The 288,358-nt window shown below is 40.6% G+C and overlaps 6 protein-coding genes and 3 pseudogenes across 27 annotated transcripts in view; 5 read left to right on the top strand and 4 right to left on the bottom strand.

Moving 5' to 3' along the window:
• The first annotated feature begins 53,555 nt into the window (after positions 1-53,555).
• On the top strand, positions 53,556-54,181 carry LOC136404225 (pre-mRNA 3' end processing protein WDR33 pseudogene; annotated as a pseudogene).
• Positions 54,182-59,804: 5,623 nt separating this feature from the next.
• On the top strand, positions 59,805-96,508 carry SUPT20H (SPT20 homolog, SAGA complex component). Of its 15 annotated transcripts, none has more exons than XM_066381044.1 (26): positions 59,805-59,903; positions 62,327-62,413; positions 64,549-64,584; positions 65,225-65,283; positions 65,549-65,615; positions 68,182-68,311; positions 69,287-69,390; positions 72,230-72,346; positions 72,455-72,508; positions 75,623-75,762; positions 77,233-77,389; positions 77,486-77,542; positions 79,449-79,520; positions 81,664-81,815; positions 82,921-82,947; positions 83,425-83,457; positions 84,686-84,803; positions 85,345-85,447; positions 85,577-85,735; positions 87,445-87,751; positions 88,246-88,400; positions 90,774-90,829; positions 92,708-92,848; positions 93,759-93,864; positions 95,161-95,264; positions 96,013-96,508. In XM_066381044.1, the coding sequence occupies exons 2-26, from the start codon at positions 62,411-62,413 to the stop codon at positions 96,148-96,150; spliced, it is 2,595 nt and encodes an 864-aa protein (XP_066237141.1). In that variant the 5' UTR covers positions 59,805-59,903; positions 62,327-62,410; the 3' UTR covers positions 96,151-96,508. The 15 variants fall into 15 exon arrangements, with proteins under 15 accessions (XP_066237141.1, XP_066237144.1, XP_066237153.1 ...); XM_066381047.1 differs by lacking the exon at positions 59,805-59,903 and adding an exon at positions 59,974-60,092 and having other exon boundaries at positions 68,185-68,311; positions 85,348-85,447; XM_066381056.1 differs by lacking the exon at positions 59,805-59,903 and adding an exon at positions 59,974-60,092 and having other exon boundaries at positions 68,185-68,311; positions 87,682-87,751.
• EXOSC8 (exosome component 8) lies at positions 96,426-102,657 on the bottom strand. Of its 2 annotated transcripts, none has more exons than XM_066381060.1 (11): positions 102,540-102,657; positions 101,431-101,467; positions 101,133-101,196; positions 100,505-100,578; positions 99,264-99,309; positions 98,472-98,577; positions 98,343-98,388; positions 97,527-97,623; positions 97,174-97,294; positions 96,987-97,079; positions 96,426-96,641 (listed from the first exon to the last, which is right to left on the bottom strand). In XM_066381060.1, exons 1-10 carry the CDS (start codon positions 102,554-102,556, stop codon positions 97,019-97,021), a joined length of 669 nt encoding a protein of 222 aa, XP_066237157.1. In that variant the 5' UTR covers positions 102,557-102,657; the 3' UTR covers positions 96,426-96,641; positions 96,987-97,018. The 2 variants fall into 2 exon arrangements, with proteins under 2 accessions (XP_066237157.1, XP_066237156.1); XM_066381059.1 differs by having other exon boundaries at positions 96,987-97,093; positions 102,540-102,656.
• An 873-nt stretch (positions 102,658-103,530) lies between these two features.
• On the top strand, positions 103,531-157,392 carry ALG5 (ALG5 dolichyl-phosphate beta-glucosyltransferase). 3 transcript variants are annotated; one of them, XM_066381070.1, is made up of 10 exons: positions 103,531-103,670; positions 107,166-107,337; positions 107,741-107,787; positions 110,320-110,388; positions 113,066-113,158; positions 116,792-116,905; positions 124,882-124,941; positions 131,317-131,468; positions 141,518-141,603; positions 144,732-144,934. In XM_066381070.1, the coding sequence occupies exons 1-10, from the start codon at positions 103,587-103,589 to the stop codon at positions 144,845-144,847; spliced, it is 993 nt and encodes a 330-aa protein (XP_066237167.1). In that variant the 5' UTR covers positions 103,531-103,586; the 3' UTR covers positions 144,848-144,934. The 3 variants fall into 3 exon arrangements, with proteins under 3 accessions (XP_066237167.1, XP_066237168.1, XP_066237169.1); XM_066381071.1 differs by lacking the exons at positions 141,518-141,603; positions 144,732-144,934 and adding an exon at positions 157,212-157,392; XM_066381072.1 differs by lacking the exon at positions 141,518-141,603.
• On the bottom strand, positions 138,128-140,488 carry LOC136403298 (small ubiquitin-related modifier 2 pseudogene; annotated as a pseudogene).
• LOC136403296 (dnaJ homolog subfamily A member 1 pseudogene) lies at positions 150,247-154,204 on the top strand (annotated as a pseudogene).
• A 1,596-nt stretch (positions 157,393-158,988) lies between the features above and the next one.
• SMAD9 (SMAD family member 9) lies at positions 158,989-245,789 on the top strand. Of its 2 annotated transcripts, XM_066381068.1 has the most exons (8): positions 158,989-159,048; positions 172,059-172,247; positions 213,739-214,349; positions 223,411-223,644; positions 228,763-228,873; positions 230,383-230,604; positions 235,518-235,774; positions 242,632-245,789. In XM_066381068.1, exons 3-8 carry the CDS (start codon positions 213,938-213,940, stop codon positions 242,773-242,775), a joined length of 1,380 nt encoding a protein of 459 aa, XP_066237165.1. In that variant the 5' UTR covers positions 158,989-159,048; positions 172,059-172,247; positions 213,739-213,937; the 3' UTR covers positions 242,776-245,789. The 2 variants fall into 2 exon arrangements, with proteins under 2 accessions (XP_066237165.1, XP_066237166.1); XM_066381069.1 differs by lacking the exon at positions 228,763-228,873.
• Positions 245,087-255,454, bottom strand: RFXAP (regulatory factor X associated protein). 3 transcript variants are annotated; one of them, XM_066381073.1, is made up of 5 exons: positions 254,668-255,285; positions 251,936-252,043; positions 249,374-249,474; positions 248,762-248,783; positions 245,087-245,176 (listed from the first exon to the last, which is right to left on the bottom strand). In XM_066381073.1, exons 1-4 carry the CDS (start codon positions 255,145-255,147, stop codon positions 248,780-248,782), a joined length of 693 nt encoding a protein of 230 aa, XP_066237170.1. In that variant the 5' UTR covers positions 255,148-255,285; the 3' UTR covers positions 245,087-245,176; positions 248,762-248,779. The 3 variants fall into 3 exon arrangements, with proteins under 3 accessions (XP_066237170.1, XP_066237171.1, XP_066237172.1); XM_066381074.1 differs by lacking the exon at positions 245,087-245,176 and adding an exon at positions 246,744-247,461; XM_066381075.1 differs by lacking the exon at positions 245,087-245,176 and having other exon boundaries at positions 248,210-249,474; positions 254,668-255,454.
• Positions 255,455-286,679: 31,225 nt separating this feature from the next.
• Positions 286,680-288,358, bottom strand: part of SERTM1 (serine rich and transmembrane domain containing 1) — an 18,145-nt gene continuing 16,466 nt past the window's right edge. For both annotated transcript variants that reach the window (XM_066383740.1, XM_066383741.1), the window contains exon 2: positions 286,680-287,235. In XM_066383740.1, coding sequence (XP_066239837.1) covers positions 286,719-287,042 — 324 coding nt within the window. In that variant the 5' untranslated portion in view covers positions 287,043-287,235 and the 3' untranslated portion in view covers positions 286,680-286,718. The remainder of the gene's footprint in view (positions 287,236-288,358) is intronic.

Here is a 288,358-nt window from a genome sequence, read left to right as displayed (position 1 = left end):
GCATTGGAGCTTGAGACTTGTTGGGAGGTTCTAGCAGGGGAGCACAGCTACTCGTATATCCTTGACCGAAGAACGGTCCTCTCCTCTAGCGGGGAAGGTCGTCCTCTTCGACTGAGCATGCAGCTTCGGGAGGGACGCACATGGAGCAGTGAGGGAGGAAGGGGACACCCGCCTAGCCAGCCAGATCAGCCGAATCAACCCTGGAGATCAATGAGGTACAGATGTCGCAGCCAGATAGCCCTCACATCAAAAAAAAAAAAGGCATTGGTAAAAATACTATATATAGTATTTTAAGGGAAACAAAGAGAACTAACATCTACCCAGCAGGGAGGCCACCTAACATTCAAAAACATCCATCTCTGGGTATGGTTGTAGTTGTTAAAAGTACCAGCAGGGAAGTCAGACAATTCTGGATTTCAATCCCAAATCTATCACTCTATAGCTGAGTCACATTTGGCAAGTGAGTTGTACCTTATAAACGGGAGGAATTAGATAGCCCTTTGTTGAATAAATCAGTATTCACGCACCAACTCCACACAGTGTCCAGTAAACTCGCAATCCAGGCAATATTGTAGTTCAGTTCATTTCAATTTTAAAAACTATTTGCTGCACATCTCTTAGAGGAAAAGTATTGGGCAAAAGAGTAGGAAGGAATAACAGGACTTTAAGCAAAGCATTGTTTGAGTGTTTAAAAAGGATCTGTGTTTGTATTTGATAAGATTGAAAGCAAAAGCATTAAAGGATGGATGGAGCTCAAAAGATTATTAGGATTAGACTTGGGTGACAGGGAAGGTGGAGCATCCTGGAAGCGTTTCAGGCTGAAGGAACAGTACACTAAGCCAAGACCCAGAAACCACAAAAGTGGAGGGATCTAAGTGTTCTGGAAAAAGTCAGCAGCCTTGTTGGCATGCAGTTGAGAGAGCTCATGGGAAACGGGACTGGAAAGAATTCAGAGTCCTATCACCACTTCAGTTAATAATGCTCCTCATTCTAGAGATTTCGTGCAAAATGCCTTATCAGTGAAGGTTCATACCACCACAACTATAAAATATACTTGGCTCTCTTTTAAAGACAATTTCTTTGATACAAAAAAGTATATATATGAGACTTGAACAATTTTTTTATTAAACTACAATCAGCACTGATTTCAGGGTTAAAAGAGATTTTATTTTTCAATTCAAGCTTTCATCCAAGAATGAGCTTTATGTAACTTTTTAAATACTGACTTCTCTTACACAAATTATTTAATTTTCAAGAATCAGAAAGGAAGGAAACATACTGGGCATTGAGTTAACTACATGTATTTCCCAGGCATCGTTAGGAGGAAAATCATCCTCAAGGTAAGTGGCAACACAGATGGATGGGTAAATGAAAGAAATGCCACTCTTGTTAATATAATACAAAATATAATAACCTGAGTTAGACTTAAGTTTCAAACTGGCTTCTGCCACTTATAAGGATTGTGGACTTGACCATTTATCTAACTTCTCTATTCCTTGGTTTCCACTTTTGAAAAAGGAAAACTACAATCACAATAACAAAACTTGCCAGTGGTGTATTATATTATCATTTGCCTATGAGAGGACTATACATTTCACTCATTGTCTTTGGACCTGGATATGTGACATGTTTTGTCCAATAATATGTGACATTCATCCCATCTTTTTGCTGTTAGAACAACACAATGCCTGTAAGAATGTTGCTTTTTCAGCCCAGTTTCTAGAATGAAAAGAAAAAAAAAGATGCACTGATCTATACAGGCTACATAAATGTAAATAAAAATAAACCTATTGTTGTAAGCCACTGAGATTTTGAGATTGTTACTGCTACAAAGTGAAGGAATACACTTCTCACATTTTTTATAATGATTAAATAATATATCTGAAAGCACCTTATAACTTCCTATGCCTACCCATAGGAAGTGCCTCAAGTTAGCACTTTCTCTCACCCCACATTGTTGCAAATCAGAAAATTTGGGAACAGGATTTGTGATATGACAGAATGAGGAAGAATGGGAAGACCAACTCTCAAAGCTGTACCTCCCCTCCTGCCTTCTGCCATTCTTCCCAAATCCAATGCTACTGCCCCATTAGCTATACAGTGCTCAGTTCCTATCCCATCTCGTTATCATGCCTCATAGAACAAAATCTTGGGGTATTTTATTTGTTATGTGAAGTCCCATGAAAAAATTAAAGGGGGAAAGGATCCTAAAAATGATACAGCTTTTTGTGCTAAAGTTTGTCTCAATTCTTCTGAATGAATGCTCAGAACCACTCAAGTCTGGTTTCCCTCTGTACTTTGGTTACATCTTACTTAAATCCTTTGTTTAGCCAGAGTTTTACCAGGACTTAGAAGTGAAATCTCATTTGTACTTAAAGGATTCCATGGTGGGGTGGGGGCGGGGGGAGGCATTTAACTTAACTAACAGCATAAAAAAATTTCTTGACTCAACTTAAGAAAGAAGCAACCATAGAGATATCAGAGAAATCTCCCAGGAGAGAGTACCATGATTCCAATAAACCAGGTAGATATAATGGCTAAGGAAGCAGGTGAGTCAAAGACTGGGCCAGAAAACAAGAAAATCTTCCTTCTTCAAGTCTTTGGGGCTCTACTTTCTGCATGAGGATGTGGGTGGAGCGCAGAGTGCACTCCTAGCAGCTGTGGCTGATGCAATGCTGTGAGAACACTCCAGCACCTGAAACCCTCCTAGGCACACCCAGGAAGGGAGCTCGCCCGCTATAAGGAAGTGACTCAGCACCAACCGCGCAGCTCCCTGATCTTTTCAGCCACTGGCTTTGAGGAACACAATGTAACACCCTATAGGCTTAACCTGTGTATATAAACTAGCTTACTTCCTGGATAAAGTGGATCTGCATCACTGAACCTGGTCCCCGGAGTCAGGTCTTTGTGTCTTTGTCGTCCTCACCCCCGGCAGGACTTGTCCACATGAGGAAGTTGAAAGGACGTGGGCTTCAGAGCCCCACAAGCCTAGGCAATGCTGAATCCCAGCTTAGCCCCAATCTCTGTATTGCCCAAGGCCAGTAACACAATTTGAGACTTACATTGTTCGCTACATCAGGGGAAATAACAACCACCTCACAGGATTGCTATAAATCTCAAATAAACAAAGATGAGTGAAGCATCTTCCATAGTATTTGGACAGTATGAGCTTCTCTAACAATTCTCATTCCTTGCTCTTTTCCATAAACTGTCCTTCTCCTTAGTTTTCAGGTCAGGGACCTCTCATAGTGCAACAAAAATGACCGTAACTTGCCACATAAAGGCAGAAGGCAATAAAACATTTTTTTGTTGTTGTTTTAAAGCTAACAGTTTGTTTTTAAGTGTGCACAAATTTATAGGTAGAATTTTTTTCTTAATATATTTATAGCTTTATCTTGGTCACAAACACAAACAAAAATAGCACATATCTGAAATATATAAAAATTAAATGATGCATTTTCCAAATATAATTCATATCTTCAGTTTGTATTTATCTAACTTGCAACTTTAAAATCCCCAGGAATTAAAAAATAGGGGAAGGGAGCACTCCTCACCCATCAAGAGTTTATGCTGAGTGATTCCAAGGAACAGGAGAATTCTGCACAGAATTCAAGTTTGACTGCCAGGTTTTTAACTTCTGTCTACAGTTCCCATGTATAATTCAGAAACCTAGCTGAGGCACAGAAGAATCATAGGATTTAAAACACTTTTTTTCCTTAATGTAAAATATAAATGGAAAATCCAGATAAATCATAAATTGTTATAAAGAAACTAGAAAACAAATTTGCAAAACAATAGGGAGCCCTTCTTAAACCAAAGGTGGACACAAGAAGGAAGGAGGGCTATCTTATTAATATCTAAGTTGAATGAAACCTTCTGAGATCTTTCACACTTGTTCAGACATCTGCACCAATGATTCCCCAGGGCTATGATAAGACCAACTGGAAACAGACTGGCTGCTGGCAGAGGGGAAGGGGTGGGAGGCCAGGTGAAAAGGGTGAAGGGATTTTTTAAAAGACACAGACAACAGCCTGGTGAGAGCCAGAGGGAAAGGGAGAGGTGGTGGGAGGTGGAAGAGGGCAGCGGGGGTGATAAATGGTGGCAGAAAGAGAGTCGACTGTGGGAGATGAGTGCACGGTGCAGTAGACAGAGGATGTGTTACAGAGTCGTACACTTGAAACTTGGATGGTTTTATTAACCAGTTTCACCACAATAAACTCAATAAATAAAAAGATCTACTATAAGGATAGATCAGCCAAGTGTGGTGCTGCTTCTCCAATCAGAGATGATTACACCAGTTTGGAGTAACACATTTTCACCCCAATCCAGAAGTACCAGCACCACTCACATCACTTCCACACGTAGGAACTTGTTCACTCCCCTGAGAAAAACTTCCAAAGGCTTCCTGCTGCATGTCTTTTAACACGTTCATTATTGGTCTTAGATGTGACTCAAAAATTATAGGTAAAATTAATTTTTACTTATAAATCTTATTTTTATCTCTTAAATCTCAGTTATTCCTATTACAAAAAGAGTGAAGCAATACAACACAGATGAATTTATCCGTTAATACAAAACAATTGTCCTCTGCCCTGACTAACATTTAGCCTACACATGTTCTGATATATAAACACCCATCTGGGCATGACTGTAGTTTTCCACACTTGGAGAAACAGTTCCAGAACTAAATTGTGCAGACAAGAAACCACAGTCATTGTTTCAGCACAGTTCTCTCAACATCTTCCTTTATTCATTCGACATTTATTTATTCAGCACCTACAACAGGACAAACAATGGCCTAGTTGCTGGATTGAATCGTGAACACATGGATGAAATCTACTATTGCCATGGAATCTATACCCTAGCCAAGAGGGAGGAATAAAATAAGAGAACTAAGTAAATTAAATTACTTAGAAGACAATAATTATTGTGATGAAAAATAAAGCAGTGGAAGAGATAGGGGTATTGTATGCAGTTACAAACATAAACAGAGTAGTCAGAGAATCCCTTGCTTAGAAAATGCCACTTGAGAAAATATATGGCGTTGAAGGAATGTTGCAACAGTGCAAAAGCTCAGATGCAGGGACACACCATGAGTATTTAAGATCTGGCAAGAGGGCCAGCAAAGCTAGGAGATGAAACCGTAGATGAGACCAGAGAATTAGAACTAGGGGAGAGGAGACTTTATTGTAAATAAGATGAAGAACTATTACAGGGTTTTAGGCAGAGAAGTGGCAAGACCCAACTCAGATTTAATGGGACCCCTCTAATTGCTCTGTGGAAAAGAAGATCGAATGAAGAAAGTGAAGGTTGGAAAAAGAAAATCCATTTTGTCTCTACCACAATAGCCTAAGACTCAGGTGATCATGGTTGGGATCAGGCTAAACAAGGATAAGAAGTTAGTGGATTATGGATATATTTTAAAAATAGAGCCAATGGGGTTTTATTATTATTATTATTATTATTACTCTTTTTTTGTTTTAGTGAGAGAGAGGCACAGACAAGGGCAGAGAGACAGAAAGGAAGGGAGATGAGAAGCATCAACTCATAGTTGCAGCACCTTAGTTGTTTATTAACTGCTTCTCATATGTGCCTTGACCAGGGGGCTCCAGCTGAGCCAGTGATCCTTTGCCTAAGCCAGCAATCTTGGGCTCAAACCAGTGACCTTCAGGCTCAAGCCAGTGACCCCACGCTCAAGCTGGTAAGCCCTATCTCAAGCTGGTGACCTTGCTATTTCTAACCTCAATCATCAGCATCACAGGTTGACACTCTATCCACTGCACCACCACCTTGTCAAGCTTATTTTTCTATAGGAAGAAAGAGAAAGAGAGAGAGAGAGAGAGAGAGAGAGAGAGAGAGAGAGAGAGAACTTCTTGATGTTTGGACTTAGTAACTAGGTGGCAGAAGTTAACATGAACTGGGATGGGGCAGAGCTCGGCAGGGCCTGTTTGAGGCAGGGTGAAATTAGGATTTTTGTTTTGCACATGTTAAGTGTGACATGCCTGAGATGGGGATGCTAAGCAGAAGTGAGTGCCTAATGGAAATACCTATGGAAATGCCTAATAAGCAGCAGTCTATTCAACTGACTCCTCTTCTATAGCTATGTGGCTTTACTCTCCCACCAAGGGGTCTTCTGGTGGTCTGCTTAGCCTTTCAACACATCCTAAATAATTCCCCTAAGTAATTAAAGGATCTGAGATTGAACAGATGCTGCCATTGCTGATTCCATCTGTGATTCTAGGCTTTGCTTAGACAACTATTCAACAATGCTGTGAGAGTTAGTGTGTGGTAATGAGCAAGCAGAGAAATCTTAAAGAGACTGAGTTACCCTGGAAATAATTTGGAATTTTAAAATCATATGCAAAAAACCTCTTGAAGTACATCGGGAAACCAGCTGTGGCTGAAACAGTGCCACTATTAAGTCCACTGCAATGCAGGTGGTCGTGGCCAGGGAGGTTCATCCTGGATTTGAGCAGACCACAGAACCATGGAGCTGAAAGGTGTTAGGTCATTCCTATTGATTAGATTCTCAAGGCAGCAGGCAAGTTACTAGGCAAGGGGAAACTGCTTCTTGTAGTGGCGGGCAGCATAACAGGGGAAAACTGTCCGCAGGAAAAGTATCCATAGCCTGATATAGGCTACAGACACAAAAGTAGCCTTCTGCCATGTGATTACATGACTAATTATGCAAAGTGATTGCAGCCAGAACACAAGAGAGCAAGCCTAACTGCAGCCCTTTTCTACCTCCACTATTTGGTGTGAGCTATTTGCATAACTGCTATTTTATAAAATCAGATTGTTGCAAGGCCTGGATAGCCCAGTTGGTTAGAACATTATCCTGAAGCACAGAGGTTGCCAGTTCAATCCCCAGGAAGAGCACACACAGGAACAGATTGATGTTCCTCTCTCCCTCTCTCTCTCTTTCTCCTTCCCTTCCTCTCTGACTAAAATCAATCAATCAATCTTAAAAATCAATAAAATAAAATAAATATAATAGTTCCCTGTATGTATTATTGAACTAATACATGTCAGCTGCTATATCTGTGGTTTACAAATCAACAGGAGCTTGGGATATTTGTGGTAAGGAGAAGAGCAAAATAAGATGCCAGTGTCATTTCTCAAATTCAAAACTGACCTCGTTAGTAGCAAACATAAATATGATGAGCAAAGAAGCAAGCCACTGACCGAGCTTCCACTACAGATCTGGAAAGTTTCCCCTAGGGCTAATACTATTCTAACTCTTGCTAATTAAGGACACATGCTGTGGATCCTGCCTGCGAGTAGTGTACATTCTAAATACGAGGAGCAAAAATATGTGCATGTTGACGCAATTCTTGACCACTGTCATTCCATCTCAAGATAAGCAAAAGTCTCGCTTCCCTATCCCTATTAACACTTCTTGATAAACAGCAGGGAACTGCGCCCTTCTAGATTTCAGGGAGATTCCTTTGACTCCTTTGCTCCTTTACTTAAGGAAACCCATGGAGCAAGATTCCCACCCTTTCCACTGTGCAGTTACACCCCTTAAGGCAGAACTAATGACAAGATGATGTAAGTTGTTTTTACAATTAGTCTCAAGTCTGAAAAGGCAAAATTTGAAGTCTGAACAATTTGTTGCAGATTCCTGGATGATTATTATTTTCAGACAGTAACCTTGCTACTTGTGGTTAATAAGTCTATGTTTTATTTTCTTCTAAATGAATGACTATCATGACTGCCAGAGCTCTGCCCCAGACCCAGCTCTGCCTGTTTGGAGCTAGGACAACCTTTGACATAGTTCCTTAACCTCTCCAGGCCCCAGTTTCATTGTCGGTAAACTGAGGTCAGCAACAGGACCTACCAATTGGCTATTGTGTGGATCAAATAATAACGTTTGGCATTGTGACCAGAAAGTGATACATGCTCAATGTAAAGGCCCATCCCTAATATTTGTGGAGCCTGGAGAGGTGTATAGATGAAGTCTCTTCTATTGGCAAAGAGATACAAGTCAGATGCTGGTCAAAGTGGGAAAGATGGATTTTATTCAGAAACTGTTGCAATTCAGAAAACAGACTGCACTATGGAACTGCGCTCAGTTCTGTACATAAGCAGTGTAAGTAGGAATGACAGCCAAAGACCAGGGTGAGAAGAGCATGGATGGAAAATTACTAAAAGGGAAGAGAGTTCAAGGGTAGGCGGATTCTTGCTACACCAGCTTAACGTAATTCTTGCTGAAGGTAGGCCAGGATGTTCACATATAAAAGGTGGGAGATTCTCTATAAACTGACATAACAAGATTTTTGCTAAAACTGGGCTATGCAGGCCCAGCAAGGACTGAGGCTCAAGGTTAAGGGCTTGTTGAGAATAAGGCTAAGAAGAACCTGATTAAAACTTGGCCAAAGAAAGTCTTTGTCAACAGCACGTGTCTAAATATTTAAGTACTACAACATCAAGTCAAGAAACTATTAAATAAAATATGTATTATTTATTATTTTGTCATATATATATATATATACTGATAAAGTCTCATAGTGCCCTAGGAATCCTCCCAGTTCTTCACTAGAATACAGCAGTTACAGGAAAGCCAGAACCCTACTCCTCAGGCAACAACTGCCCTCAGCTATTCCTTGGGCCCAATGTTGTGCGTACTAGTGGGGAAACCCCCACTCAGGAGAATGGCAGCTGGGAGACCCAAAGAGGTCTCAGATGCAGACTCAAGAACATTTGAGCAGGAAGTTTTAGGGCCACAGTTATCCACGTGTCTCCTTGGTTTTTGAACTCCTCACCCCATGGAAAGATGGCTAGAGCAAGTCTCAAAAGCATGGTACCCTGATAAGGACGTCTCCTGACAAGGTTAGAAGTTTTAGGTATTATTTTCAATGAGTAAATTATATATTACTATCTGCTGTAGAGTAATGAAGTTGTTTTAAAAACTAAAACAAAATAATCTGAAAGTATGACATTGATTACAAAGTTTCCTATCATCCATTTAGATTATTCCAGCCAAAACATTTTATATATGTTTGTATGTGTGTGTATGTGTGTGTATGTGACTTCATACACACACACACACATATCAGTGTGTGGGTATAAGAATTCACAGTACATATATTGTGCTCACAAAAATTAGGGGATATTCTATTGCTTCATATTCATTTTGAAATATCCCCTAAGTTTTGTGAGCAGTATATATGTATGTTACATGTACATATGTGTCACATATATGTAATTGAATTGTACCCCCCACAAAATTTATAAGTTGAAGCCTTAATCCCCAAAGCAATATTATTTGGAGACAGGGTCTTTAAGGAGGTAATTAAAGTTAAATGAGATCATAAGATTATGATAGGTGTCCTTATAAGAAGAGGAAGATACAAGAGATATACACAGAGAAAAGTCCATGTGAAGACATAATGAGAAGGTCAAGGAGAAAGCCTTCTGGAAAAACCAAACCCACCAACACCTTTATCTTGGATTTCTGGCCTCTAAAACTGTGAGAAAATAAATTTGTTGTTTAAGCCACCTAGTCTGTGTTACTTTGTTAGAGTAGCCCTAGCCACCTAATACACATATTTTCACAAAAACTATGAACCAGTTGTCTAGTCTTATTATGAAGATAAGGAAATTATCATTGAGATCATTGTTATTACAATTTATAATAATCATTGTGCTCATTCTCCAGAAAATCATAAGACAAAATTATCTCCTCACATGCAAAGAAAAACAACTTAGTTCAATATCTCCCCCAAGAATACTTATATATAGGGTGACCTATTTCTCATTCAAACTGAAATCCTTTTGAGAAAGAAAGGGGATACCATTAATAATTATACCAGGATAAGGTATAAATTGAGGCTAGTCCACAGCAGGAACATGTAGTCATTTCTGGAGCTTATTCACCCATCTTATTTACATCCAGTAAACCTTCATTACAAGCAGACCAAGCATTTAAGTTACATAAAAAAGAAAAGAAAAAAGAAACGCATGTCCGCACCCAAGGAACTCACAGTCTATTTAACAGAATTTAGTATGTTTTCACCACAACATTGCAATGACTTCTATGGAATTGTGCGCCAGAGAAAAGCAGCTCAGACAAGGCACAAAAGGAAGCTTTGGAAGGAAACAGAAAGGAGACTCAGGGAAGATTGCTTCAAACAGGTGGCATTTAATCAGAGAATACTGAGCTAGAGGCTGTGGGGCCTTTAAGAGCCTGAGCATTCTTTCTTTTTTTTATTTAGAAATTTAATGGGGTGACATTGATCAATAAGAGTACATAGGTTTCCAGTAAACATCTCAATAGCATTTGAACTGTTGATTGTGTTGGGTGCCCATCACCCAAAGTCAAGTCATTTTCTGTCACCATATATTTGCCCCTTTTTACTCCTCTCCCCCTGGAAACCACTTTTATCTATGTCCATGAGTCTCAGTTTTATACCCCAACTATGTGCAAAATCATACAGTTCTTAGTTTTTTCTGATTTACATATTTCACTCAGTATAATGTTCTCAAGGTCCATCCATGTTGCCATAAATCACAATGTAGCATTTTTAATTGATTTTAATTTATTGTGTTTACATAGATTCTAGTGCCCCTCTGAATGCATCCCCCCTCCCCCGTGTTCCCCTCAACATCCTCTTTGCCCTCCTCCCCCCAATGTCCTCCCCCTTCCCTCCAGGATTTGCTTTTTCTGCTCTCTATAACGCTGTGTTATGTGTATATATATATAATTTCACCAATCTCTTTCCCATTTTTTTTTAGTGTTATAGAGGTGTAATTTTCAAATAAAATTTAATATATTTAAAATGTACAATGTGATGATTTGTTCTAACTACATGTTGTGAAAGAATTATCCCCACCAAGTTAACAAACACATCCTTCACCACACATTTGAGTATCTGGAGACTGCCACGCCTGTACCTGTGAACTCCGGGACTTTTCAGTTATGTGAACCAATACATTTTCTTCCTTTACCTCAGTGGGTTTAAGTTGAGCTTCCACCGCTTGTAAGGAAAAGAATCATGACCAATTATATTCCTACACAGCATCTTCATAATTACTTTTAGGAAAGGGAAAATATTTCACTACCATTATATACTTTATAGTAGAACAAAAATTATATTTGTGTGTGTGTTTATGTTTTACCTCAAGTATCTAAATAACTGTGACAAGATTCCAAGTTAGTCAGTATATAGTAGGCTTATTTTATTTCTAAACAGTATGCTACTTTCTAGTATCTATGAAGAGGTGTAGCCACAGAGCTACGCAGAGGGACAGGCCTTTGTGTTTGTGAACATGATCCATCTTGTACTTTCATGGTTAGGCCATGACATGCACACAGAATGTTAGTATTACTGTCAGGAACCTAAAAGTTACAGGAAGACAATACATCACCTATTTCAACTAATTATCCCTTCTCAATTCCCCCACACACCCTTTTTTGAGAGAGACAAAAAAGAGAGAGTTGAGAAGCATCAGCTCATAGATGCATCACTTTAGTTGTTTCTTGATTGCTTCTCGTAAGATCCTTGCCTGGGGGCTCAAGCCAAGCCAGTGACCCCTGGCTCAAGCAAGTTACCTTCGTGTTCAAGACAGTGACCATGGGGTCATGTCTATGATCCCATGCTCAAGCCAGCAACCTCGGGGTTTCTAACCTGGGTCCTTAGTGTCCCAAGTCAAAATCCCCGTAAGTGCTCAAAGTCCACTGTACCACCACTGGTCAGGCCCAATTACCCATTTTTATCCAAGTTTCCCTTTCTCTTTTGCCAGCCACTTCTGGCCCACTCTCTTTTCTCATAGGCCTCTTGGGTCCTATGCTGTTTTTGTATTTTCGCAGTCACCCTTTATTGATCAGTCTGGATAAAACAGTCCTCAGTTACTCTTCATTGTGTGGCTCCTGGTAATGTGTTAAAATGTGTACCCAAATCCATTCCCACTATATTCAATCCAGGCTCCTCACCATTCAGTGGTACTTCCTCCTCATCATCATCTACCACCTCCACCTCTCTTCTCCATTCTCTCCATTGATTTTTTAAGTTATTTTTTAATTTTAAAGTCCAAGTAAATCACTATCCTGTGTGGAGTACACACTGTCAAAGCTTTTGTGTATTTATAAAAAGAAAAGGAGAAATTTTATGATAACAGTAAAAAGAAGAAAACTTTGTGGTATATTTTAATTTGATAACAATGCTTTCTAGGTTTCATTGTCCTAATTTATTAGTTAAATAATACACTAAATGCTTCCATATGACAGTGACTTCATTTTTGTGAACAAATAAACTGACTTAAATACCTGCCAAGAATGATTGCTCAACTAAATCCATGAATGTTGGATTAGAAAATATAATTAAACCCTAGCCAAAAAGAATAGAGGCTGAGAATAAAAAATCGTGTACACAGTTCAGGTCCAATAGAAACACAGTTAATTTCTAAAACCTGTGTAAATACTTAAAAAATAGAAAAACAGCTGTGTACTCCTGAGAAAGTCAATCAACTAAAAGGTATTTTTCCACATTTAGATTTTATTGTCTTTCAGACTCACTTATTTTGAACAAGGAGTCTTAAAAACTCTTGTCAGAATTCCCACCAAAACATAGCTAAGATATATAAATTACCCTATATGTCTGAGTCAGTCAAAATCTAAGCATAGTTATTTTAAGAACTTCGAGATCCTGGATTTCTGGTCTTCTTGTTACATTATATTAACATGGAATCTCCCACTTGAAACTAAAAAGAATACTAAATGACTGCAAAGGCTAAATTTCAGACTATGACCTATTTACAAGGTCAATAATATGATTTGTGTATTAATCATGAGGACAATAATTTGACATCACAGTCTTTGCAATACATATTATCAAGGTTCACTTTATTAACTCAAATCTGGTCTGAACCCATATGAGGATACTTATAGTTTTTGTTGTCTTTATTTTCCCCCTTATTGTGAAATATTAATAAGAAGTACTATCTCAATGAAGAGGAAATGTTCTAAATTCCAAAACAATCTGGACCCAAGGGCTCTGAATGACAGCTAGGACCTATACCATTATTTTATAATATTGGAAATGTTGATCCTGTTTCTTCATCACTTGTAGATTTTAAAAACTAGACTTAACATCAGTGTTAAAAAAATAAAGCAGAAATTTCCATATGTGCTCAAATTAACCATTTTTCTCACCTTCTTTATTACCATTACCAAGTAGTATTTGTTATTGACCAGCTACTCTGAATGGAGCACCAATCTAGGCATTGGGGCATGAAGAGAGATAAGGCCTGATCCTTGTTTTGTTGATATTCACAGTTGAGGAATCATGGGACATGCAATTTTTAATCCACCAAATCTGTAAATAAATGCTTTAGAATTTCCAAGGAAAGAATGGTCGCACAGCTTTGTTTTTCTGTTTGTTTGTTTTTTTGTTTGTCTTTCATTGAATGTATTAGGGTGATACTGGTTAATAAAACCATGTAGGTTTCAAGAGCACAACTCAGTAAAACATTATCTACACACTCTATCGTGTGCCCATTGCCCAAATTAGTCTTTTTCACCCTCATTTACCTCCCCTTTGCCTACTTGCACCTCTCCACCCCCTTTCCCTCTGCATATCACCACACCATTGTCAGTGTCTATGTGTCATACATACATATTTTTTGCTTAATCCTTTCACGTTTTTTCACCCAGGCCCCAAACCCCCTTCCCTATGACAGCTGTCAGTCTGTTCTACATATGTATGCTTTTGATTTTACTTTGTTTACTAAATTATTTTGTGGATTAAATTCCACATATAAGTGAGATCATATGATATTTGTCTTTCTCTGTCTGGCTTATTTCACTTTGCATAATAATCTCTAGGTCCATCTACTGTCACAAAGTGTAAGATTTCCTTCTACTTATGGCTGAGTAGTATTCCATTGTGTAAAAAAGCACCACAGCTTTTTTATCCACTCATTTGCTGGTGGGCATTTGGGCTGCTTCCAAATATTGGCTATTGTAAATAATGCTGCAATGAACATAGTGGTGCATATATTCTTTTGAATTAGTATTTTGGGTTTCTTCAGATAAATTTCCAAAAGTGGGATCAATAGATCATAAAACAGTTGCATTTTTAATTTTCTGAGGTAACTCCATACCGCTTTCCACCAATTGGTGGCTGCACCAATCTGCATTTGTAGTGCACAAGGGTTGCCTTTTCTCCACATTCTCACCAGCAGCTGTTTGTTGACTTATTGATGAGTGCCATTCTGACAGGCATGAGGGGATATCTCATTGTGGTTTTAATTTGCATTTCTCTGACTAGTGACATTGAGCATCTTGTTTTATGTCTATTGGTCATCTGGATGTCCTCTTTGGAGAGGTGTCTATTCAGATCCATTACCTATTTTTTAGTTGGATTGTCTTCTTATATTAAATTGTAAATTTCTTCATATATTTTGGAAACGAACTCCTTATCAGATGTAACATTGGCAAATATGTTCTCCCCTTCAGTGAGAACAAATTAAATTCGTATCTCAAGGCCTTTTATCTCCTTGGTTAAATTTATTCCTCCTTGGTTAAATTTTTTTTGATGCAGTAGTCAATGGGATTGTTTTCTTGATTTCTCTTTTTGATAGTTCATTGTTAGTGCATAAAAATGGCACCAACTTCTGAATATTAATTTTATATTCTGCTATTTTACCAAATTCATTTATCACTTCTAGTAGTTTTTTGGTGGAGTCTTTAGGGTTTTCCATATTTTTGGAGCTCATTGAAGAACTTGTGACTTGTGGCTGGAGGACATGGTAATACATACAAACAGAGAAGAAAAAAGTACATTTCAAAATAAAGGAAATGGTATAAACATGTAAAATTGAAATCTTTTAGTTAGTTCCTAGAACAATGATGGATGGATTTAGCTAGAATGGAAGAAGTAAAGGATTTATTTAATAATGATGGTCTTTTTGGCCACCAGTCAACTAGAACCTCGAAATACAACTGAGAAATAAGAGAATCTTTGCCCTCAAACAACTATATTTAGTGAAGAAAAACAGATACACAGGAAGTTGTCCTAAAAATTTTATAGGTGTTGTGATAATATGACATGAGGTACAAAAGAAGAAACAGTCGAATCTGTGTGGATGGCTGAGGAAAGGCTTCTTCAGTGAGAGTAGTGATTGAGTTGAGTCATAGAGAGGGATAACCACATGCACAATGTCACAGGTTGTTCTGAAACATTGTTAACTTAAATGGATCCATATTGTACATTTCAAGCTCTTACAGAAAGAAAATTTTACAACCTCTTTTGATAACCTATTTCAACATTCAATAATAGCCTTCACTCTTAAAAAATTCTCCTTACTGACTAGGTTAATGCCTCTCTTCTTACAAAAGTCAACATGGAGCATTTTATAATTTCCAGTTTGAGTTTCCCAAGTTCACACTAACATGTTCTGTGTGGGACAATAAAAGGAAGAAGACATGTTGCTGAAATCCCAACACAGACAACTTTAACTCTGAATCTGATACAAAAGAATATCTGATTTAGCCTCGGTGCTGGCAATCCATCAATGTTGGCTTATTTGGGCTGCTGTAGAAACATAGAGAACATTACAGCTTGGGAATAAGGCTTAAACTGAAACCGAGATGGTGAGCATGTTCCTCAATCCAAACATAAACACACCAGGGTGTTTATCATCAATCATTCCAAGTACCCCTCACGGGCTATTTTGCTTTTCACTTTAGTTTATTCTTTATAATCCCTTCTCTTCAACATACTTGGAAACCCTATTAAATCATAGCAAAGATTTTCTTGCTGGCATATGGAGTGTCGGTCTTGCCATTGGCAGAATACAAATCTTCACAAGTCCCTGTAAATGTTCAGACAATCTTATTGCCTAAGAACCAATCTCCCTTCAACCTTCTCTTTAATAGACTTAATGCATTTTTTTCTAATGCATGACCCATGGGTCCCCAATTTTCTTAGGGTCTCACATTACTGGTCCTCAAATGCTCATATTAAAAGACTTCCTCATACTTTCCAAACCAAATGTCATCTTCTTAGTTCACATTACTATGTGAACAAACCCATTATACCATATACAGAATTCTATCATAGTTAACCCTTAAAAATAAAAGTCCCACTTTTCACTCTTGTGTCTACAATACATTTTCTGGTACATAATAGTCCTATCTAAATAGTTGTTGGTTAAATGAATTCTAGAAATAAATTAATAAATGAATATTGTGATATCTTATACTATTATAAAATAATGATACAAATATTAAAATTAAAAACTCCATCTGGTCAAGATAGTAGAGTAGGTGCTCCCATGTCCACATCAAAATTACAACTATAGAACAGACCTTGAGAACATGATACTGAGTGAAATAAGTAAATCAGAAAATCTAAGAACTATATAACTTCACACATAAGTGGGATATAAAACTGAGACTCATGGACATAGATAAAACTGAAGTGGTTACCAGGAAGAGGGGATGGGGATCAGGGAGTAAAGAGGGAAAATTTTACAGTGACAGAAAATGATTTGACTTTGGGTGATGATTATACAACATAATCAACTGTTCAAATGTTATAGAGATGTTTGCCTAAAACCTATGTGCTCTTGTTAATCAATGTCACCCTGTTCAATTTAATTTTCTAAATAATTTTTTTAATTACTACTATAGAACAACCTGGAGAACCACCTGAAACCTAGCTGAGCAGAAGTCCTATAACTAAGGTTACACAGAAGCCACCTCACAACTGGTAAGGGGAGAAAAGACTCAAAAAGAACTGACCTCACACCCACATGTGGCAGTTAAAAATGAGGAGGGATATCTCAGCTGCAGAGATCCTCCCCAACGAGTAAGGGCTCCCACATCCACACCAGACTCCCATATTCAGAGCACCAGGGCCAGGAAGAGAAGCTGCCAGGAAGAAGAATCCCCACAACATCTGGCAGTAAAAAAATAGTGGAGATTCCACCTGCATGGGTGAGATGGAAGTCTGTTGGAAGCCCAGGTGTTTTCTTAAAGGTCTGGTGCACAGAATCACTCTCTTGCAGGCACTAACCCAGAGCTCAGGTGGAGAGACCAAGGCTTGGGAGGTGCCAGAGACATACATGTATATGTAACCACAAAAGACCCCAAATAGTCACAGCAAGCTTTACATTGAAGAACAAAGTTGGAAGTATCACACTACCTGAAATCAAATGATACAAATCTATCATAGGGGAAGAAAGATGGCGACAGAGTAGGCAGATGTTCCAACTGCCACCTCCCAGGATCAAACTGGATTACAACTTAATTTAAGAACAATCATCTTGAAAAACCAACTTTGGACTAAACTAAGAGGAGTCTATAATCAAAGATCACTGAAGAAGTCACACCGAGACTGGTAGGAAGGGTGGAGACCTGGAAAGGGCTTCCCCACTCACAGGAGCAAGCAGAGGTCCAGGGGGACTCACACGGTGGGGTGGGTTGCCCTGAGCGGTGTGGGTCCTCATCCCCAGGCCCAGAGCCACAGCCTAGAGCCCCAGAGCCTAGAAGAGGCACGCAGGCAGCATTTAGCTGTGAAAAGAGCCGGGTTTCTGTCCGCAAGAAAGAGACACACCTCTCGGATGCAGACTCCGTTTTAAAGGGCCCGCTCAGTAAACCTCATTCACAGCCACTTACCCAGGCTCTGGCAGGGGAAAGCTGAGAGGACTGGAGTTGCAGGAGTATAAAGTTGGAGGTCCAGGGAGAGACACTGTGGGTGACGGCTGCCAGAACCCCTGTGCTGAGTCATTCTCCAATACCACAGTCGCCATATTTTTTGGGTGGAGCAATTCCCTCTGAGTGGCATCAGCCTGGGGAAAAGCACCTGATCTGCCCTTGTGAGTCTCTCCTACCCCAGAGATGGTGACAGGTCGTTCTGAGAGGCCAGGAAGCAGGGGGGCATCAATAACTCAGTTTCCTGGTGTTGATACCAGAGCTCCCTCCCACACTCTCCCGAGACTATGACTGGTGCTTCCACCTCATAAGACACTCAGCTGAAACTGTCTGGAGAAAGGTCAGACCACAACTCTGGGTCTCAGAAGCCACACTCACTGGACTCCTGGGGCCACACGCTACTGAGGTCCGTGAGAAAAGTCTGGACAGACTGACACCTGGGGTCAAGGGGCCACATCCACCACCCTTCCTAATCGCTGAATTGCAGCAGGCTTTAGACTCTAGCAGAGGTTTTTTCAATGGCTGAGCCCAACAAGCAGCCAGCAGACAGGCTACAGGAGGCGGGACTCAGGGAAACTTGGCCATTTGAGTGGACTTTCCCCCAGGTTCACAGTGGGTAAGAGCCAGCTGAGGTGTGTAGTTGTTATTTCCATGTACACCTGGGTCCAGCAAAGGAAGCCAAAAACTCTGAATTGCTTGTAGCTCCAAGAAGGTTGCTGAGGGCCAGTCACGGACAGTGTCTCCCACTGGTCTGCACTGAGTTCCTGCTTAGGAGGCCCAGTGCTGGCACATCCAGGGGTCAGCTGTGGAAAACACAGTTCAGGACCTAACAACCCTTGCTAGAGTGGTGTCCTAAGGAAAAGCTCCTCACACCAGGCCCGGCTGAGCCATTGAAAAAACCTCTGCTAGAGTCTAAAGTCTGCTGCAATTTTAGCAAAGTAGAGAAGTCATACAGTGAAATAGAGATCGAGGAGCTTTCCCAGGAGAACATTAGGAGATAGATAAAGCTGCCAGCACAGGGATATAAGTATCTATCAGTTTTTACTGACACCTTTTCAGGATAGGTAGAGGCTTTTCCTACTAGAAATGAGACTGCAGTAACAGTTGTTAAGAAATTGCTATATAATATTATTCCCAGATTTAGCTTGCCCATTAATATTGGGTCTGATAATAGGCCTGCATTCGTATCTAAGGTCTCACAGCTAGTAGGAAGGGCACTCAACATTAACTAGAAATTACATTGTGCTTACAGGTTCAGACTTCGGTTCATTCTTTCAACTTATCCCGTGCTCTGAAGTCCTAACTAAATTCATTTTAGAAACTGGTGAAAACTGGACTGACTTATTCCCCCTAGTTTTGCTAGAAGCTAAATACACCCCCTACTGTAAAAAAAATCACCCCACATAGAATTATATTAGGCAGGGCAACCCCCCTTCTCCCTAGGCTCCCTTGAAGACCCCCTTTGAGACGGTGCAAACATCCCACCAATCCCTGTAAGTTGACCCTGAGAAGGACGACATGCCCTGCTCCAGCCACAAACCGGAAGCTCGCTAGTCTATGCATGGCAGAAGCTTGAGGAACCTCACCTGAGGGGACTCCTTTATAATTGAACTTTGGAAAGGGGAGAAGCTCGGACCAGGGGAAGGCCAGAGCCAGTCATCTTAAAATTTGATACATGTGCTGCTATGATTCATGAAAAAGGGGGGTATAAGTCCCTTCACTAAGAGAGAAGCTACAAGTTAAATGAAATATATATATGTACTCATAGCTACCCCTGTACAGTAACCTATACATATTAATCATGGGTCTGAGAAGCTACTTAGAGGGAGGATATCTCCAAAAAGAAGCATATTTTAAGAGAAAATTGCTTATTACTAACTTGTCACTGAAGGTTAAGATCTTTAAAATTAAGAGTTCTGATTAAAAAGGGATTGTATAGTTTTGATAATAGAAGGTATAAGGTATAAATGTACTTTTAAGAAAAGAAAAGAGAAAAAGCAAGTTGTTATGAAAGCTAGTTATTTCACAATAGATAAGAAAGTTCATGATAGCTAAGGGTTTATGTATTGCAGAAGGTTGCAGGTTGTAAGCGGTTTGTACAAAGAGAAAGAAAACAGGTTTAGGGAACAGAATAAACCTCTATTATATATTCTAGCAAATGTTATGCCTCATTTATTTGTATAAAGGAAATAGTTTTACAAAACAGAAGAAGCTTAGATTTAATTTTCCTTCAACAAGGTAGCTTATGTGCAGCATTAAGGGAAACTTGTTGTTTCTATGCTAATAATTCTAGTGTAATTAAAGAAAGCCTATCTTTAGTTAGGGCAAACATAGAAAAAAGAAGAAAGGGGGGAGGGGGAGGGGCACAGAGAACTAGATAGAGGGTGGCGAAGGACAATCTGACTTTGGGCGAGGGGTATGCAACATAATTTAATGACAAAATAACCTAGACATGTTTTCTTTGAATATATGTACCCTGATTTATTAATGTCATCCCATTACCATTAATAAAAATTTATTTAAAAAAAAAAAAAAAAAAAAGAAGAAAGGAATTTGAACAGAGAATTAGTTCCAAAGATTGTTTAATTTGTCACCATAGCTGAAGCAGGGCATGTCGTCCTTCTCAGGGTCAACTTACAGGGGTTGGTGGGATGTTTGCACCGTCTCAAAGGGGGTCTTCAAGGGAGCCTAGGGAGAAGGGGGGTTGCCCTGCCTAATACAATTCTATGTGGGGTGAATTTTTCCCAGTAGGGGGTGTATTTAGCTTCTAGCAAAACTAGGGGGAATAAGTCAGTCCAGTTTTCACCAGTTTCTAAAATGAATTTAGTTAGGACTTCAGAGCACGGGATAAGTTGAAAGAATGAACCGAAGTCTGAACCTGTAAGCACAATGTAATTTCTAGTTAATGTTGAGTGCCTTTCCTACTAGCTGTGAGACCTTAGATACGAATGCAGGCCTATTATCAGACCCAATATTAATGGGCAAGCTAAATCTGGGAATAATATTATATAGCAATTTCTTAACAACTGTTACTGCAGTCTCATTTCTAGTAGGAAAAGCCTCTACCTATCCTGAAAAGGTGTCAGTAAAAACTGATAGATACTTATATCCCTGTGCTGGCAGCTTTATCTATCTCCTAATGTTCTCCTGGGAAAACTCCTCTATCCCTATTTCACTGTATGACTTCTCTACTTTGTTTAGCGTTTACTTGGGCACAAATTAGACATTTGGACACTATGCTTTCTGCAATAGCTTCTAAGCCTGGCAAGTAGTAATTTTTCTTAAATAATTCTATTAGCTTAGTTTGGCCTAAATGAGTAGCTTGATGTAGCTGATAGCCTCTCTGCCCAGGGCTTCAGGTAAGAATGGTCTCTTATCTGGCAACTTTAATTACCCTTTTTTATTTTTAGACATTTCTTTTCTTACAGTAAAATCCTCCTCTAGTTGGTTATAAAAAGGCATCTCTGGCAATAAGCGTTCTGGTAAAGTCACTAAGATTTCTAAAGGCCCTACTGGTTTTAGAGCGACTTCTTTGGCTGCCTTATCTGCTGCCTGATTTCCTTTTTCCTCTCTTGAGTCCCCTTTCTGGTGTCCTGGGCAATGAATAAGGGCTACAGTTTCCGGCAACCAAATAGCTTCTAGTAAAGCTAAAATCTCTTCTTTGTTTTTAATGTCCTTGCCAGCAGATGCCAGGAATCCTCTCTCCTTATAGATTGCTGCATGAACATGCAGTAGCAAAGGCATACCTGCCGTCAGTGTAAATGTTCACCTTCTTTCTTTTGGCCCACCTCAACGCCTGGGTGAGAGCGATAAAGTTCTGCCCGCTGAGCTGAGGTCCTGTGGGGCAAGGCTTCGGCCCATATGGTCTCATCAGGAGTCGCTACAGGCACTCCAGCATATCAAATCCTATCTAGGACAAAACTGCTGCCATCAGTGAATAGCTGTACTTCTCCATTAAATAGAGGTACATCAGTAAGGTCTGGTCTTACAGTTTGAACAGAGTCTAATACTTCAGAGCAGTCATGCAAGGGGATGATTTGTTCTTCATCAGGCATCAGGCTTGCTGGGTTGATAGCTTGCGTCTGAACAAACTTAATGTGAGGCTCATCTAGGAGCAGGGCTTGATACTGAGTGATTCCAGCATTAGATATCCACCTTTCTGGAGTTTCTCTAGGCAAAGTCTCTACAGCATGTGGGGCTGTCAGGAACAGTTCTTGCCCATTGTTAGTTTATCTGCCTCTCTCACTAGTATGGCTGTGGCTGCTATGGCTCTGAGACAGTTTGGCCATCTAGATGCAACAGGGTCCAGCCACTTAGAGAGGTAAGCAATAGGACTGCACCATGGCCCTAAAGTTTGGGTCAAAACCCCTTTTTCTATTCCCTTGCTTTTGTGAACAAAGAGCTGGAAGGATTTGGAATGTCTGGCAAAGCCAGGGCAGGGGCCTCATTGAGGCCTTTCTAGGGTTTCAAAGCTTCTTGTTCTTTATCTGTCCAAATTAACTCTTGGATTTCTGCTGTATAAAGCCTTGGCTATCTCTGCAAACCTAGGGATCCACAACCTGCAATATCCAATTGCCCCGAGAAATTCTTGAACTTGTCTCTTCTAGTGGGGGTTGGAATTCAAAGGATTGCCTCTATATGACTAGAGGAGAGAGTGCACTTCCCCAGCTCAGTGGGGTAACCTAGACAGGTCACCCTAGAGGTGCAGAGTTGTGCCTTCTTAGCTGACACCGGTACCCCAGAGTCTGCAGTGCTTGTAAAAGTCCCTCAGTGGCTGCCAGCAGCTTACCTCTGTTTCCACAGCTAGAAGCAAATCATCTATGTACTGCAGCAGCATGCACTTCGGATGTTCCTGGTGGAAGGTGAGCAGGTCCTGATGTAATGCCTTATCAAAGAGGGTCGGTGAATTCTCGAAGCCCTGTGGTAATCTGGTCCAGGTTAATTCTCCTGAAATGCCTGCCTCTGGGTCATTCCACTCAAAGGCAAAAATGGGCTGACTTACAGGGGCCAGGGGAATACTGAAGAAAACATCTTTCAAATCTAAGACTCTGTAAAATCTCAAGTCCAGTGACAACAGGCTTAAAAGTGTGTAAGGGTTAGGCACAGTTGAGTGTATTGTCTCAACATGTTTATTTACCTCCTGTAAGTCCTGGACTGGACCATAGTTTTTGGTACCTGGCTTCTGGACAGGCAGTAAAGGAGTATTCCACTGGGATTGGCAAGGAACAATACCAGCTTCTACCAGTCTCTTAATATGGGGTGTTATTCCCTTTTTAGCTTCCCTTGACATGGGTACTGCTTCACTCATATGGGGATGACACTTGCAGTAAGGTGAACAACTACTGGGGTTTGATGCTTTGCAAGGCCAGATGGATTGGTTTCCACCCAAACTGAAGAGAATCTATGCTGTAGGTCTATTAAATAGTCATTTGAAACTCCTTGTTCTTCCTTAATATCTATATTTAATAGATATTCTTCTGACAAAGGGCAAGTGACCATAAGCCATACCTGGCTATCAGCCTCAGTGTGGAACTCAGCAGAGTTATGACTAAAAGAGATAGTAGTAGCCTTTAGTTTTCTTAACAAGTCTCTCCCAAGTAAAGGATAAAGACAGTCCGGAATGGGTGACAGTGTTATCTCCTAAATTGACAGTCTGCCAGGAAATCCATGGACAAAGAACTGGATTCCCAGTAGCACCTTGTATGGGCACTAGCTCCCCTGAGAGTGATCCGAGGGGGGCAGTGAGAACAGAGTGAGAAGATCCAGTGTCAATGAGGAAGTCTACCGGGTAGCCCTCTACTTGTAAAGTTACCTTGGGCCCCTGGAGGATAACAGGTATGAGGCCCTGGCCCCATCAGTCCTCCTTAAGTTAAGTATTCTTGGGGTCTGCTATGAGTTTCCTTTCAACTTTAGACAGTCTTTCCTACAATGTCCTTCTTCTTTACAATAAGTGCACTGATTTCTCCTTAACTCAGGCTTACTTTTCTTCTTATTCTGGTGTTCTAAAACAGCTACAACTACCTTTGTCATTTTCTTAGTCTGTTTTTCCTCAAGGGTATCTCTGTTATTATAAACTTTCTGAGCTATTTCTAACAATTGGGAAATCACCATTCCTGGGAAGCCTTCTAAATTTTGTAGCTTCCTCCTGATATCTGGAGCGGACTGTGACACGAAAACTAAGTTAACTGCCCTAGCATTCTCTGGTACTTCAGGATTTAGATGTATGTAGACCCTGTAAGCTTCTTGCAGTGTCTCTAAGAAAGCTGAGGGAGTTTCCTGGGGGCCCTGGATAACCTCCGACACCTTACGTTTCTTAGCAGCTCCCCTGATCCCAGCTAACAGAAACTGGTGAAAAGTGTTCAAAGCTTCCTGTCTCTCAGTAATGTTAGGGTTCCATTTAGGCCAGACAATGGGAAACACCTTATCAAGGTGGTCCCAATTGTCCTCCTCGGAGCCATTTCTCCCCAGCATGAAATCTTTTCTTGCCTCTGATTTGATTCTTTCTCTTCAGTAGTAAACAAAGTAACTAAAAGTTGCTGGCACTCATCCCAGGTGGGGCGATATGTGTACAGCACAGATTCTAACAGTCCTGTTAGAGCCTGAGGCTTCTCTGAGAAAGGGGAATTCTGAGCCTTCCAGTTATTCAAGTCACTAGAGGAAAAAGGAATGTAGACAAGATAAAGCCTGTCTGTCTCCCTCCCCTCTGCTAACAGTTTTTCTCTTAAGGGTAAAAGGGGGCTCTGCTTCCTTTCTATTTTATTGCCTCCTAGTCTGTCTTGATAATGACTCTGGGCTTTCTGAGGTGATTGGAGCCGACAGAGGAGGAAGATAAGGAGGGGGCAACTCTGAATAGCTTGTAAAACAGGAACCTTCTTGTCTGACTTTGGGGCTGTTGCTAACAAAACATGATGACCCTCTCTGACAGCACAGCCTCTCAGCCAGGGAAGGGGATTCTCTACTAGAGCCCTCCACTGATCTATATATGGGAACTGGTCTGGGTGGCCCAGAGGCTTAGCTATTACATTCCATACAACTCTGACATGTCTAGAATCTAATGAGCCCTGTTTGGGCCACTTTACCCCAAGGGATGGCCATTCCAGTTCACAAAGAGTTCAAAGTCTCCCCTTGCTTAGTTTTACACCATAATCATCAGAAAATCTAATTTTGAAATTCTTAAGCATACACTCAAGAGGAGTTTGACTCTTACTTTGCCCTCCCCCCATTGTTACAAACAATATGAGAACAAATGAACTTCCCAAGATCACAAAAGGGATCATGAACTGAGGTTTGTGCCAGTTTTTTAAAATGTCCCCCGTTGGATCATATCCTGAAGAACTAAAGAAAAAAGAACTTTCAGACAAAAGGGAAGGGGGTGCCCATGAAGAGCCACAAACTGGAAACTCAGGCTCAGGTACCTGAGCTCCTTATTCACACAGTCACTCAGGAGTCTTCACAGAGACAGAATAACAAAACAAAAGCAAAGAATGAGATCTCCGCAGGAGTAAAATCAGAGAGGGACCTTTGAAAATAAAGGTCCTCTATCCAGTGAAGAATGCTGGAAGGAGATCCTGAAGAGGGACCAAACCAGGAGATGTCTCTTAGGATGTCCCATAAAAATAAATGGAAGCAGCAAAACTGACAGAGGGAAGACATATGGAAGCAACTCCAAACGTGTCCTGGGAAGCTTGAGGTGGGACTCAGTTCCAGCAACTGTCTTCCCAAGAGCACAAAGATCCCTCTTTCAGATAATTCTCCACCAACGTATTGACACTGGAGAGCCTATTGTGTGAGTTCGATCACATCTGATTCTCAATCACAATAGTACAGAGGGTTAGCCACAAACAAACAAACCACAAACTGAGCATATTGAATATTTACTCTGCTTACCTCCAGAGGCTTTCTTGATGACTCCAAATGGGTGGATGGGCATGCTGATTGCCCAAGGCTGACTTTCAGCCAGACAGAAAAGACCAGTGGGGCCCTGGAACATCACAGGTGATGCCTCACCTGCTGGGTTTCTGCTCCTAGCAGTCAGGTTGAAGAGATCGGCTGGCCTGATTGTGTTGCAAAGAGAAAAAGACAAATGAGACCAAAGGACTCTTATCTCACTGGGACCTCCATTAATCTCTTGTATTGGAACAGAGAGAAATGGACGTCGTGCCATACAATCATGAAGCCAAATTAAGTAATTAGAGAGCCTTTATTAGGAGCTATGTGCACGGACCACAGGAAGACCAAAGCCTTTCAAATCAATGCAGCCTAGGAACACAATTTGGAGCTGGCTTTTAAAGGAAAAATTACATACAGACTGAAAATGAGGAGGAGAGGAAGCATAGCAGTAAAACAAAGCAGTGAAACAAGCTTTCTTACAATGTTTATCCATAGGGTTAATTCAGGGAGGAACATTCTGAGAACACTTGCAACTTAGCAAAGCTAGCCCAAGGCCACAGTCTGAGAAACCAGCCTTAAGGCCAGGAATAAGGAGTCATTTCAGAAAAAGTAAGTTCTTCTAAAAGTGTCTTTGTTTTAGAGAAAATAAGTTTTTGCCAAAAATTATTCATGTTAAGAGCCTTTCTTTTCTACACTTCAATCCTTATGCAAAGGTTGGCCCCTACTAATACTACCAAGACACAGAAAATGCAGACACACACAGTGAAAAGTGCAGTGGCTGCAGACTGGTAAACCATAGCAGGGTACAAACAACAGCTAACACCAACCCAAGAAGAACTGAGCCAACACTACTGGTAGTGGAGTGCAAATAGCACCAAACCTAGACTCAACTACCTACACAAGCAGCACACCCAAAGGTGAAGTCTAGCAGGCACCAGACACAGTAGAGAATAAATATGCCCAACAGAACAGACATTGCACAGTGTGTAATATATATGATCAAGGTAGACCCTTACTGCCAGCCAGCCTGTAAGGATAAATGTACCCACAAAAAACCAACTGCATCTAATACTCACATACAACAAAAGGGAAAATAGTACCCTCAAGAAGCATTCCTAGAACGAAGAAAATAAGTGGCCTGGAGGACAGTACCACCAAACCCATCTTCTTCATAAAGACCGCACAAAAATTTCAAAGTCAGAAAACGCTACCAAATACACAGACAAAATAGGCAGAAAGAGAAATGCAACCCAAATGAGTCAACAAGAGAAATCTCCAGAAAAAGAATTGAATAAGATGGAAGTAACCAAAATAGCAGATACAGAGTTTAAAACAATGATTCTTAGGATACTCAAGGATCATAGAGCAACAATGAAAGGACATAATGAGAACCTAAATAAAGAAATAGCAAGCATAAAATAGGATATTGAAATCATAAAAAAGAACCAGTCAGAAATGACAAATACAATATTAGAAATGAAGACTGCACTAGAAGAAATTAATAGCAGGCTGGATGAAGCAGAAGATCAAATCAGCAATTTAGAGCACAAGATAAACAAAAGCATGGAAGCAGAGCAGCAAAAACAAAAGAGTCTCAAAAAGTCTGAGGAAACTCTAAGAGAGCTCTGTTACAACATGTAGAGAAACCACATCCACATCAAAGAGGTTCCTGAAGGAGAAGAGAATGAACAAGGAATAGAGAACCTATTTGAAGAAATGATAGCTGAAAATTTCCCTAACTTGATCATGGAAAAAGTCCAACATGTTCCAGAAGCACAGAGAGTTCCATTAAAGAGAAACCCAAGAAGGCCTACAGCAAGACACATCATAAGTAAAGTGCCAAAGTTAAGAGACAAAGAAAGAATACTAAAAGCTACAAGAGAAAAGTAGTTAATTACATACAGGGAATCACCCATAAGGATGACATCTGACTTCTCAACAGAAACACTTGAGACCAAAAGGGATTGGCAAGAAATATTCAAAGTGATGCAAAGCAAGAACTTACAACCAAGACTTCTTTATCCAGCAATGCTATCATTTAAAATTGGAGAAATAAAAAGCTTCCAAGACAAAAAAAAAAAAAAAAAAACCTCAAGGAATTCATTACAACCAAACCAGTTCAGCAAAAAATGTTAAGGGGACTGCTGTAAAAAGAGCAAAGGAAAAATAATTTGAGACAAAGGGGATTGTAGATTTCAAGAATAAAATGGCAATAAACAATTACATATCAATAATAACCTTAAATGTAAATGGAGTAAATGCTCCAATTAAAAGACATAGGGTAGCTGTGTGGATAAGAAAACAGGACCTGTACATATGCTATCTACAAGAGACCCACCCCAGAACAAAAGATACACATAGACTAAAGGTGAAGGGTTGGAAAAAATGTATTTCAAGCAAATGGACACAAAACAAAAGCTGGGGTAGCAACACTTACATCTGACAAAATAGACTTTAAAACAAAGGCTATATATAGTAAGGGATAAAAAAGGTCACTACATAATGATAAAGGGAGCAATCCAACAGGAGGATATAGCCATTTTAAATATCTGTGGGCCTTATATAGGGGCACCTAAATATATAAAGCAGATTTTGATGAACATAAAGGGCGAGAACAACAGCAATGTAAACAACTAGAATCGTAGAGGATTTTAATATCCCAAAACATCAATGGATAGATCCTTCAGACAGAAAATTAACAAAGAAGCAATAGCCTTAAATGACACACTAGATCAACTGGATTTAGTACATATCTTCAGAACCTTTCACACCAAAGCAGCAAAATATACATTTTTTTCAAGTCCTCATGGTACATTCTCTAGGATAGATGACATGTTAGGACACAAAACAAGTCTCAATAAACTTAAAAAGATTGAAACCATATCAAGCATCTTCTCTGATCACAATGGCATGAAACAAGAAATCAACTGCAATAGAAAAAACTGAAAAATATTCAAACACTTGGAGGCAACATAGAATGTTATCAAATAATGAATGGGTTAACTATGAGATCAAGGAAGAAATAAAAAATTTCCTTGAAACAAATGAAAATGAACATACAACAACTCAAAATGTATGGGACACAGCAAAATCAGTCCTGAAAAGAAAGTTCATAGCATTACAGACATTCCTTAAGAAGCGAGAGAAAACACAAATAAACAACTTAATCTACATCTAAAAGAACTAGAAAAAGAACCACAAATAAAGCCCAGAGGAAGTAGAAGGAAGGAAATAATAATTATCAGAGCAAAAATAAATGACATAGAGGCTAAAATATATATATAAAAACGATCAATGAAAATAAGAGTTGGTTTTTTGAAAAGGTAAACAAGATTGATGAACCTTTAACCAGACTCATTAAGAAAAAAAAGAGAGAAGACTCAAATAAATAAAATTATTTGGAGAAGTCACAACTGACACCACAGAAATACAAAGGATTGTAAGAAAATACTATGAAGTTCTGTGTGCCAAAAAATTAGACAACTTAGGCAAAATGAATAAATTCCTAGAAGTATATAATCTTCCAAAACTCAATCTGGAAGAATCAGAAAACCTAACAGATCAATTACAATAAATAGTTATTAAAAACTCCCAGCAAACAAAAATCCTGGACCAAATGGTTTCACAGGAAACTTCTACCAAATATTCAAAGAAGAGCTAACAGCTATCCTTCTGGAGCTATTTTTTAAAAATTCAAGAGGAGGGAAGACTTCCAAGCTCCTTTTATGAGGTGAACATAATCCTTCTTACAAAACCAGGTACTACAAAGGAAGAAAACTATAGGCCAATAACCCTGATGAACTTAGATGCTAAAATTCTCAACAAAATATTAGCAAACCGGATCCAGCAATACATGAAAAAAATCATATATCATGATCTAGTGGAATTTATTCTGGGAAGGCAAGGCTGGTACAATATTCGCAAATCAATAAATGGGATTTATCACATAAACAAAAGAAAGAAGAAAATTACATGATTATGTCAACAGATGCAGAAAAAGCATTTGATAAAATCCAGCACCATTTATGATCAAAACTCCCAGCAAAGTGGGAATACAGGGAACATACCTCAACATGATAAAGACTATCTATGACAAACCCATGGCCAACATCATACTCAATGGCAAAAATTAAAAGTAATCCCCTTATGATCAGGAACAAGGCAGGGGTGCCCCCTTCAGCACTCTTATTCAACATAGTGCTGGAAGTCCTAGTCACAGCAATCAGACAAGAAGAAGAAATAAAAGGCATCCAAATTGGAAAAGAAGAAGTAAAACTATCATTATTTGCTGATGACATGATGCTGTACATAGAAAACCCTAAAGTCTTAGTCAAAACACTACTAGACCTGATAAATGAATTTGGCAAGGTGGCAGGATATAAAATTAACATTCAAAAATCAGTGGCATTTTTATACACCAACAATCAACTGTCTGAAAGAGAAATTAAGGAAACAATCCCCTTCACTATTGCATAAATAAATAAATAAAGTATGTAGGAGTAAATTTAACCAAAGAGGTAAAGGACTTGTACTCAGAAAACTATAAAACATTGATCAAAGAGATCAAGGAAGATACAAACAAGTGGAAGCATATACCATTACATGGATAAAAAGAATAAACATCATTAAAATGTCTATATTACCCAAAGAAATATATAAATTCAATGCAATTCCTATTAAAATACCAATGGCATACTTCAAAGATATAGAATAAATATTCCAAAAAGTTATATGGCACCAGAAAAGAACACGAATAGCCTCAGCAATCTTGAAAATGAAGAATAAAGTGAACGGTATCACACTTCCTGATATCAAGTTATACTACAAGGCCATTGTACAAAACAGCCTGGTACTGGCATAAGAACAGCCATACAGATCAATGGAACAGAACAGAGAACACAGAAATAAACCCACATCTTTATGATCAATTGATATTTGACAAGGAGTTAATAGCATACAATGGAGTAAAGACAGTCTCTTTGATAAATGGTATTTGGTAAAATTGGACACCTACCTGCAAAAAAATGAAACTAGACCACCAATTTACACCATTCACAAAAATAAACTCAAAATGGATAAAAGACTTAAATGTAATTCGTGAAACCATAAACATCTTCTTTTTCCTTTTTTTATTATTATTAAATTTAATGCAGTGACATTGATAAATCAGGGAACATATGTTGAGAGAAAACATCTCCAGATTATTTTGACATTTCATTGTGCTATATACCCCTCCCCCAAATTCAGATTGTCTTCTGTCACCTTATATCTGGTATTCTTTGTGCCCCTCCCCTCCCCCACCCCCTCTCTACATCCTCACCTCATCCCCGCTTCCCCCACCCCCTTACCCCCATTTACATCACATTCTTGTTCATGTCTCTGAGTCTCATTTTTATGTCCCATTTATATATGGATTCATATAGTTCTTAGTTTTTTATGATTTACTTATTTCACTCAGTATAATGTTATCAAAGTCCATCCATGTCATTGTAAATGATCCGATGTTCAGATTTCTCAGCAGAAACTCTACAAGCTAGAAGAGAGTGGACCCCAATATTTAAAGTCCTGAAAGAAAGGAACTTTCAGCCACGAATACTATACCCATCAAAGCTATCCTTCAAATATGAAGGAGAAATAAAAACATTCACAGATACAGAAAAGATGAGGAAATTTATCATCAGAAAACCCCCACTCCAGGAATTACTAAAGGGGGTTCTCCAATCAGATACAAAGAACAAAAAAACAAAAAGCCACAAGTAAAAACTCCAAGAAGAACACAATAAAACCAAATTTAAACTGTGACAACAACAAAAAGAAAGGGGGGGAGAGGATGGAGATTAACAGTAGCAAAGGACAATGGAGGGCAAAAGTACTCACAAAATAGTGCGCTACAATGAACAGGGTAGGAACCCTTTTCATTACTTAAAGGTAACCACCATTGAAAAAACCACCACAGAAGCACATAAGATAAAAAAGATAGCAATAGAGGAAAGATGTATGGAATACAACCAAATAAAAACAAAAGATAGAAAAACGAAAGAGAAGGATCAAACAAGACACAAAACTAACAGAAAGCAAGATTATAAAATGGAAATAGGGAACTCACAAGTGTCAATAATTACACTAAATGTAAACAGATTAAACTCACCAATAAAAAGGCACAGAGTAGCAGAATGGATTAAAAGAGAAAATCCAACTGTATGCTGCCTACAAGAAACTCATCTAAGTAACAAGGATAAAAACAAATTCAAAGTGAAAGGCTGGAAAACAATACTCCAAGCAAATAACATCCAAAAAAAAAGCAGGCGTAGCAATACTCATATCTGATAATGCTGACTACAAGACAGCAAAAGTACTCGAGACAAAAATGGCCATTTCATAATGGCTAAGGGGACACTGAATCAAGAAGACATAACAATTCTTAATATATATGCACCAAACCAAGGAGCACCAAAATATATAAGACAGCTACTGATTGACCTTAAAACAAAAACTGACAAAAATACACTCATACTTGGAGACCTCAATACACCGCTGATGGCTCTAGATCGGTCATCCAAACAGAGAATCAACAAAGATATAGTGGCCTTAAACAAAACACTAGAGCACCTGGATATGATAGACATCTACAGGACATTTCATCCCAACATGACTGAGTATACTTTTTTCTCCAGTGTACATGGATCATTCTCAAGAATTGACCATATGTTGGGCCACAAAAACAACATCAGCAAATTCAGAAAAATTGAAGTTGTACCAAGCATATTTTCTGATCATAAAGCCTTGAAACTAGAATTCAACTGCAAAAAAAAGAGGAAAAAAGACCCACAAAAATGTGGAAACTAAACATACTTTTAAAAAATGAATGGGTCAAAGAAAAAATAAGTGCAGAGATCAAAAGATATATACAGACAAATGAAAATGACAATACGACATATCAGAATCTCTGGGATGCAGCAAAAGCAGTGATAAGAGGGAAGTTCATATCACTTCAGGCATATATGAACAAACAAGAGAGAGCCCAAGTGAACCACTTAACTTCACACCTTAAGGAACTAGAAAAAGAAGAACAAAGACAACTCAAAACCAGCCGAAGAAAGGAGATAATAAAAATCAGAGCAGAAATAAATGAATTAGAGAACAGAAAAACTATAGAAAAAACTAATAGAACAAGGAGCTGGTTCTTTGAAAAGATCAAGAAAATTGACAAACCCTTGGCAAGACTTACCAAGGAAAAAAGAGAAAGAACTCATATGAACAAAATCGAAAATGAAAGAGGAGAAATCACCACGGACACCGTAGATATACAAAGAATTATTGTAGAATACTATGAAAAACTTTATGCCACTAAATTCGACAACCTAGAAGAAATGGATAAATTCCTAGAACAATACAACCTTCCTAGACTGAGTCAAGAAGAAGCAGAAAGCCTATACAGACCTATTAGTAGAGAAGAAATAGAAAAAACATTAAAACCTCCCCAAAAATAAAAGTCCAGGCCCTGACGGCTATACCAGCGAATTTTATCAAACATTCAAAGAAGACTTGGTTCCTATTCTACTGAAAGTCTTCCAAAAAATTGAAGAAGAAGCAATACTTCCGAACACATTTTATGAGGCCAACATAACCCTCATACCAAAACCTGGCAAGGATGGCACAAAAAAAGAAAACTACAGACCAATATCTCTAATGAATACAGATGCTAAAATACTAAACAAAATACTAGCAAATCGAATACAACAACATATTAAAAAAATAATACATCATGATCAAGTGGGATTCATCCCAGAATCTCAAAGATGGTTCAACATACGTAAAACGGTTAACATAATACACCATATCAACAAAACAAAGAACAAAAACCACATGATCTTATCAATAGACGCAGAAAAGGCTTTCGATAAAATACAACACAATTTTATGTTTAAGACTCTCAACAAAATGGGTATAGAAGGAAAATATCTCAACATGATAAAGGCCATATATGATAAACCATCAGCTAACATCATATTAAATGGCACTAAACTGAAGGCTTTCCACATTAAATCAGGAACAAGACAGGGTTGTCCACTCTTATTTAATGTGGTACTAGAGGCTCTAGCCAGAGGAATCAGACAAGACAAAGAAATAAAAGGCATCCATATCGGGAAAAAAAAAAAGTAAAGGTATCACTTTTTGCAGATGATATGATCCTATACATCGAAAATCCCAAAGAATCCACAAAAAAACTACTAGAAACAATAAGCCAATACAGTAAGGTCGCAGGATACAAAATTAACATACAGAAGTCAATAGCCTTTCTATATGACAACAATAAAACATTTGAGAACGAACTCAAAAGAATAATCCCCTTCACGACTGCAACAAAAAAAATAAGATACTTAGGAATAAACATAAGAAAGAATGTAAAGGACTTATATAATGAAAACTATAAACCATTGTTAAGAGAAATCGAAAAAGATATAATGAGATGGAAGAATATACCTTGTTCTTGGTTAGGAAGAATAAATATAATCAAGATGGCCATATTACCCAAAGGAATATACAAATTTAATACAATTCCCATCAAAATTCCAATGACAGTTTTTAAAGAAATAGAGCAAAAAATCATCAGATTTATATGGAAGTATAAAAAACCCCGAATAGCCAAAGCAATCCTAAAGAAAAAGAATGAAGCTGGGGGCATTACAATACCTGACTTCAAACTATATTATAGGGCCACGACAATCAAAACAGCATAGTATTGGCAGAAAAATAGACACTCAGACCAATGGAACAGAATAGAAAGTCCAAAAATAAAACCACATATATATAGTCAAATAATTTTTGATAAAGGAGCCAACAACACACAATGGAGAAAAGAAAGCCTCTTCAATAAATGGTGCTGGGAAAACTGGAAAGCCACATGCAAAAGAATGAAACTCAACTACAGTTTGTCCCCTTTTACTAAAATTAACTCAAAATGGATCAAAGATCTAAACATAAGACCTGAAACAATAAAGTACATAGAAGAAGACATAGGTAATAAACTCATGGACATGGGTTTTAAAGAGCATTTTATGAATTTGACTCCAAAGGCAAGAGAAGTGAAGGTAAAAATTAATGAATGGGACTACATCAGACTAAGAAGTTTTTGCTCAGCAAGAGAAACTGATAACAAAATAAACAGAAAGCCAACTAAATGGGAAATGATATTTTCAAACAACAACTCAGATAAGGGCCTAATATCAAAAATATACAAAGAACTCATAAAACTCAACAACAAACAAACAAACAATCCTATAAAAAATGGGAAGAGGACATGAACAGACACTTCTCCCAGGAAGAAATACAAATGGCCAACAGATATATGAAAAGATGCTCATCTTCTTTAGTTATTAGAGAAATGCAAATCAAAACTGCAATGAGATACCACCTCACACCTGCTAGATTAGCTATTATTAACAAGACAGGTAATAGCAAATGTTGGAGAGGCTGTGGAGAAAAAGGAACCCTCATACACTGTTGGTGGGAATGTAAAGTAGTACAACCATTATGGAAGAAAGTATGGTGGTTCCTCAAAAAACTGAAAATAGAACTACCTTATGAACCAGCAATCCCTCTACTGGGTATATACCCCCAAAACTCAGAAACATTGATACATAAAGACACATGCAGCCCCATGTTCATTGCAGCATTGTTCACAGTGGCCAGGACATGAAAACAACCAAAAAGCCCATCAATAGATGACTGGATAAAGAAGATGTGGCACATATACACTATGGAATACTACTCAGCCATAAGAAATGATGACATAGGATCATTTACAGCAAAATGGTGAGATCTTGATAACATTATATGAAGTGAAATAAGTAAATCAGAAAAAAACAGGAACTGCATTATTCCATACGTAGGTGGGACATAAAAGTGAAACTCAGAGATATTGATAAGAGTGTGGTGGTTACAGGGGGAGGGGAGAAACGGAGAGGGAAAGGGGGAGGGGGAGGGGCACAAAAAAACTAGATAGAAGGTAACAGAGGACAATCTGACTTTGGGTGATGGGTACGCAACGTAATTAAACGAGAAGATAACCTGGACTTATTATCTTTCAATATATATATATCCTCATTTATTGATGTCGCCCCATTAAAAAAATAAAATTATTTTAAAAAATAAAATAAAAAATAAATAAATAAATGATCTGATGTCATCATTTCTTATGGCTGAGTAGTATTCCATAGTATATATGTACCAAAGCTTTTTAATCCACTCATCCTCTGACACACACTTGGGCTGTTTCCAGAGATTTGCTATTGGGAACAATGCTGCCACAAACATGGGGGTGCATTTATCCTTTTGGAGCTGTTCTATGGTGATCTTGGGGTATATTCCTAAAAGTGGGATAGCTGTGTCAAAAGAAAGTTTGATTTTCAGTTTTTTGAGGAATCTCCATACTATTTTCCACAGTGGCTGCACCAGTCTGCATTCCCACCAGCAGTGCAGGAGGGTTCCCTTTTCTCCACATCCTCGCCAGCACTTATTCTGTGTTGTTTTGTGGATGAGCGCCATTCTGACTGGTGTGAGGTGATATCTCATTGTGGTTTTAATTTGCATTTCTCTAATGATTAGTGATGTTGATCATTTTTTCATATGCCTATTGGCCATCTGTATGTCCTCTTTGGAGAAGTGTCTATTCATTTCTTTTGCCCATTTTTGGATTGGATTGTTTGTCTTCCTGGTGTTGAGATTTACGGGTTCTTTATAAATTTTGGTTATTAACCCCTTATCAGACGTATTGTCAAATATGTTCTTTCATTGTGTAGTTTGTCTTTTTATTCTGTTCTTATTGTCTTTAGCTGTGCAAAAGCTTTTTAGTTTGATAAAGTCCCATTTGTTTATCCTGTCATTTATTTTACTTCCCCATGGAGATAAATCAGCAATATATTGCTCCGAGAGATGTTGGAGAGCTTACTGCCTATGTTTTCTTCTAAGATGCTTATGGTTTCACGGCCTACATTTAAGTCTTTTATCCATTTTGAGTTTATTTTTGTGAGTGGTATATGCTGGTGATCTAGTTTCATTTTTTTGCAGGTAGCTGTCCAATTTTCCCAACACCTTTTGTTAAAGAGGCTGTCTTGACTCCATTGTATTTCCTTACCTCCTTTGTCAAATATCAGTTGTCCATAGAGCTGTGGGTTTATTTCTGAGTTCCCTGTTTTGTTCCATTGATCTATATGCCTGTTCTTATGCCAGTACCAGGCTGTTTTGAGTACAATGGACTTGTAGTATAACTTGATATCAGGAAGTGTGATACCTCTCACTTTATTCTTCTTTTTTAAGATTGCTGAGGCTATCCATGTTCTTTTTGTTCCATATAAATTTTTCGAATATGTGATCTATATCTTTGAAGTATGTCATTGGTATTTTAATTGGTATTGCATTGAATTTATAGATTGCTTTGGGTAATACAGACATTTCAATGATGTTTATTCTTCCTAACCATGAGCACAGTATATGCTTCCACTTGTTTGTATCTTCCTTGATTTCCTTTATCAATGCTTTGTATGATGGCTTTAGGCAACCCCTGTGTTTTGGTCATTCGACCCCTGCCGGGGTCACAACCCACAGGTTGAGAACCGCTGATCTAGGTAGTCTAGTTTTTTGGCATACAGTTCTTCATAGTATATTCTTACAATGTTTTGTATTTCTGCTGTGTCAGTTGTTCTTTCTCCACTCTCATTTCTAATTTTATTTATTTAAGTCCTCTCTCTCTTTTTCTTGGTGATTCTAGTTAAAGGTTCATCAATCTTGTTTACCTTTTCAAAGAACCAGCTCCTAGTTTCATTGATCCTCTGTATTGTTTCTTTAGCCTCTATGTCATTTATTTCTGCTCTGATCTTTATTATTTCCTTCCTTCTACTACATTTGGGCTTTACTTGCTGTTCTTTTTCTAATTCTTTTAGATGCAGGGTTAAGTTGTTAATTTGACCTTTTTCTAGCTTCTGAAAGTGTGCCTGTAGTGCTATGAACTTCTCTCTCAGTACTGCTTTTGCTGTGTCCCATAAATTTTGGGTTGTTGTATGCTCCTTGTCATTTGTTTCTAGGAATTTTTTTATTTCTTCTTTGATCTCATTCTTAATCCATTTGTTATTTAACAACCTGCTATTTAGTTTCCACGTGTTTGAGAATTTTTGAACTTTTCTTTTTTGGTTGATTTCTAGTTTCATGCCGTTGTGATCAGAGAAAGTGCTTGATATGATTTCTATCTTCTTAAATTTGTTGAGGCCACTTTTGTGCCCTAACATGTGGTCTATCCTAGAGAATGTACCATGAGCACTTGAAAAGAATGTATATTCTGCTGCTTTAGGGTGAAAGGTTCTGAAGGTATCTATAAATCAAGTTGATCTAGTGTGTCCAATAAGTCTGCTGTTTCTTTGTTAATTTTCTTCCTTGAGGATCTATCTCGTGATGTTAGTGGGGTATTGAAATCCCGTACTATTATAGTATTGCTGTTGATCTCACCCTTTAAATCCATCAAAGTCTGCTTTATATATTTAGGTGCTCCTATATTATGTGCATAGATATTTATAATAGTTATATCTTTTTGTTGGATTACTCCCCTTATCATTATGTAGTGGCCTTCTTTATCTCTTACTATAGCCTTTGTTTTAAAGTTCAATTTGTCTGATATAAGTATTGCTACCCCAGCTTTTTTTTATTTCCATTTGCATGAAATGTTTTTTTCCATCCTTTTACCTTCAATCTATGTGTATCTTTTATTCTAAGGTGTGTCTCTTGTAGAAAGCATATGTACGGGTCCTGTTTTCTTATCCACGCAGCTACCTATGTATTTTGATTGGATCACTTAATTCATTTACATTTAAGGTTATTATTGATTTGTAGTTGTTTATTACCATTTTATTTTTTAAAGCTGTATTCCTTTTTTGCTATATTCTTTTCCACTTTGATCTGTTTACAACAGGCCCCTTAACATTTCCTGCAGCATTGGTTTGGTTGTAATGAATTTCTTGAGTTGTTTTTTGTCTGGGAAGATTTTTATTTCTCCTTCGATTTTAAACAATAGCCTTGCGGGATAAAGTAGTCTTGGTTGTAGGTTCTTGTTCTGCATTACTTTGAATATTTCTTGCCATTCCCTTCTGGCCTCAAGTGTTTCTGTTGAGAAGTCGGATGTCATCCTTATGGGGGCTCCTTTGTAGGTGATAGCAATTTTTCCTCTGCAGCTTTTAATATTTTTTCTTTATCGCTTAGCTTTGGTATTTTAATTATGATGTGTCTTGGTGTAGGTTTCTTTGAGTTTCTCTTTAATGGAGTTCTCTGTGCTTCTTGAACTTGTGAGAGTTTCTCCTGCATTAATTTAGGGAAGTTTTCAACTATGATATGATTGAACAAAGTCTCTATCCCTTGTTCTTTTTTTTCTTCTTCAGGAACCCCTATGATGCAGATGTTATTTCTCTTCATGTTGTCACAGAGCTCTCGAAGAGTTTCCTCAGACTTTTTGAGTCTCTTTTCTTTTTTCTTCTCTGCTTTCATGCCTTCATTCCAGTTGTCCTCCAACTTGCTGATTCGATCCTCAGCTCTATCTATCCTGTTTTTAATTCCTTCCATTGTGGTCTTTATTTCCGATATTGTATTTGTCATCTCTAACTGATTATTTTTTAGACTTGCTATTTCTTTATTTAGGTGTTCATAATGACCATCCATTGTTGTTCTAAGATCCCTAAACATCCTTACAATCATTATTTTGAACTCTGCATCTGGAAGTTTTATTATTTCCATATCACTCAGTTCATCCCTAAAGATTTCTCTTGTGGTTTCATTTGGTTTGCACTTTTTTGTTTTCTCATTGTCTGTGTTTGGGTGTTTTGTTTGTAGAGTTGGTTGAGTCTAGGCTTGGGCTTGTCTGCCTCCAGTTTTCAGTTGTGTTATTTCTAGGTCTTCTTGGGTTGGTATCTGCTATTATTTGTAATCCACTTTTGGATTTGGGCAGCTTTGAAGTCTTGATTTTTTTGTTTTCTTAACAGGTGATAGTCTTGTTTACTGATCTCAGCAGGGGGCTTCCTTGAAACTGCACCCAGGAATGTGATGGGTGTAACCTGAGACTCTGAAGGCCTCTTCCACCAACTAATCTCTCTGGGGGCAGGGTGTTTTCTAGCTTCAGTAGGGGGAGGTGTATCTCAGATCTCCATGGAGACCTGAGTTACTGCCCCTCCTCCCCACTTCTTGTTTTCAGCTGTGTCTTATTGCGCTGATTGGAGCTGAAGAGATGTCTAGAAATCTCTGATCTAGAAGCAATTTAGTACTGTTTTGTGTGGAAGGATCAGTCCCTCCCCCAGCTATGGCTGCCTCCAGCACAGATGAGTCAGCTTTTTTTTAGGTCATCTCCTGCATTCCTTAGCCCCTCAACAGTCTCTGTCCCTCTCTCTTTCCTTTCCACTTGGGAGATAAGCTGGTCTTTTCAACACACCTCGCTCCCTGGTTGCCAGGCAAGTGGCTGTGAGCAGTATTTTCTGCTCTTTTCCCTGGAGTGAGATCCCCTCTGGGCTCTCAGCCTTACCCCACCCCCACCCCATTCCTGTAAGCAGGGGAGATTCAGGCACTCCCTACCAGGTTTGCTGTGGCTTCTTCTTTGCTCCTTGGTTTTTGAGAGCTGTTCTTGTAGTCCAGAGTTGGTTTTTCACGCTGTATTTTCCTAAATTGATTTGTATTCCAGTTTGGTGGTGAGAGCTGGGCGTCTGTGCATCCGCCTACTCCGCTGCCATCTTCAGGTCTTCCATAAACATTTTGAAAGAAAACATAGGTATTAAACTCTCTGATATCTCTTGTAGCAATATTTTTGCTGATTTATCTCCACAGCCAAGTGAAATAAAAACAGAATGAACAAAGGGGACTATATCAAACTGAAAAGCTTTTACACAGTTAAAGATACTATGAACAACATAAAAAGAGAACCCACACAATGGGAGAACATATTGGCCAATACGTCTGATAAGGGCTTAATAACCAAAATTTATAAAGATCTAAAACTCAACTCCAGGAAGGTAAACAATCCAATTAAAAAATGGGCAAAAGAGCTGAATAGACACTTTTCCAAAGAGGACATACAAATGGCAAATAAGCATATGAAAAAATGTTCAATGTCACTAATCATCAGAGAAATGCAAATTAAAGCCACAATGAGATACCACCTCACACCAGTCAGAATAGTGCTCATTAACAAAACAACACACAATAGGTGCTGGTGAAGGTGTAGAGAAAAAGGAACCCTCTTGCACTGCTCATGGGAATGCAGACTGGTGCAACCACTGTGGAAAACAGTATGGAGATTCCTCAAAAATTAAAAATGGAACTGCCTTTTGACCCAGATATCCCACTTTTATGAGTATATCCTAAGAATACAAAATCACTGATTCAGAAGAAGATATGCACCCCCCATGTTTATGGCAGCATTGTTTACAATAGCCAAGATCTGGAAACAGCCCAATTGTCTGTCAGTGGACGATTAGATTAAAAAGCTGCTGTACATATACACAATTGAATACTATGCAGCTGTGAAAAAGAAGGAACTCTTACCTTTTGCAATGGCATGTATGGACCTGGAGATTATTATGCTAAGTGAAATAAGCCAGGCAGAGAAAGAAAAATATCAAATGATCTCACATATATGTGGAGTCTAATGAAAAAAGTGAACTGAGGAATGAAACAGAGGCTGAGGAGAGGTCATAGGGACTAGCAGGACAGCAATCAGAGGGAAGGGAGATGAGGGGATGAGATCAAAGAAGGTAAAGGGATTAGTAAAACTATATATACATAACACAGAGATATATGATAGATAACAAGACAGAAAATCCTAGAGGGAAGCGGGGAGGGAGTTAGGGGGAGGGGGCAAAGTGGGTATGAAAAAGGACACAGGGGTGGGGGTGAGGGAGTTATATTCAGTGGGACACTTGAATCCATGTAAACACAATAAGTTAAAAATTAATAAAAATTTCAAATGTATAGAAAAATAAAAAAAATAAAGAAAAAGTTTATATTAATCAAAACAGCATGGTATCAGCATAAAAACAGACACATAGATCAGTGAAACAGAATAGGGAGCCCAGAAATCAACCCATGCTTACATGGTCAAGTAATATTTGACAAAGGAGGCAAAACTCTACAATAGGTAGAGACAATCTATTTAATAAGTGGTGTTGGAAAAATTGGACAGGTTTACACACACACACACACACACACACACACACACACACACACAAAATGAAATTTTACCACCGAGGCCTGACCTATGGTGATGCAGTGGATAAAGCATCTAACTGGAACACTGAGGTCGCTGTTTTGAAACCCTGTGCTTGTCTGATCAAGGCACATTTGGGAGTTGATGCTTCCTGCTCCTCCCCCATCTCCCCCCTCCCGCTCTCTTTCTCTCTCTCTAACAATGAATATCTAAAAAAAAATTTTTTTAATTAGACCACCTTATTTCACCATATACAATAATGAATGAAAAATAGACTAAAGACTTAAATGGAAGACTCAAAAACATACTTTTAGAAGAAAACATAAGTATTAAAATACTTATGTTTTTAATACTTGTTTTAATACTTGACATTTTTCTTAGCAACATTTTTACAGATACATATCCTCATAAAAGGGAAACAAAAACAATAAATAAACAAATAGAACTACATCAAACTAAAAAGTTTTTATATAGCAAAGAAAACTATCAAGAAAATGAAAAGGAAACCCACTGCATAGGAGAAAATATTGATATTTACCAAAGATACATCTGATAAGGAGTTAATTTCCAAAACTTAATAAAGAATTCATACAACTCAACACACACACAAAAAACAACACACAAATAATCCATTATAAAAAATGAACCAAGAACTTATATAGATACTTCTCCAAAGAGGACATACAGATGGCCAATAAACACATGAAAAAATCTTCAACATACTAATTATCAGAAAAATGAAAATTAAAACCACAATGTGATATCACCCCACATCTGTCAAAATTACTATCATAAATAAATCAACAAACAACATAGTGAGGATGTGGAGAAAAGAGAACCTTTTTTCATCGTTGGTGGTAATATAAACTGGTACAGCCACTGTGGAAAAGAGCATGGAGTTTTCTCAAAAATTTAAAAATAGAACTGCTTTATAACCCAGTGATTCCATTACTGGGTGTATATCTGAAGAAACCCAAAGCACTAATTTAATAGACATCTGCAGCATAATTTACAATAGCAAAGCTATAGAAGCAACCCAAGTTTCCATCAATAGACAAATGTATGTGGAATTTAAAGAACAAAATAAGTGAACAAACAAAATAGACACAGACTCATAGATACAAAGAATAGGCTGATGGTTGCCAGAGGGGAGCAGGGTTAGGGTGAAAAATAGTAAAGAGATTAAGAAGTACTAAGTGGTAGTTACAAAATAGTCATGGGGATGTAAAGTAGAGTGTAGGAAATATAGTCAATAATGTAATAACTATGTAAGATGCCAGGTGTATACCAGAAATATAAAGGGTAACACTTTGTAAGTATATGATTGCCTAATCTCTATTTGTACTCCTGAAACAAATACAAAATAATATTAAATGTAAACTATAATTGAAAATTTTTAAGAATGAGAGTGAAACACTACCCACAAAATGGTTAAAATATTTATATATCATATCTGATAAAGGACTAGTATTCATAATATATAAGTTATTCTTACAACAACGATAAAAAGAAAATTTTCTAAATGAAAGGGAGAAAAATCTGAATAAACATTTCTCCAAAGAAGATATATACAAATGACCAATAAGCACACAATAAAATGTTCAACATCATCAACAATTAGTGAAATGCAAATCAAAACTGCAATGAGATACCAGTTCACATCCAATAGAATTGTTGTAATAAGAAAGACAAACAGTAATGAGTGTTAGCAAGGATTTGGAGAAATTAAGTCCTTCTCATTCACTGTTGGTGGGAATGTAAAATGGTACAGTCACTTTGAAAAACAGTCCAGCACTTTCTCACAAGGTTGAATATAGAGTTATCATATGATTTAGTAATATGACTCCTGGGTAAATCCAAAGAGAAATGAAAACATATACACATTAAAACTTGTATATGAATGTTTATAACAGCATTAATCAAAGTAGCCCAAAAGAAGAAGCAACCAAATGTCCATGAACTGATGAATAAATAAATAAAATGTGATATATCCATACAATGGAATATTATTTAACCATAAAAAGAAATGAGGTCAGGATTATGACAAAGATCCAGCAAGGGAGACTAAATAGAAGCAATCAATGAGATAAAAAGCAAAGCCAATCCTTGCAGTCACCCATGGAAGCTGTCAGTCTTACTGGTCCTATTTTACATAAAGATAGAAGCTCAAAGTGGCCATGTTACCAGATGCTATGTTAACGTGGTGCCAGACTCTAAACTCTGCATCATCCAGGTGTAGTCCATGTTTTTCAAACTCTGTAGGATTGTAACTGAAGAAAGGACACAATCCTAAAGATCTATATATATTGTTATAATTATAACCTCTATTGTTTTAATATCAGGCTTTTACCATTATAAATACATTATTTCTTTTTCTTTTTTAATTGAGATACAGGGAGGCAGAGAGACAGACTCCCACATGTGCCTGGTCCAGGATCCACCCAGCAACAAGCCCTCTATGGGGCAATTCTCTGCCCATTTGGGGCCACTGCTTGGCAACTGAGCTATTTCAGCATCTGAGGTGAGGCCATGTAGCCATCCTTAGTTCCCGGGCCAGCTTGCTCAAATAGTTAGAGCCATGGCTGAGGGAGGAGAAAAGAGAGAGAGAGAGAGAGAGAGAGAGAGAAGGGGGAGGGGCAGGGATGGAGAAGCATATGGTCACTTCTCCTGTGTGCCCTGACTGGGAATCAAACCCGGGCCTTCCACATGCTGGGCAGATGATCTACCGCTGAGCCAACTGACCAGAACCTATTGTTACATTATTGAATTGAATTTTTTCCACATGTGAAGAACACAAGCAACACATATCAGCATCCCAGATCAAAATTCTTAATATGATTACATTGAAGAACTTTGGACTCATGAGCCTATTGAGCCAATAGTAAGGCATATTTCATGTAAAGTTCTAGAGAGAGCACTGGTTAACCAACCAGGCTGAGAACAGTCCCAAAGAAGACACACAGCTTAAGGCTCCCACAGTAGCCACAGCTGTGCAAATTTACTTGACTTCCCCCTGTCCTCTGTTGCTCAGTCCTTGTTTTTCACATTTGGTTTCATCAGTATTCTAGCTACTCGCCTATCTTCTCTGTTTTACCACTTGAACCAGAGTACTATATATAGTTGAAGCAGTATATAGTACAGGAAATGTTGCAAACAAAACTACATTTAACATTTTAAAGCTACCAACATTTATATTTAAGAGTCAAAGAAATTTATCTAGAAACTTCTAATAATGACACCTTATTAATAAAGATTTTTTTCACTCTTTTGCAAAACTTAAGTCTAGATTCTTCATTAAGTATTTATTTTTAAAATGAAGTCCTGACATCTAGCGGCTAAACTGAATTAATTCAATTTGTGAAACTACTAAAAATCTTAATATCATAAAGAGACAGACATAACCTCCCTAATGTAACACAATAGGTAATGACAGATCCACCTATGAAATATTTCTGGAAAAAATCAAACTTGAGTGAGATTTAGCCTCAAGGTCAAATCTAACAACCAGGTTCAGGGAATAAACAGGAGATAAACATCTTAAACAGCAACCAACTAGAATAGAAAATTCTACACCACAAAAGACTCAGCCTTTTTTTTTTTAAAAGAAAACAAAGGACATAAAAAATGGGTGGGAGAGAGAACTCTTAAAGATGGAGTGAAAGAATCACCATTCTCATTATTAGTAAATGAGATGATACTGTATATAGAAACCTTAAAGACTTTACAAAAAGAAAAAAACAATAGAACTGATAAATTCAGTAAAGTAGCAGGATACAAAACAAATACCCAGAAATCAGTTGAATTGTTATGCACCAACAATGAACTATCAGAAAGGCAAACTAAGAAAACATTTCCATTTACAATTGCATCAAAAAATAAAAATAAAAACACGTAGGAATAAATTTAACCAAGGATGTAAAAGACCTGTACTCAGAAAATTATAAACCTGACCAGGCAGTGGTGTAGTGGATAGAGCCTCGGACTGGAAGACAGAGGACCCAGGTTCAAAACCAGAGGTCACTGGCTTGAGTGCAGGCTCATCCAGCTCGCACGCAGACTCGCCAGCTTGAGTGCAGGGTCCCTCATGATCCCATGGTCGCTGGCTTGAGCCCAAAGGTTGCGGGCTTGAGCAATGGGTCACTTGCTCTGCTATAACCTCTGGGTCAAGGTACATATGGGAAAGCAATCAATAAACAACTAAGGTGCCACAACAAAGAATTGGTGCTTCTCAAATCTCTTCCTTTCTACCCATCTGTCCTTATCTGCCCCTCTCTCTTTCTCTGTCTGTGTCAAAAAAGAAACGAAAATTATAAAACATTGAAGAAGGAAATTGAAGAAAATATAAATAAGTGGAGGTATATACGGTGTTCATGGATAAGAATAATTAACATCCTTAAAATGTCCATACTATCCAAAGCAATCTTTAGATTCAACACAATCCCATATCAAGATACCAGAAGAATATTTCACAGAACTAGAAAAAATATTCCAAAAATTTATATGGAACCACAAAAAACTAAAACCAAATAGCCTCAGCAATCTTGAGAAAGAAGAACAAAGTTGGAGAAATCATACTGCCTAATATCAAACTACACTACAAGGTCATAGTAATCAAAACAGCATGGTACTGGCATTAAAAACAGGCAATGAAACAGAATGGAGAGCCCCAAAGTAAATTCATGTCAATATTTGACAAAAGAGGTAAGAACATACAATAGACTAAAAATAATCTATTTAATAAATGGTGTTGAGAAAATTGAACACATACATGCAAAATAGAGCTAGAACACCATTTTTGTGTGACAGAGACAGAGAGAGGGACAAATAGGAACAGACAGACAGACAGGAAGGGAGAGAGATGAGAAGCATCAATCCTTTATTGTGGCACCTTAGTTGTTCATTGATTGCTTTCTCATATGTGCCTTGACCAGGGGACTACAGTAGACCAAGTGACCCCTTGCTCAAGCCAGTGACTTTGGCTCAAGCTGGTGAGCCTTGCTCAAACCAAATGAGCCCACGCTCAAGCTGGTGACCTCGGGGTTTTGAATCTGAGTCCTCCACGTCCCAATCTGATGCTCTATCCACTGCACCACCGCCTGGCCAGGCTAGAACACCTTCTTAAACCATATATGAGAATAAACTCAAAATGGATTAAATTATACTTGAAACCATAAAAATTCTAGAAGACATAGGCAGTAAAATTTCTGACACTTCTCTTGGTAATATTTTTTTAATCTATCTTCTCAGGCAAGGAATACAAAAGAAAAAAGAAAAAAGTGGGACTACATCAAACTATAAATTTTTGCACAGAAAGGAAACCATCAAGAAAATGAAAAGACAACCCACTAAATGGGAGAACATATTCACCAATAAATCTTATAAGTGGTTAATATCTAAAATTTATAATAATTCAACACCAAAAGAAGAAACAAGTCAATTACAAATGGGTAAAGGACCTGAATAGACACTTCTCCAAAGAGGGTATGGAAAAAAGGGAACCCTTGCGCACTGTTGGTGGAAATGCAAACTTGTGTAGCCACTGTGGAAAGCAGAATGGAGTTATCTCAAAAAATTAAAAATACAACTGCTTTATGACATACTGATCCCACTTTTGGAAATTTATCTGAAGAAACCCAAAACACTAATTCAAAAGAATATATGGACCCCTATGTTCATTGCAGCATTATTTACAATAGCCAAGATTTGGAAGCAGCCCAAGCAGCAGATGAATGGATAAAAAAGCTGTGATACGTTTTCATGATGGAATACTACTCGGTCTATGATTTTACACTAGGTGGGATATAAAACTGAGACTCATGGACATAGACAGTAGTGAAGTGTTAGCAGAGGAAGGGGGGGAAGCGAGTAGAGAAGGACAAATATACGATGACAGAAAATAATTTGACTTTGGGTGATGGGCACACAATGCAATGAACAGTTCAAATGCTATAGAGATGTTTACCTAAAACCTATGTGTTCTTATGGACCAATGTCACCTCATTAAATTTAATTTATATATATATTTGATAACAAAAAAAAAAGTAAAAATGGAACTAACTTTTGACTCAGTGATCCCACTTCTGAGGATCTATATTCAAAGAAATCTGAAACACTAATTCAGAAGAATATATACACCCCTATGTTCACTGAAGCATTATTTAAAATAGCCAAGATATAGGAACAGTCCAAGTGTCCATCAGTAGATGAGTGGGTAAAAGGCTGTGGTACATTTACACAATGGAATGCCACTCAGCCATAAAAAAGAAAGAATTTTACCTTTTGTGGCATCATGCCTGGACCTAGAGAGCATTACGCTAAGTGAAGTAAGCCAGTCAGAGAAAGACAAGTACCATATAATTTCACTCATATGTGAAATCTAATGAAAAAAACAAACTAACAAAAAAATAGAAACAGACTCACAGGTAAAGAACAGACTGACAGCTGTCAGAAGGGAAGGTGTTTGAGGGGCTAAGTGAAAGGTGAAGGGATTAAGCAAAAAAAAAAAAAAACCCTTCTAACATAGACAATAGTATGTGATTACCAGAAGGTTACCTGGAAGAGGAGGCGGGGAGAGGGAAGTACAGAGGGACAAAAATATGTTGATGGAAAATGATTTGACTTTGGGTGATAGGCACACAATTCAATCAACAGTTCAAATGCTATAGAGATGTTCACCTGAAACCTGTGTACTCTTACTGATCAATATCATCCCATTAAATTTTATTTCAAAATAAAAAATTTTAAAAAAGAGAGACTTGACTTGGGGTAGTGAACACAATACAATATACAGATGATATGTTATAGAATTGTATACTTAAAACTTATTTAGTTTTATTAACCATTGTCACCCTAATAAATTCAATTACCAAAAAAAGCAATGAAAAAAATGAACCATGTGAAATGCACAGGGAAAAATGCAAATATGTGGGCTTACAAATGCCAAACTACAGAAGTGGCTCAAGAGTAAGAGAGCACTGGTGACAAGAAGGTTTGAATTAACTATGGCCTTGATTTACCCCTGGGAAGTAAGGACCACTAAATTGTGAGAGGTGCATTAAGCTCTTCAGACCACTAGGGTTCAAGGTGTTCCATAAGGGGTAATTTATTAAATGGGTCCTAATTGCTTGGTAATTTACCTTCCAAAAGTTACTACACTACAATTAGACCTGGGATTTGCCCAGTGTTGACATTCTCTTTGTAAATGGGACTCTCGGATGTGGGAAGCTGATTCATTGGGGTCCAGAGTCCTACCAACAAAGCCACACAACCTATCCTTTGATTTTCCAGTATGTCCAAAATTAATATAACTTGTAGTAAAATAAGCCTTTTAATAAATAAATATACATTTTAATAGAAAAAAAAGATAAAAAATGTCTTGCAAGACATATTAAGCAAACACAATGTGTGAACTTTGGATCCTGTATTGAACAGACTTCCCCTTTGCTCATGATGTATAATCCTTTCAAAGTAATGTTATATTCAGTTTGCTAGCATTTGGTTGAGAATTTTTGCATCTATGATCTGTAGTAATACTGACCAGTAATTTTCTTCTTATAGATTTCTGCCTGGCTCTGGCCCCTTGGTAATGCTGGCTTCATAAAATGAGTATGGAAGATTCCCTCCTCTTCTATTTTTGGAATAAATTGAAAAGATTGGTAATACTCTGCTTTTAAATGATTAGTAGAATTCACCTGTGAAACTATCTGGTCCTGGACTTTTGTTGGGAACTTTTTGATTACTAATTCAGTAACCTGACTAGTAATTGTTCTTTCAGATTTTCTATTTCCTCATGATTCTGCCATGGTAGGTTATATGTTTCGAGGAATTTATTCATTTCTTCTAGGTTGCCCAATTGGTTGATGTTCACAATAATCTCTCATGATCCTTTGTATTCCTATGGTAACAATTGCAATGTATCCTCTTTCATTTCTAATTTTATTAATTTTAGTTCTCTCCCTTTTTTTCTTAGGGAATCCAGTTAAAGGTTTTGAAACTTTACCTTTTAAAAAAAGCTTTGTCATTGATCTTTTCTATTGTCTATTAAGTATTTATTTCCACTATATTTGTTATTTCCTTTCTTTTTCTAACTTTGGGCTTAGTTTGTTCTTGTTCTGGTTCCTTGAAGTGTAAAGTTAGGTTTTTTTATTTGAAATATTTCTTGTTTCCTCATGTAAGTGTTTATTGGTATAAATATACTTACACCTTATAACTGCTTGCTTTTGCCACATCCTGTAAGTTTTCTTATATTGTATTTCTGTCAGCATAGGTAGCTAGTTAGTATCAATAAAGGAAGGGAGTAAATGGAATCAGACATTGAGTCTAGTGAACTAGGGAGCTGAGTCTGATATTAAGCCTTATTTATGAAGAAGCCACAGCATTCCCAGGTTCCCCCGGGGACCACAGAATCTTCCACCGAGGGGATTAGAATCCACTCTCCAATCTCCCTGGGGGACAAGTGGCCATTCTCTAGGGTTACAAGGGAGAGTTGAAACAGCAGGAGAAATTTCTTTGGTAGGAGCATGCCCAGTGGAAACCAAGATGGTGAAGGGAGAGGTTAGCATATGTCAAGCAGAACCAGATGAGGCAAAACTTTGGGGTATGCGCAGTAGAAGCCAAAATGTCAACATAAAGGGGTGGAATCCAGCCTATATTAAGTCCATCTGACATAACATGTAGTTTAATTCCAATGTTTCCTTATTGAGTTTTTTTGTCTGGATCATCTTTGTTAAAAATGGGATACTGAAGTCCTCTGCTATTATTATATAGCTATCCAGTTCTCTCTTCAGATATGTTAATATTTGCTGTATATAATTAGGTGCTCTTATGTTGAGTGCATACTTAGAAATGTTATATTCTTTTATTGGATTGACCAATTTAACATTATAAAATCACCTTCTTCGTCTGTTATTATGCTCTTTGGCTTAAACTCTATTTTGTCTAATGCAAGGATAGCTTTCTTTTGGTCTCTATTTGCATGGAATACCTTTTTCATCCCTTCACTTTCAGTCTATGTGTGCCCTTAAAGCTAAAGCAGCATGTACTTGTTTTTAATTCATTTAGCCACTCTATGTCTTTTGAATAGAGCAATTTTTACCATATTAAATTTGAAATGCTTATTGGATGTTCGAAAAAAGATGATAAGCCTGGAGTCCAAGGGAATAATCTAGGCTGGAGATATAGATATCGGAGTTGTTAAATTCTACCAATAACTCTGCCTTGCCTATATTAATCTCTCCAATTTTCTCATTTTTCTGTTGAATTTCATGTAATTGTCAAAACTGGTAAAATACAATGTGTCCGTAAAGTCATGGTGCACTTTTGACCGGTCACAGGAAAGCAACAAAAGACGATAGAAATGTGAAATCTGCACCAAATAAAAGGAAAACCCTCCCAGTTTCTGTAGGATGATATGGCAGCATGTGCACATGCACAGATGATGACGTAACACCGGGTATACAGCAGAACAGCCCACAGCCATGCCAGTCGAGATGTGGATGGTACAGAGGAAAGTTCAGTGTGTTCTGTGGCTCGCTAAATTCGAATCCGTGACCAAAGTGCAACGTGAATATCGGTGCATTTATAACAAAGTGCCACCACATAGGAATAACATTACTTGGTGTGATAAGCAGTTGAAGGAAACCGGCAGTTCGGTGGAGAAACCCTGTTCTGGTAGGCTATTAGTCAGTGACGAGTCTGTAGAGGCTATACAGGATAGCTACCTAAGGAGCTCTGAAAAATCTGTGCATGAGCCCACATCGAACTGCACTGAATAGGTATGAAACTGGGAGAGTTTTCCTTTTATTTGGTGCAGATTTCACATTTCTATCATCTTTTGTTGCTTTCCTGTGACCGGTCAAAAGTGCACCATGACTTTACGGACACACTGTATTAGCAATTTTATATGGTTCAACCAAATATAGCATGTGAAAATTCACAAGGCAGTTAAAATGTTCAAATGAGATTACCATATCTGTTTATTTACACAGTAACTGACTAGAGCATTGGTATAAAAGAGTTTATCTAGTGATAAATTAGAAGAAGCATTTTCATAACTCAGAATTTATTCTCATGCGAGACATACATTTGAAGATGATTTCAGGTTATCCACATAGAATATATTTAGTAAGGTCCAAAGACCAGGTGAATGCATTTAACAATGTTGTGAGTATTCACTGTGTACCAGAACAAAGGTCATCATATGTTTGGGCAGCTGCTTTTAGACAATGCTGGGGAGACAAATCTGTCTTTTAAAATAATCCAGTCTAGATGAATCCCGCTCTGGATCACTACCCCTAATTAGCATACCAGAAAGGGTCCAGTCTTGACCCAGTCTTGAAATCAGTTTAAACTCTACTCAGTGCTGTGTAACCAGGTTAGATACTACATCTAGGAGTAATATCTTAATTTGGGTTATATCTTCTCCATTTGTCAACTAACCTTTAGCCCCACAGTTTCCTTACTGTTCCTAGAATATGCCAAGGATTTCCCCATACCCCTCCTACTCATTTTCGCACCCTTTTATTTTTTGTGTGCTTGCTCTCTCACCTCTTTCAGATCTTTGCACACACAGTGATTTTCAAATCTTATTCACTCACAGAGGCCTTCATTGACCATCCTTTTCAAAGTCAAAAGCACTTATGTCTATCTCTATCCAGCATTCCCTATCCTCTTTCCCTGCTTTATTTTTCTTCATCATGGAACTTATTATCATTTGGAAAAGCAAAAGTCCCTGACCTATGAAAATTGGGCTGATGTTCACAAGTAAGCCATGGTGTTCTTTTGTTGGATATCAACAATCTCACAGAGTGTCAACCACATATGACTCTCAATTATAGAATTGGCCCTGTTTTCCAACAATCTCCAATCCAGAGCAAATCTCCACTTTATTAGACCCTTTTAAAATTTATCCATCCAAAACCTGTAATAGATATTATAGGGTCTTTCTAACGCCCTCTTAGCGAACTTCTTCATGGTCCCCCATGGGGACAGTTCTCCCTCACTGCAATAATAAACTCGAGTTGTTCAACTACAGTGTACTCCTGGTGATCTTTACCTGAGGACACTAACAAAGTTAAGTTACTATATGTTCTTCTTGTTTATTTGTGTATTGTCTGTTTCTCCCACCAGGTGTATCTCTATGAAGGGAATTTTGTCTATTTGTTCACTGCTAACATGCCCAGCAGTTAGAACAATGCCTGGTATATTATAGGCTCTCAATAAATAGCTGTTGAATGAAGAAACATTAAGCACTCAAATTTCAGTAGGCATTAGAGATTCAAACATGCCAAACAGAGCAAGCTCTTGAGATGTTCAGAGTGATGGCCCAATTTCACCAAGACTAGTTCAATAAGTCTCCCTGAAGGGAGGAAAGAAAGAAAGTCAGATTTGTCCGCTGGGGATTGCTACATTATTCTGCTTTCTATTACTGCTTCATTTTCTTTTCTTTTGCTTCCTTTCTTTATCAGGGTCATTCTTGGGAGAAAGTCAGGCACAGTCTCCTGAAACCAGTTCTGGCCACAGGAAACTTGGGTTTAGCCCAAGCCAGTGAGAACTGGATCTACCAAATCTATAAAACTCCCCCTTGATGTCCTCACTGAGAATAATGTAAGAGTTAAAGGTGCACTTGACGACTCACAGTGAAAGATGGTGGCTGTTCCTCTGGAGGAGAGGAATTGAGAAGGGGTGGGGGAAGAGACATTCCCTGGAATGAATACCAACATTTTACTTTGCTTGCCATTCATTAAGAGCTCTGCTCAGCACCGGAAGTGTTCTATAATGAAAACATTACTATGCTACAGAAACTGGTTCTCCCAACAACCAAGGTTCTAACACCAGGCACCTAGACAACTGTTTTCTAAGCGACCTGATTTTGCACAGCAGCAAGCAATGCAACAGCTTAACTTTGACAGAAAACAAATGAGATAAAAACAATAAACCAAAAAACTATAGACTAAAATCTGCTTGTAATTAACTATTTGGAGAGTAGAATATGGCAGAGACCAGAGAGATATGTGGGCAATTCAGCCTGATGCAGGTCATTATAATGATCTGGTTTCACCTATCAGGATGCTGAATAATCTATGAATGCAGTTACAAAATTTGTTTGAACATTAACCAACAAAGCTTCCAGTATCTGTTGTTAGGTGGACTCCAGAAGGAAGATGGTTGGTCACTGGAGCTCCTAGGGGAGAGTTCACCTTGTGAAATGGACTCACTTTTAATTTTGAAACAATATTACTGGCTCACAGTATCCCAGTGAGGGCCATGACTTGGTCACATGGTAGCATGTGGATGTTGACAGCAGACTACGGAGAATATATGAAATATTGGCAGTCAAACATGAACAAGGTCAGGATGTTCAGGCACATAAGGAGGGGATTAGAAGTTTATACACAGCCTGACCTGTGGTGGCACAGTGGATAAAGTGTCAACCTGGAATGCTGAGGTTGACGGTTCAAAACCTTGGGCTTGCCCGGTCAAGGCACATATGGGAGTTGAAGCTTCCTGCTCCTCCCCCCTTCTCTCTCTCTCTCTCTCCTCTACAATGAATAAATAAATGAAAATAATTTTAAAAAATTGAAAAAAAAAAAAAGAAGTTTATACACAGCCCTGGCCAGTTGGCTCAGTGGTAGAGCGTCGGCCTGGCGTGCAGAAGTCCCGGGTTTGATTCCCGGCCAGGGCACACAGGAGAAGCGCCCATCTGCTTCTCCACCCCTCCCCCTCTCCTTCCTCTCTGTCTCTCTCTTCCCCTCCCGCAGCCAAGACTCCATTGGAGCAAAGTTGGCCTGGGTGCTGAGGACGGCTCCATGGCCTCTGCCTCAGGCACTAGAATGGCTCTGGTTGCAATAGAGCAACGCCCCAGATGGGCAGAGCATCGCCCCCTGGTGGGCACGCTGGGTGGATCCCAGTCGGGCGCATGCGGGAGTCTGTCTGACTGCCTCCCTGTTTCCAATTTCAGAAAAAATACAAAAAATAAATAAAAATAAATTAAAAAATAGAAGTTTATACACAATATACTGTTTTCTATAGTCCATATTGTCACAGTTAAACTATTCTTTAAGAGTATTCTGGGTGCAGAGATGGATGGGTTGTTTCAGTTTCTGGGAAACTTTCTGCAACCTGTAAACAATATTTTTCTTTGTATTCACATATTCACTATTGTGCTGGTGCCTTTCTGAAGTAGTGTTGTTTGGGTCAGCCTTTACAATGTGTTACAGATGTATCATCTGCTACATTTTGCATTGGTTTTCTCTTTTCATGTATGGTTAATAATGTGTATACATAATTCCTTTTTATGTCCCACCATGTAGGACATATTTCATTTCATCATGTTTTTCATCATATTTCATTCTGAATAAAGAATTCAGTCTTAAAAAAAAGAATTGTAAAATCATTCATTGTAATTTAGAAATCCCTTTTATAGTTCTCTAACTTCACAGCACTGAAGACTCCCCTGAGGAATTAGAATAAGGAACTCTTTCATTAGAACAAAACTGATTCCATTTATAATAAAATTAGTGCATTGAGCTTGACAGCTTAAAAATCTAAATTTAAAGTTTATAATTTTAATGAATTGAATATTCATTAAAACACTGTAAATTATAGTTTTGTTTTGTTTTTTTAAGCCCAAAATTTTTCCTGAAGACAAGTAGCAACACAGCTGACATTTCTCAGGGTTCTTTGCAAATCCTCTTGCCTTACAGCTGACACACACATCTCCTTTCCCTTGGTTTCAACTACCATCTTGATGCCAATTACTAAGAAATAAATTATTCTGGTTTAGGGAATCTCTTAAAAATATGGAGAGTTTCCAAATCAGGTAGGACCTGTGCTGATCAAGCCAGGAATTGTTCCAGGTAGATTCCAGCACAGTTACAAAAGCCTCCGCTACTAATACAATTAGCTTGTTGCTCTCTGATTGCAACAATGCTTATTTTACATAAACTTTAAAGAAAATACATAGGATCTATTTTTTTTTTTAAAGAGAACAATTTAAGAAAAATACTAACATAGTATTATACTTGATGTTCCATTTGGTGCCACAAGATGTCACTTATGTACAGGAAACTCTCCCTGTAGAATAGAAACAATTTTAATGTTTTTCAGCAAACATTTTTGAGGTCCTAATTTGTAAGGATACTAGGATATGCATTTTGGATGATAAGTATGAACAAAACATGGTTCCCAACCTCAAGGGGCTTAAAATACCACAGAGAAGCAAATGTGTGTTCAAGTAGTTAAATATAATGCATGGTACATACACAATACAATGCCAGAAATACAAAATGTGAAAGTAAAACCAGACAGGTTAAAAAGGTAAGAAAGGCTTTATTCAAGGCTATTGAAAGAGGTAAGAGAGATCAGATTGCCATCTGAAATCAACTCTACTGAAACAAAGGATGGGAAAGTTGTTTGGGTTTAATATTTTTTATTATAATTAAATATACATAAGATAAAATTCATGACTTTAACCTATTTTCAATGTACAATTCAGTAGCATTGAGTGTATTTTAAATGTTGTACAACCATCAGGATTATCTATTTTCAGAATTTTTTTCATCTTCCAAAATAGAAATTCTTTACCCAAAATAATTTCGCATTCCTCCCTCCCCATACATGGTCCCTGGAAGACCGTTGTACTTCCTGTCTCTATGAATTTGACCATTCCGGGTACCTCATGAAGTGGAATCATACAGTAATTGCCATTGTGTTTAGCTTATTCCACTTAGCATGCTTTCAAGGTTCATGAATGCTGTAGCATATATCAGAATTTCCATTTTTTTATGGCTAGAATACTATCTGTTGTTTGTATTATACCACATTTTGTTTATGTGTTTCTCTGCTGATGGACACTTGGGTTGTTTCCACCTTTTGGCTATTGTGGAAAATGCTACTATGAACATTGATGTACAAATATCTGCTCAAGTCTCCCTTTCAATTCTTTTGTGAATATACCTAGATGTAGAACGGCTAGATCTCATGGAATCCTACGTTGAAATTTCCAAGGGAGCACCATACTGTTTTTCACAGTGGCTGCACCCATTTACATGCCCAGCAGCAGTGTCCAAGGATTCTGATTTCTTCACATCCTTGCCAATACTTGTTATTTTCTGTTTTCTTGATAAAAGCCATCCCAATGGATATGAAGTGGTATCTTATTGTGGTTTTTATTTGCATTTCCCTAGTAACTAGTGATGTTGAACATCTTTTCATATGCTTAATGGCCATTTGTACATCTTTTGAGAAATATCTATTCAAGTTGTTTGTCGATTTTTTCAGAGTTTCTTACTGTAATTTATAAGTCATAGAATAGAAATTGAAGTGGTAACCTAAATGCTTCTAATAAAAACATATTATTGGCTCTAGCTGGTTAGCTCAGTGGTAGGGCGTCAGCCCAGCATATGGAAGTCCTGAGTTTGATTCCCGGCCAGGGCACACAGGAGAAGCACCCATCTGCTTCTCCACCCTTCCCCTTCCCCTTTCTCTCTGTTTCTCTTTTCCCCTCCCGCAGCCAAGGCTCCATTGGAGCAAAGATGGCCCGGGCACTGAGGATGGCTCCATGACCTCTGCTTCAGGCACTAGAATGGCTCCAGTTGCAATGAAGCAAAGCCCCAGATGGGCAGAGCATCGCCCCCTGGTGGGCATGCCAGGTGGATCCTGGTCAGACACATGTGGGAGTCTGTCTCTCTGCCTCTTCGCTTCTCACTTCAGAAATATACAAAAAATAAAAATAAAAAAACACATTATTTTATTGGATTTGTATTTTTTTTAAGTGGGAGGAGTGGAAATAGAAAGACAGGCTCCCATATGCATCCTGACTGGGATCCACCTGGCAAACTCCATCTGGGGCTGATGCTTGAATCAACCAAGCTACCCTCAGTGCCCAGGTCTGACACTCAAACCAATTGAGCCACTGTCTGTAAGAGGGGAAGAGAGAGAGCAAAAGGAGAGAGGGAAGATAAGAGAAGCAGATGGTCGCTTCTCCTGTGTGCCCTGACCGGGGATTGAACCCAGGATGTCCTGACACCAGGTTGACTCTCTATCCACTAAGCCAACCAGCAAGGGCCCATGTTATTTCACTGGGTTTGTATTTATATGAGATGATTAGTCCTCTGAACAGTTGAAAGAAGCTATCAGCATGAAAGAAACAAGTATTTCTGATCCTATGAAGTGCAGGTTTCCCTTAGGTGGAAAGTGCTTGTCCATAAGGTAAATTATGGCTCCAAGGGAGCCAAATGATGATAATGGTTTTCAGAGGCCAAGTAATAATTCAGCAATGAGTGAAAATTTTCAATGGCAAGTATGTGTTTAGAGTATTTATCAACTCCCCCTAACCTTTCACATTAGAAATATAGCAAATGACCCAACAATTTGATGTCTAAACCTAAATGCATTTACCCAACATGTACCTGATTATTAGAGATCATAGCAATATTTATGACATAAGTTTCCTGCCTCTGTAGTTAATACAACATGGAGTCTTGATGACACCATTTAAAATTTTAAAGCTTATAATATGAGCTATCAATCTTACACAAATACACAGTGATAACTGAGTAATTATACCTATGTGACACACATCTATTCTTTCTCAACAATACAGCTAAAAGGTCTACTGTCATTCAGTCAGAAATGTTGCTACTTATAATAGAGTATTTCCTTTGTTTTCCATTATCACCTACCTCAGTGGCAGTATGTGCTGAGGGGGTGATAACAGAGTATATGTATTTCCAGTGTTGCTCCAGCTTCTTTCTGAGGAGTATTTATTATTGGACCAATCTCATTTGCAGGCCTTCCAAATAAAATGTACAGATGTCCACAGGGTTGATGGGCAATTACATGTTGGACAGTGGGTACTTCAAATCTGAGTCTTCTTCAGCGAGGTTTATCTTTTTTTTTTTTTTTTTTTTCTGAAGTGAGAAGCTGGGAAGCAGAGAGACATACTCCCTCATGCTCCTGACCAGGATCCACCCGGCATGCTCACTAGGGGGCAATGCTCTGCCCATCTGGGGCTTTGCTTCATTGCAACTGGAGCCATTCTAGTGCCTGAAGCAGAGGTCATGGAGCCATCCTCAGCACCCGGGCCAACTTTACTCCAATGGAGCCTTGGCTGCAGGAGGGGAAGGGAGAGACAGAGAGAAAGAAGAGGGGGAAGGGGGAAGAAGCAGATGGGGTACTTCTCCTGTGTGCCCTGGCCGGAACTGAACTCAGGACTTCCACACGGCCGGCAGACGCTCTACCACTGAGCCAACCTGCCAGGGCTGGGTTATTTTATCTTTTCAACATTCAATTTATCGGCACTTGATACAACATCTAAGGCTGCATGGCCTGGACCAGGAAACGCAGGACTCTGTCATTCCTGGTCCCTTAGATCAGTGGTCCCCAACCCTTGAGCCGCGGACTGGTACCAGTTTGTGGGCCATTTAGTACCGGTCTGCAGATAAAGACTAAATAACTTACATTATTTCTGTTTTATTTATATTTAAGTCTGAACGATGTTTTATTTTTTTTTTTAAATGACCAGATTCCCTGTTACATCCATCTAAGACTCACTTTTGACGTTTGTCTCGTAAGTTCGACAATTATATTTAAAATTACCCCAGTTTTTACTCTGGTCGCATAATTTTATTTTGTGCATTTATCCGTCCCACCCTAAAGGCCGGTCCGTGAAAATATTTCCTGACATTAAACCAGTCCGTGGCCCAAAAAAGGTTGGGGACCACTGCCTGAGATGGGCTGGACAACAGGAAAGCTAGTTCAAGCTCCCTTCAGTCCAGTAATTAAACAAGGTACCATCCCTGCACATAGTGGAGCATCCCAACGCACGTCAGGGGCCTGGAGACCACCCCCACGCTGAGCCTCCGCTAAGCCTCCGGAGACCAGCCCCACGGCCGCGCCCCCTGGCGCCCAGGCCTCCCAATTGCGCGGTGTCCTCCCAGCTCCGCCTCTTCCGGCTGCGCCACCGGATGACCCGCCCAGCACGCCCGACAGAAGTGCGGTCGCGGGCACACACACCCCATTGGCTGCGGCGCCCCGCCAGCTGGAAGGTGTGTGGAGTGAGGGCGGGGCTGGCCTACGGCTTCGTCTGGAATCCCCGCGCGGTGGCGGCAGCGGCTGGCGCAGGTGGGCGGGGCGGGCTGTCATTCGTGAGCGGCGGCTTCCGGGTGGCTTGCGCGCTGTGCGCAGCCGTTAGGAGGACGGTTGCGGCCCCGGAGGCGCGGGCTCTTCTGTCGCGCCGTCATTTCCGTCGCCTCTCGCGGTGCTGCCAGGCTCGCTTGTCGTTGTAGTTTTGACTTTGGGCCCCAGTTGCAGGTATCGTAAGCGTGCGGGCGTCCCGCGGAGCGGCTCCTGGGGGCGGGCGTCCTGGGGTCCATGTAGAATAAAAACTCTGGGCCGAGCCGAGTTGGGACGAACGCCCGGGCAGGTGGAAGACGCCCGGATCGCTCGGAGAGGTCCGCCGGAACGGTGGCGACGTTAGGATTGTGTAGGTTGCCAGCGGTTCGGAAACGAACGTGGCGAAGAGCGGCCCCTGGAAGCCGCCTCCGAAACCTTCGGGGGCCGCGGCGAGTCCCCGAAAGACTCGTGAGATGGGGAGCGGTTAGCCAGGTTTTCCCAAGTTTGGTTGAATACGGTTGTCGGGAACCACGATGTCAAAATCAAGGAAAATTATATTAACGAGCAGAATCGGGTCTTTAAAATGCTTTGAAGTCTTGGAAGCGGGCCCTGGATGGATTGGTCCGTTGTACGATTTCGAATCTAAGATGGAAAATTTATATAGGTCCAAAAAAAAGATAAATTGAAAGAGATCTGAGTTCCAGTTTAGTGTGATCTTGAGAAAGCCACTGATTCTGAATGCCTTATCTGTCAAGACGGTAATTACGGTGGTTCTGTCACAGACTTGTAGTTGAACGACAGTAAGAATGTCTGCTTGTACGTTGATAGTAACTGGTCTCTGTCTGCAATACTTAAATAAGTTAATTTAAATACAATAAGCCTTCCTTACGTCCATTTCCCAAATTTAGTGAAAATAGACCTAATTTTATATTTGATCTTAGCGGGAGGGCAGAGAAGCGATTAAAGATCTAATTTTAAAGCCATCACAGTTTTCCTGTGTGTAGTGTCTTCATCTCTAGATTCACTGTTCAAAAAATTTTCACCTTAACTTGAATTCATATTAAATCTTCTATGAGCTCTTGAAGATTAGGGTTAATGTCTGTGGCCTTTTTTTTTCTTTTCTTTATGATTATTTCTGGTTTGGGTTTCCCCCCTCCTGTTTTCTTCCTCCTCCTCTTCCCCCTCCCTCCTTTTTTTTTAAAATAAACCTCAATGGCAAAACCTAAACTTTGGGTTGACCAAAACCAAAAGAATTTTACATGGAAAATACTGTTTTCTGTCACTTGAGGGTATGGTTTTAGCTTACCTGCATAAACATACACAGATATGAGGAGTTAGGTCAAGAATTCAGTTAAGCTTGACCAAGTGGTGGATAGAGCGTCGGACTGGGATGCAGAGGACCCAGGTTCGAGACCCTGAAGTCGCCAGCTTGGGCGTGGACTCATCTGGTTTGAGCAAAGCTCACCTGCTTGGACCCAAGGTCGCTGGCTCCAGCAAGGGGTTACTCAGTCTGCTGAAGGCCCACGGTCAAGGCACATATGAGAAAGCAATCAATGAACAACTAAGGTGTCGCAACGAAAAACTAATGATTGATGTTTCTCATCTGTCTCTGTTCCTGTCTGTCTGTCCCTATCTATCCCTCTTTCTGACTCTCTCTCTCTGTCTCTGTAAAAAAAAAAAAAATTCAGTTAAAAACGGGCCTTGTTTAGCATCACTCTTAGAGCCAACATACACCGGCTTGGTGGGAGGCAGAGAGGATACAGCAGTGGACTTCCTCACTGGTAGTACCTTAGAACCACCTGGGGATTCCAGAAATGCTGATCCTTGGGCCCTACTCCAGACCACTTAGTGAGAATCACGGGGGGGGGGGGGGTATCCCACTTTTTAATGCTCCCGAGATGACTGTTTTGCAGCCTGGCCCAGAACTCTTGTGTTAGAGGATGAGGTTCTTCAGCTATGTATCCAGTTTGAGGAGGAGAAGGACTAGAGGGACTTGGAGCTGCATCTGGAAAATGGAGCCTAGGGCATTTGGGGGAGTAGCATTAGAAGAGTAACTGGCAGGTATGATGAAAGGTATGATTTTAAAGTGAACTATACAGTGGCCAAGGCCAGTCGGCAGGTGGTTATAGTAATCCTTCAGAACTATGGGAGCAACAACAGTGGTAATCAAAGACATTAATGAACTTGATCTTTTCTCTCTGGTTTTTGAAGAAAGTAATTGTAACTTGCAAACTGGATTTTGCCCAGTTAATGAAACAGTACTTTTCAACAATTAATGGATAGATCGTGGTGCATGAATTTTATTGTTGCTAATTATTAAAAATTCTGTTAGAAAAACATATGCCTCAAATAATTTTCCTTATTAATTACTATATCACCTCATTTCTCTTGATAATTTTGTTAATACGTGTTTTTTGTTTCTGTTTTTACAGTGCTGTAAAATTGATACTAAAGACATGGTTTTTAGCCTACTTTATCAGTGCAGTTAAGGTTTTTTTGGACCCCTACTTTATACAATGGTAAGCTACAGCTTTGTATGTTGATATTTGTGTTTTAGAATGTTCTCTTCCTTTATCTCCATTAAAAATATATGTATTATAGATACAGAAATCCTCATGTAACCTGCTCAAGTTCCCTAACTGGGAAATTACTTAGTAATCACATGCAAAATCTCTTCCACAAAATAGGGGGCTGATCTCTCAATTCAGTGTTAAAATTGTTTCAGGTTATAGAGCTAATATACGTGTCTTTATCTTTGTGAATATTAAAAATATGTACTTCTGTTTACCATAGTCCAAATCGTTGGCAAGGAGGGTGGGTATGAATAGAAATCATTTTGAAGGTTTCTCATATTTTAAAGTTCCTCTTAATTTAGACTTAAAAAATAATTTAAAGCAAATGTAACCTGCTTACTGCAAATAACACTTAAGAATATCAAGGTTAGCTTTCTAATGGCACGGTTTTTTTCACTTATAGTCACTAAACATACTTAGAACTGGACATTTAACTTTTGCCATTAAAACGACAAAGGAGGAAAAACACTTTTTAATGTTTTAAAGAAGCAGCAGCATGTGACAGTAAAAGAATAAGAGAACACTGACCACCATGTTGAATAAATCTCAGAAAACGTTTAACCTTCTCATTTTGAGATCTTGCCTCTGTCCCTGCTCTGATAGAGAAAGTCAAGCTGTTGCAGTGGGGTTCAGACCTGCTATTATATTTTGTACTCTGTTAGCTAATCATTGACATCTAAATTATATATACATATAAATGTACATATGCAGGTATATCTCACTAGACCTTTTGAAGTTTTGATTTCAGAAGTGAGATATTTACTTGAGAAGATAAGCTATGTATAAATTATACTGCAGTATATATTTGTTTTCATGTAAACTTTAAAGTTTTATGGCCAAAATAATTAAAAGAACCTCATGTATTTCTCAAGTGTGTATATTAAGTTATGTTTTTGTGCTGGGAAATGCTTTATACTCACAAATCTCATCTTGCCCAGTTTCCTTGGGAATCTGTTCCTTGTAAGATTTTTTTAATATGTTGGTATAAATATATTTTAATTGAATCTTTTGAAATAACATTTCAGACTTTTTTAACTTTATACATTTTCAGATATTTGATAATGTGGGTTTTTATTGCCGTCTAAATAAAAAGTCCAGCTATTTTTGTAATTATGTTACTTCTTCATCCTTAAGACTAGGGTGGCAGGGTCACTTAAGCCTTCTCATGATTTCCAAAGTCTGACGATATTTTTCTTTTTACTCTCTTGGGATTTTGGTGGGTGCTGCGAGTTTTTACCCCATGCAGCTTGGTAGATTGAATTGCTGGAGTCTACAAAATAAAACAGAAAAATTTAGGTCCTTGTAAATAAAAAAAAAAAAAAAAAAAAATGAAAGTTCTATGCCTCACAGTCGTAATTAAAAATAACTCATTATGAATGAAAAATACAGTAACACTATGTGGTACCCAAACCACAAAACTAGAAAGAGAAATTATTGATAGTATATTTGCTTAATTTTGTTTAAAACCTAGTACTTTTATTTTTAGGTATCATTACAAAAGAAGCTTTACAAATAAGGAAGATAGAGATTACCTTCTCATCTCCCCCTCTTAACTTAAAACAATGGTCTCCAGTTAGTGGGTGAAGGATGAGAATCTACTACTCTTGCCCACCCCTGTATACTAGGGGTTTCTAAGTTGTATTCCGTACCAAAATAGTAGCATCCCCAATTTTCAGGATTCCTAGATTAGGAGAGTTTAGTTTTTGCTTTACTTGATGTCCAATATATTTTACTGAATGGTGCTTTCCGAATTTTGAAGAAATGGAAGTTTATAAAATGATGGTAGGTACCATATCCAGCCCTTGGCCCTGTATCAGCTTCAAGCACTGGCCAGAGAAAGCTGTTTTAGCATTTTCTATCTAATCTGTTGTCATAATCAGGTGTCTACAACTCCCCATTTTCTTTGTAATATATATATATATATATTGAGCTTACAGTGGGGGGTGTGGAGAGAAATAAAGTATGTTAGACTTACTTTAGAAAACTAAACACACTTAAACACGTACTTACAAATGTTATGTGTATATTACTTTTTTGTGAAAATAACTAATATTACCAAATACACTATTTACTTTTTACAGCAACAAGCTTTAGAACTAGCTTTGGATCGTGCGGAGGTGAGGCGTGACTAAGTTACATCTTGAAATAGTTTTGACTTTAATTGACAAAACTCAGTTTTAAGAGATTTTTGCCTGATTGTCAAAGGAGTACGTTATTATTTTAGGAAGTATGCAAATAATTTTTCTGTAAATATGATAAAATACAAGGTGATGCTGAGTCATCTGTTATTTGAAATCTTCAGATAATTACACTCTAGAATAAAAATTGAACAGTGCTACAGAAATTATGAGCAAGGACATAGAATTTCTAAAATCATGTTTTTCTGTTTTTACAAGTTTTCTATTTGCTCAATTAAACAGGAAAATAGCTGAAAAAGTATATAGAGTCCTTGCAATTGGGTATACTACAGATATTCTGAACAACCATAAAACATTGAAAATATTTCTGACCTATGAAATCACCATTGTAAAACTATATGACTTTTCTTTATTTTAGCAATGAAATATTGTGCAGTTTAAATTTCACTTACTTATAACATATTTAGAAGTTAGTTTTTCCTACAAGGTACAGTTTAATATGAGAGACTTGAGGGACTGAATAGCCTTTTTAGCTTTCTACGTGTTTTAAATATACTAAATACCGTGTTCATTCACTAAGCAAAAGACAAGCTATTTAATAAACTTCTCTTTTTTATAGTATGTCATTGAAAGTGCCCGACAGAGACCTCCTAAAAGGAAATACCTATCTAGTGGAAGGTATGAATACTTAATTAATTGATGGACTCTTAGAGTCATTGAAATATGAAAGCCACCATTTATAGCATTCCAAATTGCCACTGTGCTAGAAATATTATATTAGAGGTACTTTGCCTACATTAGATTTTCTCAGTTGATGTTAGCTACCCGTGTCCACTTCACCCCCAACTTTGGGAAATTGGGAAAAAATTATGGGAAAATTTATTCATTTTACAATGATGACTATATTTACATTATCTTTTATATTGTCTTTATTAAATTTTAGAAAATCTGTATTTCAAAAACTTTATGACTTATATATTGAAGAATGTGAAAAAGAGCCTGAGGTTAAGGTAAGAGTATGTTTTTTATATTGTTATGGCTTTTGAAATGTAGAGAAAGAGGGAAATTTAAAGGAGGAAATACATTTGAAGCAGATACTGATTTATATTTAGTGCACTAATGTCTTTTCTAGCCAGATTCTAGCCCAGGGGTCAGGAAACATTTTGGCTGAGAGAGCCATGAACGCCACATATTTTAAAATGTAATTCCGTGAGAGCCATACAACGACCTGTGTACGTTACACATTATCCAATAAAAATTTGGTGTTGTCCCGGAGGACAGCTGTGATTGGCTCCAGCCACCCACAACCATGAACATGAGCAGTAGAAAATGGATTGTAATACATGAGAATGTTTTATATTTTTAATGTTGTTATTTTTTTTTATTAAAGATTTGTCTGCGAGCCAGATGCAGCCATCAAAAGAGCCACATCTGGCTCGCGAGCTATAGGTTCCCAACCCCTGTTCTATCCTGTTCTGCAGCTAGCCTAGAGCTCTGGCAACAAGGTAGAGATCACATGTTCATGTAGAAGAGGGGGAAAGTGTTTACTGACAGATATCCCACTGGAATACTGAAGAAGCAAAGCCACTGTATGTGCAGGGGTTGGGCAAAAACAGGTTTACAGTTGTGAGCATGCAGTTTATTGTTATTTATTCATTGTGTTATTTTCTATACGAATAACTGTAAACCTGCTTTTGCCTCACCCTGTGTATTCTGTTTCTTTCCCTTCTGAGAAGTGATTTATAGACTGAAGACAGGAGAAAAGTAACCTGTTTCCTCACAGTGATTTGTACTTTAAAGTTAAAGCTGTTACAGGGCATGTAGGAAAATCAGGTATGGTAATAAAAGGTGAATTTGGTCACAAAAATTAGTTCATGGGGCCTGACCTGTGGTGGTGCAGTGGATAAAGTGTCAACCTGGAATGCTGAGGTCGCCGGTTCAAAACCCTGGGCTTGCCTGGTCAAGGCACATATGGGAGTTGATGCTTCCTGCTCCTCCCTTCTCTCTCTCTCTCTCTCTCTCTCTCTCTCTCTCTCTCTCTCTCTCCTATCTAAAATGAATAAATAAAGTCTTTAAAAAAAAATTAGTTCATGGCCCAGTTAAATTAATCCATTTTTATTTAGCATAAAAGTATGGGCAATCGAAATGTAACAAATTGATTTCTTTGTATTTATTGTACCCTTGGGTTATAAGGGTCTTAAAGGGAGGGATCTGTTAGCTTATGTTATCTGTCTTTAATTTTTAAATGAATATCATTTTATCTTAAAAGTAAGATAATTTGAAATATTTACATTAGGAGAAAAATGGTCGTTAAACCAAAAAGCTTATTACAGTGTGTTTTGCATAAGTTTTTTTGAGGTATAGCTGACATATAATAAATTTCACGTTAATCATAAAATAATAGATGTATATATTGTATTTTATAAGTTTTGATATGAATACGCCCAAGAAATTATCACTGTAATTGACATAATGAACATATTCATTGCCTCATAGACAGAACTTAATATAGCAGAGATACATAAATAAAGATTCTACATTGGGGTTGTCAACCATTGTCTGCCAGCCAATTTGGCCTACTGTGTGTTCTGTAAACAAAGTTGTATTGGAATGCATCCACAGCACACCCGTTGGTTTATTATATCTTCTCTGTGGCTGAGTCTACTACGCAGCAACAGTCCAGTGCTTACAACACAGCCTGAGGCTCACAGGCTAAGACACTAACTTTAAGAAATTTTCTGTCCTTTAATTTGTATACTCACTCCAGAATTACATGGAAACAACTTGTTTCCTTGAAGAGTGCTCACAGTGTCAGAATTCACCTAATTATTCTGTCTTAGGTCAAATTGTGAGATTTTTTTCAACCTTAAAATGATTTTAAAATTCTAGTTTCTTTACTAGTTTTTTTGTTATATCAAAGTGGTTAAATATTGTTTTGTCACTTTTTTATTTATGATGGCAATAAATCAAGAATTTACCATTTCTCTGTGTACACATATTTAATGTAAGCTACCCAAAACATGTTTTTTGAGATTGTGCAAAAATAAATGTTCTTTTCACTGATATTTTTCACAAATCATGATGGGAATTGTTATATCTGTAATTGGGTTTTATTTTAAATTATATACAATTCTAAAATAATGTGTTTCAATGTATGTGTGTATTATTTTCTGATGAATTCTTTTTTAGAAAGTGGTTTCTAAGGAGTAGTTAAACTGAATTTATAGAAAATTGCTTAAACTACCCACTTAGATAATTTTGAGTTTTAACATCTCAGTGAATTTGAAACTTATTTATTTATTTATATAGAATTATTATATGTTTTTATTGTTGAATAGATCACTGATTTTTCTTTGTAATACAAATTAACTTGCATAAAACATAGCAAGAGATCAAAGTTAATTTTATTAATTTTACAAAGATGTCATCTCTGTGGTGGCTGTTGTGTTTGTGAATTTTCCCTATATGCACAGCATCTTAATGTGGAAGAAGCACCAGAAGATTTTCTGTCAAGTCATAGGATTATTTGTTAAGGTTATGCTGGATTCTTTTCATGAGCTCTACCTCTTTTTAAAGCAGAAATTAAGAAGAAATGTGAACTTGTTAGAGAAGCTTGTTATGCAAGAGACATTGTCATGTTTAGTGGTCAACCTGTACCCAGGAAATGAGGGATATTCTTTGATGCTCAGGGGAAAAAATGGATCAGGTAAGAGCCTCCAAGGGGCAGCAGCCACAAAAAATCCCCCTGCCTGGCTAGTTGTGCTGTCTTCAGAAGTATTTTCTTAACCTGCTAAATGCTCTGTCCTTCAAAGCAGTGATGATTTGGTAAAGACATTGATCCCACATTTTCCTCTATATGACATTTTGTTAGAATATTAGACATTATCTCTAATGTGATAAACCTGAAATAAGCATTTGAGAAGTATTTTGATTGAGAAGTCATTGTAATTAAACTATAAAAGATGTAACTATTAAATAATTGTCAAAATTTTCTTTCATTCTGTTGCTGTTAAAATTTTAAGGTAGCATAAGGTGTTTTAAGGTATGTTTTTCTTCAACATTTTGAATATATTGAGTCTGAAACCTTCAAAATTAAGCAGACTTACTGCCTTTTGAGTAAACTAATATACTGTATATAAATATTTTATTTTATTATGAATATGAAGATAGTTTTAAAATATAAATACTGTTTGATTTTACCAAAGAGACATCTAAACATTGTTACAGGGATACTTAATGACTTCCACAAAGAACTCACCTAGTTACGAATTTTTTCTTGTGTTTTAATTAATTGTAAAATGTTACATCAAGAGAATTCTGTTCAGATTAGGTACCAAATTGTTACTGGCTTCCAGGTTAGATTAACCAGTCTCAAGGACTTTTCAGTTACCAGATGTTGAAATTTTGTTACAGTCTAGTAATTATACTGCTGGATGTAATTTGTATTGTGATTGTTATGCTAGATGTTTTCATGGTGTGTTAAGTGTTTTTCTCTTTTCTGATCTGAAATTCTACACAGTTTATCAAGTCTTTTAGCAATATATGAAATGAGGACTTCAGGAGTGCCTTTTGGCTTTATTCTCTGTATCTTTTTGTTTTTGTTTTTGAAAAATCACTTAAATTATGCACCTAGACATTTCTGGTGAGCCTCATAATTAGCAATACGTTTTTTAAAATTAAGATTCTGAGACCATTCGACTGCCTTATGAAGAAGGGGAATTGCTTGAATATTTGGATGCAGAAGAATTACCTCCTATCTTGGTTGATCTCCTAGAAAAATCTCAGGTACAAACTTTTTTTCTTTAAAATGTCCTTAATTTTGTCAACTATATGTTGTTTTGTTATAAAGGATATTTGTGATCTCAACATTGCTTAGCACGTGAGCTGAAATGTGAGTAGCTATATTACAAATAGTTTATTGTGAGATATTTATTCTTTAGGCTGTACTGCAGTGTATAAAGTTGTTCATCCACTGGGAATCTCTCTTTAGCTACAGTTGAGAAGTTATAGAAGAAACTACTTCCTCCCTGGCCTTCACCCCAGCCATACTGTGTTGTTGACTGAGGAAAAAGAAGCCATTGGATGAGAACTTTGTCCCCTCTTAGCATTAGTCTACACTTTCTGCCTGCCTTCCTATTAAAGTGGGTAAAGGAAGCTGTCCTCAAGGCATCTTTACCACTTCTAGCCTGGACCCTCCTCTTCCTTTTTAATGACTTGCTTATGACCTCCATCTCTCTGTCATCTATTCTCCCTTTTTTAGATAAAGAATACTTGCTCTTAATTTAATTCTTTCCTGTTTGCATCCTAATTGCTCTCTGCATAGTTCAGTGCAAATGACTACTTCCTTCTTAAAATAACCTATTGGCTTCTGAGACATCAAGTTTATGGTTTTTCTCTTCTCTCTCTAATGCTCCAGTCATCTATACTGTCATGCCTTCTACTCATAAGTATGTTCAGGGTTGAGGTTCAGTCCTAGGCACTCTGGTCTTTAGTAACATTCTATCCCTGAATGATCTCAGCCAGCTTCATGAGTTTTAAAATGACATTTAATCTCTTATCTCTCATAGTGACCATTCCAAACAAATATTTAGAAGGATATATAATAGATTCTTCAACTTAATGTGACAAAATAGAACTTATTTCCCAAACCAGTTTGATTACCAGTCTTTGGTAGACCCTGCTCTTCCCTTTAACACTCAGTCCATGAGCCAATGTGAACTGTATATTTCAAGTATTTGGTCATAAAACAAAAATAAGTAAATAAAAATAAAGTATATAGTCTTGACCTGCTATAGTTACTTTGCTGAATTTCCTGCTTTCATTCTAGAACCCCAGAAATAAATTCCACAGATTGGGCTTACAAAACGAAAACAGTCCCTGCTTGAAGTTCTTCAGTGTCCTCTCAGTGCTCACAACCCCTGCCTTGTTGATGTTTTCCCCTTCTGGTTGTCACCTCCGCTCATTGCACTGCAGCCTGCATGACTTATTTCCGAACTACAACACAACAAGTTTATTTGCTGCTCTTTCTGTCTGGAGTGATCTATTCCAAATGTCTGACCCTGTTGTGATTCACATCTCAGCTAAAACGTTGCTTCCTCAGAGAGGTTTCTATCTGAACACTCAATCTAAATTAGCCCCTTCCTATTTTATTTCCATTATAGTATTCATCACAAAGCTTATTTTGTTTGTTTTCATTTTTATTACCTGTCTTCCCATACTGACAGCAGGTGTTGTCAACACTGTATCCATGAAGCTTCTTGGATAGTGCCTGGTGCATAGTTCACATGCTAGTAACTCAGTAAATAGTTGTTAGAAAGCATGAGCATAATAATGACTGAAAACATGGAGGCCACAGTACCCACTACAGACCGACAAGGTGAAAGAACAATACTGTAAAGGACTGGCGAGTGGTCATTAGCAAGACTTGGGCCATAAAGGTTCTTACCTGTGGACTTAGAAAAAAAAAACTAGAAAACAATATTTAACACAAGATTATTTGAATATATAGTTAGCTTCTTAATAAAGACTATCTTCTGGACATTTTAGCAAAGCAAATAATAGTTGTATCCATAAGTTGGAACTCTGACAGGATTGATTGACTATAAGTGACAAAATTAGCAGAGTGTAACAGTGAGCCAGTGAAGAACAGCAATTCCAGTGATCTGTAACAAAATGTAAATACCAGAATACAATGGTGCCTTGACACACAAGCACTTTAAATCAGGAGCAATTGAGAGATGAGCAGTCACTCGCGGGACTTTTTGCTTTAAATCACAAGGGGATATTTGAATTCACGAGCTTCTGCCACCCTCCACTAGATGGCCTGCCAAATGTTCTGGAAGGGAGGAAGAAACAAGCTTCCATGGAAAGGTTTTTGTTGAAACGGTCTCTACGTGAAAGCAAGGAAAGTGAAAAACAAAAGTCAGTGAAGAAAATGATGATGATTAAGCATAGTCAAACAATAGCAATTAAATTTAGTGATAAAGTTATATATCATACGTAGTATGTAAGTTAAATCTTGCAATTAAATGTAGTGTTAAGTGTGTAGAGAGTAAGTTATGTTAAGCGATAGCGCAGGAAATGAAAACCTCCTCCGCCAGTCTCCTCCCCCTGCACCAGCATCTTCACCCGACCTTGAAGGTAGATACACTTCATAAACCAGTTCATTTCTTTACATTCTCTCTTATTGTGTGTGTGTGTGTGTATGTAAGTATGTATTTGTTATTTATAAAAGTACATTTTCTTATTTAGAAGCATATAAAACAAAAAATTTGTGTGGTTTTTGGGGGCCAGAACAGATTAATTGCATTCCTATTAATTTAAATGGGGAAATTCAATTTGACACACAAGCAGATTGAGTCACAAGGTCGGCCATGAAATGAATTAAACTTGTGTGTCAAGGTACCACTGTAATCTGCTTCTTAGGTCAGAGTAATGAACATGAAGTAGTTCCTTTCAAAAGGTTTATGTATGTTGTGGGAAATCCACCAAGGAAATCTATTTAGTAGTACTAGCGTGATCAGAAACATTGCATGAGGGTGTAAAGAACCTGAAACATTCACTAAACCCACTTATTTTGGCTTTTGGAAAATTACATTTACTTAAATATTTTTACTTAAAACAGGTTAATATTTTTCATTGTGGATGTGTCATAGCAGAAATACGTGACTATAGGCAGTCCAGTAATATGAAATCTCCAGGTTACCAAAGTAGGCACATTCTCTTACGCCCAACAATGCAGGTAAGGAATACTTAAGAAGTATTTGGATTTTATTTGGAGTTTATTGAATGTCTTTATATGTTTGTATACCTACACATTAATTTTTTTTTAATCCTGATTTTTTTCTAGACTTTAATCTGTGATGTACATTCAATAACAAGTGATAACCATAAATGGACCCAGGTTAGTTGTTTTGTTTTTAATCTCAGACAGGCAAAATACAGGATAAAACACCACTTATTAACTGAAGCAAAAGATACTTTCTGCTCATAATTTTATTCATGTGTAAAGTTTGGAATTCCTTTATGAACTTTAGAAGAAGATAGGTTCTCTGTATATCAAACTATCGCTCAAGGAACTAAAATTTGCTTCAGGATGTGGTATGATAGGGTCAGGTTGACCCATTCTAGAAGCCAATGTAAAACTTAGTTTTTTAAACTCCTCTCATAGAAAAGACAGATGTTTTGTTTGTACCATGGCTACAACCAGGTACTGGTTTTCTATCTGGGATTCTAGAGCAGGCCTCACCTGTCTTTACATTCATAGTGGGGTAACCTCTCTTTCCCCTATTATCCTCCAGTGCTGGCTCAGTATATAGGAGGTGCCCACTCACAGGAGTGTTCACATATTGCTCTACCACTATAGAGAGAAATGGTTACTAAGCTAAAGAAAATATCAATAATTAGAATTATTTAATCTATGAAATAAGATTATAAAGCAGAATTCAGTTTATCAGTAACTGTCAAGTGTTCTAGTTTGGGGCTATACTCTTTGTTTAAAAGAAGGTTAAAAGCTATTAAAAGAATCAAAAATAAACTCATTGGTCACCATTGGAGGTTGTTAGGGCATCAGTTTCTTGCTCTGAAAATTGATAAAGGGACAGACTATAGGAGGATTTATTTGACTTTCGTGTATGAGCTATGCATTAGATCGCCCAATAGTAAGTAACTAAAGGAAATTCTTCAAAAAAAGATAGCTAATACATGCTGAAGAAATGATAGATTTGAAAATATCACTTAGAAATCTTAATGAATTAATGAATTTAGATAGCTGAAATTTTTAGATTTGAAAAACCATTAGAGGTTTGTGGGAATTTTTATAATGCAGAAACCTGACTAAACCCTCTAAAAGTGGGACAATCACTGTGCCTCCTGGTGTGACACACGAGAAAGTGTACAATATTAGCATGAACTCTGGTCTAAAAAATAAAACCTGAGTAAATCAAGCCTCTATTGATACATCTAACAGTCATAGAGAATTAAGGAAATCAAACCACTAAGTCATAAGATGAGAGAGCAAAAGACCAGATTCAGTTAAAAATAATACAGTGAGAAAGCAAGTGGTCAACTCCAAAATACAGTTGCATGAGAAAAGACTAACTGTGATCATTACAGAATAAAAGATGTTTAAGAGGGAAAACCCAGATAGGATGTGTAGGTCTTGTCTGAGTTCAAGTTCAAACAAACCAACTAAAGATAATGGGAAATTCAGACTGGATATTAGAAGTCCTTATCTAAATTACCAATGCATGCTGAAGTATTTTCAGGTGAAATAACAAAATGTCAAGAGATGTATTTTAAGTTACACCAGCAAAACAAACAAAGTTAAGGGGCAGTTCAGTGAAATTGGGTGTTGGTATATAAATGTTATTATACTTCTGCTTTTGTGTATTTTTTAAATTTTCATAGCAAGAAGTTGAACTGTTGAAAGAAGCAATGTTTTTTTTCTCACAAAAATTTTTCAATATTAATTGGTTGATTTGATTAAAGAATTTACTTATAACTCTTAAAACATTTCAGAGGTTAAGTGAAAAAAATAAAATTAAGTAAAGTAAGTTATAGGCTACCACTAAAAAGCCTGTATATTCTTTGGAATTGTATGTAGGGTTTACACAGTGTTCGTGTAGTCATTTTTATTATAATGAAATTAAGCTAAGTGTAAAATGGGCCCATTATCTCGTAGTTACTGAGAATGCTGTGATCCATCTTGATCCTATAAGCCTCATAGAAAGAGATTTTTATCTATTTTGTTCACTACCTTATCCCCAACTCCTAAACAATGCCTAACATGTTAGGTGCTCAGTAAATATCGGAGGATTATGGAAGAGGCATCCTTACAATCTGACCATTTTGTACACTATAGTTTCATTATACCAGCAGTTCTCAAAGTGTGCGTCAGGGCGAGAAGACTTCCAGGTGTGCCCTATGGTATTCCAGAGAAATATGTGCCTGTTGGGGACCAAAACAACCAACAGGGTTTTTGGAGTTTAGATTTTGGGGGGACAGAAGTGTGGGAAATTGGCTATAAGCTGACAGTCTACCCAACTCCCCACCTCACTTGCCTGATTAGGTTGCAAAAGGCTGTTAAGCTGTGGTGCTGGATTGTTTACACTACCCCCATGTTCCCCAGAAAGACTGGAGGGAAGTTTCTTCTATTCTTTGTTTGGTGTCAAGTTAAGATGATATTTATGGTGGGGGTTTTGGATTGATGATTAAACAAGGAATTGTCTCTTGAAACCTTTTGGATTTCTATAAAAGAAGAATATGTGGCAATATCTAAAAAAGCTTTGAACACTTTACTACAATTTTCAACATCCTATTAATGTGAATTAGGATTTTCTACTCTCAATAATATTAAGAGTAAAAAGAGAGGAATTTTTCAATGTATTGATGAGGAAATGAGAGTTTGCCTCTCAAACATATGCCCAAACATGGAAGAAATCGCTAGGACACATCAGGCTCATGTTTTTCATAAACACAAGAATGAAAAAACTTAACACATTTGCACTGGGACCTGCCAAATTTACTAAATCTTAGTAAGAATGTTATCTATATACTATATAAAAAGATAACTATTTTGTCATTTTTTAAATTTTTTAACCCCTTTTTTATGAATTCCTAAGAGCATAACTCAAAAAATGTAACATAAAAATGTTTTTAATGTCAGAATAAATTTAATTTTGTCGTATTTATTTCGTTTAATTACCATAAAAGCATGCTTGGACTTTATATTTTTTCTTTACTATTTGCCTTAATTATTATAACATATTTCTCAGAAATTTGTATATAGTGCCCTACAGTTATTTGTAGGATTTTAAATGCACCCCAACTTCAAAAAGTTTGAGAACCACTGCATTGTACTGTCCCATTTCTCAAGTTTACCCACTGAATTGGAACTCAAAATAGTATATTTTGCTGTATCCCTAATAGAGATCCAAGGAGTTATTTCTAGATGAAGTGATAGGTATGATTTGAGAGTTCTAAATTTGGTACTGACATGTGCTCTTACACATTTCAGGAAGACAAACTTTTACTTGAGAGCCAACTTATCCTAGCGACAGCTGAACCACTGTGTCTTGATCCTTCCATAGCTGTAACATGCACTGCAAACAGACTGCTCTATAACAAGCAAAAGATGAACACACGCCCAATGAAACGGTAATTATCTGTGTGGAAGGAAAGAGCAGAAGATACTCCTGTTAGAGTGTTGCTCTAAATTTTGCTATTTATGGTGGTACATTTTCACTTTCTAAGTGTGTAAGTGTTGTTTTTTTTAATAGGATTTTTAATTGCCTTATATTACTTTCCTTGTAAGTATTATGATTTTTTTAGTACTTTCTGTTTTGTATTGAACTGATGCATTCTTTGTATTCTTTTGACGAACAGACTTACTATACAAAGTCTATACACCAAAAAAGATAAGTATGATCAGAAAGAATAATTTCTTTATTACTTCCTAATATCCAGTAACCAGTTTAAATTTTAATATTACTTTTAAAGAAACAATTAAAATTTTATTTTGAGAATGAGAGAAATATCACAGTTTTAGAAGCCATAACTAAATGCCTTCTTCTAACAGTAATTTGTCTTTAAATGGTTTAGCTATCTCTTCTGCTTAATAAAATTCATTTAAGTTTGGACTGCAGTTAGTTTGCTTGTCATTAAGTTCTCTTTACATAATTGTTTGAATTGCCCATTTTGGATCTATTTCAAGTTCAAAGGGGCTTAAAACAACTATATTTTCTAAATCCATGATTTACTATTGAAATACCACACGCTGAGGGACACAAACAGCTTTGGAAATAGTGAAATAAGGCCATATCTGTTCTGTCAGCAGCCCTAAAAATTCTAGCTTTTTCCATATATCTTCATACCCATTGCCAATACCTTAGTCCAAGCCACCATCATCTTCATCTTGATTTCTGAAACACGCCTGCCTATTTGGTCTATTGGTCTTCCTGCTTCCACTTTTCTTTCCTTATGATCTATTCGCCATGTGAGCAAACCAGATACTGTAGTCATAGCATCAGAGAAGATCATTGCCACCACTTCCCTAAATGTTCCTAAAGGCATTCCATTGTTCTGCTAAATTCAGACAGTTACTGTTTTGTAGTGCTGTGTTCTCTGACCTCATCTCTGCCTGTGTGGACCCTGTTCCTCTAGCCATACCTACCTTTTCTGTGTTTAGAACAATCCAAGTTTGTTTCTGCCTCAACACCTTTTAAAATTCTTTGTGCTTCACGTACTCATTTCTTGATCTTTCCATAGCTGGTTCCTTCTTATTGTTCATGTTTCCTGCCACATCATTTCTTCCTCCCTGATGTTGCCCTCCCATTCACTCCCCACTGTACCCTCGTTTTTTCTGCTACTGCCTATCGCTATCTGAAATGACCTTTCCTGTCTACGAACCTGCATGTCTGTTCTCTACACTGGATTGCCAGCTCCCTGAATGAAGGAATTTTATCTTGTTCATTTTTATTTTATCAGTGCCTGGGACATTGTTTGGCAAGTGGCGGCATACTACAAATATTTGTGATTTAAATCCCTATTTAATGCTTACTTACCTAACCCTATATTTATTCTGAACCTTTATTAACTTACTTTATTTCAAATCTTTTCATATTTCAGGTGTTTCAAGAGGTATTCCAGGTCATCTCTGAATCGACAGCAGGATTTGTCTCATTGTCCACCTCCTCCTCAGTTAAAATTACTTGATTTCTTACAAAAAAGAAAGGAAAGAAAAGCAGGTCAGCATTATGACCTCAAAATTTCTAAAGCAGGAAATGTAAGTATATATTTTTTAAAGGAAACTTATTGTTACACCAAAGGCCTTGCCTTATTTTGAATTTTCAGAATATTTATACTATTCTTAATTTTTTAGTGTGTAGATATGTGGAAACGAAGTCCCTGTAATTTGGCCGTACCTTCTGAAGTGGATGTAAGTCAGTTCATGAATTGTTACTTATTTTTATATAAGGTTTCTAAGTTTTAACTAATAGTAGCTTATTCTTTGAGCAGCGAATCTTATTTTTTCAAACAAAATAATGAATTGTTTTTTAAATTAACTTCTCCATTTTAGAAACTGTATTCTTCTTTGACATTTATTTGTGTAAGACTCCTTAGAGCAAGAGTAATAACGAATTTTGAAATGTGGATAAAGATAGTACATATTGTATAGTATGCATAAAATGCCTCGGGGTGTTTTCATATTTTATGATAATTTTCTGGTAATACTTTATTCCTCAAACTGGGTAAATTTAAAAATGAATAATATTGTCACAATGGCCAAGATGAGGAACCTTGGGTGGTATACTTTTCTGACCCATAGTGTACATGATCAAAGACAGGAAAGAGTTTTTTGTGTGTGTGAGAGACAGATAGGAAGGGAGAGAGATGAGAAGCATCAACTCGTAGTTGTAGCACTTTAGTTGTTTATTGATTGCTTCTCATGTGTGCCCTGACTGGGACTGGGAGGCTCAAGCCAAGCCAGTGACCGTTTGCTAATGGCAGCGACCTTAGGGCTCAAGCCAGCAACCATGGACTCATGTCAATGATTGATCCTGTGCTAAAGCTGGCGACCTTGGAGTTTTAAGCCTGGGATCTCAGCGTCCCAGGTCCGTGCTCTATCTACTGCACAACCATAGGTCAGGCAGGAAAGGGATCTTTTGATGAGCGGTCCTGAGTTCTTTTATTTTCCTGTTTCTTTCTCCTTTATCCCTTCTATTACTTACTCAACTTATAACTGGTCAATTATTTTAACAGATGTTTGCTCTTGTTCTGCATCGTTCCCAAGCTAACCGTGTACTGTTATTATTTGTGATTTAAAAACAATTGTGAAAAACACAAATCCAGAATCATCAGAATTTGAGTGCATATACCACTCCCACTCAAGAGAGTGATCACGTTCTCTTTGGTAATTTACGTGCTTCTTTGGGAATGCAGCTAGTCACAGAGATTAAAGGGTGTATGTTAGCTTCAGAGAGCAGGCTGGATATCTGAAGCCATGCTTCCCAAACTGTAATGGACGTACGAATCACCTGGGGGCTTGCAGATTCCAGTCAGCAACCTTGGGCTCAGACCTGTGGTGCTGCAGTGCTTACAGGCTCTTAGGTTGCGTGGTATAGGGGTCCACAGACCACAGTTTGAGTAGCAAAGCCCTAATACAAAATTTCTCAATCTGACTTGATCAAAGAATCATCTGAAGTACCAGTTAGCCATACAGATGTCGGGCCCCACTTCACACCTACTTACTGAGTCAGGTCTCCAGGGTGGACACCAGATAGGCAGGTGAGTCTAGGTTACTCTTCAGATCATGCTTACCAGGAAGATGAGAGCATTTGATTCACGTAGAATAGTAGGAAATTTGTAAGATATGTGGCAGAGTCTGACTAAAAACTGGAAAAGGTTCAAATTCATTTTATCCACTATTAACTTCCCTAGTCTCCTTCCAGTTTTGTCCCCACTGTTAGCTGACAACTGTTTCATTAAAACCCCAGCCAAAGGAAAAGATCCTGGTCCTAATCACCGCTCTGACATTCTGATTTTCCTAAAGGACAAATGTGATACCAGTTTAGAGAATAAAGAGAAGAGGTGCTGTCCAAGAAAGTACTATGTTGATTGCATTCATTTAATGGCAGATAGATTTAATTTTGTTTTATTTTTAAAACAAGTTGGTTTATATCAGGAGAGTTTTAAACTAAAGCATAACTAATTAGTGATATTAGTGATTCAGGAATTCTTGTGCTAAAAAGTATAATGTATTGTTAAGTTACTTATATTCATTCTTCTTTTTGGTTATAATACTTATTCTGTTATATCTCATGTCTCTTGATTTGATTGCTTAGGTGGAGAAATATGCTAAAGTGGAGAAGTCTATCAAATCTGATGACTCACAGCCAACAGTCTGGCCAGCCCAAGTAAGTAACCATTACAGCAGGGGTCCCCAAACTACGGCCTGCGGGCGCATGCGGCCCCCTGAGGCCATTTATCCGGCCCCCGCCGCACTTCTGGAAGGGGCACCTCTTTCATTGGTGATCAGTGAGAGGAGCACATTGACCATCTCATTAGCCAAAAGCAAGCCCATATTTCCCATTGAAATACTGGTCAGTTTGTTGATTTAAATTTACTTGTTATTTATTTTAAATATTGTATTTGTTCCCATTTTGATTTTTTTTACTTTAAAATAAGATATGTGCAGTGTGCATAGGAATTTGTTCATAGTTTTTTTTTATAGTCTGGCCCTCCAAGGGTCTGAGGGACAGTGAACTGGCCCCCTGTGTAAAAAGTTTGGGGACCCCTGCATTACAGTCTTCATTTCTAATGATTTTTCCCATCTGGGATCTGAATTTATTAAACATGAAATACAGTTGCCTTTAGTTTGTTATCTTTTTTAAAGGATTTTTCAGGGAGTTGATTGAATTAAAAGAAAGAGCAAATATTTAGTTTTGTTTTCATAAAGTGTGGTTTGCAGTTTAAAAGGCAATTTTAATACATAACTGCATTTTTTACTCTTTATTTGGTTACATGTTGGGAGTTTTGATTTGTTTTGCTTAAAATTAGTAACAAGTAAATTATTTTAGGTATGTCTCTTAAGAGTAAGGCTCTATGTAAATTTCCCTATTCACAGTAATAACTTCTTAAAGGGAGAAATAGGCCTAATTTATTAAATAAGGTGAATCTAGACATAAATCGTAAGATGTTTAGTATGTACAAGAGAAGAAAGACTAATGACAAGTATAAACAGACCTGCTTTTGAAAGTTTTATTTTAATATTTAATATTTGTGTTCGTATGTTCAGTATATGGTATTCTGCCATATTTCACTCAGACTTTGTTAACTAAAGACCCGAATTGAACTCTCATTCCCAAAGTGCTACATGAAAAGGAATCCTGGACTTGAATCTCTTAGGCAGTCTTGAACAGGTTCACAGTCTATGTGCTCTGTTCTCCTACTGTCAGATGTATTAGTATGTCACATATACCTGATTTATGTTAATTCTGATGGTGCTTTACTAGAGATAGTATTTGTCTGGAGTCCAGAAAGAAAAGAGTTTTATCTGAACTAGATCAGGACCAGATCCAGAAGCAAAATCTCAAAGTATTGAAAAAATGCCCTAAGGAATAATAGTTTTACAGCTTATTTTATATGTGTTAATCAAAGGAGAAGATGGAAGAAAGGCTACATGAAATCCACTGGTGGTAAATTAAGGAGGCAGGGAGAAGGTAAAGCAGGGAAATGTCTAGGGTTAGATAAAAAGTAAAATGGAGCGATACATACAGGGGGTTCTTGGGTTACAACCCAGTTCTGTTCCTGTGACAGTGACATAACCCCAATTTTGGTGTAAGTCAAAACACTAGCCTATGTCACTTATCTATTCTAACACAGTTGTAAAATCATAATCTAGAACATAAAAAACACAACTAAGCCATAGAAAAAGGAAAAGGAGATAAATATAAGAGCCATGATAAGGGCCAAAAAGTCACCAACAAAGCAACACAAATGGAACACCTGCATTTTTAACAGCCCAACATGGCATAGGTAAGCATACTGGGCAATGCCAACTCCCTCACTCATATGCCTTGTTATTGCGTATTCTTCCACAACATGCAGCCGAAGTAGTTCACCCACATATTTCATAAGTACAGCGCTAGTGGCATAAGCAGAAACACTCATGTCTCAATTTTTTAAAAGTTTTTATGGAAGTGAGCCTCATAAACTTAAAACGTCATTATGTCGAGGCCCAAGGACACCTCTGTATATCTTTCACATTGGCTGTGGGATAGTTAACATTTAATATACATGGTTTATGGAGGTGTGCAGGTAAAAGACAGGAATGTTTGGGATGTCTCATCCGGTACTAGAGTGTCTCTGGTGGCCTGGAGAACAGATCATGCTGACATTTTAGTTATTTGTCATATAGATGTTGGGATGTGATTCCCATTATAACAGGCTGTGAGGAGTTTTAATGATGAGAACATACAGCGAGGTTCCTTTCAGATACTGTGTTTGTCAGGTCTGCTGGGTAGCGCCCATTCGTTCATGCTGGATGCTCTGTTTCAGGATGTAAAAGACGATTATGTGTTTGAGTGTGAAGCTGGTAATCAGAAAACAAGGCTGACCATTTTGCAGTCACTTGGTGATCCACTTTATTATGGTAAAATTCAGCCCTGTAAGGAAGATGAAGAAACGGACAGCCAGATGTCTCCATCTCAGTGAGTTCTCTTAAACATGTAATTCACACAATCAACCTGTGAGAATTTATTTAGCAACTACTGATAAACTGTTAATGAATAAAACTCCCCTCTTTGGTAATTTACTTGTTAAGTAATACTTCAGTTCTATTTGTCAGTGGACCTATGTAAACTTAAATAGTAGTTACCATGTTGCCCAAGAATTACTTTTTAAAACCTATGGTATAATTATTTTTATACTTGTGCTGAAGGCTATGCCTGTGATGTGTTTCTTAGTATGTTTATGTGTTGTCACTCACAACTTAAACCTCTCTGAGCATGAAGTGTTTCCAGGTAATATTTTATTTTAAAAAAAAGCAAGTTTACACTAAATGTAAAAGCTGTTAAAAATGGTAGGTATTTCAGCACTCCATTTAAGTGCTTAATGTAGTTACTGTCTCTGGAAATATATATAGTTCATTGTCCTAAATTTATGAACTATATATATTTATTTCAATGTACTGAGTGTTTAGTTCTGTTTTTATTAGTTTTGTTTTTAAATCAAATTGATGACACTCTGAGAGGAGCTCAGCAGAAAAAAGCAGGGGCCAGTTCTGTGGTAATCATTTGTAAAGCCTTTACTTACACAAAATACTAATTAAAACTGCAACAGAAAGCTGGATTTTAAAGAATAATCCCCCCAATATCTGAATAAGTCAATGGAAGGGAACAGTAGCAGTTAGGGAATCCTCAGCAAATTTTTTTTTATTTTTGAATTAGCAGTTTCTGTTATCTTTCTAGGTAGAAAGATCAGGTGTTTTGAAAATTTTAAGTTTTAAAATTCTTCCCCTTAAAGATACACATCAGACATTTTAAATAAATTTATTAACTTTTCTTGAACACAAAGGTGTAACATGTTCTCATTTTTAAAAATCAGTTCAAAAAGTCATTTGATGCAGATGTGTTTTGACAAGAAGAAAATGGAATTTTTTTTGCCTTTACATCAAGAAGTCACTGCAAAAATGCTACATGGTTTATTACCTTCCAGTCATTCTACATATACAGAAATGACTTGATTTAATAACTATGAAGTTAAAGTTTGAGCTGCATTAACCAGCTTTTTTCTTTTTTACATTTTATATTTCAGCTCCTCCACAGAGGATCATTCAAATTGGTAATTAAAAAATAAACAAACTCACTGTTTTAATCTGTTAAGAAATCATGTAAATGTCAAACTCTTTAAAGATTGGTAAAGACATTTTATCTGAATTGGCAATAAAGCTCTTCCTTGTCTAAAATATATTCTGTGGCCTTGCTGTGTGGACCATGAGTTCCACAGGCATGGCTAACTGAGCGGAGGCCTTGCACACAGTGCTGGCAGCCCTGGTTTTGTTTTGAAACTTAAGTTTTGTACCAAAATTAAATCTCCCTTAAATTAAACCAGCCAAGTTATTGACAAATTATTTTATTGCATGCAAAACTTTGTCATTGCCTCACAATTTTAAATATATTTTTAATTATTTTTCTATATCTTGGTAGATTTTAATTTATAAAATTACTGTCAGTAAAATGTGGAAGCCTTCAAAAGTAATCCCAGAACTCCCTGAGATACCTCTTATCTAACACTTTTCTTTCTTTTTAAACATTTTAGGTTTGTTATTGGATCAAAGACTGATGTTGAGAGGTAAAAATACTAGCATCTTTATTTTTTACCTGGATAAATATGAAAAACTTCACTCTTAGAGAATAGAGAGTACTTCATTAGGAATCAAATGTTTGAATTTAGTTATGCCATGGGTATTACTAGGATTTTTAAAAGTAGAATTAGAAAAGTAACAATTAAAAGAATAATGGTTAGCCCTGGCAGCTAGCTCGGTTGGTTGGAGTATCTTACCAAAATGCAGAGGTTGCCAGGTCAGTCCCCGAGTCAGGACACATACAGGAACAGATAGATGTTCCTGTCTTTCTCTCTTGCTTAAGTCAATAAATTAAAATTTTAAAAAGAATGTTTAAAATAGTTTTCTTTTAAAGTAAGAAAATTTAGACGTAGCTATGGTAAGTAAGAAGATGATTTCCAGGATGCACTTGAATCACGTTATTAAGTGAAAAGTGATTTTTGGGGGCTGTTTATTGGTTACATGATCCCTATAATTACTATATTCGAAATAAGGTACTGAAAGTATATTTTAAGATTGTTAATTTAAGTGCAAAATATTTTGAGCATTATCTTGTCATAGAAAATATTTGAATTCTACCGTATTACTCAAAATTTTTTTCTTTGTTGTTTATGTACTGTAAGTTAATTCATGGATCTCCTTATTTGAAGTTATATTCTGTAACTTTTAAAATTTTTCACATTGATTAGAGAGAGGGAGAGAAGTATCTATTTGTTCCACTTAGAAGAGTGTACTTTTCACAAAAAGGCAAATTGTTGAATACTAATTTTTGTGTTACTTTATTATTTTCCCCCGAAGTGAGAGGAGATAGTCAAACTCCCGCAGGCACCCCACCGGGGATCCACCAGGAAAGCCCTGCCTGGGGCCATACTCTGCCCGTCTCGGGCCATGCTCTCTACCAAGCTGCAATATTTTTTAGCGCCTGAGGCAGAGGCTCCACAGAGCTATCCTCAGTGCCCACGGCCAATGCGCACAAACAAATTAAGCTGTGACTGCTGGAGCAGAAGAGAAAGGAAAGGGGCGGGGAAGGGTAGAGAGCAGATGGTTGCTTTTCCTCTGTGCCCTGACCAGGAATCCCGGGACATCCACACACCAGACCGAGGCTCTACCACTGAGCCAACAAGCCAGGGCCTGTTACTTTACTTTTTAATTGACAGTTATTATTCATTTTATGTATAATAAATTTATATTTTAAAAAGTTAACTGATTCTTACAGTTTTTTTCCTAATGTTTCAGGGTAGTCAATCAGTACCAGGAGTTAGTTCAGAATGAAGCCAAATGCCCAGTCAAGATGTCGCACAGCACCAGTGGCTCAGCCGGCCTGAGTCAGCTTTCTCCAGGGAAGGAAACAGAAGTGTGTTTGTTTACATTTTGTGCCAAACATTTTTTTGTCTGTTAGTATTTTATGTCTAATTTTTTCTAAAGAAATCAGAAATGAATGTTAAGGACTATTTTTTAAGGATGGCGGTATTGTTTGGTTTTGCTTTTGACTTTTTTTTTTAACTTTTTGTAATGGAAATTTTCAAATAGACACAAAAGTAGAGCAAAAGCATAATGAACATCTGTATAGATGAATTACCTCACTTCATTATTACTTTCCTGGGAAAGACTTCAAGTTGAAGCTTTGTTCCATCTTGTTTCCTTGCCCTTCTCTCAAACTCTTTCTTCCTACCCTATTACTCAGAAATTTTTCTTAGTTGTTTATGTACTGTAAGTTAATTCGTAGATCTCCTTATTTGAAGTTATATTCTTCTGTAACAACTAATATTCAGTCTATAACCACTAATAGTACTTTGCAGAAATTTAAATTGTTTTCTTCTGTGAGTTATAGTGGTATTAATGTATGGTATACTGATTTGACCTTAGTTTACTTAATGTCACTTAATGTTTCTTAGCAGCCTGAGACCGTGTCAGTTCAGTCTTCAGTACTAGGGAAAGGAGTGAAACATCGCCCTCCACCCATCAAACTGCCCTCAAACTCAGGAAGTAGTTCCTCAGGTATTACAGTCTAGTGTTCTATCATATAAAGTAAGAAATGTCATAGGATCATAACTTGTTTTTAAAACTACTCATATTTTGTTTTTCACAGAGTTTTGAATTACAGAAAATAAATTTATACTCTTCTAGGTAACTATTTTACACCACAACAGGCCAGCAGCTTTCTTAAATCTCCAACTCCTCCTCCTGTTTCTAAGCCACCTAGTCTTTCTCGGAAGTCGTCTGTGGAGCTCAGCCAAGTTAGCATGCTTTCTCCGGCTTCCCTGTCACCTGCCAGTTCATCACAGAGTGAGTTCTAATTTAAATTCTTATGTTACCTCTTCATAAGCTTTAGCATTAGTGTTTCTTGGACAGCTTTTTTGACCAGGGAAATAGTGAAACCTGAATTACTGTGTACCCAAAATGTATAAGTTTTGAGAAGCTATAGGCAAATCTCTTGTTAATTGTATGTATTATGTGTTTAATGTATTTGTTTTTCTGTATTTATGTATGCACTTTGTGTATACCTTTCTTGTAAACTTACAACCTACACATCTCCTTTAAAAAAGTCTGTTTAGTTAGATATGGCAATAAGATTCCAAAATATTTTTTATTTCAGTGTACCTTAGGATCATTTTACATATTATATAAGCTATGCAGGTGATATGAAGAAATTGTCATAAGAGCTCCTTGCAGTTCTCTCTTTATATATGTAAGAAGCCAACTATTTCCAAGGTGGTGATACAGTAAACTGAAAGTCAATTTTTCAAAAACACTCCTACACTCTTATAAATTGTTGTCAGTTACTAAAACGTGGTGATGATCATAAAGCATTATTCTGAAGATACCAAAATGTAACTTAGTACTGAATACCTTTTCTTTTTCTTTTTCTTTTTCTTTTTAAACCATTAAGAAGAGTTAGCATTAGTTGGGGAGAATTTCTTCAAATTAAATACCTAAGATATTTCGGTGCCAGTTTGCAAAAAAGCATTCCAGTTTTTTAGATTTTTTTATAGCTAATTTAAGTGTGCTGAAAGTTTTAGTACACTGCACAGTAATAGGGTGGTCTTTGCATTAGCTATAAACATCTTCATCTTGATAGCTCAAAAGGTGTCATTTTTCTGCCTTCTTGTTTTGCACAAAGAAAAATTTATAAATTTCCTGAAAGTCATTCACACTTCTTATGTTGTGGGTATGAATTATGTTAATCTACTGCACACAGTTGTTACTTTAAGTAAGGGTTGAGTGACAGCTTCTGGACATTCACATTTCTTTCCTTTCTTTCTGCAGGACATGAAAGCTAAAAAAGAAAACACCTCAAGAGCTTTTGGTTTTTTTGTTTTTTTTTGTTTTTTGTTTTTGTTTTTGTTTTTTTTGTGTTTTTTGTTTTGTTTTGTTTTAAGTTGATAAACTGTGCATACTTCATTCACAACAGATTATACATTCTACATTTAAACAGAAGTACACTGTTACTGTTAAAGATGCAGTATTATCTATCCAGTATTTGCTTTATTACTGTGTTTTGTAAATTTGTCAGGATAAACTTGATAGGTTAGGAATTAAACATTTATATTTAGGTGTCAAATATGATTGTTAACCATATGTAATTTATTAAAGAGTTTATCTCAGACTGTTACAGAAAATAAACAATATTTTTAAATGAAGTCCTAAATTAGTGAAATCATAAATAATAAAAATTAATTTTAAGTCCTTTTAAACTTCTTAGGCCAAAGGTAGCATATAGGAAAATAACTTTTAAATGGGTATTACAAATGTATATTTTTACTTGTTATTATAATGACATCTTTGATGGGATATTTAGGTGATATACTGCATCCTTAATTGTAATTGAGTGTAGCAACACTCATGTATCATGTGTAGAATTAACACTTGCAGTTAACTGCTTTTTAAAAAACTGGAACAAATTGTCAGTGCTAAGTAAGATTCCATTAACCTTATTTTAAAAAGGACTAGCCATTTATAACAAACTAGCAATTTTTATTTTTCTCAATGAGCAGGATCTGGAACTCCTAAGCCATCTACTCCTACACCAAACCCTTCATCGACCCCACACCCTCCTGATGCTCAGAGCTCAACTCTTATTGCCCCTTCAGCCACCCCTACTCCCCAAGATTCAGGCTTCACCCCTCAGCCCACTTTGTTAACTCAGTTTGCTCAGCAGCAAAGGTCTCTGAGCCAGGCAATGCCTGTAACAACCGTTCCTCTTTCCACCATGGTAACATCTATAACTCCAGGAACCACAGCCACCCAGGTCATGGCAAACTCTGCTGGACTTAACTTCGTCAATGTAGTGGGCTCTGTTTGGTAAGTTTCCATTGATGCCCTGATTTCTTTAAAAGATCTTCTCACCAATCTAATGAATTCTTACTTGCGAAATGAAGAATAAATTACATGTTACTGAAACTGAAAGAAAATTCTTTAGGTATGGATAGAAGCTGTTTCAACCAAGTCAAGTATGTTTTAAGTTTAGGGAATACATCTATTTCATGCACTAAGACAGTACGACTATATATTGACAGGAGCTGAAATTTTCCGATTCATCTTGTTAGCATCTTACTTCCTAGATTAGAGCTTTACTCTTTTGAAGTATATTTTTAAACCTTGATAAATATACAGTGCTTAAGTTTAGCCAGCCTTCCTGTCACTTTCAAGCATAAAAATGAAACTAAGCCTTGAAACTGATGTTTAAGATAGAATTATTTGTTTAGTTTTTCTGTTTTTAATGAATTATGTGCCTGATTTGTCCTCTTACAGTGTGAGTTTAATGCTTTGTCTTACTCTCCCATGCTGTCCCGCAGTGGAGCTCAGGCTTTGATGAGTGGTTCAAACCCTGTGCTGGGCGGTAGCACTGGTGCCGGAGCTCCTGCGGGAATAAACCTGAGTGGCCTTCTCCCCTCAGGAGGTCTGCTACCAAATGCGCTGCCCGGAGCAATGCAGGCAGCTTCTCAAGCAGGTCAGAATGATGGAAATAATAACCTTCAGAAAAATGTAAAGTACATGCTAATGTAAAAATGTCATTTTAATGCTATTATTAAAGACATTTAACTTCCTTATTTTATGTATATCAAAAAGGCTTTTTTCTTTTTCTTAATAAAAAGCTTTTATGTTGAAAGACTTTAAAGTTCTGGTATCTGAATTAAAAACCACTTAACAATCAACTTCTGTGGAGAAATTTGATAAGCCTGTCTGCAAATTATATCTTTGCCTTTCAAACATTATAATAGAACTAACGTTGATAGTCTTATTGTCAGTGTAGTCTTATTCCAGGTGAAAGAAATGTATTTTGAGAACATACATTGTACAAGAAAGGCAGCATAGCATGGCAGCTACAAGCCCAGATTCTGCAGCGAGACTGCCCGAGTTTGAATCCCGGTTGTGTAACTTAATTTGCTTTATAGTCATGGGAAAGTCACCTTTGTTCCCCACTTTCCTGATAAATAAAATGGAGAAAATAATAATACCTTGCCTAATAAGGGTGAATGTTAAATGAGCATATACAGAGGAAGTGCTGAGACTTTGCCTCAGAGCTAAGCATTCAAAAATATTTGCTGTCATCCTTCGTAGTTTTATTGTAGAAAAAGCTATCAATACATTTACTGAAAAACAGTTGTAACAAGTTGTGCTATTTTTAATGCTCTTTAAAAGAATGCAGTGTAATATCTTGCCACAATCCAGGTTCCTGCTGCTGAGAAAAAGTTTGTAGTAAAAACAAGTTTGACATAGTTAAAAAAAACCTCAAAAGCTTTATGACTATGACAGTGATTTTCAACTTTTTCATCTCATGGCACACATAACCAGAAAATATAATTTTTGCCAATATGACAAAAAAAATAGGTATAATTTTGGGTGATTTACCAAAAGAATAATAATGATTACCTTTTTGCTTCAAAGTAATTTTTTTTAAAAACAGGTGCTAATACTTGTATATAGGATTTCTGGTACCTAGAATTAACCAGTTAGACACAACCTTATAATGAGGAATAAAATTCAGCTCTGTTACATGATGTATATATTTATGGTTCAAGACAGGTATTCACACCGAACAGCTATTATGTTTGCTGTTGTCATATATTTTTATTTGACCGTCTGGGGAAAAGAGGTCATTGTCCTTGAGTCAATAGTCAGGTATTGCATGTTTTAAAAAATCTTGCGGCACTCCAGTTGGAAATCACTGACTAAAGAGAAAGAGAGCCCAAAGAGTATCACCTAAGTATATCAGCATATGGCTGGTTTTCTCTTTCTGGCTGATGTTCTTATTTTAAAGTGCGTAAGGTGCTGTAATGGTGGAAGCCCTGGCAATGGAACCCAGTGTTGAATTTAGAATGTTCATTACATATAACTCAGGCTCAAGGTGCTGACTAGAGCCTGAAAGAGGTCAGTTTCCTCACTTAACCTCAGTGTCACCTGCTGTAAAACAGCAGTAAAGACATCTTTTTAGTAGGTGCTATGAGAAATGAAGTGATATGACAGTGCCTTTGGTGAGCTATATGTACTATTCTGGTGTCATCTACTTTTAAGGGGAGTTATGTCAGTTCTTTTAATGAGAATTCCTGAAAGGAAAATCCGTGTTGTCACATTTTTTTTATTCAAAGCTTTCATACTATCAGTTGTGAATTTTCTGCCTCTTATTTTTTAAATTACAGTTACTTGCTTGGAAGACTAGTTAAATCTTTAGTGTTCAAATTAGTATATATTGTTAGAAAAATATACACATACATGCAGTTTCTCAGGTTACGAACAAGATACATTCTGCAGATTTGAAAAGGTTAAGTGGCTACTGATAGCTAACAAAGCCAACCAAAAGTTTGCCAGCCCCTAATTTATAACATGCTGTGTGGTCACAAAATTAACAGCATTGTTTTCTGACTTTGTTGACTCTACCCACAAGATTCTGCATTCTTTACTGCATTTGTACTTTTGAATAAGTGCACAGAGCCCACTGGTTCTCAGAGATTCAATAATTACCATGATTATATACTGTATTGCACTGAGTAATGTCAGTAGGTGCCAGCACCTGAAATATGTGTGCACAGCTAGGATGGTTTAATTATATCATGGTCTCTGCATACTTCTAGATTATTTTCTCCAGCTGACAATCAAAATAGTGATGAGTCTGAAATATAGACTAAAATGTACATGTAGTGCTCTACATCTTTGATCTTAGTATTGATGAAATTGGTTTGTTTTTAAGGCGTTTTAAAAGTACAGAAAATAGTCTATGCAGAAAATACTTAAAATGCAATATTTATATATGCTAAAGTATAAAGCATTTTTAAGTGTAATGAAGTTTTAATTTGCTCTTACAACCATGAATTGTATTTAACAGGTGTTCCATTTGGTTTAAAAAATACTGCAAGTCTCAGGCCCTTGAATCTACTCCAGGTAAACCTGAAGCACTTCTCTTGATTCAAGTTTTTAACTTTGATTTAATAAAACAAGACAGTGTATACCTGTACATATCAGCATTGGAAATGTTGAGGTGGAAATGTTGATAACCAAATGTGAGGTTATGGTTATCATTGCTACCTTTGCATGGTTGTGAAGGTAGGAAGGAAGAAAGGGGTATCCTACACACTGCCTTGTTACTGAGTTCTGTCCGGTCAGAACCAGATGTTATTGTGCAGAGAATTGACAATTACCAAGGAGAACAGTTGCCTACCATAGCAGTAGTACCTATACTTAGGAAATAATTCCTCTCTCAACAGACATTTTATTATACATCTATGTAGTACTGTCTGCTTACAACAGATTTTGTGCTTGAATAGAGATTTTAGAAAGAGCTGTGTGTGCTTCTGAGAGAATGGTTTCTTAGCCTAGTGCCAGGCACCTAGTAGTAGTCATTTAATAAATGTTAGGTTACAGTATCTAACTGTATCTACAGTCTCTAATGATAAGGCTTTTGTTATACATGTTATCATTGTCAAGATAGGCAACATAAAAAGAGAGTTTGAAGGTGGAGAATTAGTAGGCGTTGAGTGTGAACTTGCAATATTTGGGGTGTTACACTCTAGGTCCTTTAAGGGTGGACTCCAGTATTAACCTAGATTGGAAAATGGATGGGGTTATCTGTAGAGAATGTTTAGAAAAGGTAGATAAGAAAGAGTATAAAACTCTGGAGACAAAAAATGGCAGAGCTGTGTGCACCATTGGAAAATAAAAATAACAGAAGAACAGCTTGGAGTTCAGAAACAACAAGTCGGAAATGTGTTTAGAGCCAGAGTTAAAATATATTTCTTATCTAAGATGCAGACATCAGTATATATATAGTCGGTGACTGCAAAACAACTTACTTGTAATAGGTACAAACCACACTGGTTTATTCAACTTTCCTGCATATTTCTTGCTGTTGGGATTTCCCTCAGGGGTAAATCTTAGTGATAAGAGGAATGGAATTTCTTAATAGAACTGATAATAGGGAATAAGGACAAACCCAGCTTACAAATTAATTATATTATGTTACATATATTATCTGACTGAAGAAGGAATATTTGACTTGTGCTATGTCCAAATTTACCTAACAATAGCTGTGCTGGGTATAGAGATTTTAACCCAAGGACACTTTTTTTTAAATTATACTTTAAAAGAATTCTGTATTTGCTATTTACTTGGACTTTTACAGACTTCAAAGTAAAATAGAAAAGCCATTTGTTTTCCTGATTCATTTGAAAAGCCTAGTTTTAATCTTGAACATGGATTTTTCTGAATGCCTCCTTAAAATTTAAAAAAAAATTTTTTTAATTAATTTAGATTCTGAATGACAAATGTCTTCAAACTGAGGATGGACATATAATGCATTTCCTTTTCAGCTTTGGAGTTTCTCACTGTTATATAAGCATCCAGTCAGTTCTAGGTTTTGGCAAAGCTAGAACACATTGTGGGAGATAATTTTTCCTAATGTAGATCTCTGATTTTCACTAGCTTCTTGTTTATACTTTCTAATGCATTTAATGCTGCTCTGTGTTGAGGTATCAGAAAAGTTAAGTAAAAGCAGTGTGTATGTTTGGATATGTCACTAACTTGAGGCAAATGGTTTATGTTCGAGAGTATTAACTTATGTATTGAGAGCCCTCAGTAATAACACTAATTGAATTGTTTTTAAATAGATCTTTTTTAGGGCAGGGATCTTGTTTCATTTTCATTTTTGTTTACCTGTTTTCTCAATCTCTAGAATATCGCCTGATATAAAGTAAATGTTTCAAAAGTATTTGTGGAATAAAGAAATTTAAATGTGCAATTGGCTAATCTTTACATTCTTAATAGCTTCCAGGTGGTTCACTGATTTTCAACACTCTGCAGCAGCAGCAGCAGCAGCAGCAGCAGCAGCAGCAGCAGCTCCCTCAGTTTACACCACAGCAACCTCAGCAGCCCCCAGCTTCTAGTCCTCAGCAGCCAGGGGAGCAGGTGTGTGCTTTTCTAGCCTTCTGTAGGCTCTGTTACGCTCTGTTATGGAATTGTAACTTACTGTGTATGTGCCAAGCACTTTTCAAGTACATTTATTTACTGTTTTAACAAACATTTCCTTTACTCTTTTTCTTTAACAGCAAGGGTAGGTGTTAGTTATTCGGATTCTCTCTCACAAAGCTTGTACTGAAGATCTGATGTCACTTCTATCTTGCATGTATGAAACAGATTCAGATGAGTTACTTGCTAATGGCCGAGTGGCAAAGCAGGGATTCAAACCCAAGTCCCCCATATGTTTGTACTTTCTACCCAGTCATTCTTTTTAGAGTATTTTGTTTCTATAATGTCAAACAGATGAAATTGAGTAAGCATTACAGTAAATTTAAAGGAGAAGGAGCTGCAAGTATTTTGAAACCTTATCTACACTTTAGAATCATCTGGAAAACAAAATAGTGATTCCTGGGTCACAGCCCCAGCATTTTCTTAGCTCAAAATTAAGTGTGAAATTTCACCATCAGTCCTTCTGCCAGATACTCCCCTTTACAATCTGTACACCTCCTGTTTTCTCTCAACTGTGCTTACTAGAAATTCCAGTAGGATTATACAAAAACTTTAAAAATTATAAACAAGGTTTTGAAGCTTTATAGAGAAGCCTTGAGAATTATTAATACAGCATCAAACAATAAACCAGTACAAAATCAATTCTGAAAAAAAATTGGGTTTTTGTTCAGAATACCATAAACTTGTTCTTGTAAATACCTTTGAAGTCCTTTCCTTATTTTACTCTTTATATAAGACCTAGTCTGATACTGATTTTTTTTTTCCTCATATAGGGGGAAATACTAATTTCCTTTTATCAGCACAAATTGTTTTTCTTTTTATGTAAGACTTGTATGAATTTTCTATTCAGGGTTCTGAACAAGGTTCAACTAGTCAAGAACAGGCCTTATCTGCTCAGCACGCTGCTGTTATTAATCTCGCTGGAGTGGGAAGTTTTATGCAGTCACAGGCAGCTGGTTGGTATCTTCATGGTTTCATATGTTGAGTTTACTGTTTAAACTAGGTGGGATCTCACCAATTGGGGTGGTACTCACCTTTTAAATTATCTTTCCTTCTCTTGCAAGCATTAATTAGGAAAAAGTATAGTTATACTTAATGCATGAACTATTAAACTTGATAGCTGAGTTTTTTGACAATTAAAAGTGCTCTGACCTACATATGTATATTTACAGCAGTTGTTTTCCTCCTTAGTTTGTTAGCAAAATTTTACACAATTATCCAACTTATTAGGAAGCTACCAAAGTAGTGTGCTCTTCAGTTTTCCTGGGTTATTGAGATGCATTTATAGATTATGTAATCTTTTGTCTCATTCTTATAGCTTGCACTTACATGAATTAAGATTTAATAACTTCTATAAGCTACTTTTTTCATTTGTGAAAAAGGAGATTATACTAAATGACTGCTTACCACTTCAAACAGAAATGATCAAGTTTAATTATCTTGTCAGTTGAAGACAGTATAGTAATTAGTTTGAGGATTGAATAGGTGATGTTAACATTTTGAATTATCATTGGGCTTAGAATAGTGCCTTTAGAATTATAAACCTTTACCATACAAGGTTTACATTTTCTAAAGTATTTGTAGTATAATTTAGTGGAAAGAACTAATATATATATAAATTTAAAGAGAACCCTAGGGTGGAAAAATCTTAACAAGAGTGCATGCTTCAGACCTACCACTGAGTTGCTTTAGACGAGGCAGTGAAACCATCTCGGCCTGAGATTTCATCATCTGTGCAGAGAGGGCCGAACTGATTATTGTGGTCCTGCTCGGCGCAACAAGGAGTGGCACTCTCAGTTCACCAATTTTGTTGTTGCTAGTGTAGTCTGATCCTCACTGCAGCATCTTTTGTTTAAAAGCACGTTTACCAGTTGTGTCGTGTGGTAGCTTGGATTTTTCCCATCCCCTTTCATATTTCATTGGTTATATTTTTTAATAATTTACTATATTTTCTACTTTTGCAAGAAAGCCTTCTTAACAGAATAGCAGTTACCAAATTTCACTGAGACACAGGAGAAAGGGACAGTGCTAAGGCACATGTGCACTGCCTTTCCCTCCATGTCCAGGAAGTTCTGTCATCAGTGGTACCCTCAACTAACAGGAGACTAAATTTGTTCTGAAATGTCTGTGATTTGATACTTAAGATTAATCATACTGATAACTTTCTATTTCATTTTCTGTGTTGTCCTTTTCTAACCCTGGTAGCCTTCAAACTTTCTGACTGGCCTGCTTTCCCCTTCTCCTCTCTGTAGTGTTGTCTCAGCTTGGCTCTGCCGAGAACAGACCTGAGCAAAGCCTTCCTCAGCAGAGATTCCAGCTCTCCTCTGCCTTTCAGCAGCAGCAGCAACAGATACAAGTAATCCAGCAACTTCACTCTGATTACAGTTTAAAGATACTCTGCTCCAAAAGTACCTCAAAATACTTTAGTTTTATTTTATTGTCTTTTAAGACTATATAGTAATAGGTAAATAATGTAGCAAATTTTCTCTAAAAGTCTTGACATTTTATTAGCCAGTCAGCTTGGAGCACTGAATACATTTTGTACATTTAAGCCATACTTTTCCTAATTTAAAATCTTTCATGAAGTGCTGGTGGCACATTAACATCCATTTTTGTAGTGTGCAGTATATTTTCAAATAAAGAGTTGTCAGTGCCAATGGTTAATGTACTGCAGAAAAAGGCAAGTATGCCAATGTTTCCTATTAGCAAATGTCATGTGTGTTTTAGAAAAATGTTATTCCATTATTTCAGGAAGTCAGCATATTATGGTTGGCTTATCTTTACTATGCAAGGTGGTTTTATATCGCTATCAGCTGTCATACAACAAAACGGTAACTGAAGTTGCTGAGTTACTGCAGTATAGACTGGCAGGGCAAAGGAACAAATACTTTTGAAGTTTACCAGGAACCACTATAAGAGCCCTCAGCAGACTTCTGTGCCACTGGTGCTGTTTGACTGTGCGTTGTCTGAATGTGGTATAGTCCTTTTTTGTTATCTTGGTGCTTTCTCCCTTTCAGTTTTGTTGTTTTCATCACTCTCAGAAAAAGCACCTTTCTGTGCCTGCCTGCATTTAACGTAACTTGGTTTCTTCCTCCCTTTTGCAGCAGTTGCGATTCTTGCAGCATCAAATGGCTATGGCGGCAGCGGCGGCACAAACAGCTCAGCTACATCGTCATCGGCATACAGGCAGCCAGTCAAAAAGTAAAATGAAGAGAGGCACGCCAACCACTCCAAAATTCTGAGTTTTGCATTATTTTTCTTTTTTAAAAACATTAGAGCAATGAATCAAAAGGATTCTGAGTTTTTACTTCATTTTTGTTTTTTAAAATGTATCAGTATTTTACATGGTTAGATGTACAAACTTTATACAGAAGCACAATCCTATGATTTTTAAATAAAAAAAGGGAAATGCTTTAACAAACCAATAGAATTGGTTTGCTTAAATCATTGCTTTTTCAAAATGGTTTCACTCTACATAACACATAATGGAAGTGGCCTAAGAAATTCTAGAAATGTCTTTCAGAAGAATGTAGTTTGATATTTATTTAGTATATAAAAGATTTGTGCACAGTGTAACAAATACAGTTTTTACAAATCTGTTTTGAAAATGCGGTGGTTTATTTGGGCTTCATACTCTTAATGACTTCATCCATTAGTTTCTTAACTTCTTTGTGTCTTGTAACTGCTCGGCCCATGCAGTCCTGAAGTTTAGCTCCAGTCAGCCCACTGCCACCTGAAAATTATGTGTCAACACTTAATGTCTGTTATTTCACTTGTAATGACCAACATCATGTCAAGTTGCAAACCAAAAAATCCAATAATGTAACCCAGAGGTATAGTTTCAAGATATGCAGGTTATGTTTTAACAAGGCAGCAAAACCACCAATTGATTTCCAGTGCATATCATAAGTTTAAGAACCTCTGGTATACAATATAAAAATGTCGAGTTTGAGGTAACAAACTCATCCTAAACTTGTTGCATTAGGTAAACCATAAAACATCCCACATCCCATTTGGCCTTCCCTAATGTAAAAAATTTCAGCGTTTCCATGAACACAGGACTGAAATAGGAACGTGCCTGGTTTGTGAAGACAACATAGCTTGCCTTCCTCATCCATTACTATTGTTAGGGTTCCGGTTGCCAGATGTTCTTCCTCTCCAGTAGGGTCTACTATGAGCAGAGTGCTATTTTAAAAAATCATGAAGTATAAATTATCAAACCATGAAACAATTTATTTTAGAATACTAAAATCACAATTACTTACTCATCAAATACTGCAAAAGAAGTAGCAACTGGATGAGTTCGAATGTTCAAATAACTTTTCTTCTTCAGATTAACTTCTGCCAAAGCAGTTTCTTCATTTATAGTAACTTCAGGCAGCTGTACTAAAAAAAGGCACATATGTTAAGTCAATCTTCCGCTCTAGTGTACATAACAAGTCCAGAAGTATTCTTTTAAAAAAATTACCTTAAAACATTAAGATAAAAATATAAAATTGTTAATAATGTAGAAACACTAAAATGACTGACTAAATTATAACAACCTATAAAGCTTGAGAGAATTTAACAATATTCTGACACGTAAGTAGGAATGTTGCCCTTTATTATGGTTGCTTACCATTTTTTAAAGCTGCTAACAAAGCAAATGTACAGGCATCCAAAATATTTCCATCATAGTCGAGGCAAATGAGATCACAGTACAGAACCCAAGCAAGCTAAAACAGAATTCACACAAAGTATAAATAAAGCCTTCTGATGGGTAGAACATGGACGGTATTTGCTTACACACCACAGAACCCTTAGGTGAGTAAGACAACCTTCAAGGCTTCAAAAACTTAACAAATGGGGGGGGGGGGGGGCGGCGCTTTACTTTATGAAGTAAACAAACAATAAAAAATAAACCAGGTTTGGTAAAAGCTGGCTATTCACTACCAAACTGACAAATGACAATAGGATTCCCATTCCCATTGCTAATGAGGTCAACAACTTGAAAGTCCCAAGTGAAAATCAAAATGTACTTTCCAGAAAATCTTTAATACATGAGATTCTAGGATTTACAATGCTAATAAATACGTAATCAAATAGGAAAAGCCTATAGGTTCTGTTCAACTAAGTTTTCACACAGACTTAGAACTTACAGTGTGGTGGGTTCACCTTAAACACAAATCTGCCGTAAGGAATAAAAAATGAAGTCGATATGAAAGTTAAGGGGAAAAACTACCTCAAGGTAGCTTCAAGTCAGGCAATAATAAATTAATCACAACTAGTTGTCTTTTATGAACTACAGAATTAAAAAGTGATATTTGTACTAAATTCCATCTACAAACAAGACATCTGTATTTAAGGCTACTGTGGTTTGGTTCATTTCTGTCTACTTGCCCTGACCCCAAACACTTTCATAATTAGTTAAAGCTCAGAACTTGATTCCTCTTACCTTTCCTGGAGAAATGCTTAAGTCCTCTTTCTGAATTATCTGTGAACTTGATATAATGACAACACAGTAAATGAAAGGTCAAAACTATCTGAAGATGAATGACAGTCGTATTTTATCCCGTGATCTTACTTTTCAATAACATCTGCAATGAACTGGCTAGCCACTTGGGCTTCTTCTCCAGGAGGTCCAGACCGGAATCTCGATGAACACAGGGGTGGCAGATCCACATTGGGAACTGAAAGAGACACTCTGCAGCTATGAAATAAACTTGATGTGTGGTCTCCGGAAGTGTTAGAGGTATTTAGTCCACCGCAAGGGCACGGACAGGCCCTGGCAAGTGCAAAGAATTTTAACATCAATTTTTTTGGTCTCTCTAAGACTCTAAGTTTGGATAAAATAAAATCTACATTTCCAACTTTATACCACACAAATAATACCCTCCAAAAAAGCATTTGCTTAATGTTTAAATCCACAAGGTACCTAGCTTTCTTTCAAAATACTTGAATCTGTAGAAGATAGCCCCTCTACTCATACCCAACCATTCCACTTTATTTAAATGGTGGTTCCTACCATAAAGAACAGATGGTCCAAGTCAAGGAAAAAAGTGCATAGTAGTATAGATGAATCTTGACGGAAACAAAAAAGTTTGCAATACAGCCCTTTGCCTAGGCCCTAGGAAATTCTAGTTTCTTCATTGATGACATCTGAATGTACTAATAAAAAACCTAATCGAACAGGTTTAAAAAGTTTACAAAATTGTTTATTTTGCTATTATGCTATCTTCTAAAAAAGCTTTAGAATGTCTGCTTCATTCTTGTATATTTCTCATTATGAATAATTTCCTTCAACTATTAAGGCTTAGCTACATTAATATTAAATGTTAATGTATTTGTATTAAAATTACAAAATCATTTAACGTACCAACATAGCCTTTATGAGGGGCATCTGGTGGTGGTGCTGCAAATTCCTACAGAAGCAAACAAATGTTTCTTGTGAAAGCTAAAAAATTGTGAAGACAGTAGTCAGTTACAGAAGGCTTTACCAAAGACTATCTAATTGATTACATCATGAGCATCTACTATGCTTGGGGAGTTGAGCTGTGTAGGGCTCTACAGACAATGGCACCAACCCTCATAAGCTCTGTAGGTAATAAGGCAGTACAGCATACATAGCTAACTACACTATTGTGCTTGCTAATCTTCAAAAGTACCTGGGGCTCCTTTAAAATATATATATTAATTGGATTCTGCTTCACCCTTGAGCCCACTTATCAGTAGCCAAGAATGTGTGATACTGACACAGGCAGATTTAGGAACTGAGCAAAAGCTCTAGAATCACCTGGTTCAAATGTCAGACCCACACTTCTGGCTAAGAGACCTGGGGCAAGTTACTTAACCTCTTACCATTCAATTTCCTTATTTGCCAAATGGGAAATTAATGAGGCCTAAATTCAGAGACTGTTAATGAGGGTCAAATGAGATAATGCCGTTAAGTCATTAACATAAAACTTGGCAGTAAGTGTTCAAATATCACCCCAGCTTTACCAGGAAGAATCTGAACTTAAGTAATAGTACAGTGTAGTCAAAGCATAGGCTTTGGAGCCAGAGTCTAAGTTCTATTTATGAGCCTTAAGTTCCTTGACAAGTTACTATACCTCATGCAAAACAGGAGACAGAAATTATACCTCAAATGACTGTTCTGAAGATTAAACTGATCAATTCTGTAAAACGCCTAATATAAGGTGCCTGGAACATAACAGTTACTCAGTACACAGTAGCTATTATTCTCTCAAGATTTTCTTTTGAAAAAGAAAAAAAAATTTTCTTTTGAACAACCTCAATTTTCTACACATTTGCAGATTCAGTGCCATCACTGGATAAAAGGATATCACCAAAAATGACACCCAAATTCTTAAAAAATTCAAGGTGGTATTTTGAAAATTACTTGATTTCAGTATATTTGATGAATGTTCATAAATTATAATTGAGGCATTACATTTGGGTTGTGTATCTAATAAAGACAAAAGCTGTTGGGAAATGAACACTTAAGAGCTGACACCTGACTGCCTCATCAACAGAAGCACTAGTAGTGTATGTAACAACGTAGTAAGTATGTAAGGTTAATTTGGTAACTCAAATCTCAGTAAGACACATTAAACCTACCGCTTTAATTCCACAAATTACTGCGGTATTTCCCAGCTTCACTAAAGCAGACCCATCTGCAGTACTAATTGAACCTGAAAAGATAAGTATTTAAGCAAAATGAAAGTCCATAAAAAAGTGTGTTTGCTTTCTACATGATTTTATGTTGCCATACCAGTCAATTGCTTATGAAGTTTATTACGAGCTAAAGTCTTTTTAAAGTCTGTAACTTTAAAACTACTGTTTTTAAGAATTTATTCACCTGCTCTTTGAGTTAATCATTTTTCATTCAGTCACAGCACTGCACAGATAAAAATCTATCGACACAAAATCACTGGAATCCCTTAAAACATGGTAGAATTTGACCAAAGAGGCTAAAACTTGGGAATGCCATAACAGGTAAAACTGGAAAATTCATGTTTGCAACAGAAGGTTAGTAAATCTTAAGACATAAGAAATCCAGGCCTTGGAGGTGTGGAAGAAAGGGGGAAGAACTCTTTACAGGCACTTTAAATTTTTAAAGAGCATTTCAAGTGAGAGAAATGTGAGTTAAAAGTTACAAATAAAAATTTTTTACTATTAAAAAGAATTCTATTTTCAAAAATGAAGCAACTTCAACATTCTATTTTAGAACTCAAAATATCCTCACCAATGTTGACAGTTGTGGTTCTGAATTCACCAAGTTCTCTTCCATCAGGACGGCAGTTCTCTTTCTAAATAAATATATATGAAAGTAGATTACACCTACAAGTCTATTTTATACAGAACAAGGGAAAACGAATTAAACCTTGTTAATTAAAATTACTTTAATTTTTTAGAAATATTTGACATATAACATTAGTTTTGGTGTATAATGAACCTTCAATATTTGCATATATGAAAAGTCTTTAAAACCATATGATACTGCTATCAAAAGCTTTAACATCTACATAGCCAACTTTACTCACCCAAAATTTCCTGTAGTACTCCAGAGGTTCCACAGTTCTGAAACGTGTTAAAAATATATCTGAGGTTAATCTTAAACCCAGAAACTAGCAAAGAACTTTAAAGGGTAGTGATGCACCATATATCTGCACAACGTGCAAGTTTCCTTCATAAATTCTGACGTGTATGTTGCCACATACAACTTACGACAGAATGCAGGTACCCACGGTGTGGCAATCATACTCAATTGCTATCCTTAACTCTGCCTTACCAGACTGGAGTCCAGAACCATTGGGCATCTTTAAGAAAATTAAGCCAGGTGTTAATGTCATTTTAGCTCTGAGGTAGATATTCTTAGTAAGCATGAAAAAGTTTCATCTTCAGTTTCACTACCCTATAACTGAAATTTAGCAGATTCTTCAATTATGACTATGGGCAATAAACCATTATATTAGCAGTTCCTGCGACTTTAATAACTACAGTCACTGAAGGGTTTTGTTTTTACATAATAGTTGTCGAAGGTATGGGTACTAATCGATACTTTTAAATTCTAGGAGTTACTAGACTCCCAACTAGATCTTGTCGTTTAGGAAAGTTAACCTTAAAGCAGGTATATGTACAACACTATATCATAACACTCGTGAGTTTATAAAAATAGATTACTGTTTCGATATAATTGGTTTCCTTTGGAATCCTATTTATCCACTCAAAAACTTTGAGAACGAAACTCTACAGGCTCAGCAGTGTAAAAAACTTCCAAGACACAATCCCTTTAGAAATAAATTACGGGAGAGGGAGAATGGAGTGGCATGTGCTTCTGATGCAACAACAGTTGCAAAAACATACAACTGTTGTGTCCCGGGGCTACACGACCGCTGCACACCGAGCCACACGCCCTCGCGGCAGGCGCTGAGCTACACGCACCCTTCCGTCTTCCCTTGTCACAGGCGGGAAGAAGCCCCCTTTCCTTTCACTGCACCACCTCCAGGTCCTCCCATCCGTCGCCTGCTTCCGCGGCGTCAAGTGGGAACCTGGTGGAGTGGCCTCCTGGTAAGAAAACCCCAGCTAAGGGTTAAAGGAAGCCATCATCCTCTAAGGAACAAACTCGCGCCCGCCAGCCGCCAATACTCACTTGAACCCGGCAGCCATCTTCCCGCCCGCGCGCCTGCTCCTGCGCCTGCGCGGGAAGAACCTCGAGCTTCAGACATCGCGCGCCTGCACGACACTCCGCCTCCAGGTCGCGCGCCTGCTCCGCCTCAGCCCTTTCGAAACAGAAGCTATTGGCCTTCTCTAGCTGCAGGAGACGCAGAAGGCCCGGACGCAGCGACGGGGGTTCTCAGCCCGCCTTTGTTTCCACAGCGCCTAGTCAGAAGCCCCTCTAGGTTTCCTTACGTTCTACGCATTTTGACGAATTTGCTACTAGATAAGTGATGAGCGTCTCCCTTTAGAAACAGTCTGGTTTCAAGAGCTTAAAAGACCAAAGTTTATAGCAAATAGTGTGGTGTTGCGTGGAAGCATCACTTCAAAGCGTGGGCGTCCTTCCCTCGCGTTTTCATTCTCCCAGGAAAGAACTCGCCGCTCCAGCCGCGGAGGTGACGCGACTTCTGGTGCTCGCGGCTCCCTCGTCCTCGCTGGCTGGGGCTGCCGGATGACATGAAGGATAGCCGATTACCTCTGCACGTCAGATACACACCAAGAGTAATTTTTTTAGCATGAGTACACTCGTAGATTGTAGCTGTAGTTACCAGAGGAAGTTTTAGAAACAATGGTGATGGTGGGAGAAAGAAAGTCGTGAATGTGATGCCCCTGTATCGTACACGTGCGATGGTTAAAATGTCAAAAAGTTATGTGATCAGTTTTTTTAAATTACGTAATATACCAAAACTTTTAAATGACTGGATTGTATAGTATGAGAATTATATTTTAATAAGTCTGTTAGAAAAAGAACTTTGCTGCTTTTCTAACACTGAGATGGAAGTGAACACGCTGTATTTTTCTTGCTGACTGCGGCATCCTTCCTTGGGAACGGCGCCCGGCTCACAGGTGCAGTGTTCTCGGCCTCGCCGCGCGGGGGCGCTGTGGGCGGCGGGCGCCCGACGTGGCCACTATGCCCGGGGGGCGGGGCGGGGCGGCGGCTTCCGCGTGCGTGGAGGAGCCGGAGCCGGGGCCGGGGCCCGGCATGGAGGATGGCTTCGTTCCCGTGCAGCTGGCGGTGCTGGGAGCGGCGCTCGGCGCGGCCTTCGCGGTCGCATCCCTGATACTGGTGAGGAGAGGGGTCGGGGGCCGCCGGGCCGGACTCGCTGCTCCCCGGGAGACCAGGCCGGGCAGCTGTGCCGAGGCGCCAGCCTCGCGCTGTCCCTCGTCGTCCTGTTCCCCCGAGCCTGGACCCAACGTGCCTCCCGAACTGCACGCCCCTCCCGGCCTCGCTGGGTTTTGAGTTGGAGCTGTCGCCCTGCGTACCCAGAGCCTTGTTCGCTTGTGCGCTCTGGGACGTTCCCGCTCCGGCTCCCTGGCCCCCGCGCTCCCGGACCGTGCCCATCCTGACCTCTGCAGGGACCCTCCTGGGCCTGCGGCCACCGGGGGGGCGAGTGCTCCCCGGGCTGCCTTCTCCTTAGCGGCGACGCGGCGCTGGCAGCCGCCGTCTGCTACTGGAAGAACTGATCAGGGCGTGGAGCCCGACCCACTAGCAGCACAGGAAGACCAAGCTTCTGTTTGGGGGGAGCGTTATATCCCAGAATTAAACCCCCCAAATTTGCTCTCTGGCAAAGATGCAGTGCTGAAATCGAACTCGAATTTTCTTCTAATGGGAACACAGAAACATTGTAAACAGTTGCTGACCCAGTGAACTTTCTCCCATAAAATGTAGAACGAGGCTGTTAGTAAGTGGGGAAATCTCAGCGTCCTTGGCATTCAGGTTAGCACGAGGAGGGCCGCTCTGTCATCTTGCCAGAAAGTTGAGAAACTCAGAAACAGTGTAGATAGAGAAAAAGCCTTGTATCCTGATTTCTTTGGTGATTTGCATCTGAGTGACAAAGGAGGAGTCATCATCCCCTTAGTGGTAGGATGGATATTTTGGGGTTTTTTTTAGGGTTTTGAACAAGTCAGGTTTTGGTCAGAGGGGGTTTGACAAAAGCCTCATGTTGAGTCTGTCGCAGGTTTGCATGTATACATTACAAGTTTTTACTGGAAATGTTTGATCCCACCGCCGGCTTGAAGTGGTTATAAGGGCAGCAGGATTACCTAAATTCATCTTTCAAACAACAGGCAAATGCTATCATTAGCTTCATTTGGTGAGGAAACTGAGGATTCAGAGAAGAGCTCTGTACACAGATGTCACACAGCTAGTGGAACTTGTTTTTTTTTAAATGCCAGATCAGGTCATTATTACAAACAAACTAATCTTGTTTTATTTCTATTTCCACCCTCCATACATACTTTCTCTCCACCCTACTTCTGGATTATTTTGAAGCAGATCCAAGACAATATTTTATCTGTAAAGCCTCAGCATTTATCTCTAAAGATAGAACCCCTTTTAAAATAAATGACAATAGGATTATTACAGATTTTTTTCAGTTAACCATTATTTATTGGTTTTAAAGAACCTGTCAGTTGCAATGCCTCCCAGATGTCTTAGTATAGTCAGTTTTCTCCAGTCAGCATGCAAGTAGCACTTCATTGATGTATCACATCTTAATCTAACAAATTTGCTGTATCGCAAATCTTAATCTGTAACAAGTTTCTCTTCCCCTTTTTTCCTTTGTTTTAATAAGTGGTCATTTGTCCTGTGGAATTTCTCACAGTCTGCATTTTACAATTTCACCCCTGTGGTGCTTTTAACGTCTTACTCTGTCTCTTGAATTTCCTATAAACCAATAGTTACATCAAGAGACTGATGAAATGCATGTTTAAGTTTTTAATCTAGAAAAGTGTGTGAGTGATACCACATTTATGAGATCTCTGTGATGTTAAGATGAACCCCCGGGTTCAGGAGTTGTTAGTCTGACCCACCAGTTATCAAGTTTGTCATTAATCTAATGGTTTTATTGGTCATTGATGATCACTGCCTAAATTGATTATTTCACTGGGAGCTGTAAAAGTAGAATACTATAATCATATCATTTCTTCATTTATTACCTAGAAATTGATAATGAAAAATAATTTAATCTACTACCAATTAACCAATGACATGCTTGTCATATAAAAAAGGTAAGATAAAAGGGAAGTTTTCAAAATAACGGAGTGGTTGCCCAGCATCTTTCAAAGGCGACCAATTAATTTTTTTTTTATTTTTAGTGTCATGAATCCATGATTTAGAATACTTTGCATGTGTTTTTCAGTGCACTGCAGTAATTTGTGGCTCAAACCCTCCCATCATAAGCCACCAAGAGCCCTTCATGTTGGCCACTTTGTCCTTTTGTCGTGGCCTCATCATCATCAGTGTGCTATTTAATCAGTGTTCTTTTCCTGCCCCAGAACCTGAATCAGCGGTTCCTCTTAGGAGTACTGGTCACTTTTAGTGGAAGATAGACTTTAGAAATCACAGTCTGGACACCAGGGTTGCGGTGCAGGAACTCTCTTCTCACCCACTAATGTGGATACTGTCTATGGTCACACCAGCTGGAAGCATATGGAATTTCAGTATATACTCAGTGTAACATTATAAATGGCTATCCAATTACACATGAATAACATTCCAAAAATATGTAAGTTGATTGTTTTGAAAGCAGAAGGTGTGCCAATAGAAGCAATGCTCTAGAGCAGGGGTCGGGAACCTATGGCTTGCGAGCCAGATGTGGCTCTTTTGATGGCTGCATCTGGCTCACAGACAGATCTTTAATAAAAAAAAATAATGTTAAAAATATAAAACATTCTCATGTATTACAATCCATTCATTTCCTACCACTCATGTTCATGGTTGCGGGTGGCTGGAGCCAATCACAGCTGTCCTCTGGACAACACCAAATTTTTATTGGATAATGCATAACGTACACGGGTCGTTGTATGGCTCTCACGGAATTGCATTTTAAAATATGTGGCATTCATGGCTCTCTCAGCCAAAAAGTTTCCCGATCCCTGCGCTAGAGAATAGTTATCTCCAAAGCTAGCTCCAATGGCATTTGCAAGGGAGCAATATAATATTGGTAGTACTTGGCATCTATGAATAGTTGATACATAACCTTCAAATTTGATGCTTTACTCTAGAAAAGACTGTATTCTGAGTTCAAATCTAGGGTAAGAACCAAAAATTCTTAAGCATTACTAGTCCCCACTATTGTGATTAGGAGACTTCCCTTCATACCCTGGGTCAGTCTGGTCCTGGATGGGAGGGCTGCCCTCATGCCACGTCAGCTAACTGTGTATGAACTTGTCCTCTGTCACATATAGGCTCTATGTAGGGATGGGACCTCACTATGTGTGTGCCTGGGATCAGGGGTTTGGCACATCTAAGAGTGAATTGTGCTTCTAAAATGTGTTCCCTATGAAATCTGGGGTGACAGGCCTCAGGAATGACCGGTGTGGGAAAAGACAGCCTCTTAAGGCATTAGTAACTTACTCTGAATGATAGGGCAATCATCGTTCTTCTCAAGGCTGGTTTGGATTTTGGAGTCACTTCCAGACCATTGTTAATGGGATAAAAACAGAATAAATATTCCACCAACAGAAAACAAGAATCACATAAACGATATAGCCTTTGAATATAACAAACATAAACAAGGTCGACCTAGCTTTTTTTTTTTTTTAACATACCCACTTTTAGATTTCCTTTGTGGCTTTTATAACTGCGACAGAAATGCCACCCCTTCATCGACACGAGGAAGAGAAGTTCTTCTTAAACGCCAGAGGGCAGATGGAGATGCTGCCCAGCATCAGGGACTCTCCCACGAAGCGGCTGTCTGTTGTTGTGCCTTCCTACAATGAAGAAACTCGGCGTGAGCTCTGTTTGGTTGTTTTGGTAATGGGTAATTGGGGAAGAAAAGGATATTTATGGTATTGGATTTGACTGCCTTTTCCAGAACGTTAGTAGTCATGGGCTGTGGCGAGTACCTAGTTGGTAGTTGCAGTTCAGAAGCAGGGAAGTGAAGACTAGCTCTGAGGTCATGAGCAGCTGCATCAAGTAGTGAGTAGACAGACAGAAGTGTCCTTGAGGAGGAAGGAGCAAGATGTGAACAGAGGACAGGTGTTTCCAATGGAAATGGCCACCACAGGAACGTCCCAGAAGAGCTTAGATTGTCCGGACGTTTTCCCACATGTAAACTGAGTGTGTTAGCACTTGGTAAGGCATTTTTAAAAGCAATTTTTAACATACCTTATTTTTTTGTTGTTTCCTTTGAGTGCCTGTCATGATGGATGAAGCTCTGGGCTATCTAGAAGAAAGACAGGTATTGTGTTTACTCTTTCAATATGATGTCTCCTGTTAAAAGTAGACCAGGTCATCAGCTTGTGGGCCCCAGGCGAGATCCGCTATGGGGACAGTGTGGCCCTGCTTGGGCCGTTGTTATCCCGGGCTTCCCTGTGCTCAGTGTGTTGCAGGCAAGCCCGGCACCTAGCGCACCACCTCCAACGGCAGGAGGGTGACCCCAGGCAAACTGCAAAGCTGGGATTTCTCTTAGGGATATTCCTGCCTGCTTTTTAGCCTGTCTTGGCTGGTAATACACATAAAACAAGAGTGATAAGCATCTGCAGACTTGGTATGACACACACAAAGTTGTTCTCACTTTCATAGCTTTTTAAGAAAGACCTTTATTGGAGCCCTGACCGGTTGGCTCAGCAGTAGAGCATCAGCCCGACGTGTGGAAGTTCTGGGTTCAATTCCCAGCCAGGGCCCACAGGAGAAGTGCCCATCTGCTTCTCCACCCTTTCCCCTCTCCTTTCTTTCTATCTTTCTTCCCCTCCCACAGCCAAGGCTCCACTGGAGCAAAGTTGGCCCCGGTGCTGAGGATGGCTCTATGGCCTCTGCCTCAGGCGCTAGAATGGCTCTGATTGCAGCAGAGCAGTGCCCCAGATGGGCAGAGCATAGCCTCCTGGTGAGCATGCCGGGTGGATCCCGGTCAGGCACATGTGGGAGTCTGTCTGACTGCCTCCCCCACCCTCACTTCAGAAAAATACCAAAAAAAAAAAGAAAGACCTTTACTGGAAAGACTTATACTACTTAGGGCCACAGTTCTTAAACTTTGAAGTCAGGGCTCATTTAAAATCCTACAAATAATTGTAGGCACACTATATACAAATTTCTGAGAAATATGTTATAATAATTAAGTCAAATATTAGAGAAAAAATATAAAAGGCCAAGCGTGCTTTTACGGTAATTAAATGAAATAAATACAACAAAATTAAATTTATTCTGACAAAAAACATTTTTTATGTTAGATTTTTTTGAGTTATGCTTTTTAGAATTCATAAAAAAGGGGGGTTAAAAAAATTTTAAAAAGACAAAAAAGTTATCTTTTTATATATATAGATACATTCTCACTAAGATTTAGTATATTTGGCAGGTCCCAGCACAAATGTGTTAAGTTTTTTCATTCTTGTGTTTATGAAAAACATGAGCCTGATGTGTCCTAGCAATTTATTCAATGTTTGGGCATATATTTGAAAGGCAAATCTCATTTCCTCATCAATACATTGAAGAATTCCTCTTTTTAATCTTGTGTTGAGGGTAGAAAATCCTAATTTACATAAATAGGATGTTGAAAATTGTAGTAAAATATTCAAAGCTTTTTTAGATATTGCCACATATTCTTCTTTTATAGAAATCCAAAAAACTTCAAGAGACAATTCCTTATGTTTAATCATCAATCCAAAACCCCCACCATACATATCATCTTAACTTGACACCAAACAAAGGATAGAAGAAACTTGCCTCCAGTCTTTCTGGGGAACATGGGGGTAGTGTAAACAACCCAGCACCACAGCTTAACAGCCTTTTGCAACCTCATCAGGCAAGTGAGGTGGGGGATTGGGCAGACTGTCAGCTTACAGCCAATTCCCCACACCTCTGTCCCCCAAAAATCTAAACTCCAAAAACCCTGTTGGCACATATTTCTCTGGAATGTCAGAAGGCACACCTGGAAATCTTCTAGGGTGCACACTTTGAGAACCACTGTAAGTCTTAATTTGACTTACAGTGAAATTACTTTGTATTTATTATCCCACAGAGTCCTGCCCTCCTTTATTTTCCTTTTCTTTCCCTGTGAAGGAAAAGAAAGGTAGTATGTGCTCCTGTTTGTAGCATCAGCTGCTGTTGGAATCTCCTCAAAGAGTTTTAAGAAAACAAATGAGCTTTATGGCTGAAACATCTTTGTTTTAATTTACTTTTGTGTAAAGGGAAGAGAGAAGATTTATCAAATGTGAGGAGCCCTGGTTATCTACTCAAAAATTAAATTTATGGAGGGAAGAGGAAGAGAATTGAGCCCTTACTTTATCTGAGGCTTCCACCTCTCCTGTTACATGTCATCTTTACACCAGCCGCATAGACCAAGTTTCTTTTGCTTTTAATGAGGAAACAAGCCAAAAAATACAAGCTTGCCCATAGTCACAAGGCTAAGAAGCCGCAAACCCAGATTGGAATGCGCATGCTGGCTACATACCTCGTGGGCTTTTCCCTTGTACACCCAGTAGCATCTCACAGGTGTGCTTAGCACCACAAGGGCCTGATGCCTTCCTGATGTGGTACTGGGCGGGTGACAGGAAGAGTGGACACTCATAGAGGTGTGGTCAGTATCCGCCCTCCACTCCTGCCTGGGTCCTTCCATTTCTTTTGGCCTTTTTGTTGTGTGTGGTTTATGCATTCCTTTATATTCATATCCATACACAGCAACACTAAAACATTCGTTTTTATATTCCTTGCAATTTTATTAGAATTCTCATGGCAATTGTGTCAAATCACAATATTTTATTTTTGCTTCTCACAGAAACAAGATCCTACTTTCACTTACGAGGTGATAGTAGTTGATGATGGCAGCAGAGACCAGACTTCAAAGGTAAGTACGCTTGCTTTTAGAGTTGCCTGTAGTTAGAAAATATAGACTAATTCAGCAAACATAAAATCCTATTTCTGCTCAGTGAGGGCAGTAGAGGGAGCAGAGAGGTTTTATTTATGAAAAGCTGGACAGTACACCTGTTGTTCACTGTTCCGTAAGATCAAGGGAGCTTTGAAGATCACCAGACCAGGAGAGAACATGCAGAGCAACGGGTCCCTTCGGCCCTGGGGACCTGTCTTTGCCTATAGATTTATGATTCCTCTTCCCCTGAGCATGATTCTGTCCTGTTTGCTACACCTGTACCTTGCCTGGCAGTTTCTGAAGTAGTCACACAAATAGGAAGATGCTTTCATATCACCACTGAGTCTCAGGTGTGTCCCCATCTAGATTTACCCATAGCAGGTGGGATTGTCCCCCCTCATGCCTCCTTTCCTAGACCTGTGGCTGCCAGGCCCAGGTGCACCAATTCTTACAGTGGTACATTTACTAAATCTTGCCAGCGATCCTGATAAATCACTCTTCGGACATCTAAATGTTTTCATTATTAATAATGCTTCACATTTTCTTCCTTGACAGTCATATTTCTATAATAAAAGGTACATTTCCAATGCTATTAATATTCTTTGTTAAATCGAAACATAATAGACCTTATATACATACACAGGGAAACATTCGTTACTTGCTCATTCCTCAGTAATAATTTCTGTTAAATGCCAAGTAGCATGCAGTGCCCGACACCGCAGGGAGCGTCCAGATGCATGAGCCCACCCCCGAGTGAGAGAAGCCTCAGCACAGCGTGCGGCACGCCTACAAATTCCGGGCTGGGGCCAAAGACCAAGTGCTGTAAAGACTGAGACAAAGACAGTGATGTTTGAGCTAAACCTTGAGGATGGTTATGACTGAGAACACACAGGATGGTGTAAACGAAGGCACAGAGGCCAGAAAGCCCCACGGGATCTGTTCTAGGCAGAGTAAGTGCTGTACTTTGCATAGTGAATACGGCATAGAAAGTACGAGCACAGACTGTTCTAGCAATTTGTTCACGTGTGGAGGGAGGGCACAGAACAGGAACCCTGGTCGCTTACTGCTGAGATTACAGAAGAGCACCAACCCCGCCGAAGGAAAGCAGCTCTTCGTCCCCACACGCTCCTCCTCACGGGATTGCCACGGCTCCAATCACCACGTGTCCGAGGCAGTAAGAGATGGTCGGGACATTACGGTTCATCTCTGAGTGGCTCTCTCCTTTTTAATTGGAAATAAAAATCTTTCCCAGAAGCCTCATCCTCCAGCAGACCTCCAGTAGAGTTCAGGACCAGAGCTTAGTGATATGATACCCATGTAGAGCTTGGTTAACAGTGCCCACCACTGTGCTATAATGGTGTATACAAAGGACTGTGGCTGCATCTGTTCACTGAGGTTAGTAAATTCTAGACTAGTGTCAGGCAGTAGAAATAGTCATCTTTGCCTTTAAATGGCTCACCACCTAGCGGGGAAGGGCTGCAGTCACATTCCGGGACAAGTACAGTAAGCGGAGGATGGGAAGATGCCTTGGGACGTATTACTAGAATTCCCTTCCATTTTCCTGGAGGAAGGTGAGGATGGGCATAGGTGGAAGCTGGGAGAAGCCTCGGTGTTGGAGTTGTGTCTGATGCTGGCCCGACAAGAAGGCAGACTCTGGGTAGGAGTGACTTCATCACTGCCCAGGGGAACGAGAGCTGAAGGGAGAAGGTGCCACGGAGAGGAGGTGAAGCAGAGGCGTATGGACGAGCCGTGGGCGTGAGCCGTACTGCCATGGCTTGAAGACTGACTCAGCAGTGGGGAGATGAGATGGCAGCTATAGAGCACCGTTTCATCACTTTGATTGTAAAAGACTACTGGCAGTTTCTGACAATGAGTGAAGTCAGAGGAAAGTTTTTAGTGTGCTGGAGTCTTGAGCCGGTTGAGGCTGTGGAGCTGGTGGGGGGTGAAGATTCAGAAGAGGAAGCATCACGGCGTGGATATCTGCCAGGAGAGGGATGCGAGTGAGACTTCAGGGAAATGGCGCAGGATACAAACAGCCATTCTGGGGAATTATATTGGTTGCTAACAAGTCATTAATCATAATTGCAGGCTCAGGTCAGAGGTATGTACTCGTCAGTTAGCCCAGAGATTTTGTCTTTTCTAGCAGCTCAGCAGCTTAGGTAGAGGAGTCGAGAGACTAAGGGATGGCGACTGCCTGTTCTGGTGGTTTCTCTGCAGGAGCATGAACTCTGACCTCAGCCTCCTAGGTCGATGTCGGGTCTCAGCACCAGGAATTCAGCAGCTCCCCGGGCCACCAAAAGAGGTAGTGGGTACAGTGGAGTCATAGAGCAGGGCGACTGGAGTAGCAGTGTTAACTCTGAGTAGTACCAACGTTCATGTCTGTCCTCGTGCCTCCTGACCATCCAGGTTTAATTTCATTTTAAAATGTATAAGGCAACATTAAAAAAAGGCAAATGTATGTTCTTCTTGTCTCCATAAATTGGTTATCAAACAAACATGATTTTAAGTTAATAAAATTGTAATGAATTAATTTCATTTTTTGAAGAAAAAAAACTCACTACTCAAGGGGTTAAGCCAAAATGAGAAGCCCGCTCTATATTATTACTATTTTGTAATCCAAGTTAATTTTTTTTCTCGCTTTTATATAATTTGACAGGTAGCTCTTAACTATTGCCAGAAATATGGAAGTGACAAAGTACGAGTGATAACACTGGTGAAGAACCGTGGGAAAGGAGGAGCTATTAAAATGGTAACACACTCGGCATTTTGACCTAAAACACAAAGGTATTCTGTATAACCTCTTTTGCAGACTGTGGTACATTTGAAATCTACAGCTAGCTGTCCGAATACTAGCGTTTCAAATTAGTGAGAAAATATCACTTATAACAGTAACTTCATACATATATGTGTATTGGATCAAATCTGAAAACATGCTGTATCTGTAACGTATTGGGTGACCCAGAGAAATATGTTTGCTTAATCAAAGTTCAAAATGTTACCGTTTCCCTTTCTACCTTTGGTAGAATTCCTGGATAATAAGATAATGTCATTTTTTCTTAATTTACAAAATGCTTTCGTGTATTAAATTTTACTGATATGAAGGTACTGTGTTATAATAACCATGGTGGCATGAACTAAGATCAGTCCAATATGGGGCTTTGCTGATGAAATTTACAGCCTACGAGAAAAGGTAATGTTGCTTATGAGAAAGATACAAGTGAAATGCTATAGAAATTCCGAGAGAGGTCGCTCTCACCAGAGGCATATCAGGTGGGAATCAGTATATGCTAACAAACAAACCAATGTGTGAAACAAAAAACTCAAATAATGCCCTACATGACTTAGAGTTTATTTATTCATTTAGCACCCTCCCCCCATAAAAGAAGTCTAGATAAAGGTAGCCCAGGACTTGTTCAACAATTCCATGCATGGTGTTATCAGAGACCAGCTCCTCCCTGTTGTTCATGCACACAAGGTGACTCCTGTAGCACTGCCTCCATGCTCCAGGGAGAAGGAAGGACAGGGGGCACAAGATGCAGCCCGACTGCTTCCCCCAGTATTCCACCCGATGCCAGAGCTGTGACTGGATCGGGGTCCTGTCAGTTAGTACCAAGAGGAAAAGAAAGTGTGGGGGTAGGTAATTAGCATTCTCAGACAAATGAGGAAAATAGCAAGTTCACAAAGGACCTCCAGTGATGGTGAATGCCAAGTGATTTATTTTGAACTGGACAGCAAATTGACCACTTCAGCATAAGTATCACATTTAACCCTCAAGTTGTCTCACGAGTTAGGTCTTATTATTTTGATTCTCTAGAGGAGGAAATTGAGGCATGGATAGGTAGGGTAGATTACTCCGGGTCACATAGATATTAAATCAAGATTAGAGTAGGTTAGTTTAGCGCTGAAAAAGAGCATGCCAGTCAGCAAAGCAAGAAGAAACAGTTGGAGTTTTCAGAGTATGTACTGGCATCAATGAGTTTGCTCTGACCAGGTCACAAAACAGGAGGGAGGAAAAGAAAATTAGGATTGCTACAGTATCATCATGGACTTTAAATTCATCCATTCCCTTATTTATTAAGCCAATATTTGAGTTCCTGCTATATGTCAGGTGCTTTATCTGAGATGCCGAGATGAAAGACACCCATCCTGTCCTTAAGGGTGTCACAGTGTAACGTTATTGTAATTGCTGTCATAGAAGTGTGTGTACTTGGGGGTGGGGTGGACATACACCATGGTATACAGAGATAAGTAGTAGAATTGGGCACCTAAAACCTATATAATTACATTAACCAGTGTCACCCCAATACATTGAGTTTAAAAAGATATATGTGTGTGTGTGTATGTGTGTGTGTGTGTGTGTGTGTGTGTGTGTGTGTGTGTGTGTGCGCGCGCGTGCGCGCGCGCACAAAACACTGGCACCATCTTCCACCAGTGTGGGGAGCAGCAGAGTCTTCCTACAGGCATTAAATTCTGAGTGGAGTTTTCAGGGAGGATTAGGAATTGTCCAGGCAGAAGCTGAGTCAAGGAGCTTGCAGAGGAGAAAAATGACCCCAGAGGCACAACGAAAGAACTACTAGTGGTGCTTGTGGCTTTATTTTAAAAAGGAGGTCAGGCCCTGGCCGGTTGGCTCAGCGGTAGAGCGTCAGCCTGGCGTGCGGGGGACCCAGGTTCGATTCCCGGCCAGGGCACATAGGAGAAGCGCCCATTTGCTTCTCCACCCGCCCCCCTCCTTCCTCTCTGTCTCTCTCTTCCCCTCCCGCAGCCAAGGCTCCATTGGAGCAAAGATGGCCCGGGCTCTGGGGATGGCTCCTTGGCCTCTGCCCCAGGCGCTAGAGTGGCTCTGGTCACGACAGAGCGACGCCCCGGAGGGGCAGAGCATCGCCCCCTGGTAGGCAGAGCTTTGCCCCTGGTGGGCGTGCCGGGTGGATCCCGGTCGGGTGCATGCGGGAGTCTGTCTGACTGTCTCTCCCCGTTTCCAGCTTCAGAAAGAAAAAAAAATAAAAAAATAAAATAAAATAAAAAGGAGGTCAGACTTGGCGGTGGGTTCAGATCATGAACTTCAGGCTTAAGACTTGTTACCTTTGACAGAGCAGCATTAGCTTCAGCTGGTGCAGTCATTTAGGCAAGAAACAATGAATAAATACTATTTGGATTGTGGTAGTGACAAAACAGAAGAAAAGAGGATAAATGTAGGAGGTATTTAAATGAGACAAAACTGGACCAGGTGATAGAGAGGACTGAGTGACCAATAGCTATGGGTAACACCAGAGGAGGAACTGGTTTTTTTGTTTGTTTGTTTGTTTTGTATTTTTCTGAAGCTGGAAACGGGGAGAGACAGTCAGACAGACTCCCGCATGCGCCCAACCGGGATCCACCCGGCACGCCCACCAGGGGGCGATACTCTGCCCCTCCGGGGCGTCGCTCTGCCCCTCCGGGGCGTCGCTCTGCTGCAACCAGAGCCACTCTAGCGCCTGGGGCAGAGGCCAAGGAGCCATCCCCAGAGCCCGGGCCATCTTTGCTCCAATGGAGCCTTGGCTGCGGGAGGGGAAGAGAGAGACAGAGAGGAAGGAGGGGGGGGGGGGGGTAGAGAAGCAAATGGGCGCTTCTCCTATGTGCCCTGGCCGGGAATCGAACCCGGGTCCCCCGCACGCCAGGCCGACGCTCTACCGCTGAGCCAACCGGCCAGGGCCGGAACTGGTTTAAGAGATGGGTTTTTTGTTTGTTTTGTTTCTTATTCAGTGAGAGGAATGAAGACAGACAAGCAGACTCCCACATGCCCTGGGACTGGGATCTACCCAGCAAGCCCACTAGGGGGCAGTGTGCTGCCCATCTGGGGCATTGCTCTGTTGCTCATTAATTGGGCCCTTTGCACGTGAGGCAGAGGCCATGGAACCATCCGCATCGCCCAAGGCCAACTCGCTCCAATTGAGCCATGGTTGCAGGAGGTGAAGAGAGAAATAGAGAAGTGGCTGGGGGAGGGGTGGAGAAGCAGATGGGTGCTTCTCACTCTGTGCCCTGACCAGGAATCGAACCCAGGACATCCACATGCCGAGCTGACACTCAACCACTGAGCCAGCCAGCCAGGGCCAAGAGCTGTGTTGAATTGAAGCCATATTAGATTTGAGGTACTGAGCAGTGGTGTTCAGATAGCCTGGGAGAGAGGAGATGGGTACTACATACATCAAGTGGTAGTCAAAGCCACGAGATTGGCAAGGCAGAGGTAATAAAGAAGGGCCAAGAACCAGGCCATAGGGAGATGAGGCACACACCTGATATTTCACTCTTAGATATTTTAAGCAAAGCTGAACATAGAGATCATTGAATTTGACCTTAATTTTAAGCAACTTCTTTTAATTGAAATTTTTTAATTGCAATTCAACAGGGTGTCTTCAGTTCTCGAGGAGAAAAGATCCTTATGGCAGATGCTGATGGGGCCACCAAGTTTCCAGATGTCGAGAAATTAGAGAAGGGACTTAATGATCTACAACCTTGGCCTGTGAGTATAGGAATACAGGTATAGTTATATTATGTTCAACCAAGAATACAGGGGATCTGAAGTAAGATGAATACGGAGCTTACCTATAAGTTAGAAAAACTAGGGATTCTTGGGAGTGAAATTCCTGTATTCGCGTCTACAGAAGAGCTAATCATTTTATTATAAACACTGATCTTCTGAGGTTCACCTGATGATCACTAATTTAATATTCTGGCCATCTCTCAATTTATAATTGCTTAGTCAGGGGTCTCAAACTCGGCCGCATGCGGCCCGCCCACCAATTTTGTGCGGCCGCAGACTGGACCGCAGATTAATCCACAAAGTTTGATTAGTCTGCGGGCCGCACAAAATTGGTGGGCGGGCCGCACGGCCGCGAGTTTGAGACCCCTGGCTTAGCTTATATTAGTCATGCATACACATTTAACTAAAAGATAGATTGAGGCTTCCAGGTAAAGATGTGACATGAAACTGGATTACAGAATCTCTTTAATAAAACAAGCAAACACAAATAGCAACCACACAAAAAAAGATGATGTGCAGCTTCCTGCCATAATTTTAAGAAGTATAGGTTGACTTCCACTCAGCATAATACATTTGAGACTCATCAATACCTAATAATAATATTGACTAGAATAATTCTGAAAATGAACAGGGAACATGGGATTCAAAGTACATAATCAAATCCCATAATGACTATCTGATTGAGTCACTGGGTGGCAGTAGTTAACTTTAATGTCTTTCACAGTATTGTTCTAACAGGCTGTCCTTCATGTCCTTCCATGTATTCTAACCTTTCCTTCTGAGCTGATTTTATTTTTAATTGCAATAGAAAGAAACTTGCTATTACTTCTTACTTATATTTCCTCTTAAAGTCATCAGGTCACTCATTCTGGCCTGATTATGCTTACATATTGGACTTAGAAAAGTTGCCTGCAATTCCTTCTCTGAAGATAATTATAAAGTTTTAAATTGATACATTATGTATGTGATTCAAGTAGAGCTTTATAGGACAAAGAAATAAAATAGGACTTTATATTTAGTTCCAGATATTTTATTTGTAATCTATTTTTTTAAGTGCAAAGCTTTTCTCTGAGCTTTTTAATTTCCTAACCAATAGTTATTCTACCTTTTTTTTTAAACAAAAATGTGCTTGATTTTATAGTAATTTTTCCATACAGTGTATATAACAATCACTTACTTAGTGGCTTAGCTATTTGAAATAGAATAAAAAATCCCTGAATGGGCGAAATAGATGACACAAAGGGTATATACCATAATTGTGGAGTAATTTCTCACAGGCCATGATTAGGGTCTTCAATTCTCACGTAGACATAGTTCCAACAAGCTTAGCTTTTAGGTTTTATAAGGCCACAAATGATTCAAGGTAACATATATGAAACAGCTGGACTAAAACTACGCACTCACACAACTCAGTCTGGAATGATTGCTAACTAATGACCCTGAATGTCCCTTCACCTTCAATGTGGTAATCCTTGGCTAAGTGTGTTTTGGTACACCATAGTTTCATAGGTGTATGCACGGTTTAGTTCTCCCTTGAACAAAAAAGTATGACAAGCACTGCTCCCCTGTTTTGTGGACCAGGTGACAAGACTTAAGCTGCTAGTATATTTGTTTTACCCTCTCAGTATGTGGGTGGATGACCAGGCTTCCAAAAGAGACCCCTTCATTTCCCAAGTCTGTCATTTATCAGTCATTTTGCTGAGATCTTTGTAAAGATGAAACCAAAGAGAATACAAAAATTAGAAAGGCTGTTTTGAAAACATGAAGAGTGGTAGACTGTATATAATGAAACATTCAGGAGTCTGTCTTAGCAGATCACAAAGTGTATATCCATACCTTTGAAGGATAAGGGCTGCCTTTGAGAACAGTGTTTAATGCCAGCAAGCTTATGTGAAAAATGGATGTCTCTCAGAACAGGGAACAGCAAACTTTTTGTGTAAAGGGCCAGACAGTAAATATTTCAGGCTTTGTGGACCATGTATGGTCTCTGTTGCAATATTCTTCTTTTTTTAGCAACCCTTTAAAAAACCATTCTTGGCTCTTAGGCAATCCAGAAAACAGACAGCAGGCAGTCTTTGACTCAGGCTGTGGTTTACCACTCTTGTTCTAGAAGGTTGAAACCTTAATCGTAACAACGATAATTTTTGCTAACCACAGAAATTTTCATAAAGTTAATATCGTCATGATTTTTAAGAGAGAATACTCTTAACAGGCAGGAAAATAGTAAGACACCACTCATCAAATAAAAGAATTATGTTGCTTTTTTATAAATTTTAATTCAGTTTACTGCACTGTTACTCTAAGTGTTGAGTTTTAAAGAACTAAAGCATTTGACTATGATTAAGCATATCCAAACTGTTAATTCACAGCCTTGGGAATTAACTTCAATATCAGAAAAGACTGAAGAAGTACTAGGAAAGAAAGACTCTGGTTAAGCATTTCTCTCTAGAATACAATATATTGTATTTTTTACCACTTTAAAAAGTCAACTGTCATAACTAAAATATTTATTTTTTTAAATCCCTAAGAAATTCAGTGATGCTGTGAAAGAGGCTCCAAAGAAAGAGACTCCATGTCTACATACATTTTCTAACCTGGGCAGTTTTTAAAATAATATCCCTTCTGCCCTGGCCAAAGAGCTCAGTTGATTAGAGCATCTACCTGAAGCGCAAAATTTACCAGTTCGATCCCTGGTTGGGGAACATACAGGAATTGATCAATGTTCCTGTCTCTCCCTCTCCCTCTTTCTCTATCTCTTTCCCCTCTCTTCCCCCTATCGCCCTCTCTCCCTCGCTCCTTCCTCTATCTAAAATCAAAAAAATAAACATTAAAAAATATATATTAAAAAAAGAAGACGATCCTTCATTCCTGAAGAACAGATAACTGTTCTAAAAGCTATTTAGATGAATACACCTGATGTTAAGAGCAGTGTCAGCCTGACCTGTGGTGGAGCAGTGGATCAAGTGTCGACCTGAATGCTGAGGTCAATAGTTTGAAACTCCAACTCCCCTGGTCAAGGCACATAGGGGAGTTGATGCTTCCTGCTCCTCCTCCTCCTCCTCCCTCTCTCCTCACTAAAACAAACAAACAAATAAATAAATAAATAAATAAATTTTAAAAAAATCAATATCAGGGATTCGGTTCATATCTCAGAACTTATACTGTATACAAAACTCTTAAAAGCTTTTAGCAAGACTTACAGTGAAAGAGGATATTTTAAATGAAAGCTTTTGGTTTTGATTTATTTTTCGTTTAGTTAAATGATATTTTAACTCAACTCAGTCTCTGAAAGGTGAGAGGATATCCTTTTCTATTGCCAGTAATGTTACTGCTCTTTTGGATTCAAAGTTAAATTTTATTTGCCGTTACTATCTAAATTTATAATGTGTTTAAGAAAACCATTCTTTCCCTTTCTGAGCAAAGTACCTCTGCCAAAAAAAGAAGGTAGAAAAATTAATTATTATTACTAAAGACTAAGCAAGGTATATAACAGATAATTTGAAAAAGAATACATAGATGGCTAATAAACATCCCCCAGAGTTTACCTTTTTATTATAAAAGAAAAAGGAAATGGAATGACATGGAGTTAGCAAATTTAAAATGAGAATAATTAGTACTGGTTAGAATTTCATGAAATAATCATAAAGGAACCATTTAAAGAATAATTTGACCCATACACATTAAAAAACATTCATATTTTTAACTTAGTATTCAACCTCTGTGACTTTCTTTAAAAAAACAAAACCAAAATTCAGTTATGAGTTTTATATTAAAAAATGTTCTTTTAGGCATGTTTATAATAACATGAAATTAGAAATGGTCAACACATAGGCAGATAGTGAAAGTATGGTTATATATATGGTGAAATATTATATTGTGCTTATAATTGACACAAAAAAAGAGAGACAGACATGCAATACTACTATGACAAATTCTTGTAAAATGAACCTAAATCTCAAGCCTCTAACTCTAACAACCAGTTTACAGGAAATACAGAGGGCAAAGGAACAGATTAAATATCACCGGGGGGAATTTAGTCAGCAAAATGCCAAACTTAGGAAACTCAACAGAAAAAATTACAGGGTTTCTTCAACAAATAAACTATACTAAAAGAATTGAAGAGGTAGGAGAATTCACAGATAAAAGAAATTCCAACCAATTAGAATGAATTTTATATTGGGCAAATTTGAAAACTACATTTGATAGTGTTAAGGAATTATTAATGTATGATAATGGTATTGTGCTTGAGGTACATATCAATTTATAATACATTATGCCTAGAATTTGTTTCTGTAATCGCAGGTTAGATGGGTGGTAGCAAGGGTCTTTAGCAGAGGCAAGATTGGGTATTGGCCACGTGGTGATAATTGTTGAAGCCAGGTTATGGATACATTGGACTTCATTTTTTTGTGTTTTAAAAATACAATAAAATATGTGAAAACAATGAACTTGAATATAAGAAATTTTAAGGTTAATTTAAATGAAAAAGTACGATATAGCTGAGTAAATTTCAGCTATGATTTTTTAAAGGGAGAAAACAAAAATATACAGTGTGTTTGTAAAGTCATGGTGCACTTTTGACCAGTCACAGGAAAGCAACAAAAGACGATAGAAATATGAAATCTGCACCAAATAAGAGGAAAACTCTCTCAGTTTCATACCTATTCAGTGCAGTTCGATGTGGACTCATGCATAGATTTTTTAGGGCTCCTTAGGTAGCTATCCCGTATAGCAGGGGTCCCCAAACTACAACCTGTGGGCCGCATGCAGCCCCCTGAGGCCATTTGTCTGGCCCCCGCCGCACTTCCGGAAGGGGCACCTTTTTCATTGGTGGTCAGTGAGAGGAGCATAGTTCCCATGAAATACTGGTCAGTTTGTTGATTTAAATTTACTTGTTCTTTATTTTAAATATTGTATTTGTTCCCGTTTTGTTTTTTTACTTTAAAATAAGATATGTGCAGTGTGCATAGGGATTTGTTCATAGTTTTTTTTATAGTCCAGCCCTCCAATGATCTGAGGGACAGTGACCTGGCCCCCTGTGTAGAAAGTTTGGGGACCCCTGCCATATAGCCTCTACAGACTCGTACTAGAACGAGGTTTCTCCACCAAACTGCTGGTTTCCTTCAACTGCTTATCCCACCGAGTAATGTTATTCCTATGTGGTGGCGCTTCCGTTATAAACGCGCCGATATTCATGTTGCACTTTGGTCATGGATTCGAATTTAGCGAGCCACAGAACACACTGAACTCTCCTCTGTACCGTCCACATCTCGACTGGCATGGCCGTGGGCTGCTCCGCTGTATACACGGTGTTACGTCATCATCTGCGCATGCACACATGCTGCCACATCATCCTACAGAAACTGGGAGGGTTTTCCTTTTATTTGGTGCAGATTTCACATTTCTATCGTCTTTTGTTGCTTTCCTGTGACCGGTCAAAAGTGCACCATGACTTTACGGACACACTGTATATACAAAATGTTAGCCATGGCTGCTTTTAGGCACTGAGATTATACATGACTTTTCATAATAAAATTTTATGGTATGTATATAAATTTATGTGCTTGCCAATTTTTTTACAATTGCACACTTTTAAATTTTATTTTAGTGAACGGTTCCCAATTTAAATGATACATACAATGAAACTGCCCTTCATTTCTCAGCCAACAATTACTCCCAGAAGTTATCAGTGTCATCCATTTCTTGTATATCCATTTGAAAGATGTGTCTTATGTTTTCTTTTTATAAACATGCAAATTATAGCGCACGAGACACTGTTTAGTTGTTTCCATTTAACACTGTGTTTTGGAGATTGAGCCATATGCACACATCAGAGTGCTGCTTCATTCTCTGATGGCGCCTTAGCTATTTCCTTTGGATGGACATGCCGGTTGCTGCTCCAGACAGTACTGAAACGAGCAACCTTGCGCAAATGCCAATTCACACATGTGCACAGTTATTTATAGGAAGAATTACTAGGTGTGGAATTGTTAGGTCAAATTATACATGTATTTTGATACAGTTTTCAAACTTCTCTGCAAAGAGTAAAAACTGATAGGTTTTATTTGCACTGCTCTTGGTATAAGGATCTTTCCAGTTTTTTTAAGAGCTATTTTCCCTTCCTCTTTTTTGAACTCAGTTCGTAGCCTTTCCCTCTTTTCCAGCTCGGTTATTGAGTAATTTTCTTAATTATTTGTAGGAGCTCATTATGCAGTTGTGGAAATTATTCTTTTATCTGTAATATAAATTACACATATTTTCCTCCACTTTGTCTTTTATCGTTTAACATGGTTGGATTTTGTTGGTTCTACTATATAATTTTTTAAAAAAATAATTGCTGTCAAATTGACCTGTTGTCTTCCTTGAAATTTAAAATTTTATTTATATTTTACACTTAAATATTTTCTGTATCTGGAACATATCCTAGCCAGTATGGGGTTCAGGTCCACTTTAATCTGGTTCCCAAATGGCTAGTAAGATGCCTTACAGCATCTTTTCTCACTGGTTTAAAATGTCATCTTTATCATACTCTAAGCACTTACGTGTTTGTGTATGTGTGTTACTGGCCTCTTCATTCTGGTCCACAGATTATCTATATACATTCCAGTACCTTAGTTTTTGTTTACTTGTTTGTTTTTAACTTATTGGTTTTTAGAGAGAAAGGAAGGAAGAGAGGGGGGAAAAATAGATTTGTTCCACTTATTTATGCATTCATTGGTTGATTCTTGTGTGTGCCCTGACTGGGGATAGAACCCACAACCTTGGCTCATCGGGACTACACTCTAACCAACTGAATGATCCAGCAGGGCTCCAGTACCTTAGTTTTAATTATTGTATCTTTATAATATATTTTTAAATCTTCTGGAGGTAGTCCTTCCTCACTCTCAGAATTTTTTTGGCTCTTCTTGGTTATTTTTTAATATTAACTTTCAAATCAGCTTGTCTAGCTCAATAGATAATTTTGGTATTGTTATGGCGTTGAATTTAAAGATTAGTTTAGGGAACATTGACTGTTTAATGCTTCTAGCCCATCTTTTCATCCTCAGTGAACGTGGTATGCGTTTCTATGGTAGCATTTACCAGTTTCCTTTATTTAGATCTTGCTGCATTTCTTGAAAAGTTTACTTCTAGATATTTCTTTATTGATGGTGTAAATGCTGTTTTTTCTTCCATTGTAACTTTTGATTATTGTCTATATGTATGTACATATATATATGAAGGATAAAATACTGTATAAAAATAAAATTACATATTCTATAGATAACTCCTAATACTACTCATTTTTCTTTATAATTATATTAACATAGTATTTTTTATTATTTTTTTTTTGTATTTTTCTGAAGTGAGAAGCTGGGAGGCTGAGAGACAGACTCCCGCATGTGTCTAACCGGGGTCCACCCGACATGCCCAGTAGGGGCCGATGCTCTTCCCATCTGGGGCGTTGCTCTGTTGTAACCAGAGCCATTCTAGCACCTGAGGTGAGGCCATGGAGCCATCCTCAGTGCCCGGGCCAACTTTTGCTTTAATAGAGCCTTGTTTACGGGAAGGGAAGGGAGAAATAAATAGAAAGAAAAGGGGGGGAAGGTGGAGAAGTAGATGGGCGCTTCTCCTGTGAGCCCAGGCCAGGAATTGAACCCAGGACTTCCACATGCCGGGCCGACACTCTACCACTGAGCTAAGCGGCCAGGGCTTAAACATAGTATTTTTAATCAGGAAAAAAATATATATGAATTTGGAAGTAATACATAACCCTTACATTTAGCCCTTACTAGTATCCTCTTAGTAAGTACAATTAGGCTTCTTGAAGCTGTACATATTCTGAACTCCTGCTAAACCTTTAAATATATTTGTTACTTATTCAAAAAGTTGGTGTCTAAAAAATGAGATGCTTACTTTGAAAATAAATATGTTATTAATGATATTTAAATACTGAAACATATTTGTTTTTTTCTCAGGATCAGATGGCCATTGCGTGTGGATCCCGAGCTCATTTGCAGGAAGAGTCCATTGCCCAGGTGCGGCTTCAGTTAACTGAGGATAGCAGAACCTCTTCCCTTTCACATATATGTTGGCACAAAGTAAACTTTCATACTTAGTCATTAAAGCAGGTTCCTCTCAAAAGAAAAGAAATTTTATTTTGCAAAGGTAATAAAGTACTGGCAGTTTTAGGAATGGATTTGTTTTTTAAATGAGGACAAGAAGAATGCTACTTTACTTTGAGTTCAGATGCAAGTAGCTCTTCTTGGTTGTTTTTGAGAGAGAAGGGTGCTGGGAGACAGGCAGTGGGAGAAGCAGCAACTTGTATGCTTCACTCTCATGCATTGATTGATTCTTCTACATGCCTTGACTGGGGACCAGAGGGGGTCAAGCTGAGCCAGCATCTTTTTTTACGCTCAAGCCAGCAACCTTTGGGCTCAAGCTGGAGACCTTTGGGATTGTGTGGGCGATTCTTCCCGACCCCCTCAAGCCGGCAACCCCTCGGTGTTTCAAACCAGTGACCTCAGCATTCCAGGCGGACACTTTACTGCACCACCACAGGTCAGGCTGATGTTTCTTTTAAGACACAAGGACGGACTCCTCATTCAGTTATAATATAAGGCAAACTTTTTTAAATTACACACTTTGAACCTATCAGCTTGCCTTTAGTTTTTCCATATTGGCATCCTTAAATACTATATTTTGGGTTTCATTCAAAATTTACATTTTTTTATTTTATTCCTCTTAGGAAAACACTTGCCTTTTTATCATATTAAAAAAATACTGAAGACATTAAGTTCTTCATTTTGTAATTTATAGAATAGGCTAGAAAATCTGGAATGACTTGAATGAATAAATATTAAGGAATTATTCTATGCAATGTTTTGGGAGCTTAAATTTTTTTTTATTTTTTAATTACCATTGACACAACATTATTAGTGTCAGGTGTACAATGTAGTGATTAGGCAATTTTTAATATTTTATTATTTTTTCACTTAAAAAATGTAGGCCTAGTGTATCAAATCCAGTAATTGTTCATTATATTTTTAATAGTTCCTGTATTATAATGGTCAAGTAGATGAAAAATCAAGCTGTATTTCTTTTTTTTTTTTTCCTCAGGTAAGAAGCGGGGAGGCAGGCAGACCCACATGCGCCTGACCGGGATTCCCCCCGGCATGCCCACTAGGGGTTGATTCTCTGCCCATCTGGGCCGTTGCTCTGTTGCAACCAAAGTCATTCTAGTGCCTGAGTTGGAGGCCATGGAGCCATCCTCAGCGCCCGGGCCAACTTTGCTCCAATGGAGCCTTGGCTGCGGGAGAGGAAGAGAGAGAAAGAGAGAGAAAGGAGAAGGGGAAGGGTGAAGAAGCAGATGGGCGCTTCTCCTGTGTGCCCTGGCCAGGAATCGAACCCGGGACTTCCACACACCGGACCAATGCTCTACCACTGAGTCCAGGGCCAAAAATCAAGCTGTATTTTTCAATGCAGGGTCAAAATTCTCTGGGGACTTTTTTTTTTCTTTTTTTGTTGGTTTGAGAGAGTGAAACATTGACCTGTTGTTCCACTTATGTATGCATTCATTGGTTAACTTGGTGCCCTGATGAGGGATCAAACCCTCAACCTTAGAGTATCAGGACAATACTCTAGCCAACTGAGCTACTTAGCCAGGGCAGAAGTTTCTTTTTTAAATGCGTATTTCTAGGTTGATCCCACATATTCTAAATCAGATTCTAGCCACGGGACCATGAGTCCACCTTTTTAACAATTTCCCTGATTATACTTATGCATGCCAGAGTTTGAGAACCACCAAAATAAGTGTTTGAACCTTTCCCTCAATGAGTCTGAAATAAGACCCTAAGAAATTCTCGGTGTTTTTTTTCAAGGTAAACTGATGCGAAAGTCATAGAAACCCTTAAGGATTATGTTTAATGTGGAAATCTAGATTATTCTTTTTTTTAAGAAATATATTATTCTAACATCTTCAGCATCTAGTTCAATATTCCTTATCCCTGTGGACTTTCATTGGTATTTGAAAAGGATTAATCTATTTAACTAGAAAATATTATACTTCTAGAAATTTAAAACTTAAAAAGTTTAGAGATTAGCTAGTCCAACTTCATCACTATAGATACATGAGAGATAAAAATATATGTCCAAGATGTTCAGCACATTATAATTATAAAATATTAGAAACTATAAAATCTAAGTTCTAACACTTTCAATATAGATATTTCCCCCTGGTTGAAATGTCATGCAGACAATAAAAAAAATGAAAATAGAAAATATCTAACATGGGAAAATACCTAAAATAGTAAGTTGTATTAAAAAGAAACAATATGATATTGTAAATAAAATATAATTATTTATATAAAAATATGTATGCAAACAAATACAGTGAAAATAGACTAATTTAATTGGTTTTGTGAGTAAACTTTTTTTTTAATAAATGTAGGATTAAAAGAATCTACTTGTTAAAGGATAAAGTTAGATTGGAGAAATAGGAAGCAGTAATTAGGAAACTACTGAAGTCATCAAGGCAAGAGATAGTTGGGAGCAGTATTTGTTGGTGGTGGTCATATAAAGGATTTATGTTTCTGGTTTTGTTTTTAATGCTATAAATTATTTTCACTTAGAATTTCCATTAGTTGAAAACTTTGAATTTAAATGAGACTGCTATTTTTAAATCTAATTTACCCAATATTGGTTTTAGCCAGACATCAAGAGCTCTACCCCAGGGTCTGTATGCTTATAATTCATCTTATCATCCATCCATCCATTCATTCCTCCATCTCTAAAATTAAGTGATTGAGTTAGTACTTTTGGAACCCACAGAATTGGCTACTACTCTATAAAAAGAAAGGATAGACTGATCCCCTGACTAAAGATCAGAAGTTGTGTACTGCAGATGCTGTGTACAACTGCTGCTATGTGGGCTTGTGGCTCAAGTCCAGATAAGCTTATAGAACTGCACCTGTTTTATTGAAGTCCTCCTTTCCCAGAAGCAAAATGTCCTTCTGTCAAATGTCCAGGGAACTGCAGCATGGCCTTCCCTTTCTGAGCCACTCATTTCTTTCCCTTAATGCTCTATAGGTAATATAAACCTTTGTGTGGTAGATAGTGAAGAAGCTATAAAAGAATAGTCAAGATAATAAACAGTGACTTCACTTAATTGCATAGTTTTCAAACTTATCTTTATACATAGTCTTAGTTAACCCTACTATGTGTTGTACTGCTCTTGCAAGACAAACATGATCCGGCACTAACGGAGTCTATTAGCACCCTTACCTGTATTTGTGTTCCCGTCCATACTGTACAACAGCTATAACAGTGATGTTTCTATTGTTTGGGTGTTCTTGAGTTTATCAGCTTTAAAAGTCTCAAAATAGAATCCATTACTATTTGATGTCTTTAGATTTTCTTTGAAGAGTCTTTGCTTAAGTCTTGGGACCTCCTTTAATTTTTTACTTTTAAGGTATTGAAATTACCAGTCAGCTTTACATTTCAGTTGAATATCTTGTTTATATTTTATAAAACATTAGAGAGATTATTGTTAATACTGAAGTAGTGAATGTCTTTTTCCTCATGTCTTTCAGTCTTTTCTTCCAGAAGTTCATAAATGCTCTTCTATGATTTTATTAGCTTTATTTAGCTAAGCCTCTTCTATATCTTCAGATGTATTCTAAATTAAAGATATTTTTCCAAGTTTTAAAATTAAAGAAGATGCTCTTCCTTACAGTTTATTTTGTGCATTTAAATGTGCAACAAATCAAATTTAAAGAATTCATGGGAACTTCACGTTTCTAAATTTAAAAAAATGGACATTATCCTAAAACAAACTAAAATCTTCTATTCACATCCAAGCAAAAGCAGTCATAAATATTTTTATTTTATAATTTATAAGCTCACCTACATCACATTAAAAAATTATTCAAGAAGAATGGCTTATAGCTATTATTTTTCTACCTTTTAATTTTTATTTTTCTATCTTTGAATTTCTATTTTTTTCTTTCATAAGTGTAAATGCTCTTTTGGAGGTTTAATCAGTCAACCAGTATGTCTTGGAGGTATTTTATACGGAAGGCACTGAGCAAGCTGTTGTGATATTTCCAAAGTATTTTAAGATGAGGTTTCTGCCTTAATTACTTTGAGGTAAAACTTATTGACATCAAAACATAACTAGTGATTCTAGGTCAAAAATGAGAAGTGTTAGATCCTTTTAAAAAGTTCGTTTTTTGGCCCTGGCCAGTTGGCTCAGCGGTAGAGCGTCGGCCTGGCGTGCGGGGGACCCGGGTTCGATTCCCGGCCAGGGCACATAGGAGAAGCGCCCATTTGCTTCTCCACCCCTCCCCCCCCTCTTCCTCTCTGTCTCTCTCTTCCCCTCCCGCAGCCAAGGCTCCATTGGAGCAAAGATGGCCCGGGCGCTGGGGATGGCTCCTTGGCCTCTGCCCCAGGCGCTAGAGTGGCTCTGGTCACAACAGAGCAATGCCCCAGAGGGGCAGAGCATCGCCCCCTGGTGGGCAGAGCGTCGCCCCTGGTGGGCGTGCCGGGTGGATCCCGGTTGGGCACATGCAGGAGTCTGTCTGACTGTATCTCCCCGTTTCCAGCTTCAGAAAAATACAAAAAAAAAAAAAAAAAAAAAAGTTCGTTTTGCATAGCTTACAGATGCATATTTTATTCTTCCTTCCCTTCTTGCCCTGTTTAGTACACAAGTGAAACTGGTCAGAAGGTTAAAGTGAGCCTTCAAGCTTTCTTTATTAAAAACATTTATTGAGTTCCCGTAACTTCCTTTCAAAAACTTGGCTAAAGGCTTTTTAACATTACCTCATTTAATCCTTATAATGATTTTCTAAAGTAGGCATTTACACTCCCTTTTCAGATGAGGAAAGTGAGACTTAGTGAATGGAAGTAATTTGCTCAAGGTCACCCTAATTTTATTCATGGAACCAGGACTTAAATATAGGTCTCTTAGTTCAGTGGTTTTTATTCTACTTATATCATGTTATAAACAAGTCATGGTCTGTTCAGTGATGATAGAAAAAGCTATGTGAATGAACAGTGATACTGAAGATTGCAATTATGAGAAACAAAAATGAAAAGGAAGAAGGAAACTTTATATACTAGTATGAGGTGTTAACGAGTCTACATAGACTCGCAATAAGTTGTTTATGTGAATATGTTATGCATGTATTCCATGGATCTGTTAACCTTAACAGAGAATTTTAAGAGATCGTATCTTTTTTTAGTCCCAAATATGAAAGTCTTGAATGCAATTATAATTAAGGATCTATTATTATGTTTTCAAGTTTTCAGTGTTTAATGAATAATGGAATATTATGTCCTGTTGCTATGAATAATAAAATTACTAATAACAATAGTGAATACTCAGATAGGGTTAAAGATGAGATGACTTAAGTTTAGTATCTAAAGTATTAAAGAACTTAGTTGTTAAAATGTATTTAATCAGATACCTAAACTGGGTTTTATTTCAAATTCCTTTTTAGTCTATAACTTTTATACCATGCTGTACCTCTTCTTTTTTTTTTTTTTTTTTTTTTTTTTTTTTTATTTTTCTGAAGCTGGAAACAGGGAGAGACAGTCAGACAGACTCCCGCATGCGCCCGACCGGGATCCACCCGGCACGCCCACCAGGGGCGATGCTCTGCCCACCAGGGGCGATGACGCTCTGCCCACCAGGGGGCGATGCTCTGCCCATCCTGGGCGTCGCCATGTTGCGACCAGAGCCACTCCAGCGCCTGAGGCAGAGGCCACAGAGCCATCCCCAGCGCCCGGGCCATCTTTGCTCCAATGGAGCTTTGGCTGCGGGAGGGGAAGAGAGAGACAGAGAGGAAAGTGCGGCGGAGGGGTGGAGAAGCAAATGGGTGCTTCTCCTATGTGCCCTGGCCGGGAATCGAACCTGGGTCCTCTGCACGCTAGGCCGTGTACCTCTTCTATCAATATTTTTATTAGCCTGGTATTGAACTTCAGGTTCAAATCTTACTTTTTTGGAGTTTTTTAAGATACTCTGGTAGTTCTTGCCTCTTTTTGAAACTGAAGTATATTTAGGGCAGAGGCACAAACTGTATAGGTGAACAAGATGTTCTCTTTGCTCATCGCAGCCCCGACTGCTAGCTGTGCTTCTGGTGAATCCCAGCTCTGCCCTCTCAGGTACGGTGGTTCTTCTGTGACTCAGCCTCCAGAGGAACTACTTCTTCAGCTCCTCAGCCCCTTTATTACCACAGACAGTGTCTTCACGGTGTCTGAGGCATCCTTTGCCAGGGAAACTGATGGAGCAGTCGTGTTCATGTGTAAGATCTACTGGCCGATGCAATGCTAATTGTAGTTGTGTACAGCCAGGTGTTGTCACTGTCTCCTTTATAGATAAAACGGAAAAGTCATTTTCATTGTCTTTGTTTCAGCGTTCTTACTTCCGTACTCTTCTCATGTATGGATTCCACTTCCTGGTGTGGTTCCTTTGTGTCAAAGGAATCCGGGACACACAGTGTGGGTTCAAACTACTAACCCGAGAAGCTGCTTCACGGACGTTTTCATCACTGCACATTGAGCGATGGTAGGTTTCTAACGGGGCTGTGTCTCGTGTATCTCATCACACGGCAGCTACTCCAGGGAATGAGAAGCAGCCCTGGATTCTCATGATGAACGTCCAGGTTCTAAGAAAACTGACGTTTGTGTAAACTTAATCTGTGCTTCTATACTTTTACTGGGTTGGGTCTTAGTTTGAAAATCTCAAACCAAACAAAGGGCATGAAGTTATGAATTCACTTTAATTATAGAGAGTATAAATCAAGAGGCCTGAAAACATCCTATGTCCTTAAAGCTTTCTGTTTTCTTTTCTTCGAGAAAAGAGAAAAAGCTCAGAAATGTCAAAGCAGAAGAAGGCACCTGTTTTTTCCTTTCCTTCCTTTGACACAAGCTACCTTCTCTCCTGCCTGTGACCAGTCCTTTGACCTCTGCGCCCCTTCCACCTTCTAAGGACCTAATCCTTGGGCTTATTTTCTCTCTTAAACATTCAGCCTCTTCCCCTCAACCACATCCTTTCCATCAGTGTTTAAAACAAGTTTAAATGTCTTCTACTGTTAAAAACCCTCTTTACTGACATCCCTCAAACTTCCAGTTCCAGCCCTCATCCTTCCGTAGCTGACATTCCTTGAGTGTCTGTATTCCCATTTCTCTTCACCATTCTCTCATGTCATACTTACTCGTCACCCTCCCTTAATACAGATTTTCCCTCATCCTTCTATCTAAACATAGGGTTCCCTTCATGTGATTAAACCCAGTGGCCTTGTTTCCTGTGACCATTTTGTCTTAATGAACCCATCAGCAGTGCCCAATATTTCTGAGCCCTTTGTCTGAATATTTTCTGTTCCCTCTGCATGTCCTCATCCCTGACCTCGCTGCAGCTCTCCACCTACTTGATGAATGGCACAGTCACACAGAAACCTGAAATCTTGGCCTCGGCTCCAACATTCCCCATGGCCCTTCCACACCTCCAGTGCGCAACCAGGGCCTGTGGACTTGAACTGTTAAGTTCCTCCGTTTCTCTTCATGTTCACCACCACCACCCAGGATGTCATCGTTTCCTATGCTGTGGCCCAAGGGCTCTTTTCAAAACTTAAAAAGTATTCACATGCCGAGACTTCTCAGTACCCCCTCCTTTTCATCTTAGCCTTGAGATCACGTGGCCCTTAATCTCCAAACTAGATCAGATGCGCTACCCTGAACCTTTCTTTGTAGCACCTGTCCTATACGTAGTTTTTTCCCGTGTGATGTTTCTTTTTCTGTTAAAACATAAGCTGCACTGGAGCTAGATCCCATATGAATTTTAATGAGTATATTCTACGTCCCATAGAGTGCCTGGCACATTGTAGATAGTAATATTGGGAGAATTCATACTTCGTGTCATCAGGGGTTCTGTGTGAATTCTGTTCATGTGTAATCTGCGTCATTATTCCAGGAGGTGTTCCTTTCTGTAATTCCTCAACTTCTGTGCAGCCAGATTGCAAAGATCTGTTAATTCCCTAGAGATAGATACCCTGTATCTCCCCAAAAAAACTTTACAGAAACTACAGTTTCAGAATTCAAACGACCATTTATACATGTTTTTAAAAATTTCTAGCTAGGTTTTAAATTTGTAAGTAATTTATACTTGGTCTTCAAATTAAAATACATGTTTCTGTTATGTTGAAGAATAAAACATACTGATAGTTAATGAACTGTAAAGTCAGAATCTGACTTAAGAAGCCACTTGGGAGGTAAAGCCCTCCCTCTGCATGAGATATTTCTCAGTCAGCTGTTCTACGCAGAACTAGAGTCAGAGAATGAGGTTCCCTTGTCTGAAAGGAAGGATTTACAAATGGAAATCATGAGGGTTTGGCCTGATAACATAAAAATCATGAAGATTCCTCAGCAGGATTTTTCTACGGCAGCTTTGGCTGATACAAATATGAGACACAAATGCAAGCCATATATGTAATTTTAAATTTTCTAGAAAGTCACATTAAAAATGAAAGGAAAGGTGAGAAATTTAATAATATACTTTATATAAAAATATTTCAGTATGTACTCAGTGTGAAAAATTATTGAGATATTTAACATTCTTTGTACTATCTTCAAATCATCATATGTCTCCATTCAGACTAGACACAGCTGCAGTGCCCTTGGCCGTGTGCAGCTAGCGGCTGCTGCACTGGGCAGCAGGCCCAGCTGCAGTGCCCGCGGCCGTGTGCAGCTAGAGGCTGCTGCACTGGGCAGCAGGCCCAGCTGCAGTGCCCGCGGCCGTGTGCAGCTAGAGGCTGCTGCACTGGGCAGCAGACCCAGTTCTAGGACATCTGTGACTCTTTTTAGTTAACATTTAAATTTTTTTCTTCTTTAATGTTATGTTCACGTACATGCTTTTTAAGTTATTTATTTTGGACTTGGTTGACGTAGTACTGACCTGACTTAAAATCTTGGCCTCTCGGGTTTCTCTGCAAGGCCCAGTTGCATTTATTCTGCATCTGTAAAGGGGATCCAGCAGGTGCGCACGTATCGGTTTGGTGAGCAGTGTACCCCGCACCATAGTCATGCTTCATCAGTAGTGGTCATTTAAACATCTCTTCCCATGCAGTTTTTAAGTCAGGAAAGACTGAAGAAAGATATTTTTGCCCAGATCTGCTGGCTCAGTCGGTTAAGTGCGTCATCCCAAAATGACATGGTTGCAGGTTTGATTCCTAGTCAGGGCACATGTGGAAGCAACCAAAGAATGCATGACTGAGTAGAACAACAGATGAATGCTTTCCTTCCCCTTCCCTTCTTTCTCCCTTCCTCTCTCTCCCTTCCTCTCTCTGGCTCTCTAAAATTAATCAATTAAAAAAAAAAATTAAGCCCTGGCCGGATAGCTTGGTTGGTTGGAGTGTCGTCCTGGAGCACAGACGTTCCTGATTCAGTCCCCAGTCAGGGCCCACGCAGGAGCAGCTCAATGTTCCTGTCTTTCTCTCACTGCCTCTCAGAAAAAAAGAAAAGACTTTTTAATGCAGCATAAGTTACAGAATCCAAATTGTGCATCTGCTTATTTCCATGTGTCACCTTGGACTTGTTTTTTTAAAGGATTTGTTCTAAAGACTCATTGAAATTTTTTTCATCTCTTTGAAAAAATCCAAGTCAAGTAGAGTTTCTAGGTCTTAGAAGTAAAAAGACAGTAGACATCCCTTATTCAGAATTACAGACTTGGGTTTATTTATTTGTATTACAACTATAAACCTACTTTTTGCCGGCTCTAGTACATAATGTCCATCCTCACAATGGTGCCTCACCTAAATCCTTTCTGTTGAACATTAAAGGTATAATTTGACCCAATTCTTGAGTAATTTTAAAACAGAATTCTTTGAAATAAATTATTTGAATTTCTGCTGGCGAATACTTTCTATTTTAAATAAGTTACATGTGTTTGTAATTTAAAGTCAGTTCCATAACACTTATGACAAGAAATATTGTCTCTAGCCCCATGTCCCTCCTTCCCCAATTCCTACTCTGACTCTAGCCACTTTACAGTCTTTACTGGTTTTTTGTGGTATTTGCTTTCATATTCAAAATGAGTCTGCACAGCTATGTCTCCATTTTTCAGTTTAGATAATAACTTTTCAAAATAGGAAATCGATGGATATGTACTTAGTTCTCTTAAACTTCTGTATATCCTCTACACCAGGCGTCCCCAAACTACGGCCCATGGGCAGCATGCGGCCCCCTGAGGCCATTTATCCGCCCCCACTGCACTTCCAGAAGGGGCACCTCTTTCACTGGTGGTCAGTATGTGGCGGCCCTCCAACGGTCTGAGGGACAGTGAAATGGCCCCCTGTGTAAAAAGTTTGGGGACCCCTGCTCTACACCTACTCTCCTAATAGAGTTTTGAAATAATTGTCGGTTAGGCCAGTATTGATTGTTGCAGCTGTGTAAAAATATTTACATTTGAGCCACAGAATGTAATATGAACATTACCTTTTTTGTAGTACTTTTTGTTTTTCTAAAGATAACTATCTGGAGTTTTTATATAGTTCATCAGAAGTATAAATTCTCCATATGTCCTGACACGTCAGATTCTGCAGTTTCGGCCTGACCTGTGGTGGTGCAGTGGATAAAGCGTCGACCTGGAAATGCTGAGGTCGCCGGTTCAAAAAAACCCTGGGCTTGCCTGGTCAAGGCACATATGGGAGTTGATGCTTCCTGCTCCTCCCCCCCTTCTCTCTCTCCTCTCTCTCCACCCCCCCTTTCTAAAATGAAAAAAAAAAAAAAAAAAAAAAGTTAAAGATTCTGCAGTTTCACCTTTTTCTTGGAGACTTCTCACTATGCTCCCACTCCCTGTTCCCTGGCCCTGTAGACAGGGCTCCCTCCATCTTCTTGGTGTCTGCTCCGGGTTCAGGGAAGCTCAGCCTTGGTCAAGTCACGGAAACACGAGAAGGGAACTCAGCGACACTGCATGTATCTTCATTCTGCTTTCACATTTAATAGTTATCTGGAGGAAAACAATTCTAGTTGGAAATCAGTGTTTTTTGTGGACAAGTTCAGTGCTGTAGTTAACCTGAACCCCGAGTGATCTTTGTCTATGGTACTTTGGTCACCCACACACACCCTGCCTTTGGAAGCTTTTTCTCCCGTGTTGAAATACCATGATTCAAGAACTGTTTCTCACGTGTTTTGTCGAGTTCTCAATAGGCCATCTAAATCTGGAAACTCCACTTCCTTTAGTTCTGAGACATGTCCATTAATTAATTAATTAGTTTGTTTCTTTTTCAAAAGAAAGAGAGTCAGGGCTGGGGGAAGGAGAAAGATGAGAAGCATCAACTCATAGTTGCATCACTTTAGTCGGTTGTTCATTGGGTGCTTCTCATACGTGCTTTGACCAGGGGGCTCAAGCATAACCAGTGACCCTTTGCTCAAGCCAGCAACCTTGGGATCATGTCTTGTGATCCCATGCTCAAGCCGGTGACCTCGGGGTTTCAAACCTGAGACCTCAGCGTCTCTACCCACTGCCACCACTGGTCAGGCATGTCCTCTGATTTGTTTGACAATCTCTTTTCTGTTCTTTCTCATAAAACAGAACCTCCTTACTGATTCTGTAATTACATTTTTTCTCCTTTTCGTCTTTAGAGATTTCAATTTTGCCATTCAGTCCTCCTCTTACATTTTTATTTCTGCTGTCAAAATTTTAACTTCCTATTACTTTTGTTTTCCAGTGTTCATTTTTTAAAACTTATTGTTTCACGACAATAATATCTTCCACCACTTAATGTGTCATTTAAAACTTTGATGCTTTGTATTCTCCCTGCATTGCTGTCCTCTAATGTTTTTAATCCTCAAAGTCTATTCTCAGATATCTTTCAAATGGCACTAGGAAGGCTCATCAAAAGCATCCTCTGGGAGTGTCCTCGGCATCCTCCGACTGGCTGGTGGATTCCACTACAGATTAATCGGTGGGGCCATTCTGTGTGGGAAAAGCCCAATTGTCATCATCTTTTGGGCTAGTCATTTTCACTAAAGTGGGATCCTTCCTTCTCTTGCTTCATAGGCATGAGCCAATTGGAGGAAAGGAAAATTTCAGGAAGTCCTCCTGTTTGCACGCCCACTTGCTGCCATATTGTGCCCATACCGGAACCCCCCGGGGTCTCTGGCCCCCGTCGGTCAGCTTCTGGGCTTCTCCCACTGCCCTGGTCCACTTTCCCCAGGCACCACTGGTCCAGCTTCTTTCTGGCTTTCAGAAGTTATTACTGTCATCTTCTCTTCTGGTGCTTTTATTCCATCACTGTTGTTTTAATTTTAGTGGACTCTCAGGCAGGATCAGGAGGGTCGGTGTGTTTAAAGGAGTCGTGACACACTCATTGTCCTCCAGGAGTGTGTCTGTGTGAAGTGACAGCTACACCAGGAAACGAGTAGCAACAGAAAATATGGTGGCTCCCAGTGTGCAGGAGCCAGGAAGGCTTCTCAATTGGAGAACAACCCCAGCCTGATTCTCTGTAGCAGCATAAGGTTTTACCCAGAAGTACTTGGTATTTTACTTATAATGTTTGCTTTGGTAACACAATGGTCTTTTACTTACGTGTGGTGATGTGAACTGTAGTTTTTAAAAAAATAAACTTTCTGTCTTTTAAAATGTTTAAGGGGAGAAGGATGTAATAAAAAAATAGTTTAGAAGGTGAATTGTCCTTTCGGTTTTTTAAATGTAATTTTTTTTAAGAAGTTTATTTAAACAACAAGACGCTTGACGTGAAGGGAAAACTATCTAGGACTCATTTCTTTTAGAGTAATTTATCCCTACTTAAAGACAGATTGCCCTACATGTAACAGATACGTACAAAAAAGTTATGAAATTGTCCTTGGTTTTACAATGATAAATGAAAAACATTAAAATTCTCCAGTCAAACAAGGTAGGCAAGGATTCTTATGTTCTTTTCTTTTGTTAAACAGTGAAAGCAAAATAACTTATTGGAATATAAAGATAAGAGCTGAATGAGCATGCCACTAATGGAGAAAGGGGGTATTTTCACAGAACCAGTATTTCCCCCCATCCCATCTCCATTTGATGTCAATCAAAACATACCATTGGCCATTTAGTTTTTTTAAAAATACAAAAGCTTGTGCACATACATCAGTTACTTTATGTACAATAAAGGAATGGGGAAGGGGGAAATGAAAGAATAGAGAAAACTATATGGTAGTAGTCAGGATGTGGTGGAACCAAATTGCAGTTTTCTAATTGAGAATGTCTTCTTGGTCTGGAGAAACAGAGTTCTGAAGTAAAGTAGCAGCTTCCCTTTTTAGTAGACACCTGTCTGCTGCTGGAACACATCAATTGTATCTTCATCCTCCATTTCCAACTGTGCAGGTGTGTCTGTTTCATTGATTGGCTGCCCATCAAATCGGAATCTGATCTGCCTCATTGACAAACCCTGTGGTTCACAATAGGCTTTCATTAGTTTACTAAGTAGTGTATGCCTCTTTTTTTTTTTTATAAATAAATTTTTATTTTAATGGGGTGACATCAATAAATCAGGGTACATATATTCAAAGAAAACATTTCCAGGTTATCTTGTCATTTAGTTCTGTTGCATACCCATCACCCAAAGAGAGATCGTCCTCCGTCACCCTCTATCCAGTTTTCTTTGTACCCCTCCCCCTCCCCCTCTCCCTCCTTCCCTCCCCCCACCCCCCGTAACCACCACACTTCTGTCCATGTCTCTTAGTCTCATTTTTATGTCCCACCAATGTATGGAATCCTGCAGTTCTTGTTTTTTCTGATTCACTTATTTCACTCCGCATAATGTTATCAAGATTCCACCATTCTGCTGTAAGTGATCCAATGTCATCATTTCTCCTAGCTGAATAGTATACCATGGTGTATATGTGCCCCATCTTCTTTATCCAGTCTTCTATTTTTTTTACAGTGATTAAAAGCCTTTAAGCAAACTCTTGGCCAATACAGCAAGAATCCATAAAAGAGTAGTGTCTTTAACATGTTCACCAAGTCCAAGTTGGCCCCATCACCATGCCAAATCCCTGAGAAATGCAACCCAACCACAGTTCAGTCTGTTAGGAGCTGTCACAGGGAGCAGGAGTCCAGGAAAAGTCCGCATGGCACTGGAGTTGTCACCATTCTATACTTTGCGGCTCGTGTCCAAGTCCCAGTGACCGCTGCTTCTAGCTGGTAATGATTCAGGTAGACTGGAATGTATGCCTCTTAATCTTAAACTGCACCACAGAACCATCCTGCCCCGCCACCTTCAAATTAGTATGATCGTTGTTCTCAGTCTTGACTCCTTCCTCGGGCTTTTCATCCGCCCTGTCGAGTGCCGGAGGCCCTCCAGCTGCTGCTTCACAAGAGGTACCAGATCCACATAGTAAATGTAGTTTTTTAATCAGTGCTTCCCCAGTCCTCTTCCTCCATCATTCTTGTATTGTTTCGTGTCTTTGATAAGTCACTGACTATAGCTGAGATCCCTAGAGAAATACATGATAATCTTGTTCAATTATTGAGTATCATTAGAACTAACAGGCCACTAGGTAATTTTTTGTTTTTATGTTAAGGAGAAAGTTAAAGAGGAAGCACCAGGCTTAATATTCAAATTATTTCCTTCTTTCATGAGTGTCACAATTCCAGTTAACAGTTTTACATAGTCCTTTTAAAAACACAAAGGACACATCTATAAAAGCTTTTATCCTCTTAAGTAAATATTTTATTAGGATAGAAAAAGATTATTTTAATAAGTTGTTTTCATACTGCATTATCCAAATTCTTGGGATTTAAACTATTAATAGTTGCATCTTGGATGGTGGTGGTAGTATGGCCAAGAACACAAAACTCCCAAATTCAGGTTGTCTGGGGTCTGAGAATCAAACAGAAGTGAGGTTAGACACTTTCTTGTCCTTGCTAATATTTTAAAACCAGGCACTGGAAGTGTCAAGTGTGTGAAGGGCTCACGTGCTCCAGAGACCGTGGGAAGAGCACGAAGTGTAGCCCAGGTCGGGGTGCTTCTTGTAAGCTCAGTGCCAGTGAGAGGCAGCAGCCAGCTGAGAGAATTGATTAAGAAGGAGTCGGGAAAACTTCTGAGTCAGTATTGAGAAACTTGAAAGAGAACAGTTTTGACCTATACCAAGGAGCCATCTGAAAAGAAACTGTTAAGAAAGAACCTGTCTCATGAGTAGAAAGAAGGATGAACTGGAAATTCAGACTAAAGATAATTTTAACATTGTATGTAAAAAGACAACATATCTGATGCCTATGCATGGATGTAATTATAATCAAAGGGCATTTCAATTTCAGCCCAGTCTAAATGGGCCCTTCACTTTCAGTAGCTACCCACACTGTCTTGTCCAGGATAGCATGAGGAAGGGGGAAGGAAAAGACAGGCCCTGAGAACCCTGTAAGTAGAAAAGATAACCTTGATCCTTTGGCAGTAGAAGAATGTAATTAAGCAATGCTAAAGTGAATGAGAATATTCTGTCCAAGAGCTCTCAGAGTTCTGTCTTATCTGCTCTCTCAATCAGTTGAAAATGTTCTTGATTCTCTACCTTGAACTCAGTAAAGGTGTGACTGTAAACCATCAATCGTGGACCCTTTTTTTTTTTCCTTTTCTTTTTTTTGACATAGAGAGAGAAAGGGATAGATAAGGACAGACAGACAGGAAGGGAGAGGGATGAGAAGCATCAATCCCTCGTTGTGGCACCGTAGTTATTCACTGACCGCCCCCCACATGTGCCCCGACCAGGGGGCCACAGCAGACCGAGTGACCCCCTGCTCAAGCTGGTGAGCCTTGCTCAAACCAGATGAGCCCGCGCTCAAGCCAGTGACCTCGGGGTTTTGAACCTAGGTCTTCCACGTCCCAGTCTGACACTCTAACCACTGTGCCACTGCCTGGTCAGGCCAATCTTGGACCTTTTTAAAACTAAATTTTCTCTTTGAGCCCAACAGGTCATTATTACCTCTGAGAGTTTCTTTGTTTGGGTTTGGCGCGAGTGTTAGCTTGTATTGCCCGGGTTGCCACAGGATCAGATTTTCCTCGGCTTGGATCTCCGTGCCACAGCCTGGTTCGGCCGTTTGTATTCACCCCCTTTGCCCGCCTCAGTTTCTATATTCACAGTTACCAGAGAAAGCCGCCCTGTTTAGGTTAGTGAGGAAGGCGGAGCATTTCTTACTCCCTATTTCCTTCGGGGTTTGGTTATATATTTAGCCAATTTTTCACTCAATCATACTTTTGGGTGTATTGCGAAGCATCTGGAAGCTCCAAGTATAGGTTTTTCTGTTTCTGGTTGAAGATCTTGTTGAGTTTTGGGGGAGATTTATCGGTATCGCTTCCTACCCCGCCATTACTCTGACGTCATCTTAGAGTTTCTGATTTGTGATAGAGACACCATACTTCTCACTTAAATGTTATACAGTGACACCAGATTATTTTATTTGCCTTAAAGCTCCTGAACTACTTAGCTTTTATTTGATCTCATGTCATGCTGACCATCAGTTTGATAATAGAAGCTTTATATCTGCCATGCAAGTATCTTTAACACATGACAAGGTAGAGATTTGGTTACTCTTTATCTTTTTAAAAATAAATGCCAATATATTTTCCATTTCAGGGCATTTGATGTAGAACTACTTTACATAGCACAGTTCTTTAAAATACCGATAGCAGAAATTGCTGTCAATTGGACTGAAATTGAAGGTGAGTATATTGTTCATGCTATAGCTGATATTAAGGGGCGGGGCGGGCAGGGGGATGAGAGGGTACAGTTGTCCAGGAAAGTCAGCTGGCACTGGTGCCCCTCCCCCCACCACAGCCTCCTCAGCTGTCTCAACTCCCAGAGGCAGTCCCACAGAGCATGCTGCCTACTAATCCCCTCCACCCTCCAGCTACCTTACTGCTTCCTGAATTTTCTCAGTCCTGGGGTCTCCAGTAGACCTACCTTTCTGCCCAAGAAATTCAGTAAAACTTCCTACAAAAGATAAGATCACGGCGATCTGAAGGTAGAAACAAGGTTGATTGTCTTTTGTTTTTTTGTGGGGTTTTTTTGACAGACCGTCAGAGAGAGGGACAGATAGGGACAGACAGACAGGAAGGGAGAGAGATGAGAAGCATCAATTCTTTGTTGCAGCTCCTTAGTTGTTCATTGATTGCGTTCTCATGTGTGCCTTGACCGGGGAGCTACAAAAGGGCAAGTGACCCCTTGCTTAAGCCAGCAACCTTGGGCTTCAAGCCAGTGACTTTGGGCTCAAGCCAGCAACCATGGAGTCATGTCTGTAATCCCATGCTCAAGCCAGCAACCCCGTCCGTGCTCGAGCCAGATGAGCCCATGCTCAAACCAGCAACCACAGGGTTTTGAACCTGGGTCCTCCGCATCCCAGTCCGATGCTCAATCCTCTGCACTACCACCTAGTCAGGCAGGTTGATTGTCTTTTGAGGAATTATAGTTGTTCTTACTCAAAATGTTTACATTCCATTCAGAGCCAGTCTTCAACTAGTATTTGTACATATATCTAAAAATGTAAAAGGTCTCTAAGATCTATAACATGTGAAATCTACCATAACTCTTAACTTCTGTTCAGAAATGCTTAGATAGTTCTTTCTATGTAGAACTTAAAATATATTCCTGTCTTGTCTTTTGCTCACCCTTGAATGATCTTTAATTCACAGTTGCAGTCATCTCTGCCCAAGGAGAATCTTTGTTGCAGTAAGCTTTAACTGCTCTAACCTCACATGTTTAAGGACAGAAGAAGGTTAAGAATCATGGAAGTCATAAACAATAGAATCTAGAATTAATTCCAGCCTCTTGGAGTCTACTGACTCATTGAGCTCACAGAAGCTCATCTTAGGAGCAGCCTGGGTCGGAGGGGGTCAGGGAACAGGGAAAAGTTTGCTTAGACTTGTAGTGGTCAATTCTGGTCATCTGTCTGCATTGATCTATGGCATAAACTCCATGGGAAATTGAAGTATAAAAAAGTAAAAATTTGTTTTATTTATAGCTTTTGCCCATTTGCATTATAGAGATAGCTATATCCTAATATGAATTATAGGTATCCCAAATTCCTGATTTGTGGAATGAAGTTGTTTGCTCTAGTTAACAGAGAATAAGGCTAGTTGACAAAGTACTGTAATGGTAGTGTGTTAGAAGAGGAAAGCTGCTGTGTAAATTCGAAGTAGTGAAGGAGGTCTTCTCTGAAGATAAATATGATTAAAAGGGTAATGAAATTTTAAACCTTCCTGACAAGATGTTCATTTGTCTTCCCACAGAGGTAAGACAAGTAACAGTTACAAAGATCAATTGTGACATGTAGATCAGACATTTACTTAGACAGGTAATCCTATGCAGCCAGGGCAAAGTTCTTGGACAGGACTGTCTGAAGTCTGACCATAGGCTTTATTTTTCACCACTGAGTTTGGACTCATTTGTGAAAACAATCTTACTTATCTTTAGCTGTTTTGTATGTATTATTTTTCATTAACCAACATGTAGAGCAGTTTTGGGTTCCCCATTTCCAGAACCCTCAGCCATGGTTCTGCTTCAGTATAGTAGGGCTATTTGAAGTTGTCAATTTCAATTCTCCCAAGTTTCATTTTACTGCAGGATGTTTTGTTCTTGGTTTTTTTTTTTAGAGAAACTACTTAGTTCGACATTGAAAATGTTTAATTCGGCTCAAGTCAGTTGGCTCAGCAGTAGAGCATCAGCCCGCTTGTGGAAGTCCCGGGTTCAATTCCCAGCCAGGGCACACAGGAGAAGAGCTCATCTGCTTCTCTACCCCTCCCCCTCTCCTTTCTCTCTCTCTCTCTCTTTTCCTCCCACAGCCAAGGCTCCAATGGAGCAAAGTTGGCCCCGGCACTGAGGATGGTTCTATGGCCTCTGCCTCAGGCATTAGAATGGCACAGGTTGCAATGGAGCAACACCCCAGATGGGCCAAGCATCGCCCCCTGGTGGGCATCCTGGGTGGATCCCAGTCAGGCGCACGCAGGAGTCTGTCTGACTGTCTCCCCACTTCTAACTTAGTAAAAAAGAAAATGTTTAATTCTTTTGTCCGTGACTTAAAGTTAAGGTGGACATGTTAATTAACTTGACTGTGGTAGTCATTTCACAGTTATATATGTACAGTATATGAAATGGTTACATTGTACATTTCAGATATATTTCAGGTTTTTGTCAGTTACACCTCAGTAAAGCTAGGGAAAAAAATAAAAAGCAAGCAACCAGAGCACTTAGCTTTAAATCTGAAAATTGTTAATAATTAGTAATGTGATCTTGTTTACCCAGCACCCATTAAGTAACCTGTAAAATTGCAGGGTGACAGGGACGTTCTACTCCTAACATTCTAAAAAGACAATATCAAGGAGTGAAATCTAGGAATATAAGGTATTGGAACAAGCTCAGAGGTGAATTTCATCTAGTTAGCAGGCTTAGCACATTGCCATTTGGCAACCACAGGACAAGAAGCCGGCCCTAGTGAAGATGGTCTTTATTTTAGCTGACTGAGAATCTTTGGTGGAATTAGAATAAAAATTAGGTTTTTGTCTTAGTTTTCTTACCTGAGTTTATTAATGTATACTTGTATTATGTGTAGAGGTGTGCTTGATTATTTGTAGTACATACAATACTGAAAAGTAATGTGCAAACAAAATTTGTCCCAAAAATCATTTTTAAATGTACAGATGGAATTATTTAACATACATACATACATAATATAAATAAAATTAAGGTCACTAGACACTTCCTAAAGTCATGTAGACTGAGTTCTAAAATATAATTGTAAACTGATATATTTTCTCCTGAGTCTAATTTATTTTTAATTATTTTTTATTCACAGGTTCTAAATTAGTCCCATTTTGGAGCTGGCTACAGATGGGCAGGGACTTGCTTTTTATACGACTTCGGTATTTAACTGGTGCCTGGAGGCTTGAACAAACCAGGAAAACAAATTAGGTTCTTTGCTATCTTTGATTGTATTATGTACCATTGTGACATTGTTTCATTTGAATTAAAACTTTAAATAAAGCTGGAATAAACCTATGACATCGTCTGCTTTTTAATAATTTTAAATAATTAACTGCCATAAGTAAAAAAATGTTATACATCTTTTGGACAGAAGAAAAATTTAAAGTGTTTGTAGCAAAAGTCAGATTTTCTTTTGCTTCAGCAATTTTGTTTATTAAGATTATATCAATATGATTCAGAGAAATATATACTGCTCACAAAAATTAGGGGATATTTCAAAGTGAATATGAAGTAATAAAAGCATCTGATTTTGCCCTGGCCGGTTGGCTCAGCGGTAGAGCGTCGGCCTAGCGTGCGGAGGACCCGGGTTCGATTCCCGGCCAGGGCACATAGGAGAAGCGCCCATTTGCTTCTCCACCCCTCCGCCGCACTTTCCTCTCTGTCTCTCTCTTCCCCTCCCGCAACCAAGGCTCCATTGGAGCAAAGATGGCCGGGGCGCTGGGGATGGTTCTGTGACCTCTGCCCCAGGCGCTAGAGTGGCTCTGGTCGCAATATGGCGACGCCCAGGATGGGCAGAGCATCGCCCCTGGTGGGCGTGCCGGGTGGATCCCGGTCGGGCGCATGCGGGAGTCTGTCTGACTGTCTCTCCCTGTTTCCAGCTTCAGAAAAATGAAAAAAAAAAAAAAAAGCATCTGAATTTTTTTTCTTAAACGAACATCAGAAAAGCAAACAAGTTAAAATTGATTATGCAAATGAGATGCAAAAAATGAACTTTGATTTCCTTGGTGAAAATGCATTATACAGAAGGCTGAAAGTACTGGAGTGTCTGCACTTTCCCTGATCTCATTTTTGTGAGCAGTGTAGTTTTTAACAAGATAACTAAATTACCTTGATAATTCTCATGAACTTAATTATATACCACAGTCATGTAATAATGTTTATGGAATTAAAAATAAAGTTAAAAATATTTTATTTTTTATATTTTAAAAGCTTGGAAATGTGTGATTTTATTTGAATCATTTTTCTTTCAATTACAGTTGACATACAATATTATATTAGTTTCAGGTGCACACCCCAGTGGTCAGACACTATTATAACTTAAGTGATCACCCCAATAGATCTCATGCCCATCTAACACCATACATAGTTATTATATTATTGACTATATTCCCTATGCTGTACTTTAATTCCATGTAACTATTCTGTAACAACCAATTTGTACTTCTTAATTCTTTTACCTTTTTCACCCATCCCCTTAACGACCCCCAATCAGCAACTCTCAAAATGTTCTCTATATCTATGATTTGTACTTTTTCATGTATTTCCCTTTTTAAATTCAAATATTGATAGATAATGAATTTATTGCCATTTTATTCATATTTTTTATCTTGCTTCTTCTTAGAAAAAAAAGACCCTTTAACATTTCATGTAATACTGGCTTGGTGGTAATGAACTCCTTTACCTTTTTCTTATCTGGGAAGCTTTTTATATGTCCTCACATGCTAAATGATAGCTTTGCTGGGTAATCTTTGTAGGTTCGTGTGTGTGTGTGTGTGTGTGTGTGTGAAAGAGGGACAGACAGACCAGAAGAGAGAGAGATGAGAAGCATCAGTTCTTCACTGTGGCACCTTAGTTTCTCACTGATTGCTTTCTCATATGTGCCTTGGGGGGGGGGGGGGTGCACAGCATACCAAGTGACTCCATACTCAAGCCAGCGACCTTGGGCTCAAGCTGGTGAGCCTTGCTCAAACCAGATGAGCCCACGCTCAAGCTGGCAGCCTCGAGGGTCTTGAACCTGGGTCCTCTGTGTCCCAGTCCAGTGTTCTATCCACTGCGCCACCGCCTGGTCAGGTGGTTGTAGGTTCTTGATTTCATCACTTTGAATATATCTTGCCAATACCCTCTGGCTTGCAAAGTTTCTGTAGGGAAGTCAATTGACAGTCTTAATGGGAGCTCCCTTGTAGGTAACAGGTAACTAACTGGTGCTTCTGAGATTCTGTCTTTAACCTTTTGCATTTCAATGATGATGTGTCTTGGTGTGGGCCTCTTTGGGTTTATCTTATTTGGGATTCTCTATGCTTCTTGGACTTGTATGTCTATTTTCTTTACCAGGTTAGGGAAATTTTCTGTCATTTTTTCAAACAGATTTTCAATTTCTTGTTCTTTCTCCTTCCAGCACCCCATGATGTGGTAGTTGCTACAAATCCCAGAGACTCCTCACACTGTCCTTATTTTGAGAAGTAAATTTTTCTTTTTGCTTTCCTGATTGGATTTTTTTGCTTCCTTATATTCCAAATTGCTGATTTGATTCTCAGCTTCATTTATTCTCCTGTTGACTCCCTGTAAGTTATTCTTCATTTCAATTGGTGTATTTTTATTTCTGACCAGTCTTTTTATATGCTGTTGAAGTTCTCACTGAGATCATTGAGCCTCCTTATAACCAGGGTTTTGAAGTCTGCATCTAGTAGATTGCCTGTCTCTGTTTTGTTTAGTTCATTTTTGGAGTTCTGTTTGGGCATATCAGCAGTGGGTTAAAACCTCCTTGTGTCCTTTGTGGAGGCTGTGGGCAATTCTCCCACCAAAGAGGATCTGACGGTACAGCAAGGGCTCCAGCAGTAATCGGTGCTGGAGCCCTTGCAAAGATTACCCAGCAAAGCTATCATTTGCAAAGATTACCCAGCAAAGCTAAAGATTACCCAGCAAAGCTATCATTTAGCATGTGAGGACATATAAAAAGCTTCCCAGATAAGAAAAAGGTAAAGGAGTTCATTACCACCAAGCCAGTATTACATGAAATGTTAAAGGGTCTTTTTTTTCTAAGAAGAAGCAAGATAAAAAATATGAATAAAATGGCAATAAATTCATTATCTATCAATATTTGAATTTAAAAAGGGAAATACATGAAAAAGTACAAATCATAGATATAGAGAACATTTTGAGAGTTGCTGATTGGGGGTCGTTAAGGGGATGGCATTGTGGGAGTAAGGGAAACCTGCCTCCATTGCTACATTGAAAAACAGTCCTAGAGAAAGAACTGAGGGCAGAGAGTAGACAAGACTGCAGCCGTGGCCCTTGTCTGCAGAAGATCACAGTGTCCATTAGAAATGCTCCCAGAAAAACGAAGGCATGTGTACTAGCTCTCTGACCTAGGAATGTCCACAATAAGAAGGGGGCGGGGTGAGAGAGTGTGATGAAAGAAGAGCATAGGTAACTCAATATTAACTCATTCTATCAGAGCAGGGACAGCAAAACCAGAGCCCAGAGAGTCACGGTGCCCACAAAACATGCCCCAGCCATCCAGTGGTGTGAATTTACATTTGAATCCTCGAGAAAGTACAAGTCCTTTATGTAACAATATATATACACTGTCAAGATTTTAGATAAAAATATTTTTTATAAATTATTCACTAATTCCATCATTCTCTTAGCATATAGTGAATGCCTAGCTTCTAAGCATTGTTGTAACGGTGGACTTAAGGATTTACTGCAGTGGTCCCCAACCCCCAGGCCGCGGACCGGTACCGGTCCGTGGGCCATTTGGTACTGGTCCACAGAGAAAGAATAAATAACTTACATTATTTCCGTTTTATTTATATTTAAGTCTGAACGATGTTATATATTTTTTTAATGACCAGATTTCCTCTTATATCCATCTAAGACTCATTCTTGACACTTGTCTCGGTCACATGATATATTTATCCGTCCCACCCTAAAGGCCAGTCCGTGAAAATATTTTCTGACATTAAACCAGTCCGTGGCCTAAAAAGGTTGGGACCACTGATTTACTGTACAATTAGGAAATCAATAGCAGTTCTACGTTCAAAGAGTGTCTACCCTCAAATACTCTACTTGGAAAAGAAAATGTAAAAACAACAATTCAAAGATCAAAAAGAGCCAGATACGTGCTGAGGAAGACAACATCTTTGCAGTTCAAAATTAGGAACATTTTCTACCTAGGAACAAATTTAACAAAGGCTGTGAAGGGCCTATACACTGAAAACTGCAAGTCATTTTTAAAAGAAATTGAAATAGACAAAAAAAGAAAAGATTCCATCATGTTCATGGATTGGGAGAATCAACATAGTTAAAATGGCCATGTTACCCAAAGCAATATACAGATTTAATACAAACCCAACATTCTGGCATTTTTCACAGAAATAGAACAAGAAACCATCAGATTTTTACAGAACCACAAAGACCCCAAACAGCCAAAGCTATCCTGAGAAAAAAAGAACAAAGGTGGAGGTATCATACTCCCTGACTTCAAATTATATTACAAAGTATAGTATTGGCAGAAAAACAGACACACAGACCAACAGAACAGAATTGGGAGCCCAGAAATAAACCCACATGAATATGGGGAAATAATTTTTGACAAAGGAGCCAAAAACATACAATGAAGAAAAGAAAGCCTCCTCAATAAACAGCACTGGGAAAATTGGAAAGCCGCATGCAAAAGAATGAAACTAGTCATCGCGCACAAAAATAAACTCAAAATGGATCAAAGACCTAAATATAGGACCTGAAACAATAAAATAATAGAAGAAAAAACATAGGTACTAAACTTGCATACCTTGGTTTTAGAGAGGATTTTATGAACTTGACTCCAAAGGCCAGAGAAGTAAAGGCATAAATAAGCATGTGGGATTATATCACACCAGAAAGCTCTGCAGAGCAAAGAAACCACCAACAAAACAGAATGGCAGCCAACCCAATGATATTTACAGATGACAGCTCTTACAAGGGTTACTACCCAAGGTATAGAAAGAACTCGTACAACTCAACACCAAATAATCTGAATAGAAAATGAGCAAAAAGTGGGCAGAGGATCTACACAGACACTTCTCCCAGGAAGGAATACAAATGGCCAACAGATATATGAAAAGATGCTCATCTTCATTAGTTATTAGAGAAATGCAAATCAAAACTGCAATGAGATACCACCTCACACCTGTTAGATTAGCTATTATCAACAAGACAGGTAACAAGTGTTGGAGAGGCTGTGGAGAAAAAGAGAACCTTCATTCACTGCTGGTGGGAATGTAAAGTAGTACAACCATTATGGAAGAAAGTATGGTGGTTCCTCAAAAAATTAAGAATAGAACTACCATATGACCCAACATTCGTTCTTCTAGGAATCTACCCAAAAAACTCAAAAACATTTATTCACAAAGATGTATGCATCCCCCCACACCATGTTCATCACAGCATTATTTATGGTAGCCCAGACATGGAGACAATCAAAGTGTCCTTCAATAGAGGACTGGATAGAGTGGCAGAAACTTTCCAGAAGGTGGTGAGAGGGGGAGGAGCGGCAGATTTCTGAGCTGCACGTAGCAATTCTTTCCCGCTTCCCCACATGTGCCTGGGCCACTCACCGCCTGTCAAAAATGGTGAAAGAAACCACTTATATGATGTTTTGGGGGTCAAATCCAATGCCACCCAGGAAAAACTGGAAAGGGCCTTGAAGTGCCACCCTGATAGGAATCCAAATGGAGGGAGAGAAGTATAAACAGATTTCTCAAACTTATGAAGTCTTCTCTGATGCAAAGAAAAGGAGACTCTATGGCAGGGGTCCCCAAACTTTTTACACAGGGGGCCAGTTCACTGGCCCTCAGACCGTTGGAGGGCTGGACTAAAAAAACTATGAAAATCTCTATGCACACCACACACATCTTATTTTAAAGTAAAAAACCAAAACAGGAACAAATATAATATTTAAAATAAAGAACAAGTAAATTTTAATCAACAAACTTACCAACATTTCAATGGGAACTATGGGCTTGCTTTTGGCTAATCAGATAGTCAATGTCCGGTTCCATATTTGTCACTGCTAGCCGCAACAAATGATGCAAGTGTTCATCGGTTAGTCTAGATCGGGTTGGACATTTAAAATTTTTCATCCTAGAAAATGTCTGTTCGCAGACATAAGTGCTGCCAAAAATTGTTGACATTTTAAGAGCATGGTTCCTGATATTAGGATATGTCTCTGATGAGAGAGAGGCATAGAAATTAGGCAAGTTGTTTGACTTGAATGCGTCTTTCAGAGAGTCACAATTCTGCAGTTCAGCCAGTTCCATTTGGTAAATTGAATCCACATTTTCAATGTCAATAGAAAATGGGTTACGGAAAAGCTGAATGTCCTGTTCATGGAGATGAAGCTCTTTAAATCTAAATTGGAACTCCTTTTGCAACTTTTCCAGTGAATCCACACATACTTCTTTTGGGAATGCAATCAAGGGTTTTTCTGCTAACAGATTTTGAGTTAAGGGGAGATGGCAGAAATTTTCCTCCTTGACTTGTTTAATAAGGAGGCCTAATTTTACTTCAAATGCTTTTACATGTGATTGCATATCACAGATGAGCTTCCCTTTTCCTTGAAGTTGCACATTGAAACTGTTGAGTAGCTCTGTTACATCTGTCAGAAAGGCAAGGTGCCATTTCCATTCTGCATCATTGAGCTCTGGTACTTCTTTGTTTTTTGAAAGCATAAAAGCTGTAATCTGTGGAAGTAAGTCATAGAAATGTCTCAAAACTCTCCCTCGACTCAGCCAACGGACTTCGGTGTAGTACAGAACATCTTCATAGGACACATTTAGCTCAGACAGAAATTCCTGAAATTGCCTGTGGTTTAGTGCATTAGTTCTAATGAAGTAAACACAACGTACCACAATTTTCATAACAGAGTCCCACTTCAGTGATTTACGACATAACGCTTGTTGGTGGATGAGGCAGTGTATGGCTATTAATGGATGAGAATGGTTAAGTTTGTCCATCTCTAAGTTAATGCGAGCAATTACTCCTTTCTTAGGCCCCACCATACTAGGCGCACCATCAGTTGTCACACTGGATAGTTTAGCCCAGTCCAGCTCCAAATCCTTCACAGTTTGGGAAACCTTTTCATAGATATCCTCTCCCGTAGTTGTTCCTTTGATGCTTTGCAGTGCAGCAAGCTCTTCTGTGACTTCGAAATTGTCATTCATCCCACGAATAAAAATTAGAAGTTGTGCAGAATCACGAACATCATTGCTCTCGTCGAGTGCCAAGGAAAAATAAGAAAGTTTTCTCGCAGAATTTTGCAAATGCTGATGCAAATTGTCCTCCATTTCTTCAATCCTTCATGTTATTATAGATCCTGAAAGACTAACTGTACTAAATAAGTCTGCCTTTTCTGGACACATCTCTTTGGCAACAGAAAGAAGGCACTCTTTAACAAATTCTCCCTCCACGAATGGTCTGCCAGCGCATGCTATTAGCTTGGCAACTTGAAAACTTGCTCGCAGTGATGAAATATTTAGCTGCTTCTGCTTCACAAAAGTATTTTGCTGAGTTGACAATGAATTGTTCAGTTTTAATATTTTATCTTTTCTCACATCTCCAACCAAACAATCATATTTATCTTTATGTTGAGTTTGATAGTGTTGACGCAAATTATACTCTTTGAACACAGACACTATATTCTGACATATCAAACACACAGCTCTTTCCTTGTACTGCATGAAAAAGTAATCATAAGTCCACTGTTCTTTGAATATCCTACACTCTGAGTCAATTTTTCTTTCTTGACGTCATTGTTTCCTAGGGATTCCAAATTGATAATAGTTAAATACCAATATATATATGCTCTCTGCCCCCCCATATAGGTCCCATGCCCTCTGCCCCCCCCATGTAGGTCCATGCCCTCTGCCCCCCATGTAGGTCCAGGTCTCTGCCCTCATGTAGATCCAGGTCTCTGCCTCCCATGTAGGTCCATGCCCTCTGCCCCCTATGTAGGTCCATGCCCTCTGCCCCCTATGTAGGTCCATGCCCTCTGCCCCCTATGTAGGTCCATGCCCTCTGCCCCCTATGTAGGTCCATGCCCTCTGTCCCCATATAGGTCCAGGTCTCTGCCCTCCCATGTAGATCTAGGTCTCTGCCCCTCATGTAGGTCCAATTCTCTGCCTCCCATGTAGGTCCAGGTCTCTGCCTCCCATGTAGGTCCAGGTCTCTGCCCCCCATGTAGATCCAGGTCTCTGCCTCCCATGTAGGTTCAGGTCTCTGCCCACAATGTAGGTCCATTTTTAAAATCCAATTAAAAAATAAATAAAAAACATACTTACCTAGTGCGGCAGCCGCTGCCGCACTGTGGACCCGGCGCCGCGGTCTTCAGTCTGTCAGGCCTAGATACGCACATCGTGCGCTACAACGTCGCGACGTGATCATCTAGGTAGGACAGTGAGCGCTGAGCGCAATACAGGAAAGAGAGTTCCTGTATAGCGGCGGGTGCATTATTTCCATTGTAAGTGCTCTGGCGCTTACAATTGAAATGAATCAGGGAACCAGCTGAATCCCCGTAAGTGCGGCAGGGACCGGGTAAAAGGCCCTCGCGGGCCGTAGTTTGGGGACCCCTGCTCTATGACAAAAGAGGAGAACAGGCCATTGAAGAAGGTGGAGCAGGTGGCGGTTTCGCTCCCCCATGCACATCTTTGATATGATTTTTGGAGGAAGAGGAGGATGCAGAGAAAGGAGAGCTAAAAATATTGTGCATCAGCTCTCAGTAACATTAGATTTATATAATGGTGCAAAAAGAACACTAGCTCTGCAGAAGAATGTGATTTGTGACAAATGGGAAGGCCGAGGTGGTAACAAAGGAGCAGTACAGTGCTGTCCCAAGTGCTGAGGGCCTGGGATGCAAGTAAGAATCCATCAGACAGGACCTGGAATGGTTCAGCCAATTCAGTCTGTGTGCGTGGCATGCCAGAGAGCCATGGGGAACAGATCAATCCTAAATATAGATGTAAAACCTGCAATGAAGGAAGATAGTTCGAGAGAAGATTCTAGAAGTTCATATTGACAAAGGCATGAACGATGACCAGAAGATAGCATTCCATGGTGAAGGAGACCAGGAACCAGGACTGGGGCCAGGAGATACTACCATTGTTTTAGACCAGAAGGACCATGCTGTTTTCATTTGACAAGGGGAAGACCTTTTCATGTGCATGGACATACAACCAGTTGAAACACTGTGTGGCTTCCAGAAGTCGGTATCTCCTCTTGACAACCAGTCCTTAGTCATCACCTCTCACAGGTCAGATTGTCAAGCATGGAGATACCAAGTGTGTGCTGAAGGGAGGCGTGCCAATTTATCATAGACCATATGAAAAGGGTCACCTAATTGTTGAATTTAAGGTAAACTTCCCTGAGAAGACTTTCTCTCTCCTCCCTGAGAATGACTTTCTCTCTCCTGATAAATGCTATTTGCTTGAAAATCTTCTACCTGAAAGAAAGGAAGCAGAAGAGGCTGATGCAGTGGACCAGGTAGAATTGATGGACTTTGGTCCAAATCAAGTAAGAGGACACCAGTAAAATGGAAAACGCGTGAGGAGGATGAACCTCACCTAGAGTGGTGTCCAGCATCAGACCTCTTAATGGGGATGGTGAATAACACTCACTGCTGGCCTTTTATATACTGGAGTGGATGAGTGAAGGGCTATAGTCATAATATGCTCAGTACTTGCTATTGTTTTTGTTTTAATATTCAACTATATTAGTGTTTTGAAAGTTAAATGAAGAATGAACTCAAATATAAAGGTTCTGCCTTTGCTTTGTATGTAGGATGACTTAAGTGTGCAAGATAAGTTTAATACCTATAAAAACTACGTTAGTCCCTGCCAGGTAGCTCAGTTAATTAGTGCATCCTCCTGATGGGATCCCTGGTCAGGGCACATACAAGGATCAGCCAGTGAATGCATCAATAAGTAGAACAAGAAATCAATGTTTCTCTCTGTGTGTCCTCCTGCCTCTCTCTCTAAAATCAATCAATTTAAAAAAACTGAACTACTTTTAAAATATTTCCCTTGGCATTTGTTAGGCTATACTTTGTAATTAGTTTCAGCTATGTACATGGAAGAGCTTAGACTGAAATGCTGGTTATACGTATCAACTTTTTAGTTCGTATAATTTCATGTAGTGATTGTGCTACATGGAAAAAAAACTAAGTAAACTGAGATTTTTGGGAACTGTGGATGAGGGTGATTTTTTTTTCCCCTCAAGGCAGTTTTCCATATAGCACCAATTTCTTCCAAAGATATCAGTTTTCTCCCACCCTTGATTTTTTATTCTCCCAGTATTTTTTTCTTTTGTCCTTCTATACATTTTCCCTTCAAAATGTCCATAAAATGCATCCCCTCTGGCCTTTCCCAGAATCCCAGATACTCTCGTCCAGACACTGACCCCATGGCTGGATGGTAGCAGTGGTTTTCTCATTGATTCCCTCCCTCTTCTCCCTTTCAACTTTTTTCCTCCACCCACTTCTCCTTTATAGCCTGTAGGTTTCTCTTCTTAATGAACATTACCCATGTCACATTCTGCTCACTTTCCAATTCAACTTCAAGTTCCTGAAAGCCTGTGAGGGGCAGTGATTAAACATCAGGGTTTGGAGTCAGGACGACTAGAGTTAGAATTACAAATCAGATCCTTGGGGACATTTTGTTAAGCATTTCAGGTTCCTCAGCTGTTAAATGTGATAATAATTCTCATCCCCCAAGATGTTGAGAGGGGTGAAGTGAGGGGAGGTAAGAGGACTCAGGCCCAGAAAGGGGAGTTTCTCAGCACAAGACAGCTGTTACCTTCGCCACTAAACCAAGATGCTCAAATGCTCCTTCCTGTGCTGCATTCACACTGTGTTTCTCGGATGTTGTCCTTCCTTGTGACATTTTCTTTATCCAATGAGTTTGACAGTTTTCCTAGGAAGACTTTCCATATTCAAAATCTGACAGAACTCTGCACAACACAGGTATCAGGCAGCCCATGTAATGGTGCCAGCATCTCAGGGCCAGGTCACTGGCCAAAACACAGCCCGCACTCTGTTCACGAAGCCAGCACCCAGAAAGTGTGCGCACTGCGACTAGGGACAGCATTCTCTGGCTACCAGGGCACTCGGTCTTTACTCAAGGTATAGCTGAAATTGCGCCTCAGTGAAGACCTCCCTGCCATCTGCCCTGTGCCTGAACCCCTAAGTGACACAAGAAGTTGCATGAGAATTGTTGGTGTGTGTCTCAGTCAGACCTAGCGTGCTGCGGGCCAGTGCCTGTGCACATATGGTCCTCAGGAAAGTGTTCAGTAACAGTTATGGAATGAAGGCTGTCTCTTGAGGGAAAGTACAAGGGGGCAGCAGAAAAGACACACAGGACAGTGCTGCAGAAGAAAAGCAGGAATAAGACTAGAAGTGGGAAGGGTGCATAGGCCACCATTCCTTGTTATGGCTCAGAATGGAACCATTAAATGCTAGACTGAACAGAAGGCACAACAGATGTACAAAACAGAATTCCTGTATCTGTGGGTTACTACAGACTGTTACAAGCTTGTCCTATGCTGCACACACAAGTGAAAAAGAACCAGCCCTCTCATAGGTACGGAAGCTGTTTTATAGGCTGCAGGAATGCGTGCTGCACCAAGAGCTCATATTTCAGAAAGCAGGAGCTTAGTGTCATCAAAATTTTACTGGTGTCTGACCTGTGGTGGCTCAGTGGATAAAGTGTCAATCTGGAAAGCTGAGGTCGCTGGTTCGAAACCCTGGGCTTGCCCAGTCAAGGCACATATGGGAGTTGATGTTTCCTGCTCTCTGCTTGTGTCTTCTTTCTTTCTTTCTCTCTTTCTCTCTCTCTCTCTCTCTTCCCTCTCTCAAATGAATAAATAAAATCTTTAAAAAAAAAGCTGAGGTTGCTGATTCGAAAGCCTGGGCTTACCCGGTCAAGGCACATATAGGAGTTGATGCTTCCTGCTCCCCGCTTGTGTCTTCTTTCTTTCTCTCTCTCAAATGAATAAATAAAATCTTTAAAAAAAAATTTTACTGGAGGTCCCACCAAGTCACAACCTGTGACTAATTATCACCCCTCATATGATTCCTGTTATGTATGTAGTCTTTTAGTGGAAGTTCTAACAAGCAGTAGGATAGCAGGCAATCAAGGAATCAAGAGGAAGGAAAACAAAGTAAAGCATCTGGATTTCCTGTTACAAGGGTAGTCAGCTTCCAAAACATGGGACATCAGCACTGACCTTTCTTCCCCAGAGAGGGCATGTTCTTCTTAGAACTCACCAGATCCGATCATTCTTGGGTCTACAATGGACTGATTTTCTACAGTAGATTTGAGAAATAAATGATAGCAATGGTGTGAAAGGCTAACTTTTAGGTGCCAAAATCTCTTGGTAAGTAAAAAGAATGTACAGAAAAATCAGACTGGCCCTGGCTGGTTGGCTCAGTTGTAGTGTCAGCCTGGCATGTGGATGTTGTAGGTTTGATTCCCGGTCAGGGCACACAGGAGAAGCGCCCATCTGCTTCTCCACCCCTCCCCCTCTCACTTTTCTCCTGCAGCCATGGCTCCATTGGAGTGAGTTGGCCCTAGGAACTGAGGATGGCTTGCTCCATGCCCTCTGCCTTAGGCACTAAGAAGAGCTCAGTTGCTGAACAATGGAACAATGCCCCAGATGTGCAGAACATTGCCCTCTAATGGGCTTGCCAGGTGGATCCCCATAGGGGCACATGTTGAAGTCTGTCTCTCTGCCTCTCCCCCTCTCACTGAATAAAAAAATATATATTAAAAAAAGAAAAAGCCAACTGCACATTCAAAATCTGTAAGTCCAAGTCTTGCCAAAAGCCAGAATTCTATAACTTAAAAGACTCGGTGCCAGGAGCCAAGCCAGCCGGGCAGAGGTTGTATAGTCCTTGTCCACACTGTGTCCCTAGCACATAAGAGAAGGAAACTAAGGTCGTGTCTGGGTCATTTCTTTTCTTAATAATGTTTTTTTTTTTTTCTAAAGTGAGTCACTTTTAAGTGGCTGTCAATTGTGAGGATCTAATTAGTTTACCAGCAATAAAATACGTTCAGCACCCTCTGGAGCTTTAAGAAGTCCAAGTGCTTCCTGGTATTTCACACTCAGAGCAGTCGCACATTAACATCTAGCCTGGAACAGGGTAAGCGGGCCAGGTGTGTAGAAAGATGATTTTATCACCTCGAGTTTAAGGTTCTTCTACGAATGCTGTTTTACACAAGGTCACTGCTCAACTACAACAGTATAATGCAAAAATGGTAACTGCCATAGGGAGACGATGCAGGGGGTACCAGGGCCTTTTGGAGGACTGATTTTTCCATGCACAGAAGCAAACTGAAGACTGTCCTATGGGACTTTATCCACTTTCCCCTCTGCAGTGAATGCCTTTTTTATGAAGAGCTCCTGGCTGGGGAATCAAAGGTCGTCAGCAGGTTGGTGGCATTTACTAAGAGCAATTTGAAGTAGGTTCTCAGGAGTCCACAGCAACCTCAAAAGGCAAGCTACCTAGGGGGTATAGCCAGGCCTTGAGGCAAGGTTTTACATGAAGCGTTGCTCAGTATCCATAAGGTTGTATCTCTATTAGATTAGATAATATTATACCCTAACGGCTGTTAGGCCAATAAATACACGCAAGGAAATGACAATCCACGTAATTTTATGGCTAGTTTTAACTATCACTCACCAACTCAGAGATTAGATTGTCGTCTGCCTACGCCGGTGCCGGTGCAAACCAGCTGCTCTGGCGCTGTCCGTGGGCGAAACGATGACTCCCAAAAGCTAATAAGAAACAAACGGCAAGTAACTGTAAGTAGCAGGGGTAGAGGGCGGGGGAAGGGGTTCAGACCCATCTGTTGGTCTTATTCTGGGAACAAGCGTTCTTGGTCTGAGGCTCCAGGTAGAAAGCAGTGGGTGGAGTGGCGGGAGACGTGAGGGGACCCCCGCTGGCCGAGTCCCGCGCTGCGGTCCCGGCAGGGGGCTTGGTCTCGGACAGAAGCAGCTCGCGGTGCCGCCAGGAGACTGAGAAGACCGCGGAGCCGGGGGCCGCGGGTCCCGCGCACGTGGCTGCAGGGCGAGCGGGCGGCGCTCCCCGGCGCGGGCTCCCCCTGGCGCGGGTTCCCGGAGCGGCGGTGGCGGGCGGGGCGGCCCGAAGCAGGCTGCTGGCCGCTCTCCAGCCCGGCGCACTAATACGGGCGAGGAGGCTCCACGGCTCCAGTCTGACTGACGCCGGCTGGGCCGCCGCTGCCGCCTTCTCGGTTCCCCCCGCCGCCGGGCACTGCAGCCGCGGGGCGCGCGCAGCAGCAGGGAGTGCGCGGCGGGGAGCGGGGGCGGGAGCGGCCGGACGCGGCGTGGGGGAGGGCGGAGTGCCGTCGCGGGGACAGGTAAGAGGTGTTCTGCCCGGCGCAGACCGGCGAGTGCGTGCAGGGCTCAGTTTCCCTACCAAGGGGGAAGTGCTAGCGGCTGCTGGTGTGTGCGGCTGGGCTCTTTGTAGTCTCCGTCCCCGCTTTTCTTGGCGGAGAGGGTGGGTTGGGTAGTGGCGGGCGAGGAGCTGCAAGGCGCAGCTCCGAGGGTGGTGGCCGCGCGCCGGGCTGCTGGCCCCCGGGACCTGTTGGAGGATGCTGGCCCCACGGCGGGAGCGTGGGCGCGGGGCGTGCGGGCCGGGGCCTGGGCGTGAGTAGGGGTGCGTGCTCGCTCCCCACCTCCTGGGCCGCCCCGCGCGGGGCTGCGCACCCACGACTCGGAGCCGAGGAACCCTTTAGCTCTGGCCGGAGTGGGGATGGGGGAGGTCCGCGGAGAGACAGACGTGGAGAAGCTCTGGTGACTCGGCTGGCCTCCCTGGCTCCGGTCTCCCAGCTTTTATCCTTGCTCACCTTTCAGGCGCGCGGAGGGGGGGACGTGAAAGTTGGGAATGCTACCGGAGTGGCTCTGGGCTCGCGCCTGGGCTGCGCGGGGAGCTGGGATGTTTGTCCTCCCTGCGCCCGCCGCCTGGTGCCAGCTCTCTCCGGAGGGGAGGGGGCGAGGTGGGGGATAGATGGAGGAGACTGAGTGACGCCGGCATTATGATCGGAAGGAGGGGCGCGGGGAAAACATTTTTATGGAAGGCTGATCGCTGACAAGTCTTCCAGGTATCGCTCCTCCTTCCTCCCATCCGCGATGGTGGTCATTTGAAATGATAGTTTAGAAATACTCTTGTTGACATGTTTCCGGGCTAGAACTGTTGGTACCCCCTAATAAATAACTTACAAATGATGTCAGTCTAGTTTGGGAATAAACTTGCATGTAAATTCTTTTACCCAGTAATACACAGTCACCTGTACACACCCTCAGGACACAGGATTGCTTTTAATGAATCTGGTTTACAAGTACCGATTCGGTGTCCTGCCTGACTTACCAGGTGATCTTTTAGAAGTGTGGTTTAGTCGTAAAGAGGATAATAATAATAATGCTCCCTCCTTAGCCATTACCAAGCATTTGGGGCGTCCTTCTGGGTGAGTGAAATGGTAATACCACAGGCTTATCTTCTCTCTTAAGATGCCTGTCCCTGCCAGGGAATGCCATTGGATGTTTACATTTTAAAAATAGTGATCTATATTTAAAAGGGAAGTAAAAGTTAAAACCCAGACATTCTCCTAACTGCAAGTAGACAATTCAATAAGTAAGTTTCCCCTGTGCTTGTAGGAAACCATAAACAAGATTTTGGACCACTTTCAAGTTTGTGGTTATCCAGGAAGGACGCTGCAGATAAGGAAGTGATGTAATAGTTTATAAATAAGGAGCATTTTAAATATAATATGACAGAAGTTTCAAATAATAAAAATAACTTTTAGTGATAATAATTGCCTTCATTGATGGCAACTGAACTGTTTCTAGCAGACAAACTTGGGTCGCAGTCTGTTCTGACACAACCGACGTATTTTTGTGCTTGACTGGCTGTCTTTGTCAGAAGTGTTTTGTGCTTCAGCTCCCTGGTTTCCAGCTATGTTTAAGAGCATGCCAATATAGCCATAATCTGAGCAGACTCATTTTTCTTCAGCACTGTGTTTACTAAAAATCAATGTTATAAACAAATTTGAGGTTGCGCCCTAAGTATTTATAGTTCTCACAACGTTGTCATCAATACTTAAGAGTCAGCATAAACTATTTGACTTTTCTTAAAATCTTTTTCTTTTATTTTTACATCCCCAGTTAATGAGTAGTCAGAAATAATTCAGATGTCAACTATTGCATCTCTGATATCCTAAGGAAAGGAAATTATAATGAAGAGTTTTGTTTTTTAATGAAACATTGCCAATGCTATCTATAAGTAATAAACAACTGATAATCTTGGATAACTGCTGTCTGTTGGAGGAGAAAAAAATATGTTAAGAAATTTTAAGTATTAAAATATTTTATTTCAGTTTTGCATATAGTTTTGATTCTGAGTAAGAAGGGTGTACATTCCTTTGCCAAGGTGGAGAGATCGTGTTTAGTAAATGGTCACTATGCATTTAGACAACTAACTAGTTTATATCCGACATTCCCTCTGCAAAAAAAATAGAACAGTAATTTCATCATATTCTACCTTAATACTGATCCAAAGAATGCATTCTGATTTAAGGGGCAGTATAGGTTATGGAAAATAATTTTTTTTAATTTGCAAAACATATTATGTTAAATCATAAAGAAACTTAGTGCAGAATCTCTGTGTATTGCTTGTGTAACATCTAGAAAGAAATTCAGAAACAGGGCAGTGTCCAGAATAAAACAGTAAATATAGCAGCATTTCAAAAGCATGAATCTCTTCTAATGGTTGTAATTCTAGTCTGTTGGATTTATATTTACTTGGTTACTGTTGCTATTAAGTTCAAAAATTATTCTAACTCAAAACAAAAGCAAACAGTACATTTATAAGACCTTTAAACAGTATGAGCACATTAGTGATTTTTTTTCTGTTAACTTCTTGAATGTCCACGTCATGAGTAGGGACTTAAACAGCAAACAAAACCCCAAATATCACTTGAAAATAAACTAACCTTTTAAAATAAGTATTCCTATAATTATGTCTGTTAAGAAACAGGTACTAACTAAAGTTGTTGAGATTTCAAGAGAGTTACTGGCATTAGGAGCCAGTGTACATGAGAGCTGGGTGTTAACCTTGGAGCTGGAATGCATCCTGCCCCTTCCACCTGAACCTTCCTGAGCCGCACATGCTGCTGTCCTTTGCTCTCAGCCTCAGGCCAAGCATCTTCCCCATTGTTTATGGCCCTGCCTAGATGCTGTCTTCACAGACCTTTTGTCTGATGACCCTGTTCACAGGTATGTCCTCCTTTGAGCTGTGGTGGCTCTTTGCATTTTCCATTCTCGCCATATCTTGTCCTGTAATAAGTTGCTTATATGCTGATGTGTTCCTTCTCCACAGGTGATCCTTTCAAAAATCTGTGAAGGAAGGGACCATGTTTCATCTTATCTGTTCATTCCCTTAATGCCGGCCACAGTGCCCTGCATAGTTCTCAGCCAATAAGTGGTAATTAAATAACACATCTTTCATTGAACCATGGTCTCCTCTGAAATAAAATCTGTAAAAGGTTCACCCACATACAGTAGGTCTTAACGGTTCATCTCAAAGAAACCAGTGTTGAACTTGAGCTGAGGACTTTTTCAGAGGCCGTGGAGAGCTGGTCCTGAAACGCTCCTGCCCAGTGGAGCCTCCCTCTCCCAAGCACTACGCAGTCAGGAGTGCTTGTACGAGACTCTTATTGCATTAACAGTTTTCCATGTCAGACTCACTAAACACACAATGGAAACCAGTTAGCAACAAACAAACAACCCCCCCCCAAATAGATTTTAATATGATATGGTTACAGCAGTGAAACTCGAATATGAGTCCACAGAAAATTGCTAATAGGATATGCTGACCCTCTCCTCCCCACCAGTAGCTGCATAAAAGTTGATACTGTTTTTAGTGTATATGTTTCAAACTATGCTTACAGAGAAAAAGCAGACTGTTCCTGAGATGAGCTGTTCTGGTCAGGTTTGCTATATTGAGGGTCTTTTTATCAGCCTTGTCACAAAGCTGAATCTCCCTGTGTGCCTTGACCACTATACAATACTAAATCACACTTTAAAATGCATCATACTCTGTTAAGTGATTCAGAATCAATAGTTTTAATTTAATGTAAAAATATAATTTATTTTGTTATAAATATCATTCTTAATATAGTATATTTGATTTTGCAATTTTTTGTTGTTTTTTTTAAGCGAGAAAGAGACAGGAAGGGAGAGAGATGAGAAGCATCAACTCATAGTTGTTCGTTGATTGCTTTCTCATATGTGCCTTGATGGGGGGGGAGGTCCAGCCAAGCCAGTGACCCCTTGCTCAAACCAGCGGCCGTGGGTCATGTCTGTGATCCCGTGCTCAAGCCAGTGACCCCTTGCTCAAACCAGCCACCATGGGTCATGTCTGTGATCCCATGCTCAAGCCAGTGACCCCTTGCTCAAACCAGCGACCATGGGTCATATCTATGATCCCATCCTCAAGCCAGTGACCCCTTGCTCAAACCAGTGACCGTGGGTCATGTCTGTGATCCCATGCTCAAGCCAGTGACCCCTTGCTCAAACCAGCGACCATGGGTCATGTCTATGATCCCATGCTCAAGCCAGTGACCCCTTGCTCAAACCAGCCACCATGGGTCATGTCTATGATCCCATGCTCAAGCCAGCAACCCCACAGTCAAGCTGGTGAACCTGCACTCAAGCCGAATGAGCCTTTGCTCAAACCAGCGACCGTGGGTCATGTCTGTGATCCCATGCTCAAGCCACAGGAGCCTGTGCTCAAGCTGGTGACCTCAGTTTTGAGTCTGGTTCCTCAGCATCCCAGGCTGACTGACCTCCTATCCACTGTGCCACCACCTGGTCAGGTTGATTATGCAGTTTTATTAATTGAGAAGTCTAATCAACTGGGAACCAATCTTCTAAAGAATCAGAAATTGGCACAAAATTTAAATTTAAAACTTAACATTAAATGCATAAATATTAAGAAACAAATTATAAATGTGAATGTCCGGAGCTGCTATATCACTTTGAAGTCATAAACTGAAAATATTTTGGTTCTTCCTCTTTAGTCCTGAATGATATTTAATTCAAAGACACAAATTTTAACCTGTAAAATAAATAAATGTAAAAGAGACCTACAAAGTTCTGTTTTTTTCTATAAAGACAATTTTGGTTTTCTTTTTTGGGGGAAAATTCTAAACATTAAAATCTCTCTTTTTGGTATTGTGATTAGGTGATATCACCAGTAGGGATTATTTTATGTATGAATTTCCCCTTGCAGAAATTTAATATTTCCTTTCCTCGTTTTTCAAATTTTTCTTCGAGGAACTATACATAGGGAATGTGTGTTACTCAGTCACAAAATGGGTTTCTTGCTCTGGTCATGAAAGGCAGTCTCTGATTTACAAACACTTGGATTCTGAGGGATGACCATTCATTCCAGAACTACAGTGCCCAGTTTTCTACCCCTGGACAGAGTCTGTGAAGTGTGCCTCTGCGTTTGGAGACACCCAGGCAGATGTGTTTACAACATTGGGGATTCGTTCTGAAAAAATGTAGGGAAGGTTTGGAAGTGTGGTGGTTGAACACGGTGAGGTCAGCAGCTTGAACTGGCTGGCGCTGAGCGCACATCCCGGCAGTGCCTGCCCTGTGCCTTCCAAACCGGCTTCCGCCCTGGGGGTCTTCTTCCGCAGACTGACAGTTTTCACTCTTAACCTGTTAAACTGCGTGGAAGCTGATCATATATAGATTTGCTTTGGTGTGTGTGCTTTTTTATAAGAGTACTGACTATATATTTGATGGGATTTTTTGTTTGCTTTTGGCTGGTTCAAAAATCTTTTAAATTTTTTTATTGAATTTATTGGGAGAACATTGGTTAATACAATTATATAGGTCTCAGATGCCCAGTTCTGTGCTGTATCATCTGTATATTGTACTGTGTGTGCATGCCCCCCAGTCAAGTCTCCCCATCACCGCGTGTCCCCCTTGACCCTCTGCTACCCCCCCTTCCCCTCTGGTCATCACTCACTGTACTGTTGTCAGGGTTAGTTTTTTTCCTTTTGCTTAATCCCTTCACCTTTCTCAGCAAACCCCTCACCCCAGTTTCTCTGACAGCTGTCAATTTTTGCTCTGTCTCTATAAATCTGGTTCTATTCATTTTGTGCATTAGATTTCATATATTTATATAAGTGAGATCATATGGTATTTGTCTTTCTCTGACTGGCTTATTTCACTTCGCATAATCGTCTCCAGGTCCACCAATGCTGTCACAAAAGGTAAGATTTCTTTCATCTAGCCGAGTAGTATTCCATTGTATAATGTATAAAACCACTCATCTACTGACAGACAGTTGGACTGTTTCCAGATCTTGGCTCTTGTAAATAACACTACAGTGAACATCGGGGTGGGGGCATGTATTATTTCAAATTAGTGCCCTGGCCGGTTGGCTCAGCGGTAGAGCGTCGGCCTAGCGTGCGGAGGACCCGGGTTCGATTCCCGGCCAGGGCACACAGGAGAAGCGCCCATTTGCTTCTCCACCCCTCCGCCGCGCTTTCCTCTCTGTCTCTCTCTTCCCCTCCCGCAGCCAAGGCTCCATTGGAGCAAAAATGGCCCGGGCGCTGGGGATGGCTCTGTGGCCTCTGCCTCAGGCGCTAGAGTGGCTCTGGTCGCAACATGGCGACGCCCAGGATGGGCAGAGCATCGCCCCCTGGTGGGCAGAGCAGCGCCCCTGGTGGGCGTGCCGGGTGGATCCCGGTCGGGCGCATGCGGGAGTCTGTCAGACTGTCTCTCCCTGTTTCCAGCTTCAGAAAAATGACAAAAAAAAAAAAAAAATTAGTGTTTTGGGTTTCTTTGGGTATATCCCCAGAAGTGGAATCGCTGGGTCATAAGGCAGTTTATTTTCAGGTTTTTTTATTTGTTTTTATAAAATGCAATAATTGTAAAAGGGGTAGCTAGGAGATAGACCTGGAAGTGTCAATTGGGGCAGTTTATTGAAAGCCTGCAAGGATTTTGTCCCAAGTGCCTGTGAGCTGTGGAAGGTTTAGAGTTGATTCACACATATTTTTTTTTAAAGATTTTATTTATTCATTATTGAGAGGGGGGAGAGAGAAAGAGAGAGAGAGAGAGAAGGGGGGAGGAGCAGGAAGCATCAACTCCCGTATGTGCCTTGACCAGGCAAGCCCAGGGCTTTGAACCAGCGACCTCAACGTTTCCAGGTTGACACTTGATCCACTGCGCCACCACAGGTCAGGCGATTCACAGATATTTTTTTAAGGAGAGTTTGATGGATGGGAGAGTTCCATTAAGTGCTGGAAGCTGCTTTCTGAATTCATATGTCTAAACTGAACTGATTTGGTAGTAATGCGTTTCAGGAAACAGCTCAGAAAAGGACTCGGATTCCATCATTTTTCCATCTCATGGTAGAATATTTCACAGCTATTCTTCACACTGCTTATAAATCCATTTCTTTATATAGGAAAGCACTAGAGGAAGGAGGAAGAGTAGATGGGCAGGTGAAAAAAAATGTTTGTGCATTCTGGCAGTTGTGAGGATTCAAGGCACCTAAACTTGGATGGGGCGGGGATAGGGCACAGGGTGTGGGCTTGGGGGGATGCTGCAAAAAGCGGGTGGGCCCGTGCCAAAAGTAGACATCACATGTCTTTAGGCTGGGGTTAGCAGTATTAGAGCCACCTGTTAGGGTTAAGAGGGTGTCAGTGGGCTGGCCAGGGAATACATCAGCACTCAGAACATTGTTTCTGTAGGAAAATAAATTCCAGTTTCCAGATGACAGTGCAGACGTGTGCCCAACGTGTTCATAAAGGACTGACAGTATTAATGATATGAGTGATTATTATTAATGATATGAGTGATTACTAACAGTCTGTGAATGTGGAAGATGATAAAATGTGTTATGCTAAAAAGATTTTAGGCCTCATTTTTTTCTTTCCCTTGTTGATGCGTTTACATCATTCCCTTTTTCTAGTAAAATTTAATTTTTTTTTTTAGGGGCAGAAGTTGGATCAGTTGCTTGTCAAAGACAAGCCATTGTATACACATAAATGCTTCTCTGGGGTGAATTGGTTAATCGGGTGTTAGCTGTGTTTGCACACAACAGCAAGTTGCTGCTGAAGTGTTCTTTCATGGGAGGGACACCTCCCTTCTATTGTCATTTGCTGGGGACTGAAAAGCCAACAGGGTTTTTGCAGTTTAGATTTTTGGGGGACAGAGGTGTGGGGAACTGGCTGTAAGCTGACAGTCTGCGCAACCCCCACCTCACTAGTTCTGTGAAGTTGCTACAGGCTGTTAAGCTGAGGTGCTGGATTGTTTATACTCACCCTACCCTCCATGTCCCCGGGAAAGACTGGAGGCAACTTTTTTCTGTCTTTTGTTTTGTGTAAAGTTAAGATGTTTTGTGTGGTGGGGGTTTTCTGCACTTGGTAGAATTCTTGGGTTGCCTTGGAAATGTGATCAGAGATCTGATTTGCTAATGGCCCACTTTGCCCTATAAATACAGCAAGAAGCCAGCGTGGAGTGCGCTCTGTTCTTGCCATCCGCTTTGCAGAGCCCTCCCAACCCCATCCTTTTATTTCTTTAAGCCTATTTTCTTAATTTTGCGCTGTTCCCACTCAGGACCTGGACTTAACTAGCTGAGCTGGTTTGCGACAGTCATTGACCTAAATTTATTGCAAATTTGCATTTTTAGTTATTTTCAAATGATTGCATTGATTATGTTTTGGGTTGGGGGGGGGGTTGGGATGAAGTAATTGCTCTAGAAAGTGGGACTTACCAGTTTTGGGGGCTTATATTTACTGTATTTATTCTGTTCTTGTTGTCCCTGCACTGCCTATGAGGCCTGAAACCAGGCCCTTGGAATGACAGCATAATAAAGTCACATAAAAAAATAAAATCTGGGTATCCAGGATATCATAGCCTGATTAGAGAGATCAGAAAAGCAGCTAGCAAAGTGTTTACCTAATAGTAAGGTTCTTTATGCAAAATAAAATGTTATCTATATTGGATTTTTTTATATATAAAGTCTACCGGAAAGTTTTGTTCGTTTTTGGACGACTCGATCATCCAAATTCTTCTGACTTAATTCACGTGGCACCCATCTTGAATATTTCCACACCAATCCTATCTTCCGAATATGGTCTGAAATGGTTTGCTGAGCTGAATTAAGCCTTTCTGCGATCTCCGATGTTGTCAGAAAAGGATCTTGTTCCAACATGGTCTTAACAACATCATCATCGATCAAAGATGGTTGCCCAGAACATGGCTTATTAGAAAGGTTGAAATCACCTGTTTCGAATTTTTCAAACCATCTTCTGCATGTCCTATCAGAAACTGTACCTTCACCAAACACTTTCAATAAATTTCTACATGCTTCTGTAGCATTTCTTCCTTGTTGAAATTCGTAAAAATTACAGTGGCGTAAATGAACTTTATCAGTAGCCATGGGTACACTATCGCTTCACACATAAGTGAATCAACTTTGTTTTAGTTCATTTGCTACATGTCAGTATGTATACATTAAGTGATAAAAAGAGAGAGGCACACATGTGCCAAATAAACATGTGCTTACGTGTCGAAACTTGTGATAGAAACGGACAGAAATTTCCGGTAGACCTTATATTTTCTGGTTAGAATTCCATTTTTACTGTGTGTGTGAATTTTGAGTCAGTCTTACAAAGACAGTTAAAATGGCCTCATTTGGGGTATGAGACTCTAAATAGAGATGAAGTAAAGGGCAGAATGGAAAGAAATTCTTGTAGTGGGTCCTTGTGAGAACTTGGGGATGCTGCAGCCTAGACTTGCACTACTGTATCTGTCGGAAGGAAGAGCCTTTATTCTCTGATCTTCCCTTTTATTCTTCACTGGGTCAAGAGTGGTTTGCAAGTTCCCTCCTATAGGAAACCTCTCTCCTAACCTTTATTTGTTTATTTTTTTTTTAGGTGAGAGGAGGGGAGATTATGAAGCAGACTCCCGCATGTGCTCCGACCGGGATGCACCCAGCAACCCCATCTGGGGCCAGTGCTCAAGTACTGAGCTATTTTTAGCACCTGAAGCTAACATGCTTAAACTAATTGAGCTGTGCAAGGGAAAGAGGGAGAGAAGCAGTCAGTATCTTCTCATGTGTGCCCTGACCAGGAGTAGAACCCAGGATTTCCATATGCCTGACCAACGCTCTATCCACTGAGCAAACTGGCCAGGGCCTCCACCAGCCTGTTAACAGCAGTTATAATAATGCACCTATTACCTGTCTGATAACTATTATTTAGAGTTCTGCCTCCCCTGTAAACTGTAATATTGCAGAGAGAAGGGAACATGTCTCATCTTGAAGAACCGGGCACCTACCATGTCTGGCTCATCATTAACACTTGGTGAATTTAGTTTCTTCCTTCAACTACCCCTTTTCCACTTCTCTAAGATAGATTGGTGTTTTCTAGGGTAAGGTAGAAGGAGGAATAAGGCATTTGGATTTTAATCTGTAGGCACAGAGAACTGTTACATTTTAACCTGTGGTCAAACAGAAATTTTAAAGAATTTGAACAGGAGAATCATATATCAGAGGGGAATGTGAAGGAGAGTGACCGGAGCAGAGCCCTCAGAATGGCTACACTCATACCAGGCGGAGCCAGTGAACTGGTAGTTGACACACCATCCCCACTGTTTCATATGCTTGTCAGTTAAAAGATCTGAGCTTCCCCAGACAGCAGTCCCTAACACAGTTTGTCAGCAACTCCTCCCCATCAGTGTAGAACCTCTACCCCTCAGGCAGCCTTTGGGAACTCAACCTTCCATAACACACCTGCACCAAAAACTTTAAACATTGCCTACACGCCATTAAAAAAAAATTTATAATATTATTTATAGGCCCTGGCCGGTTGGCTCAGTGGTAGAGCATTGGCCCAGTGTGTGGAAGCCCCGGGTTTGATTCCCTGCCAGGGCACACAGGAGAAGCGCCCATCTGCTTCTCCACCCCTCCCCTTTTTCACCCCTCCCCTTCTCCTTTCTATCTCTCTCTTCCCCTCCCGCAGCCAAGGCTCCATTGGAGCAAAGTTGGACCGGGCACTGAGGATGGCTCTATGGCCTCTGCCTCAGGCGCTAAAATGGCTCTGGTTGCAATGGAGCAACAGCCCAGATGGGCAGAGCATCGCCCCCTGGTGGGCATGCCAGGTGGATCCTGGTTGGGCACATGCAGGAGTCTGCCTCTCTGCCTCCCTGCTTCTCACTTCAGAAAAATACAGAAAAAAAAGTCATTTATAGCTGTTTAACACTTTGCAGGTATTCAGGCACATTGTTGGTGTTCTCTGTAACATCCCCTTAAGTAGAAAGATGATTCAATGCACAGGAAGGAGGGAATGCATTATATGATCCTGCCTTTCAAAGGAATTTATTGTATCACATTAGCAAAGCAGTGGGCTTCAGGTCAGAAGTTAGACTGATTACCTAGGGCTTAATAATGCAGTCAGTGATGTTATTGATAAAACTGGATTTTATCTTCATCCATGCTGTATATATCTTGCACGGCCTGTGGCCTTCCAAAGGAGGTGGCATCTCTATGGGAAACAGATGACAAACATAAAGAGTCAGTGTACTGCGAAGGGGTACCTTGAGTCCTGTGGGAGTCCAGGGGAGCTGTGGACATCTGGTGAACGGTGCTGCCTGGGGGCTGCAGGGGGGATTCCCAGGGTGCAGCTGCACCGTGGCCGTATTGGGAGACGGGGGTGCGATGACGGGCGAAGGCGGAGCGTGATGAGGCTGAGAATGGAGACAAGCAGGGGAGGCCAGACTGAAGAGCCTGGTTTGAAATTAATGTTGAAAGCATTAAATCACACTCCCCCATGAATGTACTCCCCCATGAGTTTCTTTTTCATGCAAAATACATAAACATGTGCTTATAAGTAGAAATTTGGAGGAAAACATTTTAAAGCACTTTTCACCGTAGCCCCTGGGAATTGTTGCTGGCCCGTTTGGTTGCAGCCTCAACAAGGTGTGTCACTCAGGAGCGTGACAGGATCAGCTCTGGACTTGCAGTGACATCCCCCGAGGGGCCCAACTAGGAGGATGCTTTCTGGGGAGGAGGCTGGTGACAAGGGGGCCACAACACAGTAGAATGTGAGCAGAAAAACAATCATTTTCCTGCCACTTTTCTAAGTGCTTCTGACTGGACTAATAATCGAATTAGCATGAGGCAGGTGAACAGGAGTAAATGTCTAAGATATTACATAGGCACATACGGAGGTGCCATAAGCTGGGAGACCCAAGGACACGTTGGGGCAGGGAAGGTTACATGCCATTCTGGACTAAGGATAGAAGGGAGGGAGTCAAGCTTCAGTGGGAAAGTGGGCGGTTCACAGGTAGGTGAGAAGGAGCAAAGATAAATTCTTGCTGGCAACCAGAGACGGTGGGACAAGGCCAGCTCTCGGAATCGCCTGGGTCCTCCCTGTCTGCCGCACTTAATTCAGAGACGCTGGGGTAAATATGCTAAGATGAGTAGCCCCTTTCTCTTAAGCAGGTTTTCCTTTATGAATCCATTCAGGCAGGTAAAGGGAGAAGGTCAGGAGTTTTTTTTCTTAAGTCTTTTGTTTCTTGATAATCAGTGTAAAATCCATATTCCAAAAGGCATGATTGGGAGCGGGCCCCCTCGGTGTAGGATGTAGATGCCTGAAGTGGAACAGATCCACCGGGGACGTCTGGGATGCGACATGGCTAAGAAACGTGTGACAGGATTTGGTGGCCTGTTAGAATGTGGGATTGAGGAAGAGGTAGGATTGAACTACGGCTTGTCCTGAGTCAGTGGTGGCAGCATGGTCTCTAGCGTGGGCATGTGCTTAGAGTGTGATGCTGCAAGCAAATGGGGAATGAGAGCTAATAGGTTCCATTTCTTTCTGTCTCTCTTTTTTTAAATTAGTAAACTTCATATATGTTTTTAGAGCAGTGTTAGATTCACAACAAATACTGAGTGAAAGCTACAGAGAGTTCTGACACCTTCTACCTCCCACACATGTAGTCTCTCCCACAGTGGAGTCCTTCGCCAGATTGGTTCATTTGTCACCATGCATGGACCCACAGGGACACATCATTATCACCCCAAGTCCACAGTCACCGTCAGGGCTCACGCTTGGTGGTGCACATTCTGTCAGTTTGGACAAATGACACTTAGCAATTCCACCTGCCCTAAACGTCCCCTGTGCTCCAGGTGTGCACCCCGTCTTCTCCCTGACTCCTGGCAGAGGTGCCACTTCTACATGGGAACGTACTGCTTTTAAGAATCCGGGAGTGTGAAAGGCAGTGGTGGTCAAATTTTAATCTAATTAATTAATGAAATTATTATTTATTATTATTATTTTATCCACAGGGCCCTTTCTTCAAGTAAGCCTTATTGAGTAAGGCTGGAGGCAGAAGGGCTGCTCTGGTAGAGGGCGGTGTCCGCAGAGGCACGGTCGTGCTCTGGCTGCCCCGTGCCCAGCTCCTCCTGATGGTCTGCTGCTGTGTGAGGTGCTCTGCCGGCTCCAGAATTCTGAAGTGCTCCTTTGCAAACTGCACGGTAAGCGAGCCTGGAGCTCTGAGGATGGGCAGGTAGTTCCCAGATGCAATGACCTTGAACTTCAGTGCTTTTGAGACCTGGTACCTGTTTTTTAATTTTATTTATTTATTATTTAGTTAGTTATTTGTTTGTTTGTTTGGCTTGTTTGTTTTGGTCCCTTTCCTTGGGGTCAACCTACCAGCTTTGATTTTGCTTTTCTATCATTGTGCCCATGGTGGCATCTCCTCTTCCCTCTGCCAGTTTGCTGCTCTAGTGTATTATAAGTTGGAAATCTGGAAGCATACTCATTTCGAGTGAGTTGAGAACAGTTGTACGTAGGTCCTGCATGATCTTCTCTGTACAGACACGGAACGTTTGTTTAGGAGGCAGAGCCCTATTTTGCTTGATGCTTGTTCTTAGCTATGTTTCATACAGATGCAGTTGCCGGGAGGTCAAAGTGTGTTCAGTGAGCACCACATTTCTGTCAGGGCCAGTTATCCTTCCACCTCCCTCTTTCCATCCAATCCTGGAATTATACAGAAAGTAGGGCCTGCCCAGTGGCTCGGTGCAGCATCAGCCTGGCATATGGAGGTCCCAGTTCAATTCCCCATCAGAGCACACAAGAGAAGTAACCATCTACTTCTCCACCCCCCTCTTCCCTTTCCACAGTCAGTGGCTCAGTTGGTTCAAGCATGGCCCTGGGGGCTGAGGATAGCTCGGTTGGTCCCAGTGCATCGGCCTCAGGTGCTAAAATTAGCTTGGTACTGGAGCATTGGCCCCAGATTGGGTTGCCAGGTGGATTCCCGTCAGTGCGCATATGGGAGTCTATCTCACTGTCTCCCCTCCTCTCACCTGAAAAAAAAACAGAAAACAAAGTACGTATTATGGGCTCAGAACTTTTTACTCTACCAAACTACTGGGTGAATAGTTGTAGTTAGTGCTGATTAGGAAGGAAATGATACCATAGTTTTAATTTATAGTAAGATGCTAATATATTGAGATAATTGAGATACTGATTTGTTTGTTTTTATGTGAAATTCACCTTTTTTCTTTCTTTGCCTCTGATTACTTCTGAAATTTTTTTTTTCTTCCTCTTCCTTGGCACTTTTTATTTCTACCATGTAGATGCAGGGGGACTAAGCTGAAGTGTGCCTTTTTTTTTTTAAGATTTTATTTATTCACTTTAGAGAGAGGAGAGAGAGAGACAGAAGGGGGAGAAGAGCAGGAAGCATCAACTCCCATATGTGCCTTGACCAGGCGAGCCCAGGGTTTTGAACCAGTGACCTCAGGGTTCCAGGTTGATGCTTTATCCACTGCGCCACCACAGGTCAAACCATGTGACTTATTTTTAATAACAAAAATAATATCCTAACATCGGCTTACAGTTTTCAAACTGTTCTTGCACACACCCTCTCAGTACAAAAGGTGGTGATTAGTGTTTTAGTTCTACACACAGGTGGAAACAGGGCCGAAGTGGTTCGTAACTTGAAGATCACACGTAGCAGCGGGGCTAGTGTTCAGACTCAAGTCTTCTTCCTCCAACCCTGTGTTTTATCCATCACATCATGTAGCCTCTTGTCTGTGGAAGCACTAGTTAAGTTGTGGGCCCTTCCAAACTTGAACGGTAAAGTATCTCACTTGTGTGGTGGTGTATAGTATTTCCAAGCATGAACTGAAAGTGTGAAGAATGGAGGTTGGAAATGCTAGAAACCGAGGTTGTAATCTTCCCAAAGTAGTGTTGACATTTCCTTATAACAGCTGTATGAGTTGCTTATCCTTAAAATGTTTAGCCATCCTGTTACTATTCAGAGTAATACATGGAAAAAATATATAGCATTCTAAGTCTGCCTTAAATGAGACCCAGACAATGAGGCATCTTCTATAGGTTCCCTCTTTGCTGCTCTAATGATTCTACTTCACTGTATTTAGCATAAATGAAATATCAAGCAGGCAATGAATGGCAACTCCATCCCCAAAAGAAATGGTACACAGTGGCAATAAAAATCTATCTCTTCTCTTTATTTTAAAAGATAATTCTAGATCCCCACTGAAACTGAAGAAGGGAAGTCTAATCAACATTTGCATTCTAGCTGAAAAATCAAACTATGTGAGTGGCCAAGGAACTCACTTAAATCAAGGATTTAAGTGAACAGAGATCAAGACTCCCCAGTGGCTTATTAAGTACAAATTCTGGTGACATCATCTTACTTTAGACTTTATATCATAAGCACAGGCTGCCTAGTCTAAGTCTTGGTTTGGGCAAAATGTTATCACTTTTGTTCAGGACCTTTTGTTTTATGTAGTATTCAGTATTAACATAAAAAAATCAAATTGTTGTTACAAGAGTTCTATTTTAAAGTAAGACTGTGTATGCTTTCTGCACTGTGAGGATTTTGATAAATTTGTGGACTTTTTATCAAATGAGACACAAGCAATCCCTATATTACTTCCTCTGGGCCACAGTGTACTCAAATCGAGGAATGATGGTAAATAGTATATTTTAAAATGAACTTCAGATATTCTTGTACTTGGTTGTGTATAACAAGGTAAATTTGTTGAACCCAATAATATTTTTATGCAGTAGATTCAATTGTATTCGTATTTCAGGGCTGGGGGGATTGTAGAGTCAATTTTATGTAAAAATGACTTTCAAATTGTATGTACATTCTAATGGGTTTGAAGTCATAGATATTCTGGAATATTCATAGGTTTTAACACAACTTTAAATATCAGATGTGTTAGAGTGTGAAAAGAAATTTATATTTGTGCTTTTTGGCTCTGGCCGTTGGCTCAATGGATACAGTGTCAACCCGGCATACGGATATCCTGGGTTCAATTCCTGATCAGGGCACACAAGAGAAGTGACCATCTGCTTCTCCCTCCCCACACCTTCTTCTCCCTTCTTTCCCTCTTCCCCTCCCACATCCAGTTGGCTCAATTGGTTCAAGCCCCAGGTGTTGGGGATAGCTTGGTTAGAGCATATCAGCCTCAGGCACTAAAAATAGCTTGGTACTCAGGCATTGGCCCCAGAGGGGGTTGACAAGTGGATCCCTGTTGGGGCATATGCGGGAGTCTGCCTCACTATCTTCCCTCCTCTCACCTAAAAAAAACCAAAATGAAACAAAAAAAAGCCCCCCAAAACATTGTGCTTTCTTTCATAAGGCTCTCAATTGTTGAATTTATGGATGTTTGTTGAATTTAAGTATTTGCTTTAATTGAAGGAGTTTTATAGTTTGCATTATAAGAATAACTGATATTAAGAAAATAAAGCTCAATATCATTGATTAATGGTATGTAAAATTGCTCTTGGTTTTGAGATAGGAAATAGATCTCATTAACAAGTAATCTTTCTAGAGATAGTTTTATATTTTCCTTTTTTCTTATTTTAGAAGCAAATGTTATTTTTAAAATATAAGACTTTCCAAAAAGAAAAAAAAAGTAAAATAGGAGACTTCTCTCCTACCCCCAAACTATCACTGTCAGAAAAAATTGATATGTTTACATTAGTCAGTATTAAGTGGAAGAAATGATTTGAAAAGCTGGCGGGAGGCCAGGGATGGTACAACGCCATGGCTGTCCTACAGTGAGTGTGGCTGTTGAAAGGAGATTAAATCAGCCATTTTCAACCCATGTGCCACAAGAAGTTTTAAAATGTGCAATACCTATTAGTCGGGGCACTGACTTCTTTTCCCTCCGGTTGTCAAATTAAAAAATGACAATGGTGGCCCTGGCTGGTTGGCTCAGTGGTAGAGCATTGGCCTGGCGTGCAGAAGTCCCGGGTTCGATTCCCGGCCAGGGCACAGGAGAGGCGCCCATCTGCTTCTCCACCCCTCCCCCTCTCCTTCCTCTCTGTCTCTCTCTTCCCTTCCCGCAGCCGAGGCTCCATTGGAGCAAAGATGGCCCGGGCGCTGGGGATGGCTCCTTGGCCTCTGCCCCAGGCGCTAGAGTGGCTCTGGTCGCAACAGAGCGATGCCCCCGAGGGGCAGAGCATCAGCCCCTGGTGGGCGTGCCGGGTGGATCCTGGTTGGGTGCATGCGGGAGTCTGTCTGACTGTCTCTCCCCGTTTCCAGCTTCAGAAAAATACAAAAAAAAAAAAAAAAAATGACAATGGTGCCTGATCTGTGGTGGCACAGTGGATAAAGCGTCGACCTGGAAACGCTGAGGTCGCCAGTTCAAAACCCTGGGCTTGCCTGGTCAAGGCACTTATGGGAGTTGATGCTTCCTGCTCCTCTCCCCTTCTTTCTCTCTCTCTAAAAATGAATAAATAAAAAATATTTTTAAAAATGGCAGTGGCCAACACAACATTTATTCTGCAAATGATCAAAATTGTACCTCTTTTCTATTGCCGATTGACAAAAAACCATATTTTGGGGTGTGCCACGGAATTTTAGTAATTAGTTTATATGCGCAGTGAAGTGGAAAAGGTTGAAAATCACTGACCTACATAACAGGGCCTGGGGCATCTTATGTTATCAGGGAGGGATTCTGATTTATTTCAAAGCCAATAGCACATTATCTTCCATCTCAAAATTAGAGGTTTTACAGGGGGAGACTTGATTTGTAAAATCCCTGAAAGGTCAAGATAAAGTAAATTATTATAACATTGGAAGGAGATATTTCTTTTTTGGTATAAAATGTACATAAAATTTACCATTTTAATCCTTTGAAGGTACATAACTTAATTGCATTAAGTACAGTCACATTGTGCACCGACAATCCCCATTCATCTCCAGAACTTTTTCATCCTCCCAAACCGGAACCCTGCACCCATTAAACAAAAACTACCCATTCCCCTTCCTGCCAGTCCCTGGTAATCTTTTTTTTTCTTAATGTTTATTTTTTATTGACTTTTTAAGAGAAAAAAGATGGGGGGGGCATGGATCTATTCTGTATGTACCCTGACCAGGAATCGAACTGGCAACTAATGTGCTTGTCCCTGGTCATCTTTATTCTACTTTCTGTTGCTCTGAGTTTGCCTATTCTAGTTACCTCATATAAGTAGAATCATGCAAAATTTGCTTTTTGTGCCTAAGTCATTTCATTATCATAATGTCCTCATTTTACCCATGTTGTAGCATAGATCAGAAATTCCTTCCTTTTAGAGGCTGAATATTCATCTGTCTGTGTGTGTGTATGTGTGTATGACATTTTGTTTGTTTTATCTGTTGGTGGACACTTAGGTTGTTCCCAGCTTTTGGCTATTGTGAATAATGGTATAAACGTTGGGGTACAGGTATCTGAGTTTTCACTTCCTTTGTGTCTACATCTAGGAGTGCAGTTACTGAGTCATATGGGGATTCTACAATTAATTTTTGTTTGTTTGTTTGTTTGTTTGTTTTTGTATTTTTTGAAGCTGGAAACGGGGAGAGACAGTCAGACTCCCGCATGCGCCCGACCGGGATCCGCCCAGCACGCCCACCAGGGGCGATGCTCTGCCCACCAGGGGGCGATGCTCTGCCCCTCCAGGGCGTCGCTCTGTCACGACCAGAGCCACTCTAGCGCCTGGGGCAGAGGCCACAGAGCCATCCCCAGTGCCCGGGCCATCCTTGCTCCAATGGAGCCTTGGCTGCGGGAGGGGAAGAGAGAGACAGAGAGGAAGGAGGGGGTGGGGGTGGAGAAGCAAATGGGCGCTTCCCCTATGTGCCCTGGCCAGGAATCGAACCCGGTTCCCCCGCACGCCAGGCCGACGCTCTACCGCTGAGCCAACCGGCCAGGGCCTCTACAATTAATTTTTGAGAAGTTGCCTAACTGAGCCATTTTCGATTCCTACCAACAGTGCAGAAAGGTTTTAATTTTTTCACATTCTTGCAAGCACTTGTGTCTGTCTTATTGATAATAGCCATTTGAATGAATGTAAAGTGGTTTTGATTTGCATTTTCCTAATGATTAAGAATGTTTGTCATTTTATTGTGTGCTTATTAGCCATTTGTATATCTTTGGAGAAATGTCTATTGAAGTCCTTTGCCTACTTTTGAATTGGGTTGTTTGTGTTTTTGTTGTTGAGTTGTAGGAGTTCTTTATATATTCTGGACGTGAATCCTTTAACAGATATATATGATTTGCATGGAATGGAATGTGATTTCTAATGAAAAATGTCTAAAAATATTTTATATTTGGCTATATGGCTTTCCATATCTAAGAATTAATTTTGTTGCTTTTCATAACATGCAGTCATGTACATAAAAGCAATAAAATATATATTTTAATTTCTTGTTTCTAGAATGCACCTAGCGTAGGTCACCTTGATTTTAAACAGGTCATGGTTGGACGAGAGGACGTGTAGCCAGCAGAGGAGAGACCAGCCCGGTGTGTGATGTAACAATCAGTGACGCAGCTTTTATTCCACAGAGGAATTAGATGGGCCATTTGGCCTGTGTAGCTCTAGAAATTTGAACCATTGAAGAAAAATTAGCTGCTATTTCCCAGTGTCTGTTTTTACCCCTCAGTGCCCTCCTCATTTGAAAGCTTTCCTTTGAGCCGAGAGTGGTAAAGCAGGCGGACTAGAACTACAGAATTTAAGAAACTGGTTTCAGTTCTGCTTTTGACAAATTGCTATCGTGCTAGTGTTATTGAAAATTCAGCTGCAGGTATTTTTTAAAATGTGAGGTCTTTTGAACAAGTGAAGGACAATAAATATTTTTAGTCTCATTTATATGTGGCATCTGGAAAAAAACCTGACGCTTACAGATACAGAGGCCAGATTGGCAGTGGAGGGTGGCAGGTAGGCAGAATAGGTGGAAGGGGGTCAAAGATACAGACTTCCAGTTACAGAATTAGCAAGGCCTGGGATGGAAGGCACAGCATGGTGACTACAGTTAAGAATACTGTAGATCTTGCCTGGCCTGTGATGGCACAGTGGTTAAAGCATCAACCTGGAACCCTGAGGTCACTGGTTTGAAACCCTGGGTTTGCCTGGTCAAAGCACATACGGGAGTTGATGCTTCCTGCTCTTCCTCCTTCTCTCTCTCTAAAACTGAATAAATAAAACCTAAAAAAAAATTTAAGAACAAAAAATACTGTAGATCTTAAAAGTTCTCATCATAAGAAAAAATAACGTTGTAACTGTGTGTGGTGAGGGACTGGACTTCCTGTGTGATCATTTCATAATACAGGGGGTTCTCGTTCTGTTCCTACGAGAGTGACGTAATCCGAATTTTGGTGTAAGTCGAAATACACCCTAGCCTAAGTCACTTACCTGTCCTAACACGGTTGTAAAATCATAATCTAGAACATAAAACACAACTAAGCCACAGAAAAAGTCCAACTCCCTCATTCATGAGGCCGCGTTACTGCGTATTCTTCACCACGCGCAAACTAGTTCACCCATGTAGTCCGTACTGCAATGCTAACAGCATAAGTCAAAACATTCACGTCGCAATTTTTTTTAAGTTTTTATGGTAGTGAGCGTCATAAACACAAAACATCATATGTCAAGACTGTCATAACCCGAGGACCCCCATATATACAAATATTGAATCATTATGTTGTTCACCTGAAACTAATATAATGTTTGTGTCAATTATATTTCAATTAAAAAATTTTTAAGAAGAATAAGTTAGAGGAGAGAAAGAATAGCATGACTAAGAGTCAGTTTCAAGAAATGACAACTTGAGTCAGGGTTTCTCCTCCTAGACCCTGCTGGCCTCAGGGTGGGGACAGTTCTGTATTGTGGACTCTACTCTGGGTTGTAGGGTGTTGGCTGCATCCATGGCCTCTATCCACTAGATTCCAGTGACACTGGTCCTCCAGCCCAGCTGTGGCAACCAGAGACATCTTCAGACATTGCCACTGACCTGCTGGGAGGGAGCAGGGGACAAAATCACCACCTCTGCTCTCCCTGAGAACTGGCGTTTCGGGGCGATCAGAGCCTGGGCTGAATCCTAACCGCAGAATGTCAGCGTCAGTGCCAGAGATGCACCTGGGACCACCTAGGTGAGATTCTGAGTTAAGGAAAGGAAAGGAAGTTTCATTAATACTTGTTAAGCCTGGCTGCTTCCCAGGCACCAGCACTAGGTGACATTGTCATTTAAAATAAACAATGATACCTATTTATTAAATGCCTAGTTGATGTGAGAGGTTAGAACTACACATAGAAGAATAAGAGTCACTGTCTTTTAAGGGGAGAGACAAATGAACAAAACAATTATGAGCCAAAGTGAAAAGAATAATGTGTACAGGAAACTAAGAAGAGACTTTCATCTGGGGAGTGTCATGGAGGCTCATAGTCCTGAGCTGGATCTGGAGGATGAACAGCAGGGTGACGCCAGAGAGGACCCCACAGCTGAGGCAGTGACCCCCTTCTACCACCCCCATCGTCTTTTAGTGGCTGAGTTGAAGACCAGCTCAGTTGGAGAGGCAGAGCTCTCTGCAAATTGTCACCTTTGTCCAGGAAATAACAACTCCCAGATCATATTTATTATTTTTAATTGATTTTAATTTATTGTGTTTACATGGATTCTAGTGTCTCCAAAAAGGCATCCCCCCTCCCCTGTATTCCCCTCAACATCTCCCTTGGTCCCCTTCCCAAAATGCCTCCCCCCTTCCCTTCAGGTTTATCCCATCCTCTCATCCTCTTTCCCTCTGTCCTCTTTTCCTCTGTTCCATTTGATCCCACCTCTGTCTCAAGTCCGTTCCTCAGTTCTCATTATTGGATTCCTCAAATGAGTGAGGTCATATGATATTTTTCTTTCTCTGCCTGGTTTATTTTACTTAGCATAATAGTTTCCAGGTCCATCTGTGTTGTCGCAAAAGGTAAGATTTCCTTCTTTTTCATGGCTGCATAGTATTCCATAGTATATATGTACCACTGCTTTTTAATCCACTCATCCACTGACGGGCACTTGGGCTGTTTTCAGATCTTGGCTATTGTATACAATGCTGCAATAAACATGGGGGTGCATTTCTCCTTTTGAATCATTGATGTGGTGTTCTTAGGATATATTCCTAAAAGTGGGATGGCTGGGTCAAAAAGCAGTTCCATTTTTAATTTTTTGAGGAATCTCCATACTGTTTTCCACAGAGGCTGCACAAGTCTGCATTCCCACCAGCAGTGCAGGATTCCATTTTCTCCACATCCTCGCCAGCACTTACTGTATCTTGTTTTCTTAATAAAGAAAACTGGGGTAAGGTGGTATCTCATTGTGGTTTTAATTTGCATTTCTCTAATGATTAGTGATGTTGAACATTTTTTAATATGCCTATTGGCCATCTGTATGTTCTCCCTGGAAAAGTGTCTATTCATTTCTTTTGCCTATTTTTTTATTGGATTGTTTATCTTCCTGGTGTTGAGTTTTACAAGTTCTTTATAAATTTTGGTTATTTAACCCCTTATCAGACGTACTGTATTGTCGAATATGTTCTCCCATTGTGTAGTTTGTACTTTTATTTTGTTCATATTGTCTTTAGCTGTGCAAAAGTTTTTTAGTTTGATATAGTCCCATTTGTTTATCCTGTCTTTTATTTCACTTGCCCATGGAGATAAATCAGCAAGTATATTGCTGCGAGAGATGTCAGAGAGCTTACTGCCTATGTTTTCTTCTAAGATGCTTATGGTTTCATGGTTTACATTTAAGTCTTTTATCCATTTTGAGTTGATTTTTGTGAATGGTGTAAGTTGGTGGTCTAGTTTCATTTTTCTGCAGGTAGCTGTCCAATTTCCCAACACCATTTGTTGAAGAGGCTGTCTTTACTCCAGTGTATGCTCTTACCTCCTTTGTCAAACATCAGTTGTCCATAAAGGTGTGGGTTTATTTCTGGGTTCTCTGTTCTGTTCCATTGATCTGTATGCCTCTTCTTCTGCCAGTACCAGGCTGTTTTGAGTACAATGGCCTTGTAGTATTACTTGATATCAGGAAGTGTTATACCTCCCACTTTATTCTTCTTTTTCAAGATTGCTGAGGCTGTTCATGTTCTTTTTTGGTTCCATATAAATTTTTGGAATATGTGTTCTATATCTTTGAAGTATGTCATTGGTATTTTAATTGGTATTGCATTGAATTTATAAATTGCTTCGGGTAATAATGACATTTTAATGATGTTTATTCTTCCTAACCATGAGCACAGTGTATGCTTCCACTTATTTGTATCTTTTTTTATTTCTTTTATTAATGTTTTGTAATTTTCCAGGTACAAGTCTTTAATCTCCTTGGTTAAATTTACCCCTAGGTACTTTATTTTTTTGTTGCAGTAATGAAAGGAATTGTTTCTGTATTTCTCTTTCTGACAGTTCATTGTTGGTGTATAAAAATGCCTCTGATTTCTGAGTATTAATTTTATATCTTGCCACCTTGCTGAATTCATTTATCAGGTCTAGTAGTTTTCTGACTGCAACTTTAGGGTTTTCTATATACAGTATCATATCATCTATAAATAATGATAGTTTTACTTCTTCTTTTCCAATCTAGATGCCTTTTATTTCTTCTTCTTGTCTGATTGCTGTGGCTAGGACTTCCAGAACTACGTTGAATAAGAGTGGTGAAAGGGGGCACCCCTGCCTTGTTCCTGATCCTAAGGGGATTGCTTTTAACTCTTCCCATTGATTATGATGTTGGCTGTGGGTTTGTCATAGATGGCCTTTATCATGTTGAGATATGTTCCCTGTATTCCCATTTTGCTGAGAGTTTTGATCATAAGTGGGTGCTAGATTTTATCAAATGCTTTTTCTGCATCTATTGAAATTATCATGTGGTTTTTATCCTTCCTTTTGTTTATGTGATGAATCACATTGATTGATTTGTGAATATTGTACCAGCCTTGCTTCCCCAGAATAAATTGCACTTGATCATGATCTATAATTTTTTTCATGTATTGCTAGATTCGAGTTTGCTAATATTTTGTTGAGGATTTTAGCATCTAAATTCATCAGGGATATTCTATAATTTTCTTTCTTTGTGTTGTCTTTGCCTGGTTTTGGAGTAAAAATTATGCTTGCCTCAAAAAAGGAGCTTGGAAGTCTTCCTTTCTCTTGAATTTTTTGAAATAGCTTGAGAAGGATAGGAGTTAGTTCTTCTTTGAATATTTGATAGAATTCACCTATGAAGCCATCTGGCCAATGGCTTTTGTTTCTTAGATTTTTGATAACTGTTTCTATTTCATTTGTTGTAATCAGTCTATTTAGGTTTTCAGATTCTTCCAAATTGATTTTTGAAAGATTATATGTTTTAAGGAATTAGTCCATTTCACCCATGTTGTCTAATTTTTTGGCATACAGCTCTTCATAGTATTTTCTTACAATCCTTTGTGTCAGTTATTTCTCCACTTTCATTTCTAATTTTATTTGAGTCCTCTCTCTTTTTTTCTTGGTGAGTCTGGTTAAAGGTTCATCGATCTTATTTACCATTTCAAAGAACCAGCTCTTGGATTCATTGATCCTCTGAATTTTTTTTTTTAGCCTCTATGTCATTTATTTCTGCTCCAATCTTTATTATTTTCTTCCTTCTACTAGCTCTGGGCTTTACTTGCTGTTCTTTTTCTAGTTCTTTTAGATGCAGGGTTAAGTTGTTTATTTGAGCTTTTTTGGCTTCTTAAGGTATGCCTGTAATGCTATGAACTTCCCTCTCAGTACTACTTTTGCTTTGTCCCATAAATTTTGAGTTGTTGTATGCTCATTATCATTTGTTTCTAGGAATTTTTATGTTTCTTCTTTGCTCTCATTGTTAACCCATTCGTTATTTAGTAACATGCTATTTAGTTTCCAAGTGTTTGAATAATTTTCAGTTTTTCTGTTGTGATTGATTTCTAGTTTCATGCCATTGTGATCAGAGAAGATGCTTGATATGATTTCAATCTTAAATTTGTTGAGACTCATTTTATGCCCTAACATGTGGTCTATTTTAGAGAATGTACCATGAGCACTTGAAAAAAATGTATATTCTGCTGCTTTAGGGTAAAAGATTCTGAAGATATCTATTAAATCGAGTTGACCTAGTATGTCCTTTATGTCTGCTGTTTCTTTGTTAATTTTCTTTCTTGAGGATCTATCTAGTGATGTTAGTGGGGTATTGAAATCCCCTAGTATTACAGTATTTCTGTTGATCTCACCCTTTATATCCATCAAAGTATGCTTTATATATTTATGCTCCTATATTAGGTACATAAATATTTATAATGATTATCTCTTCCTGTTGGATTGCACCCTTTATTATTATGTAGTGACCTTCATTATCTCTTACTATAGCCTTTGTTTTAAAGTCTATTTTGTCCAATTTAAGTATTACTACCCAGCTGTTTTTTCATTTCCATTTACATGAAATATTTTTTTCTATCCTTTTAACTATAGTCTATGTATATCTTTTGTTTTGAGGTGTGTCTCTTGTAGACAGTGTATGTATGGGTCCTGTTTTCTTATCCACGCAGCTACCCTATGTCTTTTGACTGGATCATTTCATCCATTTACATTTAAGGTTATTACTGATATTTAGTTGTTTATTGCCATTTTATTCTTTAAAGCTACGTTCATCTTTTACTATATTCTTTTCCCCCTTTGTTCTGTTTACAACAGGCCCCATAACATTTCTTGCAGCATTGGTTTGGTTGTAATGAATTCATTGATTTATTTTTTTTTCTGGGAAGCTTTTTATTTCTCCTTCAATTTTAAATGATAACCTTGCTGGTAAAGAAGTCTTGGTTGTAGATTCTCGTTCTGCATTACTTTGAATATTTCTTGTCATTTCCTTCTGGCCTCAAGTGTTTCTGTGGAGAAGTCAGATGTCATCCTTACGGGAGTTCCTCTGTAAGTAATAAACTGCTCATCTCTTACAGTTTTTGTAATTTTTTCTTTATCTCTTAGCTTTGGTATTTTAATTATGATGTTTCTTGGTGTAGATTTCTTTGATTTTCCCTTTAATGGAATTCTCTATGCTTCTTGAACCTGTGTGACATTTTCCTGCATCAATTTAGGGAAATTTTCAGCTGTGATTTCTTTGAACAAGGTCTATATCCCTTGTTCTTTCTCTTCTTCTTCAGGAACCCCTATGATGCAGATGTTATTTCTCTTCATGTTGTCACAGAGCTCTCTTAGAGTTTCCTCAGACTTTTTGAGCCTCTTTTCTTTTTGCTGCTCTGCTTCCATGCCTTCATTTATCTTGTCCTCTAACTCACTGATTTGATCCTCAGCTTCATCCATCCTGTTTTTAATTCTTTCCAGTGTGGTCTTCATTTTTGATATTATATTTGTAATTTCTGACTGATTCTTTTTTATTATTTCAATGTCCTTTCTTATATTTGCTATCTCTATATTTAGGTGCTCGTTATATCCATCCATTATTGCTCTAAGATCTTTGAATATCCTCACAATCATTATTTTCAACTCTGCATCTGGTAATTTGGGTATATCCAACTCATTCAAGTCATTTTCTGGGGATTTCTCTTGATTCATTTGTGTTGCATTTCTCTGCCTTCCCATTTTGTCTGTGTATAAGAAGGGTGTGGCCTCTGTGTTCCCTAGGTGTGGTCTGTCTGCAGGCCCACCACCCCCTCTGCCGCTGCCTTGGGTTTTCAGGTATGGGCATTGCCTGTGCTGGCCTGCTGCGGTCATCACTGCAGTTTCAGTCTCTCCTCAGTGGGTGGGACTGTGTTCACATGTCTGGGCTACAAGCCTTGGCCAGCCTTGGCCTTCGCCCCGCCCACACGGGTGAGGCTGCGTATCTGCACTCATGGTTCCCGGCTTTCCCTTTGCCCCTGCAGGCAGGACTGCAGGTGGGACCACTCTTGCTCTCCTGGCCTGCAGCCACAGGTCAGACCACTTTAGTGTACCCCTTCAGCAGTGTGGTGAGGGGCGATGCAGCTCAGACCTTAGCACTCAATACTGTATCCCTGATGGCTCCCTCCTTCTAAGCGACTCTGCTCTGACTGCTGCAGGGGAGCTTCTGTTTGGCTGGTGACCTGCTTCCCTTTGCTGGTATTGCTGGTTCCAGGAGAAATATTCACTTTAGATTTGGAGAGTGACTCAGCCCAGGGTTTAGGGTGGCTGTCCCTCAAAGTGTTTCTCCCTGTGTTTCCTAGATTACACTCTCTTCCTGCTACTCTGGTCCTCTCATCTTTCCCCGTCCCCCAGAGCCCCAGGTGGGTGGTTGTGAGAGAGGTTTTCTGTGCAGTCCCTTTAAGAAGAATCCTGGGTCCAAGAAATCTGTCTCCTTCTCGCAAACACTATCCTGGCTTGTTTCGCAGCTAAATAATATCCATATGCTTCTTCAAGGCTCTGGAGCTGAAGACTGGGGCTTTGTTCCTGGGGTCCAGGACCTTCCCCTTCTGCTAAACTCCCCACCACGCGAGTCTCTCCGGGCTGCTCTTTGCTCCGGGGAGCTGGGCAGCCCTCTCTGCATTTCCACTTTTCCTACCAGTCTCAGTGTGGCTTCTTCGGTGTTCCTTGGTTAAAGAGTCCTCTTAGTTTAGTCCAAAGTTGGTTTTTCCAGATGATGGTTCTTAAAATTAAGTTGTAATCCACTTTGGTTCTGGGAGGTGGAAGTTGTACATCCACCTACTCCACTGCCATCTTGCCGTCCCCAAAACAGTTTTCCATAGTGTTTTAGAGTTCAAGAGTTCACTTCTTTTCTCTCATGTGTTCCCTCCTCCCAAGCTTCACTCACAGGAGCAGGGTCAGGCAAGCAAGCGTGGCCTCCGCAACTGGAGAAGCTGCTGTGGACACACTGTGAGAAACTGGAGACCCTGAAATGGGTTTTCTTCCTTCCAGAAGCCCCAGGTTAGCGTTGCAGATTATACTTAAACCAGAGATGACCACCTGGCACAATTACACATTTTCCCCAAGGCCTGACTAGCGTGATTAGCACCTGGCAAATCCAAGAGCAATACAATTTTAGAGACAGTTTATAAACTTCACCTATTGTTTTAAATCATTATCAGTACAGAAGGATGCAATGCATATGTGACTCCAATAGTGTGTTCATAAAGTCATGGTGCACTTTTGACCGGTCACAAGAAAGCAACAAAAGACGATAGAAATGTGAAATCTGCGCCAAATAAAAGGAAAACTCTCCCAGTTTCATACCTATTCAGTGCAGTTCGATGTGGGCTCACGCACAGGTTTTTTTAGGGCTCCTTAGATAGCTATCCCGTATATCCTCTACAGACTCGTCACTGACTGATGGCCTACCAGTACAGGGTTTCTCCACCAAACTGCCGGTTTCCTTCAACTGCTTATCCCACCGAGTAATGCTACTCCTTTGTGGTGGCGCTTCATTATAAATGCGCCGATATTCACGTTGCACTTTGGTCACGGATTCGAATTTAGCGAGCCACAGAACACACTGAACTTCTCTGTACCGTCCACATCTCGACTGGCATGGCCGTGGACTGCTCCGCTGTATACACGGTGTTACGTCATCATCTGCACATGAGCACATGCTGCCACATTATCCTACAAAAACTGGGAGGGTTTTCCTTTTATTTGGTGCAGATTTCACATTTCTATTGTCTTTTGTTGCTTTCCTGTGACCGGTCAAAAGTGCACCATGACTTTACGGACACACTGTAGGTCAGACTCTCTGCCAAACTATGTCGACAATACCTTGTTGAGTGTAATAAATTTAAATAAGAGGATATTTGCAGCCTCTCTAATTTATGGAATGGCAACAGATTATTTAATCTTACGGCAGCAGTATTTGAGATTACGGTGGAGAAATGCAATTATTGAGTGGCAGTTCACATAATAGATTCAACAGTAGTGGTGCACTTCATGCTTCCCTAATTATTTATGTTTTTAAATTTTTACACTGAAAAAGAAAGTAATGAACATCAGAGGAAATCGCCGATGCCCTTATCTTCAGCTGCACCTCACAGATGCCAGCTCTTTTTTCTTTTTTTCTTTCACTGATTTCTGTCCCATTTTAACAGAGAGGTCCATATGATACTTTTGCATTGCAGGGTATGTTTTCTGATGTGATTGTGAAATTGCACTAACTTACCAGGAATGATTATTTACAGGTACTGAAAGCTTACAGAGACTCTTGAGATAGATGTAAAAGCTAGTCTTTTCTCTCGGTTCAGAGAAAATAGCTCATTGTTATTCATTCTGTTTTATCTCAGCTGATGTTTTGTTTTTGGAACATAAAAGGCTCCCTGCAATAGTAACAAAATGACTTTTAGTGTTAGTCCACTTGAATTACTAAAGACTGTCTCACACACCAGAATGGCTACTACTACTTGTGTCTCCTGCCAGTAAGGTGTTGTAAGAGTTCTTCGCCTTGGAGTCCAAGACCTAGCCCACGCCTCCTTCCTGCCATTTCAACTCTGCTCTGATAGGCATTGTCAACGCTGGTATCCTCTTCCTGTCCTCACCCCTTCTCCTCCCTCTCCCACCCTTCCCCCTAAGCAGTGGGTAACCCTGTTTGCTCAGGAGCCCGTTCATTCATTCAGCAAACACTAAACAGCCACAGTATGCTAGGCCCCATTCTGTGTGCTGGGGTAAAGTCTTTTTTATTTATTTATTTATTTATTTATTCATTTTAGAGAGGAGAGGGAGAGAGAGAGGAGAGACAGAGAGAGAGAAGGGGGAGGAGCAGGAAGCATCAACTCCCATATGTGCCTTGAGCAGGCAAGCCCAGGGTTTCGAACCGGCAATCTCAGCATTTCCAGATCGACACTTTATCCACTGCACCACCACAGGTCAGGCATGGGGTAAAGTCTTAATAAGCTTATGTTCTGATGGAGAAGCGGAGATAGTAAACAAGAAAATTAACAAAATATAAAATAATCTCAAAAAGGAAGAACACCGTTGGAATGCTCCCACTTTCCAGTCTTAAAATTCACTACAAAGCTATAGGAATCAGAACATATAAATAGACATAGAAATCAATGGATAGAATTGAAACTCTAGAAATAAACCCAAAGATCTAGAGCCAATTGAGTTTTGGCAAAGGTGTTAAGATCATTCGATAAGCCTGACCAGGCAGTGGCGCAGTGGATAGAGTATCGACCTGGGATGCTGAGGACCCAGGTTTGATACTCTAAGGTCGGAGGCTTGAGTGCCGGCTCACCAGCTTAAGCACATACTTGCTGGATTGAGCGTGGTATCATAGAAATGACCTATGGTTGCTGGCTTGAGCCCAAAGGTTGCTGGCTTGAGCAAGGGGTCACTGGCTCAGCTGGTGCCTCCCAGTCAAGGCACATATGAGAAAGCAATCAATGAACAACTCAAGTGCCGCAACAACAAGTTGATGCTTCTTATCTTTCTCCCTGTCTGCCTCACCCCTTTTCTCTTTCACTGGAAAATAAAATCACTCAATGAGAAAAGAGCTGTCCTTTCAACAAATGGTGCTGGGACAACTGGATAGCCACATGCAAAAGAATCAAGTTGAACTCCTACCTTACACTGTGTACAAAAAAATTAACCAAAGATGGTCAATGACCTAAATATGAGTGCTAAAATCATGAAAGTCTCAGAAGAAAACATATGGGTAGATCTTCATGACCTTGGATTTGGCAGTGGATTCTTAGCTATGACACAAAAAGCATGAGTGACAAAATAAAAAGCAAATACATGGGATATTATCAAAATTAAAAACTTTTGGGGCATCATAGGGCATTATCATGAAAGTAAAAAGGCAACACACAGAAAGGGGGAAATATTTACAAATCATATATCTTCTTGTCTATATATCTAGAATATATAAAGAACTCTTACAATGCAACGCAAAAAGACAAACAAGGCAAGTTAAAAATGGGCAAAAGGACTGGAATAGACATTTTTCCAAAGAAGATACACAAATGACCAGTGGGCATATGGAAAGATGCTCAACACCGTTAGTCATTAGGAGACACCACTAGGGGGACTAAAATAAACAAACAAGGGAAATAATAAGTGGTGGTGAAGATCTGGAGAAATTGGAACTCCTGAATTTCTGTTGGGAATGTAAAATGGTTCTGCTGCTGTGGAAAGCAGCTTGTTAGTTTCAGAATGTTACACAAGAGTTACCATGAAATCCAGCAATTCCACATACTCAAAAGGGTTGAAAATGGCACCAAAACACATTCTTAAACACAAATGTTCATAGCAGCACTATGTATAATATCCTGAAGGTGGAAGCCATCCAAATGTCCATCAAGAGTCGAGCTAATGAACCAACTGTTGTGTATATGCACAGTGAAATATTAGTCAGCCATGAAAAGGAAGGACATACTGATGTATGTTACTCTGGGGATGAACCTGGAAATCATTATGCTAAGTGAAGAAGCCAAATACAAAAGGTCACACACTGTGTGATTCCAGTTATGTGCAATGTCCACAGTAGGGTGCCGCATGAAGACAGAATGCATACTGGTGTGTGGCCAGGTTCGAGGAGGAGCAGGGAATAGGGAGATACTGCTTACTGGGAAAGGGGTTCATTTTGGAGCGTTGGGCATGTTTGGAACTAGATAGATGCACAGCATTATAAGTATCCTAGATTCCATGGAATGTTCACTTTAAAATAATCTCCTGTAATGTGAATTTCACCTTAAGTAATTTTTTAAAGATATGTTAATGATAAGTCCTCTGAAAAATCAAATATATAGGAAAGGGTGATAGGAAGATGATGGGGGTTGTGATTTAAAATAAGGTAGTCAGGGAAGACTTCATGGAGATGACAGTTGAGTCAAGCCTTTTTTTTTTAATTGAATTTATTGAGGTGATGCTGCTTAACAAAATTATACAGGTTTCAGGTGCACAGTTCTACATCATCTGTACACTGTATTGTGTGTTCACCACCCCTAGTCATGTCTCCTTCATCGCCATTTACCCCCATGCCCTCCTCACCTCCCTCACCCCTCCCTCCCGCAGTCACCGCACTGCTGTCCGTGTCTGGGAGTGTTTTCCTTTTTGCTCAACCCTTCCACCCCAACCCCCTCCCACAGCTGAGTAAAGTTCTGTAGAGGACAAGGAAGGCAGAAGACTATTGGAAAGACTAGCAATGCCCTGAGGTGGCTGCATGCCTGGCACGTTGAAGGGAAAGTAAGGAGGCAGTTGGGGCGGGGATAGAGAGAGCGAGGGCAGAGTAGCAGGAGGAGGTCTAGGAGAGGATGCTCAAGGAAGGGCATTCTATTGTGTCACCAGGGCTGACCACTAAAAGGACTTTGGCTTTTACTTAGAGTGAGAAAAAGCACTGAAGGGTTTTGAGCAGAGACAAATCATGAAATCGATTTATATTTTAATAGGGTCAACGAGACCAGTCATAAACGGTCTGGCTGTCCAGAGAGTGTTCTTGGGGTGGCAAATGTATCAACAAGGGCTTAGATCGCTGGCATCTTTTTTTTTTTTTTGTATTTTTCTGAAGCTGGAAACGGAGAGAGACAGTCAGACAGACTCCCGCATGCGCCCGACTAGGATCCACCCGGCACGCCCACCAGGGGGCGACGCTCTGCCCCTCCGGGGCGTCACTCTGCCGCGACCAGAGCCACTCTAGCGCCTGGGACAGAGGCCAAGGAGCCATCCCAGCGCCCGGGCCATCTTTGCTCCAATGGAGCCTTGGCTGCGGGAGGGGAAGAGAGAGACAGAGAGGAAGGAGGAGGGGGTGGAGAAGCAAATGGGCGCTTCTCCTATGTGCCCTGGCCGGGAATCGAACCCGGGTCCCCCGCACGCCAGGCTGACGCTCTACCGCTGAGCCAACCGGCCAGGGCCTCGCTGGCATCTTTTTAAGGGGTTGGCTCAGGATTCCTAGGGAGACTTCATTGGGAGATTAAAGGAACCACAGTCTCTGAGGGGGTGGGGTTCTCCACCAAGACCTGAATCAGAGTGAGGCCACATGGCATATGTTACATACGAGAAGTGTGCAGCATTATGAGTGATGATAGACGTCACATTTGGGTAGGAGGTCAGGGGGACTCTATGGAGGGGACTGGACTTGGAGAGGGGAGGTTCAGAGGTCAGGAAGAAGGAAAGACATGGATGAAGACACTGAGCCAGGAAGGGCTGATGGTCCATCACAAATAATTAACCGTTGGGATGCTCAGTAAGCGTTCTGTATGTTAGTTTTGTCATTTATAACTTGTCTTTAGTGGGTGCTCAAGAAATGCTTGTTCTTAACGGTCTTATTCATTGTTCTAAGGCTCTTCTAATTGTAGAATAGGATTTCTGCTTTTTCTTAATCTCCCATTGGTTCTTAAATTTACATCTGCTGAGTGATACCATTGCTAATTCACAGTAGAGACTATGTTGTACATGTCCTCTGAGATGTTTTAAATTAATTAAAATATTTTATTATGAAATAGTTGATACTTCCAAAAGCATACATGGTGCATGTATACAAATTATGATGGGACACTATAATACTCGATATCTGACGCTGTAAGATACAACATGATTAATGCCACATCTTGCCGTTTGCTACTCCTCTGTCTCGAATATTAATATCTTCAATTTTGTGTTTTCATTGTCTTGATGTTTAAAATACAACATGTTTCTGTATCTCCGTGATATTTCATCTTTGCTTTCGTTTGTTTTTAAACTTTATAAAAATTATTCACATTCTGTGTAGTGTTCTAGACTCTACTTTTTAATTTAATATTATGTCTCTAAGATTAGTTCTTGTTTGTCATTATAGTTAATATATTTTGTTACTATAGAACATTCCATTGTAAGATTATTCCATTTATCTGTTTATTTTCCAGTTGATAGGTTATTTCCAGACTCTCACTACTTTGAATAATGCTGCTATGAATATTATTGAATATGCAATAGTGTCATGAGGGCAATGCCTTTCAAAGGGTTTTGTTTTAACTATAATATAACAGGACATATACACAAATATCGCTCTATATATCATTTTTAAAAGTCCATAATATAGTACTTTTTCCTACTTTGAGCAATGACTGGTAAAATCCATTTTTTAAGTGCTAATAGAAATTCAATACATTGATAATTTCTACCTAAGGTTTGACAACTAGCCTCGGATATCTAACAGGTTATGGAATTCCTAGGTCTTTTGGTAGGCAAATTTTAGTCTCACAAGATGATAGCATATTGTCTCAAGGTGCTTGATCTACCTGTTCTTACTTCTTGTTAGTCATTTTCTTTCCAACACTTGGTATTTCAGACAAAATAAGTTTTCAACAAGAAATCTGTTAACTTAATAAATCAAATGAGGATATATTCATGACTTTTACTTATGTTCTAATTTTACAACTAAATTTTTTTAACCAGATAAAGGGCCAGGATTTCTAGAAGACTGGAGAACACTGAGCTGTCCTGTATTCTGTTTGAGATCTTGCTCTGTAATGTTTTCATATTCTTCACTTAAAAGTGCATCTTGTTTATTATTCTGTTTGCTTTGCTGCTCAGATGTGCAACTATTGATCCATCTTCGTAGTGGCTTTGTGCCTGATGATTTTAAAGTTAGGAATCGCTGAGAAATCATCTGCTAAGTAAAACTAAACCTACCGAGAAAACGGCTGTGTTGGCCCTGATGCCACATGACACATTTCATTCTTAAAAGACTGGGATTTTTACGGACAGTGGTGATGTCAATTTTAAAGCTCAAGGGAATTGGTTAATTATTTAAGTAGGCTGTTTGTTTGATGGAAAGTTCTGGTTGACTTTTGTCAGAATGTGGCCTTTTGTAGACCCAGCCTTCATCTCAGGGTTAGCAGGGAGAACTCATTGCAGCTAGTTTGTGGGCCTCGCCATCATTTTTAAGGCTGAGGATGCCCCTCCTAATATTTACTTGACCGTTGCCCAGTAGCACTCATGTCTGCTGGTGCATCTCTTCTTGGTTTTGCTGTGTTTCAGGATACCTTAACATGTGACAATCTCCTTGTTAGTCTAGATTTGGTGACTAAATCCACATAGGAAGAATTTTTATTCTGCACAATGACTGACTTCATTATTCATGGATATCCTCCTGGCGCGGGCACTCAACCATGACCTTGTAAGGCTCTAACTTTCCTGGGTGGCTCCAACAAGACACAGACTTCCCTTCAATTTAATCTGTCAAGGCAGTGGTGCATAAAGCTTAGTCACCCAGGAAGGCCATTTTGTATAGAGTTCAACTGTGGGGTTGTCATCGTTGACCAGAAACATTTCTGACGGAGTCTGGCCCTCCACTGTTCTGCATGTGTTTTTCCGGCTCGAGGATGGAGAGCTCATTACCGTGGGTGAGCTCACTTTTGTTCCCTGCACAGGTTCAATTCTTCTTGTTTTTCTTTTCCGTTTTCTGCAATTCTTTCTTGACGGGGTGGGGGTCTGACGCAGCCCTTGCGTGCTCAAGAGGGAAGCAGGGTGGCCGCAGACAGGCCCCACACCACATGGGGTGGGAGGAGTAGTTAGGTTACAGTGTGGAAACATTAAGACTATGTGGTGTCATTTCCTCAGTTACACCATACCTGCATTTTCAGAGTTCTGCCTGGAGAAAAATGGAACAAGTTGGAGCAGCTCAAGTTCATCCCCAGAGTCCCTCCAGCTCTGGTCTGGGGCACAGGGAGACTGTCCTGGGGAGGGGGGGCTGTTACCGGTGCGGGATCTCCTCGGACCTGGCACCAGGAAGAAAATTCACTGCGGCTGGGCCGGCCCAGGGTGTCAGACTCTGTGATGAAATCCCTCTCTGTGGCCACCTTTGTTTAACATAAGATTAAAACAAAGCCAAAAATAGCGCCCCCCAAATATCCTTTATGATATTTTTAAGATTCTAAATATTTTGGCACAGTTTAATGGCATGCTGTTTACTTTTAGCCCACAGCAGAGCGTGGTGGGAAGTCAGTAAAATAATCGTTGGTTGAATCAAAGAATGAACGGGAGAGTGGAGAATTACTTCAGAATGGCTTCCCAGGGGACACGTCAGGGGCTCTATAGAAATAACCACCACTCCTTTTAGTGTGCACTCAAGGGGAGGTGGTAAAATGTCTGTAGTCAACCCTGGCAAATAGCCCCGTCTTCTGAATATTTACATTTCTCAGAGGGCAAGTGCGAGGTCACCCACTGTGTCTGCCGTCAGGGCTGGCTGGGGTTACAGACACTAATAAATAATTTGTTGAGTAAGCCCCCCCCCCCTGTATTATTTGTATGTGTTTACATATGAGAAGTTCTGAATGACCAAGAGGGGAAGTTTCGGAACCCTTCTGGGCTCTGTGTGCTGCGTTGTTTGTGATGCGCTGTCCCTGCGGCTGCCAGCTGACCTGACTTTGGAATGAACAGCATTTATTGATGCATTCACTTAGAGCAGGGGTCTCAAACTCAACTCAGCATGTGGGCTGCAGAGCAAGATCACAGCCATTCGGCGGGCCGCACTAGGTCTAGAAAAGGCAACTGTTACGCAACACTTTTCTCACTGCAGTTGAAAACAAAAAAAAATCAGTACAACAAGCACAATCGTACATGCAGTTTACTCAGTGTCACAAAACGACCAGAAACTGTAGTTCGCATCACAACTGCTGTTAACTAAGCTAATATCTAGCTAGGATGCTAGAGAAATGAAAAATACAAGTAGGCCCCTAGGCTTACTTAATTTTATCCAAAATATTTTGAACTTCGTGGATTAGTCTGCGGGCCGCATGCGGCCTGCGGGCCGCGAGTTTGAGACCCCTGACTTAGAGCATGTGAACGTGTGCGTGTGTGTGTTGGAGGGAGCATATTTCTGTTGTTCTAAACACCTGTCAGGGTTAAAAAATGACGTCCAAGCTGTCCTGAGGTGACTTGACAACAAGGAGAAGGTGGGAAATCAGTTGCCTACAAAATCAAGTCTCTTATTAACATAGAGAAAGACCCCTTTTCCAATCTGAGCTAAACTAATCTGTGTATTACTTGATGTTTAGAATAATGCAGTTTATCTGTTTTCTGAAGGATATGCTGGGGATATTTTTAAAAAGTGGTTTATGGATAGCGTCAGTAAAATAATACTGTATTGCTCACAAAAAAAGCTGGGCCAGTTGTAAAATTCTTAAAGTTTTAAGGATGTTTGTTGTTTTTAATGGGCAAAGAGTTTATGTGATAAAGCGTCCCCAAACTAATTTTTTTTTCCCAAACTAATTTTATTTGTCCCTAAGTTTGCCAACAGTGGTGTTCTTTAGTACCTGATAAAAACATTTAGGTAAGAGGATGAGAATACATTTTGAAAGTTAGAATTATATTCTAGAAGTGGAATATAAAGTGAGATTTCTTAATTCTACTAAACAGTCTAAATTGTCCCTAACTAAAGAATTAGATATGCCTTCATAAGCAAACTTTGCAGTTTGGCAATTCACTATCAAGTGCAACATCAAGTACTGGGTAAATATTTATTGAATATTTATTTTTAAAACAGCTGTATGTGATTCAGATTTTTGTAAATTGAGTCATACTTTTAGATTTCATATGATACATTTTGTCAGACAAATAATCTCTCCCAAATTTATATTTCTGATAACCTCGGATTTTCACGGATCAGAATGCTTGGAATAAGGACACTCAGCAAGAGGCTTTGTGCTGCGCAGGATCTGGCTTATTCTTTCTGAGGTTGCTTAGGTATAGAAAGTTTGATTTGTTTTTAAGGGCAAAAGTATTTTTCAGCAGTTTATAAACAATTCAGTAAAAATAGATCTCTAGGGATCTTCAGTTTGTAATTGATAAAGCATTCACGCTGAACAGTTGGCCTTGATTTCTGTCATCCTTGAGAATGTTGATTGTTTATCAACGCATTAAGAGTTACAAATGTGGGAGAAAAGAAAGAGTTGCAGTATCAGTAATGTAATGGTACATATTTGTGCGTGCATGACATTTCAGTCAAAGCACGAATACCAATAATAAGGCACATCCGGATTTGTTCTAAATTAAGAATTGGCTCTAGGAAACACAGACTACTTTGTTGCAACCCTTTGTGGGTTTTAAATTCCTATTATCTTTGCCTGCTGAGTTCTGACTATGTAATTAAAGTTGTAGAACAGGTAACAACAACCCTGATGAATGGGGTTGTCACTGTAAGATGTTGTTTTTGTTGTTGGGTTTTAGGAGGCCTCTCTATATTCTGGATATTTATCCCTTATCAGACATATGATTTGCAAATATTTTCTCCCATTGTGTGGATTGCCTTTTTACTCTGTTTCTTTTGATGCATAAATTTTTTTAAATTTCATGAAATCCAGTGTGTTTTCTTTTTCTTGTTGCCTGTACCTTTGGTGTCACATCCAGGAAATCATTGGCAAATTCAATGTTATCAAGCTTTTGAACTATGTTTTCTTTCAAGAGTCTTTTAGTTTTGGCCCTGGCTGGCTGGCCCAGTGGTAGAACGTCAGCCCGGAGTATGGAAATCCCAGGTTTGATTCCCGGCCAGAGCACACAGGAGAAGTATCCATTTGCTTCTCCACCCTTTTCCCTTTTTCTCTATCTCTCTTTCCCTCCCACAGCCAAGGCTCCATTGGAGCAAAGTTGGCCTGGGCACTGAGGATGGCTCTGTGGCCTCCACCTCAGGTGCTAGAATGGCTCCAGTTGCAACAGAGCAATGCCCCAGATGGGCAGAGCATCGCTCCCTGGTGGGCATGCCGGGTAGATCCCAGTTGGGCATATGCAGGAGTCTGTCTCTCTGCCTCCCTGCTTCTCACTTCAGGGAAAAAATAAAAGAGTCTTTTAGTTTTAGACCTTACATTTAAGGCTTTGATGCATTTTGAGTTAATTTTTGTATGTGGTATTAATTAGATAAAGGTTCAACTTCATTCTTTTTCATGTGAATATTCAGTTGTCCTAGCACCATCTGATGACATTTCATTGTCTTTCCCATTGAATGGTCTTGACACCTTTGTCAAAAATCATTTGACCATACATGTGAGGGTTTATTCCTGGGTTCCCTATTTTGTTCCATTGGTCTATATGCCTGTCCTATGCCAGTACCACACTGTTTTACCTACTGTAGCCTTGTAGTAATTGCCAAAGAAACACTAAATTACCTTAAAAGAACAGACTGTTTCCTTGACTACTTTTGGAACGCTTTTGTACACCAGCAATTAATGTGGCAATAAGTGCTTTTAAAAGGTATAATTAGATCCGAAGGAACATCTATCTAGGAGATAGTTGACTGTTATTATCACTATTGGCCTATGTATATCATCTTATTACTCTACTGGTTTCTTAAAGAGAAACCAGATTTAACACTAACAGAGATACATAGAGATACATAGATGCATATATTTTATTTTATTCATATTGTCTTCACTTAAACTAGTTTATTATGTGTTCCACGTGATTAGTAGTCGTAAGTTTGTATTTTAAGGTATAAATAAGTGCCTCACAGATGTCTAAGTTTGGCATCCTGCAGTTGGATAAACGTGGAACTGGTATCATGAGTTCATGTTCTGTAGAGTTGGTAGTAATGTCTCCACCTTCACTTCTGATTGGAGTCATCTGAGTTTTCTCTCTTTTTTTCTTAGCCTATCTAAATATCTGGCTAAAAGTTTGTCAGTTTTCTTAATTTTTTTCAAAGGACCAATTCTTGGTTTTATTGATTTTTCTTTTTCTGTTCTGTTTCATTTATCTCTGCTCTGATTTTTTTTCCCCATTTGTCCAACAGAAGTTTTTATGAACTTGGCCAAGTAGATCTAACAAATCTATTTTTAATGGCACAATGAAAATATTTTTAAGTAAGGGTATTGGTATAATAATATATAGGTTGAATTTTTCTTTTAATTTTATTTAGAAAATTAAATTTAACAGGGTGACATTGATCAATAAGAGTACATAAGTTTCAGGTAAACATTTCCATAACATTTGAACTGTTGATTATGTTGTGTACCCATCACCCAAAGTCAGATCATTTTCTGTCACCATATATTTGTCCTTCTTTACTCTCTTCCTCCCATACCTCCCCCACATTCCCCTCCCTCTGATAAAGGAGGTGCATCTCTGTCATCTTTCTTTGGCACTGTGGGCGGAAGATATCTACTCTGTGGCAGGACACTTACCAGGAGACTGGTGGATGGAACTGTCCTCTCACAGATTGGTAGCTAATCTCTGAATACAGCTAGAAAAGCCTCTTTCCCAGAACATGAACTCAGGAGGACATTCCTTGTTTATCCACCTGCATGCCACTTAATTCGTAGTTATTTATACCTTATCATATAAACTTGCAATTGCCACTCTTGTGGAGCATGTGGGTATAACAGACTAGTTTAAGTGAGGACAGTTTGAATTAATAAAACACATATGTGTGTATGTGTGTGTATGTGTATATTAAGCATGTTTTCTCTTTAAGAACCAGTGCAGTAATAAGACATGACCTATACATATGCCAGTAGTGATAATAACAGTCACTTATTTTTAGATGAATCTGTTTTTATATAAGGTCTACGGGAAAGTTCTGTCCGTTTTTATCACAAGTTTCGACACGTAAGCACATGTTTATTTGGCGCATATGTGCCTCTCTATTTTTATCACTTAATGGATACATACTGACATAGCAAATTAACTAAAACAAAGTTGATTCACGTTAGTCTTATGTGTGAAGCGATAGTGTACCCATGGCTACTGATAAAGTTCATTTACGCCACTGTAATTTTTACGAATTTCAACAAGGAAGAAATGCTACAGAAGCATGTCTGTTGCATCCACCATATTCCCCGGACTTAGCACCCTCCGACTATCATTTGTTTTTGTCCTTACAAAATTTTTTGAAGGGCAAAAAATTCAAAAATGAAGAAGATATCAAACAAGCACTGGTTCAATTTTTCGCATCAAAAGATAAAACATTTTTCAAAAATGGGATATACAAATGGCCCTCACGCTGGCAAGAAATCATTAATAATAATGGCAATTATATTATTTAATAAAGTTTATTGATGGTAAGAAAAATTTGTATTTTGTTTTATTCCAAAAACGGACAGAACTTTCCGGTAGACCTTATACTTTACAAGCACTTATTATTGTATTAATACCTGGTATACAAAAAGTGTTGTAGAAGTAGTCAAGGAAATTGTCTGTTCCTTTAAAGGAATTAAGTGTTCCTTTGGCAAGTACGTTCAGGTTCTGAATTTGGTTAGTAACCTCTTTTAGAGAGGGGATGCCAAGGTATATTTAATGCTGGTCCTGGATTGGAGGGTGAAAACTAGTGAAATTGACATTTTAAAAGCAAAGCAATAATGAAACAACAGTGGTCTGTCATGGTGACTGTTTCTGGAACGGTGCCTTCTGGAAGGGACGTGTGCTGCCTGATCCCCGGGCTGGTGCCTTCTGGAAGGGACGTGTGCTGCCTGACCCTCAGGCTGGTGCCTTCTGGAAGGGACGTGTGCTGCCTGACCCTCGGGCTGGTGCCTTCCGGAAGGGACGTGTGCTGCCTGATCCCCGGGCTGGTTGCAGCCTCAGCCTGGGAGGTGGGATAGGATCTTCTTGGTGCCTTCTGGAAGGGACGTGTGCTGCCTGATCCCCCGGGCTGGTGCTGCCTGACCCCCGGGCTGGTGCCTTCTGGAAGGGGCGTGTGCTGCCTGATCCCCCGGGATGGCGCCTTCCGGAAGGGACGTGTGCTGCCTGATCCCCGGGATGGCGCCTTCTGGAAGGGACGTGTGCTGGTGCCTTCTGGAAGGGACGTGTGCTGCCTGATCCCCGGGCTGGTTGCAGCCACAGCCTGGGAGGTGGGACAGGGTCTTCTTGGCCACACGGACCAAGAAGCATGCTCACAGATTGTGCAGCGGTTCCATCTGTCCAGTGCTTAGGCATGGCCACAGAGCCGCCAACAACACACCCATCTTAGACAGTATCCTTTGAATCTCATTTTCTTCAGGATTAAAATCCCCAATTGAATCTTACAAAGAGGTGGATTATGTAGAATCTTGAGAAATTACTAACAGAAGATGAATTTGAACTAACAACTTAAAAAAAAAAAAGAAAAAGAAAGGTCCATAACACTCATAATTTTGATCTGGCCTGGCCAGTTGGATTTTAGTGTGAAATTATGTGCAGTTAAATCATGGTGTTCCTCTTAAGTGATCCTGTTGATTTCAGAACTTGAGAATGAGAGGTTGTTTTGCTCACTCAGTTGGGGTTTATTGTGAAACTCAGATGGCAGAAAAAACAATAGTACTCTTTTTGTGCTTTGAGTGCATTAAGTGGACCATAGTGAACCAGTGAGTGGCCTCAGACCCAGCACGGCACCAAGTTTGAACCTGTATCAGTCTGGTGAACACCACTCGCCCCTACCTGGTGACTCACGGAGAACCGACCTCACGCAACTCCATTTCCACCAGAGGCTCTTTCAGTGACTGAGCCTTAGAGGCAGCTGGTGGGTGGAGTGGATCTCGGGGTGACCTGGGCTTTGTGCTGACCGGTCCGAGGTTCAGTGCTGGTGGAAGCCAGCGCTGGGGGGCAGTTTGGCCCTTCCCCTGCATACCGAGGCCCCGCAGAGGCAGCCACAATTAAAGAACAACAAACCCTGACTTAAAGAACTATTACTTGTTTCATGGAACCAAAGTATTTTAAAAGTTATATTTAGTTTAACTCTGCTCATTTTTATAAAAAGCCTTTCTACTACTGATCTAAGCTACAGATTTATGCCACAGTTTACTAATAACAAGTCCTACATAAAACTAAGCGGAATTCAAAGTGCTGTTGGAATTCAAATTGTTTCTATTTCGTGTTAATTTTCTTTAAGGTTCCTAATCCTCTTCAGTCATTGTTTTAAGGCAGCCTGTCTTGATTAAGTAAGCAGAACTTAAACACAGTGACTCAGCTGTACTTCATTAGCTCCAGAGGCAGGTTTAACGGTAGAGGCGGGTTTAACGGTGGGTGCACTGGGCGCGCACCCTGGGCCCCGACTTCCAAAACCCCAACTTGACACATTTTTCTAATGACACCAAGTTTGGTTTTATATGTGCAATTTTAACATTAATAGTACATAATATTTTTTATTTATTTAAGAATGTAGTTAACATATTTTTATTTTCCATGTCTCTTTTTTTCTTTCTTTTTTTTTGTGACAGAGACAGAGAGAGGGACAAATAGGGAGAGACAGACAGGAAGGGAGAGAGATGAGAAGCATCAGTTCTTCGTTGCAGCTCCTTAGCGTCCTTAGTTGTTTGTTCATTGCTTTCTCATATGTGCTGTTGGTCAAATAAGTTTGTAAAATAAGAATCTTATATTTGCTCGTTTATAATTTGCGTTGGGGGCTGGGCAATGCCAGGTATATGTGGTCTGTAAAACTGCAAATCATCTTTCTGCTTGGGAAGGTATTGGGGAACGACAGCCAGTAGAGTCTTTGCAGTTAAAATTTGGGGGGATTGAGGTGTGGGGGACTGGCACTAAGCTGACGGCCTGCCCAGCCCCCACCTCACTTGTTCAGTGAAGTTGCTAAAGACTATTTTTTTCCACTTTTTTTTTTTTTTTTCATTTTTCTGAAGCTGGAAACAGGGAGAGACAGTCAAACAGACTCCCGCATGCGCCCGACCGGGATCCACCCGGCACGCCCACCAGGGGCGACGCTCTGCCCACCAGGGGGCGATGCTCTGCCCATCCTGGGCGTCGCCATGTTGCGACCAGAGCCACTCTAGCGCCTGGGGCAGAGGCCACAGAGCCATCCCCAGCGCCCGGGCCATCTTTGCTCCAATGGAGCCTTGGCTGCGGGAGGGGAAGAGAGAGACAGAGAGGAAAGCGCGGCGGAGGGGTGGAGAAGCAAATGGGCGCTTCTCCTGTGTGCCCTGGCCGGGAATCGAACCCGGGTCCTCCGCACGCTAGGCCGACGCTCTACCGCTGAGCCAACCAGCCAGGGCATTTTTCCACATCTTTTCCACTGCGTCACCACCTGGTCAGGCAATATGACTTTGTTTTAATGATCTCTTTGATTTGCTAATGGCCTCACTTTGCCCTATAAATAAAGCAGGTAGGGGGTGGAGGCTCGCCTTTTGCAAGCTATATTCTGCATTGCAAAAAGTCTTCTGAGCCCATCCTTTTTCTCCTTAAGCCTATTTTCTTAATTCCGTGCCGTTCCCACTCAGGACCTGGACTTACTAGCCGTGCTGGTTCGCAGCAAGTAGAGCCCGAACAGGGACCACTAAGGAAAGGAAAACTAAACTAAGGGCAGGTGACGAACTCCCCAAGTGCTCACAGTAAGTACAATTTTTGAGTAGAGTTTTGGGGGAAAGTAGTGTTGGGAGTAATAAATTATGGGACAATTAGAGTCACGAGTGAGGGACCTTTTTCTTTTTGTACAAATGTTTTTATTTGCCTGACCAGGCGGTGGCACAGTGGATAGAGCATCGGACTGGGATGTGGAAGGACCCAGGTTAGAGACCCTGAGGTCGCCAGCTTGAGCACAGGCTCATCTGGTTTGAGTAAAGCTCACCAGCTTGGACCCAAGGTCACTGGCTCAAGCAAGGGGTTACTCGGTCTGCTGAAGGCCCGCGGTCAAGGCACATATGAGAAAGCAATCAATGAACAACTAGGGTGTCGCAACGAAAAACTGATGATTGATGCTTCTCATCTCTCTCCATTCCTGTCTGTCTGTCCCTATCTATCCCTCTCTCTGACTCTCTCTGTCCCTGTAAAAAAATAAAATAAATAAATAATGTTTTTATTTGAGGAGAAGCTGTTGTTTGATCAGAGTGAGCTAGAAACAAAGGGTTGTAAATTTGAGAAGACCTTGGAGTCTGAGGATGACTCGGGAGATAATGAGGGTGTCACGGCTATGGCTCCTTAACCTGTGCACCTCCGCCACCCTCTGCTCTTTCTTACACTTATCGAGTTGCTTCCAGGGTCTTTGTCTCAGACCTTTGGAGATTCCCACTCCAACAAGCGTTAGATTAGGCTCAAGATATAGGGGATTACATCAGAATATACATTGATATTGGGCCTTCATACATGTAAGGCCTGGCTTTTGCCACAGCACTTCAGGGAAGGCCTCTAGGACAGTACTTTGATAAACGGCAGAACAAACGAAAGAAGGGAGGCCAGGGAAGTACTTCTCCACATGGATCTTGTTTAGGACATGGGGGTTTAGGACATTTTGCTAGAAATTGCCCTGCTCCCCTCAGATATTAGTCTCAGCCTCCCCTTCAAGGGAAGTCAGCTCCTAAAGCTCCAGACCTCCGCCCATGCTGTAGGAGAGAGAAACATTGGGCGAATGAATGTAAATCTAAGTATACTGCCGAAGGGCAGGTGATTTGGGGAAATGGACAGTGGATCCTTCCCAGGCCCCATCAACTTAGTTTGCTGCTCAGCTAAAATTGAGGTAGAGAAATTTCAGCATAATCAACCTGAACTGCTGAACAGCTAGTTGCAGCAGCTATTGGAATTTGAGAATTAATAGAAACTCAGGTGTTAGGAAAGTTACAACTTTTCCTGTTATTCTCTGATTTTCTTTAATGTTTTAGGTACAAACCTCTGAACTATCATTTTGTTTCTTTCTTATTCTTTGCCTGGAAATTAAGGCAGGGAACGCGTGTTGGATCTGACTATAGAAAATATCCCAGCAGCTGCCAAGTTGTTTTTTCTTGGGGAAATTTTACTTAGTCTCATCCATTTTTAGTCCCTCTGTCAAAAATGCCCTAAGATCAGCAGGCATCTTTTTAATCTAGTTGTGCTCTGAAGTCCTGGGTTTCTCTCAGGTTTGTCTGATTCTTGTTTCTGTTTAGTCTTTGTTTAATGTTGTCTAAAATGTGTCTGTTTTTAAGGCCTTAATTAAGTTCTTGCATGCAAAATTGGAAATGCAGGCTCTAATATTGAAAAAATAAAATAGTTTCATTCCTACATTTTTTGCTTTAAAATTGGAACTTTAAATTTTAAAGTAAGGTGCACTCATTTGAATTTAAATAGAATGGAATGTGGATCCTATAGACTTGCTAATTTGGTTGAGCTGATGCATCTGTTATTGCTAAGCAACATTAGTTGTTGGTTATTTTTCTCTTGACTCGCTCATGAAGCAGTCACTGAGCTGTGAGGCTTGGGGCAAGGTAAGTTTCCCTAACAAAGGTCTAAGTTTTTTTTACAATGGGAAGATAACAAAGGTCACACTGGATTTTTTCAGCCTTATGTGCTCTCTAGATTGCCTGTTAATCAATGGAATAGAAATGTTTTGGAAGGGATGGGAGTGTTACTTAGAAAAGCATTTACTATATTTTGTTAGACTTTTGGAATTAACCTGAGGACAGGTATTTCCTTACAATCCTCAGGGTCAAGGCATTAAAATTTTTTTGAATGCTGATGTTCAGGGCCATTCACCGGCCCACAGACTCTGGAATCCAACAAGGAAAGCCTTCCCTGAAGTGCGATGGAGGGACCTGCTCACAGGAATCTGGCAAGAGCCAGACCCTGTTCTCTTGTGGGGCCGAGGATATGTGTGTGTGTTTCCTAGGTCTACTGAGGCTTCTCGGTGGGTTCCTGACATTTGGTGAAACACCGTGAGCCAGGATGAGAGACTCACTTCACAAGACTCATTTCACAGTTGTGTAAGGCTTATTTTACTATGCTGTCATCCCTTTCTGTCAAACGTGTTCCATCTATCAAATCCTCTTAGCACAGCCTGACCAGGCGGTGGCGCAGTGGATGGAGCGTTGGACTGGGATGCCGAGGACCCAGGTTTGAGACCCCGAGGTCGCCATCTGGCTTGAGTGCGGGCTCATCTGGCTTGAGCAAAATAAAAAATACTCACCAGCTTAGACCCAAGGTCACTGGCTCAAACAAGGGATTACTCGGTCTGCTGAAGGCCTGCGGTCAAGGCACATATGAGAAAGCAGTCAATGAACAACTAAGGTGTCGCAATGAAAAACTGATGATTGATGCTTCTCATCTCTCTCCGTTCCTGTCTGTCCCTATCTATCCCTTCCTTTGACTCTCTGTTCCTGTAAAGAAAAAAATAAAAAAATAAACTTACTTTAAAAAAAAATCCTCTTAGCACACTCCACACCTCTTTCTCCTGCAAATTCCTAACCTCCTTCATTTGATCCAGCTGATAACACTGTCTTTCTGTCTTTTCCAGTCAGCACCAGATATACGGAAAAAGTTTATATAGGCAGAGGAGGACCCTCAAATCCCTCAGTGAGATCTCGTGAGCATGGCTTTTAAGGTCTATAATGACCAGGAGGAACACAAAAAGGCAGACAGAGCCCAAAGAGACCAGGCAAAATACCAGCTCTTGGCATATGCCCTTAAAGGCTCCAACGCCCATAGGACTCCATCAGGGCCCAGCTTCAAGAGTGGAAAGGAAGGGCATTGGGCTAAAGCCTGCCTGACTTCTCAGCCCCCACCAGGGCCTTGCCCTCGCTGTGGGAAAAAGGGACACTGGAAGGTAGGCTGCCCCTTCACTCCTCCAAGAGAGGGTTCAATCTCTCCAAATTCAGAGCCCCCCCTCTCTCCTTTTTGCCCACTTCTGTTACAGATTTACCTCTACCACCCAGCATAGTGTATCCCAAGGTTCTTTTCACCACCTCACAGCTGTTAAACTCCAGGTAAAGGCCCCCTGGTTTCATCTCTCCAGGTTAAAGAGAACAGAAGTTCCATCTCCATACATACTGCAGATGGCCCTTCCAGTCTACCTGAATCATTGTCAGAAATCCAGTATTGACATTAAGCTTGAGACAAAAGCTTAATGTGCTAGAAGCAGTGGTGGTCATTGGGACTTAGATGCTGAGCTGCAGAGATGGAAATGTGACAATAGTTCCAGTGCCATGTGGACTTTTCCTGAATATGTGTGACTCCTGCTCCTTGGGACAGTTCTCAGACTGAAGTGGGGTTGGGTTGCATGTCAGGATAATGTGGCGCAGTGATGGTGTCAACATGGACTTGGTGAAATTACATTAACATATTAAGGACATTCAAAACTGCAAAGACTCTGTTATAGATCCTGCTGTATTAGCTAAGAATTTGCTTGATAATCTAAAAGGCTTTAATCTCTTCATTGTATTAAGACACTTGTTTTGGTATCTGTTAGCTTTGGCTATATTAATCTTGTGTTCATTTTATATTTTTCCAGTCTGCCTCCAAATCGGAACATGGGAAATCAGATGAGTATAAATCACAGCACACGAATTGAAGTTAAATAATAGAAGAGGGGGATGGATATGTTGGGGACCGAAAGCCAATAGGGTCTTTGCAGTTTAGATGTTTGGGGGCTGAGGTGTGGGGAACTGGCCGTAAGCTGACAATCTTCCCAGCCGCCCGCCTCACTTGTTCTGTGAAGTTGCTAAAGGCTATTTTTTTCCACACCATGTTAGCTATGGTGCTGGGTTGTTTATACTCGTCCTCTCCCCCATGTCCCAGGAAAGACTTGAGGCAATTTCTTTTTATCCTTTGTTCTGTGAACTTAAGATATTATGTACGATAGGGGTTTTCTGCACTGGTAGAATTCTTTGGATGCCTTGGAAATGTGACTTTGTTTTAATGATCTCTTTGATTTGCTAATGGCCTCACTATGCCTTATAAATAAAGCAGGTAGGGGAGGTGGAGGTTTGCCTTTTGCAAGCTGTCTTCTGTGGTACAAAAAGTCCTCCCAAGCCCATCCTTTTCCTCTTTAAGCCTATTTTCTTAATTCCATGCCATTCCCACTCAGGACCTAGAATTACTAGCCGTGCTGGTTCGTGACAGGAAGGGCCATTGTTTTGCTAATGTTTGCTAGAGAACAGGTTTTAGTGCCAGAAAGTTTTGAAAAGAAGGAAGAAGGAGAAAGAAGCAGTGTTTTTCAGGAAGAGCAGAGAAACTGCAGAGTGCTGAAGAAGCAGCCATGTTGGCAGGGAAAGAGAAGGTGTGCAGATGGGAACCAGAGCTGAGGGGCTTTGCGAGCTTCACTGAGACCGGTGAGGCCTTTGATTCTAGGAGAAACCAGAGAAGATTCTCCTGGTTGTGGAAGTGGAGAATGCGTCAGTGGCTTTGGGAGCTCTGAATGAGTGAAAGGGAAGTGTTTTCCTTGCCTGTTTGCTCATCGGCCGGTGCGAGACTTTAATAAAGGAATGGCCCACCATTTTTTGACTCCACCGTTTCTTGACTGTGTTCAAATCCAATGTGAACTTGCATATGAATGGCCACGATGGCTGCAACTACTGGCCATACATGTGCCTTGACGAGGGGGCTACAGCAGAGTGAGTGACTACTTGCTCAAGCCAGTGACCTTGGTCTCAAGCCAGTGACCTTAGGCTTCAAGCCAGTGACCTTGCGCTCAAGCTAGTGAGCCTGTGCTCAAGCCAGCAACCTCAGGGTTTCAAACCTGGGTCCTCTGTGTCCCAGTCTGATGCTCTATCCACTGACTGTGCCACCAGCTGGTCAGGCTCTCCTTTTTTTTAAGGGGCCCAACATTTTCTTCTGCACCCAGGGCCTCAACGGACCTTAATCCGCCTCTGATTAGCACATGGTTGTTTAGCCACAAAATCAACCTGTCCAAATAAAACGGGGTTTAAATCAAATTGCCCAGAGGAAGAAAACCATCAAGCCCTCATTCTCCTTTTTTGCCATAGTTTACCTCTGTGAAATGTGCCAAAGTCCGCATAAAGACTATGGTGATGTAAGTGTTGCTTTACATTTATTAAATGCCATGAATTTGTGCTGTTCTCCCTGAGATTTGTGGTGGTGATCACAACAGCAGAGATTTATATAGCTCTTTTGCTCAAAGAACTTTATAGAATTGAACTCATGGGGAAGTTTTGCCTTCAGAAAGTAAGAGAAAAATTATATTTAACAAGTATTAAATAAGCAGTTGTTGGGCATGATGAGCTAGATTGATTCCAGAATACTAAAATGAGTCTGCTTGCTCCAAAATGTTACCAACAGCCACTTCTAAGCATTAACAAGGTAGCTGGTTTCTAAAATCTGGAAGAAGAAGAGGGTTTTGTCTAAGCCAGCTGTGCCACAGAAGAGGAGGTGCCTTTGTACACCAGGAAACTTTAAAACAGGCTGCTGGAACCAGAGAAGAGCACCTCTTTTGGATAAGAGGGCAAAGAAGTCAACTGATTTTCAGGCAGAATGACAGATGTGACAGCAGTACTTTTTGTGTATGCATTTATGTCTGTGACTATGTCTAGTTTCTAGAAGAGTTCTCAAACTTTTTGGTCTAATGACACTTTTTCACTTTTAAGAATTATCAAGAACTCCAAGGAACCTTTGCTTGTGTGGCTTATTTCTATCAACTTTTACCATTTTAGGAATGAAAATTGAGTTTTAAAATATTGATTCCAACCCTGGTTGGTTGCTCAGTGGATAGAACATCAGTCTAGTGCAGTGGTTCTCAAAGCGTGCGCCAGGATGCACTGGTGCACCCTAGCTGATTTCCAGGTGTGCCCTATGGTATTCCAGAAAAATATGTGCCTGTTGGGGACCAAAAAACCAACAGGGTTTTTGGAGTTTAGATTTTTGGGGGACAGAGGTGTGAGGAATTGACTCTAAGCTGACAGTCTGCCCAACTCCTTGCCTCATTTGCCTGATTAGATTGCAAAAGGCTGTTAAGCTGTGGTGCTGGATTGTTTACACTACCTCCCATGTTTCCCGGAAAGGCTGGAGGCAAGTTTCTTCTATCCTTTGGTGTAAAGTTAAGATTTGCTAATGGCCTCACTATGCCCTATAAATAAAGCAAAATGTGGTTTTTGGGTGCGTTTTGTTCTTCCAGCAGCAATTACAGGGCCCTCCTGACCCCATATTTTCTTAATTCCATGTATTTTCTTAATTCCACACCGTTCCCACTAGGGACCTGGAATTACTAGCTGCGCTGGTTCGCGACATGCGCCCAGATATAAAAATAAATATAGTTACTCTATTATACCATTTCATTATGGAAATACTGCTCTTTTTGTTAACACATCATTATTATATTTATTATTAACACATCGTTATATTATTTTTAGATAAATACACCCAAATAAAATGGTTATATTTCTCAAAAAGAAGCGTGATGTTGAAGAATCCGATTCTGGAAGTGAGCAAAAGTTAAGTGCAAGTAAGAAAGTGAAATCGCGGCCTACTCGCAAATATAATGAGACTTATTTAAGCTTTGGTTTCACTTGGACCGGAAGTGAAGATCATCCTTTACCTCTGTGTTTAGTATGTGGATGTAAAATGGCAAATGAATCATTGCTTCCTAGTGAATTGAGTTAACATTTTAAAACTATACTCTCTAATTTACAAGATAAATCTGTTAAGGTTTTTCAAGAGGTTGTCTGAACAGCAAACAAAAGTGGCAGATTCTCTTAAAAGTATAACAACTGTTTCTGATAAAGCTCAAATTGCTTCTTATCAAGTCTCAGAACTGATAGCAAAAAATATGAAAGCTCATACTGTAGATGAGTCACTTATTTTGCCTGCATGCAATGCTAGGCAATGAAGCAGTAATGAAAATAAGCAAGATTCCTCTGTCCAACGATACAGTTCACAGGCGTATTATAGAAATGTCTTCTGATATTGAGAAAAATGTATGTATTCAAATTTTGCATTGCAAGTTGATGAGTCAACAGACATTACCAACACGGCGCAACTCTTAGCATTCGTCCGTTTTATTAATGAAGATCAAATACTAAGTCAGTTTCTTTTTTGCAAAGAATTAGGAGTGTCTACAGAAGGTGAAGATGTTTTTAACATTCTGAGTAACTATCTTGATAAATGGCAGCTAACATGGAAGTCATGTGTAGGCTTTTGTACAGATGGTGCCCCTTCCATGGTAGGCTGTGTTACGGGTCTTACATCTTTTGTAAAAAACAAAACAAAATGAGAATGTTATCGTAACTCACTGCTTTCTTCATAGGGAGTCCTTGATGGCAAAAACATTGGGAGGAAAATTAAGAGAAATTTTAGATCAAGTTGTTCAGATGGCAAACTATTAAAACAAGACCTGTCAAATCATGTTTATTCGAAAACCTTTGTATCAATATGGATTCACAACACAGACAGCTGCTTTTACACACTGAGATGAGGTGGTTGTCAAGGGAAAAAGTACTTACCCGTGTACATGAGCTAGGACAAGAACTTCTTGCATTTTTTGAAGAGATGAAACAGCTACATTTTGTAACCTCCGGTGCTAATTTTGGATTGCCAGGTTACAGTATTTGGCCAATGTATTTCAGCAGCTCAATATTTTGAATACTAGCATGCAAGGGAAAGAAGAAAATATTCTCAAATCCACTGACAAAATGAAAGCGTTTCAGAGAAAACTACAGATTTGGAAAAGAAAAGCTGTTGAAGGTAATTTGGAAATGTTTGCATTGGTAAAAAGCACTTGCATAAATGAAACACTTCCAATAATAGTTGAACATTTAATAAGTTTAGAAGAAAAATTGGGCTCTTATTTTCCATCACTTAACACTGAACAATACGATTGGATTAGAAACCCATTCGTGGAAGCTTCAAGTGATTTTGGTTTAACATTAACAGAAGAAGAAAAACTGGCAGCTATATCCACTGATCGTGGATTGATGATTAAACATAAGGAATTGTCTCTTGAAGCCTTTTGGATTTCTATAAAAGAAGAATATGTGGCAATATCTAAAAAAGCTTTGAACATTTTACTACAATTTTCAACATCCTATTTATGTGAATTAGGATTTTCTACCCTCGACACAAGAGTAAAAAGAGAGGAATTCTTCAAGGTATTGAAGAAGAAATGAGAGTTTGCCTTTCAGATATATGCCCAAACATTGAAGAAATCACTAGGACACATCAGGCTCATGTTTCTCATAAACACAAGAATGAAAAAACTTAACACATTCACTCCGGGACCTGCCAAATTTACTAAATCTTACTAAGAATGTATCTATATATATAAAAAGATAATTTTTTTGTCTTTTTAAAAAATTTTTAACCCCTCTTTTTTACAAATTCTAAAAAGCATAACTCAAAATGTAACATAAAAATATCTTTTATAAACTTAATTTTGTCGTATTTATTTTGTTTAATTACCATAAAAGCACGCTTGGACTTTATATTTTTTCTTTAATATTTGACTTAATTATTATAACATATTTCTCAAATTTTTATATAGTGCACCTACAATTAATTGTAGGATTTTAAATGCACTACAACTTCATAAAGTTTGAGAACCACTGGTCTAGTGTATGGACGTCCCAGGTTCAATTTACTGTCAGGGCACGCAGGAGAATCAACCATCTGCTTCTCCCCTCCACCCTCTCTCCCTTCTCTCTTTCTTCCCGTCTTGCAACCAGTGGCTCAGTTGGTTTGAGTGTGGCCCCAGGTGCTGAGAATAGTTCTGTTGGAGCACATCAACCTTAGGCACTAAAAATAGCTCGGTACTCAAGCACAGACTTCAGATGCAGTTGCTGGGTGGATCCCGATCTGGGCACATGCAGGATTCTGCCTCACTATTTCCCTTCCTTTCACCTAAAAAAAATTGATTTGTCAAAAGATAATGAACATATCATATATTGATAGTAACATTAACATTTTTATTTAAAAGAAATCATTTTTTGCCCTGGCCAGTTGGCTCAGTGGTACAGCATCAGCCTGGCATGTGGATACCCCAGGTTCAATTCCTGGCCAGTACACACAGGAGAAGCACCCATCTGCTTCTACACCCTTCCCCCTCTTCTTTTTCTGTCTATCTCTCTCTCCCCCTCCCACAGCCAAGGTTCCATTGGAGCACAGTTGTCCTGGGCATTGAGGATGGCTCCATGGCCTCCACTTCAGGTGCTAGAACAGCTCCACTTGCAATGGAACAATGCCCCAGCTGGGCAGAGCATTGCCCCCTAGTGGGCTTGCCAGGTGGACCTCAGTCGGGCACATCCAGGAGTCTTATCTCTCTGTCTCCCGGTTTCTCACTTCAAGAAAATACGCTAAATATATAAGATAAACATTTTTCAAAAAACAATGAGAAGAGTATTATTGTTTTCAATCTTTGCAAATATTTTTAATGCCTGGTTTGATGGATGACACCGGATTTTCACGTTCCCTTCTGGTACCATCTGTTCTGATTGGTTGTTTGAGTTGAGGAACGTGAGATATTATGGCTCAGATACGTAGTTGAGAAAGAGAGGACTTCGCAACCCCCCATGAAAGGGACTCTGGGACTCCAGGGGTCCTTGGGTCAGACTTTGAGAATCACTGTCCTATAAAGTAGTTTGGAAGAGCCTATGAGTGATGAAATTATTAGTGACCCTAATTGTTTTATTTTCCATTTATGTAGTCTACAACAAGATGGATTACTTGTGTAAGCTCTAAATGAGACAGGAAGAAGCGTGAGTATGTTGAGGAAGGATTTAGGAGGGCCTAGGCAGCAGTTCTCAACCTGTGGGTTGTGACCCACAGATTGAGAACCGCTGGCCAGAGACAGAGGCAGAAAAGTTGGTATCTGGGAAACCAAAGAGCCACTGTCATTTCTTAAATAGGAAAGTGACCTGTTAAGAATTGTACTGGGGGGGATGGACTAGAATTGGAATAGAGAAGATGCTTCACAGTTGGTCGCAGTAATATCGGTGAGGAGTGAGATGGGCTCTGCCTCAGAGATTGGTGGAAATGGAGGGAAAGTTTTGAAATTTGGAAGAAATTTGAAGGCAGAAATACCAAAACTTGGATGTAGGGAATGAAGGAGAGGGAGGCATTAAGATGACTGAGCGGTTTTTGTGTCTAAAGCATTTGAAGACTATTTTCTCTTTTATATTCAACTTACACCTTTACTGACAAGTATCCTAAGTTAGCCAGCTGAAGTCTTGCCTTGCTTTCCAGAGCTGGCCAGTGCATCTCGAGCTCAGGAGAGTCAGCACGCTTCCCAGCCTGAGCCGAGCACAGTCCCGACCAGGAGGAAAGGAAGACCTATGACGTCCCTGGAGAGTTCCCTGCTGCTGGCTTCCTCTGAGCCCTGCAGGCAGTGAAGGGCTGTCCGTCCAGCCCCTTGTTTGCACTGGACGCCTGCAGTCTGTCTCTTATGCACCCCAGCACCCCCATTAGCTCCCTCTTCTCCTTTACCAGCCCGGCAGTGAAGAGACTGCTTGGCTGGAAGCAAGGAGATGAGGAGGAGAAGTGGGCGGAGAAGGCGGTGGACTCCTTAGTGAAGAAGCTGAAGAAGAAGAAAGGAGCCATGGATGAGCTGGAGAGGGCGCTCAGCTGCCCCGGGCAACCCAGCAAATGTGTGACGATTCCACGGTCCTTGGACGGTCGGCTGCAGGTGTCCCACCGCAAGGGCTTGCCTCATGTTATTTATTGCCGAGTGTGGCGTTGGCCTGACCTCCAGTCTCATCACGAGCTAAAACCCCTGGAGTGCTGTGAGTTCCCATTTGGCTCCAAGCAGAAAGAGGTGTGCATTAACCCCTACCACTACCGCCGGGTGGAGACGCCAGGTGAGTTTTCTTCATGACATCATGGTTTAATTTTAAACGGAGGTATGTCCCAGTTGATGGAGAATGATGGGGTATAAGCAAGACAAGGACCACCCCAATCACCAAAAGAGAGGGAGGGGTGGGGAAGGGAGGGTGAGGTTCAATTTTGAGGAACTAATACAAAATTTTGTAGTCAGAAAAATATAGAAAGAATTTTCATTTCAGTAGACATGTAAACTCTGTGAATTTAGAACTGTAGTTTTCTTTTGATATGTTTTGGAGTCATTATCATCTTGTTCCTCCAGTTCTTGGGTCCTTTGAAGGTCTTAATAATGGCATTGATATGATTAACAGTAAAAGCCAAGCACCCCCCTTTCTGACCCCTCTCCCTCAACTGAACTGAACTAAACTAAAGAAGAGTTCTTGACTGTCACCTTCCCCAGGCTCAGGTAAGTGGGGGTATCTCATTTCTGGGTCTGAAAACAACCAGTGAAAGAATTGCTGGAAATCCTAGCACTGAAAACACGATGGGGGTTGGGAGAGGTTGGCAGTTGTTCTTAAATATGGCTTTGAATGTGGGGCAGTATTGCCCTGAGCTCACACACACCTGATGTGTATGTTTGTACATGTTCCACTCCCCACTGCCAGAGACGTCTGGTGCTAGCCTTTGCCCCTTCTCGCTGGCTGGAACATTTTGACTCCATTTCTCTTTGGAGTACATGCTCCTATGGCTCTAGGTTTCTATGAGGGCTTCCTCTCCCTGACTGGCCATCAGCCTCAATCCAGGAGCCCTAAGGGCTAGTACACAAGCTCACAGAACCAGCCGTGTCCAATAGCAGGCGGTTCTGTCCAGGTAGGCAGGATGTGGTGGGAGTGCAGCCTGGCACCTGCTAGAGGGCTCATGACCCTCGCGGCAGTCCCAGGAAGGGCTCGGTGCCCCGCCAAGGAAGTCACCTGCCTGGGTGTGCATGCCTCTCACGGTCACTGTCCTGGGATTGTGTCCCTGTGTGAAACTGTGATGAGGAAGTCCCGTCCTCCTGGCCCACCTGATGCCTTTTCCCAGATCAAATAGGTCTTTGCTTTCTTCCTGACGTGCCTATTTCTCTCTGGGTTCTCTGTGCATATTTACAGAAACAACATGATTTTTTTTGTTTGTTTCAAATATTTGAGTGATATCAAGCATTCAAAACACACCCAATGAAAAAAAATGTTCATTAAGAAATTCTATTGCTTCCTGAGTAAAACAGTTGTAAAAGGTGTCTTGTAAAATGTGTCTGCTTTTCCCTTTTGAATACTCGAAAACTGAATTTTAGAGGATTATTTGACATTTTAGTTTTTCATATGATGTAAGATTCTTTTTAGAAATGGTAGCGTGAATGTTTTTACCTGTGGCAGGTAGACCTCATGTGAGTTTCCAAAACAAAAGATGGGTAAAGATTGTATTAATTTTTAAGGTTTTGAAATTTCCTAACTTGATATTTTTTAATAGAGAAAGAAGATTTTATATTTGGCTTTCTGGCCATATTTAAAGTTAATATTTTGAGAAAAATGGAGATGCTAATGTTAAACAGGTTTGCTCGTTCCCTGATTATTATAAAGTTATGTTCCCTTTGAAATCGCTCATGCTTTGACCTCCCCTTGTAGGAATATTAAAGCTGCAGTTTTGCTTTTCCTTTTACTCACACGCAGCCACTTAAAGTAACCTATTTCAATGTGTTTGTCAAATAAGTTTGTAAAATATTTTTATGTTTGCTTGCTTATAGTTTGCATTGGGGGCTGGGCAGTGCCAGGTGTATGTGGTCTGTGAACTTGCATATTACCTTCCTGCTTTGGGAGAGAAGGGCCATTGTTTTGCTAATGTTTGCTGGAGGAGAGCTTTTTGTGCCAGAAAGTGAAAAGAGGGGGAAGAAAGAGAAAAGGCAGAAAGAAGCCATGTTTGCAGAGTGAGAGCGGAGGGAAAGCAGAGTGCTGAGGAAGAAGCCATGTTGGCAGGGAGAGAGAAGGTGTGCAGGTGGGGAACCAGAGCTGAGGGGCTTTGTGAGCTCCGCTGAGAGTGGTGGGCCTTTGACTCTGGGAGAAACCGGAGAAGATTCTCCTGGTTGTGGAACCAGAGAATGTGTCAGGGCTTTGGGAGCTCTGAATGAGAGAAAGGAAAGTGTTTTCCTTGCCTGTTTGCTCGTCGGCCAGTGCAAGACTTTAATAAAGGAATGGCCCACCATTTTTTGGCTCCACTGTTTCTTTACTGTCTTTCCAAATCCAATGAGAACCTGCATGTGAATGGCCATGACAGTGGCAGCCCCTGGCCCTACATCCAATGCTTCTCAAGCTATCTGTACTGAAGAACCGGTTTTTATTTTTTTTTAATCTTTGATCCTTCAAAAACTGATACTTTTTTTTTTAACTTACTGAGTGTAAGGTATTTTACCCTGCCTAGAAGGAAGGAAGGGACCAGAGCCACAAAGTGTGGAATAATGAAAGGCTTTATCGAGTACCGCGCTTCCCGGACGATGCGCTCTGGTCCGGGGGGCAGGGGGCAGAGAAGTCACACAGAGTAAACTGCATGAGGAATATTTAAAGGGTCTCTAGGGTGGGCGAGCTAATATGACGTGGTGAAATCTCACTGGCCGACGGACAGTCGTTCTTCTCCCAAGGACCTCTGGAAAGTTTCTTTTGGCACATTTGGTTGTGGTTGGACCTAGCCAATGTTCCCGGGTCTGAGTTCCCCACATGGCCGTCCTCCATTGCCGGCCACCCTACATTCCGGTCTTTTGTGTTAATTAGGGGCGCCGCTTATTCGTCTGGCTACTTCCTGCTGATTAGGGGCATCATGGGGAGGGGGAGATCAGAAGGTGGTGGTTTGGAGGGGTGTTAGGAGGAACATCTATTTGGCCGTGACTGGAGAACCTTCGCGGATGCGTCCTGTAAGGATTAAAGAAAAAGAGGAGGCCCTGGCCGGTTGGCTCAGCGGTAGAGCGTCGGCCTGGCATCCAGGGGACCCGGGTTCGATTCCCAGCCAGGGCACATAGGAGAAGCGCCCATTTGCTTCTCCACCCCCTCCTCCTTCCTCTCTGTCTCTCTCTTCCCCTCCCGCAGCCAAGGCTCCATTGGAGCAAAGATGGCCCGGGCGCTGGGGATGGCTCCTTGGCCTCTGCCCCAGGCGCTAGAGTGGCTCTGGTCGCAGCAGAGCGACGCCCCAGAGGGGCAGAGCATCGCCCCCTGATGGGCAGAGCGTAGCCCCTGGTGGGCGTGCCGGGTGGATCCCAGTCGGGCGCATGCGGGAGTCTGTCTGACTGTCTCTCCCCGTTTCCAGCTTCAGAAAAAAAAAAAAGAAAGAAAAAGAGGAGTAATAGGAGATCTGCAGGGTCCAGCCTTTTGGTGAGCTGGAGATGGGTAGGGCCCAGTGGTTCTGACTAACAGTGGTCCTGCATGGGGGCAAGCTTGAGGCAAAACTGCATGTTAGGAGTGGAGTAAATAGGGGAAAAGAAAGGGTCCCATCCATTCCCATAACCGAGACCGTGAGGGAACTAGAGGTCTTGAGTGTGATGGCAAAACAGAGAAGGTAGCCCCCATGTCCACAAGAAATGAGAAGGTCTTACCCACTAGTTGCAGCATACCCTGGGTTCTCCGAGTCCAGGTCGTGTCCTAGGAGTTTGAGCGATGCGCCCACCTGGCTGGATTAGCCTCCCATTCGGGCGGTTGTCCTCCACGTAGAGGCGCTGAGGAAAAGCCTGTTGCCCAAAGGGGCAATCGCTCCGCCAGTGACCAGACTGCTTGCAGTCAGGGCAGGGCTCAGTGGGCAGCCATGGGCAGGGGCCCTGCCGGGACCAGTGACCCTGCTTGCCACACTTAAAGCAAGCTCCTGGTGGGGATTTTCTTTGCAGCTTGGACTTGGGCCGGGCACTTCCTGTGCCTTGCCTCTGTTGCTGTGCAGGCCTCAGGGCTGTCACAAGAGCCTGGGTTTGGAGTGTTACCTTCTGCTGCATGCGGGCCTGGCAAACAGCCTTGGCCTGTTTCTACTAGTTGGGACCATTAAAACTTTAAATGCCATGTTCACAGGTCCCAGATAGAGGTTTGGGGTTTGAGAATAAGAGGAGGGGGGGCTCGTGGGGAGCCCGGCACCCAGATCCTGCCAGAAACGCCGGAGCCAGAGGCAGGTCAGGGCCAGAACTTCCTGTAAGAAAATTGGGGTTGGGCCTTGGGGTCCTGCAAACTGGTGTAAGAGCCAATGGTAGGCTGAGAATGGCCTGATGGAGGAGGGGTTTAAGAACACAGTGGAGAAGGGAGGGGCCCCTGGCTGGCAGGGGAGGAGACAGAGAGACTGGTATTTGCAGGTGAATGAGAAACAGGATTCTGCAAAGGGAGGGGAGGGGGCTTTTAGAGGGAAGAGACCAGAGCGAAGAGGTCCGCAGAGGGACCAGGGAGGGGTCCCGAGAGAGGGGCGCCCCTGGGGGTCAGGCAGGAGGTGGAGAGAATTGGAAGTTCGCGGAGAAGGAAAGATTAGGAGCAGAGATTTTAGGTGAGGTTTCTCTGGCCAAAAAATAAGGCCTGCGTGTAGAACAGGCGGCACAGAGATTAAGGACGGGGGTGCAAATAACTAGAAGCCCTGAATGTAAGGGATCTCCAACCAGTTCCCAGTTCTTTTGGCTATAGTTAAATTGGTGAGGGTGTTAACACCGAAAGTCCCTTCAGGCAGTCACCTGACTCGATTATCCAGTGGGTTCTGTGGCCTGGCCACAGCGGAGAAGAACAGTTTCCTCTTCTTTAGGGGAGAGATTTCGGATAAGACAACTCCCGGAGTGTTTTTGGATTAGATTCCTGTGCCCCCACAGCCACCCTCAGTCCTTGGAGTGGTCAGAGATGAGAACTGGCATCCCAAAACTCAAGTTCTGGCCACAGACAGATAGGCAAATTGGATGTGCTCCGGACATCTCCATGGGTACACACGCACTCGGACGGAAAGAGGTCCCTGACGCAGCTGCGGTTTCAGACAGGGAGTCTCAGCGGAAAGAACTGAGGGGAAGGCTGGAGGCAGGGGACTTACCGCACCATGCATTGAAGTGGGTGGAAGGTCAGAGGTCCTGGTTCTTTCTCAGAGGGAAGGGAAGAGGAGTGGTCCTTGCAGACTTCAACTCCTCCCAGGTTTTTAGGACCAAAATGTAAGGTATTTTTACCCGCCAAGAAGGAAGGAAGGGGCCGTAGCCACAAAGTGTGGAATAATAAAAGGCTTTATTTAGTACAGAGCGCTTCCCGCCCGACAATGTTCCCTGGTCCCAGGGACAGAGAGGCCAGGGAAGTCGTGTGGGGTGACCCGTGTGAGAAATATTTAAAGGGTCCCATCTAGGGTGGGCAAGCTAATATGATGTGGTGAAATCTCACTGGCTGACAGACGGTCACTCTTTTTCCAAGGACCTCTGGGAAGTTTCTTTTGGCGTGCTTGGTTGTGAACGGTCCTAGCCAAAGTTCCCAGGCCTGAGTTCCCCACGTGACCGGCCCCCATTGCCCACCACCCTACACTAAGCAAGTGAAATTTTAAAAAGACAAAATACAAAAAAAAATTTTTAAAAACTCTTTTCAACAAATGTAAAATTACTCTGTCAAATAGCTGTCAAAGTTTTTCACCATTAATTGTCCATTCCAACGCTCCCACCTTCGTGGACCGGTGGCAGCTGTTAGTGCCGTGCGCCTGTCTTCAGGTTAGCTTCTGCAGGAGAAGCTGTGCAGAATGCTCTTCTACGCTACGATGCATTGACTCCACCAATACAAGGTTCTTCAGGAGTGTAGTTTCTCTTTACACAAAGTACTCACACTCGATCAAAACCACATGATTTTTGAAAAAGATACAGAAGCTTTGTTCAGCTCTGTCTTTCACCTCCCGTATATGCAACAGCTCCTTCTACTTTGTTTCTCTGTGTAACACTTAATATTAAGAGAGTGTGGTATTGCCCTGGCCAGTTGGCTCAGTAGTAGAGCATCAGCCTGTTGTGTAGATGTCCTGGATTCAATTCCCAGTCAGAGCACACAAGAAAAGTGACCATCTGGCTCTCTACCCTTGCCCCTCCCTCTCCCCCTTCTCCGTCTCTTCCTCTCTCACAGCCATGGTTCAACTGGTTCAAGCCGTCAGCCCTGGGCTCTGAGGATGGCTCTGGGGAGCCTCCGCCTCAGGTGCTAAAAATAGCTCAGTTTTGAGCATAGCCTCAGGTGGGGGTTGCCAGGTGGATCCCCATTGGGGCACATGCGGGAGTCTGCCTCTTTGTCTCCCCCCTCCTCTCACTTGGAAAAGAAGAAGAAGAAAAAAGGTAGTGTGGTATTTAAAAGGCAGCACAAGAAAGAAACAAATGTCTGTAAGCTCCCCAGGTCTTACAAGTAGGTCTTACAACTGCTATATTTGCAAGTAGCAGTTGAGGTATGGAAATGGAATTTTCTAATGAGGAATAACCATTGCTCTACGTTGAATGTCTGTTCCCTCAAAATACCTACATTGAAAAACTTAGGCAAGAGGTGATATTATTAGCAGGGAGGACCTTTGGGAGGTGATTGAGTCACAAGGGCAGACCTCATGAATGGGATTAGCGCCCTCAGAGAGAGGCCCCAGAGAGACCCTTGGCCCCTTCCATTGTGAGAGGCCGGCAGTCTGTAGCTGGAAGAGGCTCTCACCAGAACCCGACCTCGAACTTCCAGCCTCCAGAACTGTGAGAAATAGACTGATGTTGCTTATAAGCTGCCAGTCTATGGTATTTCTATTATGACCACCCAGAGGGACTAAGCTAGCTATGTTTTGAGTGAAAGTATTTAAAAATATCAGTACAGATCTAAGGTAACTGAGCCAGTCTGGCCAAATAACCAGTTTTCTTTACAAAATATTCACTGCCTTTGTTGTTGTTTTTTTATCCAGATGGTAAAAATATATTACCGAGATATTTGTATCAATAGGAAAAACATAGTCTTTCTTTTCCTGGTGCCTCAGCTCTGCACTCGTGAAGAGGAGAAGTGTCTGCATTTGGGAAGCCGGGAGGCAGTATGTTTATCAGCAGTAGGAATGTGCTGTTTCATGTGGGTCTCACGCAAAAATGGAGGTCACAGAGAGTATTCAAATTCCTCTTCCTACAAAAGAGAAAAATGAGTGTTTATTTGAACTTTGTTAACATGGTGATGAGGAAGCCGAATGTCATTTGCTATGTCAGCCCCTCACGTTCAGACTGTTCAAGAGGCAGTTCAGAGATGCATAAAAAGAAATTCAGATGCTTCTTGTCCAGGTCATTTTTGCGTGGTGGTGTTGAGTGTTCATTCTGTATCATCATAGGCAGTGTATGCAAATAGGGCTTTGAAAGGGGGAAGCAATCATTTGTTTCTTTTCTGCTACTCTCCCCTGTCATGGTTTTTAGTTTCCCATTTTTCATTGGCCTGTTTGAGTTTATTTCCCACATGTAGGACTGAGAATGATTGCTTGTGAAGAAAGAGATAAATGTACTATGGTAGGTAAGTGGTAGACCTTGTGATCGATATTGTTGTCTGTTTACTGGAAAACATGTACATGTTAGGAAAGTTTTTACCAGTACCTGCAGGTGGGAAGAAATTAATGATGTGATTAAAAACAGGAGCTACCTCATCCGTCCCCAGGAACAACCATTTGATCAGCTTTGCTTAGTTCTTTTCCTACTTCTCTGAAAATTATGAGGGTAACTCTAGGTAATATGTCTGTACATTGGTTTCTCTATTTATCACCTTTAGAGAATTTCATTGACTCCCTAAAATAAAAGATGAGGATTTACTAATTTATATTGCCTTGTTCCTTTCTCCCTCTTCTCAATTCTTAATATTTATATTGTGGTTTATAGTTGTTTTTGTTTGTTTGTTTGGCAATTTATTGGTTTCTAGTGTGGGATTTGGGGATAAGAACTATTTTTTCTTAGATGAGCACTGGTCGATTGCCTTCTAACACCCGTCATTGCTGGTGGGATGTCATTAGCTTGATTCTTATTTCTTTGTACAAAGGTGACTTTGAGATGATCATCTGGGCGCTTTTAGAACATTGCACTTGTCTTTACGTTTGAAACTCAATACAGTATGACTAGGCTTGCATCCCCCCCCCCCCCCCATTAATTGGGCTGTGCACTTTGGCTCTCTTCAGTCTGATGACGTAGATCTTTCTATAGCTCTGGAAAGTTTTCTTTGGCTATTTCTTTGATCACTTCCTGCTGTGTTCTCGACTTCTCTGCCTGCATTTATGTTGTAGCTCTGCAAAACTTACAGGAATACCTTTTCTCTGCCAGGCATGTGATGCTTTCAAAGTCAGCAGGAGTTCTAAATGCCTGCACAGTGCTTGCCCTTGAGAATGGCATCGATTCCGAAGTTTTTGAAAGAATTGGGATCACGGAAATTTTCATTCTCTTTCGAGTGTGGAAGCCAGAGGGACACCGAAAATGAACAGGCTTTATTCATACGTCCCCTATTGCCGCTTACCTTTTACTTACTCATTTTTATTATTTCTCACTGCTTTCTTTTACAAAATAACTTTTAGTTGACCTTAAATCTTTTTGGTAAGGACAGGTAGCATGGTTTTACTTGAGCAGCACTACTGAGCCTAAAACTTAGGTTGATCATCTAAAGAATTCAACATTTTCTGAGGGAAAAATATTTTGGACATCACTTATGGTTTTATCGCAAGCAATATATTTTGCCTTTAAAAAAAACCCAAGCATTTTATTGGTGGAATCAAAGCAAGACATGACCAATTCAATCTCCAGAAGACCAGGTACTGTGATAGGAGTGAACGGGCAGTTTCTCTGTACAGTGCTGACATCACAATGCACCCTCTCAACTTTTGTTGGACCTCAGTTGGTGTATTCTGCTTAAGACCCAGGCTTTAAGGAGAGAAACCCTTGGTTCAGCTTGATTCACAAGCTCACTGTTGGGGAAGAGATGGGACTGCACTTGACAACCAGGATGAGCATAAAGAACGGGGAGGCATTTTTTCCAGAGGAAAATGGGTTTTCTTATCGAAACATAGAAAGAGCATGCGTCTGCCTTGCTGTGTGCCAACGAGCCAGTGTCCATTCTAACTGCCGGTTCTTTCTCGTGCCAGTGCTGCCGCCCGTCCTGGTGCCCAGACATAGCGAGTACAACCCGCAGCTCAGCCTCCTGGCCAAGTTCCGCAGTGCGTCCCTTCACAGCGAGCCTCTCATGCCGCACAACGCCACCTACCCTGACTCCTTCCAGCAGCCCGCCTGCCCGGCCTTCTCACAGTCCCCATGCCCGGTCAGCTGCCCCCACTCCCCAGGCAGCCCTTCGGAGCCAGAGAGCCCCTACCAACACTCAGGTCAGTGCGTGGGAGATGGCTCGGCACGTCTGTGGTGTGTCCGTCCTAGTGACAGTCTCTGTGGCTCGTGTCAGGTAGCACCTCACGTCCACAAGGCGGTCTCCTCCAGGCTCGGGGACCCTGTGGGCCTCCTAGTGACTGGGGCTGGGCCATTGCAGACAGTCACTGGCAGCTATGTTCTTTGCTCTGGTTTTTGGCTCTAACCCTCTGGAAGCTCTCAGAAACTAAGTGGATTTTAACAGCATCCCTGGCAATTCCAAGGGATGTTTTTTAAGGCAGTAGCAATAAGATGATGTGATACAAGACTTCTTCAGCAGAGCAGGGACAGCTGGCCCGAAGGCTGGCAGTGTGGCCCCTCCTTCAACAATAGGGGGGTCCCTGCCTATGAAGATTGTGTGTGTGGGGCTTGTGGGGCTGGTGGGGGTTATGGGGTCTTGTGTGGGGCAGAGGGAGGCCTGCTCCCGCCGGGCACACTCCCTCTTTGCTGTAGGAAGCAAGCTCAGCATTGGAAGGGAGATCTGATCAATTGATCCTTCCTGAATTGAACAGGCACTTGGAAAGGAGAGGGCCAGCCATGCCCACTGTGACCACTGAATGAGCTGTCACACCTATCAAGTGGGTGGAAGTTATATAATAACAAAAAAGATTTTATGTACCTCGTGAGTGTGAGAATTCCACACTCACGAGATACATAAATCAGGTTCCTGCAGGTGTGCACCAGCGCACTGGGGGCCACCCCTTTCTCCACATCTACATGCCTGTTTACTGAGCTCACACTGTGTGCCGGCATGGCCTCAGGCGCCGAGAGGAAAATGAAAAGGTGAATAACAATTGTCCCCATTCTCAGAGAAATCATAAAATGTGGAAAGGCAGGGAAGGAGTTGCCCCCTCCCTTCCGAGTTACTCAGTTCTCCATTTTTCCCCTCACTGACCATCTAATATGTTACATATGCATCTACTATCTGAATTTATCACTCTACATTATGTAATTTTGTGTCTATTTCTGCCATTCAACTATCAGTCATTTATCTTTTGTGCGTCGAGCATAGAGCCCAAAATGCTGAAGTTGCTCATGAGTTTGGTTATCAGGCATTTGGAACTTGGAGTAAGTAGAGCTCAGGGTTAGAGAGGCAGATTTCATTGTGTCGGGCAGTAATGGCGGAGCAGCTGCCAAGTGCCGGGCGCTTTGCCAGTGCGGGAGGATTGATGAGTGAGGACTGATCACCACAGTGGCCTCGGAGAACGATCCTGTAAGTAAGTGGCAAAGTGTAATAAGGACTAAAGAAGGGAAGTGGGATGGAAAGAGGCAATGAATTTGAGGAGGTGGGATCACCAGGACTGGAGGAAGTGAGGGCAAAGGTTGAGATGTGGCCTGGAGTACCTCACACAGAGTGAAGAAGATGCGTAAGTCTTGCAGATGGCTGATGTCACTGAGAAAGGTGCACGACAGAAAGAGAACTCATTTTAGGAGAGTCCTAGTTAAAGGACAGGAGGTTAATTAGGTTGCAAAGTATATATTTACATAAAACACCTTTGTGCTATAAAGATTTTCTGTGCTGCTTGACTGATGGTGATGCAGTGGGGAAAGAGTCGACCTGGGATGCTGAGGTTCCAGGTTCAAAACTGAGGTTACTATCTTGAGTGTGGGGTCACCAGCTTGAGTGCAGCATCACTGGCTTGAGCCTAGAGGCCACTGGCTTGAAGCTCAAGGTCACTGGCTTGAGCAAGGGGGTCACTGGCTGGGCTGGAGCCCTCAGTTAAGGTACAGATGAGAAGCAATCAATGAACAACTAATGCTGCAACTATGAGTTGATGCTACTCATCTCCCTCCCTTCCTGTCTCTCTCTCTCTCTCTCTCTCTCTCTCTCTCTCTCTCACACACACACACACACACACACACACACACAAAAGGATTTCCTGTGCTGAGTGTGTGTTCCCACACTGGTGAAGCAACAGGTCAATGGTTTCTTCTCCTTCTTGACCATGAAGGACAGACTTCAAGTTCTGTGCAGACGCTGATTAGTTTCTCACAAAGGGAATAATCCTTTTGATTTCAAAGGAAATAATTATTTTCTGAATAATTAATAACAGCAAAATGCCAACCTAAATAACAGATCTATAGCTAAGACTAGAAGGAATTTTTGAGATTAACCAGTTCAGCTCCTTAAATTTTTTAAACAGCGTTATTGCAATATAATTCACGTCATAAAATCCAGCCAGTTAATGTGTTCAATTCAGTGGGTTTTTAAAAAATATATTGTATTATAGTTTTTGAGTTGTGATAACAACACAGATAATGTTGTTGAACACAACACACATAAAGTTTGCATTTTAACCATGTTTAAGTGTATGATCCAGTGGCATTAAGCATACAATGTTGCGCAGCTGTCACCACTATTTCCAAAATTGTCTCATCATCACTAACGGAGACTCTGTGCCCATGACACAATGGCTCCTCATTCCCTGCCTCTCTCCAGCCCCTGGGTGGCCTCTGATCCACTCTCTGTCTCTATAAATTTGCCTGGTCAGAGGTACCTCATATACATGAACTCATACCATATTTGTCTTTTTTGCATCTGGCTTATTTAATTTAGCTTAACTGTTTTCATACCATAATTTATCCTTGTGGTAGCATTCATCTGTTACTTCATTTTTGTGACTCAACCGTATTCCATTATATGGATAGATCCCACTTTAAAAATCCATTTACCAGTCGATGGACATTGGGATTCTTTGCATCTTTTGGCTATTGTGAATTATGCTGCTGTGACCATTGATGTGCAGGTATCTGTTTTTGAGTCCCTATTTCTAATTCCTGTGGGAATAAGTGGAACGGTGACTTTCTTTATTAAGCCCCTTGATTTTGTAGATAGATTTACTCCAGGACCAGCAGAAGGGTTACCTTGCTTTAAAACTTTTTCACCAGGGTTTTAGTTCATTTTTTCAAATGAAAATGCCTTCTCCATGGTTATTCAGTGTGGTTGGTAGACCACCTGCCTTGCCTGTTAAAACTTCCATGACTGTGTCCAACCACTGCTCTACAGACTAAGAATTTCTAGGGCTTGGGCCAGAAATCTGCATTTTTAACACATTCCACTGGTGACTTTTATGCAACCTTAAGTGTGAGAACTACTTGAATGGACAGTTCAACAAAGGCAAACTGATTCAAACTTTGAGGCTGTTGACCTCTACCACTAATATAATGGTATTATACTGGGAATGTCTGCAGAAGGGACCACTTATTCTGAGGCCCCCTCTAAAGAGTTTTTCTTCGGCCTCAGGAGTTTTTATTGTGTAATGAATTCAGTCCTGATAAGATACTACCTCCTTTATTGACTCCATTTTCCTAACCATGATCTCTGATCAATTATAGAACTGATACTTGCGGAGAAGAACCCTTCTTGGTGTAATTTGGGCTCAACATTATAATTAGGTTTCAGCTGTCCTGTGTTTTGGGGGCATATTTGAACTCTCTCAGGGGCAGAACATCACTGTGGCCATTGTACAGCCCATGGCAACAGAAGAATTGAAAATTAAGCTCACTGCAAAGAAGGTTTAACTTTCTCTGGTTTGAAATCCAGATAATAGCTCTTTCGCTTTTGAGAAAAGCAAGCTAGGAGAAGATTTTCCTAGGTGTGAAAATCTTACAAAGCCATTTGAACTCAATTATAACTTGTAAGTCATAGGAAAAACTAATCAAGCCTTTAGCAAAGAGCTTAGGACAGTGATGGGCAATCTTTTGAGCTTGGTGTGTCAAAATTCGCCAAAAAACTGAGCATAACTCGGGTGGTGTGTCACTTTGAGGAAAAAAAACATAATTTCACAATATTTATAGTTTAAATAACAAAAATGTATAACTGTAATATATAACTGTATTTAATAAACCAAAAACTATTTAACTTACCTGCTTAGTGACTTCTTTGTTCATCTGTCAGTCGGTTTCTTTTGTTGGTCTTGATATTATTTAACTTGTGTGGGGTGTCGTGAACTAAGGTAAGTGATGGGGTGGGGGAATTCTTTAACTAATCTGCCTATTAGTGACTTCTTTGTTGCTGAATTTCATTGGCTAAATCTTCAATTGAAGGTCGGTATTTTGTACACTTCAAGCCCAAGCAAGTGCTACTAACTTCATCTGTCAATCTGTTTCTTTTGTTGGTTTTGATATTATTTAACACTGAGAATAAGGTCTCACAAAACTACGTAGAGGGAAAAATTGTGAGTAAAGCATTGCTATATTTTTCAGGGTGCTAAGTGTCTGGTAATCAGTTCCAGACACCCCTAATTTCCTGTTCGTAGTGGCACTCCTCTTGATTCTCCAAGCAGCACCTTTCCAGATTCTCAAGCTTTGACCTCAAGTCAACAAACACCTGAGCCCAGATGCTGCCTTGAAATTCTGCAAGTTGCATCTTATGTAAATTAAGATGGCTGCCGCTATTTCTAATGGTGGGAAATGGCACCCATAGCACAGGCCCTCACCTCTCCCAGCTTCCCTCTCACTTATCTCAGTAACGATGGTCAATTAGAAATCCATGACACCCCAGAACAGTAGATTGGATGATGGTTGCTGTGGTTATGTGGTTGCTGGTAATGGTGATCACAGGCCCCCAGAGATGCGTCCCCCTCGGCATTCCGCTGCTCCCTACTTCGCCAGCCGGAAGTGAGGTCAAAGATCCCCTAACGGCCTAACTGGAAGTCCCAGAACTAGATGCTCTGTGCCGGAGTTCTGTTGTTTTGGCCTACAGACCTCTGGCACAGAGTGTCTACACTACAGCAAATGTTTTATCCTCGGCTACTGCACCTGGCCCTGTAGGAGCTGAGGATGAAACGTACTTCTCAGCATGCGGCCCCATACTTCTCTGGTATGCAGCCGCGTGTCATCGAAAATGGCTACGTGTGTCATAGGTTCACCATCACGGACTTAGGACATCCTACTTCCCCTGTAAAACAGTCTCAGCTTTACTTCATATTAGCCTTACTGTCTCACTTTAGTAAAAACAAACAAACAAACAAAACACTGTCCACCAAGCCGAGGAGATGAACGGCCAAAAAGATTGAGTCAGGTTGTCTTTGTTTAGTTTTATCAGTTTGACCTTCCTTTGTTTTACTGCTTTCTTTTAGTTGACACACCATCCCCGCCTTACCATGCCACAGAAGTCCCAGGCACCCAGAATGGCCGACCTGTAGATGCCACAACTGATAGTCATTTAGTACTGTCAATGACTAATGGAGGTAAATTTGCAGACGACCAGCAACCAGCAAAATGTAGCTATTTTCTAAGAGCATTTCTTATTACCCCAAAATAAATTTTAAAACCAAAGGAAACTAAGTGTGCCGGCCGGCTCTTCCTGAGTGATTCAAGGCCTGACAGCATGGCCTTGCGTGTTAACTTGGGCCTTCCTCTGTATGCAGTGTATGTTTTCTTTATCATCCTGTTTACTAAGATACATTAATTTTTTTATTATTTTAACCTAACATTTAGAGTTTTGTCATTCTTGATCTTCAGAATGGAACCAGCTGGGTGAGGGGTTTTGTCCCGTTTCTGTTTTTACTGTAGATTTAGAGGGTGTCTTTCATTGGCTGGGAGGGGTGCTCTTAGAAATAGATGTCAGTATAGTTTCTACAAACGGTCATATATGTCTTACAATAGACTAGAAAAATGTGGCTCTACTTTAACATTCACAGGGAGCATGTGGCAGTCTCATATAAATGCAGGCTTTGGTCCTCTGGATCTAGGATGGGACGCTCCTAACAAGCTGCCCCGTGACAGTGACGCAGCCCGCAGCTCCAGAACCACATTGGGTCAGGAGGATTTGAAGGCATTTACTACTTAAAATGTCTCAGAGTGAATTCTTTTATAAGTCAGAGCCTTTGGTAAATCAGATAACCCCCTCATTTATCTGTTCTATCAATTAATATTCATTGATAAAAGAACACACTCTTGAAGCAAGAATCACAAGGCTGTCCACAGATAAGCAATGTCATGTCATGGGTGGAATCAGTAGGAAATCAGGACAGAGTAGGGGTGACAGGGAGGCCAAGAACTCCTTGTTTGGTTACTCAACTGAAAAATTAAGGGTGAAAACATGACATTCACCCATTTCCTGTTGAAACATACAGCTCCTTAAAATAATCTTTATGGCATAAGTAACTAAGTATTCTATGTGTATGCTTAAAGAGAAGTGAGTTTTGTTTAGGTGTAATTTTCTCTCTTAAATAATTTAAAGTTCTCTCTCATGTTTCTGGTTTGGTTTTTGTCCTATCCAAACTGTTGTATTTCATCTTTAGTTTGTTCAGAAATGGCACTCTTGGCCCCAGGGGCTCAGTGTGGACACAGTAGCGGTAACACTCTTGTCTTGTTCACAAGTAGAGATGACGTGAGCTGCAGCTTCCTTCCAGCGGTGCTTTCGTAGGGGCGGGGTAGCTTCCATGGGTCCGATCACAGCCTTGTTTGCTTGGACCCCTGAGTACTCATGTGTGCGAAAGCTCTGACTGTGGGAGAGTCACTGGGCCTGTGGGCTCTGCCACAGATGCATGACCCAGCTAGGCTCACCACAAACCGTCTCTAAAGAGTGACAGGTTTGACACGGTTGTCAGGCAGCTAGCTGCCTTGGACTTGCAGCCAACTCTCTGCTTAAGAACATTCATATCGAACTCTCCCAACCAAACCGGGAGGCGGAGAGCCACGCAGGACCCACCAGCCGTAGTGATGTGCTCTCTTGTCTGCTTCGCTCTCTCCAGACTTCCGGCCGGTATGCTACGAGGAACCCCAGCACTGGTGCTCCGTCGCCTACTACGAACTGAACAACCGCGTGGGGGAGACATTCCAGGCTTCCTCCCGAAGTGTCCTTGTAGACGGATTCACAGACCCTTCCAACAACAGAAACAGATTCTGTCTCGGGCTTCTTTCTAATGTGAACAGAAACTCGACCATAGAAAATACCAGGAGACACATAGGAAAGGGTAAAGGAAATATGTGATTTCTTTTTATGTTCATACGAGCTAAAATGTGGAAACAGAAACGAGCCATGTGCAATGGCCATGTGACCTCGCAGGGTGGCCCAGGCAGGGAGGGCTCCTCTGCCTCTGACGAGGGTGGTATCTCCCACTGGTGGCATAGGGTGAGCGTTATGAAAATGAATGAGATGATAGATATGAATGCAGGCAGGATGAAGTTATTGAATAAAAGGGTAGTGAATTGTTTTTGAGTTGTTCAACAATGCTAACTGAAGTAACTTTTGAAGAATTCTGGCTGGCTGATTGTTTATATGAGGTAAATTACCTTTGGAGACTTAGACTTAGAGGGTAAGGAGTTAAATATCCAGACTGACTTGTGTTTGGAAGTGTGGGGGTCCTCCCGTGCCCAGGCACCGTTGCCAAGGCCAGTGGGCCAACGTTGCTTCTGCAGTTTCCATTCTTGGCAGAATCAATGATGGCAAATCCCACTGAGGGCGGGGCCTGGTTGAGGATCTTAAAATCACTTTGTTTGTTTTTTTGACAGAGATAGAGAGTCAGAGAGAGGAACAAGTAGGGACATACAGACAGGAAGGGGTAGAAATGAGAAACATCAATTCTTTATTATGGCACCTTAGTTGTTCATTGATTGCTTTCTCATATGTGCCTTAACTCCCTGGGTCAAGTAGAGCGAGTACCCCTTGCTCAAGCCAGCGACCTTGGGCTTCAAGCCAGCGGCCTTTGGGCTCAAGCCAGCTATCATGGGGTCATGTCTATGATCCCATGCTCAAGCCAGCAACCTTGTGCTCAGGTTGGTCAGCCCATGCTCAAGCCAGCTGAGCCCACACTCAAGCTGGCGACCTCAGGGTTTCGAGCCTGGGTCCTTTGCATCCCAGTCCAGTGTTCCATCCACTTCGTGACCACCTGGTCCTGCTTTAAATCGCTTTTTAAAAAAATTTTAGAATAGTTGGTAGTGTCTGCGTGGCACCTGGCTGTTCATGGTGATGTCAAACAGCTCTGGGGTCACAGGTATAAAGACCCTTCAGAGCCATTTGCTCTTTCCACTCCCACCCCACCCCCACCCCAGCACTCAGACCACCTCAGGAAGGGTGCCATGGGAGCCCCTTCTGTCAGATTTCCAGGGCACAGCTGTTATTTCACGTGGTGATGTGTTCTAATATTCTTCCTAACACACCTCTTGAGTGTCTCCTGTTGTAGTGCATGTGCAAACTACTCATTAGAAACAGGTTGAATTCATTCACTGATGTTGACTCTTAATGGCGACAGTTACTTTTTGTTTATTTATATCCTCTGTCCTACGAGGAGTTCGGAGTTCCTGGGAAAGAGGGTGTGCGCCTCAGGCTGATCTGGGACTGCCCCCTTTGCTGGTAGACTTTGTTTCCCTTTCTCATGACGCCCTTTCCTTTCTGCCTTTGAACATAATATGGCTTCTCATTCTTAAAGCACATCCTTAAAAAATTTTTAACATAGAGTGTCATACTATTGCAGTCGATGTTTCAGAATACTTCACATGATAGGCAAATGTTCACAATATATTAATAAATAAAAAATGTAAAAACATCCTATAGAGTATGATCCGAATTTTGCTTTAAAAATGCACATAAAAGGCTGAAAGATATCAAAGAGTGTTAGCTTTGATAATATTTCCTGGCTGTGGATCAGTGGCTGATTTTTATTTTTGGTGTCTCGGCATTTTCTAAATTTTCTCTGGTAGGCATTTTGCTCAGGTGGGGGCGGGGGAGGGTGACGAGGCGTGTTAGGATCCAGCAGCCATGGTGAGCCCAGCCTGGTGGGACCACAGAGGTGTCAGTCACAGAGGCGGGCTGTTCAGTGTAACTGAATTGGACCCAAACTGGTTGCTTGTCATATTGTCCAGAGAGACTTAAAAAGTCTTTAAGTACAGATTTGGGGGAGTGAGCTTGCTGCCAGGCTAGGGACTGCTTGCTGCGTGGATTAGGACTGCTTTCTCCAGAGCACTGCCACTATCTGTTGGGGAAGTCTTGTGCCGACCGGTACCTAGACCTGAGAAGGCCACGGGGCATACTCGGAGTCCCGTAGTGCCCCCTGCCCACCTCCATCCTCTACCCCCAAACCTGGGTGTGGACCTGGAAATCTGTACTTTTATATGATTACTTTTTGTCAAAATATTTTTTTATTTTGGATAATTTTAAACATCTCACCCAGACATATGCACTTCTGTAAAGTTCCATAGGATCCAGTTGTTAAAATTGGTGTGCAGAAGAGAGGTCAACAGGGTCAGGGGAAGGCCAGTTACAAAGTCAGGGGAAGGTGTCAAGTCTGCAAGTAAAGCTAGGGTTGTTTGTTTCTGAGCAGAGTGGAGAGGCTTTGGTCTCTGAGCAGATGGTGGGTGATGGGGTCTACTTTCTGTGGTAGTATTTTTCCCTCCTTTCCAGTTGGGAAAGGATTCCTCTCACAGACACTGACTTCCTCCTTTGACCATTAGTGGATTCCAGAGCACTGGGACCCTCTCGCCAGCCTGATTAACCTGCCCCCTCCCTGGTTCCCCTCTGTCATTTCTCTGTCATTCAAGGCCACAGAAGAGGACTGACAGGGAACACAACACTCTTGCAGTCAGACTCAGCAGACCCAAGTCAAACCCAAGATCGCCCTGGGGTCCTAAGTAAGCATAACACAGGAGTACTCCCAACTCCCTAATCTCATGGTAGGTGGCTGGCAGTCCCATATAAGTGGAACGCGAGATAAAGAAAGACACAGCCCAAGGAGAGGTGCCGTCCAGATGTGGGTAGAACGTGCCTCAGGGCCGTGCCGCCTCATATAGGTCTTGGCTATCTCTGCCAGCACTTTCTTTGGGCATTTGTCCTCATTGCTTACTGTTCTCTCTGACCATCAAGAATCTAATGTATGCAGTTTAAAGCCACTATTTCCTTCTACCATATGGCTGCACATAAAATCATGTGCCGACTGGACTCCTCTTCAGATGTCGCTGTCTGCAACCAAGCCAGCCTCTTCACATCGGGGCTGAGTTTTGTTCTTGTGCTCAGAGCTGGCTCGGGCTTCCCCATGCTCAGCGGCATCCCACTGTCTGCTCCCTCTCATCGCTCAGGACACTTAATTACCCCTACCTGCCCGGGCACTTTTCTGCTTTGTTACTCTGCCAACTGGGCTTGGTTTGGGATCAGACCTTAACATGATTGAAAATCATCTCCTAGATAAAGAGCAGAGTCAGATAATAAACCTTATCTACTCTATGACATAGTTTGGGAGCATTATGTATTTGAAGGTCATTCAATTCAAATACATACTAGGCATGCAGCAGCCTCGCTGTCCCTCTCTCAACTACCTGTACTCCCGCTTTTGAAATGCCACAAGCACCCCGAGGCAGGCGGGCTGGCCTGGGAGTTCCAGGGTTGTTCACAGAATTTAGTCCAGCCAAGTAACTGTGTCCCAGCCAATTAGGACCATTCCTTCTGCCTATCCCTCAGGGCCTGGCTCTGGGTGTCAGACTCCAGGCCGTGGAGGGAGGGTGCATAATGGATACCAGAGAGAACAGGGAGAGGGAGGCTGAGAGGAGGGCCAGCTGGCTGACGGGCCGGGGCGAGGAAAACCTTGGCCTGAACACAAGGAGTCATGCTTCCTCTGGGTGGCTCGGGATAGCCTCTTCAGAGTGACATGGGTGGAGTAACCCTGAAAACCAGTGTTCTCTAAAATTGCATTAAGGGGAAGAAGATGGGAAAGGAAACAGTGGACATGGTGGCCAGTCATCGTTCACAGCGTCCAGATGCCTCGAGCGCTACTTCGAGCCTGAGAAAGAAACTGAGCAGCTGTCTCAGGAATGTTTCCTAAATGCAAAGTTATGAAAACGAGGGTCTGAGAATTTATAGCCCCTAGAGTACTATACACTCTATTTTTTAAATTTTGTATTTCATTCTGAGGCGATCCAAAATGCACCACTGTAGGTAGGTACATAGCCCAGTCCATCTCCACCGGCACCTATAACTGCAGGATCGTATTTACAGCACTGACCCCTAGTGGCAGGGACTCTTATTTCTGTTAACAAGTGGGAGAAAAATTGTTCTGGTGTTTAAAACCCACTAGACTAGAACATCTTCATTTAATCTAATCCGGTCCCTTGCTATAAATTTATGTTGGATTCCAAACCCAGACCCTTGAAGGGAGATACATTTAATTTGGCATGAAAACTAGTGTGAGCAGCATGTTTTCTGGATACTCCTTTTACCTTTTCATTCCAAGAATGAGATAAAGCAATGTAAGCTACATTCTGATTGTCTACATCTGAAAATGTGGCGAGAGTTTCATTGTTCATACGTAAAAAAAAAAAACCCAGATATTATTTCTATGATATATATTGGCAGGTGATAGCTTTAATGAATTAGGTATTTATGGAGAGAAATGGATTGATAATTGTTGGTAAAAATAAAATGTAAACTTTGTTTTCGCTGAAGTGGGTTTAGTGTGTATACTTATGCAACATTTTCCATGATACTACCTGTGTTCAGTTTTGATTTTTTTTATTTATAGGTGCACCTGAAGGGCTTTTTGACGTTTTGTCTACATTATGTATTCATTTTATATCTAATATTATGAGCTGTTAGGGTGAACTTAAAGTGAGATTGAGAACACGCCGGAAGGAGTGGTACGCTCTTGAGAGCCGACCGACTTGTTCTTGGCGACGACGGTAAACATGGGGTGCAACCCACTGTTAAGTGGGCTCACAAGAAAAACGCAGACTAATTTAAACAAGTTGGCATTTGGGTCACACATCTTACTCGTCTGTGGTTGGGGACAGGGAAATTAGCCTCACCGCAGGGAGCCCCAGGTCTCGAGGCCCATGAGCAGAGAATGGTATCACACCTCCGCTGGACGCGGGCAGGTGTCTGAAGGATGCTTTTGCCTCCCAGGTGTGCACTTGTACTACGTCGGGGGAGAGGTCTATGCCGAGTGTGTGAGTGACAGCAGCATCTTCGTGCAGAGCCGGAACTGCAACTACCAGCACGGCTTCCACCCCGCCACCGTCTGCAAGATCCCCAGCGGCTGCAGCCTCAAGGTCTTCAACAACCAGCTCTTTGCTCATCTGCTGGCTCAGTCAGTCCACCACGGATTCGAAGTCGTCTACGAGCTGACGAAGATGTGCACGATCCGCATGAGTTTCGTTAAGGTACGTAAGGCACGCTCGCTTCCGGACGGCCAGGTGGCCTGTGCGTGCCGGCAGAGGTGCAGCTGGCTGATCGGTGGACTCCCAGCTGATCCAAGTAGACAGGTGTGTTTCAGTAGTCTGTTTAGCTGTGTTTAGGAAGAGCTCCTCTTTGAGTATGACCTCTCTTGTTTAGCAACTATAAAAAAATTCTTCAGCATAATACTTTTAGAGGAAAAATGACTTAAAGTCGTTATCTGATTTTTTTTTAATGCAGCAAATAAAGTGACCTTCACACTTTTCTGGGACTTAATGCTGCCAAGACTTTTCTGTCCCTCCAGTGGTCAGGCGCAGTCGTAACTTAACGAATGTTGATGAATTGGCACGAGTGACATCAGGGACCCTACTAACTCTTAGAAAGCATATACAGGCTAATGGAGGGGGTAGTATTCACAAATATTTTAAATATAAATATTTATATAAATATTACAGAACAGAACTGACTCTAGAACAAGATGATGTACTGAAGAGCATTCATGAAAGCATATACAAATTGGGAGAGAAACACTGGGGTGGCCATGATTGATTTTGAGAGCTCGCTAATGTTCTGCTTATGAACATTTACTGAATTTCTCAAATTAGTTCTTATTAATGTTGATGCAAAGACTGGAGAATCGAGGAAGTCAGGACTGGATTTGCACACCGAAGCTCAAGTCCTCAGTTTCGTCATCTGCTGTTTCACCTCTTCCACAGTTATTGCAAATAATAGTAATACTTCAGAGTCCCAGATTATTGATCAGACTACCAGGGTGTATTGACCCGGGCCTCACATTGTCACATATCCAGCTAAGGAGTAAATATGGCTTGTTCTAGGTTTTTTTTCCAAAGTACAATTTATTAGTTCATTAAAATGACCATGAAAAATAATTGTCCTGTTTTTTCTAAATTCATTATATTTTTACTGTATTTTTAATTCTAGTAATTTAAAAAAAATAAAAATCAAGAATACAGTTTCCAGTTTAAAAAGTGGCTCCTTGAAACCATTTCTCTTTCATGATGACAAAGCAGTTTTATTAGAATTTTACTGGTAAGCTATAAAAAGCATTTTTGCATTATAAGACAATTAACTGATATCTGGAAATTTTTTTCAAACGGTCTGATGCTTTAGAGCCAGCGGAGGGCACAAAATTGCCATCGACAAACAATCATTTGAATTGTAGTTACTTTTCCAGATGTTTGTTTTTAAAATTAAGGTGAAATACCAATGTCTCAGAGGTAATTATTTCACTATAATATATACTTCTTATGCGTGCCCACGCGTGCACGCACACACACACACACTTGCATAGAAATCTAATTTTCTTAAAATCAACTAGATGTTTTTATCAGATACACAACATTTAAATCATAGAGCTGCAGAATTCACAAAAAGACAAACTATGCCTAATATTGCAGGGACTTTAAAAATCCTCAGCAAATGTAACTACAGATGATTAGTTTAAAAGAAATTTTAAAACTCTCATCACATGAAAAACATATGTAACTACTGGAGAGGATGGATTTTTTTTGTTGTTGTTTTGTTTTTTGACAGAGAGAGTCAGAGGGACAGATAGGAACAGACAGGAAGGGAGAAAGATGAGAATCACCAATTCTTTGTTGTGGCGCCTTAGTTGTTCATTGATTGCTTTCTCATATGTGCCCTGATTTGGGGGGGGGGCGTGCTACAGCAGAGCAAGTGACCCCTTGATCAGGCCAATGACCTTGGGCTCAAGCCAGAGACTTTGGGCTTCAAGCCAGTGACCTTTGGGTTCAAGCCAGCGACCATGAGGTCATGTCTATGATCCCACGCTCAAGCCGGCAACCCCGCACTCAAGCTGATGAGCTCATGCTGAAGCTGGATGAGCCCTTGCTCAAGCTGGTGACCTCAGGGTTTCGAACCTGGGTCCTCTGCATCCCAATCCAATGCTCTATCCACTGCACCACCACCAGGCCAGGCTGGAGAGGATAGACCCTAACTAAACTTATTATGGTCATCATTTTGCAATATATACCGACACCAAATCATTATGTTGTAAAACTAAAATTGGCACAATGTTATGTATCAGTTCTATCGCCATAAAATGGAGGAAAAAAGATAGCGCATGTAAAAAATATAAAATATTTCATTGATAATTTCATGTTGATTTCATATTTATATATGATAACCTTTTGGAACTATTGAGTAAAACACAGCATTAGAAGTTTAAAAAATAAAAATAAATTATAGATGACTCAATAGTGGTGGCTGCTATTGGGGAGGTGAGGGACGAGATCATCTTTAAGGTCTCTTTGAGCTGTAATTTTTACTAATTCTGGGACTCATTTCATCAGTCAACACATTCATTGAGCACCTACCAGGCAGGCCAGGTGCCATTCTAGGAACTGGAATACATCAGTGGTTACTGAAGGATCTCTATGGCTCATAAAATCCATATACAGACCCTGGCCGATTGACACAGTGGTAGAGCACCGGCCCAGTGTGTGGATGTTCCAGGTTCGATTCCCGGCCAGGGTACACAGGAGAAGCGCCTATCTGCTTCTCCACCCCTCCCCCTCCCCCTTCTCTCTCCCCCTTCCACAGCCAGTGGCTCAGTTGGTTTAAGTGCATCTGCCCTGAATGCTGAGGATGGCTCTGTGGAGCCTCCGCCTCAGGTACTAAATATAGTTCAGTTTGGATGCAAGCATGGCCCCAGATGGACAGAGCATTGGCCCCAGACGGGGGTTGCTGGGTGGATCCCTGTCGGCGCATGAAGGAGTCTCTCTATCTCCTCTCCTCTCACTTGGAAAAAGAAGGGGAAAAAATAATTCATATTCTAGGAGGGAGAGACAGTCAACAACAGCTAGAATACAAATTATGATAAAGAAATTGAAAGTGAAGAGAAAACATAGAGCAGGAGAGGAAATTGCAGAGCCGGGGGATGAGGTAGATTACAAGTTTTAACAAGGTGTTCAGGGGAGCCTTGTTGAAGAGATGACACTGGCCACAGGGGAGGTAGTCATAAGGATACCTGGGGGAAGAACAGAGACACATAGGGGAGGGAAAGCCCCATGGGAAGAGGCAAGAGCAGGCCCATGAATTTGTAGAAGTGAGGAGGCTGATGTGGCTGAAGCGTGGTGAATGATGGGGAGGTGAGATCAGGGCCGTAACTGGGAACCAGAGTGTTGCTTTGTAAGCCACTGTGAGGGTGCTGGCTTTTACTCTAAAGAGAAGAGGAGCGTTGCAGGGATTTGAGCAGAGGATTTTCACAAGCTGAGGGTTCTAAAGGCACACCAGCTGCTGTGTGGAGGACAGATGTTATGCAGGTGGGTTGGACATAGGAGACCATTGAGGAGACTGTTGCAATATTCAGATGAAAGATGATGGTTGCTCCCACTAGGAGAGTTCCCACAGAAGTTGTGAGAAGAGGAAGGACCTGTATTGTGAAGGTGGGATCTGATACAGGGTATCAGGAAAAGAGAGGAGATAGATAAAGTTGTCTTCAACTGGGATGGAGAAGATGCAGGTGGATCAGGTTTGGGTTTGAGATTACGAGTTCAATTTTTGGGAGACTGACTTTGAGATGTTTGTCACACACCCCAGTGGAGATACTGAGTAGGCCATTAGATGAACAAGTCAGTTTGGACTTGGAGAGAGAAGGCTGGGGTGGAGATGAGTTTAGGAGTTGTTGGCTCTGGCCAGTTGGCTCATGGTAGAATGTCAGCCTGGCATGTGGGTGTCCTGGGTTTGCTTCCTGGTCAGTGCACACAGAAGGAGCAACCATCTGCTTCTCCACCCCTTCCGTATCCCCATCCTCTCTCTCTTCTCCTCCCACAGCCATGGCCCAATTGATTTGAGCACATCAGCCCCTAGCACTGAGGATGACTCTGTGGAGCCTCACTTCAGGTGCTAAAAATATTTCGGTTCCTGAGCTATGGCCCTAGATGGGCAGACCATTGCCAGTAGGGGGCTTACCGGGGAGATCCCAGTCAGGGCACGTGCAAGAGTATGTCTGTCTCTCCTCCTCTCACTTAAAAAAGAAAAGAAAAAAAATGTTTAGGAATTGTCATGTATGGACAGTGTGGAACTCCATGAGCCTGGATGAGATCACCCACAGTTTGAGTCTAAACAGAGAAGATGGAGAGTTCCAGGACACTTCAACATTAAAAGATAGTGGAGAATGGAAAGAACCAGCAAAGAAAACCGAGAAAGTGCACCCTGCGAAGAGGTTGTAAAACCAAGAAAGAAAAGTCCTTTGTAAGCAAAGAGAAAAGTACTTGAGGAGGAAAGGAGGTGAACTAAAGCCAGTACTTCCCAGTGACAAGAAGACTGAGAGCTAGTCATTAGTTGAGTAATGTGAAGGTCTTTTTTATCTCAACAGGAAGTTTTGTTGAAGGCTGGGGTAAAACATGGATCAGGTGGATTTGAGAGAAAATGGAAGGAGAGGAATTGAGACGGCCGGAGCAGATGACTGTTTTTGAGGTTTTTTGCTTGAAAGGGGACCAAACACAGAGGACAGTAATTGGTGGTTGTGGTAGAGACAAGAGGAGTATTTTGAAGTTGGGAGCTATTTCAGCCTGTTTGTACGTGGATGGAAATGATCCGATAGAAAGGAAAAGATTGCAGAGAGAGTAGGGTTTCTGCAATGCTGTCCCCAGAGAGGTGAGTGAGTCTTATGCACAAGTAGATGGACTGGCTCGTTTGGAAACATTATTTATAATCAGAAGTAAAAAGGCCAAGTCTGTAGATGCAGGTGCTGTACGTATTCTCTTCTATTTCATTTTTTCTCATTAAAATAGGAAAGATAAAAATCTGTTGTAAGCAGGCTGGGGGAGGAGGTGAGGTTGTCATTTGGGGCATGAAACAGTGAAGGAATTAGAGGAGTTTGCTCTGATTTCCAAGTGGCATTGAAGTTCCTGGTCACAAATGTAAAGTGTGATCAGGGAGCACAGTGTTTGAAATCCAGCTTTTAAATAACTCTACAGAGAATCAGTGTTCCCAGTAACAAAACAAATTTGCTTGACTGAATCTCTCATTGTTTTTTTTATAAATAAATTTTTATTTTACTGGGGTGACATCAATAAATCAGGGTACATATATTCAAAGAAAACATGTCCAGGTTATCTTGTCATTCAATTCTGTTGCATACCCATCACCCAGTCAGATTGTCCTCCGTCATCTTCTATCTAGTTTTCTTTGTGCCCCTCCCCCACCCCCTCCCCCTCTCCCTCCTTCCCTCCCCCCGCCCCCCATAACCACCACACTCTTGTCCATGTCTCTTAGTCTCGTTTTTATGTCCCACCAATGTATGGAATCCTGCAGTTCTTGTTTTTTTCTGGATTTACTTATTTCACTCCGTATAATGTTATCAAGATCCCACCATTTTGTTGTAAGTGATCCGATATCATCATTTCTTATGGCTGAATAGTATACCATGGTGTATATGTGCCACATCTTCTTTAGCCAGTCTTCTATTTTTTTTTTTTTTTGCAGTGATTAAAGCTTTTAAGCAAATTCTTGACCAATACAGCAAGAATCCATAAAAGAGTAGTGTCCTTAACATGTTCACCAAGTCCAAGTTGGCCCCAACACCATGCCAAAACCCTGAAAAATGCAACCCAAGCACAGTTCAGTCTGTTAGGAGCTGTCACAGGGAGCAGGAGTCCAGGAAAAGTCCACATCCAGGAAAAGTCCGCATGGCACTGGAATTGTCACAATTCTATATTTTGCAGCTCATGTCCAAGTCCCAATGACCGCTACTTCTAGCTGGTAATGATTCAGGTAGACTGGAAAAGCCATCTGTAGCATGTGTGTAGATGGAGCTTCTGTTGCCCTCTGCCTGGAGAGATGAGACCAGGGTGCTTTTCCCTGGAGCTCTGTGACTGTGGCTTGGTAAAGAGAACCTTGGGATACACTAAGCAGTCTCGGTGTGGCTTCTTCAGTGTTCCTTGGTTGAAGAGTCCTCTTAGTTTAGTCCAAAGTTGGTTTTTCCAGATGATTGTTCTTAAAATTAGTTTGTAATCCACTTTGGTTCTGGGAGGTGGATGTTGGTACGTCTGCCTACTCCAGCGCCATCTTGTCTTCTCTCATTTTAAAAATATCTTTTCATTGATGTATAGCGAAATGATGTGAGAGAAAAATATACAAACTCTTTTGAAGACTTTATCCTTCTTTAAAATTTTACTTGATAATAGAGAGAGAGAGAAGCATCAGTTTGTTGCTCCACCCATTTATGCACACATTGGTTCTCTTTGTATCCTGACTAGAAATCAAACCCACAGCCTTGGCATGACAGGACGACACTCTAACCAACTGAACTACCCACCTAGGGTGAAAAATGCACAAACTTATTTATCTGGCCACTTATTTCCTTCTTTATTTGCTGCCTCTCTTGTGAATGGTAACAAATAGGAAATTGCCAAAAGTGAGCCAGAGAGAGAGGAGAAAGAGCTTTGTTAATCAATCCCTAACAAGAGCACTCTCTAGTCTTCCCTTTACAACTTTCAGGTCCATCACAAGTCTGCGGTTACCATTCTGTGCAAAACATTGTCATTAGCCTTAAGGAACACATCAAGTCAACTTTCCTCCCTTGTGGGAGAATGATTTGCCAGTGACCAGAGCCCAGACCAGGTCTAGGTCTGTGTATTTAGTTGTGAACCCAGAGACAAGGTGTTGATTTGGGCTCATCTTAAGAGTCTGGTTGATGCAGGTTGTCCTATACTTACTGGAAGGTGGAGGTGTGTTCTCTCTGATCCCCAGAGCTGTTCTGGTGTGTGGGCTCGGTGTCCACTGAGTCTCATGCCTCTGCAGGCTGACTGGGACGCGGTCCCACACAGTCACACCTGGCTCCCCTCTTGCTTTTCAGGGCTGGGGAGCAGAGTATCATCGCCAGGATGTCACTAGCACCCCCTGCTGGATTGAGATTCATCTTCACGGGCCATTGCAGTGGTTGGACAAAGTTCTGACTCAGATGGGCTCACCACATAACCCAATCTCTTCAGTGTCTTAATAGCTAGGTCTGAATCCACACTTCCGTAGAATAGATGCTATTGCAGGCAGTGGCTTGTGCCATTCCAGATAAGCAGCTAACAACAGTGTCTAAGTGTATGTGTACATATAATATATACTATTCATCTGTTTTATCGCCACTTGTTTTGTGCTTTCTAGTTAGCCTGATGCCAGTGCAATACAGTTAGAAAAACCAGGTTTTCATATCTGTGATGGAAGCAGCAGCAGCTTATTTGTGGAAGGAAACAAAGGTACCTCTGTCAATAGTGTTGGGTGTTGACAGAATAAAAGGCTGCTTCTGTCAGCCATGTCATTTAAGGCATGCTGTGTGGCCCTACCAGAAAAATACTCAAACTGTTTACTAGGGCAAATGACACTCTTAGATAAGCCACATAAGCTTTATATCTGAAGTTGAGATACATATAGCTGGACATTTGTGCTGATATTAAGTTCACTTTATACAAATTTAAACTGATTGGAATCGAGAAAACCGTGAAGCTGAAGTCACGCTGCCACCTGATCCACCACGGCAAGATAAATATGAGAAAGGCGTGAAATGAGCTCTGTTGCGAAGTCGCAAGGTAAGACCAGAACTGAGTCCCAGAATCCCCCGAGGGGACTCCTGCTCTCCACACAGCAAACCCGTGCCCGTTTGTCGGCTGTGGATGCAGGTGGTCCGCAGACTTCTGGGTCTGCACGTGGAGCGCTGAGACCACACGAGTGTGACCCGTGTGAAGCCCCAGGTAAAACGGGAGGGTTGGACGAACGCATCACATGTTTACTTACACCTTCTCACATTCCTATGTTAAAAGTCTCTAGGTGAGGACCCTCCTGCCCTATTTTCCTCACCTGTTGACAAAGATTAACTACTTATAGGCTACTATGACTTTCCTCACCTGTTGACAGATTAACTACTTATAGGCTACTATGACAATGGTGAAGACGTTTCAGAAAATCAAGACACACTGCTGGGATCAAATTTGTGAATTATTTAACTTATTGTCTCTATTGAGTGAATTATCTACTGGTCAAATATGGGACCTCTTATAAAGTCTCATCCCTGGAAATAACTTCCCAAGTGATAATTTCATAACCTCTATAATTTCTGGGGAACAGTGGTACTGGATACACAGTGTTAAAAACCTGTGCTTAGTTATCCTTGGATAATAAAGAGGAAAATCCCCCAAATTCCTATGTACTCTCAAATATGTATAAAGAAGTCCCATCCACTAAATACTGCGTTGCTTGGGGAAAATGTCTCACACCCTTTCTTAAAAATGTGTAATTTAAGAAGGAAATTATGTTTGTAGTAGCTGGGACTTCAGTCATCTAAGAGTGGCATTTATACATTCTGTCTCAACTGTCTGCATTAGAGGACATGGTAGTTGTTTCTTACTAAATTGTATTCATGGTAGAAATGATTGTGTGAAAATGAGTGAGCTACTAGTCACCTCTTGTAATTAGTGTTATCTGATAGAAACTTTCGTATATACAATAGAAGATAAATATACAGCTCACAAAAATTAGGGGATATTTCAAAAATGAATGAAATGATAAAATATCCCCTAATTTTTGTGAGCAGTATATTACATTGTACATAAAGACTAGGTGGCCCGTTTAGTGTTTAGAAAAGCCTGTTTATTGGTGCATCACCTATGTATTGTGCACGTGTATGTTCCAGGTCCAATGTCAGGAGCTGTGGAATCAAATGTGAACCCGAGACAGTCCTGCCCTGTTGTGTAGCCATCTCCCAAGTCCAGAACTCGTGACACAAAACAAAGCACGCCCTCTTTCTTCAGCTTAAAAAAAAATGCAATTGATATCTCTTATTTTGAAGCTTATTTCCCTTTTCTTCTGAGCAATCAGGTCATGGGTGAAGGCTTCCTTGGATAAACGCTACTTTTCTTCTATACTGCTCACAAAAATTAGGGAATATTTCAAAAAGTGAGTATGAAGTGATAAAATATCTCCTAATTTTTGTGAGCAAGATTTTTAGAGAGCTTTGGGAAGCCAGGACAAACTATTCTAATGAACCTGAATTATTTTTTTGGAAAAAAAATTATTAAAATGGTACATACGCATCATTGGTCATGTCTCAACCAAAAGCCTTTATTCAGATCTGTGTGTAATTCAGAGAATTCAGAACTGATGAGAAGTTAACCCTTCAGTCATTGTAACATAGTCACACTTTAATCAGCCTTTTTTTGCTAGTAGTTGTCAAAAGCTGTAATGCAGTATTTGATTTTAGACCTGTAAATGTGCTCATCTGCACTCACTCCTTGAAGCAGACAATCCTAAAGGATGGAAGAGCCTTCTTTCCTAGGGTAGCTGGCAAAGTGGACCTGCGAAGCCACTGACTGTCCCACCGATGCTGAGCACGTTCAAGGTCGCCTGGACAAGGGCTGTGCAATAGAGAGTGACAAGGTTTGACCTGCTCACAAGACCCAGGACATTTATCCTGCTGTTCAGGACTGTTTTCTTGTTGTTGCTATTTTTCTCCTGGTTAAAACAAATCAGATGTAGAAAGTACTAGATGGTATTTTAATATCTGCCAGTGCCTTGGATTATAAAGAGGTCATTGTTCAACATACTGACTTTGTGTTTTGTTATTTTTTATACTCAGTATAAGTCAGGAAAAGCTAGGAAACAACCTAGTACTTAGAATCCTCGTTTCATTTTCTTCTAAGGAACTGAATGCCATACCACCACAAACATTTCATACTACCACTTGCTAGATTTTAAGCACCTGTTTAACTTTAATGTGTCCTGAATATTGGTACTTATATTTAGTAAAGCAATATATAACATGCATTCCAAATTTTGTCTTCCCGTTATGATTTAACAGCTGAACTGTATGACAAGCTTAGGTGATCCTGGCACATGTTAAGGATGAATTCAAATTAATGTAAAACAAAACAAAAAAAGTATTTGATTATAATATCTAGGTTTCAGTTATCCTTCAAATGCACACTTGTACTGTTATCTGACTGTTTGTAATAAAGAATACGGTACCTACATGTCTTCTGGGTCATTTCCCCTGCAAACCTCATAGCAAGATTCACTGCATATGGGTCCACAGAATGATCTTAAACTGTGTTGTTTTGAAAGCAGAATGATTTTAAAGTTCAATATGCTATAGGTAATGGTTAATCTTAAAATGACTGGTATTAAATAAGATTCCTTGCTGTTATTTTAGACAGGATGTGCATAGAAACTTTTTTTATAAATAGTAGCAAATATTGATTCTGAAGAAAGAATGAACAATTTAATTATTGGAAACATCTGTATATTGCTATATATTATCTATTAGAAAGGAGCTAAGGAAGGCTAGTGAGGAAAAAAAACTAAGATGAAATCCAGGAAAATCTCTGCAAATGTAAATTCTCAATTCCATTTAAATTTCCTTCCAGTCCTAAAATAAAGGGGGAAATATATAACTGTTCTGAGGAAACAGCCTCTTTAACTTGACCAAGGTTCCTTAAAAAAGAAAGAGAAATGGAGCCCCTCATTCAAAAGAAATATTTTGTGGAATTCTGAAATTTAGGCAAATGAAAGACAGATACTCTGAGTTTGACAGATAGAGGTGGGGATTAAGAAAGCTTCGGTTTAGGCTGTAAATTCACGGAGAACAGTGACTGCATCTCATTTGTCTGCATCTCCCGTGGTTCTTGTCCCTGCTTTTGTATGTATTTGGTAGTGGTATTTCAACCACTAACAAGTAGGAATTTTTCATGTATCCTGGCATAGACATAAAACAGCGATTTTCAACCTTCTTCATCTCATGACACACGTATTCTTGCAGCACACCAAAAAATGTAGTTTTTGCTGAGTTGATAAAAAAAAAGGTATAATTTTGATTCATTCACAATAAATAGCTATTGTGGTGTTGGCTGTTGTCATTTTTTTAATGTGACAGACTCAGGGAAAAGAGGTCAATGCCCCTGACTGGACAGTCAGGTGTTGCATGTTTTATAAATACTGTAGCACACCATATGAAAATCTGACATAAAATACTGTCCTTAAAACATTACTCCATCTTGGCCTGACCTGTGGTGGCGCAGTGGATAAAGCGTCGACCTGGAAATGCTGAGGTCGCCGGTTCAAAACCTGGGGCTTGTCTGGTCAAGGCACATATGGGAGTTGATGCTTCCTGCTTCTCCCCCCTTTCTCTCTCTCACACACATTCTCTCTCTCTCTCCTCTCTAAAATGGGTAAATTTAAAAAAAAAAACCACACAAAGAACATTATTCCATCTTGTAGAAGGAGCTTCTCATCACCCTGGAAAGTTCCACATGTTCACTTATCAGATGGTTTTTATGCATCAGGTACTAATAGGTAAATACTGTAGATAACAATGACAACACAATTTCTGCCATAAGAAGCTTACTAGTTTGTAGGGGAGGATGAACAGGTGGCTGGGCACCAAGGAATGACATCTCCATCAGGCCCTGGGTGGGTACACAGGAAGGCTTCTGGGCTGATCCAACTTCTTCCCATCAGTTCCCTCAGAAAGTCATTCCAGACATTCCTAAGCAAGGTTAGGCACTTGTTCTCTGTGCTCCCATCATAAACTGTGCTCATCAATCATCAGTTATTCATTCCTTACCACGTTTACTTGTCCGTGTCTCTACCAAGGTGGGAGCTCTGTACGGGCAAGGATTGTGTCTTCATGCTCATCATTTCCCAGCTATTTGTTGAGAAAGGCATTTGGGTTCACATTATAAAGGCAGAAATGGTATTTGTTTCCAATTCTCCGTTTTAAAAGTCAGTGAAGATTTAATTCCTCCTCTTCAAAATAAAAATAACTAAGTCTCCAACTGCATATCTACCGCCTATGCTGCAGCTAGTGGGAATGAGAGGAGCGGCTTATGGTGTAGTTTGGAAATATAGCTGACCCTTGAGCAATGTGGGGAGTAAGGGGCACTGATCCCATGCAGTCAGAAATTCACATAGAACTTTTGATTCCCCAAGATTTTACTAATGGCCTACTCTTGACCAGTCAACTGGCACATATTTTGTGTTATGTTATATACCACATTCTTACAAAAAAGCAAGCTGCAGAAAAAACGTTATTGAGAACATCATATGGGCGTAATGTCGCATCGTGGCAAGGTGAGAAGACTCCTTTAGTTCTCCCCTTGAATCCACAAGTTGGACAACTATAACACAACCAAGCAGGCCCTGCTCAACACGCAAACACCCCTCTCACTGGCCTAGTTCCTTCCTTTCCTGTTATTTCTATTCCACTTAAAGAGGCACAGTTGATTTCTTTATTTTTTGCCAAAGATGTTAACTTACTCTATAGGGATTCAATAAAGCTCCTAACACCATAAGCTAGAGAACAAATAACAATTAATAACAACCGCAAATGAATTCCTCTGTGTCCAGTGAGAAGCAACCGCAGAGTCGAGTAAGTGAATCAGATGACTCAAATGTCAACAAATGGACTTTAATGGATAATTTTAGTAAAAGTGTTTTTCAACAGATACAGGTATAAGGCACATAAAAACGAAAAGACTTTTTCTTTGATTTGTTACTCTTATTGATAGATTTGCCTTTTAAGTTTTCCTAGGAGAAAATACAAGAAAAAGTATCTATCTAGATTACCCATCACTGAACATCACTTAGGAATAACAGTCTTAAAATAGCTCAATTTTGAAAAATATTAACAAAATACTGGAATGTTATTTTGGGGATCTTTTTTTGAAAAAGAAATGAGTATTAAAAAAATAATTTTGTCTTTAAACTGATGCGATGAGATACATCTATACTGTTCACAAATTCAACATACAACAGTGCCTTGAAAGAGATCAACGCTAATAGGTAACGTGGAGAAGAGACGCCACCTTTAGGAGATGCGGTCATTCCAGTGTGTACTTAGTGAATCCCTCTCCCGGGTTTTACAAGCACATTTCTGAAAACAGATGCACACCCTAATTTCAGATATTTACCAGTTTAACTTCCCTATACCTGTAAAGCATGCTTACCTCTTGATAGCTCCAGCCTTAACTGCAAAAAAAAAAAGGTTATTATGAGAACCCAATTCTAAGTGCCCCCACTACATTTTATAGTCCCAAGCAGCTTAGCGATGTTTCCTAAAAGGAACATGACTGACATTGTAAGGAAATGCTTAGTTGTGTGGGGCCATTCCAGATACTGCACAACATTTGGCATTCCTTCCCTATTCACTAAAAGCCAGCAGCTTCATGGCCACTGTGACAACCAAAAAACATAACCATACATTTCCAACTGTCCCGTGATGAGAACCACTGACCTAGATGATCCAAGATTAATGTCAATTAACTTTATAACTTCCACAGAAAGTAACTACTTCATAATCTTCAGCAACAATGACTGAAGAACATTTTGTTTAAAATACATTGCAATTAAATGATATTTTGGAAAGATAAGCTGATTTCTTTAAATATATGGTGATCTGAAAGGATCAGATGCACAAAGTGCAATCCTTGTTTATGCCCAAATTTTTTATATTCTACTGGCATATCTTACCCCACTTATCTTAGTATTAAAATATCTTTGTCTATTACAATAACATAAAAAATCACGTAGAGCTTCGTAATAAATTCTATCACACCGACGCTCCTGAAAACTGCTGCTGTCTTTGCTCCAAAACTTGCTGATTTAATAGTTGTTGTTGTTTCTGTAAAAACTGCACCACTTCTGGGCTTCGTAATAATGACTTAAAAAGAAAAAACATGTATTAATAGCATTATCCTTATGGGATTAGAGTATATTCATGCTATGGCATTACTCTGGTATGTCCCTACACAAGAAACAATATGCTTAGAAAATAAAACAGGCCTAAATTAAATTCATATTTGATCCAATACACTGCAATTCAACTGTAAACTAATAAAATTTGACATCACACATCAAAATACTAAAATCTAAAAAAAGAGGGTGAAACCTGACCTTATTGGTGACTGCAGACAAAGGAAATGCTGTATATGACATGTTAGTGTGCACACACACACACACATATATATACATAAACTATAATATAAGAGTAAACAGCCAATAGCACTGGCCCAGGATTATAGCAAGAAAAACAAGGAAATGAAAAGAGACCACTTGTGAATGGCAGGTAATTGGCAGTCTGGAAATAAATTTAAGACCCGTCATGGAATTCAAATTTCTCCCATGAGCCTACTAAGTCTTTCTGAAGAAATAAAAACGTGTGTGTGTGTGTGTGTGTGTGTAAGGAGTAGGGACAGGTACATTACCAAAATTCGAAAAAAATAACTGCTCTAAAATTACCAATACTTTTCGTTACTCATTTTTTTTTTTTTTTTTTTTTTTTTTTTGATCTTTCTGAAGTTGGAAACTGGGAGGCAGTCAGACAGACTCCCGCATGCGCCCGACTGGTATCCACCCGGCACGCCCACCAGGGGGTGATGCTCTGCTGCAACCAGAGCCATTCTAGCGCCTGAGGCAGAGGCCATAGAGCCATCCTCAGCGCCCGGGCCAACTTTGCTCCAATGGAGCCTTGGCTGCGGGAGGGAAGAGAGAGACAGAGAGGAAGGAGAGGGGGAGGGGTGGAGAAGCAGATGGGCGCTTCTCCTGTGAGCTTTCTTTTTTTTCTTTGCTCAATCCCCAGCCTTTTTCAGCCAGCCTTCCAATCTCTGTCCCCTCTGACACCAGTCTGTTCTTTGTATCTATGAGTCTATTTCTATTTTGCTTGTTAGTTTACTTTGTTCATTAGATTCCACATACAAGTGAAATCATATGGTGTTTGTCTTTCTCTGTCTGGCTTATTTCACTAAGAAGAATGCTCTCCTGGTCCATCCATACAGCAAAAAAATTGATGAAGAAAAAAACTCTGGGGGATGCATTCGGGGTGACACTAGAATCTATGTAAACACAATAAATTAAAAAAAAAAAAAACTTTGGCTCCAATAAAGTGGAAAAAATAAAGTGAATAAAGTAGAAATACTATTACTAAATGCTGATTTTAAAATGTAACATTATAGCATAGTATGTTTTCTATTTGTTAGTTTTATTGAAAACTTAGTTGTAAAGACTACCCAATATTTTTTTTTGACCACCGAATATTTTATAAAGTAAATGTACACCAGTCTTCTCAGCAGTTATGAAACTAATGAACACTTAGGTTGTTTATACTGCTGCTTTACAACCTGTGATAAATACATTCCTGGCAACATCTTTATGCTTAACTTTATCTATATTTAGGATTTATTTTCTGACTGTTTTCACAGTATGATTTCTGAGTCAAAGGCGCTGATCATTTAAAAGACTCATAGTGCCCAAATGCATTCTAGAAACGTTGTGCCAACATAGGATGCCATGAACAGAACAGAGTGAGGGCCGATTTCACGGAACCCTCAGTATCTCTGTGCTATCATCTAATTTATTTTCATTTACTGTTATTGTTTAGTGTGTTATTAATACAGGGATACTGCATATCTTTCCATATCATTTCATGGTAGTATTTCTTTTTTCTCGTTATATCTTTTACAATGTATTGGGCCAATTTTTTTTCCTCAGCAATTTATATTTTATATAGTAAAAACATTAACCATAGTTCTTTTATATTTGCTGCAAATATTTTTCCTGTTATTTTGAAGTTTGCATTTTTATTTTTACCACCATTTTTTACTTTAGCATTCACTTGTATGTAGTCAAATTCATATTCTTTAAACCTTTGTCTATTTCTTTTAAACTAAAAATACTTATTCCAGATTTCTGAGATAAAGTCCCAATTCTATTTTTTAAATTTTAAAAATCTTTATCAGGAATTTATTTGTCCTTAAATTCTTATCCAATTATTCCAGTGTTTATTGAGTAATCTCTCCTGACTGAGTTTTGATACATTCTATCAAATTTATGAGAAAGATCCTTATTAAATGTTGGTCTAATAATAGTTCAATACCATTAAAACACTACTGCACAAACCTCAAGAAGTCCATACAAGGAGTCCATCTTAAAATTCCATCCTGCTCAGCTCTTCAGGTTTAGGCAACAAGGACACAGGATTAAAAATATTCCTGCTCATATGGTCCTGGGAGAGCAGTATGGGATTCCAGTGTCTCAGTACAGGCAAAAGTCAATTCTCATGACCAGTTTTACAATTTTTAAAAAGCTTTTGTTAATTGATTTGTAACTACTTTACAGATACTCACCAGTCTTTTCTGATTTAACACTTGTTCTAAAAGTGTAGGTCTTGCAGGTCGATCCCCAAAAGCTCCAGTTCTTTGTTTAACAATGGAGAGTATATTATCTGCACTTTCCTGGGATAAATGATAAACAATGCAAATAGGATTAACATTTAACACAATAATGGTATTTACAAGCGTTTCAATGATCAAGTAAACTGGTCTTTGATTCTCTTCCTTCTTGTCTAGTACCTGGTGGGACTTTGGGAAAGTCCCTCAATAAATCATAGGCAAAGTGTTGACAGTTAATTTGCTATAACCACTCCTCTCACTCCCTCTCCCTCTATTTCCAACCTGGGATCTTCAGTCTCTTGAAGGGTCTTAAAAATAACAGTTGGGCAGAAGTGATGTTGGGGGAACAAAGAGTTGTTTGTAAGCTGTTTTCAATATAAAAATATGCCAACTAGAAATTGAGCCCTCTCTTCAGAGAAAGCCTTCCCAGAGCATCTCTGCCTACAATGATCCATCCTCCTCTCTACCATTAAAGCATAATTGGCCCTTGTTGCATCCAACCATCACTGGTATCTTCTTTATACTCAGTTCAACAAAGATAAAGACATACAGTTCCTGAAATCTCTTCAACTGGTGAAGCGTCCCATAATATAAGATAAATTGTATAGCATGCTATTATCCCTTGCTTACAGCAATTAATTCTCTTCCCTAAATTATCATGCAAATTATTTTAGGATAGGAACATTATTAAGGTTCTTTTCCTGGGTGGTGAGGCTTAACTCAGTATCATTTTATCTTATACATTTTCCTCAAATTGTAGGTGGAAATGCTGGGCTATTAAAAAAAAAATGAAGTAGCTATAGGTAATAACTTCCTTTTCTTGAAAAGATTATCTTCTCTCTCTTTAATGAACTGTAAAGTGAACAGGTAACTTTGGAATATACAAAGAAACAACCACCCTTACTAACTTTCACTCTGCAATAAGTGAGATATTTCCGTAATTCCCTGTAATCCAAGACTTGGTAAAATATAGTAAAAGGGGCTTTTACACCTAAGATTCACAGGGGCCCTGAACTCCATGAATATGTAGGCAAAATTAAATACCTACATATGTTCATATTTTCTGGGGAAAGCATTCATTAGGTTTCATCAAAATCTCAAAGAAGTACTTTCACCCTAAACAGATTAGGACTCAATGGAACAAAACAGAATGAAATGTCACTCAGAAGACCCTAATCAGTGTGAATTAAGTGGGACATGTTCGTGACTACAGATGTTAGAAATATTTAGAACATTACATTTGTAAAAAAAAATTACAAAGTCTAAAATTTGAGCAATGAGGCAGCTGTCATCCAACTCTAGCCAAAAACTGGGAAATTTAAAGACTTAAAAACTCTCCCAGTTTCTGTAGGATGTGGCAGCATGTACACATGTGCAGATGATGACGTAACTCCATGTATACAGCGGAGCAGCCCACGGCCATGCCAGTCAAGATGTGGACGGTAGAGAGGAAAGTTCAGTGTGTTCTGTGGCTCGCTAAATTCAAATCCATGACCAAAATGCAACGTGAATATCGGCACATTTATAACGAAGCGCCACCACATAGGAATAACATTACTCAGTGGGATAAGCAGTTGAAGGAAACCAGCAGTTTGGTGGAGAAACCCCATTCTGATAGGCCATCAGTCAGTGACGAGTCTGTAGAGGCTATACGGGATAGCTACCTAAGGAGCCCTAAAAAAATCTGCGTGAGCCCACATTGAACTGCACATTCTGAATAGGTATGAAACGGAGAGTTTTCCTTTTATTTGGTGCAGATTTCACATTTCTATTGTCTTTTGTTGCTTTCCTGTGACCGGTCAAAAGTGCACCATGACTTTATGGACACACTGTAAATCCTAGGACAGCTTTCAGTTATAAAAGTTATTTTCTGGATCACTTTTAACAAAACTTTATTCTTTCCTGCATTTAAGAATTATAGCTTTTATTAAAAGTAGGAAAAGACACTGGCTAAAGTATCTGCTTATCTGTAACCACTAAAAATGACCATGTTAATGGCTAAGACTTCCTTTTATTATCTGTTGGACACTGTGAACACTCAATAGGGAATACTTCACATATCAAAATTATGAACCAGGTACTATTTTAATACTCGTTTAGAGATGAAGAAGCTTAAGCTTTAAGAATTTAATAATGTGTTCAAGGGCACATGGCCAGCAAATGATAGCATGCAGATTTGCAGTCACAAGTCCAACTCCAGAGCACTGGCTTTAACTGTCAACATAGCTCAATGCAAACACTCCAAAAATCTTCCGAGGCTTATACTCCATTACTACTCAATTCTTTTCCTCCAGGAGGGTAAGAGGTACCATAAGAAAAAGGGTAGTGAGAAGAGGGTTCTAAGAACAGGGTATCAATTTCATCTGGGTTCCTAAGTCTCTGCCTGCTCCTTCACTGATGAACAGGATCAATCATTTACTATCTGTCCCTCCAGTCCATATCTCAGATCTTTGAAAAGACAGGTGTTCTGATGTGCAACATCATTTTCATTGAAATTTATCCCAAGGATGCAACAGAACTGTTATGGCCTTGCCCATGTCTGTACAAACTAGTTTAGGGCAAACACTAACTCTCAGCCTCAAGTCAGCCATAGCGACCTGGCCCATTTGGGGGCTGGTAGGCGGGCGCAAGAGTGGGATTGCTTATCCCAAACTCACATCCCCAAGAACCCAGCGCAAGTCCGATACCTCCAGTTTGACATTTCCCGCGCTGCCAGCCGGGGCGGCTCCGCCGCAGTTCAGGGCCTGGTCGCTCTTCTTCTTCTTGTACTTATCCTTGTACATCTTGTTGCGGTGCTTCTTGCACATCCACGGCTTGCGCTGCTTGGCCACCTGGCTGGTGGTTTCGCTGCAGCCCTCGTACGTGCAGGTCTTGCTCATGCCGCCCCCACCGCTGCCCCGCCTGCGGGCGCCCCCGCTGCCGCCCTCGCCCCCGGAGTGGGCCTCCTCGTCCTCCAGATCCTCCAAGCTGGCCGTGCTCTCGCCTCCCCCCGGGGGGTCCGAGGTATCCAGCAGGTCCGCCTCGTCTTCGCCAGCCTCTTCCTCCCCATCCCCGACTTCACACACGTACCGGACAGGCTGGCCCGCCCCGGCGCCGCCCCCCAGGCCCGGAGCCGGCCGCCGCGCGACCTCGGCCGCCGTGTCGTCCTGCCCGCCGCAGGGGCGCATCAGCAGCAGCGTGAACTGCGAGGCCGCGGACGAGGCCGGAACCGGGGCCGGGACCGCAGCCACGGCCGCGCCCGGAGCGGCGGCGGGGGCCCCGGGAGCCTCGTTTACACCCTGCAGCTCCGTGATGCTGAGACCGGGTGAGGGCCCCGACCCCAGCCTTCTAGCACCCTCGGAGCCCAACGTCACCTGGCAAACCAAACTCCAGATACGGCGACAGGGGGGGCGCTCGGATCCGCGACGGCGCCCCCACTGCGCCTGGGCGGCTGGCGCACGACGCGCGTGAGCGTCTATACGCAGATGCCCGACCCGGAACGGGCGTCTCTGAGGGGCGGAGCCAAGCGGCGGACTGACTGCGCAAGCGCGGGTCGCGCGCAGCTTCAGCTCTGCTGGAAGCGGTAACGTGTTCTTGGTGGAACCTACTCTGAAACGTCACAAAGCACTTTTGTACTGGAACTATGTAAATGAAGGTCGCTCCTGAGCGAGCTCGAGCCTGGTGGCGTTAGGACACTGACTGTTGTGGTATTATGGCGCCAACTGCCTGAAACAGATGCGAAGCCGGCAGTTGGTAGTGTCACACCTGGCACCACCAGGTGGTTAGCAGTCCGTGATGGCAGGGACGGCCCACCAGAAAACTCTCTAGTCCAGCTGGGCTCCTGTTGAAAGCTAAATAAATGAGTTACTCTTGATACATTTGTTTTTCTTCCCTGGGAACTTAATTGTTAATCCTCTAAGGTAAGTCTTAAATGACGTTTTCATTAAATACACTGAACATGTGTGAAAGGAAACACTGAACCGCAGAAGTTTAGAAACCAGTGGATGATCTGTTGTCTCTACCAGATGTGCAGTTGTGCAGTTGCTAATAGCCAAATCCCAGACGGGAGCAGGTGTTGCTATGTCCCGGACACACTGCCAGGTACTGGCTGTCTCAGGTATTTCCTTCCTCCTCCCCTGGTCAGGTTTTCCATTTCACCTATTGGAAAAGGAAAGATACACCCATTCACAGTAAGGTGTTTGGGTGTTGATGTGTGGGTAGATCACCAGCTACATTCTCAAGAGAGGCATAACGGAGGGAAGAGGTTTGGAATTAGACTTGGTGGCCCTGCCCTGTGTGACCAGGGTTAGGTAGTGACAGCCTCCCTGAGATTCAGTTTTTCCATTTGTAAAACGGGCAGTCAAGGGTATGCTAGAACTGAATGATGAGAGCCAGTTGTTAACATATGAGGAGTTAATGAGCTGGAAGTTAAATGCTGCCATTATTAAAACTTAAATTGCATAAGCTTGCAATTTAATTATATTAAAAACAAAGGTTAAAAACTCACCACTTTCTAATTGTTTTGTTACATTTTGCTGTTATTTGTGCTTATAAGATTGTTTATTGTATCTGTATATGGAAATATGTATGTTCATTCCCACAAAGCCTTCTAATTTCTGGAGCTTCTTTTTTATATCTCCTGCACTCTGGCTGACAAAGGCCATATTAACCATTCTTTGGTTCTCTGGACTCTCTGGGTCAAAAGGGATATAGAACCTGTAGGTCTGTCATAAAAGTCACCCAGACTTTCATTATTCCTCTACAAAGCCTCTGCCACTTTGTTATTATTTGTGGCCCCTGGCCTCCCTTCTGCAGACCTTGGAGGAGAGCCTCTCTATATCTCCTGCACCATCTCAAGCCCCTCTCTTCATTCGGGTCCCAATTAGGACCCTCTCCTGGCATCTGGACCCTCACATATTCCTGGGAATTCTGGTGTTCCTCAGGGGTGTTCTGTAGCCATTTAGTTGCTGCCTATATTATCTGGTGTCTTTCCTCTGTGTTGAACAGAGTGAGGAGCAATTGATGGCAATCTGCCCACGTAGGATTATGGGTCTGGAACATGGATTGCACGAGATCTATTAGGGCCTGAGGCTTTTCTGTATAAGAGGGAGTGTGGTGCTTCCAATTAGGAGGTTGGTGGTGGTGAAAGGTTGATACACCAGCACCTGCTGTTCCACTATATTCCCCTGCTCATTTATCACTGTTTCTTACTTCTCTCAGAGGCATCTACATGCCAGACATTGTTTTTTAGTGTAACCTCCCAGCTAGGACCTGGTTCTGGCAGGGCAGTGGGAGTCACCTCCAGCTGGGTCTCAGGCAAGGTTACCCTGGGACTTGATAAATCTGGCAGTGACTGGCCTGAGTCAGTAGCAGTTTTGGGGGTGGACAGAGAGTCAGGCCTGGAAGGGTAAAGCTTTGCTGGCATGTAAGGTGGGGGAGCCAGAGTTACTGCGGCTTCTGGTTCAGTAGGGGTTAAAATTTCTGACTTCAGCTGCTGCAGCAGCTCTCTGGATCTGGTGGAATGCGTCCCTGCCTTTGCTATCAATACTGTAGAAGCCTGACCTCTAAGCCAAATGGGTGGGTGCAAAACTAGTGTAAACCAAGTGTCTATGTAGGGAAACTGATCGGGGTGGCCTGTATCTCTAGTGACTACCTGCCACACCTTCTGTACAACCAGACTTATCCAAGCTTCCTTCTGTTGGCCATCCCATCACAAAGGCAAGCCATTCTAGTTCACACAAGGTCCTCAATTTCCCTGGGGACATAATAACCCCATGATCCCTTAAGATCCCTTTTTTTTAAATTCTTGACCATCGTGGCTAAAGGAGTGGGTTTTCCCTGTGAACCTTCCACACCTCCCATGACAGACAACAGTCACACCACACAAAGGAATTGAGGAAGGTTAGGGGAAATTTGGAGGGGACACTACTTGCTTCAGTTTGTCACCGGCCACTTTCCTCATGAGAATGGTGGGCCCTCTTGGCTTATGTCAGGCTGATATAAACTGTCAGCACACAATTCTGCTTCTTAGCCATATGAGGCGCCCTACAGAACCACAGTTCAGGACCCAACATTCTCTTTGGCCCTGTGAGAGAGTCGGAATTCTCTCCTGGTGACATCTCATTCACTCCACATTCACTCTCTTTCACACAACCTCCCACACACCTATGGAGGGTGATGAGTCACCACTCCTAACCTGTCCTGTGGGAAGTGATTATTCACCACTCCTATCCTGTGGAGGGTGGTCTATCACATCTTTTGAGAGTGATCAGGCCTCCCTTCAGCCCAGTAAGGCAGGACCTCAGCTAGCTACCCTTGCCCAGTATGCCTTAAACTGTGCTTCAGATGTGCCCCCATTCCTGTTCCTCCGTTATCTGAATCTTGCCGGGACCGGCAGATGGGAATCTCCCTTCCCACCCTGTGAGGCATCCACATGGGAAAACTCCTGGTGCCCACTCAGCGGGTGCATCTACAGGACAGTTTGGGGACTCTCCAGTGGGGTACCTGAAGTCTGCCAAATGTGGGTGTCCTTCCCCCTTGATTCCCAGCTAATGCACCAAAATCTGTAGCAAGAAGTGACCCGACGGAGGATAAAATACTCAGATAACTTAATCAGAGGAAAGAGAATTTATTAAAAGCCAGCAGAGCAAACGAGAATAGTAGCTCCAAAGACACGTGCTCCTCGAGATTGATTTCTTACAGGTTATAGACCCTTTACAGAATACATGTGTCCATGCAAGGGGCTCGTGATCCCTTTGTCTAGACGTCACTCTCATGACTTGAGGGGAGGGTAAGTTTTGATGGAGTCAGAAAGGGGTAAGGGATATTCAGACTACTGGTCTCAGCTACGTACAAGTCCTGTTTTTCTTGCTTTGTGTCGCAACCAGCTCCAGGCAGCCTTTCAGAAAACTATAGAATGTAGTTCACCTATAACTGGCTGACTCAGTTGTCCCTATAGGCTCTTTTCCCTTGCATTCTTTTCGTTTCTTCCTTCTCAAGGAAGAGGGGGGCCTGCCCCTCCTTCCTCAGATTAAGCAATCTAGGAAAGACCTGATCTTTCAATATATGGTGAACAGAACCTTAAGAGTTAAACGGAGAGTCCCAGGTTCCAGTTTTTCCACATCAGTTGTGTTTCTCCTAATGAGTCAAAAGTATTGAAAACTAGCACTAAATTTAAGTTGTCCTGAAAAGGTGACATTTGAAGTGATGAAAAGATTTTCAGTCAGTGTGGGCACATGCATATAGCCAGGCCAGCAGATGACATTAGGAGCTGAAAGTGACCAGAGCTTAGTTTCCAGAGCCAGAAGCTCCCACATCTCTCCTCTCTTTAGCTTCTTATCACACTAAAAATAGCGCGGGATACCAAACCCACGGCCCATGTCTGAGGAAGCAGGGAAAACCTGCCAGAGGCAAACATTAAATTTTGCTTAGCACAGAATGAAGTCATAAGAAGCTTCCTTGTGACTCAACTAGGGGTAAATTTGCATTTGCTAAAGATGTAATGTGAGGACAGGGATTTGAAGAATGAATGTTTGTAACTGTTTCTCAAATTGCTGACTTTGAACCAGGGATAAACCACTGTGGCTTCAGAGTTAAAGGATAGGTTCATGCACTACAAACAAGGGCTCAGTATGTATTTACTATTTGCTTTGCCCTTCCCTAGGTGATGTAGAAAATACAGGAATAAATTTAAGATCTATTTCCAGAAGAGCCCCCATGAACAAAGAAAAATTAAATATTCCCTACCCCTCCCAGATAACACCTAGTTCTGACTTCGTCTGCCACTGGTGGGTAAGAGAATCTAACAAGGATGGGAAGGATTAGGGAACACGCTGGAAGGAGTAGAGCTTATCCTGGCTCTGGACAGATGGAGAAGTTGGGAGGGGGTTGGAAGAGAAAGAAAGGCATTCCAACTGGTGGGGAAGGGGGATGGGACAGGATAGGCATAGGGGCGAGGTGAGAATTGCCCTGCACAAGAAGGAGATGGTTCTGTCCATGAGGAGGGTGCCTCAGAGCACAGGAGCATAAATAAGCAGGAACGAAGGCAAATGCTGAAGGTTCTAAAACCTGCAAAAAGTAATTAAGCCTTGATATAAAAGGCAGCAGGAACCATTATAGGTTCTTGAGCAAGGCCTCAAAAGTATATATTTATAAGATTTATCAGGCAGCGAGGTAGAGAACGGATTAGATATAGGCAAGAACAGTTTAGAAAGTATGGCGGTTTTTGTAAGTTATTGCAGTTATTCAACTGACCATGTGGTGATTATCAAAATGAAGAAGAAAGAAAATTATGTTATCACCTCTTATTATCCAAATATCACTCCTTGAGAAAAACATTGGTGGGAGGGAGTGAAGAAAAGTGGAATCTAATTAGGTATATGGGAAAATAGCTAAACAGATTTGTCCATTGAACAATTTGGGAGATATCATGATTGTCCAGTGTTTTATAAGCTGTTGGAGCAGTAGTGTCATTTATAAACAGGTGGCTTTGCATTCTTGTTAGTGGAAGACTAAATAGGGAGCATTGCAATGTTTTGCATTGTGTGTGGTTTCCAAATCAAAGAAGAAAACTCAAAACCACAGGGAAATGAGATGTCTTGTGTTTCTGTGAGAGAGTTACCTGGTGCAGAATCTGTGCTTATCTGGGGGCCAGGGTTACAGGTCTGCCTCAGATAGCACTTGGAAGACACAAATAGGAAAGATAAACCCTTGTAAGTGATATCTAAATTCTCTACACATTTACACTATTTTGTTGATGTAGACATAAGATTATAAGCCTGTATGATTATATTTTAAAAAGAGTTTCTTAACATTTTCTCTCTTTTCTTCCTTGGCGTTCTATCCTCACCCATTGCTTAAAAACAAGTTGCAAGACCAAGGTTCCATGCCGGGGTCCAGCCCCGGGGGGGATCCAGGGGTCCCACAGGAGGAGACGGCGTCTGCGAAATCGAGTGAGAGAGCCGAATTCTTTTCTTTCTCTTTATTCTCTGGTTAGCATTTACTGCCAGGCATCTCTGTCAAATGCTAGTATAGGTCCCTTTTTATACACACACACTGAGTTACAATTACATGGTGTTAATCATTGCTTCTGTTTCACTATGTTTACATGTTTCCGGATAACAGTTAATTTATATCTATAAATCACAAACCAGGTAGCAAATCATTCAAAATACAAAATAACTTGAATAGTGATAACAACATCGGTAAAAGCTTTTAAAGTATTAGTACTAATAGTTAACTAACTTTACTGCTGTTGTGAGTTAAGGGGCAGAGAGAGATTAGCAGACGAAATCATTAAGGATTAACAATGGACCACCGCTTGCTTAGGTAAATGGCTTTGAGTTTATGCAGTGTCCTACTTTTTCTCACAAGATTCTAAAAGGCTTGCCTATAAAGAAATTGACATAACATTAAGAGTAGCTTTCACCCAAAGATATACAGAGTGCACTTGCAAGATAGCCTAGCAGCAAGATAATTTCAGAAGACATTAACTGTTATTACTTCTATGAATTCTCCTACATTTTTCTCATTATCAAAGAATCTTGGAAAGCATATAAATCTCATGAGAACATCTCATTGAGAAAGCCTAGCAATTGCCTTTAGTCAAAAGACAATTCTCTGAGTAAAACATTCTTTTCTTGCCGACTGCGCTCTCATCCTAGGCCACACAATGGGCCATTCTTCTATACCTTACCTAAGATACTATTGTCTAGTCAAATATTACTTATTTATTATATTTAAACACTAGTTAAGTTCTGACTCTATTCTTCTCAGAGTGTACCACTATCTGCAGATCAAATAAGCAAGAAGAAAGGAATGTTTCTCTACTCTATCACATGAAAAGGCTAGGGAGGAAAAATGTTGAATTAAGTGAAGGCCGAAAGGTGCTCTGTGCACAGCCACTGCCTCCTACCCATTCACAAGTCACAATCTATTCTTTCTAACATGATTAAGAAGAAATTCTCCTACAAACTTAACCCTTTACGAGGGATATCATAGCCAGCCTCTTATGTCTATGAGCCCAGTTCAAGGGGCTTACAGGCTTTTCTGTGGAACTCACACCCTCTGTCTCATTTCCAAAGAAATCACTACGAATCTACAGGGAAAGCACGGTACTATTATCCCTGTGCCACAAATAATAGCACACACCCAGAAGAGGGGGGATATAAGACCAGATTAATTCAAAAAGTCAAAGGGGGAAGTATCATTGTGTCTCTCCTTTGGGTGACTTCGTCAACCCACAGCCATTGGTCTTCTCTGCTATGACTTTGTCAATCAGCAGTTTTTGATCTTCTTCTGCTGTGACCTTGTCAGCCAGCAGTTGTTGATCGGCTCCCGACAGTTCCACATTTCATTCTTATTTTTATGCATCACATCTTTTATTTATCCATGAATATATCCTATATTATAACAGCATTAGAATCATCATATTTTAAAATAACCTAATTTCTACAGTGCTCAATAATCAATTTCTTTTTTCAAGAATAATATTTTCTTCCCTTTTTATTGAGTTTATTGAGGTGACATTGGTTAGCAAAATGATACAGGTTTTAGGTACACAATTCTACAGTACATCATCTGTACACTGTATTATGTGTTCACCACCCCGAGTCAAGTCTCTGTCCATCACAATTTATTCCTTCTATACTTTCTTCTACTTCCCCACCTTCCCCCGGGCAATCACCACACTGTTGTACGTGCACATGAGCTTTTTCCTTTTTTTTTTTTTAATTTCTACTTTTATACTATTATGGCCAGAGAAGATGCTTGATATGACTCCAATCTTCTTAAATTTATTGAGACTTGTTTTGTGTCATAACAAGTGTCTATCCTAGAAAATGTTCCATGTGCTCTCAAAAAGAATGTATATTCTGCTGCTTTGGGATAAATTTATCTGAAGATATCAATGAATTCTTTTTGTTGTAGTGTGTCATATCAGGCTATCATTTTCTTGTTGACTTTCTGGAAGATCTTCCCCTGATGTCAGTGGGGTGTTAAAATCCTCAACTTGACCGTATTACTTTCCTTCTCTCCCTTTATGTCCACCAAGCCTTTCTTTATATGTTTAGATGCTCTTATGTTGGGTGCAGAAACGTTTACAAGGGTTACATACTCTTGTTGAATTGCTCCCATTATCATTATATAGTGTCCTTTGTCTCTTACTATAGCCTTTTTTAAAGTCTATTTTGTCAGATATAAGTACTGCTGCCCCAGGTTTATTTTTTTACTTTTTCAATAAAAATAAATTTATTATTAATTGTAATGGGGTGACATTGATAAATCAGGGTACATATGTTCAGAGAAAACATCTCCAGGTTATTTTGACATTTGATTCTGTTGCATACCCATCACCCAAAGTCAGATTGTCTTCTGTCACCTTCTATCTGGTTTTCTTTGTGCCTCTCCCCTCTCTTCCTCGCCTTCCCCCCACCCAACCACCACACAAGATCTTGTCCATGTCTCTGAGTCTCATTATTATGTCCCACCTTTGTAAGGAATCATACAGTTCTTAGTTTTTTCTGATTTGCTTATTTCACTCAGTATAATGTTACCAAGTTCCATCCATGTTGTTGTAAATGATCCGATGTCATTGTTTCTTATGGCTGAGTAGTGTTCCATGGTATATATGTACCAAAACTTTTTAATCCACTCGTCCACTGATGAGAACTGGGGCTGTTTCCAGATCTTCACTATTGTGAACAATACTGCCATAAACATGGGGGTGCATTTCTCCTTTTGGAACAGTGCTATGGTGTTCTTAGGGTATATTCCTAAAAGTGGGATAGCTGGGTTAAAAGCAGTTTGATTTTTAATTTTTTGAGGAATCTCCATACTGTTTTCCACAGTGGCTGCACCAGTCTGCATTCCTACCAGCAGTGCAGGAGGGTTCCCTTTTCTCCACACCCTCGCCAGCACTTATTCTGTGTTGTTTTGTTGATGAGTGCCATTCTGACTGGTGTGAGGTGATATCTCATTGTGGTTTTAATTTGCATTTCTCTAATGATTAGTGATGTTGAGCATTTTTTCATATGCCTATTGGCCATCTGTATGTCCTCTTTGGAGAAGTGTCTATTCATTTCTTTTGCCCATTTTTTTATTGGATTGTTTCTCTTCCTGGTGTTGAGTTTTACAAGTTCTTTATAAATTTTGGTTATTAATCCCATATCAGATGTATTGTTGAATATGTTCTCCCATTGTGTAGTTTGTCTTTTTATTTGTCTTTTCTGTTCTAATTGTCTTTAGCTGCGCAAAAGCTTTTTAGTTTGATATAGTCCCATTTGTTTATCCTGTCTTTTATTTCACTTGCCCTTGGAGATAAATCAGCAAATATATTGCTGCGATAGATGTCTGAGAGCTTACTGCCTATGTTTTTTTCTAAGATGCTTATGGTTTAATGGTTTACATTTAAGTCTTTTATCCATTTTGAGGTTTTTTTGTGAATGGTGTAAGTTGGTGGTCTAGTTTCATTTTTTTGCAGGTAGATGTCCAGTATTCCCAAAACCATTTGTTAAAGAGGCTGTCTTTACTCCATTGTATGCTCTTACTCCTTTGTCAAATATCAGTTGTCCATAAAGGTGTGGGTTTATTTCTGGGTTCTCTGTTCTGTTCCATTGATCTACTGTATATGCCTGTTCTTATGCTAGTATCAGGCTGTTTTGAGTACAATGGCCTTGTAGTATAACTTGATATCAGGAAGTGTGATACCTCCCACATTCTTCTTCCTTTTCAAGATTGCTGAGGCTATTCGTGTTCCTTTTTGGTTCCATATAAATTTTTGGAATATGTGTTCTATATATTTGAAGTATGTCATTGGTATTTTAATTGGTATTGCATTGAATTTATTAATTGCTTTGGGTAATATAGACATTTTAATGATGTTTATTTTTCCTAACCATGAGCACGGTATATATACTTCCACTTGTTTGTATCTTGATTTCTTTTATCGATGTTTTATAATTTTCCATGTACAAGTCTTTAATCTCCTTGGTTAAATTTACTCCTAGGTACATTATTTTTTTGGTTGCAATAGTGAAGGGGATTGTTTCTGTATTTCTCTTTCTGACAGTTCACTGTTGGTATATAAAAATACCTCTCATTTCTGAGTATTCATTTTATATCCTGCCACCTTGCTGAATTCATTTATCAGGTCCAGTAGTTTTATGACTGTGACTTTAGGGTTTTCTATATACAATATCATATCATCTGCAAATAATATTAGTTTTACTTCTTTTCCAATTTGGATGCCTTTTATTTCTTCTTCTTGTCTGATTGCTGTGGCTAGGACTTCCAGAACTGTGTTGAATAAAGTGGTGAAAAGGAGCACCCCTGCCTTGTTCCTGATCTTAAGAGGATTGCTTTTAATTTTTGCCCATTGAGTATGATGTTGGCTGTGGGTTTGTCATAGATGGCCATTATCATGTTGAGGTATGTTCCCTGTATTCCCACTTTGCTGAGAGTTTTGATCATAAATAGCTGTTGGATTTTATTGAATGCTTTTTCTGCATTTATTGAAAGTATCATGTGGTTTTTCTCATTTCTGTTGTTTATGTGATGAATCACATCGATTGATTTGCAAATATTGTACCAGCCTTGCTTCCCCAGAATAAATCCCACTTGATCATGATGTATGATTTTTTTCATATATTGCTGGATCCGGTTTGCTAATATTTTGTTGAGGATTTTAGCATCTAAATTCATCAAGCCTACAATTTTCTTTCTTTGTGTTGTCTTTGCCTGGTTTTGGAATCAGAATTATGCTCGCCTCATAAAAGGAGCCTGTAAGTCTTCCTTCCTCCTAAATTTTTTGAAATAGCTTGAGAAGTATAGAGTCAGTTCTTCCTTGAATATTTGGTAGAATTCACTTGTGAAGCCATCAGGCCCAGGACTTTTCTTTGTTGGGAGGTTTTTGATAACTGTTTCTATCTCATTTGTTGTAATTAGTCTGTTTAGGTTTTCTGATTCTTCCAGATTAATTTTTGGAAGATTATATGTTTCAAGGAATTTGCGCATTTCATCCAGGTTGTCTAGTTTTTTGGCATACAGTACTTCATAGTATTTTCTTACAATATTTTGTGTTTCTGTTGTGTCAGTTGTTATTTCTCCACTCTCATTTCTAATTTTATTTATTTGAGTCCTGTCTCTTTTTTTCTTGGTGAGTCTGGTTAAAGGTTCATCAATCTTGTTTACCTTTACAAAGAACCAGCTCATGGTTTCATTGATCCTCTGTATTGTTTCTTTAGACTCCATGTCATTTATTTCCACTCTGACCTTTATTATTTCCTTCCTTCTACTACCTCTGGGCTTTACTTGTTGTTCTTTTTCTAGTTCTTTTAGATGCAGGATCAAGTTGTTTATTTGAACTTTTTCTAGCTTCTTGAGGTATGCCTGTATTGCTATAAACTTCCCTCTCAGGACTGCTTTTGCTGTGTCCCATAAATTTTGAGTTGATGTATGCTCATTATCATTCATTTCTAGGAATATTTTTATTTCTTCTTTGATCTCATTGTTAACCCATTCGTTATTTAGTAACATGCTATTTAGTTTCCAAGTGTTTTTCAGTTTTTCTGTTGTGGTTGATTTCTAGTTTCATGCCATTGTGATCAGAGAAAATGCTTGATATGATTTCAATCTTCTTAAATTTGTGCCCTAACATGTGGTCTATCCTAGAGAATGTACCATAAGCACTTCAAAAGAGTGTATATTCTGCTGTTTTAGGGTGAAAGGTTCTGAAGATATCTATTAAATCCAGTTGATCTAGTGTGTCCTTTAAGTCTGCTGTTTCTTTGTTAATTTTCTTTCTTGAGGATCTATCTAGTGATGTTAGTAGGTTGTTGAAATCCCCTGCTATTATAGTATTGCTGTTGATCTCACCCTTTATATATTTAGATCAAAATCTGCTTTATATATTTAGGTGCTTCTATATTAGGTGTGTATATATTTATAATGGTTATATCTTCCTGTTGGATTGCTCCCTTTATCATTATGTAGTGACCTTCTTTATCTCTTACTATAGCCTTTGTTTTAAAGACCATTTTGTCTGATATAAGTATTGCTACTCCAGCTTTTTTTTCATTTCCATTTGCATAAAATATTTTTTCTATTCTTTTACCTTCAGTCTATGTGCATCTTTTGGTTTAAGGTGTGTCTCTTGTAGACAGCATATGTATGGGTCCTGTTTTCTTATCCACGCAGCTACCCTAAGTCTTTTAATTGGATCATTTAATCTATATACATTTAAGGTTATTATTGATATGTAGTTGTTTATTGCTATTTTATTCTTTAAAGCTGATTCCTCTTTTGCTGTATTCTTTTTCCCCTTTGATCTGTTTACAGCAGGCCCCTTAGCATTTCTTGCAGCATTTGTTTGGTTGTAGTGAATTCCTTGAGTTTTTTGGTTTTTTTTTGTCTGAGAATCTTTTTATTTCTCCTTCAATTTTAAACATTTCTTTTTTACAGGGACAGAGAGAGAGTTAGAGAAAAGGATAAACAAGGACAGACAGGAACGGAAAGAGATGAGAAGCATCAATCATCAGTTTTTTGTTGCGACAACTTAGTTCATTGATTGCTTTCTCATATGTGCCTTGACTACAGGCCTTCAGCAGACCAAGTAACCCCTTGCTCGAGGCAATGACCTTGGGTCTAAGCTGATGAGCTTTTTGCTCAAGCCAGATGTGCCCGCACTCAAGCTGGCAACCTCAGGGTCTCGAAACTGGGTCCTCGGCATTCCAGTCTGACACTCTATCCACTGTGCCACCGCCTGGTCAGGCTCTCCTTTAATTTTAAAAATACCGCCCTGGCCGGTTGGCTCAGCGGTAGAGCGTCGGCCTAGCGTGCGGAGGACCCGGGTTCGATTCCCGGCCAGGGCACACAGGAGAAGCGCCCATTTGCTTCTCCACCCCTCCGCCGCGCTTTCCTCTCTGTCTCTCTCTTCCCCTCCCGCAGCCAAGGCTCCATTGGAGCAAAGATGGCCCGGGCGCTGGGGATGGCTCCTCGGCCTCTGCCCCAGGCGCTAGAGTGGCTCTGGTCGCAATATGGCGACGCCCAGGATGGGCAGAGCATCGCCCCCTGGTGGGCAGAGCGCCGCCCCATGGTGGGCGTGCCGGGTGGATCCCGGTCGGGCGCATGCGGGAGTCTGTCTGACTGTCTCTCCCTGTTTCCAGCTTCAGAAAAATGGAAAAAAAAAAAAAAAAAAAAAAAAAAAAAAAAAAAAAAAAAATACCTTTGCTGGATAAAGTGGTCTTGGTTGTAGGTTCTTGTTCTGCATTACTTTGAATATTTCTTGTCATTCCCTTCTGGCCTCAAATGTTTCTTTTTTTTTTTTTTTTTTTTTTTTTTTCATTTTTCTGAAGCTGGAAACAGGGAGAGACAGTCAGACAGACTCCCGCATGCGCCCGACCGGGATCCACCCGGCACGCCCACCAGGGGGCGACGCTCTGCCCACCAGGGGGCGATGCTCTGCCCATCCTGGGCGTCGCCATGTTGCGACCAGAGCCACTCTAGCGCCTGGGGCAGAGGCCACAGAGCCATCCCCAGCGCCCGGGCCATCCTTGCTCCAATGGAGCCTTGGCTGCGGGAGGGGAAGAGAGAGACAGAGAGGAAAGCACGGCGGAGGGGTGGAGAAGCAAATGGGCGCTTCTCCTGTGTGCCCTGGCCAGGAATCGAACCCGGGTCCTCCGCACGCTAGGCCGACGCTCTACCCCTGAGCCAACCGGCCAGGGCCTCAAATGTTTCTTTTGAGAAGTTGGATGTCATCTCTATGAAGGCTCTTTTGTAGGTGATAACCTTTTTTTCTCTAGCAGATTTTTTTTTCTATTTTTTTTTCTCTAGCAGCTTTTAATATTTTATTTTTATCACTTAGCTTTGCTATTTTAATTATGATGTGTCTTGGTGTAGATTTCTTTGATTTTCCCTTTAATGGAATTCTCTGTGCTTCTTGAACTTGTGAGACGTTTTCCTGCATTAATTTAGGGAAGTTTTCAGCTATGATATGGTTGAACAAAGTCTCTATCCCTTGTTCTTTCTCTTCTTCTTCAGGAACCCCTATGATGTGGATGTTATTTCTCTTCATGTTGACACAGAGCTCTCTTAGAGTTTCCTCAGACTTTTTGAGTCTCTTTTCTTTTTTATGCTCTGCTTCTATGCCTTCATTTATCTTGTCCTCTAACTCACTGATTCAATCCTCAGCTTCATCCATCCTGCTTCTAATTCCTTCCATTGTGGTCTTCATTTCGGATATTGTATTTGTCATTTCTGACTGATTCTTTTTTATTATTTCAATGTCCTTTTTTATATTTGCTATCTCTTTATTTAGGTGTTCATAATGACCATCTATTGTTGTTCTAAGATCTTTGAGCATCCTAACAATCGTTATTTTAAACTCTGCATCCAGTAATTTGGTTATATCTGACTCATTCAGATCCTTTTCTTTTCTTTTTTTTTTTTTGTTTTTTTTTTTTTTCATTTTTCTGAAGCTGGAAACAGAGAGAGACAGTCAGACAGACTCCCGCATGTGCCCGACCGGGATCCACCTGGCACGCCCACCATGGGGCGACGCTCTGCCCACCAGGGGGCGATGCTCTGCCCATCCTGGGCGTCGCCATATTGCGACCAGAGCCACTCTAGCGCCTGAGGCAGAGGCCACAGAGCCATCCCCAGTGCCCGGGCCATCTTTGCTCCAATGGAGCCCTGGCTGTGGGAGGGGAAGAGAGAGACAGAGAGGAAAGCGCGGCGGAGGGGTGGAGAAGCAAATGGGTGCTTCTCCTATGTGCCCTGGCCGGGAATCGAACCCAGGTCCTCCGCACGCTAGGCCGACGCTCTACCGCTGAGCCAACCGGCCAGGGCTCAGATCCTTTTCTAGGGATTTCTCTTGATTCATTTTTGTTACATTTCTCTGCCTTCCCATTTAGTCTGTGCTATAATAAGGGTGTGACCACTGGAGTCCAATGGGTGTGGCCACTGTGTTCCCTAGGTGTGGTCTGTCTGTAGGCCCGCCACCCCTTCTGCTGCTGCCACCTAGGGCATTTGGGTATGGACATTGCCCGTGCCAGCCTGCTGGGGCTGTTGCTGTGGTTTCCGCCTCTCCACCACAGAGGAACTGTGATCACGTGCCCAGGTCTACAAGCCTCGGAGGCCTTGGCCTTTGCCTCGCCCTCCCGGGTGGGGTATATGCCATGCCTGGGCCACAAGCCTCAGCACCGCAGCCAGTGTTGAGCACCTTTGCTCAGCTGCGGGTCTCCACCTGTTTCTGGGTTTTCACCCCGCCCCCTCGGGAGAAGCCCACTCGTGCATCAGGCCGCAAGCCTTGGTTCTGCAGGCCAGTCATCAGAATACTCTTTTACAATGCCAGATTTATTTTTTAATTTCCACTTACATGAAGTATTTATTTCCATTTCTTTACTTTTAGTCTGTGTGTATCTTTTGTTTTAAAGTGGGTCTCTTGTAGACAGCATATTTATGGGTCTTGTTTTCTTATTCATTCATGTCTTTTGATTGGAACATTTAAGCTATTTACATTTCAAGTGATTATTAATAGCTACATATTTATTGCAATTTTGTTCTTTTAACTATGTTCCTTTGTTTTCTCCTTCTTCTTTTCCTCCTCCTCCTCCTCCTCTTCCTTCTTCTTCTAAGAGGCCATTTAGCATTTCTTAAATACTGGTTTAGGTGGTATCAAACTACTTAAACTTTCTCTTATCTTGGAAGCTCTTTATTTCTTCTTCAATTTTAAATAATAGCATTGCTGGGTAAAGTAGTCTTGGCTGTAGGTCTTTGCTTTTCATCACTTTGAATATTTAATACCCATCACTTTTGGCCTGAAATGTTTTTGTTGAGAAATCAGCAACAGTGTTATGGGAGCATCTTTGTAGGTATTAAATAACTATCTTTCTCTTGCAGCTTTGCCATTTTAATTATGATTTGTCTTGGTGTGGGCCTCTTTGAATCCATCTTGTTTGAGATTCTCTTTGCTATCTGAACTTGTGTGTCTTTTCTCTTCATTAGCTTAGTGAAGTTTTTGTCATTGTTTCTTCAAATAGGTTCTTGATTTCTTGCTCTCTTTCTCCCTCTGGTACCCCTATGATATGGATGTTATTATGCTTCATGTTGTCCTAGGTCCCTTAGACTTTCTTCATTTTTTAAATTCCTCTTTTTTCTTTTATGCTCTGATTGAGTGTTATTTTCTACCTTGTCTTCCAAATCCCTGATTCGATTATCTGCTTTATCCAACCTACTATTTATGTTTTCTAGTGTATTCTTCATTTCAGATATTGTAGTTTTCATTTCTGACTGGTCCTATTTTATGGTTTCTCTATCATTTTTCATGCTGTTGGACATCCTTATAACTATTATTTTGAACTCTATATCTGATAAATTGCTTGCCTCCATTTCAGTTAACTCTTCTTCTGGAGATTTCTCCTGTTTTGTTTTGTTTTTTCATTGGGGCCTGGTTCTTTGTCTTCCCATTTTGTCTACCTCTTTGTGTTTGTTTCTATATATTAGATAGATCTGCTGTGACACCCAGTCTTTGCAGGGTGGCCTATGTAGTAGGTGTTTTGTGGGGACCAGTGGTGCAGTCTCCTTGATTAGCTTAGCTGGGTGCTCCAAGAATGTCCTGTGTGGGTTATGTGGGCCCTTCTATTATAATTGAGTCTTGCTTACTATTGACCCATTTGTGCATGGGATTGACCCTCAGGCTGGCTGACTGTAAGGCTTAACCTTGTCCATGGTGTGCAAGCTGCTGTGCAGGTACTGACCACACAAAGTAGAATTTGCCTCAGCAGGGTTTGGTTCTTGCCAAGATCTCTCTTTGGATATGCTGCTTATGGAGCTTATTGGATCCTACTCTAATGTTGAAGCTAGCCACTGGGTGTGTTGGTTCTAGGGACTTTTGAGAGAGACTCTGGTACAAGCCAAGGTAAGACACTGCCTATGACTGGCCCTAGGCAACTTGTTGAGAGCAATCTCAATGTGGCTTCTTCTGTAAATCCTTGGTTATAAGACATCTCTTCAGCTAGTCTTCAGTTGGTTTTTCAGGATGATTGTTCTATAATTTAGTTGTAATTCTAGTTTGATCCTAGGAGTAGGTGCATGTAGCTTCCACCTACTCCCCTGCCATCTTGGATCTCTAGTCAAGCATAATGTTAAACTATCAACAGTGAAAGGCTTATGCCATTTATGGTGAAAAATCATAAGAAGGCCTTTTTAGCATTTATAATGAAAAGTCATTGTTGATGACCAAATTTCCCCTTAGTTTAGTAAACATTTTTTAAATACAACTTTCTAACTGTGAAATTAAAAAACACTGATGAGCTATATTTTGATAATGTCCTTAATATGATTTTATTAATTTCATCTGCAAATGTTTGAGTGTTTACTCTGAGCAGCATGTTCAGTATTGGTGATTCTAGTTTGAAAGGAAAATGACTGTCTTCTTGTCCAGGGTTGAATCTCATTTCCTCTTAACTTCTCTGAGGTCCTTTAAGTATCAATTAATTAAGTCATCCATTCAGTCATTTGACAAACATTTCTGACACTCTTACACAGCCCTCTGCTAGGTCTGGAAGTAAAGGGGTGAACAGAAGAACCCAGGTCTGCCATGGAAGATGGGAGTTTGCCATCCAGTGGGAAAAATTGTCCCCCTTCTGGTCCATCATCTGCCTCTACACTCCATCAGGCATCTCTTCAGCTCCACCCAACCCTGGCCCTCCCACACTAGAAGTGAGAGGCAATGCAGCCCTCTTGACAACCTTTAGTCCACAACATTGTGTTCTCCTGCTCGTCTTCTTGCACATCAGACAACTCCTTCTTTGTCTTTTTTGTGGACTCCTCCTTTTTTATGTGCCTTTCACATAGTGTTTTTCCTTTTTCTTTTCTTCTTTCTCTCTCCTTCCTTCCTTCCTTTTACACCAAAAGAAGTCAGTCCTATGCCTTTTCTCTTCTGGATTTGTATTAATTCCTAGGTCTTTCATTCATGCCTCAGCCCTGGCATTTTCCTGAACCTGGACTCATATTTCCAAGTGTCTGAGGACTCCTCTCAGGAACAGCTTATAGAGACATACAATTAGGATCTCTGAATTCATTATGTCTGACCATGCAAACCTCCTTCCTACTCCTATTTCTTACCTTAGTTGATGGAATCATCACTCCATTACATGGACAGCCTCCTTCTCTGGTTCTTACAGTTTTTATCACATTACTTTACAGCAAGTTATCAGAAATATGGTCTTGGGGAATGGATCTCTCTGAACCCCACTTTGTTCTTCTAACAGACAAAGCTAGTAATCCCCACCACAAGGAGTTATTTGTGAAGATTAAATGAAATTATATATAACAATTCACATAGCAGACACTCAGGTTGTAATTTTTTTTTCTATTTTTCCTTCCTCCTCCTCTTCTTCTTCCTCTTCTCCCCCCCCCCTTCTTCTTTTCTCCCCACCAGACTGTGAGCAACCTGATGACAGGTTTGTGCCTTATTATTTTTTAAAAAGAGAGAAAGAGAAAGAGAGGTGGAAGGGAGAGAGATGAGAAGTATCAACTCACAGTTGCAGCACCTTAGTTGTTTATTGATTACTTCTCATACATGCTTTGGCTGGGGAGGCTCAAACTGAGCCAATGACACTTTGCTCAAACCAGCAACTTTGCACTAAAACTAGTGACCATGAGCTTCAACCTAGTGATCTTTGGCTTCATGCCAGAGACTTTAGGATAACGTCAATGATCCTGTGCTCAAGCTAGTGACCCCATGCTCAAGCTTGCAAGCCTGTGCTCAAGCCGGATGAGCTTTCACTCAAGCCAGGATTTTGGGGTTTTGAACCAGGGACCTCAATGTCCCAGGTCAGTGTTCTATGCACTGTGCCACCACCAGTCTGGCTGTGCCTTACTTATTTTTGATGTGGAGTAATAGTTTAGTGAATCACAGAACCTATTAAACAGGGACCTAAAATATACAGGCCCTCTAAATCTGTATTTAAAAACCTTTGAGGCTGCTAGTCGTTCAGCTTTCTTTATTCCTAGTGTCAGAAAGTACAAAGAAGTACAAATTTAGGATAAATTCTATACAGTGATTGCAGTAAATATTCATTAAGGGTTTTATATAAGGTTTGTTTTCACACGCATTAGGAACAGACCACTTATACAACTTAGATTGGTGCATTCACAACACAATCTGAAACCCACATTTCTAGAATTCACCAAAGTTCTCAATCTGCACAATTGTGTGAGCCAAAGGATGTCATGTCCTTAATTTTCTTCAAATTTGCATTATATCAGATGCCAAGTTATAAGTTATTTTTTTTGTAAAATACCGTCTTTATCCTGAGGGGGTGGGGGAAATCAGAGCACTGATGACTAATCACACACTTCCTTCATAAGGAGTTATTTGTTGTAGCTTAGCAATCACTATGACAACATAGCCAAACAGGCTACACTGTGATCTTGTCCTGAAAATAAAAGAACGATTCTAAAGACCTACAGCTTATAAGCAGGTACCATCTGATTATGCAGAGAACTGCTTAATGTTTTTCATTTCCTTTCCTTTCCTTTCCTTTTCTTTTTTAAGTGAGAAAGACAAAGAGAGGACAGACAGGAAGGGAGAGAGATGAGAAGCATCCACTTATAGTTGTAGCACTTTAGTTGTTTATTAATTGCTTCTTATATGTGCCTTAACCGGGGGGCTCCAGCTGAGCCAGTGACCCCTTGCTCAAGCCAGTGACCTTTGGGCTCAAGCCAGCAACCATGGGGTCGTGTCTATGATCCCACGCTCAAGCTGGTGACCCCATGTTCAAGCTGGTGAGTCTGTGCTCAAGCCGGTGACCTCGGGGTTCAAACCTGGGTCCTCTGCATCTCACTCCAATGCTCTATCTACTGTGCCACCTCCTGGTCAGACTGCTTGATGTTTTTCTAATTTTGATGTGGTATTTAGTGGCTAATTGTGTTCAGTTTGCTTTGAGCAAAGAGATCTACTTGTTTAAGAAAGCAGATTGCAAGCTGCTGAGTCACAGATTAAGTGCATCCAAAAGAGCATTAATGACAACTGGGGACATACACTGCCCACAGCCAGGTCACAGAGCATAGTGTGTCATACTTCTCTAGCCTCAAGAGAAGCTCAAAGGACAGGGCAGACTATAGGTCAGAAAATGCAAGCACTGAGAGGCAATGCCTAGCTTGATGCAGTTAAATTACTTGATAAAACATCTAAAAGAACTCTTCTTTTCACTTGCATTATGGGGTATTGTGTCCTTTAGAAACACACATTTAAAAATGAATTTTATTTTGTTTGTTACTCTAAAAGAATTTTGCATGAAAGTATTGATGTGCATGAAAAATTTAATTCTATTTTTTTCTTTGATTATCAATCATTCATTTATGGACTCTTTATTGAAGATACCTTATGTGTCAGGCCCTGGGCAGTGAGGATAACTTGCAGCCTTGCCTGCAGGGAGCTCAGAGTATCACATATGAATGAATCAACACAGTGATGCATGCTGTGTATTTCACTAACAGGAGTCAGTATGAAGCCAAATAGGACAGCTGACCTGGCCTAGAAGAGTCATGGAAGACTCTTGGAGAAACTGACATTTAACTGAAAAGTTAAAGGATACATATAAACTAGATTAGGGATCTGGAGTGAACTTGGTGTTTCCAGACTAAAAGAGCAGCATGTGCAGAGATTTAGGAGAGAGTTCTGCCTGCAATCTTGGCTCCCCTCACTTCCTGAGGCATGTTATCAAGATTTTGACATACTTACTCTTTGCTCTCTCTCTCTTCCAACTTAAGTTAGGACCAGGGAGTCCCATCAGAGAATAGCAGAGCACATTATAATGAAATAAGCACCTTTAAAATTGCTACTCTTTATTGTGTAAATGTACCACAGCTTTTTCATATACTCATCCAATGATGGACAGACAGTTGGGCTGTTTCCAGATCTTGGCTATTGTAAACAGCACTGCAATGAACAAGGGGGTGCATATCTTCTTTTGAATTAGTGTTTTGGGACTCTTAGGATATATTCCTAGAAGTGGGTTGGCAGAGTGACAATGGAATACTGCACGGCTGTGAAAAAGAAGGAAATCTTACCTTTTGCGATGGCATGGATGGACTTGGAAAATATTATGCTAAGTAGAATAAGTCAGGAAGAGAAAGACAAATACCATATGATCTCACTTATATGTAGAATCTAATGAACACAATAAACTGAAAACAAAAAAGAAACAGAGGCAAGGTCACAGGGAACAGATGGATAGCTGCTGTCAGAGGGAAAAGAGAAGGGGGGATGGGAACAAAGAAGGTGAAGAAGGGATCAGCCAAATTATCTATGCATTATACATAGATATAGACAGCAGGGTAGCAGTAGCCAGAGGGAAGGGGGGCTGAGGAAGGGGAGGGGCAAGGGGGTGAAATGGGAGACTGCATGGGGCACAGGGGGCACAATGCAGGGGTAGAAAGCGATTTTTAGTCAATGGGACACTTGAAACAATGTCAACACAATAAATTAAAAATAAAAAAATTTTTAATGCTACTCTTGATGACGGCATTCTTTGACTAAATTTTTGAGTCAACTTTGAGATACTGAATATGGTATTAAGGTAGGAAGAAAGAGTGACATCAAGATTAGAATAAAATATTACTATATTTTAGTTATATTTTGGAACAGAGGTAATAATACTAAGAGTAAGAAAGAGACGTTCCATCACAAACAGATCTGACCACTCTACATGGTTTTTGAACAATTTACCATGTATCAGTGAGCTTTGTCACAAATGACTGGACCTTCTGTACTGTTTTCATAAATCAGCTTCTACCTTCAGCACTTTCTCATGGCAGATCCTATGGAGAAGCTCTCAGAGGTTGGAGTGTAAAGTGTCTGCGTCGGCAGGACCTTGCCTTTGCTGGGATTACAAGTCAAGACAGTGTGAAGGAGTCCGAGGTACAGAAGAACAAGCCAGCAGCTGTGGTTGGATCTGAGCACAAGGCAGATAAGTCCCTAAATGAGAGAGCTGCATGTTCCTGGGGAAAGTTGAAGTCAGTGGAATCCAGGGAAAAGAGGAAGCTTTGGAGTTAATGAAGGAGACTATCAGAAGGAAGGGGGAGAGGATGTAGTGGAACATTCTCACCAGGCGGACGGGACCCAAACCGGGAGGCAGCAACATCTCTAAAGGGGAGTGAAAGACTTCAGGCAGAACTGTGGATTTTATTCAGCCTTGCGACCAGTGCAGGGTAAACTGTGTCTTCAGGATTACCCAAGCAGAGTACAAATTAGCTTGAAATACTTTGATATTTTCAGAAAACGGCTGATCAAGAGCTGCACTAGCTCAGACAGAAAGAGAGATTTGAGGTCTCAGAGGCGCCGGGTTTACTGAACCGAATTGAGATCCTCTTTCCTGTTCAGCAATTTACTGGTCTGTTTGGTTCCTACTTCCCTCGTGTCCCCATGAGTGGCTCATGGCACATCCTGCTCTGTCAAACCACTTCTCGGCTCAGAAACGCAGCGGTGCAGACTGCAGCCACGCAGCTTCCCATCTGACTTGTCTCCACTCACTTTTCTCAACAAAAGAATATTTGCTGTAGCTTCCATGATGAAACAGACTCATGCAAAGATCTTCAGAAGGCCTTTGATTCAAGTCGTTTCCTTAGATTTTTTTTTTTTAGATAGTGCCATGAAATGGTTGTGGACTAGTTCTCCTCACAGGTTCAAGGGTTCTAAGCTGCCCTTTCCCTTGAGGTAGAGGGAATTGGTTTCTGCACAGTTCTCTTTCACTCCCTCATGCATTCTACAAACATTACTAAGGCATCCTATGTGCCAAGAACTGGAGAAAAAAACAAAACTTTAAAGTTAGCACTTTCACATATATAGCAGTATTCTAACTTTAACATAAGTGCATGAAGCATATGATCATGTCATTCCCTGGTAATGAGCACTCAGAGGCCCTCGCCAGCCACGGGACACTGCCGTGCTCATGTGGCACACGTAGCCTGCCAGTGTCTGTCCCGGCTGACTGGGACCATCCCCCACCCATCTCTGGAATAGCGCTAACTAGCAATTTTGTTGTCTTGGGGCCGTCAGCCAGAAGCTACCCTCAGACCCTCTGGGACGGAGGTGCAGGCATAGGGTAGAGAGGACGCACAGTCTCCTCCAGCAAGGCCTCTTTATCCTTCACCTTGGATTTCGGGTTTCCTCCCTCCACCCTGTGTAAGTACCCCCAGAGGATATCAGGTTACAGGCTCTGAAGTGCTGATCAGACCCCAGGACAAAAGGAATGAAGAGGCTGCGTGCAGAGTACAGGGTCAGGGCAGTTTGAAAGGCGCTCCTGTGCGGGTCTGCCTTCCTGTGTGTGGTGTTAATGCCTCAGAATACTGTGCAATTCCACACACATGCTAAGCCCCCTCAGACTTCTACGCCTTTGGACTTGCTGTTGCCACTAGAATGCCTTCTTCATGCCTCATGAATGCCTTCACAGGGCAAGCGGCTGGCTCAAACATCTCCCACTTGGGAACAGGCTTCCTTGTTTTTGTGACTGTTGAACCTCATACTTACATCCATTAGAGCTAATTTTATGATGAGTAAGTTCTAACAGCAGCTTGTTCCCAGCTCCAGCCATTTGGCTGAGGCTGATGGTTAGTTAGCATGACACCAAAGTGTGAGTTCATTTCTATCAAGTGTAGAAAAATCATCATGCATTTGGGACTGAATAGCAAAAACAAATGGTTGACTACTATTTTTAACTTGCCGACCTGTTGACCTCAATCGTACATCCATCCTCTGTGTAAGTAAGCAGCACATACCGACCACCTCAGAACCTGGACAGAGGAAGAGAGGCCAGTTCTGAGTGTGAGGAGTCATTATTTTTCTACTCTTCTTTTTTTTAGGTAAATCTGTGAAAGCTATGTTTTTAATGTGTGGTTTTATTTTAGATGACTCTAGAGGTTCAATAACTATTTTCACACTGTAATCTTCAGATGGCTATTCTTAAAGATGTAATTTCACATTGGGGGAAGGAGGGCAAAACCCCCCAAACATGCCCTTTGCAACTCCTCATCTCTCAGAACAGCCTCCTGTTCTACTCACCTAGACTTTTGGTTGCGCTCAATTCTTTCCGCCCACTCCCCTACTTTATTTTTTCTCCTGTGCACTTTAATTATCCAATCTACTCGATATTTTAGTTATTTATCTTGTTATTTTTTTTTATCCATTAGAATGTAAATTTATTGAAGGATTTTTGCCCATTTTGCTTACTGTTGAATCCTGAGGAGCAAAGAATAATGCCAGGCATATAGTAGGTAGTCAATAAATATTTGGTAAATGAATAAATAGCCCTTCTTTGCATCTAAATGAATCTTCCCCACGGAGGGGGTCCTCGTGTATTTGTCACGTGTTGTCCCTGCTCCCAGGCTGCCCGCGGAGCTGACACAGCCCCATGTCCCTCCTCAGACACAGAGCTCTCCGTGCTCACGGCTTCGGCCTGGGGCATGGCAGTGAAAAGGGGGCCAGCAGCGTGGGACCTGTGTCTGGAGTTAGTAAGAGAACCATAACCTGTGCTCTTCTCTCCATTTTTGACAAATAGATGGTATATGAATCTGGGACATATTACAAAGTTTAAATTGGGTTAGATATTTAGTCCTCAACCTACCTTTGCGAGTAAACATGTTCTCAAATGTAACTATTAAAAATGACTACTTCTGAATGGGGGGATGTAAAGTACAGGAGGTAAGTTGTTAAACTTGACCCTGTTTTGGGTTGGAGCCCTGACTCTGCCACTCACTAGTTTTATGACCTTCCCCAGCTTCCTCGTCTTTAAAATGGGAACAGTAATAGTGTCTGCCTCACGAGTCCTGTGAATAAATACACAAAGTGCTTAAAACAGTGTCTGACATACAATAATCACTATGGAAGTGTTGGCAATTGACATTCCTTACCATTGTTATTACTCCTTCTTGAACAATGGTCTTGAGCCAAATCAGTTTGCTTCTACCTCTAGTAGAAAGTAAGTTTATATACTTTAATTGTTATTACAACTGATATTATAATAAATAAGTCTAACATTTTATTAACCAGAATTCCCTCTGGACTGATATTTATGCAGATAGAGTAAAAAAAAAGATGTTTACGATAATAAATCTGAGTCACTAGGAGATCTTGAATTTGCTTTTGAATCATCAAAGTTACTACAGCTGTGGGGTTGAGTAAACTTTATTATAAAGTATAAATTACTTTTTTGAAATGTGCTGATTCGTAAGTTGCAATGTGCAAAAATCATTCTTGAATGCTAGAGCTAAGTAGTGCAAAGACTACTCTAAATATAAGGACATAAAGACCAGGGGTAGAGGGAACAGTATTCTGAACAATACATACTGGAGGCCAGAGATGCTGACCAGTTGGGCCAACTCTGGATGATCTGGGCACACTTACAGAGCCTTCAGTGTTGCCTGGCTTCTCCTGGGCACTGTCCTATCCCAGTCCAACTGTCCTAAGATCATTTCTGCTCTAGGGACTGCAACCCCAGAGCCCTCCAGTACATTTGTCACATCGTTGTTCACCAGCAGTCCTTGTTCTTGATGTATCTCTCCACCATTATTAGCTGCATTGTGATCTGACTTTGTCACTGCCACCTTTGGAATAGGATAGAGGCAAGACGTTTATAACATAACAGTATGGGCCAAATGAGAAATTAGGTTGGGGGTATAAAAAACAAGACAAAAAGAGGAGTTAAATGTATAAAGGCAAGGAAAGTAGATGGTAGGCAGAAAAAAATAGGAGAACTTGAATCTTCAGGAGCCAGTTCTAATGATGTTTTCTTGCTGTTTACATATAAAATATTACCGCTTATTAAGCGATGTGGTGTCAGATGTTTTACATACACTTTCTTTTTTTTCTTTTTTCTTTTTTTTTTTGACAGAGACAGAGAGTCAGAGAGAGGTACAGATAAGGATATACAGATAGGAAGGGAGAGAGATAAGCATCACTTCTTTGTTGTGGCTCCTTAGTTGTTCATCAATTGCTTTCTCATATGTGCCTTGACTGGGGAAGCGGGTGGGCTACAGCAGAGCAAGTGACCCCTTGCTCAAGCCAGTGATCTTGAGCTTCAAGCCAGCAAACATGGGGTCATGTCTATGATCCCATGCTCAAACCAGCGACCCCGTGCTCAAGCTGGTGAGCCCGTGCTCAAGCTGGTGATCTCAGGGTTTCAAACCTCGGTCCTCTGTGTCCCAGTCTGATGCTCTGTGCACTGCCTGGTCAGGCTACATACAGTATTTAATCCTTACAACCTGCAAGGAAGTCACTATTCTCTTCATGTTACTAAAGACCTGAAGGCTCAAAGAGGTTGCTTAAAATCACAGAAGTAATATTTAGGGCTTAGGAATTTGAAAACAAAGCTCTGTCTGAATTCAAACCCTCTGTTCTCTGGCATATGGATTTGATTAAACAGGGTAGGAAGATAACGGAAGAGAAACTATCCCTAAATGTCACTATTCATAGTATATAAAATATCAGTGTTTTTTGTTGTTATTGTTTTGGCTCGGGTTTTTTTGGAAACGGAATTTTAAAATGAGTGAAATGTTACATGCTATAACTTGGCTGCCATATTAGAGTTTTATTGGAACATCAGTCACACATAATGTAAAAAATACTGGACTAAGAGTACATGGATTGAAATGACTGAAAGACATTAAACAAAGAACAAATGAAGACAAGTAAGGATAGGAGAGGAGAATTCTAGAAGGAGAGAGAGGGAGAGGTGAGTGTGTGGTGGAAATGAGTGGAGGAGGAAGAGAGTTGTGTGGTAACACTCATTCTAAGCTAAGGCTGTTTCCATGGCTAGAGGATGAACAGATATTTGTAGCAGGAAGAACAATTTTTCACCCACTGTTTTTCTCCAGCCAACATGAATCTGAATAGGACCTTTCATCCATCTCTCATCTATTTTTCACAAAGCAGCTAGAGTAATCTTTCTTAAATACAATTTCAAATATTTAACTTCTCTGCTTACAATCCTTCAGTGGATTCCCACTACACTGAGAATAAAATCCAAACTTTGACTCAGACCAACCAGGCCTTACATGATCATCCCCTGCCACTTCTACAACTTCACATCTACCCCTAGCAGTCTTACTCCTCGCCTCAACACAATGGAGACCAGTCCTGCCACAGGGCCTTTGCACATACTGTTAGTACCTTTGAGAGCACTCTCTTCCCAACATGAGTCAATACTTACATGTGGTCATATGAGAAAAGCCCTCCTTAACCAGCATATCTCAAATGAGTCTCCTTTGTTGTCTATCATTTCACCATCTTAGTCTCCTCAAACTACTAATTGCAGTTGTGATCGTATGTTTACTTTGTTCATTTGTTTTTATGGGTATTTTCATTGGAAGCTTTATGAGGGCAGGAGTTATATCTGTTTGCTATATCTAGTGACAAGGGACTTATTTAATGAATGCTTGAAGGTAACAATGTGTCCTGCAGTCCTGAGGGGGGCACTCAGCTGGCCTCAGCATTGACCTAGGTGAGGAAAGCAGTCAGTGCTTGAGAGGGTGGACGATGTTTCTGGGTGGTCAGATGGGACTGCAGGGGTTAGTGCGCTCTGTTGCAATAAGAAGGAGCATCACTAGGCACTGTCCCTTACAAAATATTGCTGTTTGGGCATGGTTTGGAAGTGGAAGGGTGAGCCAGGGCAAACTTGTGTGATGTGCTTGCCAGGGAAGGCAGAGTTTCCTTGAGCCAGGTGGACTTTGACAGTGGAGGTGTGATCTTGGCATATTGAGGATTTTTGTTTGTTCTTTCATGTGTACAAAGCAGAGCGGATGTGTCTGCGTTTCCATGTGCTCATGCTTGTGCGCGCACACATGGGGTCATCAGAGCCCTGCTGCGCACCGGCTGGATGGAGGGGTACACTCGTCCTCTCATGAATAAGAGACTCTGAACTGGTCTGGGGGGGCCCCGAGCTGTCCTTGGACTCTTTCTTACAGCCTTTCCTCCACCACCCACCCGAGTTCACCCCTCCACACACACCTGGGGGAATTCTATGACGAAGAACTCAGGCTTCAGGAAAGGAAGCCCCGCACCCTCAGGCATGGGCCCTGTGTGCCGCACGAACTGGGGTGGACCTTATAGAACTTTCTAGAGGAAGGTGGGGCCTCTCTGATGGGGAGAGGCAGACCTCGGGCCTGGTGGCCAGTCTGGATACCGGCACTGCTTCCAGTGATGTTTCATTTCTAGTTGTGCTGCTGCTTTCTTTCGGATTGTGGTAATGGTCCAGTTAGAAACAATGTAAAATGTTTTCTCTAATTCTACAGCTCCCGTCAGGGACCCCCAACCCTATCACCTTGTCTTGATCTTGTGAATGTGGTGTTGTAGAGGTGAAAATGTGACCCTCCTCAGTTCCTTTTCCACTGAGCCCCTGGGGATGTCAGTAGCTTCCATAGGAGGGTGGCCTGGATTTCAGACCTGGGCAGGAAGTCGGTAGTTCCGGGCCGAAGTGGGGCAGGTGTGGAGGGACAGAAGGCCTGGAGAAAGGGCAGTGACTTACGCAGTGGAGGAGGGGTACCGTACCTCCTGTCCTCAAGTACACTTGAGTTGTATGTAACCCCTCCCCTGACACAGTGTGTCCCATTGATCACAAACACCACTGGGTCCTTATGAAACACACAGTTCTGGCTCCACTCCTGAGGTCTAGCTGTGTCCTGGGAACCTGAGTGCTTCCCAAGTATCCAAGTGATTCTCCTGACGTGGGAAGTGAGGGCCGCATTGCTCCAGAGCAGGGGTCCCCAAACTTTTTACACAGGGGCCCAGTTCACTGTCCCTCAGACCGTTGGAGGGCCGGACTATAAAAAAAACTATGAACAAATCCCTATGCACACTGCACATATCTTATTTTAAAGTAAAAAAACAAAACGGGAACAAATACAATATTTAAAATAAAGAACAAGTAAATTTAAATCAACAAACTGACCAGTATTTCAATGGGAACTATGCTCCTCTCACTGACCACCAATGAAAGAGGTGCCCCTTCCAGAAGTGTGGCAGGGGCCAGATAAATGGCCTCAGGGGGCCGCAGTTTGGAGACCCCTGCTGCACAGGGAGGTGACCCTTACAGAGGCATGGAGAGGCTGACATTTGGGCCACACTCTCCTGACTCTGTTTCAGAGAGGATGGGCAGTGAGCGATAGAACAGCCTCCTTAAGAGAGAAGATTGTGGACCAACTCACTAAAACAAACAAGAGAAGAAAAGCTTCCAATGAACTCCACTTCTTTATAAATCAGTCTTTTAACCTTTCTGAACTTCTTCAACAACACAAATTCATTGTAAGTTGTATAATCTGTTATCCTGGCAAGTTTGTAAAGACAAATCCTAGTTGATATCTTGACTGTTGCTCCTAATCTCTCTACTTAACTTTGAGAACAAGAACCATTACAGTGTGGTGGTGGTGGTGAGTGGGGTGGGGGTGTATGCCTGCGGCATTTCTTTGAAAAGCTCTATTTTCAGGATGCTTTATATCTCTTCCAGAAGGACAGTACAAAGTTGCCCCTTAGAACAAACAATGCTCATACTGCTCTGCTGTGTGGCAAACTTGTCTCTTTATTTTTTAAAATCATCACTCTATCAATGTCCTTTCTTCCTCAGTAACCAAAACAGCACAAGATTAATCAAAGAGCAAAACTGATGATATAGATGCCTCTGTAATCCTGTGTTTAATTGGGAATATGTGAATACATATATTCCGAGACTGGGTTGTGTTTACATACACACACACACTCAAAGAATATAGATAATGATAAAAAAAAAATAGCAGTTTTCCTAGTCCAGCATTTATACAACATAATATAATACTCCAACACACTGCCATGCTTTAAATGGCAGAGTAGGCACATTTTCCACTAATTTTCCATTTTAGGGCCATTGCTGTCTGCAGGTCTTATGGTGTTTGGGAACATTTTTGATATAGAAATAGTTCAGTGTGGTCTGAGTGAGGCTTATGAATTAAGAAAAAGAATGGTCCTCATTATCAGTCCTCATCTCTCTCTTAACATTTTAGAATGAAAAAGATATTCACTGTAAAAATGGTAGACCCTTTATCCCATTCCTGTTACTGGGTGGTGTCGCCACACCATCCATCCAAACAGCGCGTTGAAGCTTCACCACTTAGGCCTAGTCAATGTTCTAAACAAGAACAATCCAGTTACCATGGAAACACAGGGCCGTGCTGATACAATAGGCTTGATGGGCTAAACAAGTCCAGTGTTTATGCTGTGGGCCATTTCCTTTCAAAATTAAATTAAAATTCTTACTTTTGAGAAGCTGTAGTTAGTTTGCTTTGTTTTGTTTTTAGGGCAGCCTGGTTGCCTTCAGTTCCACATCTGTGCTCAGGTGTATGCCTCATTCCAGGACGGGGCCCTTGGGTTCGGACAGGCGTGGATGACCACAGTATGGCGGCTCCCAGAGTCCTAAGCTGCCAGCAGCTACCCAAGTTGAGTATCTATAATATTTAATACAAACCCATGTGCTGCAATTCCCAAGCAGAGTATTATGTTAACACACAATGAGTTATCAGAGACATGTAACAGTCATGGAGTCTATATAATACATGTACATTAGCAATGCAGTCTCTAAGTTTTGCAAACTAATGAGAGTAAACACATTTTGGCATCTCAATTCTGCACAAAAATTATGAAGACTGTGAAACTGACTGCCAGGTATTACTGTATAAAAAAAAAGTAAATCAATATTTCCATATCTTCTTAATCCTTGCTGATGGAAACTATAGGTATAATGTAAAAACATCTTGCTTTCTCTTCTGGTACTTCTCTTAGCAACAGTAACAGCAATTATCACAAGGAACTCCACAGTTGTAGAGCACTATGACTGTAACATAAGTAAAAAAAAAATCTGAAGAGGAAGAAATAATTAAAAATGGCATTATAACACATAATCCTCTTCCTATTAAAGGTTAAACTCTTTCACAACTTTTCCAAATACAACTTAATTCACTAACAAAAGTGATTTTAATTTGCTAAAGTGACATTAAATAGCCTGACCTGTGGTGGCTCAGTGAATAAAGTGTCGACCTGGAAATGCTGAGGTTGTAGGTTCAAAACCCTGGGCTTGCCTGGTCAAGGCGCATATGGGAGTTGATGCTTCCTGCTCCTCCCCCTTCTCTCTCTCTCTCTCTCTGTCTCCCTTCTCTAAAATGAATATATTTTAAAAATTAAAAACAAAAATAAAGTGACATTAAATAAGACATTTAGCATATTTCTGCCTCCAGTTTTGGAAATGTTATACATTAAATCTGAATTGACTCTTTTTTATTTTTAAATTTGGTGGTTCCACTTCATCTTTTAAATATAGAAAGCACCTTATAAATAGCCCAGATTTAATTTTATCAGGTTCTGCGGGCTCCACTGATTTCACAGTTTTGTATGAGAACAAAGAGCAGGTTCCATACCCAGCACCCACTGTGAGGCCCTCAGATGGCTCCTGGTCAGATGGCTAACAGAGTAGTACAAAGAAGCCAGTTCTACATTCATCCGGTGGTTCGCATGCAATTCTACCTTGAGGTTTGCACCGCTTCTGTCAGCATCAGCTTATATATTCACAAATGGAAGTGATCCTGAATGGAAAAAGAAGTCATGGGTGAAGGAGGAGAAACAGGTCTGACTGGTCATCAAAATCAAAAGGGTCATTTCTCTCATGAGAGAACTGCTTCATAAGTACATACCATGAGCGGGAAACTCCACGCTGCTGCAGCAATAAAGACTCTTCTCTTTCTATCACGAGGAGAGGTTTGAACACGTAGACCTTTGAGAGGAAATACTACAGACTTCCAAATTGGTGGAGGAACTGCCAATATCACTTAGATACTCCGGGCAGGAGGAACTGGAGGAGATTATATTCTTGAGCCTCTGGAGGGCAATGATTAAAAGCAGAAGCAGAAATGCTAAAAGGCTGAGGAATATGGACACATAGACATAGACATTGGACAAGTGGCCCGAGGCTGGGTCCACCGAGGTGGACAGGGACGTGGGAAACAGCTCCAGGAAAGTCCCGTTCTCCACATTTCCCAAAAATACAGACGAAGAGTCAGGTTTAGACATCTTTATGAGGGTAAGAGGAGAAGCAAGGCTGTTATCACAAGTCAAAGTTTCACACCGGGGTTAACTAGGACAAAATCAGCATTTTTTTGTTTGTTTCTTAATGGCTTCAGCGAAAATTTCAGGCAGCTAAGTCAGCACAACAGTATTTTTTGGTTTTCCAACAAGGCTGCGTGGGATCAGGTGTCCGTTGACACTGCAAAAACAAACAGGAAACAAAACGGCTGAGTGCATTTTTCCAGGCAATGCCACATCTCAATCTCATTGTCAGTCCTCGATTCAAGAAGGCTTAATTATTGATATAAAACCCACAGGGGAGGAGAAGGAATGGAATAACTTCTCCAGGAGCAAGTAATGCTTGTGTCTACTGTAAAATGATGGTATAAAAATGAACTTTTACTGTATTTGCACTGTAGCGTAGGTACCAGGTTTCCCCACAGAACCGAGGATAAAATAAAAAGGAAAATACATTTCTGATGTGCTCTAGCTGCTACCATTTCAGCTGGTGCTCCTGGGATGCTCTGAGGATAGGGCAGGTGCTTCCCACCTCTCCCCTGCAGAAGATGCACTGCGCGCCTTCTGCCACACGAGCACAAGGCCAGGCCAGGACTGCTCCAGCCTGTTTTGGAGAATCACTGCACAAGGAAGTTTGCTTTTTGCTGAATGTTTATAACTTACCAATTTGTTCATAAAAACAATGTGTCTCCTTAAGATCAGAGGCCCTTTCTATGCATTTCTTTTCCTTTAGATCGACCTACATACCTTGCTCTGCATATCGGAGGCATTGAACAAGAAACCTTAACTTAGAACACAGGTTGGATTTCCCTTAAAAGGTAGAAAAAGGGGACTGTGTTTGCCTCTCAACACTCTTCAGTTTTAGGCCCGAATTCTCCTTTGTCTTCGAGGAGTTGGGCAAATACCCAATGTTCTCTGAGCTTCCTTTCTCTCATCTGTAACATGTGTGGCATCTGCCCCATCGCCTCACAGTGTCATGAGGGGACCAAAATCACAGATGTGGAAGTGCTTTGTGAAATGTAAAGGGTTGGGCCAAAATGAGTGTGGTGTGTGTGTGTGTGTGTGGTGTGTGTGTGGTGTGTGTGTGTGTGTGGTGTGTGTGGTGTGTGTGTGTGTGGTGTGTGTGTGGTGTGTGTGTGTGTGGTGTGTGTGTGTGTGGGTGTGTGTGTGGTGGTGTGTGTGTGTGTGTAAGGGTGTGGTGTGTGTGTGTGTAAGGGTGTGGTGTGTGTGTGTGTAAGGGTGTGGTGTGTGTGTGTGTGTGTGTAAGGGTGTGGTGTGTGGTGTGTGTGTGTGCGCGCGCGCAC

Source organism: Saccopteryx leptura, chromosome 4 (genome assembly GCF_036850995.1).
Source record: "Saccopteryx leptura isolate mSacLep1 chromosome 4, mSacLep1_pri_phased_curated, whole genome shotgun sequence".
Taxonomy (NCBI): Eukaryota; Metazoa; Chordata; class Mammalia; order Chiroptera; family Emballonuridae; genus Saccopteryx; species Saccopteryx leptura.
The sequence above is the reverse complement of the archived record's forward strand: the minus strand, read 5'-3'. Positions and strand labels throughout refer to the sequence as shown.

Coding starts and splice junctions, on each gene's coding strand:
- SMAD9 (XM_066381068.1), top strand. CDS start 213,938: ATGCACCCCAGCACCCCCATTAGCTCCCTCTTCTCCTTTACCAGCCCG. Junction 230,605..235,517: donor CAGGAGACACATAGGAAAGG/GTAAAGGAAATA, acceptor TTTGCCTCCCAG/GTGTGCACTTGTACTACGTC. Junction 235,775..242,631: donor TCCGCATGAGTTTCGTTAAG/GTACGTAAGGCA, acceptor CTTGCTTTTCAG/GGCTGGGGAGCAGAGTATCA.
- EXOSC8 (XM_066381059.1), bottom strand. Junction 101,197..101,430: donor AGTACTACAGGAAATTTTGG/GTGAGTAAAGTT, acceptor ATATTTATTTAG/AAAGAGAACTGCCGTCCTGA. Junction 100,579..101,132: donor AACCACAACTGTCAACATTG/GTGAGGATATTT, acceptor TTATCTTTTCAG/GTTCAATTAGTACTGCAGAT.
- RFXAP (XM_066381075.1), bottom strand. CDS start 255,147: ATGCGCCCCTGCGGCGGGCAGGACGACACGGCGGCCGAGGTCGCGCGG. Junction 252,044..254,667: donor CGGGAAATGTCAAACTGGAG/GTATCGGACTTG, acceptor CATTTATCCCAG/GAAAGTGCAGATAATATACT. Junction 249,475..251,935: donor TGTTAAATCAGAAAAGACTG/GTGAGTATCTGT, acceptor TTTCTTTTTAAG/TCATTATTACGAAGCCCAGA.
- SUPT20H (XM_066381044.1), top strand. Junction 68,312..69,286: donor CAGGGGAAAAAATGGATCAG/GTAAGAGCCTCC, acceptor TTTAAAATTAAG/ATTCTGAGACCATTCGACTG. Junction 75,763..77,232: donor AACACACGCCCAATGAAACG/GTAATTATCTGT, acceptor TTCATATTTCAG/GTGTTTCAAGAGGTATTCCA.
- ALG5 (XM_066381070.1), top strand. CDS start 103,587: ATGGAGGATGGCTTCGTTCCCGTGCAGCTGGCGGTGCTGGGAGCGGCG. Junction 107,338..107,740: donor CTACAATGAAGAAACTCGGC/GTGAGCTCTGTT, acceptor GTTTCCTTTGAG/TGCCTGTCATGATGGATGAA. Junction 107,788..110,319: donor GCTATCTAGAAGAAAGACAG/GTATTGTGTTTA, acceptor TGCTTCTCACAG/AAACAAGATCCTACTTTCAC.